A 288,358-nucleotide genomic window follows, 5' to 3' on the forward strand; every position below is an offset into this window, starting at 1 on the left:
AGCTTTCTAAGGGTTCCTTCTGTGATGCTCCTCCCTGATCTCTTCTCCAACATTGTTTTTGCTGAAGCTGGCAGGCTCTCCTCTAAATACAATTTTGTTGCTATGTTTCTCAGTTACCACAAGCACTGTGTGTATCATCTGAGTGGCAAGGGATTTTCTTTGCCAAAGTTAGTTCTGATGGACAGCTCATTTGAAACTTTTTGGTTTTAACTGTATTCAAATCATTTAAAAAAATTCTTATAATACCCTGAATTCATATGGAGTCTGGAATTCTAAATGTCAACTTACTACATTAGAAGTACTATTTTTCCATTAAGCTTTAGATAAAAACATTTGGTCTTCACATCCTTAACACTAAGTCTTATCCTGCTGTCCTCACTTAGACAAAACTCCACTTACAGGCAGCGGGCCTGACTCTGATTTCATACCAGTTTCACACAAACAGGGCCTTCATTTCCACCCATTTTGTACCAGTGTAACTTCATTGATTTTAATGGAATTACTCCTGATTTCCAGAATTTAAGACCAATGGATTATTTCCCTGTGCAGAACTGGGTCTTTCTTCATCCAATCCACACAAGGAGATTAAAAAAATAAAATAAAAGGATGGAATTATTCTCTGCTTAGGGGTTACTACCAGCTCATGTTCCTAATTTATCAGCTCACTATTACGATTGACTCATGACACTCAGAACTATTGTGCAGACTATGTTCAGACTTCATTTCACTTCAGTAGTTTAAAATGCAGGTGTTAATATTCCCTAAGGAACCCTCCACCACAATATTACAAATACTCTCTTTACTTTTGCCTTATGATGAAATTCCAGATTGCTGGCCTAAATCTGCTCGCATGCTCCATAATAAAGCAAGAGTAGCTAACTAAAGTCGATGGCACTATGTGGGTGTAAGAAAAGAATTGGGATCTAGCAATCCATAAAATGCCATAAGCTTCTAGGGTATTTTATTACCATGATAGAATATTAACTTTTTTAAATTGGAGGGGGTTTTTAAGTTATTTGGTGCTGTGCTTATGTACAGAGCCTGAACCTGCTCCATGAGCACAGGATTAAGCCCTTAGGGTATATCTACAAAGCAAAGAAAAGCCTGCAGCTAACCTCTACAGGCTCAGACTCGATTTCCGGGCTCAAGCTGGAGTCCGAGCTCTAAAATCCTGTGAGGTGCGATGGTCCCAGAGTTTAGGCTCCAGCCTGAGTCCTGAAGTCTACACAGCAATGAAACAGCCCCACCACCTGAGCCCCGCGAGCCCAAGTCAGCCAGCCATGGGTTTTTCTCTGCTGTGCAGACATATCCTTAAAGAGTAATAGGAGTCCTAGCTTTTTCCTGTTGAAGTTACTGTCAAAACTCCCACTGGTTTCAAAGGGAGCAGGATCTGGCTCAAAGATCAAATTTCAGGATGGGTTCACCCAAGAGATAAAGTGGTTCATCATAGAGTGGTGAATGCTCTCGACTCCCATTAAAATCAACGAGAGTTGAGGATGTTCAATCTCATAATTTTGCCACCTGAACAGGGCCGTCTTTAGGATTTATGGGGCCCCTATGCCCAACCTGAAGCACAGCCACCATCCCCGCCCATGGACCCTCCATTGCTGACACACACCGAGCTTCGTACGCAGCAGACGCTGCGGCAGCTCGGGCTCACTGCCTAGGGGGAGGGACAAGGCAGCAAAGGATACCGAGCCGCCCGGCCCACCTCATGGCGGCGGAGAGTCACAGTTCCCCACAGAGAGCCCCGTACCCTCTCCCTCACGCAGAATGTGCCACGCTGGCACATTCAGCTCTGTGAATACGGCCCCTGCCTAAGGAGGCTGCAGAGCGTGCTGGGTGTGTGTGAGCTGACCCGCTCTTACCTGCTGTCCCGGTGGTGCCCCAAATTTTCAGATGTCCAACGCAGCCACATATGCCTAAGGACGGCCCCGCATCTGAAATAGAAAGCCCACAACATGACAAAAAAAAACAACCTGTGGATGAACCCTTTTCACAAAAAGCAGCAAAGAGTCCTGTGGCACCTTTGCTGCTTTTACAGATCCAGACTAATACGGCTACCCCTCTGATACCTTTTCACAAAGCGATCACTCATTATCTGACCTCTCTGTCCTTATCTTCAAAGGAAACCTGCACAACACCTTCAAAAGACAAACCTGGGATCTTAAATTCATAACTTTGTTAGACACTAAAAATCATGAACAGCATAGAGACACGGGATTTATGGTTTATTACAACAATTTATAACTCACTAATCCACCCCCTTCCCCCATGACTAGAGAGGTGTTAATGGGCCAATTCACCTTGAATGGTCCCTTGGAATATGTGTTAACAATTTATGCTAAACAATCTGTTCCACCTTGTATTTAGCTGTGACACTCTGAGTACATTTCCCAGATCTGAAGAAGAGCTCTACGTACACTTGAAAGCTTGTCCATCTCACCAACAGAAGTTGGTCCAACAGAAGATATTACCTCACCCACCTTGCCTCTCCAATCTCACAGGATGAGTCTCTGAAACAGGGTCCTATTAAGCCATCCCAGGCTAACAGGTAAATATTATAATATATTTTGAAATATATACATATAACAGTGTCTTAACAAACTGCTTACACAACTCCTCCAAGACACTACGGACAGTTTAATTCATTCCCCAAGGGAAGACTTTGTTGATGTTTCCACGCTGATGACCAAAAACTTTTTCTGTTCCCACAGTTTGTTCTGTGGCAGGAATACAGCTGGTCTTGTACTCAGATAATGTTGAAATTGTGATACTAAATGACAAAGCCAGGAAGTTCAAAGTCAAAGCTCCCAATTCTGCCCTCTAATGGAAGTGCACAGCAATAGCATCTGTGGGAGAAGTGCACACCTGAGACCAGAATTTAGCCCATTGCCCTTAACTGAGACCTTCATGTCATTTCTTCTTCCCCACCCCACTTTAGCATTGTGAATCATCATCAAGAACAGAGTTTTGGGCTCAATTCTTCCCTCGCTTTGGTTCCCTTGTGTCATGTTAGTGTTGTTTAAAATTTCTTTTAGGTGAAATTCACTCAGTTTCAGAATATCCTGCAAGGCTTGTTACACCACTTCAGTACTGTTAAGCACAATAACTACTAATGGAGACTAAAACTGTAAGGTACTATTACAACCAAAATAATATAGTGTTGCTTACAGGACCTCATTAGAATTTACAGCAGTTAAGGTACATGAAAATGCAGCTGACATATAAGTACTAAAAACTCTATTCACTAATCCCCAATAAAATATTTAATTATTTTTTCTTTCCTTGCAATATAAAACTGTGTGGGCTTCTCAGCTCAGATATCATCCCTTATCTAGGAGTTAAAATAAATCTGCCATAAATTAGGAGTAAAAGTAAAGTCTCTACAGGCTCTACATTAATAAGTGAAGTGTACATTGCTGAGTTAAGACATTTTTGCAAATTAAAATATAATTCCAATGGGTTTAGTTTACATATATCTGAGTCCATATACAGTTCTAAAATATTTCCTCAATGCAAGTCACAACTCTAGTCTTACACTGAGTGTTCTTTCTAAACAGTTTCATATTTATTTTATTTCAAGTGAATATTAAAAGCGTGCTAATAAAACAAATCTCAGTCCATACATTAAATATTAGCTCAGTTAAAATATAGTGTATACTTCCTATGTTCCTAAATACCATGGAACAACTTTAAATAAATAATTTTAATAATGAAATGTAATTTAACACTTCACATTTCAAAAAGTAGCTGCTAGTACAAAGCTGGCCTGGTAAACCTTTCAAGCCCTTTTCTGGTGAACAATAAAATCATTTGTCTCCTTAAATAAAGAGAATACTTTATTTTGCACTTACATTCCAGGATTAAGTCTGGTTGCTCTGGAACTATTGACACTTCAGACTGTTGTCTTTAAACCATTCTTTTTGACTGCACCTCGCAAACCTCCAGCTCTTTTCCCAACTCCTCTTCCACTCAGAATCACATGAAACATAGGCTTATTTCAGCTACACACCCACCTTAATTTACACATAACCAGTTGAACAAACAACTCTGCCTCCACCCCAGGCACAGAAGAGAACCAGTTTCTCTCTCTCTCTCTCTCACTCTGTCTGTACTGGTTCAAGTGAGAGATCATTATGGATTTGCAATTTCATTAAAAAAAAAATGCTACTCTATTACACAAATACCATTTCAGAAAATGTTTGTCTCCTCATCACAATGTATAGTACTTCTCCATCTATAACATTGGAACTTCTCCTTACATTGAAGATTTACTCAGGGTGAAACTGTATCAATATTAACCATGTGGTGGTTTATTTTAATAGAAAAAAATCAGTATATTCACTGTTTTGCTTATTTGTCTTTTTTAAGTTTGTCTTTCATTTTCTGACACTGCTGTCAGAAACTCCCAGAAGTGTTTACTGCCAAAGGTAGGTGTTCCAGCACAGGCTGTATGTTGGAGTAATTTTCCAATGAATCATCTTGAAAGGTGGAGGCCTATAACAAAAACTCGTTGAAATGTGATGATGCAAGAAGGACCGGTTTATGGTGCGAGCTAATTGCTATTATTACTGCTTGCTGTCAGTTCCAGGAAGTGCACACAAAAAGGGTGTTCACAAAGGCAGCTGACGGCAACAGCCAATGAATTTCTCATTAGTTAGAACTGCAAGCGGTTAACATGCTTCCACACAGAGCAGTGGCTCTTGCTGGTACCACATGACATGACAAACTGTCATTTATTGCATTTTGAGGGCTTGCACTACTGTACTAATTTTTGCACTGTTAAATGCATGCTATCTAAAGAAGAACAAGTGGCAGGACTCTCACTGGGTAGCTGTCAAAAAATGCTCTTTTTCCTACAGTTAATCACAACTGAATTCATCCCAGAGGATTTTGCAAATGACCCTGGTTCTTCAAATATGCAATTTAATAACTTTATGCATATGAGCAGTCTGATTGAACAAAGTATTTACAGGATCAAGGCCTAAATGAATTCCATTGCTTCTGTACCATTTCTGTCCCCAACTTTAACCACTATACGCTGGTGCACGGCTATTGACCAGAGGAGAATTCCCTGGTGCAGGCATAAGTGACTATGTTCCCTACTCTCTTTCGCAAACCCTGGCATGTGGTTCTGTAGCACATAGCGCCATGGGGATTCTGCGCCACAGCTCACAGGGAGCTCAGGATGGGCTGCCATAAACGAGAACAACAAAATGCTGGTCTGGGTCTTCACAGGAGCCTACAAAGTGGAGGGAACAAAAGTGGCTTAAAACTACTTTTGCCCTGGGCTCCACCTCCTGGTTTAGGTTCTGTAAAAGCTTATTTTATCAATGTTTTATTTTATCAAGCTTATTTTATGAAATTTGGGTCTTCACTGTACCTGAAAAATGTACCCTTTATTTACTGATTTTTAGTTGGGCCATCATAATGTTCATTGTTGGCAGACAATAAAATTATCTAAAATGTATGTGTGAGCTCTTTCTCTTCACCTGAAAAACCAAAGGCCTCTTACTGGAGCTTAGGAAAACACCTATAGCTAGCACTAGTAGTAGGCAGGTACCATATCCTTTCCCTTTGCCAATCACAAAAAGGCAGCATCACACACACACACAAGCCAGTACATGGCACTATTCCACCTATCATATCAATGTGGGTAAACCCAACTATCTGAAATTGGGGAAGGCGCCTTGCAGAATATAACTTGTTCGCCACAAACTATGGGGGAGAGGGAAATCAACCTTTTGTAGTTGTTCATGATTCAGGCCCTCTTTATATTTGCTATTAAAACATGTGCAAAGCAGAATTCCTTTGTCTGGCGAAGCTGCAAATATTTGCACAGCCTCTAGGCAGCAGTTTCCTACTGCCAGAAGCATGAGTAATCTGAAAGGTGGATGGAGTGGCATATGGGATCAGGTGGCTATGCGTTAAAACAAATCAACCACACCCCCTAACCCTTGGACCTACTCCAAAACAGCTCTCAATGTATTTGAGGACATCAAGAGAGTAAACAACATAGTTTTGGGGAAGCTGCCAATGAGGCACAAAAGCTACATATCATTTAGCTTATTCTACATATTTGTAAGACGCGACCTGAAAAAATCCTTTGTAGACTTAAAGGTCCATAGGCTACTCATGTATTGTGACTTTTAGAAGAGCAGAATATTCACTGGCTAAAATCTATATGGGAAAGCGTTAGCTCAGGGTCATTTCACTTTAGAATCCAAATACTGTCAAAGGAAGATGGGATACATTTTTTCCTTAATGTCACAATGCCTGGTGCTGTGAGATAAATGGATTAAATTGCAGGACTCTGTGGAAATACTGAGCATAAAGATATGCATCTGCTACACTCAAAGGTACGACACAGCAGAGGGGTGTGTTTAGAAGAGATATAATTTCTGCATTGTATAATCTTAATGTAACCACTGCAGAACCAGTCTGTTTGCTTTCTGTATCATAATATCTTGAAGGCCTACAACAAGCATCACCCTAAAGTTGTTTCCAGCCCTAATTTCCTGTCACACAATAACTAGCAAGAGCCAGGCTAAGATCTAGGAGAAATCCCATGAAGCACTATTCCTATAATAGATATTACTGGATTATTCCAAAAGTGCACACATTGATGCCAACTGATGTTGCTTAGCAACTTTGGCAGCTGGATCCACTGTGAAAACTGCAGAATTATACTGTTGCTTAACAACCACAACCAGAGTTGGCTTTTAAGGGGAGGAAGCTTTGAAAGTATTTTTTGCTGCCCCTTCCGCAAATGGATTGCAACCAGTATTTGTCCACCATGGCTACACCACTATGCACAGGGACAGAGTATTTGGGGCAGTGTTTGTGACAGGATAATTTTGGGATACATATCACATTTGTCTGATTCATTCTATTTCAAAACTTACTTTACCATCCTAGTGCTATAGGACTAAAGATATTATCTTTAGTCCATTACCTGACGTCTTTAAATCAAGACTGGATACCTTTCTTAAGGATATGCTATAGCTCAAATAGAAGTTATATGCAGAAACTACTGGGTGAGGTTCTTTGGCATATTTTATGCAAGAGGTACGACTACATGATCATAATGGCCCTATTTGATGTTTGTTGTTAAAATCTATGAATGACATTTCCCTGATGCATGTAAGTCTGTGTATATGTGTTTTTACATTTGCCTTGTGTGCTGTGAAGTTCTTTTTTTCCTGAATATTGTGACTCCATAACTTAAGTTTGTTTCCAGCTTGTTTACTGAATTTCCAGAGTGCTTGCTAAGACTTAAGGAACCCTCTAATTATGATTCTGCTCCTGTCTGTTTTGATTTCAAAGCGTGGGCTGTGAATATGCTACCATGATTTACTGAGATCATTGATTAAACTGGAGAACCAAATGGATTATATTATAAGATTCTGACATGGGGTAAAATTTTCAAAAGCACCCACGTGATTTCTAATGGGATTTAAGCGCTCAAGTCATTGGGCTCTTGAAAATTTTACTTGTGGTCTTATTGTTATGAAGTACCTAGATATTATAGTGATATGTTTAAGACACAGCCTTAAGATAAACAAACAAATGCTTGGTTCTGCATATCACCTTCGTGAGTGGTTTTAGAAAATAGCAAACGGCATTTATGGGAATTACAGAATATATTTTAGCAGCCATTTTAGCAGATTCTTAATTAAAGTGATACTTACAGGCATTGTACAAACTGTCCTTTCCCTCAAAGAGCTTACAATCTCTAAGCAGACATGACACACCAAGGGTAGGAGAGGAAACGGAGACACAGAGACTTGCCCCAGGTCACAGAAGTGGCAGAGTTAGGATTAGGACACTGCTCTCCTGAATTTTATTCCAATCTACTAGCCTTTCTACTTCAAATTTCTTAATGTTTTTACAAATCACCCAAGATATTGCTTTTGAGTGAGTAAAAAGCATCTATGTACTCAAAACATTGTCCTGTTCTCTGATGAAAGGCGGCTACACTAATTAATAGTGAATTCTAGACCTGGAATAATATTTCCCAGGTTGAAAAAAAACTGTGCCCCATTTCAGCCTTTAGTAATACCAAATAATCCCATGGCAATATAGGACGAAAGTTGGTCTGGAAGCTTCCCATGTAGTGAGTGTCAAATGTTCTGGACACATGTACTTCCCATTTCTTCTCCTCAGGGATTTTTGTTTGTCATATTAAAGCAAATAATCTGGTCTTTTAAAATGACACTAGAATTATTTGGTAATAATTCTAAGTGGCTACATGAATAGCTTCCAGTCATTAAATATTTAAGAATTCTGGTACTCTTACAAAATTCTGTCTATATCACAGACTGGTCTAGGGTTTTCCACTTGATTGTGTGGCACCATGAATGGTGCAGAGTATCCAGGTTTCATGATTGATTGTGCCCATTCCATATTAATATAAGAAAATATCTCATACTCAGTTATGCCATTAGACACCTATCATTATATAATTAGGTACATAGTCAAAGTGGCTGCTACAGTGGGTGTCACCATATTTTAGACACACAACACTTGGTAGGAAATGAAGGAACTGAATTCCTAAACCTAGCTGAAGCAGAGGCTGGAAGGACATTGCTCTGACCAGGGCTGGCTCTAGGCACTAGTGGAGGAAGCAAGTGCCTGGGCGGCACATGCTAAGGGGCGGCATTCCATCCATTCTTGGGGCGGCACAGTCTGGGCGGCTTTTTTTTTTTATTATTTTTTGCACTTTGTGAGGGTGGGGTTGGGAAAGAGCACGCATGCATGCTGGGCGGCAAAGATCTGAGCTGATGGGGACGGTCCCAGCATCTGCTGACTCCTGGACCATATTGAAGGGGCATTTTCTCCCCCAAACTACAGCAATAGGGAAAGTGGGACAAAATCCACAGACATCTGAAGATGGTTTCAGTTATCTGCTGGCAGAAGGGGAAGGATGAGCTGCTGCTAGTTGGCTCACCAGATCTCTAAAGCCACATACAGAATGGGGAGACCACACTGTTGAAGCCACACATGGAGCAGTGCCAGGAATCTTTCATCTCCTGCCTAGCTCCAGCTTCTTCCTCCTCCCTACTGCTCCCCTGGCAGCAGCGGCTGTAGTGTTTCCCTACTTCCTCTGCTCCCTCCTCCTTTCCAGAGTCAGGCAGAGAAAAGAGAAAAGAAAAGCTCTGGGGGCTGCCAGTAAGTTGAGCCTGATAATATTGTGACAGGTGTGGAGAAGGGGAGACAGGAGAAAGGGAGCAAGGACTACTTGGAAAATGAATGATTCCTTCCTCCTCCCTCTGAAGCTGTGGAGAAACAGCCTGAACCAGCTGCCAGCAGCTGCCTCACCCTGCTTGTGGCTGGCAGCAATGTTTCATCTTTTAATTTCTGCCGCCCCTCCCCCGCCCGAGGCTGCAGTGGCAAAGCAGAATTGCTGGGCTGTGGGACTACTCCCAATCCCTCCCTCGCTCTTCCCTATCACTCCCATGGCCAGGGCCATAGAATCAGTGGAAATAGTTCTTTGGCTCCTACCGAAGGCCTCCTGCACTTGGGTATTCACTTGGGGACCTTATAGGTTTTTTGTGCTGCTCAGAGTACACGTAGGAATTCCCTTGATGGTGTACGTCCTCTCCAGATCCCATCCAGCATCCTCAAAATCAGACAATTTAGCCTGAAACTTCCTTTCAATGAGAGGAACTGAAATTAGCCAACAAGAGAAGGAAGCTCATACTAACTGTTGAAAACCACCTTATGAGAATGACAAGGGAGCTACTTAATCAATGGCTGAGAATAAATGTTGTTTTAAAACAACACAACCTACCAAACACTCGACAGAGTGGCCTGACAGAGAAACAATATTCTCTCTCCTGAAAGTGCACTGACTGGTTCTCTTAATATCTGAGGGCAGAGCACCAAAACAGGTCCCTCATCCCAACAGGATAGGTGCCTCTCAAACTCAGATGTTAACAGTCAGACCATGACTTTGGTAAAGTGTCCAGTCCAATGCAAACAATAGCTCAACAGAATGACCACCAGCTCTGTCACAGCTGAGACAGTAACCCAACTGGGATAATCTACTAGTTGTCATGATCTTCATCCTGAGCTGATTCTAAAGACTCAACTTTCACACTGATGTTAAAATCAGCTGGAACAATATGCTATGAACTGAAGCCTGGCAGTTATCAGCAATAGAGTTTTTTAACCTTCCCCACTATGAAAAAGATCATATTTTACAATAATTATACTTAGCACTAATAACAACACCTTTCACACCAGGATCCCCTGGTGTGAAAAGAGGGATTACAAAGAGGGATAATAATGCTTACCAACAGAAGGGGGAATTGATGCACAGAGAAGTTAAGTGACTTGTCCAAGGTTACACAGCACACAAGGGTACAAGTCAGGAACTCGGCTAACTCCCTGACCCCTGAATATAATTGCAGAGGGAAAACTGCTACTGACTCCATCCAAGGTAGTCATCTTGGGAGAGCAGACCAAGTCCTTTAGCAGTGGTCTTCCTAAAATGGCCACATTGTATCAGTCCTTCACAGAGTCCCCTTCACATTTTAAGGCTGCAGGAGCTAAATAGACTGCTTGGGATGGCTCTTAAGAGCAAGCCAGGAAGAAGAGCCTAACCACAGCATCATCACACAGAGGCCATTAAGCAGCACAGAGAAAGAAGGGAGGGAAAGAATTGGCTGGCATAAAGCCACTTTTAATTATCTTATTTCACATGGAAAACAATTGATTAATACTGTTAGTGTCTCCTCAGTATAAATATTGTTACATAACATTAGTGTTTAAAGCTAACGTGCAAATTATGCACCTAGATTTTGTCTTGATGGTGCAACTAAATATAAGCAAGCAGGTACTAGGTGAATTCAAAATATCAAGAAAATATCACTCAAATAGAAAACCTGAAGTAATTGCTAGTGAACAAGACTGGTTGCTAAACATATTATCACTTCCTAAAACGAAGCATTGCTTCAGGTTTGTTCATGTGGTGGTGGCTTTTTTTAAAAAGGTGATCTAATCACATGGTAATGGATAGTGGCCCCAAGTCCCACTGTAGTTGTTGAAGATAAGTAACTAAGCCAGTCACTGTTGTCACAGATGGCACAAGTCTTCATCCTTTAGACAGACATAAGACCTAATCAGCTTCTCCTAATGACAGATTTAAACTCATAGCACATTACCTTGCCCCCTGGGTCTGGCACTATTTATATTTATGTTATCATTTTCCAGTAATATAAACAAACTGCTGGGCAGTGAGAAAGTATCCAGTGTCAGAAGCTCACTCTTCTTTAAAGTTGTATTTTTCCATAAGGATTTCACTATGGTTAGTACACACATTGGTCCTGAGCTTAGCCATGCTGTAACTCAAATTTATGTTTGCTTTGGGGAGAATGCCCCAGAGACTGGAAACCTTATTCAGCAAAAGTTTGGGGCAATGTTTAGTTGTATGTCCTGGATTTAAGTTTTTTAAGCAGGAACAGTAAAGTTGAGTGAAAGGTTGGAAACAAAACCTTCAAAATATGAAGAATAAACAGTTGCGATATTTTTTCCTGAGTCTGCAAACAGTCTGGAACAATTGCTCTTTGAGGTGTGGACTTCCCCACACCCATTAATCTCAATGGGGCATTGACTCTAAAGTCTAATGAAGTTCCTTTAAAATGCTATATTAACTATTTAATTGCTGGCCATTTTAGCGGACAAAAGGGGAAAGAGGAGGACAGAAGCCCATGGAAGGTAGAATTGAGGCAGGAAAGGAAAGACAGAGATGGGGGTGGGGAGGAGGAGAGAGAGGCAAAAAGAAAAAGGAGAGAAACTTAGAAAGAAGAAAGGTGCAGAAACAGAAACAGAGGGCAAATATAAAACTAGTGTAAATGAGAGATGAATCAGGACTTATTTTGTGCATGAGTAAACTCTTTCAAGACTTAATTAGTGGTTAATAAATATGAAAAGGAATAATATTGCTCTTAGAAATATCTGGGGGCTCTATGGATAGGATGCAATCTTTAATCTAAAATATGAGACTATAATTTGCCAAATATAGCGGGATTGTAGGGTACACTGAAGAAATCTCATGCTTTATTGCAAGGCTTAGTACCACTTTCAGAAACTATTGCCATCTTCTTTATATTAATAAAAATGCCTAATGTTGCTGTGATTAGAATATTGGCTTTGGGCTGGTAATTCTACTTGTAAAGGATATATTATAGACTACAATTAAACATATTTTGAAGCTAATTTGATTAGAATATGAAGTGTCATCACTGATGAAAATAGCCTGATGCCTACCTTCCCTCAATACTCTTGCCATGTAAATGGCAGAATGGATCAAGCTCCTGCAAAAGAAATGGACAGAAAATGTTTTACACCAACCATGAATTTAAAAAGCCACAATATGGTGAGTTTTTCTTTTGGATTCAGTAAAACTGTGCAATACTCCAGACTTGTGGTTAACAGCAGCTCTTTTTCATAAAGAAAGTGGTTGTGTGTAATCTTCCCGTTTTCAGTTAGGAATTGCATGGAAACTATGAGTAATAGTCTGGATGTTTCACAAACAACTTGTTTCAATAGCAAGTAAAGATAATTGCTATCATTTTAGTTTCTCAAATATTTTATATAATGACAACACAAACTATTTCACTCTAGGATATATTAACCAGAAGCCATTTTTTTAAAAACAATGACGACAAGAGTGGGATAACATGCCAGTTACATTAATTTGGGATAATGCTTCAGAAAATGTTGTGCGATAGATAGATACACACACCCCTAAAATTATGGAGACTTCACAGTGTGACAACCTATCTTGCAGGTAAAATAACACAAATTTATTAAAAGGTAGATATAAAAAAACCCAGTGACAGATATGGCAATTTCCTGCAATATCTTGGAGACATCTTACTGTATTAAATGTATGTGTCACTGTAGGCCAGCGATTGTCCATAATTCCACGGGGGAGGGTGACCTCAGCCCTCCAGGAACTAAGAACAGTTGGTGGTGATTAGGAAAATTCACTCAGGTTGTAACAGCTCCAGAGAGGTACCACCACTTTGAGAGCTTGCATATACTGGTTCAAACTGGATTATCCAGAGACCAAACAAAGGAAGGACTTTTGGATAAATAGCCTAAATTTAAATAGACTCCGGGCCTTCTTTCTGATCCAACCAACCACCAGGATGTTCTGTCTAAGAGGGGCCTCAATCCTTCCTGAAAAGGATTGGAAGGACTTTGGTCTACAGAGGCCCCATAAGACTGGTGGATGACCTTTGGGAAGCTTTTAGCATGCAGATAGGAACTTCCATTGTTTTTATGTTTTCTATATAATGCTTTCACCTTAAGAATAAATGTGCTTGCTTAGAAAAAGCTGTGTGGCATCTTATAACGGTGGGCAATTACATAGTTTATACCCTCGAGAGAGAGAGAGAGGAGAGCGCAAAGCACAGATGCTGTTCATTTAGGCAGTCTAGCTTGGTGGGAATAACAGTATAGGCAAGGAATTGTGCAGCCTGGAAAAACCCCAACCAGGAGAGCGACACATGGGTTTCCACCCAAAAGAGGTGATGGCTGAGGAGCTGGAAGATGATAAATGGGGAATACAGGTGCAGTTGCCCTAACCTGACACACCCACCACTGTAAACTTTCTGTCCTGACCCATAAAAATCAGGCTCCCTGGCTAAGAAGCCACAGAAGCTGCTTCCTAGTCTAAGGCACTTCTTCCCACTCAACAGCAGTTGTGTATTACAATTTCGGTGTTATAATCCCAGCCAATGCCATTGTCTTTCCTGTCTAAGGACCTGATACTTAGGTTCATCTGATCTGTGATCCTAATCCCAGCCACAATCAGGAGTAGTTCAGCCCCATAGGGACTGTGATACCAGTCAGCTCTGTGTTCTTGGGGAACCAGGGCACAGCATCTGGCCTGTCTGACTCATGAAAAATACTCCCCACCCCGCCGGCCTCAGCTTAAACCAAAACCCATCAGAGAAAAAACTTGCAGAGAGCAATGAAGGGTGGTGGGAGACACACCTAGACCCCTCCTGACAAGGGTGACAAGATTAAGACATCTCTATTAGCATACAAAATTGAGAACAGAGACAACTCCCCTAGCCTCATCTGCATGAAAGATGGGACAGAGAGACATCTCAGTCTGCATAGAGAATGGAGAACAGAGAACTGCACTGAACTCTGGGACCAGAAAAAGCAGGAAAGCACTGCATCATGGGAATCTCTGCTCCAGATGTTAATGAACTTACACCTGCACACACCCAGCTCAACAATTATCAGACCAGTTCTAGTAATGAATCCTTGATTGATATCCAAAATACTGAAGCAGCCTAGTTGCATTGTGAGCTCCCTGGAAGAAAACACCACCCATAGCCAAGAGTGATCAGCTCCTATTTTCTAGCCTAGAGAAAACCCTTGAGTCATCAGTTTACCCATAAAAAAAAAATCTAGTGTTCTCCCTTGAACCATTGTATTTTCTCTACAAAAATCCCTACTCACCCTTCACTCAGTGTTCTGATGCTTAGATCCAAACTAGGCATCAGTTCCACTGGGACTCCATCTTCTCCTGACTGATCATGCTGGGGGCTCTGCCTGTCTCTAGCACTCAAGACCCACAGCTACCACCATCACCTGGGAACCCTGACCAGTTCAAGCTTCAGGGAGCAGTGAGATCCCCTTCTCTTTCTTTCTCTCTGTCTGTTTTCCTTTCTACCTTAGGTATTAACTTTTAATAATGTAGGTTATGTTGGTTTAGCCCTCCTTGTGTAGTTATCACTATTATTCAATAAATAACTTTTATGGTTAAGTTGGTTGCTTCTCTCTCTCTTGCTGAACTTTACTCTTTTGTGTTTTTAGCTTCCCCCGTTCATGCAACAGCAACGCTTCTTTTACCTAAGCTAAAGATCTCTGCAGCACCCAAAATACTGTGGGGTTTGCTCATCAAGTAGGCTACTACCAGTACAACTGTGATCTGAGAGTGGGGATAGGGACATGCTGAATCTGGGACACATAAGGGTAACAGCTTGAAAGTGCTTATTGACCCAGTCCATGGAGCCCAGGGGCATATAAGGAGAGGCAACTTGAAAGTGCTGCTTCATCCAGCCCAGTGAGTCCAAAGACATATGAGGGGTCAGCTTGACAGTGCTTATTGACCCAGTCCACTAAGACTTGCTCTGTTAATGTATGTGTGAGTGTTCATCCGGTTCTGGGGTTGGAGAAACCCAGCCCTAGGGAACCTAGGTCCTGCAGAATAGCTCCACTGGGAGGGGACTTGCAGAAGGGAGTCAGCGTAACCTTCAAAAAGTTGATCCATCATGTCTTTATTGATAGAGATCTGTGGATGGAAACTAAGATTCTGGTTTACAATGCACTAGTCATCCTCACTCTTTTTTATGGGTGCGAGACATGGATGACATATTGAAGCCATTTAAAGCATCTGGAGTGGTACAACCAGCCTTCAGAAGATTCTCTGTATCACATCAGAAGATTGTCACACCAATGCCAGTGCTCTCTAATATCACAAGTGTTGAGGCAAAGATTATGAAATATTCAACTTAGTTGGGCTGGTCATTGTGTGCAGATGGCTGATACTTGTCTTCTGAAGCAAGTCCTCTTTTCTCAACTTAATCATGGTAAGAGGACCCCATGGCGGACAGAGGAAATGCTACAAGGACACCCAACGTTGGGAAGAGGTCAGCTGGCTGGCAATAGACCAATGGCATCACATCATACATCAAGCCTTAGTCCATTTTGAAGAGAATTGCCTTGCTCAAGAGCAGGAGTTCTCAAATTGGGGGTTGTGACCCCTCAGGGGGTCACAAGGTTATTACATGAGGGGTCATGAGCTGTTAGCCTCCATCCCCAAACCCCGCTTTGCCTCCAGCATTTATAATAGTGTTAAATACAAAAAAAGTGTTTTTAATTTACAAGGGTGTGGGGGGGGAGGGGTCGCACTCATAGGTTTGCTGTGTGAAAGGGATCACCAGTGCAAAAGTTTGAGAAACACTGCTCAAGAGGCTGAGAAATGGCAGAGGAGGAAGGAATGAGTACAGCATCCCGGCCAGCAGTTGTGCTCTCTCCAAGCAACCACCTGTCACATATGTGGAAAAACCTCTAGAGCATGAATTGGACACCTCAGCCATCTTAAAGCCCATCAGTGATTTTTCCCCCTAGCAGAAATCATCCTTGTATAGAGGGATAGCTGATGATATCTCATGGTCCTGCCCTTCTACTTGCTATTACATTGACCACATGCCCTTCTATGACATCTGTGTGGCAGCTACAACAACTGCTTACATGGAAAAGTAATAATAGGAAAATATTTAATTCATTTTAGCTGTCTTTTAATGTGATTTAGCAACTAGAAATAAGACAGCCAGCACCATGTATCCAGCAAGCCCTCCATGAACCAACATATCCTGCAGATGACAGTTTAACAATCCATTCCTGATTTAGAAATATTCAGGAAGGCAAATTTCAGAGGCAGTGAAATCATCCTAAGCTTCCCTTCCATTAGGTGTCAGAATTTTTGACAGGAGTGCTTTGAAGCCCCTGCGCAAAGGTCCCAGCAGCATGTTACTGCTTTAAATATGAAACAAAACCAACCCCAACTCCTTTGCAAAGACTCAAAGAATTGGATCTTTGGTGTCTTGTGGCTGACCTGGAACTAAAAGTGTTAGTTGAGTCATATGCCTGCTGTGAAATCTGTGAAGTAAAATATTTGCCAAGTCCTAACCAGCACGTTATGATCAATTTAATTAAGCAAAGAATATATCCTTACATAATTTATCAAACTTGTTGAGCAATGCCTTCTGGAAATGTATTGTGATCAACCATTTTCTTGATACCCTGTTTCAAGTGCTTTTAACGACGTATAGTACATAAAAGTGAAAAAAAAATAACAACAAGCTTTGTTCTGTCATGCAGTACTTAGAAACTGGTACTTAAAACTAATTTGTCAAAATAACATTAACATAATCTATGGGCCTGTTTCATTCTGTTCTCACACTTACTTTACACCAATGTAACTCCATTGAAGTACATAGAGTTACTGCTGATTTACACTGATGTAAGTGAGAGCAGAATCAGACCCTATTAATTAAATCTCTGAAATGTATAGCACTGGGTCAAGGTGAAATCAGTGCACTGAAGTGTAACCTTCAGAAGATTACCACTTATTTGTGAGCCCTACTATGCAGAGCTAGTGTGCTCATGTAAACACAATCCCACTGGCAACAATCACTGCAGAACAAAAAATGACCTGAATACCTACTGGAACACTGATATAGGCTCTGGGAATCACAGAAATTAAAGCTCACTTTTCCAGAAAATAACCAGTGAAGGTTAGGAAAGGTCCTTTTGAATGGACCAAAAGCCAGAAACTTTTCCCCATAGGTAGAGGAAGTAAGTCCTGAGCTGAAGCTTGAGAGAGTCAGTTGTCTGCAACCACTAGTTTTTTCTATTGACACAAAAGCATCTGAGACTCTGTGTAGTCTGTAAGGACTTTGGAAAAGAGCCAGCTCAGAGACCCACAGGGACTTCCCCATCCTACACTCCTCAGAAGCTGGTGCATCTCTTCTCTCACCAAGGTGAATGAAATCTCAAGTGGATCTAGATAACCACCTGCTATAGTTTAGAGTAGGTTCTACAGCTTTACCTTTTCACAGGAAAACTCATACCCCATTGGTTCCTGAGAGATCTCCAAGCTACTGTTGCTTTGTGCAGCCTTCTCTTCTGTTCCCTGTCTCCTGCTCACCAGTGCAACAGGCCCCACAATCTGCTAACACAGAATCTGTAGTTTTTGCATAAGCAAGACCCATTCAGTGGGGCTATTTGTGGGGGAGAGACTGTATTCTGAGCAATTAGGTCATTTATTTTTATCTGCAGGAGAGTTGTTTAACTAATTGTGAACAGGTGCCCTTCCCAACCTGCTCTACAAGACAGTGCTTAAACTAAAGTCCAAGCTCACCCTTTTCCCGGTGGGTTGGCTTTATTAACAAATAAACTATTTTTTTTTAAATTAAGTTTTTAATCAAAAATGGCTTTTTAGATTAAAATTTTCATGAAAAATTGTCAATTTTATGGAAGTTTTTGCTTTGTCATTTTTATCAAAATACCCACTGAAATTTTTCATTGACTGAAAACTGGATTTTTAGTAAACAAAATATTGATAATCATTTTTCAATAAAAAGTCACTGAAAAAAAATCACTAAATAAATAATGGGTGCACTTGGAGTTCTGTGAAACCACAAACCACCTTGAATGTTTTCCATTTGTTGACCACTTCTACCATGTCATTGGTATGTTACTGCCACCTGTTGGAAGGGTTAGAATGCAAAAGGAGAGCGTGTCTGGCTTGGGGTCGACACAGTGAGCCCAGGATTTCTCATGGATCTCTGGCATCCCAGTTATCTGGTCAAGCTTCCTGACCTCACTCTGTCCATTCAGAACTGGGAGGGTTTGATGTTGGCAGACCAGGTACCACCTCATGCCTAGGCCTCTCTGAACGCTGACAAATGCATAGCTGGAAACTTATATGGCTCACCTGTGTGTTAATATTGTTAAAATAGGTACTAGATTCAAAGAAATGTGTTTAATGTTTGGACTTCATGAAATGCTTGTGAGTTGCTGCATGCATTAATCTCATTTATAATATCTGTATCCCAAGTTATAAGGCAATATTTAAGTGTTTGCTATGAAGCTAGAAAACTCCATAGTCAGGAGAGAAGCATTTCCAAGTGTAAAATACTAGTTTACCACAAGAGGTGTCAGGACCTGGACAAAAGAAGACCTGTAGACACCAGATGAACCTTTGTGGAACATCCATGGACAAAAGACTTTGGGAATGTCTACACTGCACTTAAAGACTCACGGCTGGCCCACACCAGCTAACTCAGTCTCGTGGAACTTGGCTAAGGGGCTGTTTTAATTGCAGTGTAATGTTCAGGCTCAGGTTGCAGCCAAAGCTCTGGGACCTTCCCATCTTGCAGGGTCTTAGAGGCTCCAGCCCAAATGTCTACACCACAATTAGATAGTCTCTTAGCCTGAGCCCAAATCAGCTGACATGGGCCAGCCACAGGTTCTTAATTCCAGTGTAGACATAAGTTTTGTTGATTGTTTACCCTACACCCATGAAGAGGGGACATGCACAAACACTTGTCCCATCACATCTTGAACTCTGGGGGAAGGGAATAAAAATCCCTGCCAAGAAGAAATTGCCATCACTATGCTGCTTGGAATTTGAAGAGGGGAATATTTCGAAGCATAAGGAAGGATCCCCAAGGTGCTTAGCTCTAAAGAAGCTTCTACTACAGCGTTAGGTTCCAAAACCTAACTCATTTGTCTGTGTATGTTAAACTGCTTTAACCTTGTAAATAACGTTTCCTTTTCTTAGTTAATAAATCTTTAGTTGATTACAGGATTGGCTACAAGTGTTGTCTTTGGTGTGTGATCTGAGGTGCAATTGACCTGGGGTAAGTGACTGGTCCTTTGGTTCTGGGACTAACCTGAATATTGTGATTTTTGGTGTAAGGACCATCTATCACAAAGGCAAGTTTGCCTGACTGGCAAGATAGACCAGAGTGCCCAAGGGGATTGTCTGTGACTCCATGGTAAGGCAGTTATGGTGCTTGATGAGTTCACATTTTATACTTGGTTGGTGAAATCTAATTATAGAACACACAACCAATTGGGGATTGTGCCCTGGTTTGTAACAGTCTGCCCTGAAGCTGGCACCCACATTTATGAGCCACTCCAGACTGCTTGACTGAGGGGACATATGGGATTTTGACAGTTGAGGCGAGCATGAACTATAGTGACTGCTGCCTTTTTGGTTATGTTACAGTAGGTAGAGCCTCTGCTATGTAATTTTTCAACATTGTTACTGATAACATTTATATAATACTCTGTATAAGTCTTGCCAAAGAGAGACAGATCATCTCCCAGAAGAGACCTACCTAAGTGGCAGCTGCATATAATACTCAACACCACATGTTAAAACAGACTAACCTCTCTAGCACAAGATTAAAAACAGTGCATCCTTTTTTTTTAACATTTCCAGCTCCTCTTGTGTTCTCTTTTTGAAACAGAGTAAAGGTTGCCTACTTGAATGCAAAGTTAGCATTAGGAATTTTAAACATAACTTCTGACAAACATTTGGCAAAACAAGTTTTTCCATCTCTATGGTAGCAAACAGGCAATTGCAACATCTCCTAGAACAAAGTAGAGACTTTTTTTTGAGGGGGTGTAATTTTTGCTTTGACATGTTGGATTTATGGCATATCATTTTATTTTTAAAGATAATCTGCCAAATGTTAGAAGTCAAATCCAAAAACTAAAATTACAAATACTCTTTAAAAGGTAGCATTTAAAAATATCCCTCCTCTTAAACTCTTCCTCCCAGCCCTACATCTGGGAAGAGTGACTAGAGAATTATGGAAAGTGATTCTGAACTCCCTACATCACCCAAGCCAGCCATCATTACAGATCTGTTTTTAAGAAGGAAGCATGCATGGACGTAGATAATTAAATACCAAGTGAAAGGTGACTGCGGGTATGCACAGGCTTTTCCCCTGCTATTGGTGGTAGAAGAGTAGATCTTTAGTGTCAGGATTAGAACTTAAAGGAAAAATACATCAGTCCATTTAAGATATATGAAGGGTCTGAATTCACCAGACCTGGTGCATTTCTTCTTTAGGTAACATCACAACAAGAGCTAGTATAGAGGGTATTTTGGACACAGGGTGAGTAAAGCATAGTCATGAATTCACCATCCATGGTCCCTATGTGGATTCACCAGCCAACTGTCCGACTTTGTTCTAAGTCAGCCATAAAAATGTTGGCATATTGTGGGGCCATGCGGGTACCCATAGCAGTCCCGCTGACTTGAAGGCTGACTTGTCTGCATTTTCACATTTCTTCTCCCTTCATTCCTCCCCGAAAAAGTGTGTGTGTGTATTGGGAGATAGGGTTGTGGGATACAACTGCTCTGTTACCTATTTCAGCTTTGATACTGCGAAGTAGATTCTGCTGCCACCCCATGGCTTTAGGGGACAGGAAGGTTTATCTTAACCCCTATATGGCTCTCGCTCACTTACTCAGGCTACGCAAAGAGAACATGATTTTCTCCTAAGTCCTGATTCTCAACAACTGAGGCAAGGAGAGCAAGACCAAGCTCTAGAACAGCCAGTTTTCTTCATATACACAAACACTGTATAGGTCATACCTCCTTCATACTACAAACAGACTCTGCCTATAGGAGGACCAGAAACATTGTCAGTTTCTATCTGACAGTTCTATTCTTCATTCACCTGTCTAAGGCAAGTCATGAAACTACCTATTTGAGGGTAGATTTACTGTAAATTAGTTTCCATGATAGTGGCAGTTTAATGTTTATTCTAAAAGTGTCATTCTTATAAGCATCAGTGGTTTACACATGGAAAATATAAATCAATATTATGCCATTGTTCAAAATAGCAATACAAAAAATGTAATTCTAATGTATCTCTAACTAGTGGAAGACTGTATTACCCTGATCAATACTCTAAAATAAAAGGCTAGAATTCCAACTAACTAGGGATATGTGAAAGGATTCAGCTCCCCAAGAGTCACAATTTGCCATTGATGTGTCCAGAGTTTATGTTTTAAAGCCGATGGGAGTCTCATTCATGCATGAAAAGACAACATTTTATAGCCACTTGTCATTAAGAATATGGATTGACAATTTGCATAACATCAGTTTTGAATGAATAGGCAGCTAATTTATCACTGAAATACTGCACGGGAAACACGTTCTTATCATTAGACCATAGTAATTTAAAGACAACAAGCAGCACTTTCTCAAATAAGTCCTAGAGCTTGTCCTGGCATCTTAAAGAAAAGAGACCATTGGTGGAAGACAGACATGATTAAACTCCAACATTTGTAAGTAGCTATTCCTGTCAAATGTTTTATCATGTTTTAAAAAACCTGGTTTTGGACATAGTTTATGATTAGCCTCCTAACGGTAGAAAAACTGAAATAAAAAAAACTTCCTGCCCCTACTGTGCGTGTGCACACACACACACAGACACACACACAACTTTGCAGGTTATGTGGATTGTAAAACAAGTTATGCAAAAGATTATGAAATCATAGAGCATCAAAATGAGCCTTTAATTTTGCTTGTAAGCAAAAATCTTTCCTCCAGCATTTGGACTTTTTGTAATGCCTAAAATTCCAATTAGCAGTTTCCAATCTGTACATTATTAAAAGGATTAATGAAAAATATGATTTGTGATTTACTTACCCAGCTTTCCTCCTAGAATTAAAAAAGCCACAACAACAATGTACCACTCTGTCCCTGATTTTATAACCCTCCGTATTGCTTTCCTTCTTGTTTGTGTATGGAACCCCTTTCCCCTGGGATCACATGAAAGTGTTCTATTAATGTGAATTGGCTTATGTTTGAGAACACTATGTTGGATAGCAATGAAGTGTAAGGAATCTGATCCTGGGAGCTTTATAGCTATGACACATCAGTTCTCTACAGGAATTCTCAGTTGCTGGATGAGAACAACATGAGAAGCAGGCAGCCCCCCAACTACTGCAAGCTGAGTGCAGTCTGTTTTTCTTTAGCAGTTTAAAATAGTGGATCAAGTATAACTCCATAGGAGTTTCACCCACTACCTTTCTGTCCTATGGCTATACCTTTGTGGCTCTAAACTGTTTGTCTCACCTAACGAACATATTTCAGTGAAACATGACAAAGGCAAGGGGAGTTCTCTCAGTTAGGAGTTCAGGATTGGGTCGTAATAAAACAGCACAGATCATACCACCATTTTTAGAACTGTACTGCAAATCTGGGGCGGGGGGGGGGGAGAGCGAGGGAGGGGAAGCATGAGACGCACACCTGACCTGTAGAGATTGAGTCTCCACTGGAATTAGAGACCTATCCCTAATATCAGAAATAACCCTTAAAGATATTTTGTACCTGATTTGAATTATGTAGTGGCTTTGGTTAAGCACCTTCTGAAATGGTTTATTGCTGGAATGAAAACAAACCATTTACTGAGATAGAAGCATTTAATTGCCTCATTAGATACATATCCAAGTCAGCACAAAACATTAAGAAATTATCTATTTCACAGGAGTGTTGATGCTTAGCTAATTGTTTGGTGATGCCATAAATGTAAGATGTTACAATAAAGACAAATGCATTAATATAGATTATTTTACCATAAAGTTGTTATCAGCATGTTAAAGTTCAATGCATAGGTATCAGAATAATTGCCATATTATTTAACAAAAATTGCAACTCAGGCAAATCACCAGCTGGATCTTAATACAATATCCTGGCATTGCTGCTGCTTCTGCTTTTAATTCTTTTTAAAACATCAGAAGTACAGTCGTTAGCTGGTGATACTCTGTTATTCTCCCTTATGAATTATTAATATACATGCATGTGAGAAGGAATAGGAAAAAAGTGTTTGTACCTTTCTAAGATAAATAGCTATGGATTCCAGGGAAATAGATGGTATTTGAGTATTCTCTGCCAGAATGTTATCTTATCTTAGCAACCTTGTCTACTGTATCACTCTTCAATTCATTAATCTTTCTTTTTAAAAAAAGTTCCTGGGACCTCTTTGAAAGCTTTATACTGCAAGGTGCTGAGTGCTCTTCCCTGAATTCCCAGCACCTCACAAGACTGGGCCCTAAATTTTCTGGAGTTCCATCAATGACTGGTGATCTTCAACCTCTGAAAATACCTACTCAGCCTGACAATGCATATTATGATTTGATGGGCTGTAACCCACTGCACTGAAAGAATATGTGGAGGCAGAATTTTACCTCCCACTGACTGAGGTGAACTGCAAATGAGGAAAGGGAAGCATCTGTAAGAATCAAGTAAGAAGTGTTTTAAAAAAGATACCTGCACCAGTTAAACTACTTCCTTCAGTTCTCACTTGCAGAATTGTTCCTTGAGGGGCAGTCCTTGAACTTGGCCTGAATGCCCATTATAGGGGTAATCCATACATCAGAAAGATCTGTGATTGGACTCCGGTTTACCATATTTAAAGAGAAGTGTGAAATTTCCTTTGTAGCAGGTAACCTATTAGGCTACAATCAGGGAGAATTATGGCTGAGAGGAAAATCCTAATTATGGGAAGCTCACCTGTGTGGGAACAGGGAGGGTTTATAAAGACAGAGAGAGGGGGCTGCAGGGAAGTAGGCTGCAGTTACTCTCTGGTAGAAAGGATGTGTGTTTGGAGGCTACAGAACTTGGGTAGCCTCTAGTTACTGCTTTTTCCATGAGCTTTTTCCTTATCTTTAGGCTCCCCCTCCCCTTCTCTGGGTTATACAGCCTCACAGTTCCCTAGAGGAGAGGAGGGCGGAGACAGAAAGTAAGGAAAGGGCTCAGGAAAAAGGCAATAAGGTCCAGGAGGTCAAAACATTGGTTGCTGAGTAGAGGGTCCATGAGCTGGAACCCAGAGTAGAGGTCAGGCCAGGGTTCTCCTTCCGGCCACTGAGGAAGTGGTACTATGAGGCTAGTGAATCAGAAGATTGCCTGAGACTGTTGGCAAAGAAAGACTTTGATACCCTGGAAGGAGGAACTATACAGTGACCCAGCCAAAGGGCCAAGTCATGAAGAAGGAGCACCTGGAGTCAGAGAGAGAGAGAGAAGCAGAAGGGCATGCAGTGGGCACCAGAAGGGGATTCTGACCTGGAAGGAACTAATCCACACAGTGGCCAGCAGGAGGCGACCATAGCAGTAAATGGACTCCACTTGACACTCTCATCAAGACTTAAAAGCAACTGGTAGAAGCTAGTTAATTTCTACACCAGTAGATCTCTCTTTTGGAGTTAGAGAAGTGGTTTTTGTCATATTGGTATATAAAAGTAACCCAAGCATGTGCCAGCAAAGGAAGATAAAGTTGGAGCTGATTTCAGGGCATCAGGTTTAGCACTGGGGGCAAGTCATTTGGCTGTCCTGTAAAATAAATCTGTTCCTGTGTACAACATACCAGTGGAGGCTGCCGGACCCTGCACTTCAGCAAGGAACAATGTAATCACTTAGACTGTTCCATTAAATCATGGTATAAAAAACTATGAAGCAATCTGAAATTCAGTGCAGACTGAGATATTGTGCCAGAGGCTAGGAACATTGGGTATGTACTGCATTTGGTCCCGGTGGAAGAGGACTTGGTAAGGATCGTGAATGCTGGCCCTTCACAAGTCACCCATTTTTTTAGGTTTCACACACTGATACATCTTGAAATTCCAATGAAAATACATCACTGAAGGGTGAACCTAACAGAGTCTGATGGACAGCAAATAAAAATACGCCTGTGAGGAATAAATCATTGGAAAGCCTACAAGCAACTGAGCATAAACTAGTTTCTTTTGCCACAATCTTGGGTGTTAATGATACCCACTGGTGTACAAATCAGGAAAATGAGGGATAAGGTAAGCTGAACAGGAGGAAATATAGAAATCACCCTTGTCCATATGCTTGTTTACTCCTTCAAAGAATTCTAATAGATTGGTGAGACATGATTTTGCTTTACAAAAGGGATGTTAACTCTTCCACAAAATATAATTTATCTGTGTGTCTGATAATTATATTCTTTAAACAACAGTATTGTTTCTACCAGTTTGCCTGGTACAGAAGTTAGGCTTACCGTCCTGTAATTGCCAGGATCACTTCCGGAGCCTTTAAAATACATATATCAGTGTTACATTAGTTACCCTCTACACATCTGGTACAGAGGCTGATACGTTATATACAATAGTTCTACAATTTCATACTTGAGTTCCTTCAGAACTCTTGGGTGAATACCATCTGGTTCTGGTGACTTATTACTGTTTAATTTATCAATTTGTTCCAAAACCACCTCAATCTGGGACAGTTCCTCAGACTTGGCATCTACAAAGAATGGCTCAGGTTTGGGGATCTTCACCACATCCTCTGCAGTGCAGGTCAAAGCAATAATTCATTTTGTTTCTCCACAACAGCCTTATTTTCCTTGACTGCTCCTTTAGCCTCGCAATCATCCAGTGGCTCTACTGCCTGTTTAGTAGGTTTCCTGCTTTTGGTGTACTTCAGTGGCATACTATTTGTGTAAATGAGGCATGCAATGCATTCCCAAGGACCATGAGACAATTCCATCCAGCCCCTGAATGTGCATGGAGGACATTATTTTGCATGCAAGTGTATAATTGCATACCTGACTAAATGTCATTGCACGCCACTGATGTACTTAAATTGTTGTTAGTTTGTGTCTTCAGTTAGTAACTCTTCACATTCTTTCTTGCTTTCAATAAACCAGTTTATGTATAGTCTTTTAAAAAAGATAGTAAGAGTTCTTGTGAATCAAACTGTACCTTTACATATTAGGTATTATATAAACTACTTATTTTAGTAAATCCTTGATAGTGATATTGGAATTTTAAAATAAAATTATGCAAACTTGTTAAAAAGACATTGTATTAAATGATGTTTGTTTTGCCTTGTAACAATGTACTAGGCCAAATTCATCCTTGGTGGAATTTGACTGAAGTCAGACCTGCACTACGGATTTCTTTTTCCTGCTGTTGCTCTGTGCAGTATAAAGACTACATAAACTCAAGCTTTTTGAATGGAATATACTAACCCGTGTTTCTGCTGTTATTCATCAGGCATTTGGATCTTGAGTCAATCTTCACAAACTTGTTTCTTTTCCAACTGAACTTCAAATGGAACATTCCTCTGGACTGATGTTAGAAGATAATGGTGAGTCTGAGCAACACATGTAGTCAAAATAAGATTATAATTTGGGACTCTTTCAGATTGCAAGTTACTTCTTTTCTATGCTATGTATTCAGAAAGAGTTATCTGAAATAAATATCTAGGAAATAATTTTATTTTAACAAGGCCCAAATGAGTCAATGTAGGTAAGAACTAACTTGTTTTTGTATAGAATAGCTTTTATCTGAATTATAGAATACTCCACCTTAATAATATTGATCATAACTGTCTTCTCGGCAGTAAGCATAAATTATTTGTTGTTGTTCTCAGCCCCTTGAAAGGCTCCCAAAAGTAAAAATCCTCTATAGTAATCCTTTTAGCTGCAAATCCTTTTTCTGCTTCTTTTAAATTCCATAAATTTGCATTAATGTTAAAAGGTGAGTCAGAGGTCCCAGTCCTGCAGCTGCAAGTTCTATCTGAAAAAGTTTGGTTCAAAACCAGTACAAAAAGTAAACAGGTTTTGAATAAAAAAAGTTTTGAATTTTTGGTCTCTCCATGTTGATTGGTGATGAGATTACAGTGCCTAGCACAATGTAATCCTGACCTAGTTAAAACCTGAACAAGCTATTGTAATACAAGTTATGAAAAACAGCTACCTCTATGTAAAAAAAGTAAATAATGTTTTAAATAGGATTCTTTCTTGTACTTTTTTGGGGGATGGTTAACAGCTCTTACAAACTACAGTGATGGATCTGACACTCAGAAGGCATTGAAAATTGTAATTCCAGAGGTAACTTTACATTGTTACAATTTAAATAGATCTATTTTTGAAAAAGATCGTTATTTGTAACTTTAAAATGGGTTTTTTACCCATGCATGTAAACTCATTCTGAGCAACGGAACAGGATATTAAGGCTTTGAGGTTTCCATTTCACACATTATTTAGATTGTAAGCTTGTTTAGGCAGGGACTGTATTTGTGTTTGTACAATGGCTAGCACACTGGGGCTGAAGCTGTAGGCACTACTGCACTATTATGGAGTCATTATTCCATAATTAAGATTGAACTCCATTTCATGCTTCAATAAAGCAGGAATTAAGCCAGTTTCTTATGAGAGTTTTACTTATGAGTTACTCAGGGTGCAGAATGAATTTGCTGAGAATTCACAAGCTACTATTAAATAGTCATTAAATTTAAATGTGTTTTTTAAAGAACCTTAGCATCTGCGACAGTCTTTTCTTTGTCTCAAACCATAATAAAGTATCACTAGAACTCTTCAGACTTTCCAAACATTCACATTAATCAGAATGTTGTGCACTGGCTATAGCTGGAAAAATTAGGTTATAACTAAGATAAGTTACTAAAGATTGTTGTATATAGTTATGATTATATAGACTACAAACAGGCTCAGGTCACTCTTAAGTAGAGCTATCTTGACAGAGGTGACTTTAACCTTTCCTCTCAGTTAATTTGCATCCAACAATTCTCTTGGTTGTAATGAGGCCATGAAATGAGGGATACTGGATAATGACAAGTGTTCTTACTGGAATATTAGTTGGGGGTAATTTTAACAATCATTTTCATCCATTTTGTGACTATAAACACTAAAAATCTTTAATCTTAATAGTTGTGGCATAATGTCAATAGAGAGCAGAATTAAGGTTGTTTGGGTACCTGTGAGCTCTTATGGGCAGGGACTATCTTTTTGTTTCATGTTTGAATAGCACCTAGCACAACAGTCCTAGTCTATTAATAAAACTCTGCAGAAGGATAGACACCATTGTGGTACCTCCCTTTATGACTGGACATGGCATAGCATCTCTTTCATCTTTATCACCCCGTTTCACTTTAGTGGTCTCTCTTTTTGCAACATGGCCTTCCAGCCAGGTCAGATTTAGCCCCACCCCTTCCAGGTTAACAGAAACTCAATAAGTAATTCCAAGTCCTAGTGTCAGGCATAGGAACTCAGTCATCCTTATGCCTTCCTCAAGATTTTGCATCATCCTTATTCCCTTATGTCAGAGGGGATTCATGCTACATTTCTTGTGGCTGGTAGGGGAACCCAGAAACACCCACTACACTGGGTTCCAAACCAGGAACCTTAGAACAAGCAGCCAACCTGTCCTACCACCCACTTTCCCACTACCTCCCTGTACTCCCTCCTAGCATTAGCCTTTTCCCCTCACGCTTTTCCTCAGCCTCTTTGTAATAAGCAATAGCTCCAAGGGCTTCTTAGAGGTTTAGCTCGTGTCCTTATATCGGCTACAGGAGTTTATGCCCCTCCCCCGGCCCTAGCTCACCTCCGCCTCCCCCCCTGCTTCCCGCGAATCAGCTGTTCGCGGGCAAGCCTGGGGTGGGGCGGAGAAGCGAGCGGGGGCTTCGCGCTCAGGCCCAGGGAGGCGGAGCGGAGGTGAGCTGGGGCGGGGAGCGGTTCCCCTGTGCGCTCCCCCGCGTTACCTGCTGCGGCGCCGGTGGGCCCCCCCCCAGCCCCAGCTCACCTCCGCTCCGTCGCCTCCACCCCTGAGCGCGCTGCCGCTCCCCCCCCTCCCCCCGGCTTGCCGCGCGAAAACCTGGGTGTAGGGGCAATGCGGGGCCGGGGATTTAATGTTGGCACCTGGCTCCCGCTGCCTGCAGCAGCACTAGGGCGGGGCTCGGCAGCTTCCTTTGCCCGCCCGCCCGGTGCAGCGGGTTTCCACCCCTGGTTGTGTGTGAAGCGTGGCCCCTGCCCTTCATGTCCAGGTTTTAAAGCGAGATGAGGTGAGGGGGGGGGATGTAAAACAAGGACAACAGGGAGGTGCGGTGCGGTGCGGAGCCTCGTGTCTCCGCGGCGCTCAGGGCAGCATGAGGCGCCCGCTGAGCAGAGACACCCCCGGCTGAGCACCGTGTGCCTCCCACACGCCAGGGGGCGCTGCAGATACTGAGCGACAGAGGCAGCAGAGGGACGCCGCCGGCGCGACACATACCCCGCGGACGAGTTACTGCCTCTCCGCTCTCCTCAGCCCCATTGGCTTCGCGCTTTGGCCCTCGCGGCTGCCGTCGTGAGATTTCTAACAACGCTCAGGGCGCTAGTGGCACGCGGGGGTCAGCCGAGGCGGCGGCGTCGGCGTTTCTCGGGCCGGCGGAGGGGGAGGGTCTGAGGAGGCGTTTCCCCCGGAGGGGGGATGGGGATGGGGCAGGGCCCGAGCCGGAAGCAGGCCGGGGGAGTGGGGAACGTGTAGGGCCGCCCGCGGCTCGCGCTCTCCCGCTCCGAGGCGGCGATGGCTGACGCTGGTGGAAGCGGCGGCGACTCCCTGCAGGCCCGGGGCCCGGACTCGGGCCGCCGCCAGCCGTTCGCGTCCACCTCTCGCAACGGGGCCGTGCCCGAGCACCAGCAGCGCAGGCTGGCGGGTGGCCAAGGCCGCCAGCGGCCCCCGGAGGCTGCGAGCGACGGGGAGGAAGAGGAGTCGGAAGAGGAGCCCGGGCAGGGCCCGGGCGTGAGAGCCGAGCCCGATGGGAACCACACGGACAGGAGGATGCTCCGGCACCAGTATCGCCAGCTCATCAACAGAGTGCAGCGTAAGCCTGGGGCCCGCCCCTGCCGTGGGGGCAGGGAGGGTGATCTGTGTCCCTACAGTGCGGTCCTGGGCAGTGACTGGTGCGCCTAGGCGCTAGGGTAATACACATAGTAACAACAAGGAGGAGTCCTTTATGGCACCTTAGAGACTAACACATTTATTTGGGCATAAGCTTCTGTGGGCTAAAACTCACTTCATCAGATGCATGGAGTGGAAAATACAGTGGAGAGGTATAAATACACCGCATGTGAAAAGATGAGTTGCTTTACCAAGTGTGTGTGTGTGGGGGGGGTGTCAGTGCTAAGGAGCCAATTCAATTAAGGTGGAAGTGGGATATTCTCAACAGTTGACAAGAAGGGAGAATAGCCCACTCCCCTAAGTTCCCTGTGCTGCAGCCACCCAGCAGGCTATCAATTGCAGGCAGTTCAGTTGTCCACTCCCCCCTACTGCCATGTGCTGCTCCTGCCCTCTGCCTTGGAGCTGCTCCCAGAGACTCCTGCTTGCTGTGCAGGAGTAGAAGGGGGGGGAGGCTAATGTCAGGGTGTCCCCCTCCCTCCTGCTCCCTGCTTACCCCTTCTCCATATAGAGCAGAGGGGGGACACGGACCTTGGGGCAGTAGCTGCTGTCTCAACTTCCTGATCCACTTAAGAGTGGGTCAGCTTACTTAAAGGGGCAGTGTGCATATCTCTCTCCCCTACAGACATGGTGTGTGTCCGGCTCTGTCTGCTATGCTGTCTCCCCTCCCTCGTGTTTGTGCTGCCTTGTAGTCAGCAGTACTGTCCTTTTGTCGCTATACTTATGATTTGTAAGAGTGCCTGACTACTAAGTCATTAATAACAATTCCAGCAGCACCTGGTATTTTTTTTTCTGTTTTTGTTTGTTTTTGTTTCCTCCTGCCCCCCCTTCCCCTGGAAATCTTCCATCTCCTTCTGACTTGCTTAATTTACATGATTTTTTTAAAGAGATTGTGACTCAGTTTTAGAATAACTCAGCTAGTGTGTGTTTAATAATACGCTTTTCCAAAGCACTGGTGTTTTTCTTGAGAAGTGTATCAAAAGCTGGATGCATGTGCTCAAACCACTTGAACACTATGATGCTGTGAGTAGTCGTATAGAATCAGGCATTCAAATATTTCCATTGTGTCTGTGTTTATTAATCTAAATACACGTAGATTTTTGTTTTAACCTAGTGATGTCTAGAAATGAAACAACCTTTACTATTATTATTTGCATTATCGTATAGTGTTTAGAAGCCTTAGTCATAGACCTCGATCCCATTGTGCTGTACAACCTTGTATGTTTTTGTAGAGGTCCTTAATTGGTGATGTTTAAATGCATAAGACATGACCTATGGCATACCTCTCATGAGCTCTGGTAACTACTTTGACATAGAAGAGGAAGTTTAAATTGGATTGATCAGCAAATTACATACAGGATTAAGATCTATTTCTTAATTTTGAAGCTTTTTTAAAATGTCCACATGCCAGAAATATACTGTAGTTGGTTTGTAATCTCTTTAGGGCTTGTGGGGAAAATCCTAGCCTTTGCATTTCTCTGAGTCTCATTCTATAAATAGGAACTCTTTTTTGAAACATTCATTTTACAGTATTGAAATAGTCCCACTATCTGTAGTGATAAGTGCTACTGTTTTGATCTGCAAATATGTACATGCTTAGCAGTAAACGTGAATAGTCCCATTGATTTCACTGGGACTACCCATTTGCTTAAAGTTAAGTAGGATCATAAATGTTTGTAGGATCAGGGCCTACATAAATGCTCACTGTAAAATGTACTATAAACAGATTTGGAGTATCTTGAATTTGGTGAGGTTTAGTGTCAGGCACTGTTAGCTACTTATGGTTAAGGTTATACATGTTTATTTTTTGATGTGTATGTGTTTAATTTAAGATTTCACTTATTTGTTGTTTTCTTTTTTCCCAGAGAATCGTGAGGATATGTTGAGTTCAAAAAGCAACAGTTTGACAGATGCACTACAAGAAGCCAATAAATTGTTCAGTGGAGGTAAGGTTAATCCCACAGTCTATTTCAGAAATTTTTTCTTTGAACCTCAAAGCTACCAAAGTGATGCTTGGAATAAAAAAATGTTATGGGAATGAAATTCTGGTCCAAGTACTGTATGAAAACGCTAAAACATGGAAATACAGTTCTCTAGTAAATTGGAATGAACATGGAACTGCTTGAACAGGATGTGTTGCAAATTTAATCTAGTTATTTTAGTCCCTCACTACACTTAAAAAAAAAAAAAAAAAAAAAAAAAGCAACAAACAAAACAGCCAGGAAGGTCCTGTTTAATAAGTTTAGGTTTATAGTTTAAAAATACAACTGTTTACTTATGCTTCTGTATCTTGGCTCTGCGGTGCAACAGGAGTGAAAAAATAGTGTAAAAGCTAATGATATTTAAGTAAATAGGTTCAGTATACTATATTTGGAGAGAGCAAACATATTGAGGAAGAAAATGTAATTTTACTTTAAGGATGGCGTGAGGGTGTTTCATGCTTCCTGTTAGCAGTGTTGCTATTTACAGAATTGGGAAATGTTTTCTTTTAGAGCAGTTAATTATCTCTGTACAATAAAATGAATTGTTTGATCTTCAGAAATTGACTTAGAAAGCACATTAGCTCTGATTTTGTTAGTGTAGTGTATACTTTGACATTTAGACAATTGTATATTGATAACATAAAACTCTTTCTTTTTCCATAACAGTTTCCCAGGCAAGGGAGGCTGCTCTGGATGCCCAGTTCCTTGTTTTGGCATCAAATCTAGGAAAGGAAAAAGCAAATGAGTTACACTCTGAAATGACAGTATTTGACTCGCCAGCATTTGCTGAAGATTTAGTAAGTTAAGAACGGCTGACTTGTTAAAATGTGGCCTGAGATTGCCATGTATGTAATTGAAGGGGAAAATAAATGGGTTTGAAAATTTCAGAAAAAACACTGCTGTTGCATTAAAACTTTGCATAATTTCTATGAGGTTCTTTAACTTTTTTGCAAGTAGTATAGAAGTTTATCCTAACTTTCTGCTCAATCTACAGTAATTGTTTTAAAGGCTACATTTAGAATCTCTAGTTTTAATAAAGGAAATGTAGCTATACAAATTTAGACTCCAGATATTACAGGATCAGCGTCTTACTGCATCAAATGATATTTCACAGCAGTTAATTGAATGAGGTTCTTTACAATAGAGTATTTAGTAAAGAAAAGAAATCTGCTGTTTTGGTTTTGAAAAGCTATACCTCTAATACTTTCAAAACAGCAATGTTTGCTGTTTTTTTTCCGTATTACATTCACTTATTCCTGTTTTAACCAAAGCTGTGATTTTCAGTGGAACTTCGATGTCTGAATCTTTTGGGTACTTTTGAAGATCTCATGTTTTATTTCTTGATACTCTGGCTGAAAAGTGCGAGTTTGCCCTGACATTGGAGCAAAAGCCCATCTCATCTTCTTATCAGCTGTTACAGTAGCTTAATGAGGAGTTGCAACTTTTTGTCAAAGGTGTAGCTTTGTTGTACAAGAGAACTAGGTTCCATTGCTTATTATTGTCTAAAGGGGGAAGAGGCATGTGATGGTTATACAGTACCTGAAATGTGTTCAGTTGTCCCAAAAATGTGATATGTTCAGAAATTGTGCTTTTAATTGCATTGTAAAATTTAAGAAACAGTAACTTCCACACTTGCTGGCAGCATAGAGGTCATGGATTGTATGAAGGCAGAGGCTAAACTGTACTCTCATTGTTAGATATAGCTACACAAAGACAAGTTTAACATGAACTGGGCAATGGAAGAAAGCTTGCAAATGAATAGAGGACTTGTGTTGTCATTCTAGCACCATTCATAAGCATTCATTTCCATAAATATTTAGTTTATGGGTAAAAATACAGGTGTCTGAAGTTATAACTGGCAACTGAACCGCTAGAGAACATATGATAAGTAAGATAGAAGATAACACAGCATCACTCTTTGCTGCTATGCAGGAAGACACTTCAATTCCTGTCCTCTGAAATGCAGGAAAGTTGTCATGTTGAAGACAGCTGTGGGGCAGTGTCTTTTTAAACAGCCTCCTGCTGGCCAGTTTAAAGAGAATTGATAACTGCCTTAGGTCCCGTTGATTTCAGTGAAACTACTCACAAACTGGTGCATAACTTTATGTATAAATCTTAGCAGAATCGGGGCTACAGGTCCCAGTTCTGCAATAAGCTTTGTTCAGGCAGATGCCTACACCCATGCAGATGTCTGACTTCCGTGTGGCTCCCATAGGGCTGAATGGGCTACCTGTGTAGAGCTTGTTGCAGGATTGAGGCCTCAAAATTATACAGTGGGGGTGCGGGTAGACAAATGAGAAACTATAATTAAGAGAAATGGCTGTTCCAAGAAGGAACATATCAGTTTCTTTTTTTTGTGATAAAATCACTAAGACGTTGGACCAAGACCAATCATTCTTTCATATTATAGTTAGTGAATTATTGTATAACCTTTAAAATGTGGATTTTTGTCCTTTGTAGTACAATTTGGGAAGAAATATCTAAATATTTGAATTTTTATTTCAGTAGCAATTGACAGTGTATGAGTCTTTCTTTAGGTAATTCATGTTTCTATATATTCACTTTAACTTTTTTTTTTTTTCCGACTCTAATTGGAAGAAAAGTAAGCAATTCTTGCAGTATTCAAGCAGGGTATACATTATAATACAATATCTTAGAAATAAGCATCCATTGACTTTGCTTTGTGAAATTTAGATGCAATATCTTTTCCCCCCTTTCAATAGTTAACGTTTATGGGCCTGAATCGTCTAGAAGGAGAAGAAAATGATAGTGATGATGAGAGCATTGCTAGTGGATTTTTACCTAATAATGCCTGGCATAAACTGGGAGCAGAAGCAGAAAGATATTTCAGAAGATCTCCTTCTTTTCACTACATGTAAGCATATTCAAGGAAAATGATAATATATACTGAAGTGCAACATGGCCTAGTTAGTTAGTTCTCAAAAGGACTTAGATTATCAATTTTTAGGTAGTACAGTGTATTTGAGAGAAGAGATTAATTTGGGAGTCTGGATGCAGTCATAGCAGACCTCTCTCCTGGCATGGCAGTCAGGTCACTGTACCCTCAGTTGTGCCCTTCTCCCACCTGGGTGAACTCCTGTTCACCCAGGCATTTCAAATAACATTCTCCTTTTTGGAATCTGGTTTATGAAGTAGTAACACAAAATGAACATCATTTTTTTTTCAATCTTCTGAGGCAAACCAGTTCTTCCACTGGACAGGAAGGTCTCATAATTTCCTTTACCTAGTCTTTTCTGCCCTACAGTGCCATCCTCTGCAAACATTCCTTCTTCTCTTTTTGTAATATTTTGCATTTTCTTCATCTGGGAGGCACAGCCAAGGTTCTCCTCTCTTCCTTAGGGCTTCCCCAGGTCCTGTAAAGCACATTGTGGGCTTTGCTCCAGACCTCCTACCTGAGTGTGTCTATATCCTGATCTGTCTCCCTGAGCACCATGTAATCCTCTGCAGGATTTTGTAGTTTTGAGAGCCTCCCAGTACTTCCTGCTTTCCCAGCTCCTTCCTAGGAAACAATCTGAATCCTGGCAATCATTCCCAACTTCTGTTCTGGCTATACTGCAGGAGAGTCTTCCTGCTCCTTGCAGGTTTTCCTCTGTGTGAACAGGGACTTTTATGAGGTGCTGTCTCTGGGCTGCTGTCAAATGATCCTTGGTTATCTGACTCAGGCCCAGAAGCTCAGCATTAACTTCAGACAGTCCCAGCTCACCCTGTGATAGATCCCAATTTCCCAGTATAAATGAAAAAAATCAGTTTGGTCATCCTGTCCCTGCTAATGCTGTTTTTCCCCCCTACAAGTATAATTTCAGCTCTGATAAAAGGCTGAAGTATTTGAAGGCCTCAACCATCTATACAACGTGCACTACAAGTAACTGTTGCAAGTGGTTGTAGAGATGATCATATGGTCTAACACAGTGGATAGTAATAAAAGATGAATGGTATGTTGGGAAGACTAGTAGCTAGTTTACCATTTTAAAACATAAAAAACTATCTGAGATTAGAAGTACCAACAAAGTGCTGAAGGTAATTTTATTCTAATGTTATACTGGAAATGATCAAAGATATTGAATGGAAGAAAGTCTAACTTTGATTTCTTTGTAAATAGTTGAGTATGGACCTTTAGCTATACCCTCTTTTATATAAGTTTAGGTTTCCTATGGCAAAGTGTGAATATTGAGAAAGCACTGAATTTTTGGTATCCGTTGAAGTGCCCTATATTAGAACCCATGTTTTAAAAAAAAAATAGAAGATCTATATCCATTTTTCCGTCCATTGAACATACAATGCCCTATCCTGAGTTTTATTTCAAAATGAGAAGTTATTAACATGTTCATAGCTACAGGCCTACAATTGTAGAAATTAAACAAATGATCAGAGAAAAAATATAAAATTGGAGTATTTTCAGAAAAAGAAGCATGGAATACCCCAAAAGCTCAGTTTAAAGAAGATATACTATGTGTTACTAGTTAATATAAAAAGTCATGTCTCTGACAAATAGCTTTTAATTTATTTTACTAAAAAAACTTGGAATAAAATAATGCATTTAACAGTGTATTGATTTATGGTGTTGCAAAGCTGATTGCAAATCGTAACTCAGAGAACCATTAGTGGTGGCAGTTTATAGGAATCATAGTACATATTAGAAGCTTCATGTTCCGTTTCCTAGCATTATTTTCTATCTTAACCCCGCAAACTGCTCAATATATTCTCTAGTCTAGTGCGTACTTTAAAGTAGGTTTCATACATTCATGCTACTTTTCTACTTGGATTAGGTTGGGATCTTTCAAGGCTGATCCTCCTGTACCAAGGCAACGGATTGAGAGGCAGAAAAGGAAAGCAGGAACAGAAGAAAAAAGGGCAATGCCTGCTCAGGTTTGTAAAGTTATATTTGTAATAATCATTTTTGACAGCATAGCTACCCTAAGTCACTTTTTTTAGTTTGTGAATAATCTGTGTTTTCTCTGCCGCTATGGCTTCACTTAAAATGCTACAGTGGCACAACTGCAGTGGTGAGGATTCTCACGTTGCTGTAGTTAATCCACCTCCCTGAAAGGTGGTAGCTAGGTTGATGGAAGAATTAACTACATCTTTCTGGGTTGTGGATTTTTCACAACTCTGGGAGACTTAGGTGATGTGGTCGAAGTAGGAGATGATCAGGATTTTACGGAAGTATCTAATCTCTACTACCTGTATTTTCCGTTCAAGTTCTGCCGTAAGGGTCCATGTCTTGCACGCATACAGAAAAATGGAGATGAGCAATGTGTGCATTAGTTTCAGTTTGGATTCCAGGGAGATGTTCTTATTCCTCCAAATTGGCTTTAGCTTTGCCACTGCTGCATTAGTATACCCCTCTTTATTATAAATAAGACAGATCTGCAAAATCACATTACCTCATTAGTCTCCTGTTAGGAGTAATTTCAAATCTGTCATGACTTTTCTTAAGTAAATGTAAAACCTTTTATATCAATATAGGTCCAAGAAAACCTTAAGCAACTGTCCATTAAAGTAATAACAAGCCGCCTCCCCCCCATTAAACTGAATTTTAAAGTTTTAGAAGTTTATGCACCTGCAGAATTCTCCCAATTCCTCACAACTAGGAAAAACAAATGGGCCTTACAATAAGTCCTGGAAATAGATAAAACTGGAACTCTTGAGATGGATTGGAAGAGGGGAGAGTAAGTTTCCAAAGCACCTGCTAACTGTCTCCTTTCTTAAATAAGTGAGCTGCAGTTCAGGTGCCACTGTGCGTGCAGATGTGGCAAAGAAGAAAAGTAGTCTTTCAGATAAATAGGTTCCAGGTATTTGACGTAGTCAAGTACGTTACACAGATTGTGTTCAGTGACAGCACTGTTTATTACTCTGTCTTCTGTTTTTTATAGCCAAATGCAACAATTCAGAGCTGATGTTTTCTTTCTGCTTAGTACTAAAACTTGTCACTAAAAGAATGATTAAAAAAATGTAGAAAAATGTTTTTCTGTATAATGTTGGTTTACAGCAGGATAGATGCATGATTCTTGATTTATTTATTTATTCAGTTGAAGAAAATGGAAGAATCTCATGAGGAAACCACAGAAAAAGAAGTAGAGAGGATCCTGGGATTGCTACAGACCTATTTTAATGATGATCGTAAGTATGCCTCCAATTTAGCTAAAATTTGCACTATCGGAGGTTTGTAATATGCTACATTGATTACGCTTTGGAAGCTAGGGAATGATACTCTGCTGCTACATTAGTTACTAATGGGGTTTAGCATCTGTGTGTCCTTTGCTGGGGAGGAGGTTTGGGTTGTAGACTTAAAACTCTGGGCACATTGTAAATTCTGTCTCTCTGCGGTCTCCACAGTGATTGTACTGTATTTGTGGCCTTCTGCAGTTGCAGCATTTAGCCTGTGGAGCTATTGTTTCTGTTTACAGACTCAGAAAGACATGGTTTCACATTTGGAACAATAAGGACTAGACACTTGATGTTTTTAAATGTAAGCTTGGGTTCTGCTGAAACTGATGAAGGCAACTAAAGAAATGCAGGTATGGTATATGGCAGTGAACCAGTTCAACTAATCTCTAGTCAAAAATAGGGTATTAGAAAGGTTCCTCTAGTCTTAAATAATTTATTTATTTATTTATTTAAACAAGGAGATGGTAGTTGGCTGCTGTCACGGTTAACTTATGATATTGTACAAAGTTAATGTACGGTATCATAAGTTATGACAAATGACGCAAACTGTTGTGAGACCTCATCCAAAATATGTTTTTTGAGGGGACATTAGTTAGGGCTCTACTTGAATTTCAGCGAGTGTTATTTATGAGATTTTTGGATGTGTTGAGAACTTTTTTTCTATGACTTGTGTATTGCCTTGGCTAGCAAAGGCCAGTAGGGGAAAAACTGAATCCTTCACTGATGGCAACTGACAGTCCCTCTGTTAAGGGAATACAAAATTCTAGATGGCCTTCAGGCAGAGTGTTTTGTGGGGCCTGTGTTCTAGAAACCAGCCCTTGGTGTTGAGAGTCTATTCATTATCGAACTGTATTTAATCTTTTATTTTTGGTTCTGATTATTATTATTTGGATTGTTATGATGTGACAGTTTTCACAGCATATGGATTTCTTTGACTTGATCTTTGCCAGTCTGGGTTTTGACCTGGAGAAGGCAAGACTGCTACTTGTGGTGCTGGTCAATGATCTTCTCATAACATTGTCAACATAACTTTTATCCATCTTTATCTATCAGTTGCCTTTGTTAGTGTTGATCTTGAGGCGGTGGTAACTCTCATTCAGACAGGAACGTGAGAGTAGATAAGTCTACCTTTTCAGTAGCTTCATTCTTTCCCTTCTGAGATCCCAGAGAGTAGTTTCGTGCAATTGCTCTTCTGCCCCAAAGATTATTTTGTGTGGTTCTGCAGGATTCTACTTGGTCACATTTCCTGTTAGATGTGTACATGTAGCAAGGAAATATGTGGTGTCTGAATATGATAGTGACACCCAGTTTTCTGTCTACATTTTGTCTGATCCAGAGGGCATACTTGAGCATGTGTCTCTGGCAAGCTAAAAATTTGGGCCTGGATGATGGGAAGCTAGCTGAAACTGAGTTTGCATAAGGGAGAGATGAAGATGGTAGACCACTGAATCAGCCAGAGGCTATAGCAAAAATTATTAGCCTCTTTGAAGGTTGTCACTCAAATTCACTTTTTAGGAATTGTCTGATTCCCAACTGCATTTAGATGATATAAATAAGTAGGGTTGCATTTTCCAATCTGTCTGGTCAGGAGGTTGCGACCTTTTATGATTTATACAGCCCTTTCTATTGTGATATATGCCTTTGTCACCTCAAGATTAAGCCATATACTCTCCATGGGGCTACATCTTTAGTTCACTAAAACTGAAGCTAATGCTGAATGCAGCTCTTCACTTCTTAAGCAGGTGTCTTGCTGCAAACGTGCAGTGACAGTACTTGGAATTTGCATTGGCTGCCTATTGGCTTCTGGCTCGAGATAAAGGTGGTGGTTTGGACCTGAGAAGCCCTAAATAGCTTGGGCCCTGCCTGCCTTCACCTGAGATTGACACAGTTTGGGTAGTGAGGGGTGTTGAAGCTGGAGCTTACTTGGTATTTGAGGGGGCGCTATTGGCAGGGCATTCTGAGGGCTGTGGAAGTAGAGCAAGAACTGACTGGGATTTCAATGCAAACAGTCACCTCTGTGAGCAAGAGTCAGGCTAGCTGTAACCCTAATAACGCGAGATTTGTAGAAGCGAGGATTGTGTGAGGCGAGTGGGAAAGAACTATGTGAGAAGTTGTTGCGACTTTGTGTCGATAAGGAGGAATGTAGACTTGCGTCTAAATAGAAGTGAGGAAAAATAAGATATCAAGATGGCCTATGTATAAACAAAATGCAGCTGTTGCTTATTATTGTATGTAACAAAAAGTATAAATGCTTGCTGCAGTTGTTTACCTGTAGAGACCTGCCTAGTAGGGGGGAAACCCTGTGTTCTAGCGCACACTCTCTCCCTCTATACAATTGCTTGAGAAATAAAGTATCTGACTTTGCTGCACCCAAAACCAAAAAGTGAGAACTAAGTTTTTCTCCGACAGGGCCTTTCAACTTTCCAATTCATTTTCCCATCTCGGTTGGAAATAATCTGAATTTGTTGACATCTAGAACCAAGAGTAAGTCTACTCTTAGACTTAAGTGTGGTGGGGGTGATTCTCAGGTCGAGGAGACATACCTGCATACATTCCCAGATTGAGGAGACATACTCTCATCAAGCTAGCATACTAAGAATAGTAGTGTAGCCAAAGTACCCTGGGAAGTGGTGTACTCAGGGTGGTCAGCTTCGCCCTGTGCATGCTACTTTGGCTACACTACTATTTTTAGTGTGCTAGCTCAATGACAGCTAGTGTGAATATGTGCACTGGAGCTGGGAATCACCCCCAGCTTCCAGTATAGACCTAGTCTAAAAGCCTACCTGTTTGGAAGACTAAGGTGGATAGGGTTTGAGGGTTTTGTCAACTCAAAGGTGTGGAGTTTGTGCTTTCTGTCAAAGCAGAGATGAGGATGTTTAAATATTTGTTGTGTGTTGTGCTTGGCTATTTTTTATGCTTGGAGTAAAGAGGTGCAGGCACTTTGATCGCCGGTCTCCCATTGTTGTTTTTGTTTCTGTTACGGATCTTTTTTTAAAATTTGTTGTGCATTTAAAATCAGAGAGAGGTGTGTCGGTTTTCATTTTAAATAAACAAATACACCTCTACCCTGATATAACACAAATTCGGATATAATGCGGTAAAGCAGTGCCCTAAGGGGGTGGAGAGGGAGGAGACTGCGCACTTTGGCCGATCAAAGCAAGTTTGATATAAAGCGGTTTCACCTATAACACGGTAAGACCTTTTTTGGCTCCCAAGGACAGCGTTATATCGGGGTAGAGGTGTAGTTCTTTTTACAACATTTTGCAGTCTCAAAGGCTAATATTTAGGGTGGGAAGAAATCACTTAAACATTTTGCTGTTTTGGCTTCATCTCGTGTCTTGCCCTGATGCTGGGATCCCAATCAGGATGCAGAATCTCTAATTTTCAGAATTGAATGGGGAAACTGATTCAGTTAGTTGTTTATCTTGTTTTTGTTTTAAAGTTTTTTGCATATGCAATAAATATGCTGATAGTGGACACACTTTTGCCAGTAGTATATTGTATAAGAGCATTTTAGTAGTATTGATCATCTATATTTAAAAAAATCTCCTACTAGACTTGCAGGGAAAACATATATGTTTTAAAAAAAAAAGTGTACTTAGGATGCATAACTGGGAAACTTCTTTTAACAAGACTCTAGCCAGAGAGAGTTCAGAGCCTTCAATTAAATGTCTTTTGGCCTCCTACCACCCTTTCCTTTCCTTTTAATCCTTTCCAGTGCATAGCCATTCCAACAGGGCAGGGCGTGTTAGCACTTATCTTGCAGGAGTGTTCTTAATCCCTTTCAGTGTAGGGTCCCATGCAATGGCAAAGCTCTCTAGATAAGGGCAGGAAAAGGTCCATTTTAGAACACTGTTTCTTCCATTAATTGAATATTGGGGGTTTTATAGCAAAAGAATACAAAGCATTCCCTCTTCCGAATGCCATACTCCTTTGGAGTGAAAGGTTGATCAATATTTGTGATCTCCAAAAACAACAACAAAAAATTAATGAAACAATGACTATTTTAACTCCTTTATTTCATTTCAGGTGTATGTGGGAAGGCGGGATGTAGCGGGAAGAAAGATTGTGGGTTTTTTTTTTTAAACAGCATATTACCCGTATTACATTTGAAAATGTATTAAAATTGTTTCACGTGAGAACAGTTAAATATATAACCATTGCTTAAGCCCTACATAGAATATTATATCTCTTAAATTAGAATTTACATCTCTGCTAGCTTTATGTATACCATTTGTTTTATAACCACTGTTTTCTTATGTCTATAGCCAATATACCTATTTCCTTCTTTGATTTTGTGATTGATCCAAGTTCTTTTGCACGCACTGTGGAAAACATCTTTCATGTGTCCTTCATTATAAGGGTAAGGAGTAACTTGGTCTTCAAATCTTATTTGGAATGGTACAAGAAAACCAGAATATTTGTTTGTTTGTTTATTGTAATTGTAGCTGCTGTTTCCACAATTTTGGCTAGGTAGTATATTTTTTGCTTCTGGGACAGGATGGTGTGGGAATACAGGTCTAACATTTGATACTCTGGAGTCCAACTCTGCCAATAAAATTTTCACAAATGCAAATCAAAGTGTTTTGAAATCTCATTCTTTTCATTAGTCTAATAGAGAAGCTTTAATAGATTTCTGATAAAAGACAATAAAGCATAAATGGATTTTACATTGTCACCAGAACCCTAAGATAAAAGTTGGGGTGGATTGATTTAAATTAAAGCTATATAAATCAGCAATCAGGAATTGTGATCTTGTTTTGCATTTATACTTTAGTTACTGTGTTAAAGGTTAATTCTCATTGGTCAGTACTTGTTGCTAACAGGAGGATACACTATAACAAATACACATCATTGCTTAAATTAAGAGTTTAACATACATTTTTTAAAAAATTAATTTTTACATTTATATTGTTAGAAAATGGTGAATGACGCTACTTTTTTAAAATTTACCGTGTTGTTTCAAGCTGCATTTGCATGAAAATCTGTTTGTTTTTAAAAAATTAAATGTTTAGCACTTTTAAAAAAAATTATTTAGTATTATTAATGTCTGTTTTGCATTTGTAAGTATGGTTTATGCATTGAGCCTGGGACTTGTACCCAGAAACTCCTGAGATCTAATCCTTGTTCTGACACTGACTCATTGGGTGGACTTATCCATGTGGTTTGTCTGCGTAGATCACCTGTGGGCCACACGCAGCCCGTCAGGGTAATCCGCTGGTGGACCGTGAGAGAGTTTGTTTACATTGGCACAGCCGCCTGCAGTTCCCAGTTGCCGCAGTTTGCACGACAATGGGAGCTGCGGGAAGTGGCAGCAAGCAACTGGCGTAAATGCATCTGGTTGTGAAATCAGCCATTTACCTCCCACAGAGGTGTTTTGAGGGGGTTTTTTAGTGTGTGTTTGTAAAGCATTTTAAAGAACTAAAACTTTGTGTAAGCACTTACATTATCTTGACTATATTTTTGTAAATTAATCCTCAATTAATCTGTGAAAGTGCTTTGCTCCTTTTGCCTGATTTCAGACATGAAGTATGGAGTACCAAGCATTATTCTTCACCTGAATGACATTGTCCAGCAAGAAATAGGAGTAATGCAAATGTGGTGGTTTTTTTTTTCTTTCTTTTTAAGCTGCTGGTAAATATATCAAGTTACCAGTCTCAGAACTGTGGAATATATTGGAATAGTAGTTGAATTGTTTTTAAGCTGAGTTTTAAGTACAAAAGCCTGTAATCGCTTAAGAAGACCATATTTTCCTGCCCATGTATTTTAATGGATTTAATTCTGTAGTTGACACATTTTTAATTCCAAATGCCCCATTTTTATATCCTTATAACTTAAGTATTTTGCTTTGGGCTGCAATACCTCAAGTTTCTCTGCCTAAAATACCCTCTCTTGCAAAGTTTTAGCATATAATTAAAGTTTTTTTCAGTGGTTTAAAAGTATCCAATCTAGTTCTCAAATCTTTTCAGGACTATCTGTTCAGGTAACCTACTCTTCTTAATTCAAGTTTGGCATGTTTGTAATCAGTGAAAGGTATTTTTTCAAATTCACCAAAGAAAATTTGAAAATGAATGAATGAAAATATAGTTTTCATTATCGATTTAAAATGCATGTGGTGTAATTACCAAGGGAAGTGTGTCCATACTATATTCATGTTATGGTTGAGATTTTATAGATACATGTTAGCAACTGTAAATTTGCACTCCTGTGAATATGTAGGAAGTATGTACTGAATTTGCAAGAGGCTTAGTTATTCTTGCTCTGGTAACATAACTAAGATTCTTGATGCAAGAATATATGTATTTTCCACTGATACAGCATTGCAAAGTTAGTCATATAAATAAATGAAAAATGTGTAGCCTTTTAAAAAAAAATTGTCATTGTCTATTTCAATGTTTTAAATCATCCGAACAGTTGTAGTTTCTGTAATTCTAAATCAAATTGTATTGCATTCTAGGATGGCTTTGCAAGAATAAAGCTGGATCAGGACAAACTGCCAGTAATAGGTAAAATACATTTAACTTTTTAAAAGACAAATTACTTAAGCACCAAAAGAGCTTGTGTATCTAGAAGGTTTATAGGTCTTTTAACCAATAGGTTTAGGACTTGTAACTCAAGACCAGACTATGACCCATTGCCTTCAGTGGGCATTGCTTCTGTCCCTATGTGGTATCTGCTCTGTAGGCCTGATCACATAACCCTTACTTATTTGAGTAACTGTAGGATAGGGCCATGCATCTTTCAAAGTATTGCAAGCAAACAGAAAGCACTATAACTTGCCTTTGTTAAATGAAGAGTCCTTTAAAGATTGTTAGTTTCAAACCAGTACTATTAGGCTGCTGGACATCCCCCCTTCCCCCCCCCAAAAGAAAAGGGCAAGGCCCAAGAATTCATGGGCTTTGGTATACAGGCCACTGAAGTTGCTAAAAACGTTGCTATTAACTTCATTAGGCTGCAGCTCAGGCCCTATATGAGCTAAGAACATACATAAGAATGGACATACTGGATCAGACCAAAGGTCCATCTAGCCCAGTGTCCTGTCTTCTGACAGTGGCCAATGCCAGGTGCCCAAGAGGGAATGAACAGAACAGGTAATCATCAGGTGATCCATCCCCTGTTGCCCATTCCCAGATTCTGGCAAAAGAAGCTAAATTCTGGCTAAAGAAGTATCTGTCAAAAAAAAAAAATGGAAATCTAATCCAAGTGAACCTAATAGAAAGAAGTATAAATTATGGCAGGTAAAAAGTAAGACGAACATTAGGATAGCAAAGAGAATTTGAAGAGAAAATAATTTGCAAAAAAACAAAATTCTTATAATAGACAAAGCAGGAAGTCTGCAAAAGGAAGCCTGCAAAAGCAAAGCAGGAAGCCTGGTGTGTCTTCTAGAATGCCAAGGAAAAAGAGGGCAATTGAGGATAAACTAAACAATTTTTTTTTAGTCTTCACAGAGGGTGATGGGGTATATCTACCTCAGACCTTCATTTTTTAGGTAAAGTATTAGTCCTGGAACAAACTGATAAAGAGCAGTAAGTTACCTGCACCAGATAGTATTAATCCAAGAGTGCTAAAAGAATAAGAAGGAAGTTGACAGTGGCAAGCAAAAAATGCAATATCATTAAAGTCAGCTACAGATGACTGGAGAACTGAAGGGGAGCAGATGTCATATAAGAGGCAGTGGGAGCAATCCTGGGAATTACAGACCAATGAGCCTTACATCAATACCAGGAAAACTGATTTAAAACAAGAATTAAGAACAGAATTATGAACACCTAGATTGTAATATTGAAGGGACAAACAAGTGCATCACTTATAAAAGATAATTGTGTCTAATCTAGAATTCCCTGAGCATGTCATCAGTCATTAGTGAAGGAGAGTTAGTTGACATGAATTGACAATATCTTTCCTAAGAGGATACTAGGAGAACATGAGGTGTGAGGTAAAATACTGTAATGGATTAGAAACTGAAATGTGGTAATAAATAGGTGAAGTTTTAAGATGGCAAAAGATATATATTTTGACTGAAACAGTTTGGCAGATTTGACACAAATTCACTACCAACTACCAAAGTTAGGAGAATGTCTATTGTTTTTGTTTGTGTAGCATCTGGTACTGGTCTGTCAGAGACATAATTCTGGACTAGATGGGCCACTAATTTGATCTGATATGGTAATTCTGATGTTCCTGAAGAGTACTGTAACACTTGACATGCCTTTCTAACTGTATGGGTCCTGAAAATGTGGTATTTTGAACAGAGCCTTCACGTGAAGAGGAAGGTAGGGAAAATGACCAGAATGCCCAAGTACGGAACCAAGCAGTCATATCTTTGAGCCATCAAGACTGGAAGGTACAATAGATGACACTGCCTTTGCTTTAGTTGAAATTTTAAGGGTCTTGGAGAGCTGTGCTATTCTATGTACACATCTTAGTATCAATACATATTGATCATTATGGACCCTGGAAAACTAGTAGGTACAATCAAATAGTTTCTTTCTGTAGTGAGAGATGGAATGGAGACTTCATTCCAGTGCATGGGTGCCCTGTGACATTTATATTGCTTCCAATCTAAGGCTGTGCCACTACAAATAACTGGCAATTACTCTACTATGTAAAGGCCAAGTAGATATTAGAAGCAAGTTCAAATTGCTATTTGTTTTCCCGTTACATGGCATTCAGTCATGGGGGGGAAAAAGCAATGTCTTTGCTATTTTATTGTATCCATAATCTGATTTAAAAGAATGTCCTACGGTGCACAAAATCAGGCTTATTTAAGTTCCTGAAGGTGGTATGAAACAATGATAGTGCTCCATATGGCGAAATGCTAATTGTAAAAGCTGTCATGTATGGACCCACTTTTCACAGGCTGGGTGTGCAGAACTTGGTGATCTGAAGTTTAATTTGACTAATAGACCTCCAAGTGATTTTATTTATATGTATACCTTAAGCAAAAAGAGGGTTTTGGCACATGGAACTCCCATCCCTCCTCCTCCCCAGTTGACCTAATCATTCTAACAAGTGCTGAAATGTGAGAGCCCTGTGTATTTCTAATGCAACTAATTATTTTGTGTTTAAGTAGTCACAGTAGTGTAATAAACTTTTTTTTATCTTACTTTCTCTGATCAGGACATTGTAGAAACTTTTGAAATCACAGAACCTATGATTCCCCCTCCTGGTGTCAGCCAAGAAAATGAAAGTAAGTATTTGTCAGAAGACTTCTTCATAGTTCAATCCGTATATTTTGTATGTATTTGAAAGAATTGTAGAGAAATTACCTACAATGCTTGTATAATCTGTAGAATTTAATATGTTTAATGTAAATACTTGAAATTGCATATTTGTTTAGGTTTTTTTCCTCTTAAGTATACTTTAAAGACCACTTTAATTTAGGTGAGCTACTCTGGATATTGCAAAGTGTTTAATTACAATGATGGGTGCTGTAGAAAAACCTGAGTGTGACTATATTCTTTGTGGGTCAAAAGTCTTTGCATATAAATCTTCTAAACAGCAAAGAGTTGAAATATGTGTATTTGAACATGTGACGGCCAGCTAGTTTTTGGTTTTCAAAACTTCATACTGATATTTTAAATGTAATGCTGTGAATGATCATGGTTTAGTTTATACAATTATTAATTTTAAAAAGGACAGTTGATAATAAGGGATAAAATATTCTAAGGGCATCTTAAAATACATCTATGGAATTTATTGTTTAGGAATAAAATACATGAAGGAGCAATGATAAATGCAGTGTAATAATGTTTAGGTGATATTGAACTGTCTCTTAAAATGTTCTTTATTTCTTTTCTAGGTTAGGTGCCGTGAAGAAAATATGTGTTTTAAAATATTCAAATAAGTTTTATATGTATATACTGTATGATAAAATTTATTTTTGATGAGAACACTAGTTTAAATTCAATGCTTTTTATATAACAAGCTTATTGTATCTTTTTATTTATACATGTCATTTACAGTAGTAAAGGTTGTCATGATACATAAGGCATTTTCATCCTATTGTGATTTTCTTTAATAAAGTCCTTCTGTAAGTTGACTGTTTTTCCAAATTTTTATACAATAAATGTAGACAGGGATGGCTCAGAATACACAGTCTACACAATGACTGCACCTTAAGTTCCATTTGTGGTTATTAGTGATTGTTATTGATACTCTGAACTTGATATGGAGGTGGGGCATATGGGAAATAGGTGGTTTAGAACGCCTCACTGGGAGCTTTAGACAAATGTTGGTGTCACAATTGAAGTGGAATGAGAATGCAATGAATATAAACACCAGGGGAAGAAACAAAAAACGTGTTGTAATGCTCACTCATACTATACGCTGTTAAAACAGTTTTTGTATCTGTCAGCATTTAACCTGCAACTGTAGAGTAGAGGCGAGGAATGAGATTGATAGAGGATATTAAAACACAGGGAAATAAAGAGTTAAATAGGATAGTGTTTCACTCACTGACATTGGGGGGAGGAGGAGGAGGAGGAAAAGAATCAGAAGGGAAATGAAATAAAAGCAAAAGAACAAAAGTAAGGAAGAAACAGCAGTACTCACTTTCTTCTATTGAGATTTCTGTGAAATCCTTAGAACAAGAGGTGCCTTTGGTTATTTAAAAAAATAAATAAATCACCTGAGCTCACAAGTACTGAGTGGTTCAAAAGGAACTGTCACCAGGTTTGTCAGACACTGGTCTACCTTCAACTACTAGTTCCTGACAGGTCAAAGCAATTGCAAAATGTACATGGAGATTCTTTAAACTAATATCCAGTAAATAAACAGCCTTTTTCAGGGACAGGGTAAGATGTATATGGGCATATTTGCATCTCACTGCCAAACTTTTTCTACATGCAATTCTTATTAATTTTGTAGGTGACTCAAGAATCCAGTGCTCCATTCATCTGCTTGAAGGCCTATCCTGTCATAAGCCATGCTGTCAGAGATGGCTCCTGGGTTGGGGTGGAATGAGATGCTCTGGTGGTGAAAAAGAATTTGAGGCTGGGATCAGGTTTGGTTAGCTGCAAGAGAGCTGAGAAACACTGGTCTCCGTGATCATGATGCCATGGTGATTATCAGCTCCTTGTTTCTCCTAATCTTTATTAGGACTTTTCATATTGAGGCAGTGGTAGAAAGGCACTTAGGAGCCTCATTCCTCAATGGAAAGAGGAGACATTGCTGCTTGTTGCAGTCTTTGTTGTTTGAGCAGAAAATTGCTACTACTCAAAAGAATGACTAAGAGATTCATCCACTACCAAAGAATACCTCATCAGAAGAATTATGAGATTGAGCATGGAGCAAATCAGTTTGTCTTCAATTCTACTCTCATAGAAGTTGGTGTGTTTTAAGGATTTAAAGGGGTCCCATAATCAAAATTGCCTTTTGCTGAAGGAGAAGGAAGAGTCAGAGACATGCAGAAGTGGCAGGTGAGGGAGCCAGTGTTGTGCTTGATATGTTTGTACGTGGCAGCTGTGAACCTCCTGGGAGAACAGGAACACTCTGTAATTCCTTTCTTCCCCCATTATGGGGAACCTCCTTAGATTGCCAGGGGCCAGGAGAACAGGCATGTTCAGTGCATGCAGAGCAAGACAGGGCTGAAAATGGGAAAAGGTGGTGTATGTCACAAATACTCCATGTTGGAGGGAGTAAACCGGAAATGGTCAAGCTCAGTGCATGGCACAACTGCCTTGCAGAGGGATGAGGGAAACTAATAATGGGGAACTCTATGCTTGCACCAGGCCCATGGTGCTGTGGGAGGAGAAGAGACTAGTCCCACTTTTACAAAAGATAAATTCATTTCACACGCACTTTAATGTGGAATTAAAGTTGCTTATACTCAACTGCTTCCTGGGCCCCACTCCTCCTACCCTTCCCAATATGAGTTTAATTCCAAAAACTCCAGAGTTAGAAAAGGTAAGATATATAGAGTACAGTCTTTCCCACAAAGGGAGAGCATTACAAGGGGAAAAAAAAACCCAAACCCACCAGCAAATGTGTTGGAAGACCTTGAGGTGCATAGTTAAGGTGACATCTCCCCCTAACTCTTACACATATCTAAGAATAGTAAGTGAAACTTTAGGCATAAATTGATTCTTTTAAGGTAATGTCCCTTTACAGCCCCTGACTTGCTCAAAAATAGCTTTAGTAAAGGGAAAAACCTCATCATCATGGCAGAGTTCATGCCTTTAACCTGCCATAACCCACTTTTATTTTTGTAACAAAGGGCTTCAGTCCTAAAATTACATCTGGTTACTTGTGTTCCTAAAGTGTATCCCACAATAAATAACAAACACTATTGATTGTTTTGATCATCTTGCCCTCAATCCTGCATTTACTATAATTGTGTACTAAACATTTTATTTAGGCTCTACAGCATAGTGTATGAGTATTAGCTAGCTGATCGCTGTAGTAATAGGTTTCACGAGAAGTACCAGCTGTAGGTTAACCCTACTGCAGGTGCAATACCTTCTTTGTTTTGCGTTGCTTAAAATAATTGAACAAACACCTAGGCAGGGCTGTGATCTAGCTGAGGAAGTTTTATAGCCTCATACACCCCTACATCCACCCAGGCTTCCAAGCCATGAATTTTCAATGCCCAGAGCAAGTTCTTGCAGCGGAGCAGCTCCCGGTGCGTTGAACAGATGTGCAGAAGCCCAGCGTACTGCACCCTCACCGCAGCTAAAATGATATGATTCCAACTCCCAAAATGCACGAAATGGGTAAACCTGGCTGCGTCCTGGCTGAAGGCTTGTCGGATAGGGCCCATGCACACGGTGGAGCAGCTGCGACCTTTCCCCCCCGCCCGTGGAGTGGCGCTGCAGGGTGCAGTCCGTAGCCGGGTGGGAGCTAAGCAAGCTCGGGCGGCTGTGCACGATGCACTGCACCGTAGTGGAGTACAGCGGCTGGAAGGAGGGCTACCCGTGTGGCTACTGCGCCTCTGCCCAGGGGAAAGTCTCCATTGGTAAGTGGGTAAAGGGCTGGGCTAGAAACAAGCCCTGCAACACCGGCTCTCGCAAATGCCGAGCAGGCAGCCCCGATCTTCGTGCACTGCCCGCCCGGGAGCAGGGCCCAGCCCTCTCTGCCTGCTCCTACCTGGGCCGGAGTACACAGCACCTCCGCAGGTGCCTGGGCAGAGGTACAGCCCGCCCGACACAGGCGGGGCATCCCGCTCACCACCGGGCTGGGCCGGAGGCCTGACATACCGCTGGGACCCCGTAACCCACCCCCGTTCTCCTCGAGCGAGCTCCCGTGCCCTTAGTAAAGAGGACGGACCCGCCCCTGTATTTCTACTGGAAAACCTGTGGGCTGCCCTTAGTAAAGATGGCGGAGTTTATGACCGTTGTTCCTACCTATGGTGACGCAACCAAGCCGGGCTTGCCCATAACCAAAATGGCGGCGACGGCTGCTTCCGGGTTTCCCGGGGTCGCTGGTAGGGTTCCAGGCCCGGCGCTGCCCTGAGCTGGTGGGTCAGTGCGGACCGTGGGGAAAATGGCGGCGGCCGACCGCTCCTCGAGCATCGTGGAGTACTTCGGGGGAGAGGCCGGCTACCGCTGCGGCTACTGCAAGAACGTGACTGGCAACCTCTCCCACGGTGCGGGCCGGGACCTCCCCGGGGGCGGGGGCTGGCGGGTAGGACACTGGGCGAGGGGAGATGGAGGAGTAGCCGGGGGGCGGTTGCTGGAGCTGAGGGGCCCCGGGACAGGTTAAAGGGGACTGAGGGGCAGTTGGGCGGGCGGGCCGACCCGCAAGATAGCCTGTGGGGAGGGCCTGATGCGGGCAGTGTAGCTGAGGGGATTGGTTTGATTCTGGCTGCAGGACAGGGAGAGTTGCCCGTGTGAAGGGGGCCAGGGGAGAAGAAGATACGTTGGGACTGGGAGAGAGGGGACTTGAGAGTATAGGTGCTTCTTTGTTTATTTTGGGCTGAGGGAAGTGTGGGAACCGGGCACGTTCATAGGTTGGCTGGTGGAAGGGGTAGGCTCTGAGGGTTAAGATCCAGTAGCAACCTCTTCATATTAAAATACCTTGACAAAAGCTGCCCCTTCTCCTCTTAAGCCTTTTTGTGAGCCCTGCTTCCCCCCGCCCCCATTTCTATCAAGCCTGTATCTGTGTAGAGTTTACATGTGTGCCATTCACTCCCAAAAGTTTAAAAAAGATCTCCTTAAAGTAGGCTATGCCACTTTTGGCTGTGGGAGATGTAGCATTTGTGGACTGAGGGAAGTTGGCATTCAGATTGATAGTCAGGAGAGGTATGGGATGTGTCTGACCTTGCTGCTGACTTGCAACATGACCTTGCAAGTCACTTAAAGCCAAACTTTCAAACCTGGCCTCTAATGTGGGTGCTTCCGTTTTTGGATTCCTAGCTTCAAAGAACCTAGATCTTGACATTCGAGGTGCTTAGAACCCCCAACTTGTAACTGAACTCAGTGGGAGCTGTGGTCACTGAAAAGTTAGGTACATAGGTTTGAAAATGTATCCCCATACCTGTGTGGGCCTCAATTTGCCTATTCTTAACACAGGAATAATATTTACTTATTTCATAATCAAATATTAATATTATTTGTGAAAGACTTTCAGCTCTAAAAAGGAAACATTTAAATATTGTTTTTACACTATTAATAGATGGGTATTTCATTATGATCAATTTTAATGATTTGTCTAGATGTACTTTTTGCAAGTATAAGTAGCTATTCAGTGTTGGGCAGTGTGAAACTGACAAGAATCATGTCAATTTCATGCAGCAGCTGCAGAGGCTTACAGGGTCTGTAATTGGGGGGCTGCCCCACCATGTGGACTGCTCATGGCTGGATGCACAACAGGGCTTCTGTGGGAGTTGCTGGGCCATCCAGCCTGGAAGTCTAGAAGCCCAGGTATCTCTAGCCCAAGACAGTCAAAGCTGCAGGGCTGCCCCAGAGTTGCAAACCCTGGATGCCCCTCTCAGGACATACAGACTCCTAGCTGCAGAGCCAGGAAGCTGGAAGCCCTCAGAGTATGTCTGTGCTGCGGTGGTTTTTTTTTTTCTCTTCAAATAGTTTGTCTTTTAATAGAAATAGACATTGAAACAAAGCAAAAAAAGTTCTATTTGAAACACAAACAGTTAAAATCTATACTAAGCTAATATTCTCTTATACATATTTTCTCACACATGTTCTTCCACCACAACCATTGAAGTGAGGTTTTCTACCAGAACTTCTTACACTACAGGGGGGAAATTCAATCAAATTAACTTTTCAAGATTAGCCATAATTTCCTGTATGACTAACGAAACAAAAAAAAACAAGACAACTTTCAGTTTTCCAAAATAATTCAGATTATCACACAGTTAGTCTCTTATTCTTTAACCAAGAACTTCACCTATAATTGGTGGGAGTTGTATCCCAGCCTGGATAGACAGACTTGCACTAGTAGGGCCTGAGCTATTGAGCTAAAGATAGCCATGTGGACATTATGGCTCAGGCTCTCAAGCCCACCCGACCCCATAGGCCTGTGATCCTGAGCTGGAACATCCACGTAGCTATTTTAGCATGGTGGCTTGAGCTAGACATACCCTGAGTCCCGTCTTGAACTGGTGTGACAGGTTTGGTCACAGAAACCCCCTTGGGACTGTCACCTCAAGTGCTGAATTTGCCTCTGAGCCCATTTTCCCTGCCAGCTTCGGATTTCAGAACCCTGCCTTGTTGAGCCACACTAGCCATCTGCAAACACAGACCCAGATCTGGTCCATGCCCCCAAAGCTGCAGACTTTAACCAGAAACTGCTCAGCAGATCACCTATCTCCAGCACCCAGACACCCAGCTCCCAATGGGATCCAAACCCCAAATAAATCCGTTTTACTCTGTATAAAGGTTATACAGGGTAAACTCATACATTGTCCGCCCTCTATAACACTGATAGAGAGAGATGCACAACTGTTTGCTCCCCCAGGTACTAATCACTTACTCTGGGTTAATTAATAAACAAAAGTGATTTTATTAAGTATAAAAAGTAGGATTTAAGTGGTTCAGAATAATAACAGAATAAAGTAAGTTACCAAGCAAAATAAAACAAAATATGCAAGTCTAAGCCTAATACATTAAGAAACTGAATACAGGTAAATTTCCCCCTTAGGGCTTGGCTACACTTGAAAGTTGCAGCGCTGGGAGTTACAGCACTGGTCATGCAGCTGTGTAGGGACAGCGCTGGTGTGTGGCCATACTCACAGCTACCAGCGCTGCAGTGTGGCCACATTTGCAGCGCTGTTGGGAGCAGTGCATTATGGGCAGCTATCCCAGCGTTCAAGTGGCAGCAACGTGCTTTTCAAAAGAGGGGGGTGGGGTGGTGTGTAGTGTGACAGGGAGCGGGGGAGAGAGTGGATTTTTGGAGCCAACACTGTATGTTAGCTTCCTGACTTGCAAAATCAGAAAATGTTCCCGACCCCTTAATCTTAACTCTTAACTGCAAACAGCCTGCATCCAACGGACTCCCGTTCTCCCCTCTGCCCCCGCTGTTCCTTGTCAAGCAAACACTCAACCCCTGTGAATGAGACAGGCAGGGGGTTTTCTCATTTGATTGTTCACAGTCAGGTACAGATTGATCACAGCAAACAGGAGCTGTGTTTGTTTTTTAGATAAACAGCTCCCTGTGCTCCGGAGCGCCGCGGAGCTCTGATTTCACAACAAAACAAAGAGAGGCTGCATAACAAAACAAAGAGAGTAATTTAGTTAAAAGCATTCTGGGATATCTGCTAATATCCTGGAGGCCAATAACAGCACTGGTGTGTGGCCACACTTGACGAGCAGCGCTGGATCACCAGCGCTGCACTCGTTATACCCCAAGCAGACCAGGTGTACAGCCAGCGCTGCAGCCAGGGAGTTGCAGCGCTGGATGTGCCTTGCAGGTGTGGACAGTTACTAATTGCAGTGCTGGAAAGCCTCCACCAGCGCTGCAACTTTCAAGTGTAGCCAAGCCCTTAGAGATGTTCCAATAAGCTTCTTTCACAGATTAGACTTCTTCCTAGTCTCGACCCAATCATTTCCCCTGGAACAGTTCTTGTTAGTTCCAGCTCAGGTGGTAATTAGGGGGTTTCTCATGATTGGCAGCCCCTTTGTTCTGTTCCACCCCCTTTTATAGCTTTGGCCCAAGGCAGGAATCTTTTCTCTTTGGGTCTCACCCCTCCTTCTAAATGGAAAAGCACCAGGCTAAAGATGGATTCCAGTATCATGTGACATGTTCTGTGAACCCCCACCCCATTCTTCCAGGACTGGCTGCACATATACAGTGGAGGCTTGCAGGTAAACAGAGCCATCTACACTTAATTATCCTAGTCAATGGGAGCCATCAAGATTCTAAACTACCATTAATGGCTCACATTTTGCATAATTACAATAGGACCTCAGAGTAATACTTCACATTTCTAGCTTCAGATACAAGAATGATGCATTCATACAAATAGGATGAACACACTTAGTAGATTATAAGCTTTGTAATGCTACCTTGCAAGAGACCTTTTGCAGAAAGCATATTCCAGTTACATTTTATTCACACTTATAAACATCTTTTTATAAAACATGGAGTGGGGCTTGAGCTATTGAGCTAAAGATAGCAATGTGGACATTATGGCTCAGGCTCTCAAGCCCACCCGACCCCCGTAGGCCCGTGACCCTGAGCTGAAACATCCACGTAGCTATTTTAGCATGGTGACTTGAGCTAGATATACCCTGAGAGTCCCCTCTTAAGCTGGTTCTTAGCCCTGTGTTCCCCAACCTTGGCTGCAGTCCACACAGTGGGGCTGTCACAGACTCTGGAAGTGGGATTTTTTGCTCCTAGCCTTGAATGGCATCACCTTAAAATTGGGGAACTATTTGTGATTGTCTCTTTCAGACATTTGTCAGAGGGGAATTTGGGGAACTAATAAATATAACCAGATTATAAAGTCTGTTCTACATTTTATATGGATATATTTGAATAAAAAGCTAAAATGACAAAACACGTAAGTATTTTAATACACTTAAACACAGTGACTATTTGACAGTAAAATGTTCTAAATTTAAATTAATTGGATGATTGACTTTCAGTTTTACTTCAGTCCTGTTTTCCATTGCCCGTTTTTAAATAGTCTCTTAACAAATTTTCCATTAAGTTTTTTGTCTTCATTGAAATGGTTAATATGAAGTTTAGAAATACAAGAAATTGTTTCTCCAAAAAATTGTGTTAGAAGAAATCCCAAATTAATCTTTTAGATTTAGAGTAAGCTTTCAGTAGAAATTGCTTAAATTTTAATGTTTTAAATATAACTGACAGTGACCTGTTGTTCATTACAGGCATGTGGGCGCATTCAATGACTGTTCAAGATTACCAGGATCTTATAGACAGAGGATGGCGAAGGTAAATTAAGAAAAACAATCTTCAAAGGGATGCTGTCATTTTAAGCTTGGTCCAAAGTTTATATTTTGTTTAAGGAAGAAAAAGCTTTCATAATACCTAAGATCAATAGAATATTTCACTAATTAGATAGAAAAGTGAAAACAGTTATATTTAAACAAATACACACATTGCAGCACTGAGGAACTGAAAATGATTTTTTTTGTCCTAGCTGATATAAATGCAGTGTGCAAAAGTATAAATTATGGCAGGTGAATTCGATTTTCAAAACTTTCACCAACATAGGTGAATACGTATTTGTTTATAACATACTGTTTTTAAATTGTGTCCATTTGAATTATCCTTAATACAAAAATTCTTAAATATTTAATATGAGGCCTACTTTTTCCTTTGGAGATTGTGACACTAGATGACTTCCATCCTTTGACGAAGACTTGAAAAAAAGTGGGTGCCTAAAGTCAGGTTTCTAATCCTGTATTTAGTCATTCAAATAAATGACTGGGTTTTTAAAAGTGCTGAGCACCCAGCAGCACCTGTTGACTTCAGTGGGAGCTGCTAGGTACTCAGTACTTACGAAAATCCAACTATGTAATCAGATGACTAAATATGGGTTTAGGAGCCTAATGTTAGGCACTTCATTATTATGTCTTGCTGTTTATGTTTTAGAACAATACTGAAGTACTTTATACATCTTGAAAATGTTACTCTAATCCAGATAATCTGTAATTGCATGAGTTGGGTCAAACTGGAGAAAGTTCTTTTCACAATTCCCCCCACCCGCTTCAAAGTTGGAAGATATGGATGTGGTAACCAACTCTAGCATCCCCCTGCATGGAGAAATGAATGAAGAGTGTCAGAACCTTTAAAAACTGAAATATTTAAAACATATCTGTAACATTCCTGTTATGAATGATATGCAATAATTTATTTGTACAGTATGCATGAAAGAAGAAAATGTATTTTGTTCAAAAGAACGTTTCAAGTACTTTTTATTAGTAAATAAGAGAACTGCCATACAGATATGATTTTTATTCATGTCAGCTCTCAAAACTTTCATCAGAGAACTACTGGCCAGAGGCTAACCCGTCTCACTAGCGGCAGTTATGAAAAAATACCCCATTGAGAATCCCAGCTCATGCTCCAACTATCAATAAAAGGGGTGTATTCTAGGACAGTGGTTTTCCAACTTTTTTTCTGATGACCCAGTTGAAGAAAATTGTTGATGCCCGTGACCCAACGGAGCTGGGAATGAGGGGTTTGAGGTATGGGATGGGGGTCAGGGCTGGGGCAGAGGGTTGGGGTTCAGGAATGAGGGCTGCGGGGTGGGGCTGGGAATGAGGGGTTCAGGGTGTGGGAAAGGGCTCTGGGCTGGGGCAAGGGGTTGTGGTGCAGGAGAGGGTCAGGGTTCTGGGCTGTGGGTGCAGGGTCTGGGGTGGGGCCGGGAATGAGGGGTTTGGGGTACAGGAGGGGGCTCTGGGTTTGGGGGGGCTCAGGGGATTCGCTGCGACCCAGTACTGGGCTGCGACCTGCAGTTTGAAAACCACTGTTCCAGGATTCTTACCAAGGTGCTATCCTTGAGTATTTTTGTAGATGCTATCTTTTGTATCAAACTTTGACTAGTGGGGACGGGGTAATAAATTTGAAGCTGAATTTCTGTATTTGAGGAAGAAATCATTGTTTCACCTCCCTCTGTCCCCTAACCCAGAGTCTTGTGGTTGCTGCAAGGAGGAATGCTACTTTACCTTTTCCCTAGCTTCTATTGTTTTGGTTTTCCTACTCTGTGGATACCAATACTTGCCTCCACAGTTGCTCATAGTTTTCCCAAGGAGCAGTAGCAGAAGTACAGAATTGCTATGATCCTGATTCTTGTCAGTTTCACTGTTGTCCAGGTCTCTACAGTATTCATGAAATTGACCATTCTAACTTGTCAAGTCATTCCAACTTGACTTGGTTGTGGCTTGCAAAAGCTGTGAGCAAACAGATGACACTTGGAGGTATAGGTCTGGAGACTCAGAAAAACAGTCCTGTATCAGGAAACATCTGCAATTATAAGAATTAGGCATATAACTTAAAAAAAATAAAATAAAAATAGGAATCTCACATTGTGTAGAAATTGTTAGTTTAGGCCCCTCCACGCTCCAGGATAAGCTTCCATGGTAATAGGCAAGTAGATTTTCCAAGCCCTATTCTGCTTCTAATTACAGAGAATTGGAGATCACTATAATTTATATTATAGTGAAGACACTTTTTTTAACAATCAGGTAGGAAGGTGTTGAAAAGTTCGATAGGGGATGGAGCTGCATGATCAAGATAAGAGTCTTTCATAGTTGTGTTTCCAGGCCTCAGATGGCATTATTGAAAGACTTAAATATGACTTGATAAAATTTGAATGTGTAAGTGCTTCGATGTAGCAGGTTGGTGAAAATGCTAAAGAACTTGCTATTTCAGTTTTGTTACTCTATTCAGTACAGGATTTTCATATTTCTTGCAGGAACAGTTTTATGTGTTTTTAGAACAATTTAGAAATTTTTGTGAATGAATTTTGTTTTGTACTTATAACAAACATCATTACAAGTTTAATGAAGTATTTTATTATAATTTTTTAGAAGTGGGAAGTATGTCTACAAGCCCATTATGAATCAAACGTGTTGTCCTCAGTATACAATAAGGTAAGAGCTTATTCCATGTTAATAGTGCCTTTAAAGCTGTGTTACAGATAAAAGGAATAATTTAAAACATGAAAGTAGTGAGAAAAATCATAACATCTAGGGCCACATGTTTAAAAGTAACTTGGCTTGATCATTTCCAGTTGAAATCGTGGTCATACAAACATGGTTATCCGGGGTGTTTTAGTTCCTCCTGCTTAAAATAATCAGTTGGATGGTAAGCCTACTTTTGAATGCTATTGAGTTCTTTGAATGTTAAATAAGACATAAGTGGGTTCGTGCTAACTACGGCAGGCTTCATAATCTCTTTCTATTTTCCTGCACCATCCAGTCATGAATGCTTCCTGGCCTATTTCATCTAGATTGCCAGCTCAGAGTAGCAGTTATGTGAAGGCATACATGAAATGAGTTGTTGGTTGCAGAGTGGCTCTCAATGGATGTGTCTGCATCCTACAAGCACTCTTTTTAGTATCCTCAAATGGGAATACTATGGATTGAATAGTCATGGAGAATGAACTACCTTTACTTCCTGATAATGGTGGTGGGTAGTATCAAGGAAGCTGTTCTTTGGATAACTGGATGACTCTCAATAAGTTCTTTTCTCAAGCAATAAAACTCGCTTTATATTTTTTAATGAGAATGTACTCTTTTATCCATATACAGTTGTAAGAGTGTATAAAGGTGCATATTGTAAAGGCATCCATGTAACAGAAGGTCAGCAACTTGAAAATAATCCTTTTAATAAAGTAGTTGAGCTAGTGGTTACAAGGGAATTTAAATAGACAAGAAATGAGTTATAGTATTTCATACAACTATTTATTTTTCTTTATTATAACTTTCTAGAGTTCTTCATTTTCTTTTAACTATATTTCTTGTAAAAAAATATTTAAAAATATTTGATTTCCCATTTTAGATGTCGACCTTTACATTTTCAACCTTCCAAATCTCACAAGAAAGTTCTAAAGAAAATGTTGAAATTTCTTGCTAAAGGGGATTCTTCCAAAGTGGCTGGTGATGGTAAGAAATTCTTGGTCATTGAAAAAGTGTGAGGATTATTCCCACAGAAGAGCTACTGTAGCCTACTATGTTTTTAGAAATAGTTCAGGCCCTGAAAGGGGCTTTGAAAGTTTAATAGGAGGTGTGGGGTAGGTAAGAAGTACTGTAATTTAAAAAAACAAAACCAAAACCAAAAGCTGAAAACAAGATAGAGTCTAGCCTCAGTGTTTGTTGGTTGGATTCCAAATACTGTATCTTTACAACCTACCCTACATTGGCTACATTGCCCCAGGAGCAGACTAGGAATGAATTGTGACAATTCCTCCTGTGCTACTTCCTTTTCTGTCGAGGAGTAAGATTAACTTTTTTTTTCATGTAGCAGCTTGCTTCCCCCACCATGCACCTGGCCACTTTCTAGCTAGAGGAGTATCAGGCAAGCCTTGTCTCACCCCTGTAACTGAAGCCACAATCTGAACAAGATCAATGGAAGGGTATTTGAGGGGCCCTTATTCCCATATGTGATTACAAAAGCCCCTACTCAATAAAGCTCTGAGAAATTTAAAGAAAAACAAAACTGGCTAATTTTTTTGTGAGCCTTGCAGTTATTTTGTGCTTCCTCTGTTGGCTTTGCCAAAGCAGGTTATTAGTATGAGTATCTTTCTTGTTTGAAGTGAGGTTAGTTGCAATTGTTCCATTTTAAGAAAGCAAACAGCTGTTATCGTGGATGTGTGGCACACAGAAGACATTTGATTTTTCAGGCTTCTAAGAGGGTATTGCAAACAAACAATAACTATCTTTTTTATGTTGGAAAAAACTTGTAAAATGGGGAAAGTGCAACACTGTTTTGGATGTTGCCATGAGCAAAGTGTGAGCTATAATTTATATAATGAAATTCAATCTCACAATTTTTTCTATGCCATTTAAGCCTGTTGTTGGCTAGGCAGAGGGAAATAGTAAAGATGGAGAGAGAGGATATGTAGTGCTGTGCATGTTGGAGTCTCTATGACAGCACTGCGCAAGGTATTGTGGTATCGGAATGGAGAGTATTGGTGTCTGCCAGTGTACATGAAGCACAAGTACATGAATCTAATTGTTACAACCAGGGCCGGTTCTAGGCACCAGCTAAGGAAGCAGGTCCCTGGGGCAGCAAATTTGAAGGGGCGGCACTCTATCCGTTCTTAGGGTGGCACTCCGAGTTTGTTTTGTTTTTTTCCCTTCTTCGTTGGCAGTTCGGCAGCAGCTTTTTCATTTTTTTTTCCTTCTTCGGCGGCACTGCTGCGGCCGCTTTTTTTTTTCTTTCTGCTTCTTCTTTGCTTTGCCGCTTGGGGCGGCAAAAAAGGTAGAGCTGGCCCTGGTTACAGCATATCTCACATGAGTTAATGCAGGCTCTATTTCCATCAATAAGATAGAATAGCAGTCTGAGTTATAAGTAGTTTCAGGCCTAAATCTGCTTCTGAATCTGATGCTGTGTGCATAGGCCCCCAGCTCTTTGGAAGCTGACTGACTATATTGGGTGGGGAGGAGAAACATGATTGTAAAACCAATCCTAAAAAGTGGGAAAAATAGACTTTTCTTGAATATTTTTATTATAATCTTAATTGTTACTCATAACTAAGGTCCTACTTAACTTGCGATGCTGAGGAAATTGCGGATTCTGCAATATTAGGCTTCAACCGCAGTTTTGACAGTGGGAGCCCTGCCGTGTGTGTGGGACTGACAGTGGGAGTCCAGGCAGTCCCGGGCCTTCGCTCTCAGCCCCGGTGGCTGACAGCGGGAACCCCCCCAGCTCTCAGCCTCAGGCAGCTGACAGCAGAAAATCACAGAAAAGTAATAAGGGACTTTATTACCACAAATAATAAGGTCCATTATTACTTTTCTGCATTTTTCCCTGGCTTGTCTGCAACTCAGCCGCAATTTTTTGACAGTCATCCCACAATTCAAGTAGGGCTTTACATGTGACATTAGAAGGTTAAAAAAACAAAATGTGGAAGTGATTTTTAGGTGGACTATCTCTTTAAGTGTTGGATAAAAATCTAGTGATATGTTTTGTACAAGCCAAAGACAATTATACTCACCGCTCCCCCATTCTTTTTTACATGTTACTATTTCCTATCTTGATACTCTGAAATTGATTGTGTCAAGATCATAACTGTCTGCATTCTTGCTAGCTGTTGTAGCTTCTAAATGATTTGGATTCACATGAATGTTAATATAATAACCTTGGTGTGGTATGGATGTGGATTGCCTGTCTTACATTGACAGATTGTCATCTATCTTAGTTACAGAAGAACCTATGGATTCCCACAGAGAGGATGCTCTCGCTTGCAGTTTTGTATTAAAAAACGAATCTGACATCAGTCAATCTGAACTGAAACCTCTGAGTGTGGAGGAGACGGAGAGGGTGGAGACTGACGATAATAACGAAGAGGAGGAAATGAAAAAAGAAGTAACTATGAAGAAAGTGGAGTCAGAGCCTCCCCAGACATGTGTAGATAAAGACAGTGCAGGATCTAGTGAACGATCAGATTCAGCTAAACTTGTTCATACAACACCCAAACCAGGTAGCCAAAGTTTCTTTATTTGTCCCTCCCCCCGCTTATTTTTCCCTTCAGATTAGTTTTGTTAGAGTGTTATACCTTGGCTGGTAAACCTAGGGCTGTTCCTCTTTATTTCGTATGCCCACAGCTGCCCAGGGAACTACTGTCTGTAAATCATGATATGGTGCATATTGCATGGCTTTTTAGTGCTCCCAATATTTTGCCCAGTTCATTTTGTTCAGTTCATTGGAGCCATCCAGCAGGTATTTATGTCCATGGCTGCTAGTTTCTACGGCTGCCAGTTCATGGAAGCTTTGAGAGTCATCTAGGCTCTCCAGCCAAATAGGCAATTGATAAATCTCACCTCCTGAGCAGCAATAGAAAAGCAAATTGGTATCTAAAAAAGTGGACTTCGTTACTTCCCTTTGTGAAAACTAGTTAGCTAAGGGTTGTCTTCCTTTAGATGGTATGTCTAATTATCCTCTAAATTATTTTCTCTGTTATAGTTGCCTGTCTTATTTGTGCACTTTTATAAATTATTTTCTTCTTTTTAGGGGCTATGTTTCTTACGCACAAAAAACATCATTTGTTTATGTCCAGTTGACTAGGGTTGTACTTTCCATTTTCTGTTCAAGGACAAGTTGGAGTACTTTGCTGCAGAAGCAGAATACTAGTGCTTTTGCACTCCAAAGAAGGATAGCTTTGCCTTGGCCTTGAGCCCATGGAAAGACTCTCTATAGAAGTGCCCCATTGGCTTGTTTCATGTGTTTGGGTTGTAGCCTTATTTTTCTTTGAGAGACTTAAAGGTTTAAAAAAACCCCACCCTACTTGATAGTAAAATGTGAGATAACGAAACTGTATTTTTTTTTTATTGTATGTGTAATATTTGCATTTTTCTTCTTTTATACAGCAAAAATAGACATTTTCTAGTTCATTTCATTTTCACAGACTCATGCATTTGGACAGTGCTGGGGATTTTGTGTATCAAACACTGCAGGGGAATTTTTGCTAATAGAATTTTTCTTTGGAATTAGGAAGCAGAATAGTGGAGATATTTTTAACATTTTTGGTAACTTAGTGGTTGTTTTATGTTTTTATCACACAAGTTACAGTTCAGTCTCTGAACTGCCTTCAGATTTGTTGTTTTCCAAAATATTCACCTTTCAAGGCAGAAACTAAGTATGAGATGTTTATTCCTAAAAAAATCGAACCCAAAAACCAAACCGAAACCAAAGCAAGAAACAACAAATTGTGCATTCTAAAGGAATAACTTGAACAGGAGTCCTTCCATGCTAAACTCTTCTGTTTATGCGAGCTGTGATATTGCTTACTTTGGCAGAGGAGCCAGGCAATTTATAGCTCATGGACTAGGTTTTCAAAAATGATCAACCCCCACGGTGGATTGTCTTTATTAGAAAAAAGGGTGTGTTCTTACCTCCTGTTAGTGAGCACATGCTAACTATATTGAGTGAAACCGTAGTGAAGAAAGACAAGACAGTTTGTAGTTTTCATACATGTTGGCAGGTAAGTGTACAGACAACGGGGGAGCCTAGAGGTTAGCTTTACCTGAAAATGTGTGTGAAAACTACACACCGCCGTCTCTTCATGAATTATTTCTTACATTAGTTAGCGACTGGCTAACATGTGGTAAACTAAGAATACACCCTTTTTTCCTAGCAAACACTCACCCAGAGAGTGCCAGATTTTCAATGACACAACTCTCATTTAAGCACCTAAATGAAAGAGCCAGACTTCTTGTAAAAGTGCTTAACAAGAGCATTGGGAAAGCTGCTTGTTCGGCACATCTGTAAATCTGGTGCCAGATTTCTAAGGCTTGTTAGAATATGGTGATTACGTTTTTAAAAAAGTTAAATACTTTTCTACCCCCTTGTGGACATTTTACCAAAAAACAAAAAAACTAACTATTAAAAAGACAATGCTTTGCCATGAACTAAGTGAACTGTTTTCCTAGACCTTGAATGCAAAGTAAATAGAAATTGACAGCAGATGGCAGCCATGAGTAAATATTAGTATAAATTGCCTTTTTTTAAAGTCGAGGTACAGTCCTCAATTTGTATAAAGAATAACATTGTGTGACACTTTTTAAACAATATAGATGCAGATACAGGAAGTTTGAAATGTAACGTTTGTATTCATTATTTCAAAAATTAAGCACATATTTTAGAAACAGAAATTTCCGGTGCTGTCCTTCTCATTTTTGGCAGGGCTTAAATAAAATATAAACGTGAGTTACAAACCCACCAAATCTTATTCAATATACCTATAATTTTAAATGTAGTTAGTGTTAAAGGTTACTTCTCTCAATCTGGAAAGTTTTAAACTAGATGTTTAGTTTTTGCCTTGGAAAAAGTTGACGTTTTCCATGATAAAATTTGTTTATGTAGAAATAAAAACCTCCTTACATAAACAGGTCATTGTCCTACAGAATAAGCGGTCTGTTTCTGCACATTTTCATAAGGAAAAAAGGTTTGCATATTTATATAAACAAAGTTAAACCAATGAATTTATTCCTTTGCAGGGCTGGCCCACAACATTTTGGCACCTAAGGCGGGGAGCTCAAATGATGCCCCCATGCCCTCTCGCTTGGGCCAAAACTTTGAAAGGTCTCAATTCTGCCTTCTTCCTGTTCTATTCCTCTCATGGTACTGCTCTCCTACCTACCCCAATAAAGGAGAACTAACAACTTAAAATGCCTTGTTAAAAATTTTTAAATAACACTTAACTTTCAAACGCCTGAACAACAAATGTAACTTTTCTTGTCTGCCTAGTAAACACTGGCATTTTTCTCTGTTTGAATAATCAAAGTGGTGCTTTCCGTGCCTTCTTGGTTGCAAGGATTTGAACTGCTTTCTGAAGGTCCACACTCTGGGCCAGCTCATGCTCTTTTGAGATGGTTGCAAGGCCGACCAGCTTCTCCTGTGTCATTGTGGAGCATAGATGTGTTTTTATTAACTTCAGCTTGGAGAAGCTGTGTTCTCCACTGGCAACTGTTAGGAAATGTTAGAAGTATGCGCAGAGCAACAAAAGCATTTGGAAAGAAGGTGGTCATCTTATTTGTGCACATATATTCTAGAACAGCCTTTGGAGTTGATCTTGCTGAAACGTATCTTGAAAGGGCTTTCAGTTCATCACCTAACTCACTCATATCAATATCACGCAGGTCATCATGTGTCAACACTGTCTCTAGTGCCCTGCATTGCTGACGTAGGTCGTCTTCAGGTATAGTGAGGAGTTTTCGAATATCATACAACATCCCAAATATACTGCTGTGTTCCTTGAGCTGCATGAAAAGTTCTACAACTGACTATTGCACAATCTAGCACCTGGTTAAAGAATTCAACTTTGAATTGTTGTTTGAGGTCTCTTATGGGATTATCCCGTGCCTCGTAATCAAAATGTCGTCTTCTTCGGTGACATATTCTTGAATGGGTGGGAAAATAGCTTCAGTGTGAAGTTCCTCTGCTAACTTCTGTGCGCTCTTCAGAACGTTTTGAAATCCCTCATCTGACTGGTAAGACTGTAGGTATGACTTTGGTTTGTCCAGTTGTTCCATTGCTCCAGATATATCAAGGTCAACACCTTGGAGTCTCTTGCTTACAACATTTATTTCAAACACTATGTCATGCCACAACACTAAGCCACAAATTTGAAGTTATGTTTGTTTCTGGTGATTGCATTTCCTTCTGACACTGTTCTCCCACGTCATAGCATTATCCTCCATAATGGCAACTATGGCATCATCTATCTTCCCACTTTGGTATCTGATAGGCTTTATTGCCTCCACTCGACTTTCCCATCGTGTGGCACTCAGTGGTTTCAGTGTCAGAGAGGATGTTCCCAGATGTTGCTTCAAAATTTGCCATCGATGGGTTGACGCAGAGAAAAATACATAGATGCTTTGAATTACATTAAAAAAATCAGCAGCCTCACTAGAAGCTGATGCTGCATCACTGACCACCAAGTTCAATGAATGAGAATTGCGTGAGACAAAAAAAGCTCGAGGGTTTAACTCTCGGATCCGTGTCTGCACTCTTCTGTTCTTTCCTCTCATGTCATCTATTGCAACTCCCATATCTTCCAGCTTTTTAAGAAGCACATTTGTCATACCAGCTCCCGTAGTAACATCAATGTCAGTAAATTCTAGAAAATGCTCTCTGACAGTCACCATTGCAGGGACATTTTCACTAGGTTCTGTTGTTGTTACAAAACACACTGTTAAAGTAATTTGTTCCTTATGGCTGATGTCAGGTGTGCAGTCCAGAATAACAAAGTAATATCTTGCTGACTTCAGATCTGCCACAATCTTCTGTTTGACTTTTGTTGCCAGTAACTGTATGATCTCATTTTGAATCGTTTTTCCAAGGTAGTTGTGTGTGTACGTTTCTTGGGTGGTGACTCTTCTTAGATGCTCCTGGAGTACAGCATCAAACGTGGCCATCAGCTCCACAATTTTAAAGATGTTTCCATTGTTTGGCACATACAGCTGATCTGAAGTGCCACTCAGTGCTAGGTTTTGGGTAGCAAGCACTCTCACCATGGCAATGAGCCTTTTCAGAACATTTTGCCAGTAAAGAGACTCTGATGCAATCGTCTCTTGATGCTGATCATCTATGGTGGCCTTTAACCTTAGTCTCATCTCAAGCTCTTTCCACCTATGGAATGCTCTCTGGTGATTTGCTGCCTTCTCATGGCATGCCAAATTTCTAGCCAGATTTTTCCAGTCCTTTGTTCCTGTAGAACCCAATATGGCTGGCAAATTAGACTGAAAGAGTTTGCAATGAAAACAGTGTGCAGCATTCTGAGTTTTTGAGTACATAAGCCATGGCCTCTCCACTTTGTCACCATTGGGGATTTCACGCCAGTCATGTGTTGGATGGAAATTTCTATTTTCGTTGTCTTTGGGGAACATGAAGTTTTTCACTTGCTTTGGCCCATGCAGTACAAGGAAGTCCCTCAGGCTCAAATGAGTCCACAGTCCTGGATCATCTAGACTTAAGGAACTAAACTCAGCAGCAGCTGTTTCTTGCACCTTCACCACACTGTTCTCTGATCTACACTTTCCTTCAGGAATGTGCATGGTTACATCCATTTGAGATGATGATATGGATGCCGAAGTAGCTGCCAGGTCACTTGCACTCTGACTAACTGGAAGATCAGGCATCTCCTCACCACTCACATCCTCAGTGGGGCTGGAAGGCTCACCATGAACATTTGTATCTATGTATCTCAGGAGAGCTCCTTCCTGCTTAGATAGAAAAGCTTCCTTTGCTTGCTTTCTTTTTCTGAAGGCTGCCCCAGAGGGGCATTTTCTTCTTTTACTCATGACTGTTGTTCTATGCCAGCTATAGTGGCTCTCACCACTCAATTGAAGGGGACAAATAAACATGCTGGTAGCAGGGCCTGAGTGAGGGAAGATATCAGCGTCTTAAGGGCCTAACTGGCTCCTACTACTTCAGTTGACTTCCTGTTCTCCTCAAGTGGGTTTAGGGAAGCAGCAGGAAACAGGAAGCTCCCTGAGAAGCTGGTGTTAATCAGTCCAAGCTCCTGGGGGTGTTAGAGAGGTACAGAAGAGGCTTCTCCTCCTCTCGCTCCCTGCAGTTTCTGCTGCTTTCTGTTATTCCCTCTCACCTTTTCTCCTTCCTGTTATGTCTCTTGTGCCCTCCTTTCTCCAGCACAGCACTCCATCATCTCTGTGCATTTAGAGCAGAGTACATATGCAGCAGACACAATTTTCTACACTCTGGGTCCTAGTGGCTCCCTCCCCCCATCTGGCACCTGCAGCGGCCGTCTCAGTTCGCCTCATGGTAAGGCTACCCCTGTTCCTTTGCTTATATATTGTTTGTGAAATTTACAGCAGAAATGTGAAATTAAACGGATGCTGAGGACAGGCTAAGTGCTCAAAAAAAACCTCTTCAAGAGTATCATGAATATTTTAAACTCCTCTGCTGACTTCTTCTAGCATCTTGGGCACATCACAATCCTTGTGGTTTCCCAATCTGTCACATGGGGATAATGATGCTTACTTATCTTGGTCAAGTGCTTTGAGATCTCTAGATGAAAAGTATTATTCGCCTAAACAAAAATGTTAGTTAGCTGAACAATAAGGATGATCACTTACATTGTTTTCATTACATTGGCAGGAATTGCAGAGGAAGAGAGCAGGAGTGGTGGTGGGGTCTGGCAGTTACAACCTCCCAATTATTGGCCAGTCATGCCTTTTCCCAAGGTCCTTGGGAAGTCTTCACCCTCCCAAATGTAGTGAACACTGCTCAAGTCCATTAGATTAGAACCTTTCTGGTGAATCATGGCGGGCTTGCTAGTGGAAGAAGCTACCTCAGGAATGCAGTATGGTACCTCGGCTCCTGAGGCACCTTCCCTCCCCCTCTAGCAAGCTTCCCATGGTTCACCAGAGGACAGTCCTGGTCTGATGGAACAGGTCTGCTGGAGAAAAGACCAACTTATGGGTGGGGGACCATGGGTAGACCACCTGCTCCTCTCTGATACCCCAACTGTCTCTTCCTCTTGTCTCCCTCCTCCTGCCCATATCTTTCCCCATATCTGTGAGGCAACATCACCACAGATTTATTCATATATTTAAAAGTCAGAAGGGACCATTAGATCATCTAGCCTGTCCTCTTGAATAGCAGTCCATAAAAATGTTACCCAGTTTCCGCTGTATTGAGCTCCTCTTGGAGAGCCCTGGTTGTGCTAGAGCCTCTGCAGCAGGTATCACACCTTGGAAAGCAAAGCCTATGTGTGTGTCAAGACATCAGCCTGTCCATCTCTGGCTCCCCACAGTGTTGAGGCATGGTGTACCTGATCTTGGACAGGTACAACTTTATTACCTGGTTAAGTAGCATTAGATTAGTGTGCTTATTTCTTCAGAAAATGGCTGAACAAGTCTGGGTTCATTTTTTTTTCCTGTGTGGCTCCATATCGAATATGCATGCATGCCTTTTTTGCTACCTGACAGCAGCTCTGTAAGCTTTTCTTTGCCAATCTGTGTTGTTTCTGGCCTTCACGTTTTCACTAGCAGTAGTCTGCATGAGGAATTTAGCTAACAGATGTATGTTGACGTGCATTCCAGGAAAGAATCCAGCTCACTCTCCCATAGCTTTCTTGATGGTTCAGTGCTAACAGGAGTAAAAAGTAAATTAATTTGTCACTAAAGAAAGCGGGTGCTATTTCTAGAGTTACTTTCTGGATGATAATCAGGGTTTGAGAAATCCACTTGGCAGGTGCAACTGGGAAACTTTCCTGGGTGAGCCACGCCATCAGTTTCTGTACAATCTATTTTTAAAAGATAAAGTTTCTAAACTTAACGATTGTGAAGATAAGTCTCCCAATAGGAACCAATGCAGTGTCTTGCAGACATCTAGCTACAGTGTTTTTACTGTTGCACAAAATTTCCCAAGTGGTAGCACTGGAGGCAGGCACTGGTGCTATTCAAAACTGAAGAGAACCTAAAAAACCAAACAAGCTCCAGAGGCAGGGAGGGAGTAGGGCAATAGAAGCCATTCTCTTCTCGCATCAGTTAGGAAGCTCTGATGAGGGCAAGGCAGAAGGAAGAGCTCTCTTCTGTTTAATAAATGACTGGTAAAAAAAACAATTTTTAAGCCCTTATTTCACTTTAACAAAAAGCCTTTGGCGGATATTATGGAGGCTTTTCTGTCTTTCACTGAGAGTAAAGAGATGGTGCTATCTGCACAAAATTCTGTTACACACACTTTACAGCACCCAACTTTTCCCTAAGTTTGTTGCCTGCGCACACTAGGACATCACACCTCTACCTAGTTCCTAGGGCTCAAGTTCTGGTTGATTTAGGCACCCCTATCCTTTCCCAGTTCTTTGGGCTCCAAAGAACTTTACCCCTCCGAGGACTCCGGGCTCTGTTCCTCCGTGGGCTCAGGGCCCACTCCCTGTGGACTCAGAACATAATCTTTTGGGGGTTTACAAGGTCTTTTACCAGTGAAAGAGCCTTACACAGTAATACCCTACTTAACCTCTATTTATTAACAATCACCAAAACAGTGCACACTCTAAGCATACAATGCAGATGAACTTTTCTTGATGGCCAGTCAGAATCAGGTCATCTGGGGGACTCCAGCTTCTGCACGGTGTCATTGGTAGGATGTTGAGGGCTGTCATCTCTGATCTTGGACTTGTGTCCTGGAGCTGGTTTCCAAGAACTTCCTTTTGGACCCCAGTTAATATAGTGAAACTTGAGTCTTGCTTAGCTGTCCCTTAACCAATCATTTTACTAAAATATTACTAAACAATTTTCTAATCAATCCTAACATATTGTAAAACAATTCTTTAACCATTCCTACCACACCACCATAGTTGATTTATACCTAACAAAATTAGTTATGCAACAGACAGAAACAATCAAAGAACCAGACAAAGGCCATCCAGATAAACAATAGCAAAGTGGGGACCATAAAGAAAAAACAATAAAGAAGTAGGGATTTTACAGCCACAACTGTTGATAAGCGATTTCTTGCCAGACGGAATGCTATCAGGCAAAGTTTTCTTAAACCACCTTAAGATCAGTTTCTTTATCTGGTAATGGTGGGTACTATTAGGACAGGACTGCCTTCTTAACAGCCTGATATTACATTGTTTTTAATGTAATTTAGATGTCACATCTGCACATTCCATTCTGCTTCTTGGCTCATGGCTGCAGAAAAAGGTCTCAGACTTAGTGTGACTATAGGAAAAGGCCTTATCCTTACAGTTGAGTATCAGAGGGGTAGCTGTGTTAGTCTGGATCTGTAAAAGCAGCAATGAGTCCTGTGGCACCTTATAGACTAACAGACGTATTGGAGCATGAGCTTTTGTGGGTGAATACCCACTTCGTCGGATACATCCTTACAGTTGGTTATCCACAGCTAGAAATTTTTGGTAAGATTATCCTTGCTTAGTTAGTTTTTATTCTCGTGTATGTGACCATAGTTGAAATGTTTCATAACTTTGACACTTCTGATGATGGCACTTGATTGTCCAGGATACTTCCAAAATTAAAGATAAATATCTTTACAAAATAGTCACAACAACTAATTCTGAAATGTATTGGTTCCAGGACAACACTAATGGCATCCAAATGTTTCTTCAACAATTTGTCATAAAGTATTTGCTACAACTGTCTCTTTTTTAATCTGCAAAAATAAATGGTCCCCTATTCTTCCCGGTGTGGAAATAAATCCATCTCTGCACTGCCCTCTTGTTCCCTTACAACCCTTCAGCATTAACAATCTTTCACAGCCACTAACCCAGTTTTAAGGCACGGAAATGAAACATGCACAAGGTAATGCTGACTCTGTCATTAGCTACACTACCTTGCCATGTAGTTTTGGAAGAAGACAATGTAGCACACAACAGCCTGTTCCTTTCTGACCTTGGACCTTGCAGAGTACCTGCAGAGTCAGGGACAGTATTGTTGCAGAATTGGCACTCTTTCTGTTTCTCTCTCCCCCCCCACAGCCCACTCACAAAAGCAGAGGGGATCATGAGTGGTACTTAACCGGTAACATTGGCTTATTTGAAAGATATAAAAACACAATGAAAGGCAGTACCTGAAATGTTGGGAAAAAAAATCCCTTTATCACACTGTCTCTCGTGGCCTATAAACATTTTAATTTATAGATTTACATTTGGCATAAGCAGTTAAAATTAGTGTTTCATTGTAGGCAAACTGGTGCTGGTAATGAATATACAACTTATTTAAGGATGTTTTGTTGAACATTTTGTTTAAGTGCTCCTATGAGGAAAGCACAGGAAATAGCTGTCCTTTCTTCGAACTGGATGAAATCAATGTTAAATTTCCAACTATTGATATTTCCCATATCTTGTGTTCTTAACACTGATAGCTTTTGCCTCATTGTCAATATCATACTTATAAAATGAATGGTAAAATGGAAGATTACAGTTTCTTAAGTTCTGAGTTCATTTTGTTGTATAAAAGCAAATGGAAATGAGACTACAGATCAAGAATTTCCCTGCTAAGTGATCTGGGCCTTGCTTCATTTAAGTCTTGGACCAAGGCCAAAATATTACTGCTGACTTGAAGGATCAGTCACTTTTGAAAGGTTCAATATCTTGGCCAAAGAAGCTAAGTAAAGAAAATAATAGAATTAAAAGAATGGAGTATTTTCTCCAATTATCTTTTTCCAAGTCTTATGTTTTCTCCAGTATATGTAATTGGACTTCATCAAAAACCATATCACAACTGCTGCCACCACCCACAATAAAACAATAACACAACTTAATGGAAATTTTTTGACCAGCCCTGTTTATCATTGCACAATATCTGTAGAGCTTGGGTAGAGAGTAGTGAGTTAATTCTTAACCCTTTAGGTTATGGAAGTATTCAGCACCCATTATTTTTAATGAACAAAAGCGAACATTATAATTTGTATTGCCTTAATTTATGTACCTTCAGCATTTGTTCGTGAAAGACCGTTTATCTGTAGCAAGTAGCTACTGGTTTTAGACTCACTATCAACCATGAAAATCAGAAAAATTCTAATAAGGGGTCAGGACTCAAGCATTTTTCTGGTTTTTCTCTCCAGAGGGACCATTTCTGCAAAGGGAGACTCTCTCTTCATTTGTTTCTCTGCATCATTCCATATATATGTTTTTACCAAATGCACTAGTAGAAGGCCCCTTTGTACCTCTGGATCAGAGGGGTATGCATAAATGTAAATGATTGTCTCTCATACTAGAAATGGAAATAGGCCTGTTATAGTTTATTTAAACTCAGACATACAGTTCAGCTTCATGTGAAATAGGAAAGTGACATATTTGAATGTTTAGAAAAGGTGTCAGTGGGAAAGAGAGGCAGAATTTGAAGGTGAACAGGAATTCAGTGAGTCTAGTAATAAATTAGCAGCTTTAAACAATGATTAATATTGAAAATATTAATTTTGAAGTGTATTGAAATACTTTAATACCTTTTCAGTGAAAAGCAGGAGAAAAATTGCATTAGCCCATATCTGTAAGTATCAGGAGAGTTGTAATTACTGTAAGCAATGTGTTGTGTTTCCCGCAGCATGATGGGTCCAGTGAAATCTAAGAATATACCCTTTGAATTAGTAACTGTGACTTGCACGAATACATGTAATGTTCTGCATTCTATCAAATGTCTAAAAATGAATATGCTTTCTTAAAGCCATAATTAATAGGTGTAAGATTTTTCCATTTTAACTGTTTGACTTCGGTACTCCAATATGAGTCTTACTTCCTGTGTTTTTACAGGTACAAAGCTTGTATATGGTTGGAAAAAGCTTTAAAAGGCTTGATTATTTTTTAAAAGAAAAGCTCACTGTTAGTAAAGCATATAGTATTAGATGTTTCTTCTGTAGGTGGTAAAATCTGAATTTAAATATGATACATATAAAAATAAAGTGAGATTTTTCACAACAAAGCTAAGAATATTAACTTTTTTTCTAGCAGTATAATACATATTACAGCTGGTGTGCCATTTTCATTTGCTAAAGAAGAAAATACATTTAAAGTGGAAGTGAGAGTGGCTGGTAAATAAATAAATAATAATAATTGGAGATATACCAATCTCCTAGAACTGGAAGGGACCTTGAAAGGTCATTGAGTCCAGCCCCCTGCCTTCACTAGCAGGACCAATTTTTGCCCTTGATCCCTAAGTGGTCCCCTCAAGGATTGAACTCACAACCCTGGGTTTAGCAGGCCAATGCTCAAACCACTGAGCTGTCCCTCCCCCTGGTAGTTTTTTCAGATCTTGTAAATTACATAAATACTAGAATATCAAAATGCTGTATTTTCTAGAGAGACCTGTTGTAAAATATTGTACCAAGTGTCTTCTATACATTATTCTGTTTCCAATGTGACTTAAATAAGATAAGAATGATATTTTGAATATTTATTTGCTTCTGAAACAAATGGAAATGCTAGAAATGGAAATACAAGAAAATATTGTGAAATGATACATACTATTGTACAGTTCTTTTTTCATAATTTAGAGTTGTAGATACATATTCAGACAGTAAAATTTTCAAGAAAATTGAAGTCTCATTCTCAAAGTGATGAGGGCACTTAAGAGCTTTGTAATTCCCATTGAAAGTCATTTTTTAAGTCAACCACTTCTAAAAATGAGAATTAAACTCCAGTCAGTTATGCACGTCTGAAAATTTTATTTAGTATTCGTGATCAGTTTGTAGTAGTGAAGCACTACTTTTCTCACTTGTTATAATATATATGGTCCAATAATCTTTAAGCTATTACTAATGACTCTTTCCCATACACATTCCTCTTATACATTTGTCGTCTTTTTAAAAATAAATACTATTTCACAACCAAACACAAGAAGTAACCAATATGAGCCGACATAACAATGTGCACATTCAAAATACTGATGACGATGGGGTGGCAATACAGTTATTTAAACCTTTTTAAAAGTAGGCAAGGTTGTTAGTACTTCAGACTACACACTTACCTGGCCTTTAATTCTTCTCTGCTCTGCGTATTAGAGCTATTGGTGATGACTATATGTATGTAGCAAAGGGTTTCCTGGCAATGTGAAATAAATTCGTCCTACTTTGTGTCCTGTGCATGATTCTGTCAGGTTGCCCTCTGCCTTGCTGATGCAATATATCAATTCTCAGTTGGTGGTGACAAGTCTTTCCAGTGCCTCAAGGTGATCCTTTTAGTTGCTTGGATATACTGCTGTTTTACACAGTGCAGCTAAATAGGAGCAGGCCTTTGTTTGTGGATAGGTGTGGTAGTGATTTAAGCATAGTGTATGTCAGGAATTGGGCAGTCTTGATTTGTATCCTTGACTCTGAAACTGGCTTGGGGTCTAAGCCAAGACCTTTAACCATCTACCTCAGTTTCTCCATCTCTAAACAGGGATTGATATTTGCATTATGGGGCTATTGTCGGGGCCTTGTTTATTTTGCACTTCTGCCACCACGGAATCCATCATGTATGGTATAACTTTGCTACAGAATTTAAGATTTCATTTAAAATAAATAGGTATTTTAGTCCTTGTGGTTGTGAATATCAGCATAAAAATGTGAATGAATGAGTATAACTAGATTATCCTCCTGAGTCTGTAGAAAGCATGAAAGAGTAGCTCTGCCCATTTGTCACAATGGAGCATTAATTCTGAAACCAACCATTTTATTGGCTGAGCATTTTAGCTGAAATGCCCACCTATTGTGTTTATCTCTGATTTCAAATTGACTTCCATGCCAAACATCCCATTTCCTACTCAACAGCTAAAATCCTTTATAATTTATATGAAGCAGCTATGCATTTAGACAAAAATATGCAGCATATTGAAAACTGAGTTCAGGGTACAGTGTAAAATTGAGTTCAGTGTCAAAATTGAATGAGGGCCACTGTAATGATTGTATTTTTGTTTAATTCATTTCAAAATCTCAAATTTTAATGTAAGTGAAGCTACCGTAGGATTTCTAGTTTGCCATGTCAGATGCCATGAAAGGAATGATCTTGCAGCAGTTTAGGTCTGGCTTGCCTTAAGGCATGTGGGATCCTAGCTGATGGCTGCAAAATGTTCTGAACATGGAAAAGAGTGCTGTGTAAATGCTAAATATCATCATGCTATTAAAAAAAAATCTTTTGTAAAAGTATTGTTTGTAACCAACTCCGTTCTGTCCCACCTTTCATGTAATAGCTATTTTTCTTGTGATATAACCTTATTCTTTAATTCTTTATGTCCTTCTAGGAAAAGGGGCTGATTTGAGCAAGCCGCCCTGTCGAAAAGCTAAGGACATTCGGAAGGAAAGAAAATTGCACAAGCTTCTTCAGAACCAGCCACACACACTTGAAGGCTCTCCAAGTCAAGTGGAGCCTCCGGTTTTACTCTCTCAAAATTCTAAATCTAAAGCAAATCAACCTAAGTCCCTTGAAGACTTCATTTTTGTCTCCTTACCTGATGATGCCACACATCAGTTAGAGGTATTGTCAATTACGTTGCTATTGATTTATTTTTATGCACATACATAAGATAAATAATTTCTACCATTAGAAGCAGCTTTCAAAGAAAAGACTTGTGAAAACATTTGAAGTGGAAAAGGCTCACTTTTAAAATAAAAGCATTGGAGCAATGATAAATACTATTTACATTTCCAGCACTTAATTTGTCAGCTTTTGAAAATATATTTTGCTATAAAATATACATTATCAAGGAGATTTTCAAAAGTACCGTAGTTATTTAGAACCATGTGCTCATAAATTGCCTAGCCATTTTTTAAAAATTTCCCCTGGAAATCTTATGACTGAGAAAATAAAGGTGAGCCTTGCTGGGCCTCTAGAGGGCACTCTGGCTCTTACAGTCAGGGGCTCTTATTATTTAACAAAATACTTTGAATCATGGTATATAAAATCAGTTTACAAATGAAAAACTTAGAATTAGCTGAGTGTTATGAAGAGAAAAATGCAATGTAAATTTCTAAAGCATATAAATATTTAACTGTCTATGATGATGAATCTAATCGGAAAGCAATATCTGTTCTTAAAACTGAATTGAAAAGGTGTAGTACAAAACTCTTTCCTGTAAATGCATGTCTGAAATGATTTATAGCAGTTCATCAAAATTTGCATCTATAATTTTTTTTCTTAATGATAGTCAATACATTTAGTTATCTACTAAATGAGTTACAAAAGTTAATATACTGGCTACCAGCTGGCAAGTCTGAGTTTTAAGAACTTCCTAAGCTTTTTGTTTGTTTTTAAATTGGACAAACATTGTTCCTGGAATATGAGACAGAGAATAGCTTATAGAAGACTTTCTTGCCTCTTCTATAAACTAGCGCCTGGTAGTTATTGACCACCATGGGCAGTAGCATTCATAATATTGACTGAAGTTGAGAAATATAGTGCTTTGTGCTAATAGATTGAAAAGAGGTAGAAAAATAATGGCTTGATTTGTACAGCCTAAATAATAAAAAAAATAAAAATAAAGAAAAACCCCACAGGCCTGGCTCATTCTTCCAGGTTTTCTGATACAGTTAAGTTACAGGAGAGTAGGAGAGGACTTATGTATTAAGAAGGAAGGAGGGATAGTTGACAGGAAGAATCTAGGCCTGTGGAAGGGGGAGCCAAGAGATTAGGAGGATTTGCAGGAGGGAGCCAGCACAACTGTCGAAGGGTGATTCCATGAGTTTTCATGGGTCATGGTGGATTTTATAGGCAACAACAGAATCTGCCCAGAACTGAAAATTATATTGTTTCCATGCTGTCCTTGAAATTGAACACACCCTTAATTATGCCTGAAGATGAGGTTGTCTATATATCACATCACTTTTTTTCAGTCTAGGAAGCAACCATTTTTACTATAAACTAAAATTTCCAGTTATTACTTTTCATTGGTCATGAGGATGCCTGCTGTTGTAACTCACTATTAAATTCCGATTTCTGAAGCAACTAACAGGTAGGAAATGGGGACAGCAAATGAGAAATGATTACCTAGGAAAGAGTACTGGAGAAAAGTATCTGGGATTATAATGGGGACTACAAACTAAATATGAGTCAACAATGTAATACTGTTGCAAAAAAAGCAAATATTCTGGGATGTTTTTGCAGGCATGTTTGCAAGTAAGATACGAGAAGTAATTCTTCCACTCAGCACTGATAAGGCCTCAGCTAGAGTACTGTGTCCAGTTCTGGGGAAAATGTGGACAAATTGGAGAAAGTCCAGAGGAGAGCAACAAAATGAGGACAGGACAAGAAGTAATGGGCTTAAATTGCAGCAAGGGAGATTTAGGTTAGACATTAAGAAAACTTCTTAACTGTAAGGGTAGTTAGGCACAGGAACAAATTACCTAGGGAGGCTGTGGAATTTCCATCATTGGAGGCTTTTAAGAAAAGGTTAGGCAAACACTAATTGGAGTGGTCTAGATCAGCGGTTCTCAACCAGGGGTCTGTGGCCCCCTAGGGGGGCTGTGAGTAGGTTTCATGGGGTCTGCCAAGCAAGGCCAGTGTTAGACTTGCTGGGGCGGAGGGTGGAAAGCTGAAGCCCGACCTGGGGCTGAAGCCGAAGCCTGAGCAATTGCCCTGCTTGCTACCCCATAACATCAGCCCTGGCTTTAATATGCAGAAAAACAGTTGTGGCACAACTGGGCTGTGGAGTTTTATAGCATGTTGGGTTGGGCTCAGAAAGAAAAAGGTTGAGAACCCATGGTCTAGATCAGTGTTTCCCAAACTTGGGACGCCGCTTGTTTAGGGAAAGCCCGTGGAGGGCTGGGCCGGTTTGTTTACCTGCCGCATCTGCAGGTTCAGCCGATCGCGGATCCCACTGGCCGGGGTTTGCTGCTCCAGGCTAATGGGAGCTGCTGGAAGCGGCGCGGGCTGAGGGACGTACTGGCCTGGCCCTCCACGGGCTTTCCCTAAACAAGCGGCGTCCCAAGTTTTGGGAAACACTGGGCTAGATAATACTTAGTCCTACATTGGTATAGAGGACTAGACTAGATGACCTCTCCAGTTCTATGATTCCTGTGATTTTATGATTCCTCTCTTCTTTTCCTTTTAATTAGGAAAAGGTCTAACTGTTCTACTGTCATCACCACAATGGAAGAGTGGCCTCCCTCCAAAAAAATATAGAGTTCAGACTTCCAAGACTTAAGTGCATCTAGCATTTTTTCAGCATGATGTGAGATTACAGTAAAAGCACATTTTTAAATTATGGAGATCAGTTAGTGTCTTGCATTTCACTTATTGGCTTAGTTTTTGAACAATATTGGTATATTTCTAATATTAGGGCTTAATTACCTTAAAATTAATACTTAGAAAAACTCAAGTTTCATGCACTGAGAATAAAAGAGAACCTTCTTCATTTATCTGATACATGGTAGAATTTTTAGCTAGCTAACACCTGAAAAAAATTGAAAGGTTGAAGCCTGATTTATTCATTAGACTTTTAAGTTTGATATTTTAACTGCGATCTGTTTTGCAGAAAGTCAGAATTTCTCTACTTGTGGTATCTTTCATCAACCTTTATTTATGTATGTAATTATGTGATATTGCAATAATGAATCTGTCTTTAACTTCTTCTGAAGGTGAGGGTAGTGAGATCATCTCCACCAAGTTGCCAGTTCAAAGCCACATTTCAGGAATCTTACCAGGTCTATAAACGTTACCAGATGGCTATTCACAAGGACCCACCTGATAAACCAACCATAAGTCAGGTCAGAAGGCCAAGTATAATTTTATGCAAAACCTCAACTTCCCCTCGATTTCATATGTCTTGGATGGATTCTGTGAGAAACAAATGTGGACTTTATATCCATTATATACCTGTAACTCTAATGGAAGCATGTAAAATCAAGAGACTGGTGAATTAAACCAAACCAACATCCTGGAAGTGCAAGCTGTTTTTGGTATCTTACTGTAGGTGCCACAAATATGTAAACTTTGTTGCAGACAAAAAAATGAAGAAATCATGGGCATGGTTCAGAACATTTGGAAGAACTATACAGTAAAGCCATCGGGGAGCAGGAGAGGTGGACTGTGGGAGGCACTCAGATACTAATATAAGGAGAACTATATACATATTCAGCATTTCAGAGGGGTAAATCCTGAAGTAGAGTTTCATTGATTTAGATGTGAGTCTTTACATGAGGAAGGCAAACATAATATGAACCAAAATGGGTGTGCAATAATTATAGAATCATAGAATCTCAGGGTTGGAAGGGACCTCAGGAGGTCATCTAGTCCAACCCCCTGCTCAAAGCAGGACCAAACCCAACTAAATCATCCCAGCCAGGGCTTTGTCAAGCCCGACCTTAAAAACCTCTAAGGAAGGAGATTCCACTACCTCCCTAGGTAACCCATTCCAGTTCTTCACCACCCTACTAGTGAAAAAGTTTTTCCTAATATCCAGCCTAAACCTCCCCCTCTGCAACTTGAGACCATTACTCCTTGTTCTGTCATCTTCTACCACTGAGAACAGTTTAGATCCATCCTCTTTGGAACCCCCTTTCAGGTAGTTGAAAGCAGCTATCAAATCCCCCCTCATTCTTCTCTTCTGCAGACTAAACAATCCCAGTTCCCTCAGCCTTTTCTCATAAGTCATGTGCTCCAGCCCCCTAATCATTTTTGTTGCCCTCCACTGGACTCTCTCCAATTTATCCACATCCTTCTTGTAGTGTGGGGCCCAAAACTGGACACAGTACTCCAAATGAGGCCTCACCAGTGCTGAGTAGAGGGGAATGATCACATCCCTCGATCTGCTGGAAATGCCCCTACTTATACAACCCAAAATGCCATTAGCCTTCTTGGCAACAAGGGCACACTGTTGACTCATATTCAGCTTTTCGTCCACCGTAACCCCTAGGTCCTTTTCTGCAGAACTGCTGCCCAGCCATTCGGTCCCTGGTCTGTAGCAGTGCATGGGATTCTTCCATCCTAAGTGCAGGACTCTGCACTTGTCCTTGTTGAACCTCATCATATTTCTTTTGGCCCAATCCTCTAATTTGTCTAGGTCCCTCTGTATCCTAGCCCTACCCTCCAGCGTATCAACCACTCCTCCCAGTTTAGTGTCATCTACAAACTTGCTAAGGGTGCAGTCCACACCATCCTCCAGATCGTTAATGAAGATATTGAATAAAACCGGCCCCAGCACCGACCCTTGGGGCACTCCACTTGATACCGGCTGCCAACTAGACATGGAACCATTGATCACTACCCGTTGAGCCCGACCATCTAGCCAGTTTTCTGTCCACCTTACTGTCCATTCATCCAGCCCATACTTCTTTAACTTGCTGGCAAGAATACTGTGGGAGACTGTATCAAAAGCTTTGCTAAAGTCCAGAAATAGTACATCCACTGCTTTCCCCTCATCCACAGAGCCGGTTATCTCGTCTAGAAGGCAATTAGGTTAGGCAGGCATGACTTCCCCTTGGTGAATCCATGCTGACTGTTCCTGATCACTTTCCCTTCCTTTAAGTGGTTCAGGATTGATTCCTTGAGGACCTGTTCCATGATTTTTCCAGGGACTGAGGTGAGACTGACTGGCCTGTAGTTCCCTGGATCTTCCTTCTTCCCTTTTTTAAAGATGGGCACTACATTAGCTTTTTTCCAGTCATCCGGGACCTCCCCCGATCGCCATGATTTTTCAAAGATAATGGCCAATGGCTCTGCAATCTCATCGGCCAACTCCTTTAGCACCCTCGGATGCAGCGCATCCGGCCCCATGGACTTGTGCTCGTTCAGCTTTCCTAAATAGCCCTGAACTACTTCTTTCTCCACAGAGAGCTGGTCACCTCCTCCCCATACCGTGCTGCAGAGTGCAGCTGTCTGGGAGCTGACGTTGTCTGTGAAGACAGAGGCAAAAAAAGCATTGAGTACACTAGCTTTCTCCACATCCTCTGTCACTAGGTTCCCTCCCTCATTCAGCCAGGGGCCCACACTTGCCTTGACTTTCTTCCTGTTGCTAACATACCTAAAGAAACCCTTCTTGTTACTCCTAACATCTCCGGCTAGCTGCAACTCCAAGTGTGATTTGGCCTTCCTGATTTCACACCTGCATGCCTGAACAATACTTTTATACTCCTCCCTGGTTATTTGTCCAGTCTTCCACTTCTTGTAAGCTGTTCTTTTGTGTTTAAGATGAGCAAGGATTTCACTGTTAAGCCAAACTGGTCGCCTGCCATATTTACTTTTCTTCCTACACATCGGGATGGTTTGTTCCTGCAACCTCAATAAGGTTTCTTTGAAATACAGCCAGCTTTCCTCGACTCCTTTCCCCGTCATGTTATTTTCCCAGGGGACCTTGCCCATCAGTTCCCTGAGGGAGTCGAAGTCTGCTTTTCTGAAGTCCAGGGTCTCTGTTCTACTGCTTTCCCTTTTTCCTTGTGTCAGGATCCTGAACTCGACCATCTCATGGTCACTGCCTCCCAGGTTCCCATCCACTATTGCTTCCTCTACTATTTCTTCCCTGTTTGCCTGTTCAGGTTTTACGGGAGTTTGTATAAAGCTCTTTGCTACTTACAATTTAAACCAGTTTGAAAGAAAACAATATAAAAAAAATTTGTGTTTTCACTGTTTCACACAATGAATAGACATCATGCCAGGTATATTATTTCTCTGAAGCTAAACAAAAACCGGGCGGGAGGGCAACTTAGGTAGCAAGTATTGGGGATGTGCCTCTAAAATGAAGACTTTCAACCACTCTCTGAACTGTGCAGTCAAAATAAAATGTCTGTTATTTTGTACTGTTTGTATTACCAAAGGATAAGAGGACAGAATAAATTAGTATCTGCAGTATGACAGCATTATATAAATTCTAATTTAAAATATCTATAATAATTTAATATCACAATCCTTTAAACTTATGGGGTATACTTGCCTTACCCCATTTAAGATCTGATGCTAATGGCTGCGGCTTTGAAATTGCTATGAGGAGATCTTCCACTAGCCTTACCTTCAGGAGCATATAATCTGATTAGGTGCATTTAAATATTTTGCTTGTATTTTCCTTGCTCTGAAGGTGAGGTTAGTACCCGTCTCCTTTGAAGACCCACAGTTCAATTCATCCTTCAGCCAGTCAGCTACTTTATTTGCCAAGTATCAGATGGCTATACACAAGGATACACCTTCTGAATGTGGCGAGTATGAGGTACAGTTCACTGCATGCACCTTTACCAATATTTTTTGATGATGTTCAGATAAGTGGTAGCAAAGAGTATACCTTTGAACTAGTCTAAGCACTGAAAACTATACTGCTATTACAATTTGGGAAGGAAAAATAAAACATTGTTGCATTCAGTATCTCTGCCAGGTTTTAGCTCAGAGGAAAATTTCTCAGCAGGAGAGAGACTGGATGTGTTATTGCAATCATAAAAAGAAAATACTGACACCAGCAAGTAAATAGAGCAGTTGTACATGGTTTAATTAAGGAAATTTGAGACTGACATCTACAGTGAAAACAATGAATAGCAATTTGATGACTAATGACTAAATATTCTTTACATGAGTTAGAAAATGTGTTAGATTCAGGATACTATTTTGTAGCTGTGACAGCTTTACATTTCAGATGCCATTCTTCACTGTATTTTGATGTTGTGTTGCTTCTTTTTACAGCTTCTTTTTTTTAACATCTCTATTTGTTTTGTTTGCACTACATTGCTAATGACATCATGTATGATCTGTTTTTTCCACTGCAAAAGCCAAATTAGCGTTAAGAATATGCTACAGACTGGTGGTTGCACACTCAACAAGAATACAAAGACTGTGAAGAAGCTTGCTTTTTTAAACCCCAAAAAGTGTTTATCAGATTTTAATCCTAGCTAACCAAATATACATAGGTGATTTCCTGAGAGGTGACACAAACTTTAGCTAGCAAACTTTACAGAATTTGTGTCTTGTAATCTAGTTCTCTCTTTTCCACTGGGCACAAGTATAAAGTTAATATGTATCCCTTATCTAGTCAGAAACTTCTTCCAAGGTTATACTTAGCTAGAACATTGCATTCTTAGGAATAAGATTTGTACCAGCAGAGGTGGTATCAGATAACTCATAGTTGCTTTCCACTTGGAATGATAAATACAGTTATTTTCTCATTTGTTTTCAGTACAAAAGTTTTAAAAAAAATTTAAGGGAGGTGTGAGGGGCATTACTGAATGATGTCTAAAATACCAGACTGTAAAGCCATGAACTCTGATTTTTCACTTCATTTGATAATGTAGTTTTATTATAGTTCTTAACTTAGTGAAATCTGAATAATATTTAGTCATTCCTTTCACTGGCATAACCGTAGGTTATTACACAGCAAACCATGGAAAGCAATACTGGGGAGAAGGTCTAGTTTGGACTCTTAGTAATATTCATGATGGTTAGATCATGAAATTGCTCTTGCTTGGGGTACAATGACTATTTCCACCTTTAATGTCTTGAGTTTTAGTCTGACACAACATCCCCTATCTTTTTTTGCTCCAGAGATCTTGCTGACACAAAGAGGCAGAGATGAGGACCTGCTACTTTTAATTTCTCCTTGTTTTTTAATTAAAAAATAAATGAGGAAGTCTTCAATCATACTTTTATGAAATGAAGTCTTCATATCATATAGCTATTTGATTTGCAGTTCATCTTTGAACTAGGGATCAGGAATTAGAGGTGATATGAGACTTGGCAGCTCTTTGGACCAATGCAAGAGGTCTAGTATAGGCTTTGATGGCTGTGGGCCCTGTTGATTTATGTTAAGAGGGGAGACCTGAAAAAAACAACTTGAGGATGGCTTGGTTGGAATCCTAATTTTCCCTGTCTCAAGATATCAAGAGTGCCATGAGGCATTTATCTGAATTTTAGAGTGGAAGGTGGATTTCCAAGAACTTCTTAGTGCGTCTTCATCCTCCTCATCCTTCTGTAGAAATGCAGTGTAACATGCTCCACTTGAATGATTTTACTATTCTTTTTCTTGACAGCTTGAGTATCAAGGCTAAGTGTAGTTCCCTGCTTGGGAAAAAAGACCTAGTGCCAAAGCTCATTGAAGTGAGTGGAAATACTTCTACTGACTCTAATGCAGCATTTCTCAAATGCGTCCACCAGGAGCTTTTCTTGTGGCCACAGCCTCCTGGGTGGTGATGGGGGGAGGGGCAAAGCAGCCGCCCCTCCCCAGGGCCACCAGCAGGGGCTGGTCCTTGCCCTCTTCTGGAACCACAAACACAGTAGGAGCAGGCAACCAGTGAGAGTTCCCCACCTTCCTGGGGGCGATGGGGTTCAGGCTTCGGCCCTGGGGTGGTAGGCGGCAGGCTTCTGACCATGTGGTGGACGACTGCATCCCTCAGCCGCTCACCTTCCCATCGCCCCTGGCCTTGCCCGCCTCCACTCCCCCCCATCTAGGGCTTAATTTGTCCCCAGCTTGCTGGGGCTGAGTAAGTCTCCTGTGAAAAGTGATATTAACAAATACACAAATATCACTTTTCACAGTAGCAAATTTACTAGCTAGCACGTCTTTAAAAAAAAAAAAAACAACCAAAAAAGGCAAAACATGCAAAGCACCTTATTTGTGTTTCTATTCTGTTTAGGTCCAGTAAAGAATAGAGGCAATTGTACATTACTTTTGTTATTGAGTCTGCAAAAAAAACCAACTACATAAATAATTACAATGATTTGGACATGTATATATGCATATTTATTTATTTTTTCCTAAAATAAAGTATTTTAGGAAAAAGTGTCAGGGCGGCCACCAGCAAGAGTTGGTGGCTGCACTCTGAGGTCACCAAAAATTTTATTGTGAGAACTCCTGCTCTAATGGCCTTGGATTGGGCCCTTTGAAAGCATTAGTAAGTCTCCTTTGGCAGAAGTCATTTGAAGAAGTTGTTGTTTACCCTTAGGATTTCTTGATCGACCATTAATATGCAATGAGGCAGAGCAGGGTGACCAATGAAATAGCTAGGGGAAATGCAAGATGTTGTGTGACCACAACCAGTTGCTTCTTATGTCTTCCCTGACTTAGTCATTATATGGTAGCAACCAACAAATATGACAAGAACCAGTGCTTGGACATTGGGCAGAGAGGGTTTTGTTTTGGTTTGTGGAGGAAATAGTCCACAGAGTGGATGCTGCATACTGTTTGATATATATTAGAAGCGCCAAATTTTTCAAACTGTGGGATAAGTAAGGTGTCCTCAAGTCCTCGATCCAAGTCACTTGCAAGAGAAGATGGAAATCACCACATACAAGATTTTAAGAGCTCTTAAAACACGTTTTTCTCTCCTCTTTAATCTATTTATTTAATAAATCATTCAGACATTAAAAAAACCCACTTTCTGGAGCCAAGCACTTCCTTCAGTGAACGTAGAATTAATTATCTCTCCCCTGCGCAAGGCCTCTTATCAGGGCAGCCGCAAGAGTGGATTGAGTTTAAACTGATATAAGCTAGTTAATGCAGAATAAAGAATAAAGACCCCTACTTCAAACAGTTAGGTCTTGTCTAGATATTGTAGCGCACATGGGTGTAGTGGATAATCTTTCTGCTCAGAAAGAGAGTACCACAATTCTCATATTTGGAGTATGGCTGGGTGCCAGTTCAGAAACTTCCCTTAGTTTTAAATTCAGCAAAAAAACCTCCTGAAAATACTATGGGACCGGCCCTTTGGGAAGATGATCTTGAAATGTTGGCATAGGTATATACTGTGTACTCGCAATGATATATATTTGTAGCTCAAATATTTCTCATTGCAGCAGATGGCAGTATTAGAAATAAAATAATTTTGTGACTGACAGAAGAAACTAAAGATGAAAGTTGTAAAGTAGTTAATAAAACTCTTAATCTTTGAAACTGAGTACTGCTAATATAATATGAAAGAACATTCACTTCCATGCAGGTTTAAGATGAGAACATGTACCTTGATATCTGGATGTCAAGTGACAAGGGGGATAATGAGCCTTCTCTAAGAATATCATATTGACTGGATTTCCTGTAGCATGGCACAAGCTGCAACTGTCCTAGCTCTCAAAGACTTTTTGAAGCATTGGCTGTTTAGTCCCATTCTGAGGCCAGTGCTCAGTGTCCTTCAGAATATTCAGTTTAATTTCCTTACTGACCATGGTTAGCTAAAAATACTAGAATAGTGCCTTTCATTCATACCTCTCAAACTGCTTTACAAAGGAAGGGAAATATAATTACAGTAACTCCTCGCTTAATGTTGTAGTTATGTTCCTGAAAAATGCAACTTTAAGCGAAACGATGTTAAGCAAATCCAATTTCCCCATAAGAATTAATGTAAATGGGGCGGGGGTGCTCCAGGGAATTTTTTTTCACCAGACAAAAGACTAATTAAAAATATATACACCTCTACTTCGATATAATGCTGTCCTTGGGAGCCAAAAAATCTTACCACGTTATAGGTGAAACCATGTTATATCAGACCAGCCCTGCCCCCTCCCCCCCGAGCACTGCTTTACCGCGTTATAGCCAAATTCGTGTTATATCTGGTAGCGTTATATCGAGGTAGAGGTGTGTACACACACACACACACATACACACACACACACACACACACACAACTATAAGTTTTAAACAAACAGTTTAATACTGGTACACAGCGATGATGATTGTGAAGCTTGGTTGAGGTGGTGAAGTCAGAGGGTAGGCTATTTCCCAGGGAATGCCTTACTACTAAATGATGAACTAGCAATCCGCTGAGCCCTCAAGGGTTAACCCATTGTTGTTAATGTAGCCTCACACTCTACCAGTCAGCACAAATGGAGGGAGGGGAGATAGCAAGGCAGACAGAGACACACACTGTGTGTGACAGAGAGAGAGCATTACCCCTTTAAGTATGCTGACCCCACTCTAAGTACACTGCCTTTTTAAATAGATCAGCAAGTTGAGACAGCAGTTCCTGCCAGCAAGCTCCTTCTGTCCTGAGCCCTGTTGTGTCCCTCCCCTGCTCTTTGGAAATGGGGTAAGCGGGGTGCAGGAGCAGCGGGGAGGAGGACACCCTGCACAGCAAGCAGAAGGCTCCGGAGAGCAGCTCCAAGACAGAGGGAAGGAGCAGCACATGGTAGTGGGGGGAGGGACAGCTAAACTGCTGGCAATTGCTAGCCTCCTGGGCGGCTGCCGCACAGGGAACTTAGGCGAGCGGGGAGCTGATAGGGGGGCTGCCAGTCCACTTGGTTCCAAGTCCCCACCAGCTAGCTGCAACGGGCTGCTCTTCCTGCAAGCAGTGGACAAAGCAGGCGGCTGCCAAACGATGTTATAAGGGAGAATTGTGGAACTTTAAATGAGCATGCAGCAAAGAGTCCTGTGGCACAGGACTCTTTGCTGCTTTTACAGATCCAGACTAACACGGCTACCCCTCTGATAAATGAGCATATTCTCTAATTGATCAGGAACGTAACAACGTTAACCGGAACGACTTTAAGTGAGGAGTTATGTATTCACTTTAAGTTGGAGAAACTGAGATACTGAGAGGTTGGTGGTGAAAGTGATGTGCTGCTTTCCTGTCAGAACAGGCTTTCTTTTTTGGTATGTTCCTTACTCCTAGGCTAGTATGTCTAACCACTGCAGTGATGGAACTGAATATCCTTCTCAGCTGCAACTGAAGGAATTGTTTGAAAATTTGTAAAACTCTCTGTAGGTTGGCCCTCATTTGTTTATTTTATGAGTAATATGCTCATTCTGGAGCATGTCCTTAGGGTTCCTCTTAGCATGGATCACAAGGATTTGGAGAATCAGAATCTCAGTTTTCAACAATGTGCTTTAAAAGGAAAAACTCACTGGTGCTGGAAGGAAAACTGGAGGTGCTCTTTGAGTATATGGTCAATAGCGAGACTTATTCACTGAGGTATTATTACAGATGGAATCTGACTGATATTGACACACCTGTTGAAGAGTTTTTCTGGATACCTGGGGAAATTATCTCTAGGTCTTCCCCTTTGGGCACTATCCCTGAAGTTTCATTTGTTGAACTGGAATGAAATTGACCTGTAAACTTTGCATGATTTTGTATAGTCCAATAAGCTGACCCTTTCCCTTTGGCTTTTATGATGTCTGGTATAGGCTATATGTACACTAGAGAGCTTATAGCAGCACAGCTGTATGGTCTCTTGTGTAGCTGCTCTATGCCAATGGGAGAGAGCTCTCCGATCAACATAATTAAATCACCCCTAACAAGCGGCAGTAGTTATGTTAGTGGGAGAAGCTCTCCCACTGACATACCACTGTGTACACTATTACTTACGCTGGTGAAACGCATGTCGCTTAGAGGGGTGGTTTTTTTTTCACAATCCTGAGCGAAAAAAGTTTTGCTGACATAAGTACTAGTTAGACATGGCCTTAGTCAACTCTTCTGGACGACTTCAAGTGTCTGGTCCAATATGTATAGTTGTACTAATTTGAAAGAATAAATCTTGTATCTGGCTCTGGTAAATAATGAGCATTTCATGCATGACTTGAGGGCGGTATGTGAGTGGAACTTGCGTTGTGGCCAATATCCTTTTGCGCTTGCTTGATAAGATTGCAAAAATGACAGAAGCCAGATATTAAAAATCTCTTATGTGCCATGAGTTCCTTTATTATGATATAAAAAGGATGCTTTTTAAGACCGTATTGCTAGATTTTTTTTTTAAAGCAACTCAAACACTGAATTTAAAAAAATGCCTCAGGAGCTAGTTGACATTCAGGGGGTGTTTTATGTATGTATTTATTTTTTTTAAAAACCTTAATTTAATTTGTGGTGTCTTTCCAAAACTACAGCTATTTGGTGTGATATTTTTGCTCTGTCAGTGTGCACAACTCTGCCTGAGCATGTGCACAAGAGAGAATAATGACCGTATTCTGAACAGGAAGTTAGTGTGGTGTTTTATTCTCTATTATTTCTCCTTTCTTTTAAATTTAAAAGACAAGCTTTGCCTTTCTAATAAACAATTTCTTTAGTGGCCCATAAACAGCCACTCTACCTTCCTGCTCTATGCAACGACAGTAGAACCACAAGACTAACATCGTTCCTTTAATAATAGAAGTTTGTTCAGCTGAGTTCAGTGACTAGTTACTAGTCAAAACTGACTGAAATAATTGAACAGAGAATAGCTGTGTTCTGCTGCTGTCTGCTTCATCTAGCAGTCAAGTTTTTCTCTCTTTAAAAAAAAAAAAGTGTTTACATTCTACAAGTGCAAGACAGTCTCTTTTTGGTTCCCAAATCTCAAGATTTATGTAAAATCATAGCTAGGCTAGTTGCTAGATTGAGCTCTGCTTGTAGCAAAATATGTCATAGGTTATATATTTTGCTAATTTCTTGTTCCAATTAAGGTATTGTTAATTTTGGATATTAATCTCTAATAGGTTTGTCAAAGACCACAAAATGATGGTAGTATAGCTATATTAAACATAATGCTGAAAGGAAAAGGAAGGGAGACGGTTCACTTTTTTAAAACATTCTGATGCTATGTCTCATAGCTTTGTCTTTAGCTGACCGCCATTGCCAATCTGTTTCTGCTGGGCCATTGCCTGTATCAAAAATCTGTCTCTCCCTTTCTCTATAAAATACATATTCCTCACTTAATCTTTTCTCAGTTGCCAACTACAGTATTTTGTTTCCAACCTCCCATTATTCAGCAGTGTCCTGGAGACGGCAGTCTTCGCGCCCCTCAAGCAGCATTTCTCAGCATAGTCTTGGTGACAACTTTTTCTAGTTTTCACCTCTGAGATTGCCATTCTCCTTGTAAGATTATCAAACTTCTTTTGGACCAAAACTGAACAGAAAAATCTTCCCTGACTCACTTGCCACTTCTGAGCTGGCTCTGTCCCCCTCCTGACCCCCCCCCCCAGCTATACATCTTGGCTACCAAATAACTTCTTGTACCTTGTGTTAACTTAAACCCCAATCCTGCAAACCTTTACCCATGTGTTTAACTATACTACCTTAAGTAATCTCATTGAAATCAAAGCAACAACTCTCAGTTGTAGAGTTAAGCACACAAATAAGTGTTTGCAGGATCCAGACCTTAAAATTTAAGTTCCTTGGACAGGGACTCTCTTACTTTTTAAAGACCCTGTATTTGAACGGTACCTAGCAGAGCAGAGCCAAACCATGGTCATAGCCTTTGGGTACTGCTGTAATACAAGTAATGATCCTGCACGGCATTGAGCACGTTCCAATCCCAACTTTCCCTCCACCCTCTCACTGTATCCTTCCATTCTTCCCCATGCAAAAATACCTGCTTCTTTGCCACTTTTGAATTTCAGTTTTCATTTACTTACATTGTGTACTTAAATTCATGTTCAGCTTCCTTCCTGAGTTTTAGAAGTAAACTAAATGATCAACAATCTTGTCTTCTGTGCACTGAATACACTAAAATTTGTACTGTTTTTCTCTTCTGCCTTTTACTTATATATGCACCCAATAAAGTGCTCACTCACTATTTCAAAATTTCAATTATGAAGGTGAAAACATTTTTAATGTACAGATATCAAAATAGCAATCATTTAAAAAAGGCAGTCATTTTAGTACATTGTATTTCATAAGTATTTTGCTCAACATTTTTTATTTCCTTTTAAACAACACATATAATCACCTAGACAAGGCCTTAGTGTTACTTGTTACATGATCATTTGTGACACCATATTCATGGCTGTCACGCTAGTGTTAAAGCAGCTCCCATTTTGTAAAGATTCGCTAAGCAACTATATATTTTATTTTCCCATTGATACATTTCTTATTAATGATACTTTGATAATTGCATATATGGACACAATATATTAATCAGTGAGTTTAGTAAACCTATCATAGTTGTTCCCTCTTTGTCAGTTACAAATACTATCTAAATGATATTCATAGATTCAAGGTGAGAAGGGACCACTATGGTCATCTAGTCTGACCTCCTGCACAATGCAGGCTACAGAATCTCACCCACCCACTCCTGGAACAAACCTCTAACCTATGACTGAGTTACTGAAGTCCTCAAATCGTGGTTTGAAGACCTCAAGGTGCAGAGAATCCTCCAGCAAGTGACCCGTGCCCCATGTTGCAGAGGAAGGCAAAAAACCTCCAGCGCCTCTGCCAATCTTCCCTGGAGGAAAATTCCTTCCCGACCCTAAATATGGCGATGAGTTAAACCCTGAGCATGTGGGCAAGACTCACCAGCGAGCACCCAGGAAAGAATTCTCTGTAGTAACTCAGATCCCATCCCATCACAGACCATTGGGCATATTTACCTGCTAATAATCAAAGATGAATTAATTGCCAAAATTAGGCTATCCCATCATACCATCCCCTTCATAAACTTATCAAGCTTAGCCTCGAAGCCAGATATGTCTTTTGCCCCCACTACTCCCCTTGGAAGGCTGTTCCAGAACTTCACTCCTCTAATGGTTAGAAACCTTTGTCTAATTTCAAGTCTAAACTTCCTAGTGTCAGCTTGTTGTACTCAAGTCAGTTTTAGGCTTTGCTTAAGGTTAGTGTCCTATTGGATTTTGAGCATTTGCTGTCAATGGCTATCAGTACAATGGTTTCTGTGATTCATCATAACAGATACACTGGAGGTGAAAGTCCTGGCGGAGGTAATCTAATTCCAAGGCCCACTGGTTGCGATAATGTATTAAAAAAGTTATGTTGTGATTGGTTCTCTAGTTGAAGACATTTCCTTCTCTGATATCTTCTTCAAAATCTCAAAACCAGTTCTGACTGGTGGGTAGAGAAAATGGTCACTTTGGAGCATGCTTGCCCTTTGCCAAGAATGCTATAGTATTCTAGGAATACTTTTGAGAACCCAGTTGCTCCTGGAATCCAAGGTAGCTTTAATTGTTAACAAAAATATTTTTTCATCTGTGCTTTCATCTTGACTTGAAATCTGCAACTATTTTGCATGTAGATCTTGCATCTATTAACTATTCCCTTTGTCTATATCTGTTTACTATATATTGTGCTACTCTTGGAAGACCACTTTAAAGCTACAGACAGTAGTCACCACTTGCTTGGAGATGTTAGCCATATGTAGAGCGTGTTACTCCAGTGCTTCAAAGATTGCAGTGGCCATCTCTTTGCTTCCAGGTGCAATTCAAGGGCTGATGTTAATATGTGAAGTCCTAACTACCCAAGCAAGGCCAGCCCTCCAGATGCTCATTATAATAGAGTTAAGGAAGCAAGGTTCCGGCGGAAAAATACATGATTATGTGACTGAAAACTCTCAGTGCATTATAAATAAGTAGAGGTGTGCGTGAACTGGATTTTTTGCTTTGGGGAGAGTGTCACAAATTTGAATTTTCTTCTATTCTGGAAGAAAACCAAAATCTTTGAAACTTCCTAGAAGCTAAAATTAGGAAAAAGTTGATCAAGACATTTTGTATTGATATAATCTAAACATTTCTTTCTAATTTTGACTTCATTTTATAATATGAAATAAACTAAAAAAAGTAATTTTAAAATGGAAAATCAAAACATTTCAAAAAGGTTGTATTGACCTTATAAAATGCTTTTTTATTTTTAGTTTCTAAATGAATTTTTGTTAAAAGGCAATACACTTCCTCAAGATGTCATGATTTTGATGAATCGGTGTTTTTCAAAGCAAAAATGTTCTGTAGGAAAATTTCCAACCAGCCCTACACATTGAGGGCCAGAATTAGTGTTCCTGGGTGCTCTTGATTATGCTATTTTCTGACTTTTGGGTGCTTGACTTTCCAATCCTAACTTTCTTTTAACGTGGGTTTTTTGTATATAATTTCCTAGGTTATTTTAAAAAGAGGAAAAATAAATTGTATTATGTGCAATTGTAGGGTATCGAACGTTCAGGAACTTTAGCATTAAGGCGTAGCAAGCTTCACAGAGCAAAATACAGACAAGAAATGGTGATATTTGACAGTTTATAACACAATTAAATCTGAAAGGATTTTAAGGGAGATAACAAAAGTCTCCTTTCTGACCCTAGGGTCATCATTGGGGGTAGGATAGCTCAATGGTTTGAGCATTAGCCTGCTAAACCCAGGGTTGTGAGTTCAGTCCTTAAGGGGGCCACTGAGGGAGCTGGGGCAAAAATCAGTACTTGGTCCTGCTAGTGAAGGCAGGGGGCTGGACTCAATGACCTTTGAAGGTCCCTTCCAGTTCTAGGAGATAGGTATATCTCCAATTATTATTAAAAATTCCACCAAATTTCAAGTTCCTGCTACAAACTATGGTGGCGGTAGATCTTTTTTTTTAAAAAAGTCAAAGCATATATATATAATGGAAAATGTTAGGCAATATGAATATAGAGTTTGCCTCCACTCCTTGTATCATAAATTTGTTACTGTATCAGGCTTTAGCTTTCCTTTTTCTTGCTTAAGCAGTGGAAGCCTATAATCAGACCTTTTAGTATCTAGAAAGATGCTAATGAAATCAGTGCTGCAAGGATTTATTTACAGACTTAACAAAATTATTTGCTTATTTGTACTGAACTTGGGTGGTGGTGATGTGGGTTTGGTAAGCCAAAGGAAATGATTCAAGCCATAAAGTAAGAGGAGAAATTACTAAAGGTAGGAAAAAGTAAGTATAGATGTGACCTCTGTAATGAATAGCAACTTAACATGATGTTCTGATCACTGACCAAAAGTATATTGCAATGTATATTTTAGAGAACTTTACCCTGAATAGTGAATTTTGTGCAACCCTCCATTAAACAAGTTTAAAAAAAGTATTGATTTTTTTTCTTTTGCTGTTAGATGAATAGAGTATCATTTAAAACAAGAATTCTACAGATCAAGAACACTATAGCTGTTCAGGCAAACTGTAGTAAATGGAATTTTTTTTACTGATTGTGTTTTGAAATGTTTTTAGAGTTACACATTTGTATTTGTCTTTGAGTGACTAGGAAGAAATGGTTTATGAACTTGGGATATTGTTTGGAGATGTGAGTAATTTTCATGTTGGAAAAGCTAAGTGTTAAAATCCACTCCATTTTTCTTAGGAGCATTAATCTTAGTTTTCTGCAGTAAACTACTATAAACCTTGCATACACTTAGATAATATATATGAAAATATTGGCTTCTTTGTTAAACTCGTACACAACTGTGTGTTTAAAAAATCAACTTGAGGTCAAACTCTTATGAACCATTCACTGAAAGTACATTTAAACTATGATATTGTCACCATCGTATTTTTCTTCATCTCAGAAAGACATTCAGTGGCTGCCAATATATAAATATTAGAACTGCCTCTGAGCTACAGAGACTATGAAAATGATAGAGTAAAGTAGTTGCTAGGAGAGAGTAAATAATTCACTGTCGTACTATTGCAAGCAAACACTCTGGCAAACTCTTTCTTCCCTACCTCCCACAGCAAAATGGGCAGAAAGAAGGGACATAATATTGCCTAAGAATTTTGAACACTCCAGTTGTGGCAGCAGCAGGGGCACCAAGGGAAAAGAGTGAAGAGACTGGACTTGTTCGGTTGTAAGCTGTATTCAGTGGGAGGGCTGCAATTTAGAATTGCTAACTAACTCTTCTAAGTTGCTATGACTACTCTCTGGGAGAACATGATGAAGTTTAAAGGATCAAGAAGGAGTTTAATGTGATGGAGGAGGAGGACAAGCCGGTGGACAGGACAGCTTGGATGTGGCTGAGTCAGCAGCTCGAACCATGGCATCTGCCATAACTATGAGAAGATGTTTGTGGCCTGAGTCTTCAGACTGTCCTCCATAAGTGCAGCAGGCTACCCAAGAGAGGCCTTTTGAAGGCTACTCCCTCTTTTCAGAAAAGACAGATAAGGTACAAGGTAGCCTAAAAGATTCCAGAGCAATCCTGAAGTCATCAGTTGGAATCTATACACTGGTGATGAAAAGGAAGCAATTCGACTGGAAACAGATTCTCAAATGTCTGAACTTTATACCTTGGTCCCAAGATGTGCAGAAAAAGAGTAGTAGAAATTCCAGGCGGTGACTCCTTCTCCCCTACATCTCTGCATGGCAGGTTCCTCTTGACCAGCAGCCTGAGTTTGTCAAGGGCAATATAACTATCGGTTCCTACCCCTGTGTTTTCTGGTAGTCTATCCTATTTCCTTCATGCTTGGGGACACACAACATCGGATCAGTGGGTCCTAACCATGGAGGATCTGGGATACTCCTTTCACTTTGTTTCTATCTGCCCTTTCCTGTCCCTATACAGGAACCATCCTCACGAAGCTGTCCTTCAGCAGAAAATCCAATCTCTTTCAAGCAGGGGTCATACAGGAAGTTCCTCTGTTCTTCAGTGGGAAGAGCTTTTATTTCTGCTATTTCCTTATTCCTAAAGTGAAAGATGTTCTCTGGACTATTTTAGATCTAAGAGAGTTACAAATACCTGAAGTAAATAAAGATCTGTAAGGTTACCCTAGCTTCCATTATTACTTCACTGGAACAAGGGGACAGGCATGCGACCCTTGATTTAAAAAAAAAAAAACCCACTTACTTCCATGTAGTGATCCATCAAGACCATAGGAAGTTTCTCAGATTCACAGTGACTGGAACCCACTATTAGCAGCTCATTGTACTTTAATTCGGCCTGTCAGCTGCGCCTTTCATTTTCACAAAGTGCATGGTGGTGGTAACTGTGTATCTTTGGAGGCTGGGGGTCAGTGTATCCCCTTACCTAGATGATTGCCTAGTGAGAGGCTGGTCTGAGTCTCAACTGCTGTCCAGTGAGACCATCATCAGGCCCACCTTCAGTGCACTGGGGTTATTACGTAGTCTGGACAAATCAATTCTGAAATCTGTGCAAAGAATAGAATTTATCAGAGAACTCCTGGATCCTACAAAAGCCAGAGCATTTCTACTTCAATCGAGGTTCCAAATGCTGTGGGGCTTAATCATGGAAGTAAAAGCACATCCTGCTTCCACAGTGCACACTTGCCTTGGGCACAGGGCAGCATGTACCTACATGGTATGGCACACTGGGCTGCCCCTCAGGAAGCTTCAAGGATGGCTAGTATTGGTGTATGCCCCCAGACATCAATGTCTAGACCGAGTGATTCGCATATCAGAGGTAATTTTGTTCTTCTGGACGGTTGGACAGACCCTTTGAAAGTTTGTATGGAAGTTGCCTTTGTTTCCCTGCAACCAATGCTCATATTGTTCATACATCCCTACTCCCTGGGTTGGGGGCACACAGGGAAATCCTGCACATTCAAGGTTTGTGGTCTCTTCAAGATCTGAGGATTCATAAATGACATGGAACTGCATGCTGACCATCTAGCTTGTTGGGCCTTCTATCCATATATCATGAGGGAAAAAATCTGCAAGTGTTAACGAACAGCAGCAACTATGTTTTACCTAAACAGGCAGGGGAGGAGAGTGTTTATCGCAACTGCATCAGGAGGTGATTCTCCTCTGGGAATTCACTTCAGAGCTGCATACCTTCCAAGGGCGCAGAACATGTTGGCAGATCACGAGGGTAAGGGCTTTCTCTGATCACTGAGAGTATTCCATTACGTCTGGACATGTCCCGGTCCATCTTTCAGCTGTGGAGGGACTCCCCAAGAAAGTGCACAGCCCTGGCTCATTGATGGACACTTTCCTGTTACCATGGAAGAACTCCCTAATGTATGGCTTTCTTCTAGTTCCTTTGCTCTCCAGAGCCTGGTCCAAATCAAACAGGACCATTCTTACCTCATACTTATAGCACTGGTTTTGCCTTGAAAGCACTGGTATTTGACCTTACTAACCATTTCAGTCAGGCCTCTGATATCTCTCCTGTTGGATCCAGATGCGATTTCTCAGGACCACGGCTGTCTGGTCCAGGCCAGCCTGCGAACCCTCCAGTTGACAGAGTGAATGCTTCATGGCTAACACTGTTGGAAAGGGCTTGCTCTAAGGATCTTCTGTAATTACTGTTGAACAGTAGAAAGCCCAGGTGTACTTACCTGATGAGATGATTTTTTTTTCCTTTTAAATCTGATATCAATAGAAGTATCTCTTGCCATAGCAGGCTTCTACCAGCCACATATAGGACTATCTTTCGCACCTAAAACATCAAGGTCTGACAGCTATATTAAAGTATATTTGGCAGCTATTTCAGCTTTCTATTCTTCAGTGGATAATGGATTCATTTTTTTCAACTGCATTACTATCAGATTGCTACAAGGGTTAGGCTGATTATACCCACAGATACAAGAACCTGTTCTCCATAGGATCTGACTCTGGTGATGAGTATTTCAAAGGGCGGCCACATTAATTTTACCAAGACTTGCTCCTTGCTCCACCTCTCTACGAAAGTGATGTTTGTGCTTGCAATAACTTCATCAAGGAGAGCAGGTGAGTTGAGAGTCTTGGTGTTAGAGCTTCGTTATACAGGTTTCCATAAGAGTAAAGTTTACTTCTGCCCTCACCTAAAGTTCCTAAAGGTAGTGTCTAATTTCCACATTAATCAGTCAATTTATTTTCCAACTTTCTTTCCAAATCCTCACACTCATAGAGATAAGGAGAAACTTCATTCGTTTGATGTGAGAAGAGCTTTAGCTTCTACTTGGACCGCTCTAAATCCTTTAGATCCTCAATTCCGTTGTTTGGTCTCTGCCTGCAACTGCAACAATCAGTTTCCACTCCTAGGATTTCCTCTGGTATTTCTTCTTGCATTCATTTGTGCTACCAGTTAGCCAATGTCATGCCAGCATCTAGAGTGTTAGCCTGTTCAACTAGAGCACAGGCAGCTTCAGCATCTTTCCTAGTGCAAGTAGCCCTTCAAGACATTTCCAAAGTGTCAACTTGGTCATCAGACTACAACTTTGTTGCTCATTATGCCATTTCCCAGAATGATACTAGTTTTGGATGGGTGGTTGTCCAGTCGCAGGTGCACTAATGTGGAGGCAGGAATGGACATGTCCAATCACTTGAAGGAGAAGAAGAAGAAGAAAGAGACACCTACCTTTCCATAAGTATAGCTCCTTGAGATGTGTTGCACGTGTACATTCCATGACTCACCATCCTTTCCTTCTCTATTGGAGTTTATCTGGTAAGAAGGAACTGAGGAGGGTTGGGGCAGCTTTGTCCCCTTATCTCCATGCAGTTGTGCGTGACACCAGAGGACATTCGAGCTGCTCCAACAGATATCACTGAGGAGAAAAAGTTCTCCAATAGCTGTGCATGAGGTGCACGCACACACCGACAGTGGAAAGGACATGTGTAACACATCGAAGAACAACAGTTACAGAAACGTAGGTGGCAGTTTCTTCTCATGATGTGGCCTTTCACTACTTTGGACAGAAGAGTGGGTAGCTCCATCCAGTTCTTGCTTGAGGTAAAATTATTTAAACTTTCTTCTTGTCCTTAAAGAAATATGTAGACACCAAATATCCTAGTTTTCTTGACTCTGGCAGCCAAGCTTTCAGCATTTTGTACAAGTACCTTCTTTTAGTTAGTTGAGGTTTTTTGTTGTTGTTTTTCTCCCCTTACCATCTCTTTCTGCTCTGTCTGCCACTCTTTGACCTATGAGATCCAGCCACCTTAGGACAATGGCTACTCTCTGTCCCTCCACATCTGGCAGAGGAAGCTTCAGCAGTAGTTTGCTCAGTTGACTTTCTTTCCCTCCCTTATGGCCACTAGCAGCGGCTTAGTTTTTTGGATCACCATACTCCTTAGCTGCAGTGGCTTATTGGTTTTGATCTCCGGTTCACTGAAACAGCCTTGGGCAAGCCATCAGCCATATGAACTGCAGCAATGAAGGTTCCTTCTCATGGCCTTGATTTATACACACCTGGTTATTGGACAGATAAAGACGAATTGCGGGGATGCAGAGAAAAGCAACAAAGTTAGACACAGACTTCATGTATTATCTTAGGCCAGGTCACTTAGAACCTGACTCTTGTGATGCTCAGCATGTACAGTCCTCAGTGAATTCTGCTGGAGTTTTGAGTGCTCAGCACCTCTGAAAAATCTCTGTGCCCGTGTCATCTGTTAAATAATACATCCCCACTTTACATGTGGTTGAAACTAAATAATTCATATTTGAAAGGTGCAACTACACTGTAAGTGCGAACTGTATTTATTGTGACTGTCAAAAGGAAAAGGCCAAAATCAGTAGGGAAAACAAGTGTTTTGAAGAGGATATATACTGTGACTAAAAATGAATGGAAAGCTATCAGAAATGCTTCATGCAATCCCTTTCTCAACATCTTAACAATAAAAGGCAGGAGTTGTTTCATTTCTAGTGCAGTGTGCTAAAAGCTTAACCTTCAGTAAGTTAAATAAACATTAACAAGTGCGAAGTTGTATTTTACTAACAAGTAATTCTTCTATGAAAAGATCAGTTGTTAACACTTGTATTACATGCCTACTTTTTCCAGTAAGCCTAAGGATGATCCCATTTTATGACAGTTGACAAATGAACAATATTAAATTCCGATAACTTAGCTTAAATATTAGTTGTTGTCTTTTGATGTGGAAATCCATTTTACCAGCAAAGTCATTTTGAACAAATGCTTATTTGATTAAAGATAATGTCCCCAGTTCTAGAATACTGTTACTACTTAATTACTGCAACTGTAAACACAGTGTATGTATGTATGTGTCTGTTTTACGTACCCATCCAGGCATCCAGTAGATTTACCGGTATCTGTAGAATAGATATTGAATGATTGTTGTTGTTTTTTTTCATTTTAGTAATGTTAAAATCTGAAAGAAAGAGGTAGCTTTTCCTGATGCTCTTGGTGATGTGTTGAAAGAAAATTATGCTCTCTGACAGTGCTGACATGGTAGAAACCAAAATGATTTTGGTTGTATTGCTAATAAACATAAAATTAAAGGGATATAAAATAAAACCTAAGTATAATTTGTGTAGCATTCATATATAGAACTCCATTAAGATTAGAGTGGACCTAAAGCTGAAATATTTCACTGTTGAGTGAGTGTCTCCCTTTTTGGACACTAGAAATTTAAATAGAAGTAATGCAGTAACATTGTTACTATAATAATGCAAATATGAGAAGACCAGCAGGTTGTGTTTGAAAGGGGTGCCGGTCATTAAACTTACAAAGGGAAGATTTTTCAACATATTGAAATATGAGAGTGGATGCAATTTCAGGTTACAAGTCCAGTGTTCTTATTCATTTGTCTTTTAAGGTAAATGAAAAGATTGACAAAAACCTTATGTTATAAAACATTTAATGACCCTTGGCTTTTAGGTACATTATTTTTGGCACCGTTAGTCTCATTTATAATTTGTGCTATCTCAAAACCAGGTAAATAAATTTCTGGCTAGAGAGCGCTAATTTTTGTAAAGATTATTATTATTATTATTTTTTAACAACTAAGTATCTTCTGTAAACTGTTGTGTGGTATTATGCCACTGTAGATATATCCCTGCTTCAAGACCTTTCTGCTATTGGTCATCTTCAAAAGATTTGAGGACTTATAGTTTAAATGTAGTTTTTAAAGAGTCTAGTTTTACTGTACTAATATGGTGTACTGTAGTTTTGTCATATTTGTGTTGACATTTATATTTATATTTTTCTTGCTCCTTTTTTTTCATCATATGTAGTAATCAGTGTGGCTGTTCTAGGATTTGGCCACATGCTATTGCTACAATGACATTGTTAGTTAATGTAACTTCTAGATTTTAAGTTTCTTTACAGCATTGTTTGTCTTTAAGAAAAACTTACAGCTGTAAGACAACCAAAACAAACGATGTGGCCTCTATACAAGTTAGAAAACATTTCCATACATGATCATTAAAATTCGTAAGCAGTTTTCAGAAAAAAGCCAAAATGAGTTTTATTGCCCGTTAGACCCACTGAAGCAAGAATTCTTATTTAACTTATTTGGGATATTTTAAATGACAAGCTCATAGAGGAAAAATAGTATGCCCCTCAGTTTCCACTGCTAAGGTAGTTGGTCAGCCTCCTTACCTTGTGCTTAGTTAAATATTAGTCTTGGAAGAAAATAATTTAATAGCATACAAAAGATTCAGTGTTTGAAAAGGTGCAAAAAATATTACCAAAGTGATCAAATAGTTTATTCTTTATTTTTCCAGTGTTTTCATTACCTCCCTGAAAAGACAGTTAAACCAATACAGAAAATGAAGTCAGAAGTCCACGGTACAGCTGAGGGACTCATTCAGTTCTTTAGAAACCATATATCTGTGTAAGAAAACAATTTAAAAAGTTGATATACCTTGATACTTGGCATAGTTGACGTATCTTGTCTTCCAAAGATATCCCAATACACTGCTTCTCTACTTTGGTGTCTTGAGTTTCCTGTGAGAGCGTGGCCAAAAGGCCTATAGTTTTTAAGGGTGTTTGTTTAAAAAAAAAAAAAATCGAGGCTACTGAGGGATGTACCTCATACATCTAAAGTTGCACCTTACACTGTTTCTGAGTCAGTTGGTGTATTAGTGCATTTGCTGAGAGCTACCAAACACTACTCTCCCATGCCACTTTGTTTTTGATTGTTGCCATAGCAGATTCTTCCCCCTGTACATTTGCAGGTTAGTTCTTGACCATTAATTTTAGTTGAAAAGGATCACTTACATATCAATGCTTCCTTTGTTGGTGCGCCAAGTATTCACTCTACTTTTTTTGCATGGCCACCTTCCGTTTAGTAAACTGACTGCCTCGCAATCATTAATGAAGTTTTATTCTTACAACATCCCTGTGAGTGAGGGAAATACTATATCTATTTTACAAATAGGGAACTGAAGCACAGACTATATTAAGTAACATGCTCAAGATCATTCAGGCAATCTGTGCTGAAATGGGAATTGAAACCAGGTCTTTTGCATCCTACTCTAGTTCCTACCCTGTATGCTAACTTTCCCTGGGCCTGTTCTTGTGTAAACACCAACTATAAGACTCACTGAGTTCCATCACATTTCAGGAAGATTTGGCAAGAGAAAACCCCAGTAATCTTGATCACTCAACTCAAGTTTGATAAATGTGGTTCTCTGATATCTTAAATTTGCCCCATGATCTCTACCATTTGTATTTCCCCTAATTCAAATCTTTCCCTTGAGGAGAGAATTGGGTCCCTCATCCAGACCCCAAACGGAATGGCTATGTTGTGGCAGACTTTCTTTCTAATGTCACTTTTCTAATCAGGTATCATCTGTGCTCTTGGTATCGCTGTAATGTGTTTATGTGGATGTATGCCTTTAATGGTGACCAGCAAAGGAAAAAGATTGAGCTTATACCCCTTATTTGCCTCAGATTTTCTGAAAGCAAATTTTTAAGCTTTTCTTTCTTTTTTTGCATTGGAAGTTTTGTTGTCTGTCCTGGCAGACTGTGGAACTGGAGGTTAGTGAAATGATGTTGTCACAAGAGTTCAGAGAGCAAATACTGAGCAACGGATGGGAGAAGGGATTTTTAGTCAAGTATAAAACTTATGGGGAGAAGGTGTGGGTTTTTTAATTGAAACCTAGTTAACTAGGGTGATAAATGTTTTGGGTAAAGGATGTCTCTGTTAAAAATTCAGTGTCCTGCTCCTCCAGTTAAAATTAGAGCTCAGGTTAAACACCTGAGACAGGTTCTGATGAGTCTCCCAGGAAAAACAGGGAAGACCGGGCTTGACATTCCTGATGCTTTGGTGGTGAATATCAAGTAGGATTTAAAAAAACAACAACCCAAAACATTTTTTAGGCCTTGTTTGCATGCTAAAGGTACAATAAGGGATGCCAGCAGTTCTTAAAACCCTGTGCTAGTCACCTCCAAGGGGAAATGTTTCTGTTTTTCGTCTAAGGTTTTTTTTCAAGGTCTGTTCCTGTATTATTTCTTTTTATGGATTCAGGCTGGTCTCTTTCAATAGCTGAAGTGTATTTATCAGCCATTTCCTTCCACAGTGTTCCTGTACAAGGAATTTGTTGGCTTTTCTCTGTACCTGAGTGAAATAGTTCCTTAAAGGCCTGGTGAATTGATATCAACACATATGAAGTCCTTACTGTCTGTGGGATTTTAGTCTGTTTTTTACTTGCCAATCGGTAGCACTTAAATTTGGGAATTACCCAGTTCTCCTAAAACCCTGCCCAATAATGCTCACCCTGCTACAACTAGAGCAGGTCTGGAGGGAGAGGAGGATAAAAGAATAAAAAGTTCAGCCTGGAAAGACGAGCCCGCAGAGAGAATCCTGAGGAACCTCCATTTGGCTTGTATGGAGTTGTCTTCTCTCTACTTGTGTGTTTGTAGTACCTGAAGAATGCCATCAGGGGGAACTGGCAAACAGTTTGAAGGAAGGAAAAAGCTCACTAGATGGATCTTCTGTCCGTAAAATTCCAGGAAGTCCACAGAAAAGCTGTTTCTTCTGCAAGCTCTGTGCACCAGTTCCTGCAAGCAGCCTGCAGTGCAACATGCAGCCCCCTAAATCAAGCAGAACTGCAATAGGTAGGAAGAGGGAATGGGCTTGCTCCAGAACTCATGAAAATATTCCGGAGCCACCGGATAAGTGGACAGTTGGCTGTCTTTGTGGGTGAAGATAGATCACTTTAGTTTTCAGGGCTGAGAATTTGGCATCTTCCATTTTAAATGTTAAAACTCTGTTCAAAGATTAAGTTCACAGATAACCCTTTTTTCCCCAAGGGAAATTGGCAGCTATTAATCTGCCTCTGTTTTTGAAAATGAATTGCAAAGATAAGCAAACAACTAACACTGTCAAAAAGAATATACTTTGCCTTCCCTCTGAAGAGCTCAAATCACTATACAATTATTAATATGAAGCAAGACTGAGAACTAACCCTTTCCCCATACATGCTATATACATTGGATTTATGGTTACTATTTTGCTTTTAAAGAACCCATGTTGTTAGAAGTAGATGTCATTTCCCCATAACATCAGATGCAGCTCATAATTTCCCACTAAAAAGTCAGAAATCTTATTTTTCTAGAAGCATGTATTTATCTTCTCTACTGGTTTCTTTGGGTTAAAACAAAAACTTCCCTATGTTCTTTCTATACCTTTTTTAAAATATTGCTTTCTTAATGTGGCTTTTTGGTAGTATATTCATCTATTTTTTATTCTTAGTTGTATTTTGTTTTAAATTAATTCCCCAAGAGTTTTTTGGTAGTGATAGGCAATTTATAATAATAATTGGATTATAATAAATTAATGTAGCACTCATTTTATAATTGTTTACTGTATAAAAGACTGAAAGTTATTGGTTTATCTGAGGTTAACATTAGAAAAGTTTGCACTTGCCAAAAGATGTCCAGTAATATTTGCAAATAACTGTTGATAAAAGGTTTATGCTAAATAAATGTAGGCACTGTAGCGACTTACTGCCTGCATTTGGGGCAGCGCTTTAGAAATGTGTTTGTAATTGTCTTGCATATGAGAATGAACTTGAATTCTGCATTCATGGCTAACTTCAGACCTCCTCTTCAAATTGGGAGATTCTGAACCCAAAAAAGATACCTTTGTTTTGCTGGTCAGATTGCATTTTTTATGAAAGTGAATAGCAGATGTGGGCTTCCATCAAAATTTAACAACCTTTCTGCCTCTCACCAGTCCCACTGCTGCCAAAAATTACAGCATAATTGAATCACTTATTTACGATTACAGTAGAAAACATGGCACTGCTAGTTTTAGAGAGATTCTTATGTAAAATATGTTGGAGAGCTTATTGGTTGTTTGTTTGGGCTATTTGTTAATATTTGTCTATATCTTCACTATCATTCTTTTTTCTTGAATTTGAAGCACTGATCTCGTGAAGCCTACTTCCTAATTGCAATTATTATACAGTTTGTTGTTAACTGAAAATCATGTGGAACTGAAAGGTAAACAGAAGTTATCTAAATGTTTACATTTAGATTGGAAACTAAGTTTTTTGTAAATTTACTTACAGTGTGTTATGCTCCTGGCTTATATTAAACAGTTTGTGTTGATTTTTCTGAAATTATAAATATGGAGTTCATTAAATCTTAGATCTGCAGGTTCTATGGAACAATCAGTTCCTTGCTTCTTTAAAATATTTGACTTTCTTAGGTAAAATGTCAGGAAAGTTAAATCAATAGATGTGTAATTTAATGTGAAAGCTTTAGCAGATATGACTAGATGAGGAAAGTAACATGCAATAATTAGATAAGAAATCAAGTGGATGACTTGGAATAGTTCGTTTCCCATAAGATTGTGAAATAATTCTGGGTTATTACTTCTCCAGTAGAAAGGCTGCTTCTGTGTTTCCAATATTTTCTTGGAAGCTGACTTTTATCTTTAATGATCTGGGGTAGCTGTGGTAGCGAGACTGCATTTATGACAAACAGTATGTAGATAACTGTGGCAACATATACTCTCTGGCGAGTGGCAGTTTTGGCTGTGGAAACTAAGCTTTAGGTTAAGATAAAAAAAAGTTTTTAAAAATCAAATGAATTGCACAGTAGGGCCTTAATCGATAAAACTGTTTGAAAAGTGTCTTTGGCTCAGCCTACTTACCCATAGGGTATAACTTGCACCATAAAGCTAGAGTTACAGATTAAGAACTATTGGGGGTCTTCTGACATCAAAATTAACAACACATGTTTTGTTTTGTTTTTTTTTCCTGGTGCCAGAACCTTCTAAAACTATTGGCTATAATGATTGATATCAAGGTCATGGAAAACAGACAAGCAATATAGGAATTTATAAATCTCTGCTCTCTTTTTAGCCTGTGTGCCTCAACTTTGAATGGCTCTTTGGAAAACATAAAACGTGCTTTTTTTTCAGAATCCAGAAGTAGAATTAGAATATTACAACCATACATTTTCCCATGCCTCTGCAATAAAACTCAGAATTACTCAGGGTGTTGAACCAATCCTTGTGAACATATCTGAAAGGGCTAATTATAGACAACACACAGTTCCCTTGTCCTCAGCAGCTGTTTATAGACATTCCTTAAAGCACATGTCTAAATATTTACCATTCATTTGTAGGTTAACATGATATTGTGTGTTTGAGAGAAAATGTAAACAAAATTAGTGCCCTAGGAAAAATCTTAAATTTTATTTCTGTTGAGCTCTTGATTAATTTACTGTAGAATCAGTCTTTTCTCATATACCATAATACAGGGTTATGACTGACTACTCAGTTTGTACTTCACTGATTCTCCAATTAGTGTATTGCAGGTTTATGCAGCTTCAGGGGGCTGGAGTCAATTTTTAAGTGATCTGTTTTACAGCTGTTTGCCTGTACAAAAACTGACTTTCATAAGTAAGGGTTTATTTAGGATATGTATAGCACTTTGGCCCAAGGTCAACAATGCCAGTGTAGTTTACATGTTGACAATGTTGGCATTTTTCTACCTTATTCTGTTATAAGAAAGATCATTTGCCGTGGGAAGTCCGTTTATCAATGGTACTGTACATATACTCCTTCATCCTTTGCCTACATAAATCATAGTAAATTAATTAGGGGAGGAGTGAATCAAACTGGGCAACATAACGCTATCTGTTAAATAAATTGATCATATTTAAAAAATCATTTTGGGATAAACCGATACCTGTAGTATCTTTAAAATATTGACAAATACATGTGCAAAATAAGTAAAAGTTATGCTGCTTTATTTAGAAGATAAATGGCATTAGCTAAATTACATTATTGTACGTTCATAGTCTTTTTTTAAAAATCTTGAACACAATCACAATCTTTCTGTTTGAGTTTCTCCTTTTACGTCAAACTATTTGTGGCACATCAGTATATGTTGAAGAAAAACTCTAGTTTTGATAACACTTGCACTTTCAGGAAGTTGGCTTTCATGGAACTGAGCAGGCACATTTATGACTATGATGTTCTGCCTGTAAATGTTAAGATTTAACCAATCTCTACCACCAAACAGGAAGGCCAAAAAAAGGTGCTTTAGTGATAAGGATGGTAGGAAAAGACACACCACTAGTGGGGGGGATGGAGGAGCAAGAGGTATGGGGGTGGGAAGAGGAACTTTGAGCTTGTGCAGGGCATGGATTTAGAATAAAAATAAACCAGACGCAAACTTTGTATATGTAACTATAATTTTATGTAGCTTTCCTTAGTCCCTTCTGGCAATTTTGTATTTTTGCCTGAGTTTTGTGTTTAACAGAAGATTTCAAATGTGTTGTAAAATTAGTTCAAGTTTTATCTTCCAGTAGTGGTAAATCAGACATACAGTGGTATATTTTTGGAAGGTTTATTTTAATTTATGGAATCAGCAGCTTTTACTTTCAATGATTTATTTTGGAAAACAAAACTGCATAGACTTCAGTGTATTCAAATTAATAGAGAAAATTTAACTTCAGTGCTAACATTCTCTTGTTTCTGTTTTGTGTGTTCTGTTTGTTCTGACCATTCTCTGGGGACTGTGCTTCTGGTAAATCCCTCCCATGCAGTTCACAAGATTCCTCTGCGATTCTCCACTTGAGGTATGAATTTAATCCTAATTCTAAACTTTGGAATTGTTTAATGCCAGGGTATCTTGGTTTCTTCTGCCTTCTGTAAACTGTACTTCTACCAGATCATTATCTAGGTATTACAATAAGAGGACTATCTGTAAGGGGCATAGGCTGAGATTTTCAAAGGCGCTTATGGGAGAGGCACATTCTTCTTTGGAATTTCCGTGGGAGTTGGTTGCCTTAACTCCTTAAGGCTCTTTTGATAAACCCACCCATTGACTCTGGTAAACACAATACACCTATATTTTAGTATTGGGGATTGCATAAATTGAGGCAAAACCTGGAAGCCCTTGGTCAAGCAAAGCTCTTCAGGATTGTAGAATCAGGTCATAAAAGGATAATAAGACATCTACATTTCTGATTGATTGATTTAAGTTAATGTTAAAAAATCGTGGTTTTTGTCCCTGCATTCCAGCAACATCAACTTCATTGCCAGTCCAGCAAGGTCTCTTGGCATATTTTGAGGGGGACTAAAGGGGCAGAAGTGAAGTAAAATTCTAAAGTTTTCATTGTGTTAATCTGCTTTCCCCAACCCCCCACATAGGACATTTATCATTCAGTGCTACTTAGGACACCTGGTATTCTGAAGACCAGGCTTACTTTATATACTAATTATGAAACATGTTCTATAGTAATATCATATGTTAATGGCACCAAGCCTCAGTGAGTGTTTGTCCATACAAAAGGATGGTTTAACAAGTGAGGAGCTGTGTGTCTTATTTTAAATTGATTATTTTAATGGTTATCAGTTGCAGTGTCTGGTTTTTGTCCTCTTAACTGATTCTCTGACTCTGTTACTACAGTCCAAATCCAAGATAAAACAAAAAATAAATTTTAATAATTGAGGAATATGCCTGTTTGGTTCTATGCTGCAATTAACTTCCTCAGCCATCAACAAACCCCTTTCTCTTCCTTCCTTAAGAGTCCATCTCCAGTGCACAGCCCTAAGTCACTTTTGGGGACACACCATGTAGTAAGGTTGCGGTTGCTCACTAGGTCTATAAAGAGATCCTTTTTTAAAATAAGTCATCCTCGTTTTTGCTTAAAAGGGATGCAAATGGTAAGTTGGTTATTGTATCAGTTGGCTTTGCATAAGTTTGGCTAGCATGATTGGTTTATTCTGGTCATCTCAATCCCATTGTTGTGACATCGTACAATAAGACTTTAACCTTTTCAAGATCCACTCTTTTAATGTTGGGGCCTGCATGCCAAACCAGGATGGCTGTTACCAGGAAAACCTTTGTGTGAGTGAAAATTTTCACAAGATGTTGAAAGCACAATAGTTTACAGGGCCTAACTGGCTCTAAGATCTTTACTGTGCTCACATGCTTATGATTATATGTGATCACCAATTTTCTGTTCCTTTGCTCTCATTGCTGGCAGAAGTTTTTAGCACAGCCTGACAGCTAGTCCCCTAGCTGGCTCCTAAATGCATGCTTGTTACATGGATCTTCTGCTGGTTTAAAGTATGTTCACTAGCAGGTTTCTAGAAAGTGGCTAATCTGTCAGCCTCAGTTTGTTTAATATCCTTTTTTCTTTTAAGAATTAAAACCATGGAAGAATACTTGCGGGGGGAGGAGGGCGGGCTGGGGGAAAGAGGCTGTGCATAACATCTTATGTCATACTTCGGGTTATTATGTCAATACAAGTAAACTAGAAATGAGCAAAAAGCAAACTCAACATTAAGAAATATTTTCAGAAAGATTTTTTTACCTTTTTGGCAGTTTGTTTGTAAAAACTGGTTTATTGTGAAGTAAAGGAAAATTAAGTGAACACATCACTTTTTAATCTTATCTGCTTTTGTTCTAAAGAGGAATCCAGGACTAGTGACTAAGAACTGAGCAAGGAGTTCACAGTTTGGAATGATGATTGAGATTACTTCATTTCCAGAACAAATACTGGGAAACAAAAATGTGGTACTCTTTTTGTTGTATGTCTTAAAGAGTTAACAACCACATGATGGTAATGAAATTGTCAGGTTATAGTAATTACACCAGTAATTTGATATGTTGCGGTTTGAATGAAGCCATGTGTGGAGAGTTTGTTACTTTTCTCTGCTGAATCCACCCCCCTTTACATTCCTGCAAGCTGAAGACTAATAGAGCTCATTAGACTTTATAGGAAAAGGGCTTTTATCACCTCGTCAAGTCAGGCAGCAGATTTCCATTATATTTCTAATTTTGTGTGGCTACATAGATGCTGATGTACGCTTCCCTGCTAGGTTTATGCTAGTATTCTTTCTTACAGACATTTTTTATTGACATTTCGAAGCTTGAATTAAATTTTGTGTGGCACCACTTACAGATGTCTTCAATTAGATGAAGTTAAATAAAAAGGGTTGTATATCTGAGGCCAAAGGATTCTTGAAATTCTCTATTCTGAAACGATTTCCACAAGCCAATCCAGTAGGATGCAGCTTCTTCCATTTTGAGGGGGAAAAACATTCAAAACAAAACCTTGTGAGTTTGAATTTGTTTTGAATTTTTAATCTGTATTAGCTGCAGCAAGAACCTGTATTAAAATAGTCTTCCCACTCATTTTATACTTCCTGCCTTTATTACTTAATTCAATCTTGAGGTATTGCCATCAATTGTTAAACATGAATTAAAATATTATTTCCTTCCATATATAGTAAGTGACAGGGGAAGAACAGACAACTCTCTAGCAAAAAATACAACTCTGTAAAGAGAACCATCCTATTTTCCCCACTGAGACTATATAAAAAGCATTCAGTTCTTTATCACTGCTAAAGATTTTGGTGCCCCTTCAGTCTATCTAGACAAGAGCAAGACTTATGGTGTGGTACAATGCACAGCAATCTGCCATATAAATATTAGCAGAATAGCTAAGAATTTTATTCAATGAGTAGAAATAAGCATATCAGTGATGACACTCTCTTGTGGTACTCATTGGTGTTTACTTGGAGAAAATGCAATGCTCTTAAAACAGAAAGTTGCAATGTCAAGTAACAGTTTGTACATGAAGTCCTCTCTGTGCTGAAATGAGAATTTACCTTACAAAAATACCAAGATTGGGGACGAAAGGAGGACTACAGTAAACGATCTTCTGAAGTTCCAAATGGTTGTGATGTTAGCAAATCTTTATTAAGCATAGTTGTTAAATAGATTTTTGGTAATCAGCAAATCTTAGTCGGTTTTTGTTATCTTTTTGTTACCCTCATTAGTTTGCTTTCCCCCTTTTATAAGCCTTCCTATCTGTCCTCTTCCCAGGCCACTTACGTTGCTTCTTTATAGTCTCTTTTTGCCCTGTCTTTCCCTCGCTTTCTCTCATCACCTCATTTCAGGTTCAGAACTTTATGCAAGACACCTGTTACTACCATTGACAATGCTGTGCCATAGATTTGCCATCAGCCTTCTAAAGTGCACCAGTCAAACTAGCTTTCAGAGCAAGCACTGCTTACGTGTTTTGCTAAACCTTCAGGGTGAGGAATGAATGTGCTTGTGACTGCTGGTTTGCTGGCTGGACAACTATTTTCTTCCCTTGATCGCCCCTTCTAAAAATATTTAAACATGCTACTTAGTTAATCCCCATCCTCCACCCCAAGAAAGTCATGGGTTACTATTTAAGAAGTTAAATTTAAGGGTTGATTTATTATGAAATGCTTAAAATATGTGGTTTATATTTTAGAAGAATAGAACAAAGAAAAAGTTTGTGCTCCAACACAAATTCTAATTTTTGTATCTGACCTTTTATATTCATGGTGTTCAGAAAAATCTGATAGCCAATACATTTCTGATGTTTTAGAAGAACTAAGATTAATGGGATTGGTATATAAGGAAATTCTATATTATATCCTGTTAGCCCTTACTTACAATTTGTGATAAAAATAACTGATTTTTTTTAATGTCAGTTTTCTGTGCAGTTTCTTCCTGTTTTCTATCAGAGGGGTAGTTGTGTTAGTCTGTATCCTTGTTCTTTCTGTCTTCACTGGTCACAAGGCGAAGACCAATCAATACGAAAACTTTTCACCCTCCTTATTCAGCCCATTGTGTTTTTGTCCATCCTTTGCTCTCCACAGTCTTTAGTTGCATTGCTGTGTAGTGGTCATCATCTTTAACTCTTCGTTTAACCAGTTTTAGTGCTAAGTGACTACAGCTGAGGAGACATTGGTTGTGAGCTTTTTCCTTTTAAGATCTTATCCTTCACCTTTCCCCCATATACAAATGGAGACATTGGTAAATGGCTTGTCTAGTTTTTGTAAAGTCTAGCACACATGCCATTTAAACACATATTTTGCTTCTCTATAAAGGAAAAAGGACACTAAATTATCTAAACTACTTCATGCCACAAGGGGCCACAACAGTAGTGGCCTTAACTCACCCAACAATATTGTTAATTTATCCAGCTATACTCTTAGCCCGGCTGAAGAGTCTGTGCTGTCTCGGGGCCTCTCATTCTGTCCCTCCACCCCCACGAACATGATACAGTTCTGTGGTGACCTGGAATCCTACTTTCGATGTCTCCGACTGAAGGAATGTTTCCAACACACCTCTGAACAGTACTCTAATCCACAGAAACCTTCCTACCAACACTACAAAAAGAAGGATTCTGAGTGGACTCATCCTGAAGGTTGAAACAACAGACTGGACTTTATATAGAGTGCTTCCACCGACGTGCATGGGCTGACGTTGTGGAAAAGCAGTATCACTTGCCCCATAACCTCAACCGTGCAGAACACAATGCCATCCACAGCCTCAGGAACAACTCTGACGACATAATCAAAAAGGCTGACAAAGGAGATGCTGTCATCATCATGAATAGGGTGGAATATGAACGAAGGCTGCTAGGCAGCTCTCTAACACCACATTCTACAGGCCACATTACTTTCTGATCCCACTGAGGGTTACCTAAAGAAACTACACCATTTGCTCAGGAAACTCCCTGAAAAAGCACAGGAACATATCTGCACAGACACACCCCTAGAACTCCAACCAGGGGTATTCTATCTGCTACCCAAGATCCATAAACCTGGAAATCCTGGACGCCCCATCATCTCAGGCATTGGAACCCTGAGGGCAGGATTGTCTGGCTATGTAGACTCTCTCCTCAGGCCCTACGCTACCAGCACTCCTAGCTATCTTCAAGACACCACTGACTTCCTGAGGAAACTACAGTCCATTGGTGATCCTCCAGAAAACACCATCCTGGCCACTATGGATGTAGAAGCCCTCTACACTAACATTCCACACAAAGATGGACTACAAGCCATCAGGAACAGTATCCCCGATAATGTCACAGCAGATATGGTGGCTGAACTTTGACTTTGTCCTCACCCACAACTATTTCACATTTGGGGACAATGTATATCTTCAATTCAGTGGCACTGCTATGGGTACCTGCATGGCCCCACAGTATGCCAACATTTTTATGGCTGACTTAGAACAATGCTTCCTCAGCTCTCGTCCCATAAGTCCCTACTCTTCTTGCACTACATTGATGACATCTTCATCATCTGGACACGTGGAAAAGAATCCCTTGAGGAATTCCACCATGATTTCAACAATTTCCATCCCACCATCAACCACAGCCTGGACCAGTCCACACAAGAGATCCACTTCCTGGACACTACAGTGCTAATAAGCAATGGTCACATAAACACCACCTTATACTGGAAACCTACTGACCACTATACTTACCTACATGCCTCCAGCTTTCATCCAGACCACACCATACGATCCATTGTCTACAGCCAAGCTGTAAGATACAACCACATTTGCTCCAATCCCTCAGACAGAGACAAACACCTACAAGATCTCTATCAAGTTAAAACTACAATACCCACCTGCTGAAGTGAAAAAACAGATTGATAGAGCCAGAAGAATACCTAGAAGTCACCTATTCCAGGACAGGCCCAACAAAGAAAGTAACAGAACGTCACTAGCCATCGCCTTCAGCCCTCAACTAAAACCTCTCCAGCACATCATCAAGAATCTACAACCTATCTTGAAGGACAATCCCTCACTCTCTCAGAACTTGGGAGACAGGCCAGTCCTCACTTACAGACAGCCCCCCAACCTGAAGCAAATACTCATCAGCAACCACACAACAAAAACACTAACCCAGGAACTTATCCTTGAAACAAAGCCCGTTGCCAACTCTGTCCACATATCTATTCAGATACCATCATAGAACCTAATCACATTAGCCACACCATCAGAGGCTCGTTCACTTGCACATCTACCAATGTGATATATGCCATCATGTGCCAGCAATGTCCCTCTGCCATGTACATTGGCCAAACCGGACAGTCTCTATGCAAAAGAATAAATGGACACAAATCAGACATCAAGAATTATAACATTCAAAAACCAGTCAGAGAACACTTCAACCTCCCTGGTCACTCAGTTACAGATCTAAAAGTCACAAGTCTTCAACAAAAAAACTTCAAAAACAGATTCCAACGAGAAACTGCAGAACTGGAATTAATTTGCAAACTGGACACCATTAAATTAGGCTTGAATAAAGACTGGGAGTGGATGGGTCATTACACAAAGTAAAAACTATTTCCCCATGCAATTTTTTCTCCTACTGTTACTAACACCTTCTTGTCAACTGTTTGAAATGGGCCATCCTGATTATCACTAAAAAATTTTTGATTATCTCCTGATAATAGTTCACCTTAATTGATTAGTCTTGTTAGAGTTGTTTGGCAACCCCCATTTTTTCATGTTCAATGAGTGTATATATATCTTCCTACTGTATTTTCCACTGCATGCAGTGGGTTTCATGGGTTTTAGCCCACGAAAGCTTATGCCCAAATAAATTTGTTAGTCTCTAAGGTGCCACAAGTACTTCTTGTTCTTTTTGCTGATACAGACTAATATGGCTACCACTCTGAATTAAATACATAGTAACTAGAGCAACCAATTGATTAGACATTTGATGTCATTCTATCTGAGATTAAAAAAGGTATGAGAATCTTGCAGAATAAACTGAGTAGGATCATACAAGCCTCTGTAAAAGGACAAGATGAAATTAAAACAGAAGTAGCCTCAGAAGATATTGCAGCATTGTGAAGCGGGGGGAAAGATGGGGCCTAGTTGGGACCACCTTTTCTTCCCAGTGCCCCTGGATGCAGAACTATGAAGAAGTGAGGCATTCCCTTCCTCAGGAGGTCCAGAGCCGATACAGAGCCCCCTTGCTCAAGCCATGTAGGCTGGGGCAAGAGAAAAATTCAAGGGAGTAGCCAGGGTCATAACTCTCAAGCCAACAGAAGCAAATGCAAAAGCAGGCTCTGCACCAGACACTGTTGGACACTAATGATGTCATCAGCCAGCTTTCTACAGTTTTCAGTGTGGATCAACAGTGACAAGGTGTCACCAGGCAGTTTCTTTGAATTTATGCCTGTTTCTAGGCGTTCTTACAAGAAGAGTCTGATAAATCAGTATCCTAGTTCCATTAAGATTCATTACTAGGGATGCTTGTCAAAATTTTGCAGCATTTCCATAGATTACTTAAACTAGTCACTTACCTTAGACCCCAGGTTAGGCTTCCTCTTTCACTAGGGAGCCTCAGTCCTACAAAGGTTGTGAGAACCTTCTTTCTTCCCCTTTGAATCTTCATCCTTAAGTTTCTATCTATTAAAGTGAGTTTCTAATGGCTATTACTCCTGCCTCCTGTATGGAGGAGAGAGCTATACTTATGTAAGTAACCTTAAAAACAAGACATGAGGATATACAAGCCTAAACTACATTGTTTTCTTCTGAAGGTAGCTTTGAAATTTTACCTCAGTCAGGATATTTCCATTCTCTGTTTTTGTTCCAACCTAGGCAAGAGAAATCAAATTAAAAAGTAAGTACAGGCGAGTCTCATCTTACGCGGAGGTTCCGTTCCGCGGTTAGCGCGTAAAGCGAAAACCGCATATAGTCAAAATTACATTGAGTTGAATGGTGGGCAGAATCGCCCGCACTACAGATACAGTATTAAAAGTAGGTTTTTTTTGGGTTTTTGTTTTTGTTTTTACCAACCGCGTAAAGCTGAAATCGCGCATGTTAAATGCACGTAAGATGCGACAGACCTGTAGTAATTTGCTCTATAAACTTCAGTTATAAAACTGATAGGAATGTTATTACAGAACATTCAGACAACTTTCTTGATTAAAGACCAGCAGTCTGTCTTCACATATTTGATCTGTGGTGGACAAACTCAGGGAAATTTAGTGTTCCAAAATGAACAACTCAAAATCACTTGTTATAAAAAAAACCAAAAAAACCCCTTCATAAGTATATAACGCATATGTAGCGAAGAGATGACTCACTGATGTGGCGCCTCCTGCTGGTTGTCTGGGAATTAGCTTTTTTTCAGCCTCGGAGTGCCCTCTGCTGGCCAGGTGTTTCGCTTGCTGCTGGCCCCGAGTCCCTCCCGGACCCCGGTGCCCTTTACCGCGGGGTTCTGCCCCAGCAGTACTTCCACTCTCTGGGTCTCCCCTCCCTGGGGAATTCCCAACTCTCTAAACCCACCTTGCCTCAGTGGCTACTGCCAGTCATCATCTAGCCCCTGCTCACTGGGGCAGACTGCAGTCTGTAATGGCCACTCATAATTGGCAAGGAGGTTGGACCAGCTGCCTCTGCCTAATCCTGGGCTACATCCCTGCAGCCCCAGTACCTGTTTAGGCCTTGACCCAAGGCCTCAGCCTGGGGAGTTGCCAGGCTGGAGCTTCCCAGCACTGCTCTATCCAGTACACTGCCCCCAGGCAGGTAGGCCTGTCTCCCTCCAAGGCCAGAGCAAGACTCCATTGCCTTCTGGCCCTTCAGCTCTTTTATAGGGCCCAGCGTGGCCCTGATTGGCTGCCTCCCAGCTTTTCCTATTGGCTCCCCGGGACAGCCCTTTCCCAGAGCTGTTTTTAACTCCTTCAGGGCTGGAGCAGGGTGATGACCCCGCTACACCATAGCCTTACACTCTTCTGCTATAAGTATTTTAAAACTAGGGCACATTCAAAATGCTACAGATGGGGTAGGCAAACTTTTTGGCCCGAGGGCCACATCGGGGTTGCGAAACGGTATGGAGGGTCAGGTAGGGAAGGCTGTGCCCCCCCAACTAGCCTACCCCATGCCCCCTCCTGCCCCCCTCAGAACATCCGACCCATCCAACTCCCCCTGCTCCTTGTCCCCTGAGCACCCCTTAACTGCCTCCTCCCAGGACCTCCTGCCCCTAACTGCCCCCCTGGGACTCCCTCCACCACCCCCCCAGCCCCTTTTGGAATATGACCCTGCGAACATGGGCGGAGGACTCAGGAGGAGCAGGGGCAGCCGCGCAGCCGGAGAGAAGCAGCAGTTTCCCCTTCAAAGCGCCGCTTCTCTCCGGCCAGCTGTACGGCCACCCGGTGCTCCTTCTGAGTCCTCCGGCCGCGTTCCCCGCGCTCCTCCCACCCGCACCACCCGCCTGCTCCCCTGCCCCCACAGTGCAGCCCCTCCTCCCTGTGGGGAGTGCTCCGGTGCTGAGCTGCCCGAGTGCCCAGCCCTGGGGCCCCCTGTTGTTAGGGGCCCCCGTGCCAGGGCACCCTATGTTTGCTTGTAAATCTGCCCCTGAGCCGCGCCGCCCGGCCGGAGCCAACCACACCCCCGCGCTGCCAGCATGGCGAGCTGAGGCTGCGGGGTAGAGGGGACAGCAGGGGAGGGGCTGGGGCCAGCCGGGAGCAGGCCATAGTTTGCCCACCTCTGTGCTAGAGGTTATGAACATTAGCATATAAAATCCTCACTTCAGAGCTGTTGGGGTACAATGCTTTTTGGTACAAAGATTTTATAATTGGTTTCCCATCCAAGGCCCTAATCCTGCAAAGATGTAAATTCCTGAGTAATTTTTTGCGTTGTGAGTGGTCCCATTGATTCCAATGAGAGTTTCAGAGTGCATTAAGCTAAGCACATGTGCAAGTATTCGCAGGATCAGGGCCCCACTATCTCCTTTTCCCAACCCAGTTTAGCCTGTGAGATCTGTCAGGATCACATGAGAAAGTGCATGACTACAAGCTGCAGGTCTTGCTTGTTTTTCCTTTTCCCTTTGATGTTGGATACACCATTTATATACTACTAACAATCCCAATTGCTTTTCAGATACACTAATAGTAAGAGCTTGCAAATTAGGAAACTCTTTTCAAATGAAAGCAGAAACCCTATGTAGTTAAAACAAAAATATTTCCCCATAAGTAATCCAGTATTGGAACATTTAAGACACCAATATTTTCCCCCATTATGATTAGGGTGACATCCATTATTAATCTTCACCATTTACTTTAATTTAGTTCTCTTTTTTCCTAGAACAGTGTGAATAATTCTGTTTAATTTCATAATGAAAAACTACAATTTATGCACTTGTATCCGACGAAGTGGGTATTCACCCACGAAAGTTCATGCTCCAAAACGTCTGTTAGTCTATAAGGTGCCACAGGATTCTTTGCTGCTTTTACAATTTATGCAATACTGGTTCATGTAAAAAAATTTGAATATACATTTATTGAAGTTGTTTAGAGAAAATAGTTTCTTCATTGGCAAGCAAACCTGAGATAGATTGTATGCCTAGGTTTCATCCAATAATTGCAACATACTGCAGCGAGTTTGCTTTATTAAAATTGTGGTACTATAAGGCTTAGCTATCATAGCTAATTAAAAATCAATTTAAAGCTTGTAGCATTGTTGACGCCTATAAGGATTCATATGAGTGCTGAAGTTTGGTTCAGTCGTTTATTTTGTGAGAAATGGGAAATAAAAATATTTGGCCAAACTGTGAAGTCATTCCACATTTATTCCCTTGTGGGTATAGAGAATTATTACCAGCTACAAGAAAAACAGCAAAGATTTACATTTTTCAAATATATTCCAGGAGTTGCTTTTATCAGTGTCCTCTTTGTTGAAAATATATAGCTTACGTTGCATCAACCGAAGAAGTGAGCATGACTGTTCAAAGCCGCCAAAACTGAAGAAATTAAAAAAGACCACATACTGTAATTCAGTCTGACTAGTAAACCGGCATAATGTTAGTGTGATAGCATGCAGGAACCTCACACAATTAACTCCAACATCAGCAGAGTTCCAATAAAAAGTGAGGGCACACCCTGCAAAAGATTCCCTCTAGGACCCCCAGGAGCATGGCGAGCTGCCAGGTACATAGAATACTGGGGAGGCACTTTGAAAGCCTAATTTCGCTGACCGCAGGGAAAACTGTATCTAGACTAGAAGCCAGAGATTTCCTCCTTTCCTTTCCCTTTATGGGTAGTATAGACTTGTCTTCCCACCTTCTTCTTTACATCCATAGCAGAAGAGAGAGAAAGTATGATCCTCTTAATTGTTACGGTTGTTACATTCCGTCTGGTAAGTGATAATTGCTGTATTCCAAGATACAACAGGAATAGGTAGTGATCAGACTATATAGGAGTAAAAATTACACAGTTACCTTGATCGTAAGTTCTTTGAGGCAGAATATTTTTGTTTTGTTTATGTACAGTGCCTTGCACAATGGGGTCCTGGACCATTACTCCTAAGTGCCCTGGTTGTACAAATTAATAATAATAAATAAAGTAAAGCTTCTATAAGAAAAGTGAAAGTGACTGACATGCATTAAAGCAATCTGGGACATTGACTACAATACGTGAAGTTTCAATATAACAATTTACTATGAACATATTCCACTGTATTACTGGACTTATGGTCAATACAATATATTATATGATAGAAGTTAATATTAAATATGATTTAAAGCACTAATGATACAACATTGAGATGTAAAAATGTATAGCCACTATGGTATGATGTCAGAGTGGAATCAAATCCTCTGGTGTTAATAGAATTGGTAGCTAGTTGAATATGATGTTAAATGGAATTAATATGTAACAAAATACATTTTATTGTACTTTTTTGACATGATATAAACTAGTTTACCTTTTTTTGGTCCTGGTTTTAGTTCTTAAATCTACATTTTTGACTGCACCCATATCAGTAAATCTTTATCATTCACACACCAATGAATCATTGATTTTTTTCATATTGATACCTCATATTAGCATTTGTGACCTGGTAGCCTCAACCCTCGGAGGGGTGGGGGCGAAAACTAATTTAGTTTATTTTTGTATAAAACTTCAAATTGTTGACTGGGAGCATGGTGTGATATATTCAGATATCCCACACTGTTGTGTTTGGGGATTTAAATTATTTAGTTGGTCTCCCTGTGAATGTAAAAGTTGTTTACACTTAGAGATTTGCTGCAGAACATATAGGACATTCTTATTTCTATCATTCTGCCTCTCTCCTTATGTTTAGCTGATACAAAAAACTTCCTGGGACTGTTTTACCCTTTTCCCTGTCTGTTTTTTAAATTAAAATGTGATACTTTTTCAAAAATATATTCAACTAATCTATTCAAACTAAGTAAATACTGAATTTTGTTACTTTTTTTCTTTCTCATTATTTCCTGTGCTAAAAAACAGCAAACAAAACTGGCAAATGAATTCCACTAGATAATAAAATAAGGATATATTGGCACAGGTTAATGAATGGCTAGTGGTGAGACATGAATTGTTCAATTATAAACTATGCTGCTTTCTGTGAGTCAGTGTCTGTTAACTCAGGGTACAGCACCCTGTGAGGGGGTGGGTGTCTGAAGCCTTGGGATGGTACAAGATACCAGCAGCTCCTGCTGTACCAGATGGCCTGAAGCCAGGCCACCCAACAGTTTGTACCATGTTCTGCTAACCTAGGGTTGAATCAAGCCCATCGCCTTTAAAATACCATAATAAAAATAACCCAAATGTTAGGTCTTGTTTGAAGAAAAGTTAGCATTCAAGGTCATTTGCCTCAGACTTGTGAGGGCCTGGGGTTTTAATAATATTGTATAGCCCTTAATCACAGCATACCTAGTTGTGTTGTGATTCTCTCTCTCAGCTTGAGGTTTAGCTTTTTTTTCCCCTCTAGTGTTTTTCTTTTTAATGTAATTTATTAAATGAGGAAAAAACACTATTAGCTTTTAAAATTCTTATTTTTTTTCACTTGGACCATGCTGTCTTTAGACACCGTCTTTTTAAAACCCTGAAGGCATAAATATTTTAAACTGCGTTACTAAGGGAATACTATTTCTAATGTCAGACTGTTTCCACAGAGTGCTTTTGACCTTCCATTTCTTGACTCATTAATCTTAGAAGCCATGGCACTTTTTGTAGTAATCAGAATAACTCAGAGTTTTTGTGGAATAAGAGTTAGGGTGCAGTGTTTCTGGTAGATGAGGTGAGCCCTGTACAGTATGTCTTAATCACCTGGTGTCAATTATGGTGTACTTAACATAGCGAGTCCCAAACATTGTCCCAGAAAGACACTTCAATAGTGCAAGGTTCTGTGCACCCATTTCTTGAGGGACAGATCAATGTTTCACATTGACTTTGTATTCTAGATCTGTTGTACCTCAAAAGCCACTAGATGGAATTTAATACAAGACCTCAAGTTCAATGGAGTTGAGCATTCACTAAGATATTGGGGAGCATGGGGAATAATATGTTACAAAAGATTACTGTGCATGAAAGGAGAAAATGTGTAAAATAAAACTTGATTCGGTGAGGTTTTGTTTAATATAACGTAGATTCCAGAACACTTTTCCGGAATTATTGGCATGCCTGTAATACATTCATTGTAAAATATAATTTGTTCATAATATTTTACAATAATTGAATTGGTGGGAATTAATAGTGGGAATACTTAAGGTAGAAATAGTAAATACTGTACTTGATACCTGTGCTTCTTTTGCGGAGGTTCGTTGATTCATTTTGGTTGAGATGACGTTGAGATGGCCTTTTCTCCCTCTACTCGCTACCATCTGTGCACACACAGGCATTCTTTTACTCCACAAAACAACTGCACGTTAGCTGAAATGTCATTCTATATACGCTGTGCTGCTTGTCATTCTATATACCTTTTTTTGAAAGTTCAACAAATCGGGTTGGACAGTTTTTAACTTCAGATATTTAAGTTTAAACTTTTTTTGCATGTGGATAAAAGCTTATCCTTCCAACTTTACTGCTTCACAGAGATTGACTTTTTAACCTGTGAAGAAATTAGAAGCAGTTTAATTTACAAGAAACACAAGTACTTGTTTCTGAAGCTATGTAATGCAAAAGCGTAATACAGTATTTTCTGCTAAATTTAAGGTACTGGGATGTGACTCTTCAAATAGAAGTGCACCTCTATTGCACCTCTATTGGTGGAATGAGATGAAAATAGAAAAACGTATTGCTCTTAATATATTGAGTGTATTTCAGTCCATGTCTTCTTGCTGAGGGCCTGATCAACATCTGTTGCCAGGGTGATGTGCATTCTGAGTGCATGCAAGGGGCAAGAGCATGATGCTCCGACAATGCTGGAGCAGTGAAACATAACAGCAGGCACAAATTAGAGCAGTTTCAATTTTGTTTTAACTTGAAATAATGGCTAAACTAACTCCTGACTGCTTGCAGAAAGTGCTAAGAGCTCTGGTCCGCATGAGAGCTGGTGCTTAAGGTAGTGTTGCTTTCTCTTGGAACATATATGTGAAAATAATCCCTAATGAAGAATTAATCATTAGATCTAATATAGAAATAACTCTGACATATGGTTAAGGTTTTAAAATTCTGAATTTATTTACTTTAAATGATTCTTTTAAAATACAAAAATCAAGGTTTTTTGTCTTTGAGTAGCTGCTGCATGAACAAATAGTTTATATAAGGAAAAACATAACTTATATAAGATCTGCATAGAAACAAGTCTTTGAATACACACTATAATTTAAGGTCCACATTTTCTATTGATGCACAAGCTGTCCTATTTAGTGTTAGGAATACCACACTGCAGTTATTGGTTGCAAAAGCAATTGGCGAAATCTGTGCAAGGAGAAACATCTGAGTTTTAGGCCGTAAAATCTTGAAATTGTTCCATTTAGAGGTTTAATTTTGACAAGGTTATTTCATATATTTTTTTTTAAATGGAGGAATATTTGGAAAATATAGATGTAGGGCATGCAGCTTTCATAAATAAGATTTTAATCTTGCTTGTGTACTCCAGTCTTAGCTCTGGTTCAATGCATTTAGTTTGTAATGACTATAGCCAAATACTTTCTCTTGTGCCTTTTATAAATGGTCATATTGTAAACACTACTTGCATGGTCTTTCTCATTGGAATTACTTGTTTGGTAAAAGTGACTGAATTGTTCAACAAGTCAGTTGAAATGATTTTTGCTCATGTGACTAATTTTTGACATGTGGTACCGATCAGAATAAGTTCAACTGCCCATCATCTATTCAGTCTAGGCTATGGTATAAAAATTCTTCACTTAAACTCACCTTCTGTTGTTGTAACGCAAAACAATTGGCAATAGACGGTAATATCAGATTTATTGAGTGAAAAGCAGTTCTTTCTAAAGAACTTGTTGTCCAGTGACAAACATGACAGGATGGATAATTAAGTTGAACACTGTGGAATTCAGGATTAAAGGGAACTAGATGGTAAAGAAAATGGCATGCCAAAATTAGTTGTACAATACATTTTAAATTAGAAGATGATTTTTTTCTTAGTTTGAAGAACCAGTCTCTGGCTTTAGATACTTACCTAATCGGCATACTAGACTGCCTGTACAAACACACAACAACAATAAATTATATCCCTACAGCCAGCCACCCTGACCTGCCCACTCCCTAGAGAGCTGAGAAAAAAGATCAGCTCTGAAGATTCTTCTGCAACAAATACTTTACAGTTTGAGATTCTCCACTAGTTACTCTGAATACTCTAAAGTACTGTAAACAGTAAGCCTCTCAATACCTGTCTGAGAACAGTATTGTACCAATTTTAAACAGAGAAAAACTGAGACACGGAATTTCTCTGGCCAAAGTCACATAACAAATCACTTTTGTTACTTGGAATAGAAGTCAGGATTCCTGACTTCACAAACTAGTACTCCCTCTATTCCCTCTATGTAAAAATACATTTCATTTTTCTGAAAACTTGGAATGCCCAAATATTACACAAGGGACGAAGAGGAATAGCTCAGTGGTTTGAGCATTGGCCTGCTAAACCCAAGGTTGTGAGTTCAATCCTTGAGGGGGGCCATTTATGGAACTGGGGTAAAAATCTGTCTGGGGATTGGTCCTTCTTTGAGCAGCGGGATTGGACTAGATGACCTTCTGAGGTCCCTTCCAACCCTAATAATCTATGATTCTATGAAAGGAAAACCATGTATTTGTGTGTGTGTATATATATATACACACACACACATATATATATATATATATATATATATATGCTTCTAGACGTTAGAGTAAGCAGATAGTATCCTATATTGCATTTGTACAAGAGTTGTTTAAGCGTAATCTTCAACTATCTTCAGATACATGATAGGATGGTTCTAGAAACAGTCATGTGCTGACCTATTACTATCCTTTGTTCCAGTTCCTTTCAGGTATCCTTGGGGGTGGAGAGGCTCTCTCTTTAGCCAGATGATATCCAAATGGAGAGGTCTCCCAGGGGTTTAAGTGGACTTTCTCTTGTGGGTGGAGACCCCCTCCTTACTTCTATGCAACATTCAGCTCCAAGATGGAGTTTTGGAGTCACATGGGCAAGTCACACGTCCATGCATGACTCAGTTTTTACCAGCCAAGCCACATTCCTGGGAAGGCTCAGATGTGGATTGGCATCTTCAAGTTCATTGTTGGCTTAAGTGGTTTTTGATTGGGCACTTAATTTGCACTTTTCTCAAGAAGCTTACCAAATGCTCTACTAGGCTAGTTAAAATCAAGCCAGTACACAGCCAATATTCATAACTTCAAATACAAAAATGATACACGCATACAAACAGGATAAATACATTCAGTAGATCATAACCTTTACATAGATATGTTACATGGCATATGTAGCCTAAAACATATTCTAGTTATGTCACACGTGCAATCATAAGCATATTCCATAAAGCCTTTTGGGGGGGCACCGTCACAATAGGGTAACATGTTTGTTGTGTCTCAATGGAACCACATGACATTTGCTCCATTTAAAAGTAAAAAAATGTGTTTGACTGAAACAGCACAAGTGACCAATAAGGTAATTTTGGATGGGACTAAAGGATGAATAGCCATCTGTCTCTTTCTGTGCCCTCAGTTACACATGTGAAGTTGCACTGAAAGCAATTGCTGTAACTTGACATAATTTTAGGTTTGCACTTAAGTCACTGAGGGAGCATGGGCTTTCAGACTCTGTTACTAGAGCATATAGATGACTCAAGACATACAGGGAGACTTGAAGGGAATTGGGTGCCATGTTTACATGGATCGTAGGACTGCATCTTGCTGAGGACATAGCTTATGAGACTCGAGTACTGCATGTTGTGTGATTACAGATGATTTGTGCATGTCCTGTGGTGACAATATGGACTTGTGTACATTAACGTTTAGTTTGCAGCAAGCTGGGGTGTGAATCTATCTCACAGTAGCCTGTTGAAACTGCCTGTTCAGGTGGACCTTGCTGATGTGCACTTAGCAGTTCATTATTACACTTTGATCTGCCCTTCTTTGAAATGGGAGTGGATTAAAGCCCACTAATGAAGTGTTAGTGTACATCAGCAGGGTTCCCATGGACAGTTAGTGCACAGCAGGCTATTGTGGGGCAGATGCTCACCCCAACTTTTCATGAACTAAATGTTTGTGTAGACAAGCCCCCAACTTGTATTTGGCAGTGTGGGATATGGAGTTTTTCTAATACTGCTGTATATATCTGGATATGAGATCTTGGTCTCTCCTTCACCATAGAAGAAATGTGCAATTCTGTATCATTTGGTAGGTGTGGAGCGATCGTGGAACCATCAGCATTGAATGTTTTCTGTATGTTGTTACCTTTCTGATATTGAGGTATGTCTTTGTCCTCTTGCGCGGTCTTTTTTTTTTTTTAAAGAATAAGAATAGCGTCCATATTTTATGGTAATACTGTTGTTTAGAATCTACACCCTCTCTCCCTTGCTTAGTTAAATACAGTCTCAAGGTATTTCAGCGTTCACTGTTTTAAAGGATAGTGATTTTAACTGTAGCAACAGTACAACGTGGACTGCTTGGCCACTTCAGAAGTTACAGAATTGTCTTGTTGATCAGTTTTGTTATGAGCATGGGACAGGATTGGTCTGTATTGTGTTCTTCCCCTCTCCTCACACTTTTCTTCCAATAACCGTATTCTGAAAGTAATATATTAAATGAAGAGGCATGAACAAAATCTTGTCCTGCATTGCAGTTAATTCTGGGTTGATCTGGGACCATATTCAAAATATTCTTGTCATAAAACCATAAATTAATCCTCAGAAATCCTGACAATTTGTAGTAAAGCAAAAAGTGTTACTAGAGTTTAAATATTGTACTCTAATATTATGTATGAGAGCACATTGCCAAGATTGTTTTCCTGTTTGTTTTTTGAACCCTACAAAGCAGAGTACTCATCTTCAAACTTTGTGCTTCACTGAACTTGGCACTTTCTCTTGAAAATAATTTTACAGTGGAAACCCTTGGTAAAATACAGAAAGCATTTTAAAATGCAAATATTATATTGAAACGGTGTAGCAGTCTTATTGACAGTAAGGTATACACAAAAGGAAGAAAGTACGAAGTAATAATTAAGGTTCTCATAGTAACAGTAACCCATATTGTACAATATATTCATGTATGCATTTAACAACCTAGTTAGCAACACTCTTTGGTAAATAGATGCATGAGTCAGTGTTGCACCTGTATCCAGCCTTCCTCTAGGGGAAATATATATGTGTTTAACAACATGTGGGAATCTGAGACTATGGCTACACTGTCTCTAACTCAGGGGTTCTCAAACTGGGGGTCAGGACTCCTCAGGGCATCCTGAGGTTATTATATGGGGGTTGCAAGCTGTCAGCCTCCACCCAGGCTCTGCTTTACATCTAGCATTAATAATGGTGTTAAATATATAAAAACATTTTTTTTTAATTTATAAGGGGTGGTGGTGGTCCACTCAGAGGCTTGCAGTGTGAAAGGGGTCACCAGTACAAAAGTTTGAGAACCACTGCTCTAACTATATTAATGCAAACAAGGTACCTTGTAGTTCTGCGCTCAGTGTCCACACAGGGAAGTTACAGAACAGCCCTTTGGTGCACACTGCTGTTTATTCCCCTGTAGTCTGAACAATGGGGCAGTGTAGACAAGCCTTGAGATGAGCTCCTCAAAGTCCTACTTCTGAACATTTTTGACTTTTCCAAAATGGGAGAAGCAAAAAATAAGTCCCCAAATTAGTTTTAAGAATAATAATAAAAAAACCTCAAACCTACACATTTAGACAGAATTGTTCATATTAATATAGCACTCTGTGCTATGCTACATGATTACACTATTGACGCCTTGAGTCAGTTTGTATTATTGAAATTGGTAATCTATACCAGCAACTGATCAGAAGAGGACTACACCTCTACTTCGATATAACGTTTTCCTCAGGAGCCAAAAAATCTTACCGTGTTATAAGTGAAACAGCGTTATATTGAACTTGCTTTGATCCACCGGAGTGCACAGCGCCCCCCGCCCCCAGCACTGCTTTACCGTGTTATATCCGAATTTGTGTTATATCGTATCATGTTATATCGAGGTAGAGGTGTATGTTGGGTTTTTTTTCCATCTGAACAACAAGATTACAGGTGAGGTTCTTGTTATACAAAAATGGGTTTGTTCCAATAATCATAAAGCAGATATAGAAGGGTAAATCTAATCTCTTTCCAGCAACTCTGCAAAACTAACATAACGTCATTAGTTCAAGGTTGTGCTCCTATATCATAGCTTTTTCTGACACATTCTTTGATCCCTGTAGGACCTATTAAATCTAGAAGGTGGCTTTAAAAATTAAGGTTAGATCCTTTATATATTGCACAAGAATCATTACATGTATTCAGATCCTTCATAGCCATTTGTTTTATTTAACAATGCGTGATGTTAAGATAAGATTGCACACTTTCTTTCTTTGAAGGGAAAAGAGTCAAAACAGACCGTTCCTGCTTTATTTCTTGCTCCCCATTGCTAATAAACTAAAAACATTGCTTACAATTCTAAGTACTTAGTCCAACAAGAATTATCTGCAGTCTTCTGTTACATGCTACACAAGACTAAGCTTAAATTTGGTTCTTCAGCACCCTGATCTTACATATAATTTTTAGAAAATAAATTCTTAACAGATCAACAAGAGGATATTAATGAGTGGAAGAAATATAAAGCATTTATAAATACTATTTAAATATTTAATACCTATATTAAATAACACACACCTTTGGTGGCGTGTCCCTTATAAAGGTAGAAGTAGGAAAAGACTCGTGGCCATATCATAGAAAAGCATTGTTTGCAACCCTGCTTTAAATTGCACATATAACAATCTGGGGAAAAAAACCCAGATAATTTTGAATGCTCATAATTTCATCAGAATCCTTTTTCTGATGTTTGGTACACAAAGTTTAGACTAATGATCATGACTATAGAGAGAACCATGCATTGACACCATCCTGCAAGCTATAAAGCTAACTCTGTGAAATGCATGTTTTTCAAAACAGGAATTGATTGTCCATCTTATTTGATTTTGATACTTCAAGATTTTAGGTATTCATGGAGACTTCACACTGCATTATTGTATAATAGTGATAGGGAACATATGTTGCATGGAAGTGGAGGGTCTTCAAATTGTGTGTCCATCCCTTGTAGTGTGGAATAAGATCTCATTGTGTGTGTTGCTCTCTATCTTTTTTCAGTGTTGTTTATACAGAAAACTTGTTTAATCACTAGTTATCCCCTTTTTTGTTTCCCTTAGGCAGAGAATCCTCCCAGTGGTCCCGATTGTGGTTATGGTTCTTTTCACCAGCAGTATTGGCTAGATGGGAAGATAATTGCTGTGGGTGTAATTGATGTTCTTCCATACTGTGTGTCCTCTGTGTATCTGTACTATGATCCTGACTACACCTTCCTATCTTTGGGAGTCTACTCTGCATTAAGGTAAGAGGAGAACATTTCTGATCTTCAGTTAGTAATAATTGATATTTGTTCTTACATTTGAGCTTGTGTACTTTATTTCAAACCAAATTTTATACTGAAGATATTAAGCAAGAGTTTCTTGTTTAATTTTGATGAGGGAGAAGCTTTTAGGGAAAAATCCCTGTATGTAGTTACTCGAGATTTAGCTTAAAATTTCTGAACATTCTCAATATTGTCTACTAGTATTCAAGCAGCTATAAAATTTCCATGTAGATGGAAAATATAGAATTAAATTTAGAAGAGGGAAGACAATATTGAAATTAAAGTATTTTTATTTGCTTCATATTTTTATTTGGATTAGGAAATGGAGTTTTTAAATGAAGGTTTTTATTTTTTTATTAATCAAGCTTTATATTACAATAGACTAGATTCTGCCATTCTTTGGCCAGGTCTACACTGCAGACTTATATTGGTATAACTACATTGCTCAAGGGTGCACAAAATTCACACCCCTGAGCAACATAGTTATGCCGACCTAACCCCCTGTGTAGACTGCGCTATGTTGGTGGGAGAGCTTCTCCTCTTGACATAGCTACAGCCTCCATGGAGGTGGATTAACTATGCTAATGGGAGAAGCTCTCTCATTGGTGTAAGAGCATCTTCACTTAAGTTCTTTAAGTGCAGACCTGCTCTTACTCATGTGAAAGTAGTCTTTCACTCCTCAGGTAGTCCCATTGATTTCAGTGTTTACTATGCCTCTGAATAGTTTTCCGGCAAATAAACTGTTTGCCAAAAAATGCATTTTTCAGCTGAACAAAACTCAAAAATTTGATACAAATTCAACAAATAGTTTAGGAAAAACAAATACTGTCCACAAAACAAGAAGAGATGAGTGAGGAGGAGGAAGTGGGGTGATGGTGCTCTCCTTATAACTTTTAGCCTAGTGGTTAGGCCACGCAAGTGGGATGTGGGAGACCCCAGTTCAATTCCTCACTCTGCCTGATGTGGAGAAGGTATCAGAACTTTTCTCCCACATTGCAGGAGAGTGGCCTAGCCACTGGGCCATGGGATACTCTGGTGTGGGTGTCTCAATCTGTCCTGTTGAAGCAGTTTATAAATAGCTTTAAATAGTCAATGGAGCTGGGACTTGAACTTGGGTCTCCCACATCCTATGCGAGTGCCCTAATTACCAGGCACTAAAGTTATTGCATCCCTCTGGCCTAATGGCTTGTTCATTACTGTTCGTAGTGGCAATTCATAATGACCACCACCATCTCCTCCTCCTATTGTGGTAATCTAGCCCTTTAAAAATGCTTGAAACAAAATATTATGGAGAGAGTGAAACATGTTTTGTCTGACCTGGAATGGATTTTTTCAATTTGCTGAAATGTTTTCAATTTTTGGTTTTGTTTAACCTGAACCAAAATTGTATTGTTCCGTTATCTTCTGGAAGGGCCAGAGAACTGAAAAGTCAGTTATTCATTCAGCTCTGGTGTTTACTATCTTCAGTGGGGCTAATTGATGACTTAAGGACCTGCTGCACATAAATAAGGATGACAAAATCTGTACTCTAGGCAAAATATATCCATTTTATTGTGGACATTATAGAAAAAAAATATTTTTCAGCAAGAAAGCTATTACTGATTGTGAAATGCAAATTATAGAACGTTAGATACATACATTAATATACAATTACCATGAAATTTGTTTATTTTTTATTTTCTATGTCAGAATTTAAGAAAGGAAGATGATCTATACAGAACATTGTCTTTTATGATTAATAAATAATTACCTGAAATTGATTAAAGAAAAGCCCTGACCACAAATATATGATACCTCAATAATCTGAAGTCTGTGAAATTGAAGAAAATGTCTGGGCTACCAAATGAATGCTAAATTTTCTTTAAAGATCAGTGCTGTCTGGTTAGCTGGTTGGTGTAATTCACTTTAAGTATTAATTGAATTAAAATAGGAGTTCAATATTTTAAAGCATATTAGTTATTAACTTTTCTTACTACATACTTCATTGAGATATTCTATTAAGAAGAGGAGACAAAAGTAAATGCTGATTTAAATGAGACCAATGTCACTTTTATTGATTACCTCATTTTATTTAATGTAGTTAATTGTGGTACTGAACACCAAGGCCCCATCTCATAGCCTTAGGCCTGGTCTACCCTAGGGCTGGGGGTCGAACTAAGGTACGCAACTTCAGCTACGCGAATAGCCGTAGCTGAAGTCGAACTACCTTAGTTCGAGTTACTTACCCCTCCTCACGGCGCGGGATCGAAGTCCGCGGCTCCCCCGTCGACTCCGCCACCGCCGTTCGCGGTGGTGGAGTTCCGGAGTTGACGGGAGCGCGTTCGGAGTTCGAACTATCGCGTCTAGATGAGACGCGATATATCGAACTCCAAGAATTCGATTGCTACCCGCCGATCCGGCGGGTAGTGAAGACGTACCCTTAAATAGGTGCTTTACTTTAAGCATGAGTCATTCAGTTGTGTTCCCTTAAGAATTTAAGGACTACTCTTGTACTGAAAGTTAAGCAAGTGTGTACATCTAGTAGGAATAGGGTGAAAACCTTTTACCAGTAGATTATGTTCCAGTAGACCCTCTGGCTAGGTCACAGTTTTTGATCCACCCCTTCTGGGGTCACAGTTATCCAAATTAAAAAGCCCCCAAAACATCTTAACATAAAACATTCAGTGTCTTCCCTGTTTGATCAGAATTTCTCCCAGGCCTGCCTGCCTGGAGAGCTTTACCCCAACTGACTCAAGGCCCTGCAAGAGCCTTCTTGCTCTTTGTATTCTTTACACATACAGTGGCATTTTCCTCGTCTTCGCCCCTTTCACTGCCATGTCCTGCTCTGAGCTTCCTGCTTTTATAGAAACCTCCCTCCCCCTCTTTATCGCTACTGAAGCCTGGCTCCTTTTATATAGGAATCATCTGATTCTTCTTAGGTGGGGCTCATCCTGTCATTAGGGTTGGCTTAGCCCCTGGCTCTCCTGCCAATGGGATATGCCACTGTGTTACAAATCTCCACTCCAACTTTCAGTGGAGGTCAGACGGGGCTCCATTCTCTACACCGTATCTCTATAAGTGATTACATTCAAAACATGGCTTTAACTGTCATATTTTTGCTGGCAACTGTCTCCATCTATTTAAACTAAAATCTCAGATTTTTCTGTTATCTGCTTGTAAATGTGCAGCTGTCAATTCAAGCTCAACCAGGACCAAAACTGATCTCTTGTCTTCCCTCCCCTTCCTCCCCCCGATACACGGTTCTCATTTTTTCAGTCATCATGGACAACATCCTTCCTTTCTCTCATTAAGGCCTGTATTCTCCACTTCATCTCTGACTCACTCTTTCTAGACTCTGAAGTCCAGGACATACCTAAATCTTGCTGCTTCTTCCTGTACAACTCCTCTTAAGATCCAACCTTACATATTCATTCACACAGTTAAAACTCTCAGCTGGGCCCTCCGTAATCTTGCATTTTGACTACTGCAACCACCACCTTTGTGGTTTTGGCAAATGCTAGCTTATCTTCCTTAAAACCTTTAAATATGCTGATGAAAAAGTCATCTTCCTAGCTCATCAGTTTGACCATGTCACACACTAATTCTCCTCATGTTCATCACAAACAACCAGTATCAAAAGTTCTGCAGAAGTTAGGGTTGCATTGATAGTGAAAGGGTATTTTCAGGGCACCAACAGAAAACTGCTGCTCAGCTCATTTGCCTGCATTAGCTCTAGAAAAGCATATAGGGTTTCCAAAAGAAGTAAGTAAATATACAAAATACATTTAGAGGTATACTAGCCCAGATGAAAATAACCAATAACCAGTTTCCCATAGAGAGTCAAGCTGGGTGAGGTAGCATCTTTGATTCAACCAACTTCTGTTGATAAATGAGAGAAGCTCCTCTTCATTTGTGTGTGACTCGAAAGCTTGTCTCTCTCATCAACAGAAGAGAGACCAATAAAAGATATTACCTCACCTACCTTATCTCTCTAATTTCCTGGGACCAAAACGGCTACAAATACACTGCATACACCAGTTTCCCATTGTTCGTTTAATCATTAAGAATACCGTAGGTGGGAAACTAGTTGAAGATTGGAGACCCTATAGAGAAAGAGCAAGGGCAGGTGAATATTAAGCTCATATTTATATCTGTCAATTTTTTTCTGAAGATCCACATGTACTATGAGGCACTTTGAGGATATGTGCTGACACTATTCTCTGTATAGCTTGGTATGTATTTTTGTGTACCTGCTGTATTGTATTGATATATCAGTGGTACCTGTAGTATCTAAGCTCCTGAGGGCAGGGACCTATGTTTCTGTGCTCACTTGGTGTATGATGTCACAATGTTCCTTATTAATATACATGACATTTTAGAAATGCATACGTTAAGAAGGCAAGGTCTTTGGCCTGGAGGAGCTTATACCCTGATAGGCATAATACAAACTACTAACTGAGTGGCAGCAGAAGAGCATGTTGGAAAGCGAGATGAAATAAATGAGTTTAGAAGAGTGAAGTTGCTTAGTGAGAGGCTCTTCTAACAATAGAATGAAAAAATGCACAGTCAAGACTGGGAGAAAAAGACAATGGGGGAGAGGACTGGGCAAAATCATAAGTTACGGAGCAGGATGTGAGAGGAAACTGAACTGGAACTAGATCTTGTTAGTTGTGCGGTGTGCTCAGCTAATGTAATGCTGCATAACAGTAATGATTCTACAATATTTTGTTTGCCTACCCATGATTTTTCAAGAGAGTTGAAGGCTTAAACACAAGGAACGCACTTTTAAGATTTCCTGACATTACTGATTCCCTTTATTGAGTTTGATTGTCTAAAGGTGTACACTTGCCAATTTGTCATTTGCAAAAGATCCCTAATCACATTGCATAGTGGTCAAAACAGAATCTTTATAACCCTTTACTAATTGAAAAGATATTTTAACCTTAATTTTTTTTAATGATGAGACGCTCTGTGTTTCTGCACAGAACGGACACCTTTACATGAGTTACTATGTATAGAACAGGGAGGCAAACGAGAGTGCACAATGAGATCATGGTTTCCTATAGCATAATAATTTCTTGAGTTGCTTAGCCTCCCACTTCAGTAGCATAAATTTAGTAAATAAATTTCCAGGTTCAGTATCTTACTAGATTTGATTTTACAAAACTTGATACAGTAAAGCTATGAAGTTTAAAACCTTACATTGACTATCAACCTTACGGTGGTATGTCTGGACTATGGAAATAAGCAGTGGTACCACTTATGGGAATAAGGTTTGCAGGATTAAATCCATACTGATTAGTTTACCTTTGTATATGTCTGAGGCCCTTATTGGAGAAATTAGGCTCTTACCATTTAAAGACGTCTATGGGGAGGAACAAAGCCCTCTGCAACTGTAAAAATATTATTCCTTCAATTTTTTATTTCCAATTATTGTGAAGGTGTTTTTTGTTTACATGAAACACACTCTCCAGGTTGCTGTATATAGACCAATGCACTGGATCCACATGCTTTTAAGCTCCCCTGGGTCTGGGCACGCTCCAGCTACAGTCTCTGGTTTCTCAGGCACACTTCTCAGGCATAATCTCTGGTACAGCTTCTAGGGAATGGGACTTTTCAGTCCAGCTCTCTCAAAAAATGTTCACATGGTATGCATGACTGAACCACTTTCACTTTTCACTTAGCATGGCACCATTCTGGTTTGGCCCAGTTGCCTCGCCATCATGACCAAATTTCAATGTTTGGTGTTATGGCATGGGGCACCAGGTTGCAATGCCACTCTGTTTGGGGGGGCCAGTTCAAATGGTGTTGGGGCCAAATGCCCCTTTGCTCCTCTCCTGTGGCCCTGCCCCTGCCAGTGATACGCACCAGGTGTAATATGCACGACTCCTGGCACCACTATCAGGGATGCCCCAGTTGCTCAAGCACACCTTCCTCAGAGCTCCACTCTCTTGGGTACTCTGGCTTATAGTTTAACACTTCAGGAGTATGTGATGATTGAAATAAGTAACATACAGACTTTTCAGAGGACTCTCTAAACCAATCACACTTCACTCATAGTGAAAGCACAAGAAATACACAGATCTAGGTACACACCGATCTGTACACAGTTCCCGTCCACCAAGTCTTCATAATGCTTGGATCGCTCTCCTGGACCGCTCGGTAAACATGTCACTTTTTAACAGCAGCTCCTAACACCCTTGTCTTTGTTCTTTTTTTTTTTCCCTTCCCTGCTGGAGACTTGCTCAGGCCCACCACCCCCCAACTTCCGTAGACAACATGGGGAGAACTGATTTCCTCTAGGCTGCAGCCATCTCATTCTTTTAGGGTGCCTCCATCTGAATGGAAGACCATTGCATTTAGGTTAATAACTTATAATTGTTCCTGTCACACCTCCCCTGACCTAGTCTGGGTGGTACATGACACACACCCAGTTAGCAAATGGCTGCTACAGTATACACTGATGCATTCAGTGATACAGTAAATTTATAAACTTCAACCAGAAGTTATAAGTTTTACATAAAAAACTTTCCCAAACTGTCAATATTATTTAAGCAGAGACCATTACTAGACTCACTGAATACTTCATCAGCCCAAATTATGTTGCACAAAGTTAGGCATCTAAATAAACAGTACCTGAATTTTTCAAAGTTGCTGAACAATGAAAGAGTGCTGTATTTAAAGACTGTTCGTGTATATTTTTGTATGTATCACATTGCATTGTTTAACAATAGATTGACATAGACTGTGCATGTGAATGTTTGAAATGATTTAAATTTCCTACATAATAAATTCTAAACTTTATGTAGGCACAACACATTTTCATGGCTCAACAAGCTAAGAGGCCAGCTTATAAATCATGCTGCATTTGAGGCAGTAAAGCTGAATTCCCAACAGTATTAGAAGGGGCCAACATAGTGTTACTCTTCTTACACATACACGTGCGCACGCGCACACACACACGGTTAGAGAGAATTTAGGAAATCGCAAAGGAACCTGATATTATAAAACCTGTTACCAATTTTACTCTGAGGAGATTGGAACTACATTAGTTTTGTCACTTCCACTATATGCTGTTGAGAATTTATGTTGCTGAGTGTGTAGAAAGGAAGAGATTTGAAGTTGACTAAGTAATGTAGAAACACAACAAAGAATAAGGAGAGGAGTAGAAAGTTACTAGTAAGATATTTTACTAAGTGTGCATAATTTTTAAAAGGTCATACATTGCTGTTTTATAAAAGGTAGTTAAAGGGCTCCATTATCCCTTTTACATGGACTGTATATGGACTGCACAGTTGTATGATATGTAAATTAAAGATGGAGTGGCAGCTTTAACTAAGAATATTCCTGCGTTCATCTGGTTGAATCAACATTCAACATGGTTCCATAAGAAAAAAAATAAAATTATAATTAAAAAGATTTTAAAATATAAAGATAGTGTTTTTCATTTTAAATGCCAACTTTTGTTTAGCAGTTGTTCAGTGGGCCCAAAGTAATCTGAATGGAAATATTAACATTGCTTAAGTCACATTGTAATTACTTTTAAAAGGGTTTATTTTGCTTGTAGTATTCATACTAAGCTCTTAAATGCCATTTTATTTGGCTGGATTTTGAACATGTGCAGAAATTGGTTTCTGTCTTGAAGAGTGGCTTCTTCTTCGAGCGATTGCTCCTATGCATTCCAGTTAGGTGTGCGCGCCGCGCGTGCACGGCTCTTCGGAAGATTTTTACCCTAGCAACTCTGGCGGGCCGGCTGGGCGCCCCCTGGAGTGGCGCCGCTATAGCGCAGGATATATACCCCAGCCGGCCCGTCCGCTCCTCAGTTCCTTCTTTCCGCCCGTGACGGCCGTTGGAACAGTGGAGCACAGCTCAGCTGACCTCCACTTCCCTAGCTACTCGTAGTTTTCTCTCGTTCTGTTTATAGTTGTAGTTAACTCTGGTTGTTTGTAGAATAGTATAGTGTATTTATTTTACAGGGGTTGGGGTTTATCCCCTTCCCCTCACCCGGGGCCGGGTCCGATGCCCGGTCCACAGGGTTTTCTAATGCTCGGCCGGCCACAAGCCGCTGCCGACAAGAGATCTTCTCCTAAGTGCCTCGAGGGATCTTACCTCACAGATAAGTGCCACATTTGTGAGGCCCTTAATCCATGAACAAAGGGGAGCGGGGCTTTCGTTTTAAACAGCGCCTGAGGGAGGCAGCTCTTGCTCCTCCGCTCTCGGCGCCGAGCGCTAGTTAGTTTTCACGGCGTGCTCCCTCGGCACCGGACCGCCGGTGCCGCCAAGGCCTCCTGGCACCACCGTCGCTGACTCCGACGTACCCTCGGCATGGACCTCTCTCCTGGAGGATGAAGAGTTACTCCGGCCAGGCAAGAGCTGTCGAGTCCGGTGCTGAAAAGCTCCCCGGTACGCACCGTGGTCGAGCTCGCCCGGAAGCTGCGTCCGAGCCGCCTGCTCCGCAGCCGAGCGCTATGCTCAGTCGGATCGCCCGGCACCGATGTCTGCCGCGGCACCGACAATATCCGCACCTTTCACTCCGGCCAGGCAAGAGCCGTCGAGTCAGGTGCCGGAAAGCTCCCCGGTACGCACCGTGGTCGAGCTCGCCTGGAAGCTGCGTCCGAGCCGCCTGCTCCGCAGTCGAGCGCGATGTTCAGTCGGATCGCCCGCCACCGATGTCTGCCACGGCACCGACAGTATCCACACCGTTAGCTCCGGCCAGGCAAGAGCCGTCGAGTCCGGTGCTGGTAAGCTCCCTGGTACGGACCGTGGTCGAGCTCGCTAGGAAGCTGCGTCCGAGCCGCCTGCTCCGCAGTCGAGCGCGATGTTCAGTCGGATCGCCCGCCACCGATGTCTGCCGCGGCACCGTCAATGTCCGCACCATTAACTCCGGCCAGGCAAGAGCCGTCGAGTCTGGTGCCGGAAAGCTCCCCGGTACGGACCGTGGTCGAGCTCGCCCTGAAGCTGCGTCCGAGCCGCCTGCTCCGCAGCCGAGCGCTATGCTCCGTTGGATCGCCCGGCACCGATGTCTACCGCGGCACCGACAATGCCCGCACCATTAACTCCGGCCAGGCAAAAGCCGTCGAGTCCGGTGCTGGAACACTCCCCGGTACGGACCGTGGTCGAGCTCGCTATGAAGCTGCATCCGGGGTGCCAGCTATGGTCGAGCTCACTATTCCCTCCACGCCGGAGACAGTGTCCACGGCGAGGGGGCTGATTGCAACGACAGCATCTACGCTGCCTCAACCCCCGGCACCGCCGGTGCGGGTTACATAGTCGATGGGCAAGCCTGCCTTGATCAGACCACCCTACCTCGGCACCGCACAGCGGCACCGTTCAGGGTCGCAGTTCCGCAGATGTTCTCGGTCCCGTCACCGATCTAGGTCTCGGCACCGTTCTCCATGTTGGTACCAGTAGTGCTCGCGGCACCGGTCAGCATCCCGTTCGCCGGTCCGGGACACTCAGCTCCGATCAAGCCCCAGGCACCGCCCTCGGTTGACCGCCCGGCACAGCTTCGGTGGCAGGTCCCGTTCTCGGTACCGGTCTGTCTACCGGTACCGATCCCCGGTGCCGCATCGAGCGACGTCAGTTACAGACGGAGACTCTACCAAGAGCTTTCAGCTCCTCCAGGGCCATCCAGCCACGCATCAGTGTCGTCCCGTGCGGACACTTCATATGCGTAGCACTCTGTTTTCCGATGTGCCCTCCAGAGTCTTCCAGGAGACCTATCAGTGGTCATTCTGGACGCCGTGGGTGTACTACCACGCCAGAGGCGTACCGGTGATCCCATCTCGCTCCGTTCCCTCCGAGCTCTGGGTGCCAGAGGTGACAATTAGTCGTCCCCGTCCGACCGGTACAGAGCAACCCCCGGTTCGGCACCGGGCTCCCAGATCCCACCGGATCAGGAGGTCGTCCAGGAGCTCGAGCCCACACAGGACCCGCTTGTCCCGGGCCTTTCTTCTTCCTCCTCCCCAGATGAGGCGGGGGCAGGAACATACCCCTCCAGCCCTCCTCTAATCGAAATGCGACCAGCCCCTAAATCCAAAGAGGCTGGGCGTGTGGTCTTACTGGGCCCTGCAACTTCGTGTAGCGAATCAGCAAGCCCTGCTTATCCGCTACTGTGGGTGGCGGTGGGCAAATTTACAGAGTCGGTTCTTCGGCACTCCCGTCAAGAGTTCGATGCCCTCCTGCAGCAAAGGACGGAGCTGGAGAGAGCTTCCCTCCAGGCCTCGTTGGACGCAGCTGACTCCGCTGCCATGACTCTGGCCTCGGGTGTTGCCACGCGGCGCGTTTCAGGACTCCAGTTATCGAGCCTTCCCTCGCAGCTGCGGCACGCTATACAGGACTTGCCCTTCAATGGCACAAGCCTGTTCCCTGCAAACACTGGCCCTAGGCTGCAGAACCTAAAGGGCAGCAGGGTCACTTTGCTCTCTCTCTCTCTTGGCATGCACACGCCGGTAATTCAGCGCCGACGCTTCCGTCCCCAACCTCCACTCTTACCCTGCGCCTTGACAAGGTCAGGACATGGCCAGCGGGCGTGGCTTACACGGTCGTGGCCATCAATCCGCACCCCAAAGGAGCCAGAATTAGGGTCCTTCTGACCACCAATGGGGCAAAAGCCTACCCATCCTCGCCCCTCCTAAGGACCCCTCTCACGAGCGATTCCTCTGGCAAGAGGTGCGGACGCTCCTCTTCATCGGAGCTATACAGGAGGTACCTAAGGGCGAAACCTATTCCCCTAAGCGAAGGGAGGTCTCAGACCTATCCTAGGCCTGCAGGAACTCAACAAGTCACGATGCAGATGAGTTCCGCATGGTACCCAGGGCGACTGTCATCCCATCCTGGGATCCCGGAGACTGGTACGCCGCCCTCGATATGAAGGGCGCGTGTTTTTCACGGTGCCATTTCTCTTCCACACAGAAGGTACCCTCGGTTTGGGGCCTACCATCGTTATTCCCAGTATACGGCCCTCCCGGTTGGCCTCTATACAGCCCAGGGGTATTCAAGGTGCATGGCTGTATTCGCCGCCTTTCTTCGCCACCGTCTGATACACGTTCTCCGTGTCTAGACGAGTGGCTCATTCGAAGAACCCCCGGGCCCAAAGTACCAGTCATGTGGGCATCGACACGAACCTTTTCCTGTGTGTAGGCCTGATGATCAATAGTAAAATCCACTCTGATTCCCATACAGGGAAGGGAATTCATTGGGGCCGTCCTGGACTCCAGACTCGCCAGAGCCTGCTTTCCTCAGCCTTGGTTTCAGGCGAGGGTAACAATTGTACAAGGTCTACGGACCTTCCCGCCAACTTGGGCTCGCTCTTGCCTCGGTTTCCGGAGTCACATGGCTGTCTACACGTTTGCAACTAAACATACCAGGCTTTGCCTCTGTTCACTTCAATCGTGGCTCACCTGGGGGTGCCACCCGGGCAGAGATGGCATACTCGTGGTTGTCTCGTTTCCCCCGAGCAGCCTAGGCTCCCTCGACCGGGAGTCGGCGTCCTCCCTGGTGTATCCGGGGATGCGGTTTCATTCACCCCTCGGGGTCCCTCATGACAGACAGCCCATCTCTCGGCTGGGTGCGCACCTGGTGTAGTTTCGCACTCACGGCCTTCGGTCAGCGCAAGAGCTGGCCTTACACATCAATGTCCGAGAGCTGAGAGCAGTCTGCCTTGTGTACCAGGCGATTCAGCTGGCAGATCGTCTCAGTAGATCCTTCCTGTCTCACAAGTGGTGGTTTCCTCCCGTCTTTATCTATTCTGTTTTCCAGAAGTGGGTCTTCCCCCCGCATAGCCCTCCTCGCTTTCGCGAGAACGGAAAGAGGGAGAGATATTCTCCTCGTTCCAAGGCCTCTCCCCAGGCTCGGTTTTGGAGGATTTTCCTGAGGCCATGGATCAGCCATCTGCCGTACGCTGTCCACTGTCCCCGCTGGTTCACAAGGTCCTGCTCAAAGTCCGCGGGGACAGAGCGCCCCTGATCGGGTTTGCTCCAGTGTAACCTGGGCAGCACTGGCACACCATGTTGCTACACCTGTCGGTAGCATCCCTCTTGGCACAGACCCCATGACGCGGAATCACGACAACCTTCACCACCCGGTCTTGTAATCCCTGCACCTCACAGCAGGACTCCTGTGTGGCTAAACCGATCCGAGTTACGTTGTTCGGCCTCGGTTCTACGGGATTCTCCGGGGTGGTAGAAAATTCGTCCATTCGGTTAAAGTATCTGCCGAGTGGAAGCGTTTCTCATGCTGCTCTGAAACGCGCAATGTTTCTCCCGCCGAGATCCCGCTCCATTCCATCTGGTTCCTCAGGGCTTGGAGCGTTTATACACCCCCCCCCCCCAAGTGGGGCCCCGCCATAAACCTGGCTCTTCAATCTGGTTCTACCCAGTTTTATGACTGCTCTATTCGAGCCAATGTCAACATGCTCATTGATATAACTGTTCTGCAAGGCAGTTTCCTGTAGTCTTTCCTGCGGCCACACGAGTCTCCGAGCTTCAGACTCTCACAATAGGCCCAAGGTATACTGTGTTCCTCAAGGACAAGGGCAGTTATTACCACGTCCGACCTGCCTCCCCAAGGAGGTGTCGGCCTTTTATATCCACCAGGATATCTTCCTTCCGGTCTTCTTTCCGAAGCCACTCTCTGTGCAAGGAGAGCAACGGTTGCCCTCCTTCAACATCTGCAGGGCGTCCGCAATCTAAATCTAGCGGACTGAGCCCTCTCGTAACGCCCCCCAAAACCTTCATCGTACCGGCATACCGGACGAAGGGCATACCTGTCTCCTCCTAGAGGATTTCATCTTCAATGACGTTGTGCATCTGCACCTCTTCTGTTTCGGCCCATGTGTCATAGAGCCACCTTGCTGCACATTCCGCCAGGGCTCACGCTTCTCAGCTGCCTTCCTGGCTCGCATTCCCTTTCGGGGGATGTGTTGTACACCTACCTGGTCCTCGGTCCACACCTTTGCCTCATTGGTCCGGGAGTCCAGAGCTGTTGCAGCCTCTGGCTTAGCGGTTGCGTTCTGCAACATCTAACTCCGACCCCACCGCCTACGTAAGGCTTGGGAATCACCTAACTGGAATGCATAGGAGCAATCACTCGAAGAAGAAAAGATGGTTACTCATCGTAGTAACTGTTGTTCTTCGAGATGTGTTGCTCCTATCCATTCCAGACCCGCCCTCCTTCCCCACTGTCGGAGTAGCCGGCAAGAAGGAACTGAGGAGCGGACGGGCCGGCTGGGGTATATATCCTGCGCTATAGCGGCACCACTCCAGGGGGCGCCCAGCCGGCCCGCCGGAGTTGCTAGGGTAAAAATCTTCCGAAGAGCCGTGCACGCGCAGCGCGCACACCTAACTGGAATGGATAGGAGCAACACATCTCGAAGAACAACAGTTACTACAGTGAGTAACCGTCTTTTCCCTGTATCACCTCCAGTTGGCCTTGTGTTGCATGTAGTCACTCTCTACCTCGGTTTCTCACCTCACGGTGGGTCGTCTTGGCTCTTTATGCTCTAGTCAGTTCTAGAGAGGTGTCTTAATCCTCCAACCAAGTCACAAAACAAGAACCTAAAGAGTGCCAACAAACAACAAGGTTCTTCTGCCCTTTGTGGCTTCTCTTCAGTCCCTTTCTGGGCCCTTTTCCCAGTCCCTGTCTGGATTGCCCTTGTCTTTTGCTGCTCTGGGTTATAGTGCTGGCCCCCAAGCTGTTCCCGCTGGAATTACGCTTTCCCTTCAAGGGGCTGTCTCAGGACCTTACATGAGAGCCTACTCGCTCCCTGTGGTTCCAAGTGCCAGACTCTACTCAGCCATTTTATAAGGGCCAGTGTTTCTAATTAGCTGCCACCCAGCCACTTAGATAATTAACTACTCATGGGTGGAACTGAGTTAGCTCATTCTCCTTAACGGAGCCTATAACAGGTACACTGCTCCTTGTCTCATCTGAAAGGACCAGCCCTCTGCAACCATGTCCAACAATTTTCTATTTGAATTGAATATATGCGTAGGTATAGAGTACATTTAATAAAACACTTGATGCACTTAGTTTCCATTATATGTAACCATCTTGTAATTTTAAAGAAGTTAAACATATTAGGATATCAATATCCCTATTAGTAATTGGGGGGAGGGATAGCTCAGTGGTTTGAGCATTGGCCTGCTAAACCTAGGGTTATGAGTTCAATCCTTGAGAGGGCCATTTAGGGATCTGGGAAAAAATTTGTCTGGGGATTAAACTGGATGACCCTCCTGAGGTCCCTTCTAACCTTGATATTCTGTGTTTCTAAATTAAAAACAAATGTTGCTTATCCCCTTTCCTCCTCAAATACACAGGGACACACAGATCCATTAGACACTGAGAGTGAGGAGCTTCCATCCAAGTTTCAGCCAGATGCAAATTTAAACTTTCAAGTTACAAATGTTTCAAAAAAGAGCATTATACTGGAAACACTGACAAAACCTTTACTATAGCAGCAATGCCCAGTGCCAGGTAATAAAAAGAGAAACTTATTGTGATGCTTTTCTCTCCTAATTTACATGAAGAAGTCCTACAAACAGGCACTATATATGTGAAAAATAGCTTTCACCTCATGAAGATAGAGATATTTGCATATAAATCACTAGACCACACACAATAGAATAAACAAGAAGCTTCTCCTTGAAACATTGATTTTAAAAATGCTCTGATGTTTGCCTGTACTGTTTTAGCCTGTCTCTATACAATGACTGGGCTAGATTTCTATAGAACTCCAATGAGCATGAATATTAACAAGAAACCTGTTAAATGGGTGCCTTTAACCTCCTGTATTTGAATTCCAGATCAGCCAATTGGTAGGCCAAAAATGAGGCTCTTTTGCTTGAAATGGTGTTTTGAGTTTTTGTGGTTTTGAAATAAAACTGCTTTTGAGTTTACAATTTTCATTCTTTCTTTATTTGACTAGAGTTTTGTCCTTTACTTAAGCCAAGAGTTAGGGAACTGTAATGTAATTCTTTTATAAAAAGGGTACATATATCTATGAAGACTTGCATTCACAATTATTCCCTTTTCTTCACTTTCACAGGGAAATTGCTTTCACGAGGCAGCTCCATGAAAAAGCTTCTGAGCTGTGCTATTACTATATGGGTTTCTACATTCATTCATGTCCTAAAATGAGATACAAGGTAAAAGTGTGTTTTTATTACTATATTAGCATATTTCATGCTGTTTGAAATGTCTGACTCTGATCATCGTACTATTTTATAATTCTCATACTTGATTTTAACATGGACTTTGCAGGGTTACAGTTGAATGTTGGCTACTTTTTAACTTGGCTTAAGAGTTAATTTCTTTTGCAAATTTATTTGTATGTGGTATTTATTACAAGTTGGCTTAACATTTCTTTTGCTAGGAGACGTTTTCAAGGACGTCAGATATCAGTATGTCATATGCTTGGTTACCTGGGTATCTCAGATTTGCAATATGTCATGCAGTGTACTCTTGTCTTTCAAAAACGAAAAAAATCACATGTGACTGAATGTGGAAATGTTGGGCAACAACAACATACCTGCATGGGTCTTGGGTATGCTTGAGTTTCTCCCATTTCACTTTTTGCAATAGGGACACAGGAAGTGCTGTACTGGAACAAACCCAGTGGGCACCTAGTTGAGTATTGTGTTTCAGATAGTGTCCAGAAGCAGATTGCTCAGAAAAAGGTGCAAGAATCCCATAGTAGAGAGTTTGGAATAACCAACCCATAAGAAATTTCTTCTTAACCCATGTTAGTTTAGATCAGCGTATGTCCTAAAGCATGAGGGTTTTTGTGCCTTCTATTTTTGGTGCTCTTATTATCTCTATGAATATAAGTTCTTTTTTGACTCCTGCTAAGCTGTTGATCTCAGTTTTGTTGTATGTTTTCCAAAAAGTCTACAGAACAATGAAACATAGCAAAATAAATGTGTCGTATTAATACATTTCTTTTGCTGGCTGATCTTTTTCTAGCAGCTTAAAGGAATACAGCTGAAGGTAAAAGGCTCATTGCCACTTCTTAATAGATATCTGTTCAAAAATAATGAATGTAAAGTTTGAACGCAGTCAGAGGTGCATTTATTTTGAACACTAATTGATAGAAAGGTGCAAAGAGACCTGCTGAGATTTCAGTTTCTGATACGAGGGCTCTCTAATGTCTAAAAAAGCTTGTGAGCTTTCTAAGCTGTCTAATTGAAAATGAAGCAAGAGCCATGTCAATTTTGCTGTGACACCTGTTTAGCATGTGTCCACAATTACTCGTTTCTCCCTAGCAGACAAAACAAGCCTGGTTTTGTATAAAAAAGTGATCATCCCATTTTCCTTTGCCAGCGTCAGTTAGCATCTGCATTCACCAGCCAAAGCAAAGAAACAGTTAATTTTGATGTAGACAAGTCAGTGGATAGCAAAATACCACCTCCGTCTTCATGTCTTCTTAGAGTATCACATCAGTAGCTGAAACTATGGGTTTTAATTACTTGCCATGATTTTTGATGTACATTAGACATTTGGGATGACTCATGACCATTAAGATACCAGAGTTTAACATCTCTAATCTATTATGCAATGCAACATTTGTAGAGGAATGTATTCAACTTAATAAAGTATCTGAATAAGAAGAGAGACACCTATTTATAACTGATAAGACAAACACTATGTCTCAACTCTTTAGGATATAATTATTAAGAATCACCTGTCACTCACTGGCAGTAGCTTTACTGAACAAGATGAACTTTGCATCCCAGGTTTGAAGAAAGCTCACATACCAGCCAACGTACTGAAGTAACCAACAAGCTATCATACTGTAAAGATTAAATGGTGCAAATTTATGACTGACCTCCACAGCCTTTTTACAGTTATATTACTAACCATAATGTAGCCTGAGTTCTAGTGAGGTAAATTCTACTATTTGTTGTTTAAACTGACTCCAGTGAAAATTTGACCTTTTGTAGATGCTTCCAGCTTGCACGCTGTTTCTTATTAAATTCCTACCATGGAAGTAGGGCTGATTTGATATTCTATGCCCTTTTTAGTTACTTGGAACCAAATTCTGTCCTCAGTTACACCTGAGTGACTCTTTTGACATCAATGGGGTTGCTAGAGGGTACTTGGTCCTTATTTAAACCTATATATCTCAGTGTTCTTAGACAACTTTAAATGTCCCAATTTGAAATTCTGCATTTGCAATACCAGAAAGACATAACCCCTCCCCCCCCCAAAACAAACAAACAAACAAAAAAAAACTATACCTACACAGAACATGTGCAATAGCAGGAGAGTAGGGAGAGTGAAGATTTATGGAAAAGGTTTCAGGTTTTTCCACTTAACAGTCACCACATATGATGTCATTGCAAACCAATTTGACATTAATTCTGTAATACCCCCCTCATTACTAAGAGTAATACTCTGGAAACAAATCTTAAAACAAAGCATTGAAAGCTCTCCTATGAAGTGAGGAGTGGTTTTATATATGACTGGTGGTGGTTTTAGGGATTAAATAATTACACAAGAAATTTCTAATTTGACATATTGGTGTTAAATTGAATACTCTGCTTAGTCCTGGTTTTAATAACTCCCTTCCTCCAATGATGCCAGTCTGGAAAAATATGAAGAGATGTGACTAGAAGCTGTTCAGCTGGTGTCATGGTGAGCACACTCAAATGATGGAAGAGAGAAGATGCGGGTGAGGGGGTGCTGAGAGAACCAGTCATCCTATTATAATCTGCTCTGCAGGGTTATACATTTTGAGACCGTTTAGAAACTGAATATAGTTCACCATGTGGCTATTCACCTATTAAGTAGTGACTTTAAAAGGGAATATATATATATCTATATCTTCAGCTGGAGTTAAAGATGTTATTGCTTTTAACCAATAAAGTAAAAAAGGGTTGGGATAGGGTTTCATGGGTGACCTCCCTTCTTTCTGTGCTATGCTGCTGCAGTTGATATATCAAGTCTTTTGAGCTGGGATCCCCCCCCTTGGCTTTAAAGAAAGGTGCTGCTAGCAGAATATTTTAAGTGAAGAAACTTCAGTTTTGGAATTCAGACTCTCCCTGAATCATCTCATCTGCCAGAGGTTCAAATCTTTTGATCTCCTAAATGGTTTGCTAAGACTACAGTTTTCCCCTGGTGTTTGGGGAAGAGGTGGCTGATGACCTGGGATGTATCAGAGTGATTATGTTGTTATGATTTAGTGAGCTTGTGGTAGTGTTGCACTTCATGTGGATGTAAAATGGAAGTCCTTGATCCTGTATTATGATCCATGAGGGCGGACTGCTGTTGAAATAACTGGATACTGCGTGCATGTAGCAGTCTGCTTTCGTGAGTCACAATCCAGGACTGGGGCCTTAATTGGTTGTGTTCAGATTAAAAAGAGACCATATTGTGCAAAGTGCCTACTGCCCAGGTGAGCATTTTAAAATCTTTAATAAAAAATGTGGCTCAAAGCAGAGAATGTAAACTCTCATTCGTAAACACCAGAACCCTATTCTGACTTGGCACTTTTATGGAATGCTGATCGCTGACCATATCCCTTTTGGATATTGTTTCTGTTGTTGAGACCATGTAATATTCCAACTTAAACATTTTAGAACAGAATAATATTGTGTAGTCACTATATAATAATGGCTTCCTTTTTCCTTTCCTAAGTTAGTGCTGGATTGCATTGTGTGCTATATGGAGAGCAGATGGGAGGTTGCCCCATCTCTAGTTTTTATACTCATCACCATGGTAATTGGGCATCTGAAGTGAATTTTGCTGAATTAAAATTAGAGGCCTATGTATTGTATATCTTTTGTGTACTATATTTTTATAGTTAATGTAAATCCTTATGCAAGAGTGTCTTGGTTTGAGCAACCTTCTTTAAGTATAGCCTGGGCTTAACACCAATAATGTTTTTAGCAATGCTGAGTAAGTCTGTACGGACAATGAATACGTTACCTCCTTTAATGGTAAATGTGGGCCCTTTTCATTCAGGAGATGCTGTTTCCACAAATGCTCATATGACTCTTGGCACACAGTGATAAATAGTGTGTAATGCTGGTTGAAGATCAGAGGCTAGAACATAGGGAAATAGAATCCTCTGAACCTAAGTCCCATGGCACTATAACAACACTTAACTATTCTGACTTCCAGGCAAAGGGTTGAATGACTAAAGGATAATTTTTCAGCCCTGGGAATCAGACATGTAGCTACAGTAGTTATTAAAAAGGAGTAATGTTTGACACCACCACCTTTCAGATCTCCCATTTGACTGTAAATGTGTCTTAAAACAGTATCAGAGGGATAGCCGTGTTAGTCTGGATCTGTAAAAGCAGCAAAGAATCCTGTGGCACCTTATAGACTAACAGACGTTTTGCAGCATGAGCTTTCGTGGGTGAATACCCACTTCTTCAGATGCAAGTCTGAAGAAGTGGGTATTCACCCACGAAAGCTCATGCTGCAAAACGTCTGTTAGTCTATAAGGTGCCACAGGATTCTTTGCTGCTTTTAAAACTGTAGTTATAGCACCAATTATTGTGCTATATTGTTAAACTGGAAGTGGGGGACAGGAATGTTCAAAAACCCTGTCATATGAGTGTTTTATATTCTTATTACTTTCCAGATTTGCTTCCATAATGGGTTAATATTTATTAATTGGTGAAATAAAACCCCCATAAAGCACAAATTTAAGGATTTCTGTAAGCCAGTTAACCAATATGTTAGTGTGTGGAAAAAATACAGTGAATAAACATTAAGCATTGATGATATTCCATTCATTTTAGGGTGGAACTAAAACTTTTCTATGCAACCTTATGACCTTCTGGTAAAACTTTTCAGACTTACTCTGTTAAATGGGATGGTTTTTATGTTGGAAAAAGTAGTCCGCTGGAATGTTCAAGAATGTCAGTGTTTCCATGTTAAAAAATGCTCTCCGAGATTCATAATGCTTGGTGCCTTTTTTTCTTAGGCCTTTTGGAGTCTGTGACAAAGCTCCAAGCACAAAAAAGCAGTTTATTTTATAGTGATGGTGGTTTCAGACTGTTCCCGTGTATTTTAACAACTGTTAATGTTTCTCAGTTAAAGGTCTGTGATAACTGGTACAGTTACGAGATCAAATAACCAAATTCAGCTAACAATCACTCCAGAGAGATCCTTGGGAAGGATCCTTTCTTTCTCTCCATTTGCTGCTTCCTGCTTCGTAATTCAGAATGGAGAACTTTTACTGGTCAGTGGCTACACATGTTTAAACAACCTAATTCTTCCAGTCTCTTCTGACTAAAGGTCCCCAAAACAGTGTATTATGCTTCCTTTACACTTTCTGTGACTGGTGCATCCTGGCTCTCTAGTGGTCCGTATCAAACTACTGTTCTGGTTTCAACAATTAGTGTGTAGTTTGCTTTTCTGTTTTTTAACTTCTATTCTACATTGACTATAAAATAGAGTTTTATTTTATTTTGTGTTGTTTTAGACTGAGCTTGCTTGCCCTCTTTTCCCAGGGTTCTTCAACTCTAATAGTTGCATGCAAATTAATTTTATTTCACATTGTCGCTTACTTTGGCCAATGATCTGCTTTTGCATAAACTGTGTGTTTAAGTGTTTGTAAATAAAAACTGAAGTACTTTAAAGTGTGAAACAGAGCTAATAGCTTCTTGCCATGCTATCTCTGTGTACTGTTTTAAGGACATTCTCTGATATGAAGAAGTGTTTTGACTAAACTCTTTATCCAGACTTGTATGCAGGCCAAAGTAAATGGAATTATTTCAAACAGTCTACTTCAGTATCATGACGTGGCCAGACATCAGATAGATGGAACACTAGAAAGGGCTCTGAAATGGCAGAAAAGAAACAAAAGGCCAATTCATCTGTGATTAATCATTCTTAAACTAAATACCTCAGACTGACTGTGGTCATAAGCAGTGCCCCTGGAATTCGGCAGAGCTTCAGAGCCAATTTCTGTGGCTGATTTTTAGGGAATTCAACATCACTTCTGCAACGGTGAAAATATGTTCAGTAGTAGTCTGCAATTTCACATCCGCAAAATCTAGAGTTGGCTGTCTAATTCCCAGAAGTCCTGGCTTTTTCACAGTTCCCTGACCAGGGAATTTAGTTAACCTTTTCAGTAAACTTGGATTTACTGCATAGGCAGAAATGAAATAACCACAACACGGTACAGTCCAACAGGATGTTGCTTACAGCCTCATGCTGTTGTGACTCTGCCACTGAAGTGCTGAAAAGATTGCAAAGTACTTCACTAGCTCCACACAAAATAGAGCTAGCTTTTGTGCCCTAGTGATGGATTCTTTATTCAGAATCGAATCAGTTATCAACCAGCCATTCTTTGTCATGTTAAAACTTAGCCTGACAATGGAAATGACAATGAGATGAGAGATTGCTTTGGAGGGAAAATAGGAGGATTTAAGACTAAGCCTGCTTAAATCTATTAAATTTTTTAGTGAGTTTCCAGGGTTGAATATTTTGTTGGGTTATTTGTAACAGTAAATGTACATCAAAACATACACAAATAAATAGTTACATAGTGCGATACCAGAAACATGCTGCAAAACCAGTTACATTATCTGATGGAATAATCAGATCACAGGAATCTATTCTTTTTTCTTGAGAATCATAGTTTATAGACTGAAAAATTGTTACTCTCTCATACAATAATCCTCTCTCTCTCTCAGTGGAGACAGAAGCAAACTCCAGCATACAATATGTTTGATTTCTCATGAGATTGGTAAAAGACAAACTAAAATTGACAGGTGCTGTAGCAGCAGAATAAACACTCCTGGTCTGTCCTTCAATGACAAATTAGATCTCTTTCAGACTGACTGATTGCCTTCTAATAGTAGCATCAGTTATAATGAATGCAGACAATGTGTAACTACTCTGACCTCAACCTTTGTTACAGCTGCCACCACTCTAGAAATCTGCAATATCAAGTTAAGAGAGCAAAGGAAGTGTATGTCAGCCCTCCACTTGTGGAATAATAATACGTGGAAATTACATCTTGAAATCACTGTACGATCTTGAGCTAAACCCCCTGTGTGGTGAAGTATATCCAGTTTACAAATGAGGTATTGAACACAGAGATTGGGATTTGCAGTCATGCAGTGAGCTGGGTTTAGAATCCAGAAGTCTTGACTCCTGGTCAGCTATCTAAAGACTAAACAACATTTATCTGTACAAGAATATAAGATTCATGTAGCATGATGGGGAAGAGAGTGGAAGGTACTTTTCTTCAGTAGACTTTTCCAGTGATTAGGATACTACTCTACAGTAGTCAGTATTCACTTCTGTTTAGATCCCCATAGTTTTGAAAGCTGTGAATTTACCCCATGTGTTCTATTTAGTGTTTTTGATTAGGGATTGGCAGTCAAGACTACTCCTGAGTTACATTACTGGTTTTTGGCATTGAAACACAATGTGGCTTTTGGAAAAGATTTTCAACAGTGAGTTTGGATGCCTCAATATTTGGTTGCCCAAACTGTGACACTTTAAAAGAGCCCAATTTTTAGAATGTATTGCTCAGCATTTTCTGAAAATCAGGCACTTTTAAAAATGTCTCAGGTTGGGCACTCGAAATCACTAGTCACTGCTGAACATTTTGATTCTCATATTCTGTAAAATGAGGATGATACCTATTAGGCTAGGTCTATACTACAGACCTATATCGGTATAACTTCATCACTAAGGGCATGAAAAATCCACACCCCTGAGCGACAGTTATACTGACCTAGTACCTGTGTAGACAGTGCTGTGTCAACAGGAGCAGCTCTACCATTGACATAGCTACCGCCTCTCAGAGAGGTGGATTAACTACGCCAATGGGAGACGCTCTCCCATCGGCATAAGAGGATCTTCACTCCAGCATTACAGCAGTGCAGTTGCATTGGTGCAGCTGCACCAATACAGCATTTTAAGTGTAGACCCTCCCCTTAGATAGTTTACAAATTAATGTCTGTACAGTGCTTGGAAGTTTATCTATTATGACTGCTTTTGAAAGTAGGTTAAAGAGAGAATTCAAAGTGTTGCTTCCTTTTAAGTGGAAATGACATAAGATGGCTTCCTGATTCCACTGTAAAAGTTGATTTTTCCTGGGCATCAGCATCTAAGGGACAATTATCAATTACTGCCAATTACCCACAAGTCAAATCCAGTGTGATTATGAGTTTTCCACTTCCCAAATAGATACAGTAGGTCCTCTATTCAAGGTGTGGGATACGGGTCAGGTCGAGTGATAGCTATTAACCTCCTAAAGTCCACACACAATCTCCTGATTTTATCCCTTTTAGGTACCATCACAATGGGAGATGCCAAGGGGCTTTTTGATTTAGTAATCACCTCCATATCCAGAATGTTTCCCACTTCCTCCTGAATTTTCTTCTGCATTTCTCCTTTAGAATGATATGCTTTGCTAGGAGCAGGGCAAAGCCCTGTAGTTTCAATGGAAAGTACAATCTTGTCAGTTTAACCTGGTCGGTTAGAAAATACCTGCCTGTGGTGTTGCAAAAGGTCTAACATCTGCTTTTGGGTGGGGTTCACACCCTCTCAGATCTCAATGCTCTCCAGAGGAACTTCTTCCTTATTCTCCCTGACAAAATCAATTAAGGGGACAGTAAATGTTGTACTGCTATATATATATAATCTTCCTACTGTATTTTCCACTCCATGCATCTGATGAAGTGGGTTTTAGGCCACAAAAGCTTATGTCCAAATAAATTTGTTAGTCTATAAGGCGCCACAAGTAGTCCGCGTTGTTTCCTCTTTGTGAGTCAGGATGATCCCTCTTCGTGGCTTGGCCCGCTGGCCAAGTACCTCTAGTGTTTCCCTTCCGGGGAATCAAAGTCTCACGGGACTGGTTGAGCGGTTATCATTCCTGGCAGTCCTCCAACTCAAAGTTATGCCACTTCCCCAGTGGCTGGTAGGGGAACCCAAACCCACCCACCCACTATTCTGGATTCCAGTTCAGAGATACTTAAATCAGTGGCCAACCTCTGTGCTGTCCCAAACTTTGCTACTGTTTCCTGGAGAGCTTTTCTGCTATATCACCCTTCTGGGTAAACCCTTTCTTCAGGGCTGGGATCCCAGGGCTTCTGTTCTTACCCTGGGTCTCCTTTCCCTCTCTAAGCCACAAGAGTGACTACAGGCTTCCAGAGTGTAGCCACCTTCTGCCCTCACTTCCTGGTGTTACACTAGCCCCACCTGCTCCTGCCCAGCGGGGCTCCATCCTTAATCAATGTTTGTCAAGCCTAATTCTCCCTCAGGTGTGAATTGCCGGTTACTTATCCCCCTCTGAACCACAGGCTATTGAGGGGTGAACATTCCATCACATGGGGTTTCAACCCATCCAGATCAAGCAAATATAGAATTTCATGCAAGAATTCCAACTTTTCTGATACATGAAGGTTCTTATAGGGATCTAAACTATTCAGCTGGAATGTTTATCAAATATTGTTGGTTTTGCTTTTCACTTCTTACTTTGCCAGGGAGACATTTTTGCGTTTATCTTTAACTAAATGTATACATAGTGAACACGTTCTAATAACCTATTACATTTGTATTGCTTCAGAAATCCACCCTTTCCTCTTGCATAGGTCCTTCCTGAGCAAATATCAAGATAACTATGTAGCCATTGTGTGTGCAGGGAAATGCAATAGATTGCTTACAAACAGATGTGACTTTAAACAACAATAAAAACATTCAGGTTGCTTTGGCAGAGGCCTTGAAAAATGAAAGTTTGGGCAAAGTAGCATCATTTGCACTGGGGAAACCAGATGGAATCCTGTTCTGCTCCTGCAGGAAAAACGCCTCTAGGGCTGTTTAATATATTTGTTTTTTGAAACACTGCTAATCAATGCTACCTTTTTATGGTCAACTGAAGCCCCTTTAGAAAAAAATACAAAAACATACAGTTCTAGTTGTGCTTTTCTAAACGTATGTAGTGTCTGTTCCTTATACCAAGCTGAACGTAACTGAAGTATAAAACAGCTGACACAAAAGAAAATAAATACATTTGTGACTTTGTACACCAGTCTGCTTGAATCAGCAATGAATTAAATGCTTGTTACACAGCTTTATGTGGGCCTCTCTGCTCCCTCGTAAGTGACCAAATCTCCTATTCATTACAGCTTTTTTCCTCTGAGGAAATAACGAAACTAGTGGTCATGAGTCTGAAAACAGACATCTTTGGCCGTAAGTGAATATGCTTATTTAAGCATTAGAGAGTTCAGCCTCAAATACTATACATTTGTATGGTGTGGACTTGCTACTGTACTAGTTATCTACCTGGCACCATTTACTATGCTAATGCCTTACTCACAGGACAAATTTCTGCTGAAATGCTTTATTAAACTTTGTTGTTTGGAGTGTGTATTACTTCTGTGCTATATTAATGGATATTTTCTTGATAGAGGAGGGATAACCCCTCTTAAATCGTCACATTTGTTGTCTTTTGTACAAGACTGATATTTTGTTTATGAACACACATTAAATACACGAATTCCCATATAGTTTTTCAGAGATTTTCAAACTCCTCTTTTATATTCTATAAGTAATTTCAAACAAGATAAAATATCTGGCATATGTAAATGCTCCATCTGTCTTGTGTGAGTGGTATATGTTTATAAATAATCATATGAATTAGTCATTCAGTGATAAGTTTAAAAACTCAAGAGACTAAATTGTTACATCATTCGTGTGATACTTAGTTTGGGAGTGTGCATTTGGAGTAAGCTTACACATTTTACCTTGATTACGTTAAATTCTTTTGGCCTATGACTACTTTCTTGTGGAACTTTTACAGTAACTGTGTAATCTTATTAATTTGTGTATTACAGTCTAAGGAGTTTAAACTGTAGTAAGACAGTGAATTAACTTTCCACTTTGTACCGTTATTTCTGTTTTTTTAAAAGATTGCTGAATTGCAAGGGAAATCTGCAGGGGTTAATGGCTCCAGAGTTATAAGGAGCAGTTTGACTACTGCTGTCAAAGAGAGCTGCCAAAAAGATTAATTCAAGATCACCATAACAAGCCTGAGATAAACTGTCCTGTGAATGATACACTGGAGAGAAGTTTATCATGTCTAATGCATGACCCTACGCAGTCATAAACTCACTGATTACAACAGAACTCTTAAATCTTCTTTGTAGGCTTATTCATGAACTCCATGGCAACTATAAAGCAATTCACATGAGCACAATGAGAACCATACTCTGTGATTTATATAGCCAAAGCTTTGATTTTTTTTGATTTTTTTTTTTAGTACCGTAAGCAGAGTTTACATTTCACAAGTCACTGAGTCCTCCCACACCTGATGTGATGAGATACAGCTCCATTTTCTAGCATTGGTAAATTTTTTCAAGTTCTGTAAACTGGTTTTGTCATTTTGAGAAAGTATAAGAAATTTGGCAGAACATTGAATATACTTCTCAGGTTATAATGAGCAACTGATTAATGTTGTATCGTCATAGCTCAGATTAATTTAATTTTCCATTAGATTGGGTCATTTTTTGGATGGTCCCATAAGGACACTATTAATCTCTTTTGTGTGTGTGTGTCTTTCTCTACACATCATCTTAGACATTGATATTTTTTTTCCCAAGTTAAAGAGAAGTTGGGAAGAGCTGCCATAATTGATTATATTGGTTGTCATACTAACAAAGATATTTGCTCCCTTCCCTCTCAGACAATGATTTCTCAACCTATGGCTCTTGAGCCATGTGAGGTTGTTGGTAGCCCTGCATATGGCTATTTTCACAATAATGGGTGAGACATTTTGGCATCAAAGGTCTGGTGTTCCAGAAAGAAAATGGCAATTAAATACAGTCACACACACAGACATTGGTGGTAGACACATCCATACAACCAGATTTACTGAATCTAGTGACACTTTGAATACTATATCACTCATTTAGCTGTAAATAATATAGCTCATATTGTATCCTTTTTGATTGATGATTGTATTCATTACAATCGTTTTCATTAGGCAACATTGGCTAGTGGATTTTATTGGGGCTGGAAGCCAGGAACTCCTGCCCCTGCTTCCCATCGTGGCCTTTACAGTAGGAGTTGGCTGACATATCTTGTAATCTACACAAAAAAAGAGCTTTCTCTTCCTCTTTCAGTAAAGATTGAATAGCAGATGCTGTAATGAGGTCTGATCATACTAAAACTTTGTTAGTATTATAAACTTAATCTATGACTGACAATATAAATTAACACATTGTGTTGCATTATTTTTATGTTTGTTTGAGTTTGTTTACTTGCTAATTTGCACAGTGTGTGTCCCAGTCCATGCAAATTAGTGAGGTTTTAATGTTGGAAATGTTCAGCTAGTCCAACAGTTTAGCTGGCAAAATATCCTAGTGTTTAAAAGAATGATTAACTGAGTGGCAGCACAGCAGCATTGTCTGAATAGGAACTTGAGTCCTAAGGCTACCCATGCTGGCCAGGCTCAGATGCGGGGGGTTTAGATAGGATGATACCATATTTGCGAATCATGGCACATGCTACACAGTTCATATACATTTTTCTTACCTATTAACATCTGTTCTTCTTGAATCTAATTGGTTTGGACATCATATGGTTTACAGTAAGCTGCCACGGGATAAGAGGGAAGGTTCTCTCATAGATTGGTAACTGGTTAAAAGATAGGAAACAAATGGTAGGAATAAATGGTCAATTTTCAGAATGGAGAGAAGTAAATAGTAGTATCCCCCAGAGGTCTGTACTGGGTTCAGTCCTATTCAACATATTCATAAATGATCTGGAAAAAAGGGGTAAAATCTAGATGATGCAAAATTACTAAAAATAGTTAAGACCGAGGCAGACTGCGAACAGCTACAAAAGGATCTCTCAAAACTGGGTGACTGGGCAACAAAATGGGGGATGAAATTTAATGTTGATAAAAGGAAAATAATGTACATTGGAAAGCATAATCCCAATGATACACATAAAATGATGGGGTCTAAATTAGCTGTTACCAGTCAAGAAAGAGATCTTGGAGTCGTGAATAGTTCTCTGAAAACTTCCACTCAATGTGCAGCGGCAGTCAAAATAACGAACAGAATGTTGGGAATAATTAAGAAAGAGATAGATAATAGGACAGAAAATATCATGTTGCCTCTAAATAAATCCATGGTACGGCCACATCTTGAATACTGTGTGCAGATGTGATCGCCTCATCTCAAAAAAGATATATTGGAATTGAAAAAGGTTCAGAAAAGGGCAACAAAAATGATATGGGGTATGGAATGGCTTCCGTATGAGGAGAGATTAATTAGATTGGGACTTTTCAGCTTGGAAAAGAGACGGCTAAGGGGAGATATGATTGAGGTCTATAAAATCATGACTGGTGTAAAGAAGGTAGATAAGGGAGAGTTGTTTACTACTTCTCATAACACAAGAACTAGGAGTCACCAAATGAAATTAATAGGCAGCAGGTTTAAAACAGCCTGTGGAACTCCTTGTCAAAGGATGTTGTGAAGGCCAAGACCATAACAGGGTTCAAAAAAGAACTAGATAAATTCATAAGTCCATCAATGGCTATTGGGCAGGAATGGTGTCCCTAGCCTCTGTTTGCCAGAAGCTGGGAATGAACGACAGGGGATGGATCACTGTTCATTCCCTCTGGGGCATCTGGCACTGGCCACTGTCAGAAGACAGGCTGCTGGGTTAGATGGACCCTGGGTCTAACCCAGTAGGGCCATTATAATTTCAGGGTATTTGACTTATCTCAACTAGGCCAAAAACACTATCTCTAGCCCAATAGTATATTACACCTTTATTTACAGTTTAACATTGTACTCAAACCAAGCTATATGCAAGTTTACTCATGTCCAGCAACATCTATGCCTGCAATAAGTAGTTGTGAATATATTATAGGATAAAACAGGGAAATCTCTTTATGAGAACAGAAAGCTGTAGGGTGTCTTGAACTGAAACATGGTCTGAGTTATTTGTAGTGTTTACATTTGTGGTTAAATTAATCTGAAAATGGACTTTGCATGGGGGCCAAAATGGTACAGAGGTTTCTGTGTGTGTTATGTACAGCTGCTGTAGAAGCTTGGTGGACAATTTTGTTTTATTTTGTTTCAAATATTAAATAGAGGAAATGGTGCTTAGAGAAAGAAATAGGTTAAAGGAATTAGAAGGAAATCCAGAACAACTTTTCCTTAGTACTGGAATCACAGATGATCGTAATTAGTTGTGTTTAGATAATAGCAGAGAATCATTATAGAACTTATTCCATAGTATCCTATGGTAGCTGAAATTTATTCAGGCCCATGTAATTTAAAAGCAAAATCACAGTCCCAGTGCCCTTAGTTAATATTAGAGGCACTGCATTCCAGGCCAAGACTGTGGAGTCAGGCAAGCTCTTGGCTGATGCCTTGTTTTCAATAATAGCATCATGAGGGCAATAGAACTTTGACATACTGTACAAAACAGGGCCCCAGACAGAAGAATCAGTGGAGACGTTAAGTATTTTTGTTACAATTTTAAAAAAAAAGTTTTGATTAGTTCCAATTAAACAGTTCCCAAAGGCTCCTAGAAATTACTGGTACTTTACTAGTAAGAGCTGGAAGCTTGGCAAGCTGTTGTCTTTGCTTTCAAAACATGAGGCGAAGTCTTCTACAGAAACACTGCAGTTTCCAGACAGTGCCTAGGGCTTTCGAATGACCATAAATGAAGTTTAAAAAATGTACTTAATTTTCTCTTTATTCAGTTACTTAATGTTTTTCAGCTGCATAATTAAACTGTATTAGAAATGAAAGAATTTAAAGTGTTTCCGTTCTGAACACAATTAGCAATATCCGTTTGTGTTGTATGGTGTGTAGAATATTTCTGAGATTTTTGTAGTATATATTTTTTTCTTGGATAGTGTGCATGATATGTTCTCTTCCTTTCCTTCCCCAATTAAAAACTGTAAGTAGTTGGGACATGTTTGCACAAGTCAGAAGGGTGGTAGAATAGGGAGGAAAGAGATTTAAAAATGACACTGTTAACTAGCTGAACAAGGTTGCTTGGAGCAAAAGTACAGTGGAAGTGATTTGTTCATCCCAGCACAAACATAATATTGTTTTATGGGTAGGCAATGAAGAGAGGAAAGAATGAACATTTTATTCTGCTGAGCTACTGATTTTGTGGGTTTAAAAACTACTGTTCTAAAAGGCAACTTACAATGAATATATACTGTTGAGACAATCCCCAAGCTATGCTGCTCTTTATTTTTTTCCATCATACCCTGTTACTAGCCAGTGTAATTCTGTTTGCTACAGTTAACTGTTGTTTAGCTGTCTACTTTTTTTTTAAGTGTTTGATACTTAAAGGGACAACAATCCTTCTAAAATCCAATATATTATGTGTTTAAGTGCTGGACAATGAGAATGGAAACCAACTTTGCTTTTCCTCACAACCTCAATTTATAAGCTTTGTATTGATGGTGAAGACATTAAATAAAATGCTTAGATTAAGAGTACTGAAAGAAAAGGACGGTGTGGTGGGCTGGAGGTAGCCAGTTCTGAATTCTGCCTTTCACTCCTCCCCCCGGAAGGACCTGAGGATGCTGGGGAGTATAGGCAGCCAATTTCCTAGGGGGGAAATGAGCCTTAAATTGGCTCCACAATGATTCTTAATAAGTCAGGAGTAGCATTGATGGGACTGCGGAGTTATCAGTGATCTAACTATAACCATAACAGTGTGATATTTTGTGTGTGGGGAGATTCTCCTAGTAAATAATTCTGTAGCTTTGGTAGAGATATTGCACTGTTTGTAAGGACTTAGTAAAATTCGGCATTTTAGAATGTAAACCGACATTTCCTTCCAAGGAGACCCTTTTCTGTTTTTGTTTGTTTTTTGATGCTGATGACAGTGGCTTTTGTAAAATAGCGCAAAATCCTGCCTGATCAATAGGCGATGATGAAGAGACTTCACGTGATTAATGGCCTTCCTTATCACATGGCTCAATGAACTGTTAGCCCCAAAATAACTGGATTAGAGATGGGACCCACTTCTTGGTATAGTTCTAGGTCCACAGCACGTTTTACTTTGTGATCTGTACTGTGGAAACAAATTTGTGTCATTGCCCACCACTGAAAATCCACATTCAACCTTTTATATGTTCTTTCAAAACAACATGCTTTGGGATGGAGAAAATTTAGGATTGCCACAAACGTATCTTATGGCTGTGGTACAATAAGAACTAGATGCTCTGTAAGATGTGATTTTTTTAAAAAAAAATTTATTGATCCTTCTGTGTGCTGATTGAAAGAGCAATGAAAAGAAATAATGGGTGTGAACCTTTCCTGAGAGAGACTTAAAATTGAGAACATTGTCCTTTTTGGGGATTTATGAATTTTTTCCCCTAGGTTTAGGGTTAAATCTTTGTTACCTGCCTTCTGGCTGTCTTAGGCTATTTGGCTAACACAACGCAGTTGAGGATTGAGCCCATAGAGTCCACTCAAACTATGATTCCATTTCAGCACAATCAGACTCCTTAATTCCAAACAGTTATATCTCTATAAGGAGCTATTTATAAACCAGTTTGCACTACTACATCAGTTGTATAGTATACAATGAGCATTCATTCCAATATTTTATTACATTATGATTGCTCTGTAATCTAGCAAGATGAACAGAACTACTTGTGCTTAGAGATAAACGTGCTTAAGTGTCAAGTATCAGGGGGTTAGCCATGTTAGTCTGGATCTGTAAAAGCAGCAAAGAGTCTTGTGGCACCTTATAGACTAACAGACGTTTTGGAGCATGAACTTTCATGGGTGAAAGCCACCGATGAAGGTGGGTATTCACCCACGAAAGCTCATGCTCCAAAACGTCTGCTAGTCTATAAGGTGCCACAAGACTCTTATGTGCTTAAGTGTTTTTGCTGGATCAGGGTTTAAGTTTGTTTTAGTACAAGTAGAGGAAGATAGTTCCTGGGACAACTTTTATTTTTCTTCATTGGTTTTCCGATTCTGTGAAGCTGAAGCCTTATACAGTACAGCACAGATGCTAAAATTGTGCAAGTGTATTTCTATTTTTAATATACAGGTCGGAGAAAAACAGAGTTCTCACTCTCAGGTTGGGTGTAGCAAGCTATTATCTCTAGCAATTGCATGGAGGGAGAGAGCAAAACAGGTCTCTCACAGGTAAACAATTACAGCAAGCATTTATACCTTTTGTTACATACAATAGGGTGACCAGACGTCCCGATTTTATCGGGACTGTCCCGATATTTGCTTGTTTGTCCCGCGTCCCGACCAATGTTCGGTTGGGACACTGGACAAACAAACAATTTTGCCCTCTGCTCCCGTGCACAGGCGGAGCCCGGAGGGGCTCTTGCCCCCCGGCCCGACTCCGCCCCTTCCTTCCCCCATTGGATCCCTCACCAAATCCCTGCCCCCAGCCCCGCCCCCTCACTGCCCCATTGGATCCCAAGCCGAACCTGGGGAGGAGACGCCCCTGTGCAGCAGCCTGGGCACACGGGCCATGGCTGGCTGGGGCCGGGAGCGCTGCAGTGCAGCGCGGAGGCTGCTCCAGCCCTGCAGTCCACGGGGCAGCATGGTGGGTCCAGGGGCAGCGCGGAGCAGGCAGGGCCCGGGTGAGCGGCGTGGCCCGGGGGTGTGGGCTGCCCGCCGGAGACATGTGGTGGAGAGGGGCTGCGGGGGCGAGATCTGTCCCAGGCGGGGCGGCTGGCGCGAGGAGCCGGCCAGGGTCCCCCGAACCGATAAACTTCCCCGACGCTGCTGGGGAATCCTGCGCCTCTCCCGCTCGGCTGCGCTCCAGCATCTTGCCCTGCCGGGAAGGAGCTGCTGGAGTGCAGCTGAGCGGGAGAGGCGCGGGGCTCCCCGCCTGCGGTGGGATGAATCTCATGTGCCCGGGGTGGGAGGCTCTGCGGGGAATGCAGTGCGCGCGGCTGGGGCGCTGTGTGCGATCCGGCGGCGCGGCTGGGTCCTGCTAATGCCCCCAGCCCCTGCAAAACTGTTTTTTTTTTTTTTTTGCTCTGCCGCCAATTTTTTTTTGCTCCGCCCCCCCCCCCCCCCCCCCCGTGTCCCGATATTTCATCCCTGTGATCTGGTCACCCTAACATACAATAATGGGCGAAAGATGCATTTTGTTTATACATATGCCATCCTGATATCTTATTTTCCTCCACAATTTAGATTATAGTCTACATTCCATACTTATCTAACACAAGGTTGCACCAACTTCTCACGGTTCTTTCCCACTCTCCTCACACAATCCGGGCTTCTACAAATCTCACATTAGGGTTACAGCTAGCCTGTCTCTTGCTCACATAAGGAGACTGTGTGGATTTGAAATCTCCTTCAAATCCTTGTCAGTTCTTTCTCTGCTTCCACATACACTTACTCATCTTTGTGTTGTAGATATGTTTTTCAATATATTCTTGAAATACCCTAAACTCTCTTGGTGTCATGAGGATCTAAGTAACATATAATATAGTTGGTGGTTTAACTCATTTGTGTGCAAACTTATTTTTTTATTTTGTTATGGCAGTTTAAGAAAAAAGAGAACAGATGTAAAGCTGCTGAAATTAAAAACAAAAGAAATACAAAGTAGTGACATCTTGACTTACTGTCTATTGGGATACATAAAGCTTAGTTAAACAGAAATTTCCAGAAATGTAAGTAGACATATTTTAAGGCCCAGAGTATTTCTGAGCTAGCTGTAGCTAGTGGTAAAACACAATAGCAAATTATTCTAGCCATTCAGAAGAGTGTTGTTGAACCCAGGCCATCTTGCATTTATGTAGTCACTTGGCAGAAAAACATCTAATATTTTCTTTCTTTTTTAAAAAAGTGAGTTTCGTTTGCTAGTAGGATTTCTGAACTTACTCCAGTCTTACCATTTATGTCACTTTACTACTAATTATCAAAGTTAAAATCATAAATCCAACTTGATAAATGTTGAAAAATCTCAGAATTAAACACTTTGTTTTTAGTGCAGGAGACAGAATTGATTAGCATGAGTAGAAGTTTGGAAAACAAGTCAGTTAAAAACAATTATACAATGCAAAGAACTTTTATATATTTAATACATTATGTCCTAAGGCAGTCGCATTCTCCCCAAAATAGCTTGGCATAAATGCAATACATTTATCTTCTTGCTTATTTCAGGCCATATTTTCTGCACATAATTCCTACAATTGTTTACTATTTTAGTAATTGGATTCCTTTCCCTTATCATACGTTTAGCATAGTCCAAAAGAGACTCAAATGGGTACAAGTCCAGAGCCTCTGGGGCCCCAATATCCCAACATTTATTGTAGCATCTAATGCTGTTGCATTTTGCATTTCAAGTTCAAGTTTCACTAAAGTTGAGAAAATGAATGGAAGCTTGTACTAGCTGCAACACAGTTCACAATCTGCTTTGTATTGTTTTAGATCTTTCAGCAGTTACAGTAGGTACAGTTGTTGAGCCACAGGAAGGCCATGATGCTGGCTGTTTTGGGTATTTTAAGTTTTGGGAACCTAATGACGTATCTATCATGACTTTTATTGTTGGCATAGGTTTTGTCGGACTGATTGATGTGGCTGTTTTTTACTCTGATCGATGATCAGTTAGCTTTGATTCAGGTGTTTTGTAAATTTTTATTTTCAATCTCTGTGGTTGTGAGAGCCTCTATGAAGTAGAATGGCTTAATATCATAATGCTATTTTGCAGACAAATAGGTTATGTAAGAAAAGAGTTTATTGAACACATTTAACGAACAAGCGTTGGCTAACATTAGAATGTTCAGCTAAATAAACATTCATTTGCTCTGTAAAAGGCAGTTCTGCTAAAATACACATCACTAATGGTCTGTTTTGTAGCAGTACTTTCATTTATCATGTAACTTGCTGCTTTTAAGGTTCAGATTCAAACATAGGTGCCTCCAAGTATGTGCAGCCCTTTATCCATAAGATCATGTAGGAAAACCAGACAGACTGGTAGTAACAGAGGTGGGCATTAATCTTTCTTTCAGAATCCCTGATAACACACATGATGGACATTTTCAAATAAGCACGAACAGTTTCCCTTTTAAATGTAATTGTGCTGTATATATTTGTTTTACATTTTCCCTCTTCAAATTTCCTTTTATGGAACAACTTACATTTTGGACCAGCTATGTTACAATCATGTTTACTTGAAATTTATAATAGTACAGAAATAGGGTTCCACAGTAATGAGAATAATTTTTTGGTCATAAATTAGTTTTCAAACGTATAGTCATGTGCCGTGGCCTACTGCTTCATTCTAGTCTTCATTTTGTCTCACAGTATTTGTCTTACAGACCTCTTGTACCATGCCCCTACCGAGATAGCTTTGACTTCAAACAATTATAAGTGGCATCCTGTAAACCTGCTATCCAGTCTCCAACAGCTGAAGTATTGTGAAGCTGTTTAGAAGTGCAGGTGGAAACTTTGTGCCCCCAAGACATCCAGTCTTTATTCCTCCAGAAAAGCTGTCTCTCAGAAATAATTTACATGCTACCAGAATCTTCTGCATGGGCAGAAATATGTGATATTACTGTACATTTTAAACTTAAATTGACGTATTATTTTTTTCAGATTGTCACACTGAGAGTACGTCCAGACTACCCGCCGTATTGGCGGGTAGCGATCGATTTTTCAGGGATCGATACATCGCGTCTCATCTAGACGCGATATATCCATCCCCGAATGCGTTCCCATTGACTCTGGAACTCCACCGGAGCGAGCGGCGGTAGCGGAGTCGACAGGGGGAGCTGCGGACGTCAATCCCGTGCCGTGAGGACCCAAGGTAAATCGATCTAAGATACTTCGACTTCAGCTACGCTATTCACATAGCTGAAGTTGCATATCTTAGATCGATACCCCCCCAGTGTAGACCAGCCCTAAGATAAATCATCAGAAAGAAACATTTGTTTGACGTATTTACAGATTTGAGATTTTAAAAACAAAAATACAGATGGCTGTGATGCAGAGGCCCATTGGTGGTTCACTACTCTGTGAGCCGCTCGTGTCAGGTCTGACTTACTCACTACACCTCATACACTATTGTCAAGATATATACCCAACAGGTAGCATGTAATATATCATCAGAAAACTGATAACTCATCAATCGTTAACATTCTTGTGTGATGTATATTTGGGATGTGTACAAAGAGTTATGGATATGTGCTAGAAGTATGTTCTTAAAATGTGTTTGGTAAGCAGTGCATAAGCATAGTGTGTGTATTTGCTTGTCTGACCAACTTGGTCATCAGGCAGACACAGTGAAGGTACATAAAAAGTAAACAAAGCCAACTAGTGGCGGGGGGGCAGGGGAGAGATAGCATCTTAACTATAATGACGGGAGGTCTGAACCTCAAATGATAATATTGAATCAAGTGATTGTATACAATTACTGTATTATGAAAGTGTATAGAGTAAGGGCTTTTCTGAAATCCTGTAACACACTGATGATTAATATTATGAAATGTACTCAGCACTATATGAGGAACTAGGGATTCTCACTGATACTATGTTTAAAGTCTGTGACCAAACAGGTTTTCTCCTTGAGAGGAGGGAAGGCTGCTGTCTACCAGTCTCCAATGTAAATTGAGCAGTGTGGAATCAAAACAGCGGAACCTCCAATTGCATTCAAATTGGCAGGGGATGGAGATAGCACCCTTAGGAAGCCTTCCTGCCTCTTGAAGGAGTGTCAGTGAACTTTGGGAAGAGAGGATGCAGCACAAGAGAGAAGCTTTGTCTGTCTGGGCTTACTTTTCAAAGAATATGTTTCCACTGTTTACTGGACTGTAAATAGAAAGGGGAGAGAGCCCCATAGTTATCCATCAGTTCTGGGATTCAAGGGGCCAGAGCTCCTGAAATCATAGACTGTTGAATCCTTCAGCCAAGAGGATTGTGGTCTCTGGGAACTGAATATAGGTGAGAAACATGCTTAGGCAAAGATTGTAACTTGCTGAAGTTGAGTTTGTGTTAGAAGAATATTTTTACATTTTGTTTGTACCCTTTGTCTGTCTTTACTCCTTATGCTTGGTATTGCTTAAACCTGTGACCTTTTGCTTTATAAACTTGTTTTACTGTTAAATAGAATGCTGTGTCTGAAATGAGTGTTTGTCAAACCCCAGTTAAATTAGTGAGTTGCAGTGTATTGTCTCTTTAAAGGAGCAACAAATGAAAAAACTCCTGAGAGTGTTCCAGGAGAGGGCTGGATACTACCGAGGCAGACAGTTTGGGGAAATTTGATCCTGGGGGTGGTGTTTGGGGTCAGTCTACAAAAAGTAACTGGTTGGTGGAAGCAAAGGTGTGACCTGTATGCTTGTTGCAGGCTATTGGTGTCAGGGCTGTGAGCAGGATAACATTTCAGGTATCCAGAGTTGTAGGGCATGTGGTGACACAACCCCTTACTGGTCTGGCTTGAACCTCAAAAACATTGAATATTTTTGAGATCAGCTAAGCTGAGTATTTTACTCATGTTTCAATACCTTATGGCTAAACAGAAATAATCATTGTTTAAAATCAACATTTGTTGGTGCTTTATAATATATTATCGATTACCACAAATATATGTATCAGACATCTATGACTTGGCATAAACTGTAAATGTTTTTTTACGCATGTAAAACAGTATGGAACTAGCCATTCAGAGTACTGTTTATTTTCCATAAGTGATGGCAAGCAAATCTACAGTTCCAAAAATATTAAGGGTGGGATTTCTAAAATCGCCTAAGAGACGTAGGACTTAGGATGGGACTTGTGAAACTAAGTCACTTAAAAAAAACAGGAGTACTTGTGGCACCTTAAAGACTAACAAATTTATTTTAGCATGAGCTTTCGTGAGCTAAAGCTCACTTCTTCGGATGCATAGAATGGAACACACAGACAGGAGATATTTATACATACAGAGAACATGAAAAGGTGGAAGTATGCATACCAACAGGCAGAGTCTAATCAATTGAGATGAGCTATCGTTAGCAGGAGGAAAAAAAACTTTTTGAAGTGATAATTAAGATGGCCCATAGAAGGTGTGAGGAGAACTTAACATAGGGAAATAGATTCAATTGGTGTAATGACCCAACCATTCCCAGTCTTTGTTTAAACCACAGTTAATTGTATCTAGTTTGCATATTAATTCAAGTTCAGCAGTCTCTCTTTGGAGTCTGTTTTTGAAGTTTTTTTGTTGCAAAATTGCCACCTTCAAGTCTGTCACTGAGTGGTTAGAAAGGTTGAAGTGTTCTCCCACTGGTTTTTGAATGTTATGATTCCTGATGTCAGATTTGTGTCCATTTATTCTTTTGCGTAGAGACTGTCCGGTTTGGCCAATGTACATGGCAGAGGGGCATTGCTGGCACATGATGGCATATATCACGTTGGTAGATGTGCAGGTGTACGAGCCCCTGATGGTGTGTCTGATGTGATTAGGTCCTGTGATGGTGTCACTTGAATGGATATGTGGACAGAGCTGGCATCGGGCTTTATTGCAAGGATAGGTTCCTGGGTTAGTGTTTATGTTGTATGGTGTGCGGTTGCTGGTGAGTATTTGCTTCAGGTTGGGAGGCTGTCTATAAGCGAGGACTGGCCTGTCTCCCAAGATCTGTGAGAGTGAGGGATCATCTTTAAGGATAGGTTGTAAATCTTTGATGATGCGCTGGAGAGGTTTTAGTTGGGGGCTGTAGGTGATGGCTAGTGGTGTTCTGTTGTTTTCTTTTTTAGGCCTGTCCTGTAGTAGGTGGCTTCTGGGTACTCTTCTGGCTCTGTCAATCTGTTTTTTCACTTCAGCAGGTGGGTAATGTAGGTTTAAGAATGCCTGATAGAGATCTTGTAGGTGTTTATCTCTGTCCGAGGGATTGGAGCAAATACGGTTCTATCTTAGAGCTTGGCTGTAGACAATGGATCGTGTGGTGTGTCCGGGATGGAAGCTGGAGGCATGTAAGTAAGTATAGCGGTCAGTGGGTTTCCGGTATAGGGTGGTATTTATGTGACCATCGTTTATTAGCACAGTAGTGTCTAGGAAATGGACCGCTTGTGTGGATTGGTCTAGGCTGAGGTTGATGGTGGGATGGAAATTGTTAAAATCTCGGTGGAATTCCTCGAGGGCTTCTTTTCCATGAGTCCAGATGATGAAGATGTCATCAATGTAGCGCAAGTAGAGTAGGGGTGTTAGGGAACGAGAGTTAAAGAAGCGTTGTTCTAAGTCAGCCATAAAGATGTTGGCATACTGAGGGGCCATGCGGGTACCCATAGCAGTGCCACTGACTTGAAGATATATATTGTCCCCAAATGTGAAATAGTTGTGGGTGAGGACAAAGTCACAAAGTTCAGCCACCAGGTTAGCCGTGATATTATCGGGGATACTGTTCCTGATGGCTTGTAGTCCATCTTCGTGTGGAATGTTAGTGTAGAGGGCTTCCACATCCATAGTGGCCAGAACACCTTTTCATGTTCTCTGTATGTATAAATATCTCCTGTCTGTGTGTTCCATTCTATGCATCCGAAGAAGTGAGCTGCAGCTCACGAAAGCTCATGCTAAAATAAATTTGTTAGTCTTTAAGGTGCCACAAGTACTCCTGTTTTTTTTGCGGATACAGACTAACACGGCTGCTACTCTGAAATAAGTCACTTAAATGCTTCTGAAAAATCCCAATTTAAGTGCATGGCATGCCTTAATCTGATGCCTACATCTCCCAATTTAATTTCTAATTAGGCACATATGTCAAGTTGTGCATTTAAATGTTTTCACTGGGGCGTGGAGGAGGGCATGGATAAAACCTAAAGACAGCTATAAATTACTCTAATAGTTGTTATGCTCCCAAATAAGAACTCAAGGTTGAGTAAGTGAGTGAACATGGAGATAAGCTTTCTCTTTAAATGTGCAATTATACATTTGACATAAAGTAGGCTACCATTGTATTTGCACATATAAATAAATCATAATTTGTTTGAAATTTGGAATAGTTTCCTTTAGTTTCCTCAATCATATTGCAAATCATATATTTGATTATGCAAATTTTTATTTTTTAAATTGCCATTCTATTAATTCATAAAGTCCAAAAAGCACTAAAAATACACAACTATTAGCCTATATATATATATATATATATGTAAAAACATATTTACTATGATTTACATAGGACTAATTACCATAAACCTTTTTATCCATGTCTAATCTACTGGGAAGTTCTTTTCAAGTAAATGTAACTCACAATATTGTTTGAATTTTAAATTTAGTTTATCTCAGTGTCCAAGTAAATGATCATCATTGTTTTGCACTGACAGATTACTTGATGTTCAGAAAGGACAAAAATGAGACTGATCTGCTCTGTATCAAAGAATCAAAAGGCCTTAATCCTGGAAGGGGATCTTTATGGATACACACTAAATGCACACAGATCCTTTCTCAGGCTCAGGTTACAAAAGGTAGACATGTGGCTCAAACAAAGATGTAGGAAAAGATGGAGTTGTGTAGGCTCTTAAAGGTGACTCTAAGCTACTTAAATGCAGATTTACTTTCAAAGAGCCCTGTAGCTAATCAGCTTTTAAACCTGAATGAGCTTCTAAAACCACTTTGTACTCTGACAGTTTTGCATACATGTACCTGCCGCTTGTGTTTACGTATTGTGTATGTACAATGTATAATACCCAATGATGATTTTCATTTTTGCTGGATACAAGAAAAGAACCCCTAATTTTCATCCATTTCATTTAACACACACACAGGCAGACAGACAGTATTGTCTCGTCAGCTTTTGCCAGTTCTGCAGAGGAAAGATATGGAATGCATGTGATAGATGCTTTAACGTCTTTTTTACTTTTCACAGCTGCCAAAATAAGCTTCTTTTGAGACACACATTGTTGGCGAGTGTCTCTACTGCAGCATTCCACTTGAGGGCTCCAGTTGGGTTTTATCTTTTTTGTCACAGTCTGTAATTTTTTAAAATATCCATTTCTGAATTTGATGCCTGAGCCTCCTTAAGATCTTCTGCACTAAAAAATTTAAGGTGGTCACATTTCACCCCAGTAATCACATGGTTTTATTTTTGAATATTCTCCAGCACTTTTGTTTTAAAAGTAAAAAGCGGTATAGTATCACTTACTATTAGCAGACTTCTTGCAGATTTCTGAGAGTCAAAGATAATGAGCTCCACTTCTTCGTAGCCCTTTTCCCCCTACTGTATTTGATTTCTATTAGTAAAATACACAGCTATGAAATTTAGGAAATTTAATATCATTCAGCTTACTTACAACTGGTACCCATTTCTCTGTTTCCCCCTCAGACTTCCACATTAACTTGTAGCACTTATCTTCCTAAGGTTTTTCTGTTTATTCTTCTGCTACTGAATTTTTTCTCTCATGATGATTAGGTACAGTATGATCGAAAGGGTCTGATGAACCCCAGTTCTCTGCTTCAGAAGAGTGTCCATGCTATACAGTCTTTAATGCGGCTGTTTTCACTATTCTCAGTTGGTTATTTTTAATGGGCACTCCTGCCAAAAAGGTTTTTCCAAATAATTTGAAACCACTTTAGCTTTGTTCTGTGCCATAAACCTTTTGTATCTGCTGCTATATCAAATTCTCAGTAAATCTAGCAGCTTGCAATACTGGTCAGCAGCACTAGCATTAGCTACAATTAAATTGGTCCAGCAGGGTCCTCAAGACTAGTTATAAATCTCAGTCTCTCAATTGCCATAGTATGTTTGGCTCCGTCAAACTATGCTCAGTTTTATGTACGTTTTGGAGAGTTATTTACTGTTTCTGTTATCTTGATCCTTGCATTTGAGGGGTGGGGAATCACATTTCATGTTTTCCCACAGTCCACTTAGAACTGTTCCCTGCTCAGAATTCAAAATTTGTGAAATCATCCCACTTTCTCCCTCGCTCTCATATTGTCAAATAATAGTTATGTGGCTGAGGTAATTGTTTCAGACATGTGAAGCAAAGCTTGAACTCTGAAAGTAGGAGCAGGTGATCTCTGGTAAGATGATATTGGGATCTGGCAGAACGCTAAGATGAGAAAATTAGTTTTTCCACAGTGTCTCTGTGTTTACACAATCGATTGTATTCCTGTGGAGTTGTTCTGAAAATTTTTTAGTGTATTCTCTCTGCATAGGTTGAAATAATGTTTACAAGTACAAATTGACTGTCCAAATAGAGTGCAGTGAATTTTATTCTCGTTCTTGGCTCTCTGATACCTTGTGTGTCCTCTCCCTCCCATTTCAGCATTGTTCCCCTAGTTATCTGCACCATATTGTTGACACAGGACACAGTGTCAGAGAGTTCAATCTTGCAGTTGGCTATACAACTCAGTTTCTTCATGTTTGGCTGCTGTAGTTCATAGAATCATAGAATATCAGGGTTGGAAGGGACCTCAGGAGGTCATCTAGTCCAACCCCCTGCTCAAAGCAGGACCAATCCCCGACTAAATAATCCCAGCCAGGGCTTTGTCAAGCCTGACCTTAAAAACCTCTAAGGAAGGAGATTCCACCACCTACCTAGGTAACCCATTCCAGTGCTTCACCACCCTCCAAGTGAAATAGTTTTTCCTAATCTCCAACCTAAACCTCCCCCACTGCAACTTGAAACCGTTACTCCTTGTTCTGTCATCTGCTACCACTGAGAATAGTCTAGATCCATCCTCTTTGGAACCCCCTTTCAGGTAGTTGAAAGCTGCTATCAAATCCCCCCTCATTCTTCTCTTCTGCAGACTAAATAATCCTAGTTCCCTCAGCCTCTCCTCATAAGTCATGTGCTCCAGCCCCCTAATAATTTTTGTTGCCCTTTGCTGGACTCTTTCCAATTTTTCCACATCCTTCTTGTAGTGTGGGGCCCAAAACTGGACACAGTACTCCAGATGAGGCCTCACCAATGCTGAATAGAGGGGAATCATTGGTCCATTGACTACGGGAGCTTCCCTTAAAGTACCAAATACTGAAGTAGTGCAGACGTATTTTAACCCCCTCTTCCTTTGACATGTATGCCACTAGTTTCCTTCAACAGAACTGAAGTGGATATTGCCTGTCTATTGAGGATCAGAAAGATATATGCCAGATTCTGATAATATGTAATGTTTTGACACTCCTGGGGGGCAATCTGTATAGTTTTTAACTATTTCCATGGTGATATTATCATGTGTTGGACTTTCCTGGTGATGTGTTCAGTCCAACCACATTATGAGAGTACAGAAAATATTTAGAAAAAAAAGTTTACCCAATTATCCTGTTTTAAGTAAGCCCTTTTGAGGTTGTGCATACTTGCAATACTTGCCTTTGTTTCTCAGTTTGAAGGACTATCTTTCTCATGCTTGTCTGTCATTTGGATGTTGTTATTTCAACTTTGGATAAACATTCAGCCAACTTAACTCTGTTCAGAGTCCATAAACTTGCTGTTTCTATCATCAACAGACTGAAACCAAGGTACAATAACCACTGTAGACTAAATAATATTATTTATTAGGCTTGAAGAAGCCATTTGTTAATCTTTCTATTGTCTTAGGATACCATGAAACACTAAATATATTGAGGTCTTATACCTCACATTTATTGCCTTACTTTTTATAAGGCAGATCATGACAGTCATCAGAATGAAATGCTGAATTGATTTTTTTAAATCCTCCCTATTCATACTTCCCAGAGAAACGTTACAGCAAAGTTTCTAAATGTTTCTGTTGTGCAAGCTGAGAACACCAAGAAAATCCAAGATGGCATTATATATGAAGAGGAGAGAGATAATGTTAGTGGTCAGTTGAAGAGCAACTCATTAAAAGTGGAGTCAGCACTTTAAAAGTTAGAATGTCTTTCCCCACCTCCCTTTCTTCCTTCCTTCCTATTAAAATGCTGCAGGATATTGTTGGGCATTGTGTTCAGTCATGTAAACCACAGAAATATATACACATGTTTGGCCCAGGAGTAGTCATTCTTTAGGAATGCAGATATAAATAAAGTAAATATGTACATGCAAACAAATATCAAGTACCTGAGGATCGTAACTCAATGCACAAGATTCAGCGAGGGGGAGGGAGAATATGAAAAACAAGAAGCTGTGTTGAGAGGGAACAAATTGGTTATGAGATTAGAGAGAGCAAATAAAAGATATTTTAGATTGTGAGCTCTGCGGTATTGCATCATAGATGGGATGGGAGACAGTGGTGGTATTAATCTCTCACTATTCAGCATTGGGAAGATGGCATTTAATATGTATAATTCTGAGTAGTGCAAAACAGGCAAGCTTTTTCTAAAAGGAAGGAATTCAGAGAATTGCAAAAAGAATGGTAAAAGAAATGGAGAGCGTGGTAAGAAGAGAGGATGTAGAAGCTAAATATATATGTTTTGACAAAATTGTAACTAAAAGCTGTATAAAATAATATTTGTAGCTACCACGGAGAATGAGATTGGTTAGCATAGTCCAAGGTGGGGTATAATTTATATCCTAGACTGTACAATAGCATACCAATGCAAGTGGTGGAGGCCCCTTTGCTTGAGACGCTTAAAATTAGATTGGACTGAACAATTCAGAACATATTACAGAGAACTTCCTGTCTTGGCAGGACAAATTTACCTGACTGGTCTTTTCCCTCTCTTATTTCTGTGTTTCTGCTAAACTATTTCATAAAGCATTCACCTGGCAGTCATTGATGCTTTTATAAACTTGTAAACAGCAAATCTGTTCCTACAGAACCTAGAATGATTACACTTTACTTAGGTAATGACACATTTTAAACCCTCTTTTAGAATCCTGTTGTTTCAGCTTCTTGTGGGCCATTCAGATTTTTCAGGCTGAAGTGCTTTATTTGTAAAAGGTTATTTTCCCTTTTTTCCCTGGGCACAGCTTGCTAGGACTCTGGAGGGCTAGAGAGAAAATTGAGTGATGTCAACTCCTGTGTAATAAAGGAAATGAGTTCTTCCATGTCTGATCCCACTCAAGAGAGAATTTTGACAGAAACAGGATTGATAGCACTTACCTCAAAACAAAAGGGAAGCAGATTGTTCCTTCCCCCCACCCCCACATTTCTGATTCCTTCTGCCTTTTACCTAATCCCCCTTAACTCTTTTCTTTTAAAATTGCACACCTGTCCTTTGGTGGAACATGCTGTTACTGAAAATTATTTGGGAAGTATTTTCTTCCTGCCTTCCAGTAACATCACTCTTCATTGTTTCTCCACATTAATGTTGTGTTAATGTAGTGCTCTGAGTTGAGAAACATGCATATTTGCATTTCAGCACTTCAGTTTTAATGCACCTCAACTCACCATCCAAAGCAAACAGACAGTATCCTCTGACCCCCTTTTCAAATAGAGCTGATGGTAAGGAATATTATGCAATGTTAAACTCACTTCTGACTCTTTTAGGAGGAAGAGAAAGGGAGTTATTCTTCTGAGAGAGAGAGATGGTTTAAAGCTTTGGGGTAGGCTATGTGCTCAGCACCCCTTTCCAAACATTGGAGAAAGCTGGAGAAAAGTTCAAATCTGCATCTCTCAGAACCTGTGGAATTTTTAGTGTGTATGGGAATTTTGGGATTGTGTATGTGAGGGGGCTTTGTGTGTGTATTGTAATATAAATTGTATGTATAATATAGATGGTGTGGTAGCACTGCTTATTATTAAAGTTGCCCGACACCTTCCATTATAAGACCCTGTTTGGGCTAAAATTTTACAAACTGGATGACTGCCTCAGCCTGTGCACTTTTGGGGTGGATGGAAGGGGAAGGGGGTTGGTGGCAGGCCAGGAGTAGAATTTTAAACCAAAACAGTTAATCCATTTCTGAGAGAGAGGTTAGGGGAAAATGTTGGTTTTGTCGATGGTTTAAAAAAAAACCCACAAAAAACTGATGTTTTCTTTGAAAAGCTTTATCTGTCCTGTGCTTCTGAGCAGGGATTTAAAATTTGACAGGGTGTGTGTGGCCTTTGTGTCAGGGATGTCCCTTGCCATCTGTGTGAAAACTCACCCAAATTTAGACAAGTTATAAGGCTTTGAAAAGTCGCAGTTCACTTGTGCTCACTAGAGACATAAGAGTTTACCTGCTAAATTCTAGAACTAGTTTTATGGAACTACTACATCTGTATAAACTTAGCTGATGGTTGGGTTGTTTAAAACATTAATAGGAATTTTGTGAATTGTACCTTTATCACAAGGAACAAATCTGCTTAGTTTGTCCTTTCATTTTCCCCCCCAAAAGCATCAGTTCACTCTAGAAGTCCTACTCTTTTTGACCAGTTAGAAGTAATGTGTTCAGATATGTCTAATTTTTGCAGTCAGTTCCCATAATTAGACATGCAAATATAGTATTTGCATGTGTAAATGACTAGTTAGATGTTTAAATGGCTGCTTACACAATGGAATACCCAGTTTTGTAACACAAGTATTGAAAGTTGGGCTGTATGAGTTGGATTTTCAAGAATATGGTAGGCATTGCACTAATTCTGTTCCAAGTAAAGTCAGTGAGAGCTTTATTGCTAACTTCATTGGGAGCTGAGTTAGGCCAGTGCTGAGCACTTTTGAAAATCTTACCCTGTAGTACAGATATTTCCTTGAAAATGTAACACTATTGTTTAACTTCTCCTTCATTCTGTATGTTTAGTTTTTCTAAGTAAAATCCATTTTGCCTTTAATAAAATCATTCCATTTTTGAAAAGCACATGAATATGAAGATTTTGGAGGAAGACTAGATATACATTCATATGTAGTTTAACTACTGTCGTAACTCAGAATTTCCTTGCTTTTATAATTGTACACTTACTACCGTGATCAAATTAATCTGAACACACTGGTAATCATTAGTTCTCACTTAGTCTTCTTCCCTGTACTATCCTTCCATTTCAGTTAAGAGTTATGCTAAAGTATCCATAATAAAAACAGCCTAACCATGACATATTGGGATCATGGTCGGGCATAAATCAAAAGGGTCAGTATTAAATCCACTTATATCTTGAGTCTAACGTATTAGCGTCTGAGACAATGCAAACCTGGTTGTGATGAGGTAATTCCTAAAGAGTTACAAATATTTTTTTCTCAAAATAAAGTCAAATAAATAGATAAGTCTGGTTAACAATAGTGTTTCAAATCTAGTAGCTAAAATCACTTAGATCAAACAGTTCAAACTTTCACGTAGTTGCCAGTCTTTGTGAAGGGAATAAGCTTTTGGCAACGTGCCTTGGAGAGAAAAGGGACACTTGAAAATAGTTAGCAGAATATGTGTAGTGCATTAAATTATATTTCCTTCAGAGCTATGGCACCAGAAGCTGATAAAACAGCAGACAGAAATGCAGGCTTTGGAAATGCTATGGTCTGACTGCTATTTATAATAATGAAGCAACAGTCTCTTGAACGTACTAATTGCTCTTAACTTTGAGTTTAGATCCAGAATTATCTTACTGACTAATATGGTGCTGTCAGTAAGGATAATGGGATCTGTTTAATATTAAGAATATGGCTATAGACACAGATTATCTATTGTAAAGCACTATTGATTGGCTAGCTGGGTCTTTCTGATGTCATACTCTCAACAGTTCACAGCTGGGACTTCATCTCATAAACGCACACAAAATTTGCTAATCTCATGTTCTGTGGGGGGAGTAGGTGAATGTGATTATGGAAGGGGAAGAAATGCAGCTGAAGAAAAGTCACTTCAAAATGCCCCCTCCTCTAAAGTGCAAGCTGATCCTTTCTGCAACACTTTGTGGATCTTTCAGAGACATTTATCTCATTTTCTAGGGTAAAAGCTAAACTGAGAACTATTCAATAGTTCAGATTATTTTTATGAAAGAGAGCAGTTTGAAAGTAGCTGTTAGATTCTCCTATCATCAGAATCTAAAATAGCATGACTATTTTAGATTCTGATGATAGGAGTGTCCAAATAACTCAGGGAACCTTGAAAAAAGTGAGAGGGGGCTAGAAAAAAAATTGACAAACTAAAAATGTACCTTCATTTCCCCAACTATTTTCAATACATGTCAACGATTCCCTACTTTAGCTTTCTTGTAGGAACTGCTTTTCCTAGTGGAAGGTTATGTCTCTCAGAAGTGGTTATCAAACAAGATTTTAAAAAAAAATAATTAAAAGTTAACTGAGGTGAGCTGTACTCTAATAGCAGTAAGTAACAAGGTGTGCTGTAGTAGGTTCTTGGCACACTGGGGATTGAAGACACTAGTCGGACTCAATGGAGTCATCAAACCAGCTAAATCCTATTGGTTCCTAACCCAGGGATATGAAAAGAGTATGAGTCTGAGAGAGAGAGATGCCTTGATCAGGACAGGGCCTAGACCAAATGGCAAGGAGCTTCTTCGGCACCCCCTCCTCCATTTGTTAAACTTTTGAATACCTTTTTTTTTATTGCCTTTGTAGCCTATTTCACAAGTTTGAGGCATGACTTGCATGCGTAATTTATCCCTGTCATATGATATGATAAATTTGCATTCTAGGAGCTGTACATCTGTATTTATTCATGCCATATATAAGCAAATAAAAATTAGTTTCCTCTAAGCTTATAGAAACTTTTTAAGTTTAAGAATAACTGAAATGTACTATCATCAAGAAATTGAACTGTGCACCCACATTGAGTGGATAAGTATTAAATAGTGGTACAGTAGGTGACAGCCTTAGAATGTTAACCCTAGTCCTTTGGTTCAAACGATCACTTTTCTCGCCTCTGCCCTCGCAAACTGAAGCAGAGTGCCAGAGAGGTACAAAGATTGGTGAATGGCATTTTCAAATGATAAAATAGCAAACAATATCAGTCTTGTGGGCCGTCATCAGTCAAAGATGTTTTAATGAGCCTGAGCTTTGAAAAGCTGTGCTCACCACTCACAACTGACCAGCAGCATGAGCAGAATCCCCAAAGCCATCCACACATTAGGAAAAGTGTCCTTCAGCTCTGCATCATGAATGAATTGGAGAAGTTGGAGTGGAGAGTGCTTCCTGTGTTGCAGAATAGGATGGATGTTGTCTCATTTGACATAGAAGTCTTTATCATTGACATCTGAACATTCCCCATGTCTCAGCGTCTGGTGACGGTCCGTACAATTGTTCAAAAGTGTTTTTCTGTCTGCCAGCAGCTTATTAATATCATATAACACACACCCTGGACATTTTGTGCAGCTTCATTTGTCCAAACCTTTCTTCAATGGACATTGGGAGAGGGATAGCTCAGTGGTTTGAGCATTGGCCTGCTAAACCCAGGGTTGTGAGTTCAATCCTTGAGGGGGCCTGTAAACGGGTCGACTCACCCCTGCAGTGCCTCCTACTGGTTGCTCTGGGAAGTTAGCTCAGTCCAGCCCTGGAGCACCCTCTGCAGGCTGGTGATCCACCTGTTCTTAGGCCCCCCCGTGTCCCTCCCTGGACCCGGTGCCCTTTTACATGGGGTGCTGCCCCCTAGCAGTAACCCCTTTCTCTCTCGGTCTCCCCTTCTGTCTCAGGGAACCCCCACCCTCTATCCCTACCTTGCCTCAGTATTTGGCTACTGCCAGTCATTGTCTAGCCCCACACTCTGGGGCAGACTGCAGTATCAGCCTACTCATCACTGGCAAGGAGGGTTTGGACCTGCTGCCTTGGCCTACCCCTGGGCTGCCCTCTGCAACCCCTAGTACCAGTTGCCCTATGCTAGGCCGCAGCCTGGGGCTTTCTAGGCTGGAGCTTCCCAGCTCCTCAGCCGTCCCCAGCCCTGCTGCATTCAGGTATCCAGTCTCAAGCTCCTAAGCAGCCAGGCCCGTCTCTCTCTGAAGGCAGAGAGAGACTGCCTGGACTCCTGGCTCATAGCCTTTTATAGGGGCCAGCTGTGGCCTGATTGGGGTGTGGCCAAGCTGCAGCTACTTCCCCAATCAGCCCAGCTTGAGAGTAGCAGCTCTCAAGCCCTGCCAAGCCACTTTCAAACCCCTTAAAACCCCGGAGCAGGGATCCACCCTGCTACAGGGCCACTTTGGGGTCTGTGGCAAAAATTGGTCCAGCTAGTGAAGGCAGGGGGCTGGACTCGATGACCTTTCAAGGTCCCTTCCAGTTCTAGGAGATTGGTATATCTCTAATTTTTTTTTTTAATTGAAGCAGTGTCCACAAGTGCCCTCTTGAATGTTTCTTCTGAGTTTCCCATCACCTCATCTCTGCCCTCATAACCAAACTATCTCTTCTTCTGATGAATACAAATTTCCTTGAAGACTCAACTCCTAAGTTTTCCACCATTTATTTGGCAGCGGTGATGGGCATCTTCAAATTCATTGTCTCTGTAGGCCACAACGAAATCAAGGCAGCTTCTCATCAAAGTAGTAGCAGTCGCAATGTCCATCAACTGAGTTTGTAATGCTTTGCTTACAATGTTTACTTGGAACAGGATATCATGCCAAATCACAATTGAGACCAGAAATTTCAAGTCAGTGATCTGGCTTGCGCCTCGTGTCTGATTCCAGTCTCGGCTGTATTCGACTGCACCAGTTCCATCAGGGCGTGATAAACCTCAGTCACTTGATACCTTGCTGGACTTATGCTGTCAATGTGGCTCTCCCAGTGAGCATCACTTAGCAGCTTCATGGTCAGATTTGTAACTCCTGTGAGGATCTTCCATCTGATAGTTGATGATAGCTGAAAACAGGATGTATATTCTTTGCAGTACTCTGAAGAGAGATACTGAATCTAAAGAAGATGACACTGAATCTGACACAACCAGATTGAGGCATGAAAAAAGCTATTGGATTCAGTGTAAGGATCCTTGCTTAGACGCCACTGTTTCTTCCCTTCATGTTCATGCCATTGTCATAGCCTTGGCCATGGCAGTCCTGAAGCTTTATTTTGTTCTCATTCATAAACAGTTTTGTTAGGCCTTTCTAGTAGAGTCATCCTCAGAGCCGAAACAGTTAGTGTTCCTTTACTTGGATACAGCCAGCCTCATTGTCAACAAATCTTATTGTAAATGACATCTTTTCACTTTATCTAATGTTGGGTATGCGGTCCATTATTACAGCGTAGTAGTTTGCTTTCCTGAGCCGCATCAATATGTTATCAAGCACCATCCTTGCCATAAGATCAATCAGTTCATTTTGAATTGTTTTGCTACAGTAATGGTCCATAGTTTCTTTACAAACTACTCGACTAGGTGCTCACACACCACACTGTCGTATTTCCCAAACCGAACTGAGGAAATTACCGTTATGTTCAGTGAGCAACTTATCTGACGAGCCCCAGAAAGCCAAATTATTCTTTGCAAGGAAGAGGATAATTGATATCAGATCCTCGAGCACATTCCTCCAGTTCTGGATTTATACATTAATAATGCACTGGTTTTCTGCATCTATGCATTTATTTAGCTTGAGCCTGGACTTGACCTCCATCCATTTGGAGTATGCTGTAAAATAGTCATGTGACTTTTCATGGGCAACACAGTATGGGGAGGAGGTGAGCAGCCCTCAGTGGTGAAAGAACAGATTAAGGACTATTTAGAAAAACTGGACATGCACAAGTCCATGGGGCCAGGTGCAATGCATCTGAGGGTGCCCAGGGAGCTGGCTGATGTGTTTGCAGAGCAATTGGCTATTATCTTTGAAAACTCATGGTGATTAGGGGCGGTCCTGAACAATTGGGAAAAGGCAAATATAGTGCCCATCTTTTAAAAAGGGAAGAAGGAGAATCCAAGGAACTATAGACCTCACCTCAGTCCTTGGAAAAATCATGGAGCAGGTCCTCAATTAATCCATTTTGAAGCCCTTGGAGGAGAGGAAGACTATCAGGAACAGTCAACATGGATTCACCAAGGGCAAGTCATGCCTGACCAACCTGATTGCCTTCTATGATGATATAACTGTCTCTGTGGATATGGGGAAAGCAGTGGACATGATATTCCTTGACTTTAGCAAAGCCTTTGATACGGTCTCTTGCAGTATACTTGCCAGCAAGTTAAAGTAGTATGGATTGGATGAATTGTTTGTAAGGTGGATAGAAAGCTGGCTAGATCGTTGGGCTCAATGGGTAGTGATCAATGGCTCGATGTCTAGTTGGCAGAGTGCCCAAGGGTTTGGTCCTGGACCAGTTTTGTTCAGCATTTTCATTAATGATCTGGATGATGGGATGGATTGCATCCTCAGCAAGTTTGTGGCTGCCACTAAGCCTGGGGGGGGTGGTGGCAGAGGGGGAGGTAGATATCCTGGAGGGTAGGGATAGGGTCCAGAGTGACCTAGACAAATTGGAGGATTGGGCCAAAAGAAATCTGATGAAGTTCAACAAGGACAAGTGTAGAGTCCTGCACTTACGACGGAAGAATCCCATGCACCGCTACAGGCTGGGAACCGACTGGCTAAAGCAGCAGTTCTGCAGAAAATGACCTGGGGATTACAGTGGAGGAGAAGCTGGATATGAGTCAACAGTGTGCCCGTGTTGCCAAGAAGGCTAACGGCCTATTGGGCTGTATTAGTAGGAGCATTGTCAGCAGATCGAGGGAAGCAATTATTCCCCTCGATTCAACACTGGTGAGGCCACATCTGGAGTATTGTGTCCAGTTTGGGGGCCTCCACTACAGAAAGGATGTGGAGAAATTGGAGAGAATCCAGCAGAGGGCAATGGAAATGATTAGGGGACTGAGGCATATGACTTATGAGGAGAGGCTGAAGGAACTGGGCTTATTTAGTCTGCAGAAGAGAAGAATGAGGGGGGATTTGATAGCTGCCTTCAACTGCTATCTGACCTGCCTGAATGGGGGGTTCCAAAGACGATGGAGCTAGGATGTTCTCAGTCGTGGCAGATGACAGAACAAGGAGCAAAGGTCTCAAGTTGCAGTGGGGGAGGTTTAGGTTGTATATTAGGAAAAACTATTTCAGTAGGAGGGTGGTGAAGCACTGGAATGGGTTATCTAGGGAGTTGGTGGAATCTCCATCCTTAGAGGTTTTTTTAAGGCCCGGCTTGACAAACAAAGCCTTGACTGGGATTTAGTTGGGGTTGGTCCTGCTTTGAGCAGGGGGTTGGACTAGATAACCTCCTGAGGTCTCTTCCAACCCTAATCTTCTATGATTCTGTGACTTTATGATTCTATGTTGCTTCAGAGCCTCAAGCTAAGTTTTATGCCATAAAGCAGGATCAGATGTACTGATTTGTGGTATGCGTTTTTCTCACTGCTGTTTCTGTCATCATGCAAGTCTGATTCTTCTTTATCATTTCTCTTTTTCATGTAAACTAGATATTTTTTTTGTCATTACTCTCATTTTTATGTGAGCCACATTCTTCTTTATCATCACTTTCCTTTTATGCTGCCAGGAAAACTGGACGATTCTCCATCACTTTCCTCACATTTCCATTCCTTATATTTTCATAATAGGACTTCCATCATTTACACTTCACTCCTCAATTTCTTCTGCACTGGGATGATTGCTACTGCCTAAAGCCCAGCCTGTGTTGTTCTGTTTCAGATATTTTCCCATCAAATTTTCCCCTTTCTGCAAAGTAGATTGCAATTGAGGTTTTCGCTTCCTATACTGAGTTCCTGACTGGCGACACCCTGTTCCTTACATATTCATGAGGGATGGGTGACAACATTCTAAGAGGTTCAAGGAAAATGTAGTTCTCAGAAAGTCTGGAAGGGTCCACGAGATTCTAGAAAGGTCCAGAACATTCCAGGAAATTAGTGAAAAATGAATCCACATACTGAATACTTAAAATGTTTCAAGTAAAATGTTTATTTTCCCTTTTGTTGCTAACAACAAAAACAGCAGTCCAAACTAGGTGTGCCCCACATCTCTAAATCTGGCCCTGGTCTTGAGGGGCAGACAGCAGATGGGAGAGACACTCACAAGGAATTCAGAGATAGAGTGACTCTGCAGGAAAAAAAGCTAAAAATAAACCAGGATGATGGGGAAGTTTGGTTGAGGTTTCTTTTTATTATGTAAGTTTAACAATAGACAATTTCCGATGAGTTTTGGTCAATAACTATGTGCGTGTGTGCACACATTGTGCTAAGGAATTAATGTTGAGACTGAGCCTGTTTTCATTTCTAGAACTGAAATTTAATCTCTACACTTTGAGTTAATTTAAAAATTTTAAACAGATAGATACGTGTAACCTGGTGTATGTTGTTTACCTTAAATGTCTTGAGGAACCTTATCACAAACTTTTTGAAAACCAAGCAAATTATACACAACCAGGTAAGAGTCAAACTCCTGATACATATTAAAAACTTGTATGTGATAAGAAACAGCTGTCATTACTATTTGTTCTTTAGAAAGGATGAAAGCCAAATTAAGTTATAGTCTAATGTTTATTAATATATTAATGACTGACGGTAGAAAGTGAATAGAAAGTTGGTGAAAATTTGGTTAGTCAATGCTAAAGATCGTGGAAACTCTAGATATGTAAATAAAATAGGGTAACTAATAGAAAAAAATTGCTTGACTTAAGAATAAACATAACTTGGTATCAGAGTAGTTTAAAGTATCAAATGTAAAGTGTTTATAGATCATTAGCAATATTTATAGTACCATTACTAGGCCACATAGAAGTAATTGGTGCACCATCATTCTATGTGTGTTTGAAGTGCAACTTTAAAGGATGTGTATGTTTTATAACTTGAGGAAATAAAAAACGTGAGGAAAAACATTTATTGAATATCCTTTCTATGTACAAGAACAGCAATAGCTACATCACTCTTTATATTATCTTCGGTGGCTGCTAAATCTTTCATTGCAAAGACTAGACACCAATGATATCACAGTTAATAAAATGTACACAAAGAAGAGAAAACCTAATGCTGGGTGGAAAGAGGTTTCTCCTTGAATTTTGATTTTAAACTTCTTGAGCACAAAAAAGAGATGTGGTTATTGCAAGTAACATCCCTTGTCCATAAAAAAGCAAGAGATGCAGCCAACTGTCTCTAATGCCCTAGGAGTGTGTCTTAATAGCAAAAGTGCAGTTAAACTTTCAAGAATATTGTATCCATGTCCTGGAAAATCTCGAGCACGTGGTTAATAATATATTTTGAAGATTACATAAAACTTACTCATTCACAGTGTGTTTTAGAAAACAAGATGTGGCTAAAATAATTTAAGAAGACTTTTTATTATTTGCATCCAGAGTATGCTATGTGCTCTACAAATTGTCTGTTTGCAGATTAACTACTTTTTATCCTATAATTTACTCCAAAGGAGGTAAATTAACAAATGTGTGGTTTTATATATGTACAGATATATGTGTATAAAACTAAAAAAGCTTCTTTACCATTAGAACTGTGTGGGATAGGTAGGATTTCATGATTTTGAAATTTCTTCTGTTCCAGAACAAGGACATAAAAAAATTAAATATTTCCAGTGAACTGAAATACTGGGAGGGAAAAAAATTGTGGGTTTGGGCTAATCAAACGAAACTTTATTTTCAAATTTATACTTTACATTTTATATTATATAAAAATAAACTCAAACAAAAAATCTAAATGTTCCATTCCAAAAAGTTCAAAAATGCTTTTTTCAAATTTAGTTTCAAAACCAATTTTCATCACAAGTGGTATATTTAGCTGTCTACAAAGAAACGTTTTCTGACAGAATAATATTATATTGGAACATTTCCAACCAGCTCTACTTAGAATTGAAGTTTGATTGTATATTAAAATTACTTGATATTTTAAAAAAATATTTGAGCAATATATTGGCGAGGGAGTTCTGCATTTTTAAGTCTTTTAGGCTCACCTATTGACACATGGAATACATAGGAGTGATTTCTGACTGTTAGAAGTACAAATGGATTCAGATGTTTAGCTCTTTGTCTCTGCTGGTTCTGGCTCACCTCACTGACTCAGTGTAGCACAGACCAAACACAGTTTGTGAAAACAGAGTAGCTAGAGTTACTTGCAAAGCGCTCTCTTGGGGGCCAATAAAGTCTATCTCTGTTTATGTAATGAAATCAGGGAGCAAGGGTCTGCTGTAGTTTTTTGCTGATGGGATTCCATTGGTATTGTCTTTCAATGAAAAGCCTGAATTTAATAAACCTTTAAGGCTGACTTACTCTTTCTCATGATGTGCTGCCTAGCCCTAATGGATTGCTGTTGATAATTTGGGTTGTTTTGTTTATGTAGTGTTAGAGCTTCTCTTTAAGCAGCTGGCTGGAAACTGAGATGAAGGCTGCCTTAATTCACTTTTAATAAAAGATCAATGGGTTTATTGTGGAAAAATAAAATACAGATGTAAACTTTACCTGATAAAAGAATTAAATGTGTGTTTAACCTTTCTTTCTTGTTTGTTCAATGCTACTGGTATTTAATCCTTTTTGGTTTTGAGACTATTATCTTTCTTTTGTGCTTTTACATTTAAAATTTGACTTAGACTGTGAAAACAAACTCTGCTGACTATTTTCATCTCAAATGCTCACCAAATCCCTCAGATTTTTCAAAATATTTAAAAAGTAATCTCCAGACTGAAGTCTCATTAAAACCTTTGCCCTTGCTCTGGGACAAAAGTTCAGAGAAGCGTCTGACGATTTTGATTTGGAAACTGTAAAACAAAAAGTGGCATGGTGTGAATTGTTAATTTAAGTTTTATTGTAAGTCTGCCAAGCTTGTCTCCAGAAGTTTCCAATTAATATCCAAGAATGCTTAATAATATCTTGGATGTCATATTAAAGATTTTTTTCTCTTTTTATATTAAATATAATAAGGGAAAAAGCCCACAAGTGAAAATAAAAATAGAGCATGTCTTATTTTGGTAAAGGACATTGCTCTGTGTTTACATGGCAGTAAATTAGCCCTCTAGAAAGAAGTCTCAGAGAAATCTTTCAGTGATGATTGTTTTCAGTATCTTTTTTTTTTTAAACAAATCAATTGACAAGATGTGTGCAGTGATTTTTATGAAGACACTAATTTTATTTTTGGCACTTGGAATGTATAGGATTTTAGATAAGGGTTATTGAAGTGCTGTTTGTCTTTTCTACAGTAGAAAATAAAACAACTTCTTATGGAGGGTAATCCCAACCCAAAATGCACTGAGGTTTTGTCTCCTCAACAAAACGGCTTTTTGCAAATTCCTGGACATTTTCCCCATGTGGAATTTCTCCACAAAATTTTAATGGCTGGAGGTTCAGGGCAGGCAATGTGTAGTCTTGGGACAAGGACAGGCATAAGCTCCAATATCTCATAAATCACCAAATCACCAGCTGAACAGCATATCCTCAATCCCCCTTTCTAATATTAGAGGGCACTTGTTTCTAGCTATGGTACATAACATTGTAGTGTAAAATGTACATCTATATTGAGAGTAAGTCTAAATCTAAGAAAGATGAATATTGTAATTAATTCATAAATGTCAAACACCGTGGAAGGGAGTTGGGATGATTTCACTCCTTTCTATATGCACACATCTTTTGTCTTCGGTATTTGTAATTCAGGTCCTTTTCTTTCAAAGATTGTGATGACAACTTTCAGGTGACAACTGAATGATTCCAAGGACTGCAATATGTTTTCCTCCTCTCTGATCATATATACTCACTGACGGATGTAAGATTTACTACGAGTTTATATTGGGGAAAAAAACCTTTGTATATGTGGTAAATTTCCACCATGGTACGTGGGAATGTAGATATGTTACATCTATTAGTATGACTCATGCATATAACTTTTTTATGCTGCAGTGTGTTTTAATGGCACAGTATAAATAGAAAGCCAATATGAATTTAGCCACACAACTCCCATTTTAAAAATTAGAGTTTTAATGACAGATGTGAAACTAAATACTCGAGTCAGCTTTGAAATTTTCTCAAATTTCTACTTTACTTAATATGTAAAGAATTGGGTTTGGGGTTATATCACTGAAATTATGAGTTCCTGGGGGTGGGAGTGGGTGGGAGGGGTTGTTGGAGGGACTTTAAACTGTTTCAAAGTTGTGATAGCCCTAAATTAGATTGCATTTTAATGGTAAATCTTATGACAAAAATGTTCCATGTGTAATGAAGGTTTGTGGATTTGCCAGGGATATAATTAATTTTAATTTCAGGCCCCACTTTGTTCCTTGAATGTGGTGTTTTTTCAGTTACATATCACTATCCATTTTTAAAAACATCTTGGACTTCTGCTTTTGTACTTGCTACAGGCAGTGCTTGAGGTAGCCATTTCTTTCACATTTTGTGTTATAAAGTTTTGAAAAGTTTGCTCTCTGCTGTTGTTTTGTGCACCACTCAAAAGGCCCATCATCTTTTCCTTTGGTTTAGAATCTGCCAGTTAATACTTTTACTCTAGTTAATTTTATGCCTAAAACTTCACCTCAAAACACAAACAGAATCGCACAAATAATCCATGTAATTTTTCAGAGGGCTGCACATTTATTTAATTTTCAAATCTCAGAGAGAACCTTAAACTCAATATATTTTCAAACCCAGTGTAAATGCATTTTAGAGAAAATTGAGTTCAGATGAGTGACCAAGCTCTCCTTGCTTATGTAGATGAAAGTACAGTATCCAAGAGACTGAGCAAGAGTTAAATTGCCTTACCCCATTGTTTAGGTTGGAAAACAGCTCTCAGCGATGGTTACTTACATATTTTTCTACTCTTGACCATTTGAAAAAAGGTGCTTGAATCCATAAATAATTACACTTGTAATACAAACAGTTTTTCACTCAATCTAGCTGAAAAGACAAACTGGTTTCCAAATCCCCAAATAGTTTCATTGGGGTAATGGTGACTTAAATTGTGCTGTAAGTGTTACACTGACATTTCATTCAACCGGCTCTGTTTAGAAAGCATAACATTTAAAAGTGGTTTATTTAATAAAGCAATTTCTAGTCTTTGGCTAAGACGAGACTGTTCTAAAACCATGAGATTTAAGCTTATACTTGGAGTTGAGGAATATTGTTTTAACTTAATGTAGAAATTTGCTTTTAGTAAAACAGCAATAATTACAAACTGATCCTGAATGATTTTCAAATGAGAAAATCAAGGTCATATAGTGAGGTTTTTAAAGTATTTGTTTTATTGTGTTTAAGCAAACACTGTATACAGTAGGCTACTCTAAATGAAAACTTCCTGGTTGTCTGTAAATGCAAAGTAATCAGTTTCATCCAACAAAAGGTATTGATTATACAGAAGTCTTAAACAAAACCCTACCAATTGGAGTCATTGATGATTGGAAAGAGAGGCATTGCTAGTGAGCAGAATGAACTATCATTTGAAGTGGAAGGATGGAGTGAATGGAGCTGGGAACCGTTAGAAGGGCTTGGATTGCTAGAAACTTCAGGAATGTACCCTGGACATTTGATGTGCTTCTGTGTAAAACTGATTAGTTCATCTTATTTTTTTCAGTGATCAGTCTTAATATTGCAATGACTAGGTGGTTGTTTCTCATTCTAACTGTAATAAGTATGAAAGCTGCTGATCAGTACTATAAATGGGTGGTTAGTATTTTAATTGTATGACATCAGTGTATGAATTTCTAACTCAGCATGCCTAAAGTTGAAGTAATTGATAGGAAGCAATGAATTGAAAGTAATAAAACCAGATCATCTAAATATTGTCAAGAGTTTAGTAGCAGGAGAGAGGATTTATGCTCTTCTAAAAAATTCAGAAAATCTATTTCCTCTAATGCTTCACGATCAAATGTGCCATTGCATAAAGATTTGGATTAATTTGATTCTGTGAATGAGATAGTTTCAAGGACATTGTTATCATTGAAGTGTAGCTGCAATAACAACTGAAGTCCTTTTTCAGATCTTCTATCACAGTGTTTCTCAAACTTTGGTACTGGTGACCCCTTGAACATAGCAAGCCTCTGAGTGCAACCTCCCCCCATATAAATTAAAAACACTTTTAAATGTATTTAACACCATTATAAATGCTGGAGGCAAAGCAGGGTTTGGGGTGGAAGATGACAGCTCATGACCCTCCATGTAATAACCTCGCGACTCCCTGAGGGGTCCCGACCCCCAGTTTGAGAACCCCTGTTCTATTAGCTCTTTAGTGCCAACTTTTTTCAAGAGAAGTCTCTGCCGTTTTTTTGGCAGTAGAAGATGAGCATCAACGGATTGCCTTTTTTATTACACAAAATGAACTGTTTAAAGAAATGGCTGAAACTGTTTGAGATACAGGCTTCTGACTCTGCGATGTTCAGTGTGATTTGTCATCATTCCTCTCCTGAGCAGCGGGTTTAAGACCCTATAGCTCTAGAATGTGTTCTTTGCTTTATTGCATAGCCTACCCCTTGTTTTTGTAACATGATACATGTTTTCTGTTTGAAAACTAGTCATTTTTGATAGTGCCAGCACATTTCTTGAACTGTGTGTGGAGGTTCAGTGGGGGGAGTGACTAAAATGAATTATAGGTCAAAGGTGGGGTTTCAAAGTAAGTAACAGCTCAAAGATCAAACTTGTTTTAAACGGGGTGAATTGACTGATTAGAGCGACAAATTATTGCTGAGGTGATAATTGTCTTTAACTGCTGGGATAAGGAATATTGTTGTTATTTTTCATTTCTAGAAACACTTTGTAATCTTGGGAAGATTATCCTTTTAACAAAAATTCTATCTCTGGGGCTTTCCTAATGCTACTTACGATATTCTTGGAATGACTTGGAACATTTTTGTTAATTCAATATACATTTTTTTGTTTTGTATTTTAATATTTCATTAAAGGGTATACAATAAAATGGTTAATAACTAATAGTTTGCTGCCTTAATGATGGGTGCTTTTTGTATTTCGAATGAACATTTAAAACAAGCTGCTTTTGTAGTGTTGAGTTTTTTATTGTCAGCACCAACTCAACAAGACTTTAGGCGATAACTGAATTTAGAGTTCAAAGAAGCAACACCAAGACTTGAGTATTCATCTTGGACACCATAAAATATATTAATATATAAAATTAATATATATTATATAAAATTTATCTATATAGATATTAATTTTAGAAACTTTTTTTTTAAAGATACCAAAATCAAGCTTGTGTTTCTGAGATGGTGCAGAAATCGCTAACAGGGTCACTTAATGTTTATGGTGAAGTTGTTTCTGGATCATTTTGTTTAGACTTGATTAAAACCATTCCTCGCACATAGTGAACTCTGGAGTCTTGTAGCTGGGATGTTGTTATGTAACTGATACGTCTATTCTTTTTTTATTCTTCTTCATAGGGTCAGTATAGGCCATCTGACTTATTGTGTCCAGAGACATATGTCTGGGTACCCATTGAACAGTGTCTACCTACACTTGAGCACTCTAAATATTGTCGCTTCAACCAGGACTTAAAAGCAGGTAGGTTTATAGTAAAAGGTAGGCCTGCAAATTGTCTAACTTATTTTTACAGTCTATCACTGTCATCAGCTGTTGCTAAGATTTCCATAAATCCTTATGTCTATTTTTATAAACATCAAAAAAGCACTTCCAGTAATCATAGCAAATAGAGAGTATGTCTTCAACTGTCTATTAACAGTATGCAAGTGATGAAAATGAAAAGGTTTCAGGGTATAATACATTCCATAGAATATATGTAATTTAAAGAGAGTATTTCCTAATAGCTTCATGTGAACATATACATTATTTATTCAGTCCATTTGATGAGCTAAATGACCAGTCTTTTCCTTCTTTAGAGTTCAGTCTGATGCAAATAAAGAAAAGAAGTCAGTTAGGATAAATATCTTAAGCTGAAAAATTAAGTTAAAAGGGATCTCCAAATGCTTTTATTAACAAAAAAGATTCAGTACCTGTAGGGGATTATTTGATGAATACCTCAAATAGTGAAGGTAAGATGAGCATTGTTCATATGACTGATCTTGACTTTACCTCTTAGTGCGTGGATTGCTGCTTTCACACAGTGATTCACCAGCATGTGCTGTTCTGATCAAACCCATCACTGTTTAGACTATAAAATAATAAAAAAGATTAAAAACAACATAATAGAATAAAAAAAAGTACCTCTCCTGTAGACCAGCTCCATGCTCCGGAAGGGTTCTGTGGGAGTATTATAGCACTGGATAGTGCATGCATGAGAGAGGTGGCACTGGGACAGGAAGCCAGCACTGCATATCTTTAGGAGACCTCATTTAAAAATAGTTTAAAATAAGGTGCTGAATGCCCTTCTTTTTCACCACAAAGCGGTCTCTTCATATCCCCGTTCTATGAGGTCACTGACCATGGTACATTCAAAGATGTAAAACCATTAGAGTCCACATGGCTGGAATGCACATCTTGATGTTTGAAACTGTGGCTGATACTCAGTTCTTTTTTTTTCTGTGAGCATGAACAGTAATGGATTGAAATATTATTTGTCCTATTTTTTCCTTAATTCTTATTTAAAATAATAAGAATATGTCCATGTATTTTAGTGTTGGGGTTTTTAGTGTGTAGTTGATAGTTGACTAAAGAATTAGTGTTTTTGGCAGTGTATGTGCAGTGAGGGGAAGGAAGGAGGACGTACTGTCCTTTCTCACAAGCTGTCTGGTTGACTGAAGGGGTTGCTTTGGACCTTAGAAGGAGCTATATTCAGCCCTGCCCATCAGTAGGAAGATTATGGCAACACAGGGAACTTTAAGAATTGGGAGTTCTAGAGGAATTCCCTCCTCTCCCACAGCCCATGTTAAGGTTTTGTTTTTTGTTTTTTTACTCCAGCTGTAGGTAATAAAGTATCTGAAAAGGGATATATCAATATCTAGAGACTTAAATGCATTTGAAAGGAAACAAAAAAATATATATTTTTGTACAACTCCTGAGCTGAATTTTAACTAAAGGCAATTTGCAAAGTTAATTATCTATAAAACTCCTGAAAAGTAGAGCTCATTATGGAAACCTGGGTAGGACCTTTTGTGTGTGTATAAATAATATACCCTTCCATTCATATTGCCACCAGTTATATCTTCCTGTTTCATCAGCCCCTGTCTATTTCAGGGACATCATATGCAGTAGTAGTGGTACTAAGTGATACCATGTCACTGTTTCGCTCCCTACAAGTAAACAGTTGCAGGGAATAAAACAGTAGCGTATGCTGCTTATTTGAAAAGTGTTGTATTAGTGCAATATGTGCACTTACAGTAGGACCTGTTTATCATGCAAACATTTATTAAGCTCTTACCATTGCAGTAAGTTAGGTGTGTAATATGCTTTCTCACCATGCGATTACTGTAACATGCTTAATATAACATGGACATTGAGACCACTGAAATTGAAATTTAATGCAGAATGCAGCAGCCCATTTATTAAAAACGGTTTCTTCTGGGTAACACACAACACCAGTGCTCAGTGATCTCCATTGGCTGCCAATAAGTTTTTTGGTGTGTTTCATGGTATTGACCTTAATCTATGAAGTTCTAAATGACCTGGTATCTGAAAGACCTCCATTCTCCCTCTCCAGTACTGCCACAGTGTGATCAGTAGAAGAGTGCAAAGTGCCTCTCTTGATGTAAAAATGAAGATTGCTGGTAGGGTATTTTCCATGAAGGGTTTTCTGCTTTGAAATTCGCTCCTCTCCTCACCCATTGGTCCACCAGTGCCTAGATCAGTTTAACTGGGAAGCATTGCTGCAAAAAATCTTTTTCTCCCAGATATTTGGGGAGAGGGCCAAGGCTTAGAGGAGGGTTACTATATTTGCCATGGTGCAGTGCATGTTTTAATTATCGTTCTAATATGCTAGTGAATATTTATATATTCTTTGACTTTCTAAAAGAAAAACTAGTTTTTTGTATTTGCTGCATTATTAGCCATTACTGATGTGTGCTACTATTGACTAAATCGGGGTCAGCAACCTTTCAGAAGTGGTGTGCCGAGTCTTCATTTATTCACTCTAATTTAAGGTTTCGCGTGCCAGTAATACATTTTAACGTTTTTAGAAGGTCTCTTACTATAAGTCTATAATATATAACTAAACAATTGTTGTATGTAAAGTAAATAAGGTTTTTAAAATGTTTAAGAAGCTTCATTTAAAATTAAATTAAAATGCAGAGCCCCCCGGACTGGTGGCCAGTATCCGGGCAGTGTGAGTGCCATTGAAAATCAGCTCACATGCTGCCTTTGGCACACGTGCCATAGCTTGCCTACCCCTGGACTAAATGATTTTATTGGATCACTAGCTGTAAACTTCTTTGCCTCCTTTTGCATTTATTTTGCACAGTTCCTGAATCTGAAACCCAGTGAGATTATGGAATAAGGAATAAATCTACAGCAATGGGATGCGGGGGGTCGGGGGGTTTCCTGTGTTACCTGGTGAAGAGGGTGACAAATTCCAGTGCTTCTCCTCCCTCATCATACCGTGATTGCTCTAAAAGTGGATACCAAGCATGTCACATGCAGTTCAAGAGAGCCAAGCCTACTCCTTGCAATGGGCTTCCCGCATTATGAAGGCTTATATCATTGCTTATATAATAGTTACCATTAAAATGTCAAAATTTACCAAGCCACCACACCTTTCCTTTCCTTAGAAAGCTATTGTATGGTAGTTATTGGCATATGTTGAGAGGAAGGATTCCCCCAGTGGTAGGAGTCAGAAGACCTAGCTCTGCTACAGACTTCCTGTATGACTGGGCAGATCATTTAGTCTCTCTGTGACTCAGTTCCCCATCTGTAAAATGGGGATAGTAGCACTTCCCTATGTCACAGGAGTGTTGATAAACACACTAAAGGTTGTGAGGCGCTCAGATACCACAGTAATGAGGGCTATAGAAATACCTAGACAGAAATGTTACCTTTTAAATATTTAATGCGGCCATTATGTTTGGTATTGTACAAAACACAAAAACAAAGACCGTTCCTTCTCCAAAGTTTTTATAATAGAGCTGCAACAATAACAAGGCGCAGTGGGGGAAAAAGAGGAGGGTACTTATTTGGAACTTCGTTTTTAAGTGCTTGTGGATATCATGAAAAAAGTAGTTTTGAGGAGGCATTGAAATAGGGAGGATGGTAGCTTGGCAAAGCAGGACTAAGAAGTCATTGCATTCCAAAGAGAAAGCATGGGAAAATGTGCAAAGACACGAGTGGGATAAGGAAATAAATTGGTTTGGAGGCTGGCTTTGTTCCTTGCCCCTGGAAAGGAAAATGTTGTTGTTCTTGCTAAATAACCAAACCAAAGTAGGTTGGTGATTGGGCGGCAGTGAATAAATTAGAGACTTGGTAAAGGAGCATCAGCAGCTCTAGGCTATGGAATCCTTATCATAGAAGAAACATTTGGAAATTTTAAGATGTAAAACTTTGTATCTTTATCAGTATTGAATATCTCAGTCCAGACACTATTTGAAATCAGACTTATGTCCTGTGGTTTAAGGAAATGAAAACATAGTTACATGCTGAAATATATGAGGCCTGCTGTGAGCTTACAGTCATTTGAGGTTTAAGTAGCTGCTGGCTCTAAGGAAGCTGCTCTCTACTGCAGGGCCAGTTTCCTGCAGCACACCCCCGGTACAGTCAGTAATGTGAGAGTCTTTATTAAGGACAAATTAGACAATACTGTTCTATTTTAGATGACTGGACTTTCCATAACCCTACCTGTAGGTATTCTATTAAGAGCTCCCAGTTTATCAGCTACAGGCCTCCCTACTATCAGATTAGTAACTAGTCTCAATAAACAGCTACAAGAAGCTACACAACATTTTCAATGTCACCTTTTGGCAATAAAAAGTCACTGGAAATTATCTTCTCCCTGTCTTCCTTAACATATGTTTTTCAAGGTGAGGACATTTTGCAGACATTGCTCAAGATAGGAAAAGAGCCAACACCTATTGACACTTTCTAAAAAGAACCAAACACTGAGCAATGTAGAACTTTTTTAAGCTCTTCCCTCCCCCACCTCTGCAATACTGTTAAGATTTCTGAAGGTTCCTATGTCTACCATGTCCCAGAAAAGTATCTTTCCTTAAATCAGCTAGAAAAAATACTTCTGTGAATTTTCCACATTTGGATTTGGTTTTGATCAAATGGTAAAGCATACTTTAAAAACAGAAATACCGTGATAGTATTTGCATTTCTGATTTCAGAGGATTATGCCTGTTTCACATTTTTTGTGTTTTGATATTTGGAGCATTCTGCACTCTATTTTTGTAATGGCTTTAAACTGTACCATTCTTTCTCCTTCCTCATAGTCTGCTTCTCCAGCATCTAATATCTTTCTCTGCAGCAGCAGATTGAAGAAAGAGAGGAGGAGGTACAGATGAGATAAACTCCTCCAGTTATTACACAATGAAGTGATTAAACCAAAGGAGAGTCTAACATAGATAATATAAACAAAACGTAGGTGCTAGTCAAGCATTTTGTTAAGCCTAAAAGAATTTTAAAGGCTCTAATTATTTGGAGCTGTGATTCAGGCTAGTTTTCAGGATGGAAATCAGTTGGTGCCTGATAACTGCATCAGATTGGACTCATTACTGATTCTGGTCAATATAATAGGGCTCAATGCACTTTATTTAACAAACAAACAAAAAATGCTTCCAGTCTTACAGAAATAGTCAGATCTTGTGCCAGCAAACCCTCAAAACTGATTTTATAGTAATTGAGCATGTTGAAAACCTCTAGGTATGTAGTTTCTAATGTATGATATGGAACAGTTAAAATAACAGGGTTCATCAAAAATTGTTATAGTGTTTTATAATTACTAGTTAAACTTCAGATTTTAGTACATACAAGCTGTGCTTTGTTAAAATATTCTTTCTTTTTATATGTGGTAGTGAATTCAGTGATATGAGTTGAACCATACACAAATAAAATTTCTGTTCACTCTCTTTGCATAGGTGGGTACCAGTTTTCAGGAATTGTGGTAGATTTAAACCTTCTGCACCTTCAATTTCTCATACTTCTGTGAGGAGGTATGTTAGGATCCTGATAGAAATCATTTAGGCAGCACCAAATATCTTCACATAAACAGGATTTGACTAATTTAAAAGTAAATAGACAGGAAGCTAATAGAACAATGAAACGTACTGATAATTTTGGGGGTTTTTTTTATAAAGGGAGGTTTGGAGAGTGAGATTCTTCTGAACTGTCATCTCTGTGGTGTACAGATCATGAGTTGTTATCCCTAGAAATGCTCTGCTGTAACTGAGCAGCTTATTGCTAACCAAAGGTCTACTGTATATTGAAACTAAACCCTCAGTAGCAATACAGAATGCCTCTAAAGATGTGCTTTGTCATCTATTATCATTAAAAATATTCAACTCCTTCTTCACTAAAACTTCCCTGGAGCTTTAATAGACATTGTGTTAAGTATTCTACAAAAGACAAAAATAAGGACAGATTCCTGTCCAAAGTTAAGTATCAGAGGGGTAGCCGTGTTAGTCTGGTTCTGTAAAAGCAGCAAAGAATCCTGTGGCACCTTATAGACTAACAGACATTTTGGAGCATGAGCTTTCATGGGTGAATACCCACTTCGTCGGATGCAAGTAGTGGAAATTTCCAGGGGCAGGTATATATATGCAAGCAAGAAGCAAGCTAGAGATAACGAGGTTAGTTCAAACAGGGAGGATGAGGCCCTGTTCTAGCAGTTGAGGTGTGAAAACCAAGGGAGGAGAAACTGGTTTTGTAGTTGGCAAGCCATTCACAGTCTTTGTTTAATCCTGAGCTGATGGTATCAAATTTGCAGATGAACTGAAGCTCAGCAGTTTCTCTTTGAAGTCTGGTCCTGAAGTTTTTTTGCTGCAGAATGGCCACCTTAAGATCTGCTATTGTGTGGCCAGGGAGGTTGAAGCATCATCAGGGATGATTTGACACCATCAAATCAGCAAAATTGACACCATCAGCTCAGGATTAAACAAAGACTGTGAATGGCTTGCCAACCATTTCTCCTCCCTTGGTTTTCACACCTCAACTGCTAGAACAGGGCCTCATTCTCCATGATTGAACTAACCTTGTTATCTCTAGCTTGCTTCTTGCTTGCATATATATACCTGCCCCTGGAAATTTCCACTACATGCATCCGACGAAGTGGGTATTCACCCACGAAAGCTCATGCTCCAAAACATCTGTTAGTCTATAAGGTGCCACAGGATTCTTTGCTGTCTGTCCAAAGTTGTGAGAATAAATACATTAAAAAGTACATACGTACATGTAAGTACCTAAGATAGATACACAGAACAATGAGGCTAAAACAAAATATTGAATAACTGTCCATTAAGTGAGCACTGTCTATCCTGTGCACTGAATGAGGCAGGGGTCCTGTGGAAAAAAGTGAGTATGATCATGTAATTAAAAATTGTATCATAATTAGCGCTCCGTGTCTGTCGCGGAAGTCATGGATTCCGTGACTTTCTGCGACCTCCGTGACTTCTGTGGTGGCCAGTGTGGCTGACCCCAGGGCTGCCCAAGCAGTTGGCTCTGGGGACAGCCACTCAGTAGGCCCTGCACCGGCTGCTACTCGGGCGGCCCTGGGCAGCTGGTGCTGCTGGCCATACCCTCCCCAGCAGTGGCCCCCCCCGTCCTCCCTCCAAACAGCAGCCCCCCCCAGCCCCTCCCTAGCAGTATTCCCGGGGGCTGCTCAGTGATCCCCGGCAGCTGATGCTGTTGACCCCAACATTTAGTCAGCGGTATTTATAGTATAAGTTGTGGACAGTTATTGCTCATGACCTGTCCATGACTTATAGTATAAATACCCATGACTAAATGATAGCCTTGATCATAATACATATTCACAAAGGGGACTGAATTAAGGTTTCACAGGTAACCTTAAATCTGATATTTCCTAACTTTTGACTGCTTGATTATGCAACCTTAAAATTTTTCTTTTAATTTTGTTTGAGTATAATATAGTGTATATTTATGTAACACAGGTAATTGAACAAATTATTTGTGTTGCCCTTGTTGACACTCAGAAAATGTACCAAAAATGAATTATTTTAAAAACAAAGTGTGACAGGTCCGGTGACAGAGACCCCCTTGGGACTGTCACCTGATGCGCTGAAATTACCTGTGAGCCCATTTTCCCTGGCAGCTTGGGACTTCAGAACTCTGCCTTGTTGAGTCAGATGTACTAGCCTGCTGCAGCACAGACCCAGGGTCTGGTCCACGCCCCCAAAGCTGCAGACTTAACTGAAAACAGCTCAGCAGGTTACCTATCTCCAGAACCCAGACACCTAGTTTCCAAACCAAACAAATAAACTTCAGTGTTTTAAACATTTCTCCTGCATGATCTGCAGTGTCAAACTGATCATAATTTAGATGTTCTCAACAGCATCACATGCACCTTATTGTGGAAAAATTTTTTTAAAACTTTTAAAATCTTTTAAATCTTTTAAAAACTCAAGTTGTCTAAAAATTACCACACAGTAGTACACCTCTACCCCAATATAATGCAGTCCGATATAATGCGAATTAGGATATAATGTGGTAAAGCAGTGTTCTGGGAGACGGGGCTGCTTTACCTCGTTATATCCAAATTCGTGTTACCGCAAGCGGTTCCTCTGCGCCCGCCCGTTACTTGCTGCGGCTCTCCCCGGGATCACCCTGCCCCAGCTCACCTTCGCTCCGCCTCCTCCCACGAGCACACTGCAGCTCCGCTTCTCCCTCCCTTCCAGGCTTGCTGGGACAATTGGAGGAGAAGCGGAGCTGCGGCGCGCTCGTGGGAGGAGGGGGAGCGGAGGTGAGCTGGGGCAGGGGGACTGCAGCAAGTGGGGGAGGGGGTGCAGAGGAACCGCTCCCTGCCCCAGCTCACCTCTGCTCCGCTTCCGCCTCCTCCCATGAGCACGCCGCTCAGCTCCGCTTCTCCCTCCCAGGCTTGCCGTGCCAAACAGCTGATTGATGTGGCAAGCCTGGGAGGAAGGGGGAAGAAGCAGAGCTTCAGTGGGAGGAGGCGGAACGGAGGTGAGCTGGGGCGGAGGGGCCCCAGGGAAGGCCGCAGCAAGTAATGGGGAGTGCAGAGGAACTGCTCCCCTCTCCAGCTCATCTCTCCCTCCTCTCCTGAGCGTGCCGCCCCTGCTCCGCTTCTCCCCATTCCCCTTCCAGGCTTGCCGGGTCAAACAGCTGATTGGCCCGGCAAGCCTGGAATGGGGGGAGAAGCGGAACGGCGGCAGCATGCTCAGGGAGGAGACAGGGGCAGAGCAGAGGTGAGCTGCGGCAGGGAGCAGTTCCTCTTCCTGCCCTGATATAACGCAGTTTCACCCGAGGACCACGTTATATCGGGGTAGAGGAGTATCAGAAATTACCACATTTTCCTCCTTAGGAGGTAGCTGTGGTAGCTGTAAAGGAGGTTTGCAAATGTTAGCTTTTTAATAATATCTCTTGTACATACGTCAGCATGGGACAAATATGAAATAAGTACATTTTCCTATAAGTGAAAGAGAACTGACTATTGTTTTTGTAGTACAGTAAAAGCTTTGTTATCCAGCATGGTTGCAGAGTGAAATACCAATTTTCAAATAATTAGAATACAATAAAAAGTATAAAGTAGAGTAGTACAGTATACAGCTATTTACCAATCTAGTAGTAGTACCGCACTGCAGAGTGGTTGGTTTTTTGATGCACTTAGGTGTATACAAGTAAAGTTTTCTGTACAGTTGGTTATCTTCTGATACTGTATATCACTGTGGGCAGCGCATGGCATAAACCCAGATCACTAAAAATACACTTAACACAAAAGCTATACTGAACATAATTTAATCTTTCTTTGATGATTCAGAAGGCACGTCAGGATCTTGCAGTGTCTCAAGGGTCATCATTAGCGACTTCAGTTATCATTGTAGATGTAGAAGGATGTAGGAGATTGGGCTGAATCTGTAATGATCCTATGATACACCCTGGAAGCTGCTTTTTTGAATAAATCCCTGGTATCACCTTGCTTACTTGTCTTCTGCCTCTTTTGCATAAAAGTAAAGTGCAGAATGTGCAATTGCATAACCTCCTGGGCAGTATACTAGTCCTGGTTACTAGACTCAAGATTTGTATTGGGAGATATCAGAAATGCCAGTTAATAGAGCTTTCCGGTTGATAAAGTGCCAGATAACACAGCTTTTACTGTACTTGTGATCTTGACAATCAAAGATCAATTCCTTGCTCTGCCAGAGACTTCTTGTGTGATCTTGGACAAGTCACTTAGCCTCTCTGTGTCCATCTGTAAAATAGGGATAATAGTACTCCCTGCCTCTCGGAGGTTGTGAGAATAAATATATTAAATATTGTGAGGTGCTCAGACACTATGGTGATTGGGGCAATATACCTATCATAGAAAGCTTTACAGCAAATGTGCAGAAGTGTGAAGTCCTTTTCAGTCTTATTTATGGGGACACTACTGTTATATTGCAATACATCTGGTATTTACCATGTTTTTTAAAAATAAAGTGACTTCTGATTCCTTTGGGTACTTCAGAGGGCTGGGAGTGGGAAAGGGCATTATTACAGTCTAGTAGATTGTGAAACATCTTTGTTTTTCTTAATTAAAAATTGCAAAAGGGCTAAATTTTCTTTCTCTAAACACAGCCAAATGTGGTAGGCACCAGTTGTATAACCAGCAAGGAAAGACGCGTATCAATTACTCCTAGCAAGTCTTTAGAGTTTTGCGTCTCGGTAGTTCATGTCTGTTTCTAATTAAGTTTATAAACTCTTGAAATCAATTTGAAGTGAGTATTTCTAAATCCAGCCTGATCCTTGATCACAAAAGATATTTAAACAGTGAAGATAGTGCTAATGAGCTGTAGCCAAGCAAATTTGTCAACTCTCTTCTTAGTATGTGAAGAAGGCGGTGGGGCGGGGGGAGCTAACATCCAAATGAAATGGAAATGATCACTCTTGGATTTTTTTCATCACTAGTTAAGTTTTTAGAATTAGAAGAAGGATCACACCATAAGATCATCTTCTTGGACATTAACTGTTCCAGTGTTTCTTAAAGGCAGGAAAGATAATTTAATCTATTGTAGTCGATTTTATTGAGCTACTTTTTCAACCATTAGTGACTACAGACAAAAGTTTAAACTGTGCAATTTGTAAGGAGGTCACAAAAATTAACCCCCATAGAAGTTTAATTTGTGCACCTTTTTATGTTAATATGTACAAATGTTATGCACTTTTAAGCAAAATGTTAAGCTATTGAAAAGTTGGAAGAAATGCTTTCAAGATGTTCCTCAAAATAACATTACATACCGTATACACTTGTTCACACCCCGAATTTTTTTAGTAAAAAAAGGGACGCATCAGAGAAGGGGGTCGGCATATGAATGGGTATAGAGAGGGGGAGAGGTGGGACACAGCCAGGCCTCTCCCCCTCCCCCGACAGAGGGGGCAAGGAGAGGCAGCAGAGCCAGAAAGGAAGAGGCGGGGCCAGAGTCTCTCTCCTCTTCTGGCCTCATTACTCTCCCCCCAGCCTCTGAAGCAGCTGCAGCTCTGGGGCTGGCAGGCTGCAGCCGTGCCACCTGGCCTGGGCTGCTGGGGCATGCTGCTGCCGCACCAAACAGCCTGGCCTGCCGGAGCAGCTCCAGCCAGGCCAGAGACATCCTCCCCTGGCCCGCCCCAGCTAAGGTGGGAAGGGATGGGACGGGGAGAGTGTGGGGGTCCTGGGCTAAGGGTGGGGTCATGTGGCGGGTGGGCACAGGGGTTACTGCCCTGACCCCCAGCTTCTCCCCCCAGTTGTTATCCCAGCCCAGCAGGGTAAGCAGCTGGCGCGCCAGGACACTTTGTTTACTTAGGTTTACCTCTGTGCCTGCTGACACTCGAGGTAGGTAAACCATCTTGGCCTGCAAGCAACTTATCCTGATGCCTTGGGAACCAAAGTTTGCCAACCCCTGAATTACAGAGTCAGTTTATGAATGAGTCATAAAAATTTGCCATTTTTACTTATCCATCTTGGGTGGGGTCAGCTTATAAACGAACCGCCTTATGATTGAGTACATATAGTATTTGTTTTTATCAAGACTGTTGCATATAGTAGTTGCACAGGTGACAGCTGTGTTCATTTTTATATTTCTCCAGGTAATTTTGTCTTGGAACTTTCCCATAAAAATTGGAAAGATTAGGAATGAGTCCACATATCAATTAGATTTTCATCCAGGTTTATGTAGCATAGGAAATGTACCTATACTGTGTTCGCTTTGACCTTACATTTCCTTACAGTTTTTTCCAGGACTAAATAAGCAAAGTATTTGTGTGATTGCAAAAAATCTCTTCTTGGAACTATCCCTTGGAATTTCAGATGTACTTTTCAACATTTATTCTTTTGATAGTTCTTATGTATTTTGTGCTAAACTATTTTGTAGTGTTCATGTAAACTGTTAAACAGTTGCCACATTTCACCCAAAGGCCATTTTAGGTGTGCTTGATGTGATCCCTATGTACGGTTTATATATTAATTAAAGGGCAAGAAGCTGAGAGATTCTGAACACCTCTCAGAATGGGTATCTTAGTTTAATAAGTATTTTAGGGTCTTTTAACTCAAAAGATACACTATAAATGTTAAGATAGTAATTTGGAATTATTGAAAGTCATCGGTTCTGCAACAATAGTTTCCAGAACAATGAATTTTAAGGAAAAAATTTATTGGTTCAAAATATGACTACATAAAAATCCTTTTCTTTTCTAAGCCATTGCATGTGATCATCTGCTGTAGGGAGGCAGACCATTAATACTGTGAATCCATTTGTCATGCTTGTTTGTTTTTTGCCCATATTCCTCTGCTACTAGTATTTCAAAATTTGTGAACTCAGTTTACTGACCTTCTAAGTATAGCTGCCTTTTGGTGAATATAGACAATGCATAGAACTCCATAGGACCCCAACCACGGCTCTTTATATTCCTGTGGAATGTATAAAATAATTGGGAATCCTCATCTAAGTTATCTTCAGAGAGATTGTGTGGCACCCAGTGTTTCTTATTTAAATATTTTCAGTTATCCATATACCACATTTTAACAACCAGTGAAAGAGTACTCAAAGAAGCCTAGGGAATGTAATAAGTTTTGGAGTTCCTGGATAAAGACAACTTTGTGAATTGTGATAGCAAAAACCATTACTTTTCCAAAAGCGAAATACTTTATATTTTTGAAGTTGTATGTGTTCTGTTCAAACTTTGCTTGAAAAATAAAAATCTCCTGGCAAAATATTTATGCAAAATATTGAAAGGAAGGATAATTTTGGGAACTACGTATCAAAATCTACCTCACCACGGTAAATGTCCTATTTGTAGTTTCTTCTCCAAATCTATGATAAAATAGCATTTCCATGCACTAGTTGTTAGTATTGAGGCAAGTTTGCTAAATGTGTAAGTTCATTGTGTGACTAAAACTTTTCCTCATTTGTCAATATTAAGAATTTGTGAAACCATTTTTCACACTTGTAAATTGTTCAGAAAAAATGGACAAAATTCTAAAAATAGTTGACGAGATAAGGTGGACAATTCAGGCTGAATTGTTTCATGTAGAAGATAACCAACATATGGAATTAGTTATCAAACATGATAAAAACTAAAAGTATAATTGAGCCCAGATATACAGCAGCTGCTGTTAGTGGCCCCAGGGATATGTGCTGGGCCTGCCTCCTCTTCCCACCGAACCAAGAAGAAGCCACTAGGGGGACACTGGGTTCCAGCCATGCATTACCAGCTACCGCAGCTAACTCGTCAAGGGAAGACCATTTTGTAAGGCCTTCACAGCTTCAGAACGTGTTTACTCTTCCTCTGCTGTCATGACATCATCCACTCTATTCATGTGGACTTTTTTAGACCATAATTGATTCCATATTTTTACTTATTTTTTCCAGTAATTGATTGATCTAATGTGATTTATGTGGCCGATTTGCTACTGCCAATCCAGTCAATCTTTGCCTCTTTCACGACGACATCTGCATTCATCTTTGTGGTTTTCAAATTTATCCATTCCTCTCTCCCTCCTCTTCACCTCGCTCATTCCCATCTCTTTATTCTTTACCCCAAGGAGCACTTTCCTTTCCCCAGCTTCTCTGCAGATCTTCCTACCTGCTTTAATCTATTTATCTCCTTTGTCATTTCCACCATCACATAATTCAAAGCTACCAGAGCTTATCAACCACACCCCCCCAGCAATCATGCTATGTTCATAGCCTAGCAAAGCAAATGCAACAACTTGTAACTCTTGTCATCCATGCTTTCTTCCATTCTGTTTAATTGCTGTATGTCAAAATTTGGGGCTCAGTATTACAAATTGCAGAGTGTCCCCAAGTGTCACTGAAACCTACAGGTGGTGGGGGCTTTGTAAGGGCAGTGACCATGGGCCAGATTGGTTCACTTCATTATAGTGCTGCTTCAATTTACACCAGTTGATAATATGGTCTTTTGTCTGTCTTTTATTTGTCCGAAAAGTGCTTGCCATACTTTAGACACTGTATAAATATATTATTTCTGAAAAAAGATGAGTTTGTAAGGATATGGCAAAACAAAAAACCCCCAAGAAGATGAGACTAAAATAAATCAGAAAAAGACAGGTGTGTTGTACTGGATTACTTTTCTCTTTGAGTTTAAAATTTTTTGTTTTAATAAGGTATTTCTTGCATCAGACCCAGAATATACAGATAACATTATTTAGGACCTCAGTTCCTTAAAACTCAGGATAGTCATCCCCAATTTTAGGGATATTATTTCAGATATCCACTGTATATTCCTTTAATTTGTTTTTAATTTGAAATGGCTGAGGAAAATGTCACTAAGCCTTGGGTATCAAACATCTAAAATGTATTTAAGCTTAAAAATAAAAGCCGTTACCCATCATAAGTATAAATTAGCTATGAAATCCTAGATGTTGAAGGATTTCAACCATCTTTCTGGAGGGACATTCAAACTCTGACTTTATGGAGGCAGTCATGACGTTATATATGTGCATCACTTACGGCAACATAAATTAAACTGGCAGATTAGCATGATTTTGCCATATAGAAAATTACTGTTTACAGCAGAGAGAGAGATTTTTGGATCTTGACTTGGTTTCTGTTATCTTTGTTTTCACAAAGAATTAGGGCTTTAATTAGTGGCTCCAGTTAGTATTTCTTCTGTACTGCAGTCATTTTAAAATATTTCCTTAAGCAAAATGTGTTCAGAAAAGTAAAGTGAACATTCTGTATTTATCACAGATGCCCAGTGTGCTAGCTGGTATTAAAACTTGTATGTCTTGATGCTCATGTAGTTTTCTGCATTTGTTTATTTGAGCAAACTGTTTTGACCAGAGAATAACAACATGTTATGTTTCTGTTCTCCCTAATGAAATCCTCAGTCTGAATTCCCTGCCATGCCTCATGACTCCTACCCATAATTCAACCGTCTAGCTGTTAGGTATGCACACGAAGCTAATGATCCAACTGAATTTACAAAAGGCATTATCTCTATAGCTGAGGTTTATTACCTTTCTATCACCTCAAGCAGTCTTGGAACCATTCTCTCCTCATCTACTGCAGTTAGTTTATTTGGCCAAACTTCCTTTGTTTTGTTGGTGTTTGTTGAAATTTACTTGCATAAAATTAATTTTAAGTTACATTTCATCTTGGTATATGATCCAGTCAAGGTGGTGGTACTTCTGGAGAAGTATTCAAGCTCCAAGAATTGTGCTTCATGCAACAATAGAGGTGGCCCTCAGATCAGCATGTCAGTGGCTAAAAGTCGCTGGGAAAGGGAGCTCAGCACCTGGTGTTTGTTTCACAGCAATAAGCAAGTTGGAGAGATGCCTTCAATTGGAGCAGGTCTTTTCCACTCAGCCTGTTGTATTAGTCTCTGAAGAAAAAGAGATCCTTGTCTCCATACCCTCAGAACAGTATAGATTTCTCTGTAGCACTGCCACCTTCTCCCAAGAAGGTCTTCATCTATACCGAGAGACTCCGAAGAAGAGGCCTCAAAGTGCTCTAAGTCTAGGTGCAATTTCTTTCTCCTTTTATTGACAGCAATGGTTTCCAGGCGATTAAAGTGTGCTTAATATGAGCTTAGTCATTCGAATTAGTGCAGTCCAAGGAAAAAGCACTCCAGATACTTTGGGGACTCCTTTCACAACTCCATGGCCTTTGGAGAAAAGTCTAAAGTTGAAGAAGTCTGCATAGTTGAAGAGGCCTACTATTAGCTGATATGATTTCCAGCACCAGAGAGACACGGATGTGACACTACCACTTAGAGCTCAAGTCAAACTTTTATTTAGCCTTAGTCTCTTCACTTTGGAGCTAAATCAGATACTAATTTCAGCTGGCAGTCCTTCAGTCTTTATTTAATCAACAGTTCCCATGGGTATTGCTAATCTTCAGCAGTGGAGCCCTTCAGAAGCAATTTCATGTGGGAAAAAGGAAGGTTACTTTTGGTAACCAGTGTTGTTTAAATACTTCTACAGCTCTTCACTGGCCATTTCTCCTTCCCCACTCTTCATAGCATAATAGCTAGATTAAATGATTAGTATGATTGTAGTGACAGTTATAAATGTTGTTTCAACTTCATATTCCTGTATTGTTTTATGTTCACCTTAACGGTTAAATGGCTTTAGAAGGATTCCAGAATTGTGGGCCATGCCATACAACTCCTTTTAGTGTAGATCTGCATAGGCAGTGTATTCCAAGAACTCCATTTACTGGTACATAAGTCTTTTTCAGATTGCTGCAAGTAACAGCTGAAAGCTGAAAGGATCTTTATTAACTTACTTTGTTGGTATACAGAAAATATCTTCCAAAGACATTTCCAAGAATATCTTTCCATTCGTCTTTAGTATTCAAATAATAAGAGTCAGAATACAATTGTTTAAAGTTTCTGTTAAGGCAAGTCTGGTTTATCAAATTTTGACTATTTGTCAAGTGTTTTGTCTTGTGGTTACTAAAGTTTTAATTCTAAATAAAAAATCAGTGATATGATTTCAGCCAGACAATTTTATAAGATGTGTATAATATTTATTGCATTTTCCTCTCTCTACCCATCCATTTTAAGGTTTAATAAGTTGTGCTTGCAGTACTGTAATTCTTTTGTCTTAATTTGTTAAACAATCACAGATGATGTTGAGATAAGATGCATTTTTCCTCTTAAGACAGAAAGTTTGCCTTTTGAATAGTGATTTCAGAGATTACCAGCTTCTTTTCTGCTAGAGTAAGTGAACTGCAAAGACTTGGCTGAGTCAGACCATCCTGAACGTTTTACTGTACTTCCTTTGTGACTTGTTCTTGCTGGTTTTAATTAAAAACTTTTTTTTCCCTGGTGAGGTGTTTATGTTAGCTAATGCTTCCTTTTAGCTGTGCTTTTAGTTCGGTCTGAAGTAGTAGTTTTTATATCATGAGGGATGCTGGACATTCATTTTTCTTGATGAATGAGTTTGAGACACAATTTGAGACAAAAAAACTAACTTATTGTTTTGCGTAAATATTAATATTCGTGTGTCCAGCTTGTCTGAATTGTGTACTGTATCTTTCTACTAATAGTTTATACTATTCTATTTTTTGAAAGACTTCCTGTATCTAGCAGCTGACACAAAAGAAAACATGCTTTACAATCAATAAAAAGCAAATTAAAATAAAATTCAAAGTCAGATATGTCATACTTTAAACTTGCTAGCTAGCAAACTGTAAGTCCATTAACATTGGTCTGTACATCTTTAATTTAGTTTATCATTACAGATCTCAGCTGTAAAATTTGAAAAGGTGATAGTATACAATTAGTTTCATTTTGCTCTGAGCTCTCAAAGATCACATGATATGAAGCACTTACAACATTTATAAACTAAATTTGTATTTGAATTGAAATTTTTAGATATTTTAGCTTCCTGCAAGTTACCACACCTTTTTTATTTTATTTTTTAAGGCATCATTTTTAATGTTGGCAGTATAAGGCAACTCTCATCCTGACACATTGTACATTCTGCTTCTTTGCAGGTTTAACACACTAGAAATCCTTGAAATTAAATACAAAATTAGCATTTATGACTAGTGAGTTTCAAAGCAAAGTGGAAACTGGTTTATAGTCTCTTTTATATGGTAATTTCTTTAAAAGCAGCCTCAAAAGCTGCCAGTCACAGAGATCCAACTTTTATTGTTAATGGCACATTTTTGTGCCTCCCACACTGATTTTAAAATATGGAGTGATACACTGCATTATATGACCATTAATTCTTCAGTTATTTTCTCTAAGTTACTAAATATGGAGCTAGATCCTCTAGTATGATAAGGTTGTTTTGCACAGGTTAAGCAGCACAAAGAAGCCCTAAAAACAGTATAACTGGCAACTTGAGGATACTCACTGGTTACAGGAAGCTTTGAATGGCATAGAGCCACCCAGTGGCTCCAACAAGACTCCCCCATTCTCACCCAATAGCTAGCAAATGAAACATGGAAACTGGTATTCGACAGAATATTATTATGCCCCAGTGATCCCTCACTGGTGAAAGGGCTCTTTCGGCCCTGGGCATAGATTAGAGCTGACCTGGGGACAAAGTTAAGGTTGTGCATGCAACTGTAATGTTTCCTTTGTGTTCAGTTATTAGGATTCTCTCCCCCCCCTCCCCCTCCCGCGCGCAATGGGGTGTTCTGAATCCAGTGAAGTAAGTTTTTGTTTCAAATTTTTTTTTATATTTGGGGCGGGGGGAGTAAGTTTAGGTTTTTGCGTTGTACCAACAGCCATAAGATCTAAACTGCAGTAAACGATATATGAAATGTGAGTTCTTGGACTGAAACTAGAGACTAAGCAGTATTTTTAGAGAGGTAGCACTTCCAAATGGATTTACTCCTGTCAATTCAAGCACCTATCTCAGAGTTGCACAGACATTTCTACATGTAGAAAATAATGTGCATCTATCTGATCTTTGGAAGTTGAAGCTAGGCAAATTCAGACTGGAAATAAGGCATACATGAGGGTAATTAGCCATTAGAACAATTTACCAAAGGTCATGGTGGATTCTCCATCACTGACCATTTTAAAATCAAGATTGGATGTTTTTCTAAAAGATGCCCTGTAGGAATTATTTGGGGAAGTTCTATGACCTGTGTGATACAGGAGGTCAGACTAGATGATCACAATGGTCCCTTCTGGCCTTGGAATGTATGAATCTGTGAATTTACCTATATTTAGAAATGCAATGTTTACCTTTTGGAGTGCATCAGTGCTTCCTACTGTTATATATTCATCTGTGCTACGAAATCACTAGTGAACCTGTGTGTTTAATGTCCTCTTGATACCTTAAACATGTGTCTCAAACCAGATGACAGCAGTTAAAGAAACATAAGCAATCTTATTGGGAAAATGGTCTTGATGGCCAAATATTTTGCCTGGTATAGGGGTTTTATAGTGGGGTTTAAGGAAGCTCGGAGTTATGATCAGAGACAGCCTCATATCAGAGTTTAGCTGGGATATCATGTTTCTTTCTTCATTAGAAAAAACATAACCAAATAAGATTTTATGGTGACTCTCTAAATGTATCCAGTCCAGAAAAATATGAGGAATATTTTCCTAATTAGTGACTTTTAAAAAAAAAATTGGCAGTTGTCCAATTTCTTTTCTGTTTTAAAAAGTAATAAATGGCAATAAAACTGACACTTAAATTTTTTTTGGCTATTTTTACTTTTTTGTTTTCCTGTCATTCAGAATTTTATGTACTTAAAAGATGAGCTCTTAGCTTGTTCTTTTGTTTCTTGCATAATTTGAGAATTGGTGTTCATCAGCAGTCCATTAAATGAGAGAGAAGAATCAGGCAAAAGGTGTACCCTTCAGTGATAGCTTCCTCAGGTACTGCCAGCGCCCCTCAGTTCTGCCTTGATAGGCCTTTAGCCTCTTAACAGGTTCTTTGTAACTGGCCACATTTTTGTAACACATCTTCCCATACTCCTCCTCTTATTTCTGCTAATTTCTGCCACATATTGAAAACAATGACTTTCAGGGACTGTGTTGTGACTGTCTTCGCTAGTCTTTTTTCATCAAAACTGTTTGAACCCAACAACCCAAACTTGAAAAGCTGATTAAGATTTAAAAAATGTGCTGCAAAGAAGTTTTGAACCATTAAGCTTTTCATGTTGTGGTGCTGATCTAAAGCATGTTTATAGTTGCAACTGTGCATTTGTACAACTGTCTACATTTTCTTAATCTTTCTGTGTGCTTCCAAAAGTCCCTTTCCCCCGTTACTGCCAGAAACATGTAAACACAAAATCTAACGTAAAATTCTCTAACTCCCTTTAAGAAACCAGGGAAATCTGCTTGTTCAGCTGATATCAGGTCATAATTAAGAAAATTAAAAAAAAACTTTGGATTAGATTCAGGAATAATTTCAGAGAACAGAAAGATTTGGGCTCTAGCTGCTCAAAATCTTTATAGGAATAATAAGTAAAAAAATAAATTCCCACAAGAATTTTAAAAAAGGAAAGCCAAAGCTTAAGCTCTGAGAACCTGCAGTTGTGAGACACTCTCGATGTTCACCTCGTTCTTTGTATGAATAGAATGGCAAAATACTTTGTTTTATAACACTGTCTTTCACTAGTTTACTGAGTAAGTGAGATTATTGCCAAAGTTAGCATAATATTAATGTTTATGCGCTACAGTTAGGGCTGTCAAAATCTCAAGGCATAATTTGTAAGTTTTGCTTTCCAGTTTTCTTTACAAATTTGAGAGTATTTTTCAGTTGCCTTGTGAGGAAAAAAACAAAGTTGAAGAAACACTGGTTTAAACTGCAGTAATCAAATAAAGGCTACTCTCTCCATACACCTCCACTCCCGCTAAAGTCCCTTACCAGCTGCCATATTGCGGAAACATTCCCTAGAATGAGGGCTGATTGAGATTGTTTGTTTTTTGGAGAACACTATTGCTACTGTTAAGTGATCACTCGGTGTTTGCTGTGGAGCAACTTAAGGCCCTCACTCCAGTATCTGAGCTGGCTGTCTCAACAGTTCTCATACCTTTTGACTAGAGAATGAGTATCCAGGCCAGGAAATCTAATCAATATCTCTTCTAGCAAGACAGAACACTAACCACGGGGCCTCTGGGCCAGCCGTACTGCTGGTTTCTTTTTCATTGATATTTGGCAAGCCATTAGTCCATAACGACAGCTAGATACTACAAATCAGCAAATGATTAAAAATATCAGCTGGTAGCATTCTCTTTGACTTGTGTAGTTATTGCTCATGTATGAGATTTCAATAACTTTTTAAAGATAAGGAAATGCCCAGACAAAAACTGAAGTTAAGGTTGCAAGTGCATACCAGTAATTTAAGGGTACAAACCATTACAAGGGTGTTATGATTATCTCAGAAACAAGCATTCCCAGGAAATTCACAGTTAAACTTAAAGAAATTCAAACATATTAAGATATAGAAATGGATGGCTAAGGCACCCAAAATTTTCATTCTGCCCTTTCACACTAGGGGGGAGGTGCAATCCCAGTATCCATAAAAATTAGTTTATTCTAACCTGGAATGGTCACAAACACTAAAATGCATTGATCATAGTTTATAGGTATTGCGTGGCTTCAGCTTTAACTGGTCTACAGTGAAATGTGTAGAAATCTCTTTTGAAATCTAGTGGTTTTAGCATAATCCTAATTTAATGATGATTGTAGTTTTTTGCATGGCAGCTAGGACTGTGTGATAAATAGGAGACATAAATAAAGTGTATGTAATTCAGCTATGTCAAGCAATTTTGGTTTAAAAAATAAAAATCAGCAGATGACTAGTACGTAAATTACTTTGTGTGTTTGAAAAAAAGTGGAGAGGGAAAATGTTTTTAAATTAACTTTATTCAACAAAATTTCCATATAAGCTTTTAGCTTAGAGACTTTAGTGATTGACCGACCGCATATTATTTCTTGGAAGCCTGAACATAGCAATTTTCCCAAATTTTGCTGAGCTTTCAGAAATATTTCCATTCATGCTTTGTGACTTGTTCTGGATAAATTACTTGAAAGAAGAAAAGAAAACTTAAGATCAGGGTATCCTGTTAAAAAGTTAGTTGATATGTACTTTGCTATAAAATTACCCATTTTTATTCAAAATGTTTCAGTCTGTTTCCCATTTGGAGAAGAAGTTTTAAATTGATTTATTCTATACTCTGGCATAAGCCTCCAGAAAATTGTTGCAAATCAATATGAGAACGTGTGAGAGACTAAATCACTGGATTATACTTCTGTTAAAGTTTGCCAGTTTGAAGTAGAAGCATAAACCAGTTTGGGTTTCTTTAAACCAGAACCATAATATGGGTAGCCAAAGTTTTATATTGAGTTGTATTGAGGCTTTTAAAGCTGTGTGCATTTTTGGAGCTATCCTTCCACTGGTAACTAGGAGCCTCAACTTTTTGCACTGACAGCCGCAGTTGGCTCTAGGTTCTTAAAACCTCATCCTCTGTAGTGTTGAATTTTTAAATCCTTTGCCTTTTTCAATATGTAACTAATGTACAGATTCTGCTGTGTAGCTGCATGGAACCATAAAGTAGTCTGAGTATGATCCTGTACATTCTAGTAAAATAAGTGTTTATTCTATATTTCCTTGCTATGTACTATACAGAAAGGATAGACATGGGTGTTAAAGGTGGGGGAGTAGCATTGGACATGAAACGTTCTATAGACTGTAATGAAATAATTCTGAGTAACGAGAATTTGCATGGATACAAATCCAAAGTTGTCATAATACAAATCTACTAGTGGGTTTACCCTTAAGAGACAGATGTTGTGTATGTAGTTTTGGGGGAGCTCCAACAGCAAACTAAATCTAATAAAAGCAGTAATGATGGGTGACTTCACCCTAATCTAAGTGCATATAAAGTTAGGGTTTAGGGTTAGGATTTGGGTAGTTCATGAGAATAAAGTTTAGAGTAGTGGTATTTTTGAAATTTAAATTGTTTCTTGGACCAGTTAGTTCTAGAGCATACAAGTGATAATCATTTCCCAAATTGTATTAAATAACACACTGGAGTTGGTTTAAGAAGTAACTATGTTTAGTCAAGCCATCAGGTAATAGTGACCACAGAATAATTAAATTCAACGTTTTCAAGGGAAGGATTGCACCAAAAAGTAGCACTGTGGCATTATAGTTTAGAAAGGAGATTTTTTTTTAAAAAAAAAAGGGAAACTATTCAAAAAGAGCCTGAAGTCAAAAGTGAGGAAATGAAAATCCTTAGGCTCAGCATGGAGGCTGCTTAAGCATACCAGAATTGAGTCACAGAAAATATATATACCCCTAAACAAAGGGAAAGGAAAGGAATAAAATTATATTGTTAAATGAGAGAGTCCAAGAGATTGAGTTAAACAGGTATCCTTAAAGAAACAACAATAACAAAAAAAGAGAGAAATCCAGACCAACTGAGAACAATAGAAAGGAACATAAACTATGACAAAAGTAATGTAAGATGAAAATTAGAAGAGCTGAGAGAGAATTAGCTGAAGACAAAAAAAAATTAAATACATCAGAAACAGGAAACGTGCAAGAGATTCAGTGAGTCTGTGTACAACCAGGCAGTAGAAGGAGAAATGGAAGAGGATACAAACATAGCAGAGTAGCTGAATGGTTACTAAATGGTTGTAGTGGCCTTCATGGCAGAAACAATTACCCTAAATCAGTGATTCTCAACCCGGGGCCCCTTGGGGTGGCTGTGAGCACATTTCAGGGGATACTCCAAGCATGGCCAGTGTTAGACTAGCTGGGCCCCAGAGCAGAAAGCCGAAGCCCCACGGGATGGGGCTGAAGTCCGTGGTCCTGAGCCCTGCCACTCGGGGCTGAAGCTGAAGTCTGACCAATGTAGCTTCGTGGGGGCCCCTGGCAATTGCCCTGCCCTAACACCAGCTCTGGCTTTTATAAGCAGAAAACCAGTTACTGTGGCACAGGTACACCGTGGAGTTTTTATAGCATGTTGGGGGGGCCTCAGAAAGAAAAAAGTTGAGAACCTCTGCCCTAAATCTTGTCTTTTTTGGTAATAAAGATAAAGCATTGCCAGAGACTGAGGGATCGAAAGAGGAAGTGTTGAGATAATTTAAGAAAATAACAACAAATCCTCAGGACCAGATTTCATTGATTCAAATAGGCATAAGAGATGGGATTGAGAAAAAGAGCATTTAGGGTGAATTTCAAAAAAACCTTCTTGACAGTGAGGTGTATGATGTCTTCCCAGGATATGCATAGAAACTCTCTTCTGCAGAACATTAAAAACTGGACTGAGGGGAAGGAAATACACTGTAAATAACCTTGAATGGTCCTGAGGGTGAACTGGTTGATCAAGTCTTTTCTGCCTCCAACATCTTTAATTTTATGAGCCTTTTGATACTGAAGAATAAAGCGCACAGAATTGGGGGGAGAAACAGAGGTCATTGGATGGTTCATGAGAATATACTGTGAGAAAGCGTGGTGAGAAAAAGCATCTTTTCATTTTATTTTTTTAATTATAACAGTTTATCCAATGAATAAGGTTGCTGAGTTGCCCTTTCTACTTTAGCTGCGTCTGGCAGATGGTAACCCATGAGAAAATTGGGGAAGGAAACTAGGAAAACACTAGTTAAAACTATTTTAATAAGACACAGAAGCAAGATTAGTTGTTGGGCTTTTTTCATGCTTTAAAAAAAAACACTGTTTCATTTACATTAATATACAACAGATTTCTTTCCAAGCTGAGATGAGAGCGGCATCCTGTTTTGCACCTATGTAACAGCACAGTTACATAGAGAAGGGACATTGGCACTCATTTGCAATAATTATAAAAGTACAATTAATTGTCTTTAATGTGCACTTAATATTCAGATTTAGCAGCAGCAGATTTCTGATTTTTATGTTTGTCAGGTCATTTCTTCTTTAAACAATATCAGAGCCCAATCTGTTTTTATTTTCCATTAAATCCTCTGGAAGCCATCCTACCTTAAGTAGGATGGCTTCCAGAGGATTTAAATGAATAAAGTGAATACTTTCCTACACTCATATGATTTTGGCACTAGAACAGTAGCAACTGGAAGCTGACTAAATTGTTTCTTATGGATTTGGTATTGTGGTGACAGAACTTCTTATTCACCCTTTATAAAAGCCTAAAAGCGTACCTGAGATTAGTTTAGTGATGACTTAAAGTTCAAAAAACTGTTTCTTTTTGAGATGCAGTTTGTCATATTTATTTAGTCATTGAAGTACTTTCACAGCAGGTTCTTTTTATCAGATAACTTTATTCTTTTATGGGGTTGATAAATTATACTCACAAGAGACAGGTAATCTCTCTGGTGTTTAAAAGAACACCTATAGGGAAGGATTGTATTATTCTGGTCTTTATGTAACATCTGTAAGAATCATGAATGGGCATTGAATTAGAAGCGTAAAACATAAATACGATCACTAAAAGCATAAGTTAGGGGGCCATGCATATCTGAGTTTAACATATTGCACTTTAAGACAGTTTTTACGTCCACATACACACAGTCTCTGCAGTTGTGTCGATGCTGAACTCAGGATGATTCTTGCTTCAGCAATGTTCAGGATAGTTGCAAGTTTCCCTGATTACCCTGTAAGGGTGCATTTTTCTGAAGACTTATAAAATGGTGCCACTGTCCAAGTAGGCATTGGTCTACTGCGTGGTTTGAGAAGCGTTGTTCTTCCCCAGAAAATACTTGCCCGCAGCTACGCTAAAACCCTGATAGCAATAAGTATGTTGCATGGTCTGATTCCAAAGAGGACAATGCACTAAGACCTGATGTAGTGAGTAAAAGTGAGCTAAGCATATAAAACGACACATTCAACAACCCAAACAAAGTTCAACTGAGCCAGTGAAGACTGTAGAGAAGTTGAAGGTGCAGTAGCTTTAGTTACTGTAATGCATACAATCTGGGGCCAGGAGAAATACAAGCCAAGAGATTCATTTGCCCACAATATCTGGTTTCAGTTTTAAATAGAAGTAATAAATATCAACAAGTCAGTAAAGAACAGCCCTAAAAGTGCTCTCTTCAGACAACTTGTGTTGAAGACTAGTTTTGGCACCAGTCCAGTTCAGGTTGTAATACTTGGCCTAAATGTGTAGTAAGTACAAACTTTTGTCTATTTAAGAAGTTAAAATAACTTTAATTGTGTCACCTTCTGAGGCTGAACTTGCAAATTTTGTTCTCTTTGAACTTTCACAAAGAATGAAAATAGTATAGAGGAGTGGGAAGAACTGGTAGAAAAACAAATCCATTAAGATACCGAAAAGGTATTGGCTACACATCAAAAAGCCTAATGGATTTCAAAGAGGGAGAAAAAGCCAAAACAAAGTGTTTTTTACTTCAGTGTTTATCTAAAGCAAGTGCCAGCAATAATTAGTGGAGAAGCGAATCTTAGCATGTACTTTTTCTTCTTTTACATCACTCTTTCCTGCTCAAGAAGGACATTGTACCTTTATGTAAGGAACCACAACCGATAAAAGTAATGAAGTCATTCTGAACTGGATGAAATCTAATGAAGCTCTATTTTACGTATTAATATCCAGATTCAAGCAATCAGCAGAAAAATTCTGATTCTGCAAGCTTTAGTGGTGACTTTCAAAGGAAAAACATTGTTAGTGACCTCTTTTGTTTCTTTGTAATGCATAAAGAAGGCCTGAAAGGGGTTTTTAAATCTTTTTTTCATAGTGAGGGTCACGTTTTAATAGACATTCTCATGAACAGCCTCCCATTCCCCATCACATACGCCCATCTCCCCTCTCTTTCATAATAACTCAGCCTACCTATGGCAGCTACAGAGGTTGCTTACATGGAAAAAATATTGAATTTTTTAACCTTTGTGCAATTTAGGTGTTGGAAACCAGGCAAACCAGCACCATGTAATTAGCCAGCTCTCCCAAGACCATCAGCAGGTACTCCAAGGACCACCAAAGACACCAGTGTGGCAATACTTGGACTAAAGGATGCAGCATGAAAATCTGTCTAGATTACATAAAACCTGAACAGACTACAAGTATTCTATTAACTGCCTGTAAAGAATTTCAGATGCATTTCAGGGGCCCCTGGATGGTTGAGATACAAAAGGAGCGCTTAAAGACGATAAAGTCATTGTGGAGAAACTAAATGAATTCTTTGCTTCAGTCTTCATGGCTGAGGATGTTAGAGAGATTCCCAAACCTGAGCCGGCTTTTGTAGATGACAAATCTGAAGAACTGTCACATATTGAAGTGCCAGTAGAGGAGGTTTTGGAATTAATTGATAAACTTAACATTAACAAGTCATCGGGACCGGATGGCATTCACCCAAGAGTTCTGAAAGAACTCAAATGTGAAGTTGCAGAACTATTAACTAGGGTTTGTAACCTGTCTGTTAAATCGGCTTCTGTACCCAACGACTGGAAGATAGCTAATGTAACACCAATATTTAAAAAGGGCTCTAGAGGTGATCCCAGCAATTACAGACTGGTAAGTGTAACGTCAGTACCGGGTAAATTAGTTGAAACAATAGTAAAGAATAAAATTGTCAGACACCTAGAAGAACATAAATTGTTGGGCAAAAGTCACATGGCTTCTGTAAAGGGAAATTGTGTCTTACTAATCTATTAGAGTTCTTTGAAGGGGTCAACAAACATGTGGACAAGGGGGATCCAGTGGACATAGTGTACTTAGATTTCCAGAAAGCCTTTGACAAGGTCCCTCACCAAAGGCTCTTACGTAAATTAAGCTGTCATGGGATAAAAGGGAAGGTCCTTTCATGGATTGAGAACTGGTTAAAAGACAGGGAACAAAGGGTAGAAATAAATGGTAAATTCTTAGAATGGAGAGGGGTAACTAGTGGTGTTCCCCAAGGGTTTGTCCCAGGACCAATCCTATTCGACTTATTCATAAATGATCTGGAGAAAGGGGTAAAAAGTGAGGTGGCAAAGTATGCAGATGATACTAAACTGCTCAAGATAGTTAGGACCAAAGCAGACTGTGAAGAACTTCAAAAAGATCTCACAAAACTAAGTGATTGGGCAACAAAATGGCAAATGAAATTTAATGTGGATAAATGTAATGTAATGCACATTGGAAAAAATAACCCCAACTATACATACAACATGATGGGGGCTAATTTAGCTACAACAAATCAGGAAAAATATCTTGGCGTCATCGTGGATAGTTCTGTGAAGACGTCCACGCAGTGTGTAGAGGCGGTCAAAAAAGCAAACAGGATGTTAGGAATCATTTAAAAAGGGATAGAGAATAAGGCAGAGAATATATTATTGTCCTTATATAAATCGATGGTATGCCCACATCTTGAATACTGCATACAGATGTGGTCTCCTCATCTCAAAGATATACTGGCACTAGAAAAGGTTCAGAGAAGGACAACTAAAATGATTAGAGGTTTGGAACGGGCCCCATATGAGGAGAGATTAAAGAGGCTAGGACTTTTCAGCCTGGAAAAGAGGAGACTAAAGGGGGATATGATAGAGGTGTATAAAATCATGAGTGATGTGGAGAAAGTAGATAAGGAAAAGTTATTTACTTATTCCCATAATACAAGAACTAGGGGCTACCAAATGAAATTAATGGGCAGCAGGTTTAAAACACACAAAAGGAAGTTCTTCTTCACACAGCGCACAGTCAACTTGTGGAACTACTTACCTGAGGAGGTTGTGAAGGCTAGGACTATAAGTGTTTAAAAGAGAACTGGATAAATTAATGGAGGTTAAATCCATTAATAGATTCATAGATTCTAGGACTGGAAGGGACCTTGAGAGGTCATCGAGTCCAGTCGCCTGCACTCATGGCAGGGCCAAATACTGTCTAGACCATCCCTGATAGACATGAATCTAACCTACTCTTAAATGTCTCCAGAGATGGAGATTCCACAACCTCCCTAGGCAATTTCTTCCAGTGTTTAACCACCCTGACAGTTATGAACTTTTTCCTAATGTTTAACCTCAACCTCCCTTGCTGTAATTTAAGCCCATTGCTTCTTGTTCTATCCTTAGAGGCTAAGGTGAACAAGTTTTCTCCCTCGTCCTTATGATACCCTTTTAGATACCTGAAAACTGCTATCATGTTCCCTCTCAGTCTTCTCTTTTCCAAACTAAACAAACCCAATTCTTTCAGCCTTCCTTCATAAGTCATGGCCTCAAGACTTTTAATCATTCTTGTTGCTCTTCTCTGGACCCTCTCCAATTTCTCCACATCTTTCTTGAAATGTGGTGCCCAGAACTGGACACAATACTCCAGTTGAGGCCTAACCAGCGATGAGCAGAGCAGAAGAATGACTTCTCGTGTCTTGCTCACAACACACCTGTTAATGCATCCCAGAATCATGTTTGCTTTTTTTGCAACAGCATCACACTGTTGACTCATATTTAGCTTGTGGTCCACTATAACCCCTAGATCCCTTTCTGCCGTACTCCTTCCTAGACAGTCTCTTCCCATTTTGTATGTGTGAAACTGATTTTTCCTTCCTAAGTGGAGCACTTTGCATTTGTCTTTGTTAAACTTCATCCTGTTTACCTCAGACCATTTCTCCAATTTGTCCAGATCATTTTGAATTATGACCCTGTCCTCCAAAGCTGTTGCAATCCCTCCCAGTTTGGTATCATCTGCAGACTTAATAAGCGTACTTTCTATGCCAATATCTAAGTCATTGATGAAGATATTGAACAGAGCCGATCCCAAAACAGACCCCTGTGGAACCCCACTGGTTATACCTTTCCAGCAGGATTGAGAACCATTAATAACTACTCTCTGAGTACGGTTATCCAGCCAGTTATGCACCCACCTTATAGTAGCCCCATCTAAATTGTATTTGCCTAGTTTATCGATAAGAATATCATGCGAGACCGTATCAAATGCCTTACTAAAGTCTAGGTATACCACATCCACCGCTTCTCCCTTATCCACAAGACTCGTTATCCTATCAAAGAAAGCTATCAGATTGGTTTGACACGATTTGTTCTTTACAAATCCATGCTGGCTATTCCCTATCACCTTATCACCTTCCAAGTGTTTGCAGATGATTTCCTTAATTACTTGCTCCATTATCTTCCCTGGCACAGAAGTTAAGTTAACTGGTCTGTAGTTTCCTGGGTTGTTTTTATTTCCCTTTTTATAGATGGGCACTATGTTTGCCCTTTTCCAATCTTCTGGAATCTCTCTCGTCTCCCATGATTTTCCAAAGATAATAGCTAGAGGCTCAGATACCTCCTCTATTAGCTCCTTGAGTATTCTAGGATGCATTTCATCAGGCCCTGGTGACTTACAGGCATCTAACTTTTCTAAGTGATTTTTAACTTGTTCTTTTTTTATTTTATCTTCTAAACCTACCCCCTACCCATTAGCATTCATTATGTTAGGCATTACTTCAGACTTCTCGGTGAAGACCAAAACAAAGAAGTCATTAAGCATCTCTGCCATTTCCAAGCTTCCTGTTACTGTTTCTCCCTCCTCACTGAGCAGTGGGCCTACCCTGTCCTTGGTCTTCCTCTTGCTTCTAATGTATTGATAAAAAGTCGTCTTGTTTCCCTTTAATGGCTATTAGCCAGGATGGGTAAGGAATGGTGTTCCTAGCCTCTGTTTGTCAGAGGGTGGGGATGGATGGCAGGAAAGAGATCACTTGATCATTACCTGTTAGGTTCTCTCCCTCTGGGGCAACTGGCATTGGCCACTGTCGGCAGACAGGATACTGGGCTAGATGGACCATTGGTCTGACCCAGTATGGCCGTTCATATGTTCTCTTTGGAAAACCCATTAGAAAAATATCAATCTCAGTTTTGGAAGCCTATATTTTTTCCTTTTTTTAATTAAAACTGTTTACCCATAAAGTAACTATTAGAATTATTAGGATTTCCACATTGGTGGTTTGATTGAATCAGCAGAAGACATCATCCCAGTTGTTTATAATTCATAGTGCAAAGGGAAATGGTGTAGAATGGACTCCAGCAAGATTCATTTGAGCGGGGTCTTAAATCTTACACCCACTGGGAAATGGATTTTGTTACATTGGGGTGGCAGCTTTAGTTGTAATGAAGCACAATTTTTAGACATGAGTAAATTTGAAATATTAAACAGATTGTTAGAAAATTTGAATATATATACATGGATCATGAAATGGCTTTATACCTGCCCATACGAACTTTGTAGCCAAAGTATCTTCTGAGCCCACAAAAATATTTGGTACTCTTCGCACAGCTTATGTCTTATATACTTACACTGTAATGAATGTCTTTTTGCTCTGTTTTCACTTAGCATTCAAATAGTTCTACTTTCCAAAAGTAGCTTTTATGCTGATTTTTATATTAATGGCCATGTAAACCTAGTGTTCAGCAAAGTCAGTGTTTTCTTTAAACAACACTTTGTAAAAACCTTATTGATGTATCATGCAGCTGCTTTAGGCACATGGCTAGTTGTTCTCTTGCTTAAGTTAAAACTTTGTTTCCCAGTTACTCTAGAACCCTTTTGCCTGAGATGTAAACACCTACACAAATGAGAATTCAGCAATAGCAGCAAGAACTGAATGCAAACAAACGAAGTTTTAACGTTCTCAGCACAATACTCTTGCATGGTGCTTGTTAGAATAAATCAGAGTGGTATCGTACATTAGGTTAATAAAATGCAACTATGGATGAGGCTTGCTGCCTGTTTGGGTCCTGAAAGCCTAGGGAAATTTGACAGGCCAATGCTGTCAACCCTGTTTATTGGGTCTCAGGACAATGGTATGAGACTGGGAAGGGTTATGTAATAAAGGACACATGCTGGACCTCATTCCACTACTGAACCCAGCTGATTGGTATTCATGGAAGAGTGCAAGAGTGATTAGGAGTTGGTCGGGGATAAAGCTGTACTCAGTTTGGGAAGAAATTTTGTTGCCTTGTTTATACCCCAGAAAGAATTATGTGAGCACCTTTCTCAGCCAGCGAAACAGGGATCCCGTGCTATAGCAATAACATTTGGAAACAGTGTAGTTGTCAAAAACAACACTGCTCTATGGCAACTGTGGGAAGCCCGTTTTGGTCAATTATATTGGAAAATAGTTTCAAATAGAGTATTGCTTCTGGCACGGATCTCCCCTGAACACAAATTTAAATATAGCTTTTTATGTGTGTTAGAAACAGCATACCTAACTACTTCAGTTGGGGAAATGTATGATTTATTTTCACTCATCATGGATACGTGCTTTTCAACTTATGATTTACATGACACCAGAAACCATGCATCTAGATCAGCTCAAAACAAAGTTATCTTATTCTTTAGTACTAAAGAGAGCACATAGGTACATTACCTTTTCTTAATCAAAGACAAGAAGGTGAGGAAATGCATACTAACAAGGACAATATGTTTATTAATTTGTGTTTTTTTCTTTTTGCAGTTGATGAAGGTTGTATTAAAGAGCTGGGCCGAGTTCGGGTTCTTCACAAGAGAACTGTAATGCCTTACTGCATGTATAAGAAAAGACGGAAGGGGCCAAGCGATGAAGCCAGCGTTCAGCAGTATGCAAGTTTGGTGGGACAGACATGTTCAGAAAGGATGTTGTTGTTTAGAAGTTGAAGAGTTATTAAATGGCTCTTCTGTGCCAGTATATTTTATTGCACTGCTGTTGGATGATAAATAATACAGTTCTGTAGGACTATTAAAATAGAGAAGTATAAAATATAGGTATCTGTAATAGGCTATTGTGAATATATGCTAGTATACTTACAAGCAAAATCCGTTAACACTTCAAATGATTTACAGCAAGGCTTCAGCAATATGTAGAGTGTCTTAGCTACACTTGCTTGCAGGAATTTTTTAAAATTAGGTACTTTTGGCCTTTCTTTGCATTCTGAATACCTTAAAGTACCCAAGTGAACTGAATACCAATTTATTATTTGTTTCTGTAGAGGCAAAGGTTAACTGTAACTCTCCCCCAGATGAACAATACATCTATTAGAAAATCTCTCATATGGCTCCCTGGAAATCTGTGATAAAAATTGTGGAAGTTGTAGTGAAATGTGTGTAACTCTTAGGTTTGTACATGAACTATTGCAAGAGACTTGAAGTGTGCAGTTACTTAATACAGAATGCTGCACTATTATATCATACAGTTTATTACCATGTAATGTAAATATATACAGGGGCTCATAATTTCACTGGAACCATTTTGTTATTTTTAAATAATGTGTATTACAGTGACGGAGCTCACACTGAACTTGGAAATTAGATTGATTTCTCAATGAAAAGGGTGATAAAGTTTTGGAAAGCTTTCCCCTTTAGAGATAAAACCGTTATAAAATTACCAAAGAGATACCGCTAAGTGGTACAGTGAGTAAATATGCTAGCCTTATACTTTTGAAAAGGGTTCATATCGGAATGTGGATCACATGTGTAAATGAGTTTGGTAGTTAGCTCATGCTCATGTATACATATTACAAAACCATACTCAAAAAACACCCAGGCCTTGACGTGAAGTACCACTGCTATTCCGCACTGAGGTTCATTTGAAGAATTGTGTGGGGAAGCTTGCACAGCACCTACCTATTCTGTATGCCTTATAGCTAACAGTGTTAGCATCCCTGGCTTTCATTTACACTGCAGCCACTCATAGGATGACACATTTCATTTTATTTTTGACTAAATATTTGTACTAGTTTAAAAATTCAAGAGGTTATGTTGCTTTATTATAAGCACTATATTATCTCATATATTTGAATATTATGTGTGCCCTTCTGCTATCTTTGTGTCCGTATCAGCTGATAGAACCCAGTTTTTAGATAGTTCATCAATAGATTGCAATATCATAAAACTCCACACATTTGGAGTTTTGTTAATGTTTTTGCTAAAGGAATCAGTACTTAAACTGAATCAGTTTGAAGTTACATATTAGCCTTTCAAGAAAGTGATTCCTGTTGGAAAAAAAGTATCTTTAGGTGCTTACACTCTAATGTACATAACCTGTGGATTTAAAAACCATCTTCAATCCTTCAGGAACTTTGATTTAATTTTAAATAGGAGCCATGTACAAACTTCGGCACTAATGATAATTAATTGGAAATGGAACAAGAATAACTAATTGAGGTCCAAGCAATGACATTCAAGACGACATTTTTTCTTCCATTCTACTCCCCCATTTATGATGATCATAATATTGGTTTCAAATTCAAGTTCAAGAATATTTTTGAGAACTCTTGTATTTTCTCAACATGGTTACTGCATTGGTCTAGTCCAAGTCAAGTGGCAATAAAGAAATGATTATGGGTGTTAGCATCACATCAGAAGTATGATGGTCAAGCAGTTAGAATTCAGAGGTAGTTTCCATATGCTGTAATTCACATAGTTTATCCATGATTCAACTGATGGTATTTTCACAGAAGAAATACCTACAGTCTTGTTTTTCAATGTGGCCTAAACAGTTGATTTCTTTCTAAAGAGGAAATACTCTTCTTACACTGTGTTAATGCTTCTTTGAGTGATGCACAGTGACAACACAAATTAAAATATAATATTGAAATGTAGTAATATCCAAAAATAACTTTTAATGTAATATACATTTATACAAATTGATCAGAAGGGCAGCAGCTCCCAGGGGTTTTGGTATTAAAATGCAACACTATGCATGGTAGGCTTCAGACTTACCAGGTTTATTTCAGTTTGCGGACACTTGCGCATTTCATACTAAGCCCCCTTAGTATGAAAGGGTGCTTAGTATGGGGTTATTCTTTTGGGGTTATTCTGGGGTTATTCTTTTGAAGAGCAGAGCTCTTGCTGTGCACTCAATTAACGGAGGCACCGAAGGGTACAGAGATGATGCTCAAACTTAGGATAGGCTTTTCCAAAGCACTCACTGTTGGCCTAGCTCTACTCCCCTTGAAGTCATCAGTTAAAGCTTGCATTAATTTCAAAGGGAGAAGAGCTAGGGTAATGCTGAGTGCTTTTGCTCCCATTCTTAATGCCTCAGATAGATATATTAGTTTGGTTTTTTTATTAAAGAATGTTACAATTCTTGGAAAGATGCTTCAACCAGATATACAATTAAAGAAATATGGGATATTTAACCAATTAAAATTTGAGGACTGTCAGGCTTGATGTTGCCCTGTTTAGTTTGACAAGAGAATGTACTTGTCCATTTCCTAGATGAACACAGAATAGGTGTCACCGCTCTCCGAATTTCATTTCAATTGCAATGCTATGGCTATGTGTACTTTTGTATTCTTTCTGTTAAACTTGACCACTTAGTTCATCCAATCTAAAAGACTGAGATCTGATTTATTTTTTCTTTTCTGTTATTTCAAAGGAGATTATTAATACAGTATTCGTCAGCACCGCTCACTCTACTCTTGTTTTGGAAATGCTAAAAAATACCTAGGGTGAAATCAATGGGAGTTTTGTCGTGGACTTCAGCGGGGCAGGGATTTCACCAGTAGTCATTTTTAATTTAGTATAATGTCATGTCATTGAGAACTACTGTAATTAGAAGTTCTGAATTTAGGAAAAAATATTTAAACATTACTTTTTTTTTCAGTGTCAGTAAAAGCTGGAAAGAATTACTCCCCAAATGCTAGGTTAACTTTTTAAAAATCTATGTGGTTTCTAAATGAACAGAAAAGTCAAGAAAATGCAAAATGATGGCAAATACTAATAGAATATTTAATTTTAATTAGAATTAGCTGGGAAGCATATTAATTTCCAACATCAAAAGACTTCAGCAAATGTAAAGGAAAGACTTGCCTGCATGTTGAGTTTATTGTATTTGTAACTGCTTTTCAGCCAGTCTGCTTGACATTTCAATACAAAAAATAAAGTGATTTCCTGTTTGCTTTGAATGATTATAAATAATTAGTAGCTAGATGATTGTGGTCTTCAGTGTTTCTCTTTCTGAACAACCAAGACAATTGTTTCCTAATGTGTACAGCCAGGACACAGAAGTCAAAGGACAACATTGTTTAGGTGGCATGTGTATCAACTCAAATGCAGCTTTTCTTTGAAATTACTCATTTTTGTCCTAACTAGTAAAATTAAAACAGCTGCTTACCTAATACCTTGATACAACTAATTGCCTATTCTACTATGAATAGATAAAATCTAGAGGTATTACTTTTCAGATATAGCGAGAGGCACAACTAGTCACTTCAATTGGTCTTTACTATTTCCAAAAGGAAGTTTTAAAAATTAATTACCTGACCCAGGCAACCAAATGTTCTGCAGTTTACAAATGAATACATAGGAATAATACCAGAAGCACTGCAGTATGTAACAGTATGTATCTATTATCAGACCCTGAAAAGAGCACCGCACAACTGAGAACTATATATTGCTCTATATGTGTTTATAGTTGCATATAGGTACTTTCTCAGAGCTCAAGTATATCGCTCATTTTACTTTGCATTGATGGTGATTTGTGCAATCAGATCTTCACTCCAAACAGTACAACATGGTCAAGACACAAATATGAGATTTCCTATGCAGTCCTTATAACGTTAATACACATTGTGTGGGTGGGGGGATGTTGTTAACTCATCTGAAAAATGTCACTTTGTCTGATACTTGGAATTCCAGGTTTCAACCCAAAACCCGATATTTTTGCTGTGTTTATCAAATCTGAGAAATCTGGTAAATTATTTTAAAATTATATGTAATGTAAATTAATAACATTACATACTTATGTATAATTTTTTATTTTATAATCATTTTGATTTTTTAAAATCCTGGCCAATGAATGCAGGCTTAGTATGAGGACCTGCTGATGCCATCCCGAGGGCCAGAGTCTTTCTGTCAGGACCATCTTCTGCAGGGTTCAGACTCAGGCCTGGTCTACACTACGCGTTTAAACCGGTTTTAGGAGCGTTAAACCGATTTAACGCCACACCCTTACACACTAAGAGGCCGTTTATATCGATATAAAGGGCTCTTTAAACCGGTTTCTGTACTCCTCCCTAATGAGAGGAGTAGCACTAATATCGGTATTACCATATCGGATTAGGGTTAGTGTGGCCGCAAATCGACGGTATTGGCCTCCGGGCGGTATCCCACAGTGCACCACTGACCACTCTGGACAGGAATCTGAACTCGGATGCACTGGCCAGGTAGACAGGAAAAGCCCCGTGAACTTTTGAATATCATTTCCTGTTTGCCCAGCGTGGAGCTCCGATCAGCACAGGTTGCGATGCAGTCCGAAATCAAAATCCAAAAAGAGCTCCAGCATGGACCGTATGGATGTGATCGCTGTATGGGCAGGCAAATCTGAGCCCCGTTACAGAAGACGAAAGTCCAAAGCATTTTTAAAAAATCTCCAGACAGACACCATAGCAGGGACTCAGCACGCTGCTGCGTGACAAGCATAACGGAAAGCCAAAGAATCAAATGGATGCTCATGGAGGGAGGGGGGACTGAGGACTCCAGCTATCCCACAGTTCCTGCAGTCTCCGAAAAGCATTTGCATTCTTGGCTGAGCTCCCAGTACCTGTAGGGTCAAACACATTGTCCGCGGTGGTTCAGGGCATAGCTCGTCAATGTACCCCCACCCTCAGAAGGAAAAGGGAAAAAAATCGTCTCTTGACTCTTTTAAATGTCACCCTATGTGTACTGAATGCTGTTGGTAGACGTGATGCTGCGGCACTGAACTGTAGCATCCTCGCCCCCCCTCCTTGGTGAGTGATGGTACAATATGGCTGATATCTGTCGTCATCATCAGCCTTGTGGCAGATGGTATAGTGCAATAGGACTGGTATCCATCCTCATCATCATCCCATGAGTGCTCCTGACTGGCCTCCCGGTCATTCCCAGTAGACGGCACAGAACAGCTGATAACCGTCTTCATCATAGCAACAGGGGGCTGAGCTCCATCAGCCCCCGCCCTTCATGTGTAAAGAAAAGATTCTGTACTGCCTGGACTATCATAGCAGCTGGAGGCTGCCTTCCCCTCATTTTATTTCACTAACAAGTCACTGTTTCTTATTCCTGCATTCTTTATTACGTCAGCACACAAACGGGGGGACACTGCAACGGTAGCCCAGGAAGGCTGTGGGAGGAGGAAAGCAACAGGTGGGGTTGTTGCAGGAGCACCCCCTGTGAATGGCATGCAGCTCATCATTCCTGCAGGATCTGGCTGTGCTCTCTGGTTCTCTGATACACTGGATCTCTAGTACACTTGCCCCATACTCCAGGCAGGACTGATTCTATTTTTAGATAACCATAAAGGAGGGATTGACTCGGGGAGTCATTCCCATTTTTGTCTTTTGCGCCCCCGGCTGATCTCAGCCAGGGGCACCTATGACAGCAGCAGAAGGCATAATGCAATAGGACTGGTAACCATCATCTCATTGCCAATTTACAATGGCATGGTAGACGGTACAGAACGGCTGATAACCATCTCTGCTGTCATGCAAAAGCAAATGAATGGTGCTGTGTAGCGCTGCTGAATCGCCTCTGTCCGCGGCATCTAGTACACATACGGTAACAGTGACAAAAGGCAAAACAGGCTCCATGGTTGCGACGCTATGGCGTCTGCCAGGGCAATCCAGGGAAAAAGGGCGCGAAATGATTGTCTGCCGTTGCTTTCCCAGAGGAAGGAGTGACTGACAACATTTACCCAGAACCACCCGCGACAATGATTTTTGCCCCATCAGGCACTGGGATCTCAACCCGGAAATTCCAAGGGGCAGGGGAGGCTGCGGGAACTATGGGATAGCTACAGAATAGCTACCCACAGTGCAACGCTCCAGAAACCGACGCTAGCCTCGGACTGTGGACGCACACCACCGATTTAATGTGTTTAGTGTGGCCGCGCGCACTCGATTTTATACAATCTGTTTTACTAAACCGGTTTATGTAAATTCGGAATAATCCCGTAGTGTAGACGTACCCTCAGGTACCCAAATTGTCTCAGCCTGGCTAGTGCAGGGGAGCTCTTGAAGGACTTAGGCATCTTTGATAGGGAGGTCCAGACTGTGCCACAGCCATGAGAAGAGTTCCTTTATCTTTTTCTGTTGGATATGGGCCTCCACTCCCTGTCCCTCATGATGGGCCAGAATTCCAACTACTGTAGATTTCTGAACAGAGCTTCTGTGAAAAGCCTAATCCCTCAGCAGTTCAAAATTCTGCTCTAAGCACCTTATAGGCTCCAGTAGCTGGGATGTTAGTGTGCTGCTCTTCCCTGGTGCCACATTTTCTGATGGTAGTGACTTTTTCCACCCTCCAGTAGCTGCCCAGTGCCTTCAATGAGTTCTGACCTAATCTTTCTCAGTTTATACAGACATAAGAACATAAGAAAGGCCGTACCGGGTCAGACCAAAGGTCCATCTAGCCCAGTATCTGTCTACCGACAGTGGCCAATGCCAGGTGCCCCTGAGGGAGTGAACCTAACAGGCAGTGATCAAGTGATCTCTCTCCTGCCATCCATCTCCATCCTCTGACGAACAGAGGCTAGGGACACCATTCTTACCCATCCTGGCTAATAGCCATTTATGGACTTAGCCACCATGAATTTATCCAGTCCCCTTTTAAACATTGTTATAGACCTCCTTTTGAGGTTCTCTGCTCAATACATTTGCAATTGCTCACCTTGAAAATAGTTTTCTGATCAAGTGATGACCTTAGCTAGAGAATGGAAGAGCTTTCCATGTTTACCCATATCCCTCCATATTTGGTCTTCTGAGGTGGTTCCTCATAACTGTCCCTGTTTTCATCTGAAGACTACTCTGAGTCTGTCCCAATTCTAATATGGAAAGGGTAAACACTAGTTCTGAGAACAGCCTTAATTCTATTCTTAGATTAGAAACCTTCACTCTCTTCTAGCACTCAAGGAAATGTCTCAAGGAGTCTAGATACATCATGACCAAATAGATCAGGTCCATATTCAGGAGGCTGACAAGAGTGTAGAAGTTCCCTCTTAGTGCACACTCTGCTAGAGCCAGGGCCATCTTCTGTAGCTGAGAGGTGAGGTGTCAATACAAAAGCTTCACAAAGCTGCCACCTGGCAGTTCCTGCACTATTTCATTACAACGTGACTGAACTTGCAGGCACATATGGATGCATCCTTTGAATGGTGACATCTCTAAAAGTTCTCCTTTTAGAGGGATTGAGTGAAGGGGTTAGAAATTCCGGCCTCCTTTCCCCTCCCTTTTCCAGTTTATCCTCGAGTCTCTTATTCTTCCCTCCTTTTTATAGGATTCTGCTATATAAAGCCCTGTATCAGTGCTAACCCATACTAAGCCAGAGAAAGGCATATTATATTTCCATTTACCAGTGGATTTGCTTTCTGCAGCTTGGTTGACCACAGTTCCAACTCCCACCTTACTGGGCTTTTCAAGCCCAGGCTTGGACAAGGGCCTTGTTAGGGAGGTAGAGCCATCTAACAGTTTTCAGAAATTAAACTGGAGAAAGATGACTTAGTGAAAAGGAAAATCCTGGGCAGTGATTAGTGATCATTCTGCCTATTGGAGCAAGGGAGGAAGAACAGCAGCAGAGTATCTCTGCTGCCTCAACTGAACCACAGAAAACAAATTATCTGGTAAGCGAGAATGTATTTTTCCTTTATATAGTGGGAGACATTCTAGTGTAAAATGCATTCATGTATACATCATATGATTTATATATTGCCTAATCCCAGTGTCAGCATAAACCCCACTCAGGTTGCAATATAATAAGCCATTGGTTTTATATGAAGCTTCTTAAAAAGTGAAGGAAACTAAGGTCATGTCTACACAGCACAGAAAAGCCCGCAGCTGGCCAGTATGCAAATGGATATTGAACTCAAGGCCTGATGGGACTACTTATGCAAGTAAATTTATGTGCGTAAGTGTTGGGGGGATAGGCCTTAAGATGTGTTAACTTCATTGTAAAGGTGTATCACCATGTTAATGCAATGCGCTAGCTCCTGTCATCACTAAAGATTGCATCCAGGTGGTAGTTCTGATTTGTAAATCAAGTTTCTAAATATGTATCTATCCAATAAACCAGTATGCTATATAAAATATGTATTTCATAACAGTATAAAATGTCTCTCTCTCTGAGAAATTAATGTTCACTTTAAGATTCTCGCACAATTGAATGAAGGAGTTCAAACTGATGCAATTTCTTAAACTCACAAAAATTTGTCCTTTTCCCTCAAACATTTCAGTTGACTGAATTTTTTTAGCAAACTTTTGGCAGTTTGTATTAGGGGAACCCTAAAATCTATTCAACATCATTTTATTTTTAAATGTGTAACTACTGTTAAATGAGGCAAGATGCTTACTTCATAAAGTCCAGTTTGTCAGAGTTGTTAATTCTATGCTCCGAGGCTATGGAGACAAAGCATTTCATTATTAATGGGGCTTTTTGATTATACAATTGTAATAATGCTGTTTAAGATTGTGATTAGGGACCTAAGAGTCTATATTTAATATACCAACCAAAATTGGGGGCAGGGCAGGCTATTACTGGAATGGATGCAAAGTGTCTTTTATAAAGAATTATCTAGTATAGTAAACATTGGGTGTTATAAACTATTAGCACCATGATGGATAAACTCTGTATTTGAAGTCGACATGAATAATCCCAATGTGCTTGTCTGCTCTACGTCTAGTCAAGTTTTGAGAGTACAACGAATGATGCTAGGTGAAAAAGGAGACTTACCATTGCAAAACTGTCTCCCTTCATAAAGAAATGCTTTAGAAATAGAATAGACTTGTTCCTCAATAGACACCACAATTTATAGAGAAATGGAAAGTTAACTACTAACCTGACAGGTAGGTGTAGAATAGTCTCTTCCCAGGCCTCTGTCTGACTACTGGTATTAAGTGATTAATTGTAAAGTAGATATTAAGCTGTTTTATTTTACTTCTCCAGCCTCTTCATATTATGTAATTTGATAGCTTTCATATAGTACATTTTTCAATTAACTATAGCTGACTTTAAATGTATATACATCTACATTGCATGTATGGCTATATATTGAGTTTCTGCTGCATTGAATATAATTTCTATTTATTACTTGTTGGTACAGGAGAATTATATTCCTGAATATTATTGCAAGGTTTATCCTGGGTGTGAGGGTTCATGCCCCTCATTGAAGGGCAACACGGCCTAGTGGCCAGGGTCCATGGAATTGCCCCAGGTTACGGGGTATCACGGCCTAGCGGCCAGAGTCTATAGAGTTGCCCCTGGTTGCGGGGCAGCATGGCCTAGCGGCCAGAGTCCATGGAATTGCCCCTGGTTACGGGGTATCATGGCCTAGCGGACAGAGTCTATAGAGTTGCCCCTGGTTGCAGGTTGGCATGGCTTTGCTACTGGCTCAGCACGGGGGTCCTGCCGAAACACGCTGAGGCTTACCAGGGACTAGGTACCAGTCCGTCATTCCCCTCCCCGGGATGCTTCCTACCAGGTTGGGAGTTGGGGGCTCCCATGAATCCCCAGGTTCCCTGCGTGTCTCAGGGTCTGCCGCCTCGTCTGGCTCCTCCTGGAGTAGGTCTTCGTGCCGGCGAGGAGAAGCTTCAGGTCTCGGCAACTTCAAGAGTGGTGGCTGATCCTCCACAGGAGCTTCCCAATTAGGTCCTTCCCCTGCAGCCGCCAGCCCAGACTGAGCTGAGTTCCCTCCTTTTATACTCCCAGAGCACTTGGAGCATGCCCAGTACGAGCAGGGTGGGACTTCCGTCACCGGAGCTACCGGTCTTACGCTGCTGGGGCTAGTGCAGGGCAGGGCTGCCCCGTCACACTGGGTATTTGTATTACTGTTGGTTAAACTTGGGGGTTATTTCTTGCAGTCTCTCTGAGCCCTGAGAAATGGTAGGACTGTAATGTTCTACGAAGTTTCTCCAAAAAGAGAAATCTAATAGTGGAATGTACTTCCAAGAAAATATACTTTGTAAAAAGAGAGGAAATGGAAAACGCAATATGTAGGTACTATATGTATACAACAAGTTCCTTAATTTGATGAGGTGGATGTTTCCATGTAAATAATAAACCAGAGAAAAATGTGGATGGTAAATTTTTAAAGTAAAAGATTTTGACCTATCTTCTTTTCCAAAGTGATTCAAAGCCTAATAAGGCTAAAGCTAATTTTTTATTACACTGTGCCCTGATGTGGAGCAAAGGCTACTTCCAGTCTCCTCCGAGTATACAGTATAATTCAGTATGACAGGCTTCATTCATATTTTATTTTAGTTTCAGATTCATAGGACTCTTCACAATTGTGGAAGATCTAGAGCCCTCGCCCCAAAAAGTTTGCCCACCCCTGATCTAGATGGATTATCTATAGATACAGGAGTTTGCCTAAAGCATTTTGGACCTACGATAATACTATTAGGAAGTAACACACAATTAGGTTCTGACCCCTGCAAAGAGTTACATGCATGTTTTAACTCACACTGAGTTGTTCCATTGAAGTTGATCTTAATTTATAAATGTAATGTGCCTGTTTAGAGCATGTGAACGTCTTTGTTTAATTTTTGGTGTGACATTAGAGAGGTCTGCATAAATATTTTGTCTACTGAGATTTAAAATAGCATTATTTGTACCCTTCTGAATTTTCTGTTAGTTTATGCCTCTTTTTTCCTGCATGCTTTCTACAGCTGGATTGTAATACAAAATATGCTGTATTCTCTGTCATTCTTACTATGCCATTAATCTTTTTTTCTGTAAGGGCAATTAGTAGTTTTCTTTGCAGTCTCTACAAATGATACAAATGAGTCAAAAGTGATATGCTTTTTTCACAGGATTCTCAGACCCTTTGCGTGTCATGAACCACTGTCTGTTCTTTGAAAGGCTGCATGTCAGACTGAGTAGATAATAGGCATGGCCTTTACCATTCATTGCCTGTACATATTCTTTATCATAGAATCATAGACTATCAGGGTTGGAAGGGACCTCAGAAGGTCATCTAGTCCAATCCCCTGCTCAAAGCAGGACCAATCCCCAACTAAATCATCCCAGCCAGGGCTTTGTCAAGCCTGACCTTAAAAACCTCTAAGGAAGGAGATTCAACCATCTCCCTAGGTAACCCATTCCAGTGCTTCACCACCCTCCTAGTGAAAAAGTTTTTCCTAATATCCAACCTAAACCTCTCCCACTGTAACTTGAGGCCATTACTCCTTGTTCTGTCATCTGCTACCACTGAGAACAGTCTAGATCCATCCTCTTTGTAACTCCCTTTTAAGTAGTTGAAAGCTGCTATCAAATCCCCCCCTCATTCTTCTCTTCTGCAGACTAAATAATCTCAGTTCCTTCAGCCTCTCCTCATAAGTCATGTGCTCCAGCCCCCTAATCATTTTTGTTGCCCTCCACTGGACTCTCCAATTTTTCCAAATCCTCCTTGTAGTGTGGGGCCCAAAACTGGAAGCAGTACTCTAGATGAGGCCTCACCAATGTTGAATAGAGGGGAATGATCACGTCCCTCAATCTGCTGGCAGTGTCCCTATTTATACAGCTCAAAATGCCGTTAGCCTTCTTGGCAACAAGGGCACACTGTTGGCTCATATCCAGCTTCTCGTCCACTGTAACCCCTACGTCCTTTTCTGCAGAACTGCCGCCTAGCCATTTGGTCCCTAGTCTGTAGCAGTGCCTGGGATTCTTCTGTCCTAAGTGCAGGACTCTGCACTTGTCCTTGTTAAACCTCATCAGATTTCTTTTGGCTCAATCCTCTAATTTGTCTAGGTCCCTCTGTATCCTATCCCTACCCTCCAGCATATCTACCACTCCTCCCAGTTTAGTGTCATCTGCAAACTTACTGAGGATGCAGTCCACGCCACCCTCCAGATCATTAATGAAGATATTGAACAAAACCAGCCCCAAGACCAACCTTTGGGGCACTTTGCTTGATACTGGCTGCTCACTAGACATGGCGCCATTGATCACTACCCATTGAACCGGACAATCTAGCCAGCTTTCTATCCACCTTTAGTCCCAGAATAAGGAACTGTGAAGGAATCCTGAAAACCCTCTCCCAAACAGGCACACTGATGTGCTGGGGAAATTCCAAAACAGCTCTCAATACTACAAGCAGGGAGGGAGAAAAGAGGCCACCTGGATCAACCCTGGTGATCAATGGAGTGACAGATGTCAAAGCCAGGAAAAAGCGTGAAAGGAAACCCTGCAAGCTGAGTGCACAGGGAGGAATGAGGGCACATTTCCCTATGGAGTACTGTTTAAAAGGCAGACTATTGGTGTTGGGTAGGAAAGGTTGGTCTTATGGTCAAGATACTGGACTTGGATATCTATGTTCAGTTCCCAGCTCTTCAACGAACTTCTGAGACCTTGGGCATAGTTTCCCATTTGTAAAATAGAGAACACAGGACTGTTGTGAGGATAAATTAATTGTTTGTGGGGTGCTCAGATTTGAGGTAATGGTGGAGAAAGGGAGGCATAAACTATTAGTCTTTCTAAGGGGTGTGTGCTACATTGTGGCCAATGTGGATATATCACTTTAAGATACCACCACCTACATAATAACTGCAAATTCAAGGGCATAGTTTCTTATATTAACATAAAACAATGTATATGAACTATTCGAACAGTTAACTCTGGGCATTGTCAAACCTTTCTGTTCTTGAATTTCATATTTTTCTTTGAAACCAATATCTGTCACTTTATAAAATATGAATCATGAACATTAGTCTGTAACATATCCTCAAAAACTTTCCTACCATAGCTGCTCTGCAGCTGCATGTTACCGGTTGACACTTATTATCTGTTTCTTTGTAATTTCTTTTGTCAGATGTTTGTGCTTCACCAGTTACTTCCAATTTCCTTTTGACATTCAATACACCTGTGTAATGTCTGCCTAAAGTCCATGATTGAGATGGTTATCAGAGCAGAAGAGAAGTGTTAGAAAGTCTATTAAGTGGTGAGAAGAGCAGGGGAGTCAATAGGGACTAGGTCAGCTTGGGATCTGAATGTTTCAGGAAAAGGCGGATTCATTTATTTATGTTCACAGGAATCTTTTTTTAAGTGTGCTCAGCGAATGTTCTGGGTGCATATAGTTTAAGAGTAATAAAGCTTATCACTACCAACCCCCCATTAATCAATTGTTTTCCCTTGTCTGTGATGCTTTGGCCAGTATAAATTGACAAAATGCACGTATTAGAGAGCATCAGTACAGCATAATGGTTTACAGAATGTAAGAAAAAAAGCCTTCAGGTCAATGCATATGAGTTTAATTCAGTGAAGTGCTTTATTTAAAGGATGAAATTGCATTAATTTATTACCATTGGGATTTTCAGCCTGCAACCGTCTGAATGGTTGTTTAGTCATTGCAATTCTTTGGCACTCGCTGGTAACATGAATGCATACAGGCTATGTATAAGCACACTGAGGGCTGTTGGTACCCACAATGCCAGCTGCAGAGATGGTTGGTCCATAGCCTTGGAATATCAATGTGCAGATTACATTCAGTATAGGAAGGAAATTTGTGGGGACTCATGCATTAGTGTTCTGAGTTTTGGAATGAAAGTCATTTCATACAGACTAACCAAAATTGAGATGCTGGCTCATTGCTCTCTCAATACTGTCCCATCATCTTGTTACATGTTTTAACTCAGAGTATATTTATGCTACTGTTTTCCTACTTCCAACAGCTCTATCGTCTGTACACAATTAAATTATGCAACCCAGGCTTCCAGACTCTCACTCCAATCCTCTAACTATGCCAGGCCGTGCTGCCTTTTCTTATGCCTAATCACTTATTTTGTTTTGAGAAAAGATAATACAAATGTTACATTAGCTACAATCAGTGCCTTCTAAATGCATGACTACTGCATGTCTGCTCCAATGGGGAGCTACTATAGTAGGTTCCCTCTCATGCAACTAATTGCTGCTACTCTTTCTTTTGCCAAAATAACAATTTTTCATTGTTCTAATGAAACCTCCAGTCTAAATATACATCTAGAATCACTGTTCATCTGTCATACTCTTAGTTCCTTAACATATCTTAACATACTTCTTCTGTTCATATTACTTTGATTAAAATAACTCTCTGATCAAGTTATTCATGTGCAGTCACCAGGGGGCATGTTTCAACAAGGAAGTTACATGGTAACTCTCTACAATGTTAACAAGTGTCTGAATAACAGAATTGTTTTTGGTTTTATCAGCTTTGTCTGCCAGTCTCATTCTGAATTTTGGCTTTTCTTGGAGGGGGAGACATTTTGTTCTCTATTCTAATCATGTCAGGAGAAATATCTTATTCACTGGATGAGAAATTTCTATGGCCATTTGTTCAATTACTCAATCATTTCTAAATGCAATCCAGTTAAAGAGTGAGTTATTTCAATACAAGTGAGCATGAGATTTTGATGGAATGAATCATGATTAGATGTACCAGAAATAAAATTAAGCACTAAGGAGCACTTCACAAAAGCAACCACCTGACAAAATTGCCCACTTTAAAGTATCCTCACCCTGGGAGACAATGCTTCCTGGGATCCTGCCCTGACACAGTACTCTGTGCACTAGGCTGTGCCTCAGGACACAGTCTAGCCTTTAGAAGATAGAGAGGACTTCACCTTTGGCAGTCCCTCCAGATTTTTCCATTCTATTTCATGGTCACTGTAGATTTTTATGCTTTGCAAGCTTTTAAGGAATTTAAAATAGCAGTATGTTTCATAGCGCAGTGTACTTGACCTTACCTTTATAACTGCACGTTCTTCTGTCCCTCCAGAATGTCTTGGATGAAGAGAACTGTTATTACAGTATGAGGAGAAAATGTCCATTTTGATCATTCTATTGAGATAGTACGATTTCTTTCTGAAGCTTGTTTTGTCTGAGGATTTCAACAATTGATTGGTAAATCAGCATAATCCCCCAGTAATGTAATTAAGGGATTTATCGTGCCAGCTGAAATGAACATGACAGCTGATAGTTTAGGGAAGGAAGTAAAAAAGAATTTTCTGTCCAGCTGAGAGACTGCCAGGGGACTTAGGTGAGCCGAATATAGCTACCACAGATAGAAGTTAGCTGAGATACAGGGGTTAATACCCCACCTTATGAAATGTGCCACACGTCTTTAGTGATCTCAGGTGTACACCTCATCCAAACCACAGCATAAAGTTGGCTCAGTACTGGCTGGGGAAAAAAAAGATAAAAAGCAGCACCAATACTACCACTTCCTTCAGGTAGGCATTCTCTTAAAGCCTTCCATTCAAATACTGGCCTGGGAGTGAAGAAGTTGCTGTCCCCTTTAAGGGAAGTCTGGATCTACGCTACCTCTCGAGCTCATTTTGAAGGTAAGGAGACCATCTAGGCAGTTGATTGACTAATGAGCACCTGGGACTAATAAAAGGCCATCAGGGCTCAGTTGCAGGGAAGTGCTCCTAGAGACAGGAGCTCCCTGAGACTCTTGCTGGAGATGGACTGTGGCCTGTGGACATGTCCCAGGTGAGAGGTGAAAGGAATGAGTACAAGGGAATAGTTGGGGAAAAGCTGACTGAGAATTACAGCTGGCCTGAAGCATAACCCTGTTCCAGGAGAAGAGGTACGGGGCTCCTGGCTTAAGGAGAGTGAAACTCTTTGTTATAAACCAGAGCTGGGAACTCCTGAACTTGGCTGGATGCTTATTGGTTGGTATTAGCCCAGGGTCAGAAGAAGAGTTGGACTTGAGGGGCTAAGGAGGAGGGGTTTTCTTTGTAATCTGGAAAAAAAAGATAATAAATGAGACCCTTCAAAGGGGAGCATCTGGTTCTGAGTTCCTGGGTCTAAGTAAATCATTGCAATGGGGGGGAGGGGAGAGAAGAGGGCAGCCAGCATGCAAAGCCACACCGTGCCACAAGGGGGTATACTCAAGGATGTTGCCCTAGGACACTCTGGATATTCTGGGGATCACAACACAAGATAGTGAAGCTTTAATTGATGCATCTTTATTCTGCTTCTAATACATTAAACCTGTATTGTTTTTGTGTATTCCCTTTTATTATAAAACAGATTTTTTCTTCACTAAGTGAAGAAACCAAACACCAAAATATAATAAGATGACCTGCTAAGAAACTACTCAAAGAATTGAACCTGTCAAAGGAATACACTTTCTGGACACACAGATCAGGTGTTTTTTCCCTGTACATATCATTATGTTTCCTCACTGTGTCCATGGTCCTCAATTTTTCTTTCACACATATTAGCTTCTTTTAATTCTTGTACAGACTTCATAAGAACTGGTGCATTTATCTGGAGCTAATCATTCAGTGACACATTTAACCATGCTCTTCATTATTACCTTGCAGAGTGACCTACTTGACAGCAAACAAAGCACACATTGACATTTACAGTTACTAATCTATTGATTCATGCTGGAATACACATATGCAGTCAACAGGAGAGCCGCAATTGTTTCAGTAAATCCTATGAACAGCACCCTGTACATTGATCTAAAATGTCCTGAGGTTGCAGCTTCACAATGTCATGACTCTCCCGCCAGGCATCATATTTTTCAACTTACAAGCACTTTTTGAAAGTGTGTTTAATAGTCTTATAGCATGGAACCAGTATCTTATCGTTTTGAAATATCTTTCCTTAATGTGACCCTGTTGCAGATAATCCACCGACACACATGCCTGCAAAACCCAGCCATCTGAGGTGAGAGTGATTTCACACTTTTATATAGGTGTTGCTGCCTTTGGGATTGGCTCCGATTCAGATGAAATCAGACTGTTGTGAAAGAGCACAGTGAGTACTACACAAGCTCATATTGTACCGCATCTTTCAAACAAATGATATTCTCAAAGTTATGTTTTTGAAATATAGCGAGGCAGAATTGTCTTGTGGTCAACCTAGTAGACTAGAACTCAAGAGAGCTTAGTTAAATTGCCAGTTTTGCCACGGACTTCCAGTGTGACCTTGGATAAATCACTTAATCTTCTTGTACCTCAGTTCTCCAGCTGAAAAACAGCGATGATCCTTTTTCCTACCCTTTACTTGCCTGGTCTCTTTAAATTGCACCCTCTTCAGATAGAGACTCTTTCTACAGTGCCTACTTCAGTCACCGCCTCTAGGTGCTACTGTAGTATGTATTACAGTAGTATTCAGAAATGGGCTGTCAGACACAGAGAGATGGCACGAGAAGGCTGTTTTGATGGTAGGAGCTGCAAAAGAGAAGCAGACTTTTAGTACTGTGGTGGCCATACAGATTTTTAAAATCATCAGCTGCAAGTAAATAGTATTACTACAATACCTACAATATTACTTCTGCTTCGTTCAGGGGCATGAAAGAGTAACTTTAATTAATCGACCCAAAACTGCAAAGATTTTTGTGGCAGTCACATTTGGTCCCCTGTGGCCGCTTCTCCTTGGGTTCAGTTGGCTTCTCCCACCCTCCACCCCCTGCTCCATCCTTATGGTCTCTGTTCTCCTTGCCTTGAGCAAGGAGTGTGGATAGTTTCCTCCCCTCTTCCTGTGTCTTGAGGAGGAAAAACTTCATCAGGTGAGGTCCTTACTCAACTTCTGTTGAAGTATCCCAGATTCTTGGGTGGAGAGTTGAGGATCTCCTATCCTTGACCACAGTAGCTACTGAGGGTGGGTGTCTGGGGGTGGGGGATTTTTTAGCTCCAGGCTCTGTGTTTTTCCACACATGATGTTGTCTCTGTGTTCTAGTAGGAATGGCCTGGTGGTGATGTTTCACTGATACACAGATCCTGTCCTGTCCTTACAGCATCCTTACCTATGTGTACTTTTTCAGAACATTTTCTACCATTGCTACCACCCATGTAGACAGAACACCAATCTTCACCCTCACTTTTACCTTCTCTGAGGAGGGATAGAGAAGACAGTGTTAAGACAGGCCCCCAACCTGTCTTCACTAGTTCTGGTGGTAGCACAACAGTTGGGAATGTTAAGAAAAAGTTCAGTTTAGATGCATCCATTGATAGGTCTTTTAGCTCACCCTCTGCTTGATCCTTTTCAGTCTCCTCTATATCCATTGCCCACCAACACATTATATCGTAAATCATGTTGTTAGCATCTTGGTAGGATTCCCAGAACCTTCCTGTGTTCTACAAAGATTTGGGTTAGGTGGTAGACTGAGGGATCTTTTAACTCCATCCTCTGCCCTCTCAGCTTGTTTGGCAAACACTGCATGGGATTTTCCGAGTGTGTATCTTGTTCCCGAATCATGCCACATCTGAAATATTTTCCTATTCATCTGGTTGCACTGGAGAGTTAAATCATCTGGATCAGCAAGATGAATGCACCAGAGGCTTGTGAAATAAAGTTGGGATCCATAAACATTAGACCCTTCTTAGAGGCTCGGTGCTTCAGCCTAACACATTTTATCAGTTTATTCTATCGTTCAGAAGAGACAGCAGCTTCACTTTTCTGATCTCTGACCTTTTGGGATTAACAAGATAACCACACGCCAGTTGACCGTCCTATTGGTGGATGTATCCTTTCTTCCCCTCTCATGGTTTGTCTTAGTTTCGCCTTCCACCCACCTTGATGGTATCTTTGCCTTGTCTAGTCCTTGAGCATCTGTGGCCTGTTCATAATTCTCTCATTTTTCCCTCTGCTCTAGCTGTCTGTAAGGATAACAATTGGCCATTTGGTGCAAGTCTGTTCTCTTGGAATTTTTTTCACTGAGTTGTTCCAGACACTTTTCAAGACTGCACCGGCAAGTCTGAACACTGGGGAGGAAATCGTGGCCTGGGTGCTAATGTGTCCTAGAGAACTGGACTGGGACTTGGGAGACCTGTGTTCTGTTCCCTGCTCTGCCATTGACTTGCTAGGTGACCTTGGGCAAGTCACTTATTTAACTATAGTTAGAAAGCTTTTTCTAATATCCAACCCAAATCCGCTTTGCTGCAGATTAAGCCATTTACTTCTTGTCCTGCCTTCAGTGTATGAACGACTCCATTTTGGCATTGCGGTAAATCAATATGGTTTTTAAAAAAATTACTTACTAAAATTGACCAGATTTTTTTGGGGTGGGCCCCAGGGGAAACTTTTAAGCACAAATAAAAATTGATTTACTCTTTTATGATCGCCATTATTTTTCTAATAACACTAAAAATCAGGTGGCGGAGGGGAGGGAGCAGCATCACCCAGAAACCTTAATTAAGGACTAGATTTTGATACTTTAACTCATGTCGAGGAGCACCTTGCTCCACCAGTTATCCTTTTGCTTTTAGTGAAACTCCTCACAGAGTAAGGTATTACTCAATATACCCTATTACTTATGCCTCCTGAACTGAGAGACATTCCCTCCCACTGAAGGCGAGGGCAGTAGATGGGCTATTGTTCTGAGCCATGGTATGTGCCTGTGCAATCCCTGACACCTCTGTTGAAATAGCCCACCAGGGTGCCAGTTCTGACTGGTGTCTCTATTGGATGTATATTGAAGGATCATATCCTCACAACTCTGTGATTTTAATAGGGGACATGCAGCCAAAATCATGCACAGTTCTTTGAAAATGTATGGGCTGAACTACGTATCCTCTCTGGGGAGAACTCCCTGGGTCCATCAAAGTGACTTAAAACCAAATGTGTCAGTTTTCCATGTTTACTTTTTAAAATAAATATAGCAGCTTGGCAGAATGCGGCTGTTATTATCAAGAAGTTTTCCCTTTTATTTGGAAGCAAGAGGGGATCTGTATTTTAAATGCAGGCTCTATTGACGGTAAAAAGAATAGTTAATACTGGACCACTGAACAATTCATTTATCAAAGTGTAAGAATTTCAAGGAAGGGGAAAGAATAATAAAGTTGGAGTAAAGAATGGCAGCTAGTATCCAGAAAACGCAAACAAAGAAAAGCAGTGCTGACCCCTGGGGCTCCTATCAGCTCCACAAGAAATAGAGATTGAAAGATCCAGAATATTTGTTTTGTTAGATTACAGTTGTTCAGTTTTATTGGTTGGTGCCTCCAGGTACCTGACCTAGAACACTCTTGATGGTTTCTTCCCTCCCTCAACCACTCTTTACTGCGCCTTTCCTATACATTTATGCTAAGGTAACTTGGCAGAATAGGTTCCAGTGAGTTAGTATTGCAACTGTTTCTGTTCAAGTCCTGGCAAGTGGTTGGAAACAGTAACTAGAGCATGGAGGCAGATGTAGGCAAGATGGACTTGGCAAGTCACTTAATATGTCTGTAAAATGGGGGTGATAGTATTGAACCACTTCTGTTAAGTGCTTCAGATGAAAAGTTCTGGGTAAGTACCAAGTATTATTGTTAATTATCTGGATTAGAGGGCAAGTTATACAATGGGATGCCACCAAGATGGGATAATGGCTGATGGAGTGAAAGGTACTGACAGATTGCAGGGAAATTATGGTAAAATACGGAAATGGGCAACCAACTGGAATTTACTATTGGGAGTGTAGGATCATGTTCTGGGAGGAAGGATGAAAAAGCAACTTCTATCCTCATTACTATCTCAAAGGAGACATGGAACTAGGGGCCCGAGCCAACACCTGTTGAAGTCCAGGGAAAGACTCTCACCGATTTCAGTGCCTTTGGATCAGGCCTTCTGTGAAGGTCACAATAAGTGATTTTAAAACTTAATGGCTTGTGCAAAGAGTTATAGGTGATGGTCTGTTCTTATTGCAAGGTAAGGTTCTGACATAGTTCTGAACTGAAGCTGAAGGTGGAAAATATTAAACTGAATAACAGAAGAGGCTTTTTCTCAAAGAATAATACTCCTTCTGTGAAAACATATGGGGTAGTCAGTGTGAAGGAATATGAGGTTATAAGGGAAAGAAATAATATGACTAGCCTACCGAGAAGCAGCATGCAGCTGCTCTGAGGCAGGAGTTAAAAGTAAAGGGACTTTTGGTTTGATCAGCAGTAATGATTGTTCTTGTGCTTTCTATCAGCTAGTACAGGATGCTCTCTTAGTAACAGAACTCTTAGACCAGGCATCTCAGCCCTTTGGACATGCACTTGCCAGAGCAGAAGTAGTAATATGCAAATTGTATCTTGCTCACTGCTTCTGAGCTATGTGGGCCAGCCTATTTTATTATATAAAATAATGATGAAACTTTGCAGATTATAAATGTATTTCTTCAGTCCTTTCCAATTGCTAAAGTCCTGTGAATCACGCAAGGAGAATTGTTCAACACACATCCCAACAAAAGAAATTCTAAGGATACTGAATATTCATAATGGAGCTTGGAAAATCTGATTAGATCATAGGCAAAGTTTGACAAAGAGACTGATTACTTTTCGTAGTACGCTCTGTACTCGCATATTAATTTGTGCTCTGTTAGAATTCAGCCCACACTTTGCAGAAACAGAAAGAGTAGGTGTTAGAGAAATATTGGCAAAGGTGCATCTTTGTTAGAATCAGAAAGCAAATTTCAGAGGACTTCTTAGCATGGCAAGTATCTAGATGTATGATTTTGTTCTAGCTTTTTCTTGGTTGGACGTTCTAATCAATATTTCATACCAATGGAAATAATAACATTTTAGACAAAAATTTGTGCAATGCAGTGACTGTGAATGTCACCACATTTTTCACATCAAATTAAGAATCTATGACAATTATTGAGAGAAGTGAATAACCTTTCGTCAAGCTGATGATTCTAAATCAAAGATTTTGTCTACTTTATGTTGAAAGAGATCTAGTCACAGCTGGAACCTACATATTTATACTAAGAAGCAAAATAGTCAATTCATATTTTTTGGTACAATCTTTAAATATATTCTCTAAAGAAATCAATCACCCTGGTATATTATAGTAACTTAACATTTTATTGCCCTTTTTTCTTCCTAGAAATGAGCTTGAATCAAAACCTAGGATCCAAACACTGCTGACTGTTGGAGTGTTTGAAATATTGATCCCACTAACCAGACACTTGGGTGATGGGGTGACAAAGGTGCCTATATGGAAGAGGGAACATATGAGTGAAAACACTTTCTTCTAACTGCTGTCCTTTGCTTTATGGCCACCTCAGGATGCCTTGTTTTCCACAACTGAACCATGCAAGAGGTGTGTGTGAATCCTCCTCTCCATTTTGAGTCATGTGGGCCCTGACACCCATTACCCACAGACATTTGTGTTTCAGATTTGAAATTAAATGTCACCCAAAACTGCCAATTTTTCTCTGATTTCATATCCAAGCCAAAGAAACTCACAATTCTCTTGATTTTTGATGCAGAACCACCAGGGGATGCCATATTTGTCTTATAGCTGGGGTAGTCAAGTATTTTGGTTAAGGTCCAGACTCCAGAGAAAATAATAAAAATAACAATGATAATAGTAAGTAAATAAAAATATTTCAGGATCTATTCAAAAGCATCTGGTGGTCCAGATTTGGTCCATGGTCTGCCTATTGACTACCTCTGTCTTACAGGTTGGGGAGCCTGTCAATGAGCCTACTCTGAGTTTTGTGGTCCTGGAGAATTCTGCTTAGCTTGGGTCTGCTGCAAACCTCTTGCATCTCTCTAGCTCTGTTTCTCCTAATTATTTGGCTCAATCTGATGCTCTCAACTGGGACTGATGTTATGCCTGCTTCTAGTAATGTAATTGCAGGACATTGAGGTTTCAAAGGGAGAATGGAGCTGAGGGTGTGTGTCTGAATCCATCCCACTGCTACCCTACCAGGGACAAGAGGGATGCTGGTGGTACTATCACCCAGAGCTCACCTTCGAAAGTGAGTCTCACCTGCCTCTGAGTGTAGTGGCTCCAGCTACAAATGAAACTGCACTGTTTGGGGGGATGGTATAATTAATTTGATGGCAGCTGTTTGAGATCATGTGAGTTCCATTGCCGTGGGCTGTCTCCCAGCAGCCTCTGCTCAGGCACTGCTGGGCTCAGAGCTGGAAAATGGGTGGAAAAAGCAGGCAGGACAGTGCTGCTTCTACCCCTCCCCCAGTCAACTCCAACTCCCCACAATCAACCCCCACTAGCCCCTCTGTTCTCCTTCTGGGCTGCAATCAGCTCCCATTTACCCTCCCACAATCAGATATCATTGACTCTTTTCCCTACTGCATGGGAAGCCAACATTTTTCTCCCTACTCCACAGGGAACCAATTCTCCCCCTCTGACACCTGCAGGGAACACTCATTCTTGCCCTCCTCACAGGAAGTGACACTTTATTTCCCTTTCTTGTTCTGCCCTGTCCCCATCCCTCTAGGTGAGCGGCAGGTGCTGCTAGTTTTCCTTCCCCTTGTTCCTGCTGGCTCTCCATGCAGCAATTGCTGACGTCCTTCCTCCTAGCACAGCTGGAATGTTTTCCAGTCATAAACCCTCCCTTTTCTTGGGTCTGGGAGATCTGTTTCCCCCTTCCCCTCCTCCCATCCTGCCCCAATCATGGAGAGTTGGCTGACTGGACTGCCATGTGTGACCTGAACAGTCAACTTAGGAGAAATGTGCACAATCAACTCCTTTCTGGGCTGAACAGTTTGGCAAAGTGTCAGTCAATTAACCCCCCAGACAAATAGGACTATAAGAGTTGCTCTGTAGCCTTTTGTTGCTGTTATCATAGTGAAAGACGCCATTTTGTTAAGTTCCTCTCTCCAGTGAAATAATCACATCGGTCAGTTGTGCCATCGACCCTCATGATGTAGTTGTGGTGGCTTTGTGCAATGTTGCAACCCAGGAACTAAAGTGTTAATTATCTGGTTCTATTGTTTGTGATTTAATTAGAAGGCTTCTGTATTGCTGTTGGCTAGAACTGCCTGGGAATAGACAAAAAAGCACAATTATAGGTAATGTTTGGAATTGCACCTGTGTTTAAGGGGCCAAAATCATCTGTGGTGTAACTCCAGGATGATTTTGACCCTATCAATCTGCTTTGGTGTTCAGTTAGAGGAATCTATAGAATCTGCTAGGATACTGGATTGATAGGAATTTTTGGTGCCTAAATTGAAGTGGATGCTTTGTACTCAACAATGAACTTCCAAGGCTTTCACTTTGGACTGTATTCCAGTTGATATTGCATGCAGAATTGTGAAAAGCGAACTGTCAGTGTGCTGTGGGCTTATCCACGTGACTTGCCCAGCAGTAGATGATCAGATGAACAGTTGCGTTTTGAATCATAATAGTTGTTTTTTGGTTTGGCAAAGATCTCACCAGAGTGTCTCATATGAGAAAACTGACCATAAAACCGTAATGCTTGGCATGCTTTAAAACTAGACTATATAGAGCAGAGGAAAAGAGAAGGAAACAAAGCTGAACCCTGGGGGATAGGGTTTTTATGTGTGTTTAGTTTATGATGAAGACTGCGTTTGCATTGTTTTTGTTGTTCTAAAGACCCTGAGCACTATAATGATACAAATAACAATACTAAACACTTCCTGGAATCCTGGCTAAGTATCCCGGTGGATTTATCTTTTAGTGCCATTGTTAGACAATTTTGCCGTGTCCATCAGAGGTTTATTCCAATTACAGAAACTAAAGCAAAAGTAAAATACACTGACTAAATTAAAACTCCAATAAAAAAAATAAACTAATAAAGCTCAAGAAGTGCAAGACATTTATCACTTTCCATAGTCACTGAGCCTTTGGCTCCATGCAGCATGATTTAAACCCAAATAATTTAGGTTTTTTTCTAAGCTAATCAGCACACAGATGCTTTAAATGGGAACTTCCTCCTTTCTTCTGATAAACATGTGGCCAGTCAAAAGTGTTTAAGTGTGGTGCCCAGTGTTGCCCTTCAGTGGGGAGGTCACCATGGTAACAGGCAGCTGGTCTCTGGAAAGCCCCTGTATGCTGCCAGGGGGCAGTCAGCAGGGGCACAGGCTCTGTTGGCTGTGTTTAGGATTCCCTCATTGTTTTCTAGGCATAAATATTCTCAATAGGATTAGAATGTTTAAGAGGCTAAAGGCTGTGGGAAAACTTTTGTGTGCCATATTTTTCTCTTCTTCTGTTGTATCTGAACATTTCCACTTGACGAACAATAGAGTTAAAAACATCAGAGCAAATGTTTTGGTAGTTTGATTTGGAATTATATATTCATGAATCTACATAATAGCCTTTCAGCTGCAGCATTGTTGCTTAATGCACAAGCTAGGAGTCGTGGAAGAGGTGGGGGCAGGGAAGGAACAGGGGAAGCTAACGGTGGAAAAAAAGGAAAACTATGACTTAATCAAAGGAACTTGAGAAATGGTATGAAATTATATTTTTTTCCCCCTGCTCACACATGGTGCCAAACAACCTCGTTTGCACTTGAACCACTCTCATGGAAATAATATGTCCCTTTTCTCTGTTTGGTTACTTGCTTAGATTCTTGGGAAGGAATGGAATAAAGTTGGTCTTAAGCACATACAGCTGGATATTCCTTTGTTTGATGTGGTTAAGGTGAGTGCTGTGGACCTGTTGGGTTACCCTAGAATATTTTGCCTGAACTACAGTCTGTGGCAATTACATATAATGAAGGGGGAGGTATGTCACTTAGTAAAGAGGCAAACATGGCAAGCAGCCAGCAGAATCAATTTAGATGGGCAGCTTACAGGAGAGAACCATACAAATTCCCACCCTGGGCAGCTCTGGCTAATGCGATCCTCATTTGTGCTATATTCTGGGCATGTTTTGAAGTCTCTGAGCATTGTAAAGCTCTCTTGACTTCACTCAGTGCAGTTATTAACACTCCCGCACACATCTCCAAATTAATCTTTTATAACTGTATGGATTTAAAAAAAATACAGCAAAGACACCGTTGCATCTCCCGCTCATATAATCTTCATCTTTATTTATATTACAGTATTAGCTGGAAGCCCCAAACAAGATCAGGGCCACATTGTGCTAGGAGCTGTACAAATGCATAGTAGGGGACAGTCCCTGCCCCCAAGAATTTACAGTTTAAGGCTACATCTACACTTATAATGCTACAGCAGCACAGCTACAGCTGTGTCACTGTAGAGCTTCTTAGTGTAGACACTCACTACAGTGACGGGAGGGGTTCTCCTGTCACTGTAGTTAATCCGCCTCCCTGAGACATGGTAGCTAGGTCAATAGAAGAATTCTTCCATCGACCTAGTGTGGTCTACACTGGAGGTTAGGTTGTCATAGCTGTATCTCTCAAGAGTGTAGGAAGGGAAGCAGAAGCACAGAGAGGCAAAGTGACTTTCCCAAGGTCACAGCAGTGGCAGAGCCAGGAGCAGACATTCTCCTGACTCCCAGTCAGTGATCCAATCTACTATACCACATTGTCTCCCAGTTACTTAATAAATTCAATGTAAGGCTTTAAAGATGTTTTCCATATATATAAAATGATGCAATATTAGTTTAATTTACTTTTCCTCAAAGAGGATTTATTTTATTTCAAAGATACAAGAGCTTCTAATCAAGCTGTTACAAAATCCTCTTAGAGCATTAGAGGTCTTGTTAAATATACTAACTATGGTACTAATTCCAAAGAATGTGTCCTCATAGTGCTATATTATTGGAAAGTGGAAGAACTTTATACTTCAGCCAGAAACACCCAAAAGCATTCACAGTCTGCCCAGCTCTAGCTGATTTGGGGTGGTTAATAAGCAATTAATTATAAAACATATGTTATAGTCTCCAAACATATCTAGATGTGTCCTGAATTACTGAGTTACAAGTCCAGCAGTGACAGATTCTGGATGTTAACACAAGAGTGCAGTGGGTTAATTCACATAGGGATTTTTCATAGAATGTATTTTAGGTTCTTATATGGCCTTCCATTACTGTAGTATCTGAGCCCCTCACTCTCTCTAATAAATGTATATATCCTCACAACACCCTTGTGTGACAGGGAAATACTATTCCCCCCTTTTAAAGATGGGGAACGGAGGCCCAGAGAGACTAAGAGCCAGATATTTAAAGGTATTTAGGTGCCTAAAGATAGGCATCTAGTGGGACTTTCAAAACCACCTAGGTGCCTAACTCTCAGTGGTTGAGCGGAGGCAAAATGGTGTTTTTCATCCTTAACGTTTTTTCCGATGTTTTTACTTAAGAGTTTAGCTCTATTGATTATTTAAGTTCCAGTAGTGAAGTCAGTGCTGCACAAGTGACAGAGGAAGGCACAACCCACGTCCTGGGGAGTTTGCAATCTAAGGGCTCGATTCTCACAGCCTTTACTCAGCTGCTTAGGGGAGTAAGCAGGAGTAAAGCCTCTCCTTAGTCTGCTGCTTGCCTGTCTCAGCATGTTGCTCAGAGTGTGTGGCAGAAAGAAGGAGTTTCTCATCCACTGCTCTCCACTGTAAGTGAGCAGCTGAGGAGGGGGTGGAGTCCTAGCTCTCTCCTCCCTATTTTCCTGCAAGCCTGGCTGGGTACACAAAGAAGAGTAGGTTGCTCCCCAACATGGATGAAGTAATTACTTCTCACCCAGAGAAGCGGGGCAGCTGATCAGGAATGGTGATTGTTGGGCCAAAATCATCCTTTCTCCACAGGGAGAAGAGTGCACAGAGGAGTGTCTTATTTGGGATTTTTTTTTGTTTGGTTGGTTGGTTTTCATGTAAATATATACATTGCTATTGCAGAGAAGGCAGGTCAAAGAAATGTGCCTGCACCTGGAGCTGACGGTGGTGAAATCTGTGATGGTTCTAGTTCCAGAGGGAGTTCACTCCACAGTCTGGGACTAGCCATGGAGAAAGCGCTGTCTTTTGCGCAGATGAGCTTAATCCTTATTGTGGAGAATTCTGTTGTGTCAGAGAAGTGACTCATTTGAGCATAGTCTTCATCCTGGAGCTTTAGGCAGTTTTTTAGATATCCTGGCTGCAGGTCATGAAATACCTTATGAAGACAAGGACTGAACCCTTGAACTTGATTCAAAATTCTATGGGACACCAGTGTAGTGGAGGATGGGTGTGATGTGCTTGCAGTAACCTATGTTGTTGAGGAGACAGGTTGCACTGTTCTGTACTTGTTGGAGTTTCCTGATTGGTGAGGCATCATGCCCAGGTATATTATATTGCTGCAGGACAGCCAAAAAGTGGTGACAGTGTAAATAATTGAGGCCAGGTCATCATCTGCCAGGATGGGATGGAGGCTCATAGCCAGCCAGAAATGATAGACAGCATTACTTGTGGATGCAGCTATGTGAGAGTTTAGCTTAGATTTCTTAGCCAGGAATCTAAGAGTACTCCAAACCTAGGCTATGGACTGAACTGGCTAATTTTGGGTCTAAACCTTCAACCAAAGGAGACTGCACCATAGCTGTGAACTCTTAAATGGTTTCCTATGCCTATAAGCTTCAGCCAGCTGTTCTTCATTCATTAGCTGATTTCATCCAAGCACTGGACCATTGTGGTGGTAGTGATGTGGTGAAAGATATATAGAGACGTGTTGCATATTGCTGGTAACTGAGTCCATGTTGTCTGCCCAGCTCACTAAAGATTGCATGTAGAATGTGGAAGAGAAATGGAGAAGTCCTTTTGGAACTCCACAAATGAGGGGGTCTAATGGTGGAGGTACAATTTCTTATCACTACTCATTGGGTACGTCCTTCCAGAGAGGGCTCAAGCCATTTAGCGCATTTCTCTAGACTCCTGCAACCTCTCTAAAGTGGGATAGAAGTATCTCATGGTTAACAGTGTTGAATGCTGCAGAGAGCTTCCAGGAGGATGAAAATGAGTGTTTGCCTTTCTTCCCTTTACAAGAGGAGATAAACTGCCTTAGTAGCATTGATGAAGTTCCAATATTGCTGTTGGGATTATATTTCAGCCAGCTGCACAATCCAGCTGTAATTGAATTGGTCATTGATCCAATAATATAGTTGCAAACATGGCAGTTGAACAGCTCGCAACCTCATTCTTCAGTGCCTATATGTTGAGAGCCTTTGGATCTTCTCCCGACATACTGTAGAAATCCTCTTCACTGGAAGTCTCCGCATCCTCAGTCGCTGCATGTATGGCTGCTTTTTTCTTCCTGTGGTAGCTTTAGCATTGGGATATAAAGGGGTTCTGTTTCCCATACTCCTTGCACTGTTTCCCACAGACTGGGTGCTCTTCTGCCTGTCATGTTTCTTCCCACAGTATATTCACTGGACCATGGTATGTGTGTCTCTGTCCTGCTTCCTGGAGTCCTCAAGCTTGAGCCTGTGCACTTGTTTTGCACTAATGGCTCCAATTGTTCTGATACTTTCCCATACCAGTTCAGCTGCCCTTGCTATTTGGAGGCATTTCTCTAGGATTAGATCGGTTTCAAGAATCTCTCCTGTAAACTGAAATTGTGTGTTCAGCAAGGGCTCCAGTCTCTAATAACTGAGTCTTTTATGCCTCCAGAGTTACTTGTGGAGGCAAATGTTCTCAGCTCTACAATGTAAATATTAGAGTGGTAGCTATGTTAGTCTATATCAGCAAAAAGAATGAGGAATACTTGTGGCACCTTAGAGACTAACAAATTTATTTGGGCATAAGTTTTTGTGGGCTAAAACCCACATGAAAAAATGGGTCTTGCCGTACCAACTCTAATGAGACTAATCAATTAAGGTGGGCTATTATCAGCAGGAGAAAAAATTCTGAAATTCATTTGCAAACTGGACGCCATTAAATTAGGCTTGAATAAAGACTGGGAGTGGATGGGTCATTACACAAAGTAAAAACTATTTCCCCATGTTAATTTTCCCCCTACTGTTACTCACACCTTCTTGTCAACTGTTTGAAATGGGCCATCCTGATTATCACTACAAAAGTTTTTTTCTCTTGCTGATAAGAGCTCACCTTAATTGATTAGTCTTGTTAGAGTTGATATGGCAACACCCATTTTATCATGTTCTTTGTGTGTATTTATATATATCTTCCTACTGTATTTTCCACTCCATGCATCTGATGAAGTGGGTTTTAGCCCACAAAAGCTTATGCCCAAATAAATGTATTAATCTCTAAGGTGCCACAAGTACTCCTTGTTCTTTTTTTAAATGTAAGTACTGATTTCTGGCAAAAAGCAAACAAAACACCCCCACCACAACATTATCTTTCTACAGCCTCATTGTGTCTGGGATCACAGTACTCTTCAGACACATTTATCAGCTGTTCAGTTTTTCCAGCATTATTTCTGGCAACGGTCTCACTCACTGCTCATCCTTTTCATTAGTCAGGGCTGATTGTAACTTTATGCCCTAGGACTGAGATTTTCTCGCACCCATCCTTATTCACCTTGAGTAGTACTTTTACTTTAATGGAATAAAGAATTAAGCTTTCTGGGGGCGGCCTGGATTGTCATTTATAATATGTTTAATAATAATACCAATCCTGAGTACGAGTGGCAGAATCTGGCCCTTAATAAACACTTGCCATTGATTTAGTTCTCAGTGCAGACTAGGGCTTGTGATTGGGGAGAAATTTGGTTTTATAAGGACCAGTTTGCTTCCCCTTAGGGTGACCAGCTAGCAAGTATGAAAAATTGGGACACTTTTTTCCCCCTGGGGTTGGGAGTGTAATAATTGCTTATATAAGACAACGCCCCTAATATTGGGATGGTCCTGATAATATTGGGACATCTGGTCACCTACTTCCCACCCTCCGTTGTTCATGCCGAGTAATAGCTGACTCCATGAATAGTCTCATTGAAATCCATGGGGATATTCACTGAGCAAGGTGATGCTCAGTGTGATTAAAGGGTATCAGAATCTGGTCCTTAGGGTGCATGAATGTGCACAGGGTTCTATGAGTTCTTTGACAATGCACGGCAAGAACTTTAATAATTTTATTTACAGGATGCAGTTGTCATTAAGGAAACCATAGCACTGAACTTGGATTTGCTGTAATGGAATATCATTTCTGAATGTCTGTGACGTCTGATGCCTTTCAGACTGACTTTATTTTTCTTACTTAACTAGTGTATGAAACTTCTTGTAACTAAAAGTCCAAGATGTGCTTTTTGGAAAATTATGAATACCTCCTTGGCAATACTTTAGAGGAAAAATCTAGGCAGATTTTAGGGCATAGGCCAACAAACTTGTCACTTTGGGTTCAAAAAATATTAGGTCATTATTAATTTTTTTCCTTACAATTTTTAAATTGATAGGTAAAATATTATGGAGAATAGTATTTTGCTCATGTAATCGGTCTTCTCTTCAGTGGACGTTGGCTCACTTCCCCTAATGATAGAGTAAACAAAAGTAAGACATGTAGGGAAAAGAGAATAGAGTAGTTGTACGATACTAGCTGTTGCAATTCTTTTTCTGCAGCTGTTGCTATTAGTGCTTATGTCACCTTAACACGTCAATGAATAATGTTAAACTTGTGAAGCAGGTGTTTTCACTATAGGATGTAGCGTGATGAATATATCTAGCCAAATGTGGTTGCTTTTACTTAAATTCATTTTCATTTCTGAAAGGCAAACCTAGAAGCAACTTTCACTGTGATGCCTTACACAGTATTGCACTTGATTGCTGTCATCTTAGAATACTTAGATTGCTTTTGAAATGTAACACTTTAAAAAAAACAAAAAAACGGAATAGATCCTTTCTCCCCTCTTTCCCAGAAAATTGTTTACAAAAGAAATGTCATGATTTGAAGAAACACATATGAACTGTCTTATTCAAGGATTTTCTTTTTTAATGGATGAAACTGTCTTTTGCAGCAGTCTCTTCCACTTGAACAAAGGTAAGCACATTGTCCATACCGGTGTAAACATGGAAATATTAACAGAAGCTTGTCTGTGGGTCTTGTGCACAGGCAACAAAATAAAAGACAGATTTCTAAAATCTCTTTTCATCTTGGTGTGCCAAGAGTTAAGATATAAATCCTTTTGCATCAAGATAATAGACCGCTAAGAACTCTGTTAATGAGAAAAATGAGCTAAACAGAAAAAGCAAATTCTGGCTAAGATTGTGAGTGCTAATGTTTATTTAAAAACGAAAACCCAAATCATTGCAAAGTAGAACAAATAGAAAAGTATTAGTAAACTGCTTCTTTTTTTGAACAGATGATGTGCTGTTAGCCATCGTCACCTTTGACTTTAAAAGTACTTCTTCACAAAAGGCAGTAAAGGCTTGCTGCCATTCAAGGCAATGACAAAAATCCCACTCATTTCAATTTTCAATAGGTGATCAGGCCCCAAATGAGCCCTGAGGCAGCAGAATAGAAATTGACTTCCCTGTAGCATATTCTCTGTGTGTTTTCCATTATTGATGCACTTAGTTTCCTTCATAGCTATCATATAAGGTAGTTACTTAAAAATTGACCTGTTCCATTTATTTACACATTGTCATTTTATACAGTTGATCCCCAGAAGTATAGCAATTTTATTTTTTCTGATACAGTTAACCAGTGTCATAGCCTCAATTCAGTAGTGCTGAGCATGGATGCACATGAGCCCCTGTGTTCAGATGTGCTGTGTGCCTTATGAAAATATTTACATGCCCTTCCCCCCTCCCCACATTCAAATAACTGGAAAACAGCTTTTAAAAGAAAATTCTTATAGAGCATCAGCTTAGTGAGGGCTGGTGGCTTTGATATGTTTAAGGGGAAGAAGGGTTCTAGAATGGAGGCCTATGGTACATGCATGCTACATGGTTTCCCACTAAACTTTTAACATGCTATGTGATGAAGCTCCAAATAACTATGTGACCAACTGCAGTGTCACATGTCTGAGTCTTGTGTGAGGATGACCAGACAGCAAGTGTGAAAATCGGGATGGGGGTGGGGGGTAATAGGACCCTATATAAAACAAAGCCCCAAATATTGGGACTGTCCCTATATAATCGGGACATCTGGTCACCCTAGGGAAGTACAAATATATTAATGTTGTATTAATGGGCTCAGGATAGGATTTTCAAAACATCCAAGTGTCTTAGATGACTGAAAGTCAATGGGTTGTGTGCTTCTGAATCACACTGGCGCTTTCAAAAATCCCACCCTGAGATTTTAAACATGCACAAGTCTGGAAATCCAAAGTTCATGGCTCCTGCAACAACCATCTCTTTCCCTCCCCCTTGTGCATATGTTAAGTCAGACAGAGCTGCATCTGCTTACTCCAGGCTTGAATCTGACCCCTTGTATTTGCATATTGTGTAATGTTAATGTTAATATCATGTGCCTTGTAACAGGACTAGGACTTGATCATGCAATGGGTTCTGTGATGCAGGGGTCTGCCCACCCAGAGCCCATTGAAGGATCTGGGCCCTAATTTGGTTTTGAATGTTGTTAGAAGTGGTGTCAATTATTGCTACTAATATCAATATCAGTGTGTTAATATTTCTGTTAGAATAAAGAGCACTCTCTGAAATATACATTTGGAAAATGTGATTTGAGAATCGTTTAAAAAGGCAGTTGTAGTAATCTACTAAAAACTTGGTGCTATTTTTTTAAAATTATAGCTTAGTGCTGATTAGTAGAAAGACAAGGTCTATGCTAGACTAAAATTTTAGTTCCTGAATCAATGAGACACATCTATTAAAATATAGGAATAGCCTGACATATACTAACATGGCACTTGGCCCCCGTAAAGAAACCTCTTCAAGTGGATTAAATACTTTTTTGATTTTTATTTCTTCCTAAAGTACTGATAAGATCTGTGTGAATAATGGTAGGAACATGTTTTTAAAATTCTCAAATTCATTGACTAAACTGGTTTATGAGGCTGCTTAAGAATTATTCCATCAGCTCGTTAAGCTAGGCATAGAACAGAAAAATATTAGTTAGGCAATTTGTTCAAAAAAGTCTCAACTTGAAATATTTCTTAATATTAATTTAATCAGCCCTGATACTGACAGAGCTGCAGCTTGCCTTAACTCTGAGTAAGAACTTTCATCTAGTTCAGCAATGTCCCCAAATCCCTTCAGATACAGTATTTGCAAACTTGATCAGGAGTAACAGGTTTTTCTCATGACCTGTTGTATAGTTTCCCTCCTGAATGGGCTGTTGTGCTAGAACATCTGCAAATAACTCTGGCTTCAGCATAAAGGGCTCTGTTTTGCCCTTATGCCCTTGCGCATTTCACACTGGTACGTAATTTCAGTTTAGAAATGGTGCTATACGTCTCTCCCTTTCAAGTTACACCGAATGGTTCATTTTCTTCTTTATTCACCGAGGATTTAATTGCCCTGCAACATCAAAAGGAGAATATACCCCCAAATTACCATTCTCTCTCCTAGAATTTAGTTACTGTGTGTCTCAGGGAACTTGCCAAGATATGTTGGGAGGGGAGAGGGCAGTGGGGGTGTGGGGGGGAAGCGTGCATCCAAATAAGGGCTGTGAGAGGAGAGCGAAGACACAGACTGGCACAAATAAGAGAGTGTTAAGTGTTCTCCTTCTTCCTTCAGCTTTCACTTGTTTGCAGGAGACATTATCATCCCTCTCCCCATCTTATCTTGATGATTTTTAGCTGTAGAAAAAGGCTGAGAAAGCCTTTCAGTGTTTGTGAGTGCTTCCCTCGCGAGCTTCATAAATGAAGGCTCTGATCTGTTCTTTAATACTATTGCAGTGTTTTTGCAAGTTGTTGGATGTCCATGCTGTTTAAAAACCAACCAAATAAAAAAACACACACCTCCTTTCCTGAACTACCAGCTGAAACTACAGTCTTTTGCCAGTTAGCAGCAAGTATTTAAGGGGGGGAAATCAGGACAGCTCCGAACCTCTTTGACAACCAAGACAATAGAAAGACTGGATTTCAGTTTGCTACAGACTTCCAAGCATAGAGTCTTAGAAGTGTAGGACTGGAAGAGACCTCAGTAGGTCATCTAATCCAGTCCCCCGCACTCAAGGCAGGACTAGATCATCCCTGACAGGTGTTGGTCTAACCTGTTCTTAAAACCTCCGATGACAAAGATTCTACAAACTCCCTACACAGTTTGTTCCAGTGCTTAACTACCCTGACAGTTAATTTTTTTCCTAATATCCAATTTAAGCTGCTTGCTGCTTGTCCTATTCTCAAGAGGTCAAGGAGAACAAGTTTTCCTCCTCCTCTTTGTAACAACCTTTTAAGTACTTGAAAACTCTCTTCTCTTCTCCAGACTAAACAAATCCAATTCTTTCAATCTTACCTCATAGGTCATGTTTTATAGACCTTTAATCACTTTTGTTGCTCTCCTCTGGACTTTCTCCAATTTGTCCACATCTTTCCTGAAATGTGGCACCAGAACTGGATGCAATACTCCAATTGAGGCCTTAGCAATGCGGGGTAGAGCAGAAGAATTACTTCTCGTATCTTGCTTATAGGACTCCTGCTGATACATCCCAGAATGATGTTTGTGTTTTTTGCAACAGTGTTACAGTGTTGATTCCTATTTATGTTGCGATCCACTATAGCCTCAGATCCCTTTCTGCAGTTCTCCTTCCTAGGCAGTCATTTCCCATTTTATATGTGTGCAACTAATTGTTCCTTCCTAAGGGCTAGTCTACACTTACCTGCCGGGTTGATGCGGTGAGTTCGACTTCTCGGAGTTCGAACTATCGCGTCTAATCTAGACCCGATAGTTCGAACTCCCCGCGCGCTCTGGTCGACTCTGGTACTCCACCACTGCAAACGGCGGTGGCGGAGTCGACCTTGAAGCCGCAGACTTTGATCCCACAGCGTCTGGATGGGTAAGTAGTTCGAACTAGGGTACTTCGAGTTCAGCTACGCTATTCACGTAGCTGAACTTGCGTACCCTAGTTCGACCCCTGCCCTTAGTGTAGACCTGCCCTAAGTGAAGTACCTTGCATGTATCCATCATGAATTTCATCCTGTTTACTTCAGACCATTTCTCCAATTTGTCCAGATCATTTTCAAGTTTAATCCTATCCTCCAAAGCACTTGCAACCCCTTCCAGCTTGGTATCATCCACAAACTTTGTAAGTGTATTCTCTATGTCATTATCTAAATCATTTATAAAGATACTGAACAAAACCACAGGCAGGACTGATCCCTGTGAGACCCCACTCAATATGCCCTTGACTGTGAACCACTGATAAATAATCTCTGGGAATGGTTTTCCAACAGGTTATGCACCCACCTTATAGTACCTCCATCTAGGCTACATTCCTCTAGTTTATGAAAAGGTCATGTGGGACAGTATCAAAAGCCTTACTAAAGTCAAGATATACTGCTAACCCCTATCCATAAAACTTGTTACCTTGTCAAAGAAAGCTGCTAGGTTGGTTTGACATGATTTGTTCTTGACAAATCCACGTTGACTGTCACTTATCACCTTATTATCTTCTAGGTGTTTGCAAATTGATTGCTTGACTATTTGCTCCATTATCTTTCCACGTACTGAATTTAAACTGACTGATCTGTAATTCCCCAATTTGTCCTTATTCACTTTTTATAGATTGGCACTATATTTGCCCTCTTCCAGTCCTCTGCAATCTCTCCCATCTTCCATTAGTTTTTGAAGATCGTCACTAATGGCTCAGATATCTCCTCAATCAGGTTCCTTCAGACCATGAAGTCAGATCTCTTTTTTTCTCCAAATGCTAGGGACTCCCTAAAATTTCACTGTGGGTAGAAATTCAGACTCTACATTGTTCACTTCTCTTTGGAAGATGCTAAGCACTTCAGGATGATGAGCCTACCAATTGTTTTCCATGCTGCAGACTGGTGTTCTTGGGAACATGTAAATTTCCTACCATCTCAGTCTTTCTGAAAGCCAAGTGCATCTTGAATTGTGCCAGACTAGAAGCTAACTCTACCAAATTATTCAAAATGATGCACGTTCACCAGTGAGAGAAAGTAGAGGCGCTTGCCATAGTGGAAGTCACTGTCTCAGAGGCAAAGCAAAAGATCTGCCCATGAAAAATCTGTATCTCCCCTTAAGGATCAAAACTAGACCCCTTGTGAGTTTGTTTTGCCCATATATAAAATTACTGGAAGTAACAAGATACGCATCCACCACCTGGTCTCATATCCTTGAAACACTTATGCATGTGCATTCCTTTAAGTGAATATTATTACTGACTACATGAGTGCTTAAGTGTTTTGTTGAATCAGGCCCTTCTCCTCCTCCTCCTCTTTGCTCCCTCTGTTTTTGTCATTTTAAATTCCAAGCTTTTCGGGGCCCTGATCCTGGCTGAAGCCTGTGGGCATTTCTGTGGTGTTAGTAGTAAAAGAATTAATAAAGATTGCTTAGAGTTTGTCAAGATATTCCATTCCTGCTATGCTACTCTTCTCCGCGCCCCCCCCCCGCCCTTTTCTGTCAGAAACACTGGTGCAAAATGCGAACTGGTTCATGCAGTGGTTGGCAAAGCTCTCCCTAGATCCACTTAAATAGAATGCCCTTCAAAGGAAGCCAGGAAGTTGGAGAAGACTTCAGTAGAGTTGGAGATCACAATGATGATAGATGCCTTTAAAATAGATGACGTGATTGAAAAAAATTACTTTTTACCCCCAAAATTGTTTTGTGTGTGGGGGGGAAAAGTATATTTATACTTGTAACAAGCGGTTCACATCTCATTCTCCTTAATTCAGGATAACACTATTTAATAAAAGTCAAGCAATCTCTTTCTTAATTTGACCCAACATTTCTTTGCGTATAAAATCTAAAATTATCACTCTGCAATCTGAGACACGGATCTGCAAATGCTTCCGTGTGTGCATAACTTTAAGCACACGCGTAGTTCTCTTAAATCAGTGAGATTATTCATGCTTAAAGTTAAGCACGTGCTCATGTGTTGGCAGGAGCAGGCTCTACAATGAATTACCATGAGCATGTGCATGAATAAATGTGGTAGTTTTTAAATAGTTTATCAAAATAAAATATTTTACAAGGGAAAAGATAGTGAAAGATAAATGTTGTTTTCAAGTATGTCCAGGGCACATGCAAACATAAGGAGACAGTACTTCAGTGAGGACTGTTTAAGCAGCTGGAAGAAATGCCATTTGTCAAAGAATTATGATAGTCTAGTCTAGACAAGACTAGCGCCTGAACCAGAGTTTCCAAATCCTGACGAGTCAACATGTGTTGAAACTTGGAAATATTTGTTAGATTTTTAAATAGGAATTTCTATTATTAAGTTTATCAAGGAAAAGTTATTCAGATCACCACTGAGATTTGTAACTTAGTTGTCTTGTCGCTGGGACGCTAGACTCATCAGGCTATTTGGAGTGTACCCAATTCAGACTAATATGAAACCATTATTTTCCCCCAGCATTTAGCTGCAAAAAATTAGCAATCATTCAGACTTGGATCTGAGACAAGCAGGTGGTAAGCAGAGACATCACTTCATTAGACTCTGCATGAGCAGGCAAGAGGAGGTGGGGATCAGATCCATAAATAAGATAATCAAAGTAAGTTATAAATCACCTTTTAGGTTTTTTTACTTTTTTCCTCTGCTCTTTTAAAAAAAATTTAAGCCACTCCTCTCCCCTTCCCATCCTCCACAACAAGCAGCATGGAATGGTCTCTGGGAGTAGGCCATTTTGTCACACAAGGCCATACTGCATTGTGAGAGAGATCTAATTAGCCAAACATTTTCACAAGATCTACACAACATCTATCCATTATCTTTAAAATATATAAGTAAATAAAAAAAAACCACACTCAGATGCAAAAATAAGAAAAGGATACAAATAAAAAACCATACACAATTTTTATGGGTGTAATTAAATTCTTTTAGAAGTTATGGCCCTTTTTTTAAAGCAATAAATTGCAAAGTTTTGTGCTGAGAACACTTTTAATGAAGTTGATCATGGTATTCCCTATTGTTGTCAGATCCTTTTAAAGTACAGTGCCCAGTTTCATTGAATGCTGTTCTCCCTCCACACTTCCCCTCCTGTTGCATTGAATGTCAGACTTTCACTGCTAGCATTGGTTTTCATTATTAGGCTTTACACTTCCAGCATCTGGGAGCAGCATATATAGCATATGTGCACATAATTTATTTATATTTAGAGAAAGTGTGGTGTAGGTTGTACAATGTTAAATTCCCCTTAGGATGGCTGTTTCCTTAATGTGTTAGCACAATGTTTTCAAGAGTATTAGTATTTCCTGCAGTAAAGACTTGATTCACGGTTGTGTCATAACATGAATTCTCTTGATACCAGGGCAGTGATATTTTTAGTTTAAAATGAGGTTTCTGATGCTGTGCAACATGCTGTGGTCAAGGCACTCTTCTTTTTAAAACACTTTTTTTTTTGGTTACATGTTTTCTGAATCTTGTATGCAATTTTTAATGAGGCAACTTTAAAAGACCCAGAGCAAACTTTCTAACACAAAAATAATTAGATGGAGTAAGTATTGTCCCAGATCAGTTAATAGGTAGGTATTGAAACATTTCTAGTTTAAGTCCAGTTGTTTTCTTATCTTTGAGGACAGCATTTCTGACTAATAGCTGCAAAGAGCTGTGTGCGTGAAAAAGGCGCCTTTTTTTTTTTTAAGCTAACCCAGTCCCTCAGAATGTTTTGGAAATACGTGCTCAAATCAGATCAAAGCAGCCAGGAATAGTAGGCCTCTTCCTTACCTGAAAGCGGGCCTTGTTAATAGTTGTATTCATCTGAGTTAAAATTAAGTTTCTGTGGTGTTGACCTACAGCCAGCTTTTCCCGCAGGACTATTTATTTAAAAAAATCTAAAATAGTAATGGGCATATGGCATATGCAGTAAACTTGAGACAGTCAGGATCTCCGTTTGGACTAAAGCTTTCTTTGTATTTCTTTGGTACTTGGTGCCCTAAAGGAAAAGCGTGGCAGTAAGCTGACTTCCCTTTCCAACACATGGAATACGCAGAGTTTTTAACTTGTTTGGAAGTAAAGCATTTCAGAGGGCTTTGAACTTGGAGGAAAATAATAAAATTCTGACTTGAACTGCTAGTATTCTAGTCTATTAGAGTTTAGGGATAAGTTAACTTGTAGCTTAATTTGCTGTTGGTACCAAAACCTGTGGGTCCCCACCAGTATTCCTACTGTGAACCTAGTTTTGAAAAGAATAGGACTGAGATGGATGTTGTTAATCCTTTTGTAAGAAAACTGAATAAGGTTTATGATATGACCATGACTTAGAGTTGTATAACACATCAGTAGAGCAAATAAACTAGCATTTGTATGTTGCGTGCTTGCTTAGTTTAGTTAGTTCAGTACTCCTGTAATTTACCTGGTGAGCTGAAGCCCTTTATTTATCCACAGAAATGCTATAACATGGCAGCGGGTTTCCTGCCAACAGTGGCAATAGTTGTTGGAATTCCCTCCAAAACACCCATTGCCTGTCTTCCCTTACAGCCCTGTAGAATGAAGCATGGTTCTGCCCCCACCAAAGTCCGGAGGTTCTCAGAGAATGGGAGTATGGGGGCTGTCCTTAGGACACAAAACCTAGCCAGTATAGTATGATGGAACATTTTTTCCTACAGCTTAGTTAGGTGCATTTTGTATATAAATAACTCTCATTGACTCTGCCAGGTATATCTGAACCCAGGAGGTGGTGAGACTAGTGGATAGTGCAATGGACTGGGGTTCAGGACACCTGGGGGAGGGATAGCTAAGTGGTTTGAGCACTGGCCTGCTAAACCCAGGGTTGTGAGTTCAACCCTTAAGGAGGCTACTTAGGGATCTGGGGCAAAAATCAGTACTTGGTCCTGCCAGTGAAGGCAGGGGCTGGACTCAATGACCTTTCAAGGTCCTTTTCAGTTCTAGGAGATAGGTATATCTATTATAATAATATTATATATGTGACTATTTCAAAGGAAGATTTAAAAAAAAAAAACAAATTCACAAATGCCTCCCATATTCCATCTATTCGGGATATCTAACTCTTAAGAGTTTTTTTTCTTTTTAACAATCCCAGGAGGCATTGCTGCATTCACATATACATTCCGAACCACGATGCACCTTGCGGGGGGGGGGAGGGAAGGAACAAAAAAAGATTAGAGCTTAATAACTAGCATTTAGTTCCTAGTCTCATCCCTTGATGAGAGTCCTAGGCTTCCTTGTGCAAAGTCCAACCAAGGTGGACTCATAAATCAACTGAAGTGCAATTGCACTGTTTTTGACGCCACCTAAATGCCCCTGCTTAATTTGCAACAAGGTAAAGCTTAAAAAACCAAATTCCATATATTCAGGTCAGTATCACTGTAGAGTAATTCAGTCACCTAGAAAAATTCACACATCAAAGAAAAATCTTCAGACAGAAGCTCTGTCACTGCCACATACAAAATGAATGCTTGATACTTTAATATCAAGGGAAATTTACAAATTATATTTTGGCTTGGCAAGACAGTAAAATTAAATACAGTAACTAAAATCCTTTTCAGTAAACAGTCTACATCACTGGTTGTAACTGCAATGATTCCAGTCTTTTGTTACCCACTGGGTCAGTAGCACAGAAGGAATTACTTTTCCTTTCCTTTCTCTTCTCTTTATTTTTGCAGTATATGCGGACATGTATCTAAATCAGAGGAAAGCCTGGAATAAGTGAGAAATACAGCTTTTATGATTCTGTACTGGATGATTGATTAATTTTTTCACAAGCTAAGAGAAGAATATTTTGTGGACTTTTTACTCAACCACCACCAGTCTTTGTTTACTTAAAAGTTTGAGATCTTCAGGAAAAAACAGCTTCATAAATTTAGGTCAATTCTACAAAAACCTACAAAAATGGGCATAATAATAGTAATAAAATGTTAAGGTGAAAAAGCAGAGAGGGAAGAATGTGGAGAGACCCCAAAGAGTTATGTAATTCCAGGAAGATTTTCCTACCTGGTGGACTCAGTTTGATAGGTTCAATGGGCCTGAGTGTGAGAGATGATGGACATGTCTAACTCTCTCTTGTTGACTTTCACTGATGTCATGGCTTTGCAGCCCCTCTTAGCATCAAGCACATCTACTTCTCTACTTTAATACTTCTCTCTTTTTTAATTAGAGAATTAGCCAGCTTTGGGTGTGGCAAACTCTGCCTGGAATTCTTAATACATCGGGATAGGCAGAAAATGATATAATTTTATATTTTTATTTATTTATTTTTGCATGGTACAACAGCTAAACCAACACTCCTGCCCGCTGGCTTCCCGCTGAGTGCCAGACTGAATCAAGAGCAGGAAAGAATAGTATCAAGTTTGAAAAACAAATTTATTTGACCTTTTAGGTGTGCAGAAGGACCTGTTTCTGTTTGTGTTATGCACATACCTTTTAGTGAGCACTTTGAAAATCCCCTCTCAGCTTGTTTGTTCTGGCGTGCACAACTCTACACAATGGAGCATCTGCCATGGGGCTTGTGTTTCTTACAGAACTTGAGGATTGGGGAAGAAGATGAAGAGGTTATAAAGTTCTGTTATTAGACTTGGGTTTAACATCCAGTAGTTCAAATCTTTTAGTCTGTTTTGCTTGCTTGCTTTATAAGCAAATGCATAGGGAAAGCTCTATCTGTCAGTTTATTGGGTGAATGTTAAATTTTAATATTGTGTACAGTATTAGAAATAGAGAGCCTTAGCTGTGCTGAGTTCACATGGCAGGTATCCTTTTCCTGTATGTTGCTGGAGTCCTTCAGAATGCCGGCATTGTTAGCAGAGGCAAAAAAGTGTCTCTCTTCCCTGCATAATCTTTTGCTTCTGCGATGCCAGTAAAAATAAGAGAACGCAACAGCTTAAATTGCAGACCTCCCTCAAAATAACTTTGTGGTCATGAGTTGAGGGCAGAAATTGTCCATGCTCTTTTAGCATGTATGAGATAAAATGTTTTGCATGATTGTTCCTTTCCTGTCTTACTTTTGAAAGAGGGGTTCAGGTTTTCAAGTAATTTCCTATGAGCATGATTTTCCTTTGAGATATTGTAAGAAAGCTAATAAATACATATTTTCATTGGAAATATCCCTTGAACTTTCTTTTTCCTGCACTGGAAAAATGCTACATTTTTTAAGAGACCAAATAAGAATATTTTGAGGCCTGATTTTACTCCACTTAATCAATTCTTCATTGTTTTTGTTAAATTTGTTCCTTTGGAATAAACTTTATTTTGCTAACACAGACGACTCAATGTTGCAGAATTTCCTTCCTTTGTTCCTCACTATTACTCTAGTATATTGTGGAATGAGGAAAGCTTTGGAATGCTGATGCACTTCTCCACAAGCCCACTTATTGGGATTCCGAGATTAAAGTTCTTCTTTTCATCAGGATAAAACTCTGACCCCTCCATTTTCTTATAAGTCAGCATCCTCTAGATGGCCCTTAGGCATAGCTCGCTGCCTGGTATGTGGGGACGGCTTAATAATAGAATTTCCTGCAGTGAGGTTCTTATGGATTCTGTGAAACCCTGGAGAGAGTCAAGGAAATCTGCATTATAATACATTGTTTGGTACAGATTTGTGCACCAAGAGGGTATACAAAAGGTAACGGAAACTAAATGTGTCAGGCATCATATCTCTAATCCAATATGGAGTCTGTTTAATCTCTTCCAAAAAATGTCTCAAGGACTCCCACTGCCTTCATTGACTGAGTCTTTACAACCGATCACTACAGGGAATGGGAGTATTGCATAGCAAGGATGTGCTGAATGCAATGATCTCTCCATTTTAGAAGTTGTTCAATCTATGTACGTGGAAATTAGACTTGATTAACTCATAGAGGTGCATCTCTTGCTAGTGTGTCCCTGCCAAATGCTTCAATCAAAGGCTCTGAAGGGACAAAAATGCAAAAGACCATGGAAAAGACGACTGTCAATTTGGAGGAGGTATTTATAATGCTGTAGGGTGCATGAAGAAAGAATGAAGGATGCCTGACATTTTTGTCCCAGCAAGGAAGCTCAGAAAGGTTTAAGCACAGCCCTTTAGATGCAGTGGAAGGTGGCAGAACTTTTACAATTGGACATTATTCATGATTTGGGAGCAATACTTTGGGTTAGTTCACAGATATCTGGGACCCCTGAAAAGTCATTTAATTGAGGCTGACATGGGCCAGGCCCAAGATTCAGCATATGTTTCTCCCTCTACAAGCCTCAAACTCCTATGCAAATTGCAGGAGGTTGAGCCCCATCATCAGGAGCGAATAAGAAGGGTGTGCAGAGTTGTTTTGTGGGGAGGGGGACGGGAGGGATGTAGAGTACAGGACCGGCTCTAGGCACCAGCAAACCAAGCACGTGCTTGGGGCGGCACAATTCCAGGGGCGGCACTTGCGCTTTCGGTGGTATTTTTGTTTTTGTTTTTTTGCTTCGGCAGTTGCGCTCTGTTTATTTATTTATTTATTTATTTTTGCTTGGGGTGGCAAAAAACCTAGAGCCGGCCCTGGTAGAGTAATAGCAAATATTTTTACCATGAGATTAAACTTTGGTTAAAATTGATGTTCCCAGGGTGGGCCCAAACAATGCTGGCAAACCTGCAGCTAATGGAAATCTCTGGAGCATATAGGGTCCCTTCTAATGCTGGTGTGATGTTTATTCCTTAGGCCCCAATGCTGCATGGTGTTAGGTGTGAGCTGTTTCATGCTGTCTGAGAACTATCTGAGAACAAACAGAAGGAGTGGCAGATGTCTTAACAACAAAACCTACAGCAACATGATATTTATATAACATAGGCAGAAAGTGTATAACCAAGCAAACAAACGAGAGAGAAATAGAGAATGATATAGGCAGGCCAAACTTTCAGTATCGATCGTCTGCTTGCTAATATAATCTGGCTATCAACTCTTGGATAGCTTGTCTTTCCCAAAGGCGATGGACAAGAGACAATAAATGACCAAAGACACAGACAACATGAAGCGAACTTCTCTTGTCGGAGGTCCCAGGTCCTCTTTACTGTAAAAACATTTAAAATGGCAACAACATATTCTAAATCAAGAGCTGGCTGAAACATCAAGCTCAGACTATACAGTATTACATTACACACACACACACACACACACACACACACACACACACACACACACAGCTTTAAACTTTGCAGGCACCCACTGTGTGGGGGAAGGAAGAAAGAGACAGAATCCCTTTAGAACCTGTGTTCCAGTTCCTAGCTTGACCATAATTTAAGTGATAACAAGAACACCATGTACTTATTAACCAAACACTAGAACTTGTATATAAATGCCTATACAAAGATAAAAACCGCAATACGCTTATGAAACATTCAAGTGTTGTGTCTTTCTGTCTCTGTTGGCATCAGAATCATCAGCTCCATCCAATTTTTGTCTAGCAGGTTTTCAGCTGTGCTACAATTACAAAAAAGATAAATCTTTCCAATATAGTCATCACTGCAAACCCGTGTTTGGTTAAATAAAACAAAACCTGTCTGTTGCTTTTGTCTAAAGAGATTGTTTGTTCGAAAATCTTGCCATCCAGGTACACAGCCTATTATGTATTCAGTCAATACTTAGGGTACGTTTATACTTACCGCGCGGGTCGACGCGGCGAGTTCGAACTCCGGAAGCGCCGCGGTCGACTCCGGTACTCCACCGCGGCAGGAGGAGTTGGCGGAGTCGACCTTGGAGCCGCGGAGTTCGCTTCCGCGGCGTCTGGACGGGTAAGTCATTCGAACTAGGGTAGTTCGAATTCAGCTACGTTATTCACGTAGCTGAATTCGCGTACCCTAGTTCGACCCCGGGGCTGTGTGTAGACCAGGGCTTAGATTGACTTCAGCGGGAGTTTTGCCACAGTTAGTTTGGTTAAGGGGGACAGGATTTGCTCCCCCTTGATGTGCATGTGTATCAGGGTTTGAAGAGAAGGGGATTAATAGAGAAGTGTGTGTGTGTGTGTGTGTGTGTGTGTATGTATATATATATATATATATATATATATATATATATATACACACACAAAAAAAACCCTATAAGCAGTCTATAGGATTTTCTATTAGAATCTGCATATTTATCCAATCACCACTCAGAATAACAGCTGCAGATCCTGAGCTAGTGTAACCTGGCATAGGTTCTGCTTTGTCAGTGGTGCTTATCTGATTTACATCAGCTGAAGTTTTGGCCTCAGGACTTGTGTTTTACTCTCCAACTGATGTTCTCAAACAGAACTTTAAAAGGCATTGGAGCCCTAAGATAGATGTACTTAAATTCTGAGTTGCTCTGTTGAGGCGTCTGTGTAAATAATTCAAACTTTGGGTCATGCAATAGAAGCCAGCTTGACATCAGCTTCTACACTTCATAGGTTAGCTTTCCTGTCATTTCTGTATGCCATGCCCAGTAAGTAGGGAAAATGACAACTTGATGGCACTGGTCCTATCATATTCTGGGTGCCGCCGGAATACTAATAATCAATATAGGCCCGATCTTACAATAAAAATATATGTCTCCTAGTCTCAGGCTTGGTTTTCTGTATCATTTAGCTGATTTCTGGAGGTTCTGGTATCTGGAAACAATAGCAATGGGTGCATTAAAAATGCATGGACCTACTCCTGTTTATGTCAGTGGCAAAATTTCCTTTGACTTAAATAGGCTCAGGAGTGGGTCCATAGTCTTGGAAAAGAGATAACTAAAGGGGCATATGATAGAGGTCTATAAAATCATGAATGGTGTGGAGAAAGTGAATAGGGAAATATTATTTACCCCTTCACATAACACAAGAACCAGGGCTCACCCAATGAAATTAATAAGCAGCAGGTTTAAAACAAACAAAAGGAAGAACTTCTTCACACAATGAACAGTCAACATGTGGAATTCATTGCCGGGGGTGTCGTGAAGACCAAAACTATAAATGGGTTTAAAAAAGAATGAGATAAGTTTATGGAGGATATGTCCATCAATGGCTATTCGCCCAGATTGTCAGGGATGCAACCACATGCTTCGGGTGTCCCTAAACCTCTTACTGCCAGAAGCTGGGACTGGATAACAGGATGGATCATTGGATGATTGCCCTGTTCTGTTCATTCCCTTGGAAGCATCTGGCATTGGCTACTGTTGGAAGACAGGATACTGGGCTAGATTGACCATTAGTCTGGCCTAGTATAACCATGTATAAAAATCCATTACAAGCTATTACTATGGAAAGATTCTTACCCTTTATCTAGGTGCTCAGTCAATGGAACTATGTTGATTTGCATCAGCTAAACATTAACAGAGCTTTTAATTGCCTAATTCTCTTTCATAAAATGACACTAGAAGTTGAAAGTATCAGATATGCCTTTATAGCTTCTCATAATGTGCGGCACCTCTATAACTGATATGATCATTTGTGTTAGGATTGTATGCTTTTTAGAGCTGGTAAAATGTTTCAAATGAAACCTTTTTTTAATGAAAAATTACCTTTTTTTGAAAATGAAAATGTTCATTCATTTTCTGAATTTTTTCAATTTTTGATGGAAAATAATGAAAACTGAAAACTTTTCTTTTTGAAACTGAGAACTCCATTTTTTCCCATACTCCTCTGTCCCTTTTCCAGTGCCAAGATAAAGAAAGGGGAGTGGATAGATAAAGAAAGTGGTGGGAATGAGGAAAAGAAGAGGAAACCAAAAACTGAACAATTCAGAGAAATGTCAAACTTTTTTGCAAAACATATTTACCATTTTCCAACTAGCTGTACTACTTGGTGGAGAAGGAAGATGATGATTGCAAAGAAATGTAGCTTGCTTTCATCTTCTGGTTGGAACAGCTGCTGGGAATATTCAAATTCGCCTAGTTGCATTTTATGACACATTTTTTGTGAAAAACTGTTATTAAAACAGAAGCGGTGAATGAAGGAACAAGGATTAAATTGGGAAAAGTTTCATGCTTTCATTTTAAACTTGTGTGTGGGTTTCAACAGTGTCTTTCATCTCTGGATTCAGCCTATTTCAAGGGTTCTTCACTTTTTTCAAATATCCTTTATGAAAACCATTTCAGACTGAGAGGTTGTGCAAACATTAACTGGCTATGGTAAGAGTTCAGCAAGGAACTCTTAAAATGTTTCTGCAGTGTGAGGGCTTTTAAATACAGTGCTCTGGGTACACAGAATGTTTTTTTTCCTCCCCACAGTGGTTTTATTTTGTGGAAGCAGGTTCCTTAGGTGTATAGTCTATGCTGTCATAAATCTGTCCTATCAAAATTACAAACCATTATATTTTAGCATCGTTTCACTGTGGTGGATTTGTTACATCATTAGCACCATACATAGTTAAACGTTGCAGCTACAATGGGTTGAACCAAAACCCAGGTCCCAACTCCAAATACGCTTATGGCTTTAATGCTTATTTCCCATGTCTGTTTCCTAGGCAGGCTGCATGTCAAGGCTAGTTAGCAGAGGGATATGTATAGAAATGACTGTGGAGAATGTTCCTGTATCCTTGCCAAGCACAGGAAAATCAAGGAGGAGAACTGGTTAATCAGCTTTACCAAAGATAAAAACTATTCAGTTTTCTTTCTTTTAAATGTGTCTATCATATGAGAATATCACTAGATATTAAGGAACTGGGGAAAGGAGGTATAATTTAAGCCCTGGTTCTGCAAAGACTTGAAATCAAGCACATGTATAAGTCATTGCAGGATTGGGGACTTAGATGGCTGATGGGTATTAACAGAACCATATTTTGCCTGTAGTGAATTATTTGTGACATAGAAATATGTTGCTTATTGCTCCGCAATGAAGTTCTCCAGCTGACTTTCTTGAAGAAACAAGCTGTAAAACAGTTCTTTTAAAAATCCTTTTAAGTACACTGTTGTTCATTCCACCGTAGTTCCCATGTTTTGAATTCAGAACTTTTCTAGTGAGATGATTCATCTAAATAAAAGCTCACCTTCACTCTTTTTGGTTAAAAAACCCCCCCAACAAACCACACTGAGGACAGCTCTACACATGAGAAGACGGGAACTTGACCACATGCCTCTCCTAACACACTAATTAGTAACATGCTGAATGCTTTTCTATTCCACCCAAGTTGCATAATTGTTCGGAGGGTGAAATGAAATGAATTTTGTGTAATATGTTGTTGATGAGTAATTTCAGCCAGGGTCATGGAAAGACTGCTGTCAAGCCTGGGAACATAAACTGTTCCTCGAGTAAACAAACATCATGGATAGGTTTTTAACATTTAGCTTAATTTGATTTTTCAGACTACAGAACGTGTTCCTTCTCTTGCCCTTTGGTCTTTTAGCTTAGGAACACTTTTGAAGCCTGATTTAATTTATTCCTCCCTTAAACCCATTAAAGAGGAAGAGGGAGGTAGCTTTCATCTTTTTCCTTTGGCAAGGAAGGTGGCATTCATGTCTCTCTGTGGATGACTTGTACACTTTTACCTGTCTTTGATGGGGCAAATAGGGAGCGTACGGTGCCATCCTCTGAAAATTAGTAATTACTTTGGGAAAGGCAATGGGTTATTTTCCTGTTGGAAAAATAAATGAGGGAACTTGAGTTCCAGTGGGATATTTTCAGCAGATGGCACTGCCTGCTGACCCAAATGTATCAGTGGTGTAAATCCCTTGGCTTCAGTAGTTATTTTTGGGATGAATTTGGTCCATATGTCTTGAATCTAAGTTTGCTGCAACTCCTGAGCTGTCTAGTATTCTCAGGGTTCCTAAATACACAGTCTCTATTCCAATTTATCTAGCACTTGAAAACAGCCACAGTATTCAGGCTACAAAATGAGAAGCTGATAAATTCTTCTAGTCTCAAAGTGGTTAAGGAAGAATTGTTATTTTTCTGGAAAGAGGATCTTGATTTGAGGAACGTTCATCTCGGTCTCTCCCATAGATCCTGTGGACAAAAACATTGAGTACCCTGTGAAGAAATGATAAATTGGATGCAGTGGAAATGAAATTTCCATTCAGTGGCCATTACTCACACAGTAGTTTAAATGGGCAGCAAAGTTTGTGTTGAAGAACTGCAAGAGATGGAAAAATGCATCAGACAGAAAAAAGATATTTGTTATTGCCAAGTAGCATCAACACTTCCATTATGCTAGCACTCACTGGATAGAATGTTGTACATCTTCCTATTGCAGTACAAACATCAGCTAGTTAAGAGCTAGATGAAGCCTTTAAACAGTGATCTGAGTATGTGGTGGCCCTTGCGAATATTCATTTGCTATAGCCTATACCAGGTGCAAGCTTCCCTCTGTGTCATGGTGGTTCAGTTCTGCAGGCCAGTATCTCAAAGGTGTGAAAAGCTAAAGTTCTTCTATATATGTACCTATTTACATCTACACAGGCACAGATCACTCTTCTAATTTATGTAGTTCTTACAGTGAGATTTCCAGAGCAAGCATGAATTATTACAAATTGGGAATTCACATTTTTAAAAAAATCCTCCAATATGACTTAAAAATTCCTGGTTTCCATGAATTTCCTACTAGTGAATTCATTTGTCAAAATATTTGCTGAAAACCAACACAAAAGAGTTCAAACCATCAAAAGAAGTTAATTTTAAAATGTGAATGAATTTTCAGGGGTCATTATTTTTTGCAGCATTCACACATTGACTACCAGACATTGAACTGGAAGTGTAAAGTTCCAAAACCCATTATGAATCACTTGAGCTGCCCAATCTCCCTGCATTAGTAAAACATTTGGTCATGCCTATGTCGATTTGCAAGCAGATTTAGCCACCAATTTAACAGCGAGAGTCTCCAGAGGGTGAAGTCTTTTTTTAGACAGATTTAATATTCCCCCTGAAAAATACCACGTCAATCAAAAAGATGTATATTATTCCAGAAATGATAGGTTTATTTTTGGCAAGTGTTCAATAAGCTTGGAATTAAAGGGAGGGTCTGAGACTCATGATTCTGAAATTACAAGAGATTTTTTTTCAGCCCACATTAGGGAGGTACAGCTTTTGTTACGGTGCTGCAGTGATTACACTAAGTTGTCCCACACAGTCAGTGCTTCTATTTTCAAGGGTTTACCCAAATGCAGGGCAGAGAGCTCTGTGTACTCTCTCAAATTCAGGTTTCTGGAAAACGTTTTCTAAAACTTCCACAAGAACCTGAAACAGAGAAGTTCCTTCAACCCTTTCAGTACTTCTGTAAACATTTTGATTGGTTTATTATGTGGATAAAGGTGTGACACATGAAAGCGCTGGTAAAAAAAAAAAAAGAAAGAAGATCTCTATTCTCCGACTTCAGTCAGATGACATGGATCAGGATTAAAAAAACAGTTCTATCCCATCACATAAGAGTGATCTACACTCTGACTCCAATGCCTAATGTTATAGCTGTAGCTGTTCTATGATTAAAGCCACTGGGAATACATGTTGTGGTGCAGTATTTGAAAGAACTTCAGAATATCAGCAGGATATGCTGGACATAAGTATATGTATCTATCTGTGGTACTTATATGGCCCTCACTACTGTAGTACCTGAATGCCTCACAGTCTAACATATTTATCCTTACAACACCCCGGTGTGTAAAATTATCTCCATTTTACAGATCAGAAACTGAGGCACAAAGAGAATTGCCCAAGGTCACACAGGAAGTCTGTGGCAGAGCTGGGAACAGAACCCGCCTCTTCCAAGTCCTATGTGAGCACCCAAACTACTGGGCCATCCTTGTTCTGGAGGCTGTAATTACAGCTAAATATTGGAAAAGGTTATTCAACAGTAAATTTCAGTGTCAAAACCTTTTTACATGTCAAATAGCTAAAATGGAACGTAGCCACTTTCACCTGGACCAGCAAACTTGATTGATTGGAGTTGGCATTGCCATACTTCAGTTTACCAAATGTTTTCTCTTCCTGTTACACTGGGGGAGTGGAATGCTTTACACCTGATGCACTCAACACCTCACAAAATAACATGGGAGTTGAAGATTGCAAAATAACCAGGGACTTGTTTGAGCTGGAAGGGATTCCTAATAGGTCACGTAGTCCACGCCCGGCATTGTGGTAAGCTTACATTAATTATTCATGAAACATGCGTAATGGATGGATGTAAAATCTGTCCTTGATTTTTCTCTGATTTGGGTGATTTCACAATTACACTGGCAGCAGAGTCTGTTGGTTGTTTAATCTATTTCACTAGGCATACAACAGCTCCTTACATATTTGTAGACCATAATCTTCTCTCCCCTCACCCTTCATTTCTTAAAGATAATAGAATTACGTGAGGGATGTATTTGTCATTCGTTTTTCCTCAGAAGTCTGGTTGAATATAGGCCTTTCTGTGTTTAATTTCTACATGAACCACTTCACACATTTTATTGAATCCAATTTTATCTCTTACCATTTTCTTTAGCTCTGTTGATAACAGAATAAAAGCAACAGGATTGAATGTGGTCGTGTCCCTCGGGGCTCATTATCTGAATAATTCAATCTGTTTAAATGCTGTAGTGTAAATGCTGGCCTACGTTACCACATCATAAGGGAAAATGATCTGATTTAGCTATTTGTCACAAAAAAATAAATAATGGTTTCAGGTATAGTAGTATTCAAAAAAATATATTCAGATTTCAACCAACATTCACCGAACATGATGAAACTGAAGGTTCTGGCTTTGTCCATAGTTTACCACACCATGGAGTCTGAAGGAAGTGCCATGTTAATATCCTTTTATCTTCTTCCTAATTAAGTAACCTTGAGAATCAACCTGCATAGCAAGAAACTTAACACAGAGAAATAGGGCTGGCTGCTTCATCTATGCTATGAGATATTGTGCCAACACCTAAAATCAACAAATATAATAACCACTGCTCATCTAGAGGCTCATGCAGGTTCCTGGTATACCCTTCACAACATTGGGGACAGAATAGATTAGGATTGCAGCAGAAACTGACAGTGGTTCACCATCTGATATTTTTAATATAAATATTACAGATGGATATGAATCAAACACATGGTACCAGACACCCCAAAACTTTTTTATATTTTTATTATAAATTTTCCTAAGATTAATAATTATATAAAAATAAAATGATTGCATTTCTTTTCTTAGCAAAGCTCCATCCAGTTGTGCATGTGCTGAAATTGAATAACCACCTGCTCTTACTATGTAACTCCAATTAGCTCTTCCATTCCTCCTTTTTTAAGTACCTTGAAGTGTTGTCATGCCTAACTTCTGTACTGTTACATCTCCAGGGCAGGGACCATGTGTATGTTCTATAATGTCCCTGTTGCATGTGTGGGTGCTGTAATACTAGCAAAAATAGCAGGAGCTATGGGAAATTTTAAAATCTGAATTTTTCCTCCTTTAGCTTATCTCTAGTAAACACACAAAAAAGCCCAACTGTAGTTAACTTAGCATTAAAGTTGCAAATGCCACCAAAGCAATAATTTTAAAACCAAGAAAATTGCTGGTTAAGCCAATGTTCATGTCCATGCCAACATCAGCTTGCATAATATACTGCTTGAATGTCATATTACCTGAACACAAACCCTTACTCACTGTCAGTGCTGTCCATTAAGCTGGGAAGTTGTGGTTAGTGTTGAGCCAGGATGTGTAGAAGACATGGGGCGAAGGGGAGAATTCTGTGCAAGGGAGAACTGTGGTGATGGACAGTGTTGAGGGCCAGGACTGTGCTTGGAGTCTGCCTTTGGGAAAACCCGATCTCTTTGTGCTGAAGGACTGACTTAGAGGGACTTTCCTTCACCTCCTCCCTAGGCCTGTATCTTCTTCACAGCTCTAGTTATTCTACAACATTTACCACCTCTTGGGCCCACAGCTTCAGTCCCACACTCCCTGCCCATTCTGCCTGTCTGGATCACTCAGAGTAGTTGTAAAGCACAGCTGGTGAGTCAGGGAGGCAACATCTGAAAATGGAAGTCTCTGATAGAAGGAGTCTGTTCTGTGAGCTACTTTGGTGTAGCTAGTATAGGTTTGCCGAAGGATAGGAAAAACTTAAAAGCTTTTATTAGGTGATATGTTGAACTGTCCAAAGTGGCATAACTGAGAGATGTTATCGGAACATATGTGTGTGTGAAGTTTGGAGTATCAGGTGACTGTGGTTCTTTAGCTACAGACAGCTGAAAAGGTCACACTGTGACTGCCAAATTTCAGAAGGAGTTTGTTTCTAATAAGTGTCCTAGGCAGACTTAACTTAGACACTAAGGCCACGTCTATACTTACCCGCCGGGTCGACGCGGCGAGTTCGACTTCTCGGAGTTCGAACTATCGCGTCTGATCTAGACGCGATAGTTCGAACTCCGGAAGCGCCGCGGTCGACTCCGGTACTCCACCGCGGCAGGAGGAGTTGCCGGAGTCGACCTTGGAGCCGCGGAGTTCACTTCCGCGGCGTCTGGACGGTAAGTCATTCGAACTAGGGTAGTTCGAATTCAGCTACGTTATTCACGTAGCTGAATTCACGTACCCTAGTTCGAACCAGGGGCTGTGTGTAGACCAGGGCTAAAAGAGGTGAGGGCAGACCCTCAGCTGGTGTAAACATCAGTGGAGTTATGGTGATTTACATGAGCTGAGGAGCTGGCACAAGAATTATAGTCCTGCTTTGTGTGCAAATCTTAGCTTTTGAATTACAATCAGTCCCTCGGTAATTACTACATGTGAACTTGCTGCAGATTGTAGATTCTGATATTAGGTTTAAGCCTGTTAGTCTGGGTATTGCAGCAGGATTGTGCTATTTAAGAGAGGAGTAGTGTCAACGTGGTTTGTTTTTGTCATAAACTTAGGCTTTTTTTTTCTTCTCACTATTGATTGACTATATATATATCTAACATCTGCAGTACTTCCTGGCTATGGCAGTGTCAAAACTAACAAAGGAGTATCTCAGAGTTTTTCATCCAGTGAGGTGGGTTCTCCTGGGACTGGTGCCAGATTAGTTGAGAAGGGGTCACAGGGCAGAGTAGAGAATCATAGTGTGTGAAGGATATTGCAAGACCCCCATATCCAGCTGCTCTCTGTGCACCCTGCAACACTGTGGCCTGTGTAGGCCTACATTTGTCACATGCCCTTTGGAATTTGGACTGCCAGGTGCTACTATAGACTTCTGCCTTCCTGCCTCTTTCAGCACCAGCCCAGCCAACCGCTGCTCTTCACTGTAGTCTAGGAGTGAACTTTATAAAGTGGATTGGCCTGAGGAGGGGGTACAGCATGGTGCAACACTCCTCTGACTCCACCCCTCATGCCATATCCTACTTCCGGGGAAGCAAATAGGAAAAAGGCTGGAGCCCAATGGGGTGGAGCTAGATTATAGGCATAAGGAGAGGCTGGAGCAGCTGGAATGCTATGCAGCACCATGCTGTGCTATAATAGTGAGGAACTTATCTGAACACAGGGGCCAGAAGGTCAGCTTGGAGGTGGGTGATGGGATGTCTGGGGACCAGAGCACCATCTCCACTCTATATAAATCCATGGTATGCCCACATCTTGAATACTGTGTGCAGATGTGATCGCCCCATCTCAAAAAAGATATATTGGAATTGGAAAAGGTTAAGAAAAGGGCAACAAACATGATTAGGGGTATGGAGTGGCTGCCATATGAGGAGAGATTAATTAGACTGTGACTTTTCAGCTTGGAAAAGAGACGACTAATGGGGGGTTATGATAGACATCTATAAAATCTTGACTGGTGTAGAGAAAATAAATAAGGACTCCTTCTCATAACACAAGAGCTAAGGGTCCCTAAATGAAATTAATAGGCAGCAGATTTAAAACACAACGCACAGTCAACCTGTGGAACTCCTTGCCAGAGGATGTTGTGAAGGCCAAGACTATAAAAGGGTTCAAAAAGAATGAGATAAGTTCATGGAGGATAGGTCCATCAATGGCTATTAGCCAGGATGGGCAGGCATGGTGCCCTAGCTTCTGTTTGCTAGAAGCTGGAACAGGTGACAGGAAATGGATCACTTGATTACCTGTTCTGCTGATTCCCTCTGGGGCACCTAGCATTGGCCACTGTCAGAAGACAGGATACTGGGCTGACTGGACCTTTGGTCCAGTCAGTATAGCCCTTCTTCTGTTATGTTCACACTCATGAGCACAGCAGAAGTGGAGGCTAACAGCACGATTTTCTAGTGAATATGCAGGAGGAGTGGGAGTCTGGGACAGAGCTGGAACAGTGAATAAGAGTCAGTAAAGTGTAGCTGGGGGCAGGGTCATGCAGCATTGCTGAGATGTCAGGGTGGTGGAGTTTTCTCCTCCAGATCTTAACCCCAATTTTAGACCAAGAGCAGGAGCTTGAATAGAGAGAATCCTTTCCCCCACATCCAACTCCATCTGTATGGCTAAGCCACTGTCTGTCAGTCTGTAGGGGGCTACTCTGAGATCAGTACACCTGGCACTGCTTCACTGCCTGGGTACCAAGTGTGTGGCTCTGTATGTGGTGAGACAGGATTCGACGATAGCTGACAGACTTGGATCTCTGAACGGAAAGACTGAGCGCTGCACACCACCAGGCAAGCCTCCCTGCCTCGTGCTGCCCAGAAGCTGTTCCCCTCATGCCAACTGTCAGCTTTGAGTTGCTTTCCCAGAATTTCCTGCACAGCTGAACGAGTCTCAGCTCTTAATTGGGAGACGCACAGCATGGAGGCTGAAATGTTTGTTGAATCCTGTCTCACTCCAGCCTTGGAAAATGATGTTGAAATGGACATCTCTGGAAAGATCCATTTGGATTTTTAACCTGAAAACATAGAGGAGCTGCTAATGCAGAGGGAATAGCTTTTGTACAAGTCTGCCAAGCAAGAGAGGGAACCTGCCTTAGTTTGACTTTTGTAGCCACACTGCTCTTTGCTGCATCGTTCTTCATTCTCTCCTGGATGATCCTGGAATGCAGCCCTGCTGTTTAATCACTTGACTTTACTGCTCACTTGTGGCGAATAGTTGCTCCTCCATATTGCAAGTGGAATGCAGTAGCGCTACTTCAGTTTACCATCACGCAGCTGAAAAGCAAGCAGACATCATCCAAATTCAGATGATTCCTTTCCACAATGCGCTTGGCATGGAGAAATACCTCCACTTGCCGCCCTGGCGCCCCCTACCAAAAACCAAATGGAAGGCCACTTTATCTACAAAAAATACTCAAACAAATTGACAGCCCAGATACACAATGGATGGATAGATAGATAGATGGGGAATGGAGGGCAGCTCTTATTCCACCCGCTAATGGCCACATATTTTAATGGTCTGGAACTCTGCCTTTACATTTGAACCTGCAATTTTCAACCCACAACAAACTGTGGACTCAGAATTGCAGCTGTCATTCACTGGGGCAAAAATGACACAATTCCATATTCTATCTACCAAATCCAAAGGAACAACAATTAGCTGCCTAAATGCCATCATTTGTGCCCACAATTAATTATGGGCAGAGAATTAGAGGCCATTAAAAAACTTCTGCCCTAAGTAAGCAGATTTATCCTCTCCTAGTCATTAATTATACTTCAGTAAGTGGTCTCGACAAGATCCTCCTATTAGTTGAGACTGCTCATGAGAGAAAACTGATATCCCGTTATGAAAATATTTTTTTATTTGTTTAATGATGTTAAAAAATACCCCAAACAAACAATCCATAATACGACCCTGATGGAATATTTAAAAATATTTTAATTACTTTTTTCAAATCCAAACTTAAGCTCTTTCCACACAGTTTAAAATGCAATGTGTGCAACACCTATTGCTCAGGGCTGTGCCTGAAGGCACCATTGAGCCCATAGTCTTTAAAAAGAAGGGGTGGCAATATATAATTGCACACCTTATATGAGAGAGACCTATTTGTTTGAAAGTCTGACTCCCCTAGTGTGTAAGTGGTTCTTTGTGACATTGGCTATGTAGTGATGTGGGACTCACCCCTGCAGCACCTCCTGCTGCTCTCTTCTGGGAATTACCTCTGCCAGCCTTGGAGCGCCCTCTGCAGGCCGGTATCCCACTGCCGCTTGGCCCCCGTGTCCCTCCCTGGACTCCGGTGCCCCATTATCTGGGGTGCTTCCCCCTGGCAGTACACCCCTCAGTCTCATTGGGTCTCCCCTGTCTGGGAAACCCCCAACCCCTATCCCCACCTCGCCTCAGTCTTGGCTACTGCCAGTCACCACTTAGCCCCTATTCACGGGGGCAGGCTAGTTTTTGTTGTAGTTGCTAATATTGGAAATTAGTTAAACAAAAACTTCAAATCCCTCTCTGATAGAAGAATGGCCTTTGCATGAGAAGGCCCCCTTTAAAAAAGAAGTGTTAGAATGATCAGCCAAAAAAGATGTGCTATCCTATCCATACACGGTAGTGGAACACTGTGTAGAAATGTGTATAAATGTGTTTAAGACTTTGTAATATTATTTTCAAAGGAAGAATGAAATTCATAGTTTCACATTGCAGAATTTCTCTTGTTCTGAAGTGCGAATGAATTATTTTTTTTAAGGAAAAAAAATCTCTATACAAAAAAGTCTGATGGCGATACAATGTTTAGGATGTAATGTGATGTGTGGGATGCCCATATAACTTCCCTGTAGGACTTTCAGAACAGAGAAGTTGTCTGATAGATTTTTCAAATGAAAAAGAGTTTTGTTTGCTTGCAATTATGATACACAATCAATATAAGTTTAAGTTATTACTGCTTCTGTAGACTTACTCACAAATTCTCTTTCATATAAAGGCAAATAAGCCAGTTGAGAATGCAATTCCATGAAAATGAGGCAAGTATTCAAAGTGCAAATAGACTTAAGTATTTGTTCAGAAAGATAAACACAAAGGGCCAATCTACGTTACAATTAGAATGAAGTCAGGGGACAGGTTACAACACAGTTGTGCCTAATGTGATTACAACACAGTTCTAGTTTGATGAGTTGATGAGACCTTAACTGTGCTTCTCAACCTGATACAGTCACTTCCAAGGCTTTAGCTCAGTTATGGGACGTGATTAATGTCTTGTCTACACTACACATTTAGAACTCTCTTGCAACTGGGACAGGGAAAAATTTGACTCAGTTGTAAGTGTGTCCCCCACACATTCACTCCCCTCCTTCAGAGTTCTCCTCAGATCTCACATCCCTCATTTCTTTTGGTTAACTTTCCAAAGCTGGCCTCGCTCCTGCCCGTCATTCTGGACACTGTTCTAAGTATAGTAGGAACTTGCAAGATAGGAATGTTGTAAAGCATATATGATCCCTGGTTTAACCCTTTGGCCTTGTTTTTAACCATTTGGGGTCTCTCTCTCCCAGCCTTTTATTCTCTTTCATTCCTTGCTTTGTCTGATTACCCTGTAAACCCCACAGGGGAGGAATATGTCATTTTTACATGTCTGAATGTGGTGTGCACCCACAATGGCATGTAAACAGTAATACATTTGGTACATTGTTTATTTTCTTCTGCCACCAATACACAAGTAGGCAAAACTTTCATAAGAGTGACAAACAGAGTGGAAATACTTTTGAATAGCATTGGGGGGAATTTGCACATTCATAATTTAACTTTTACAACTCTCCTGCAGGAAGACCATTCTATCCTATGTTTGTGTTTGAGGCTTTGTAGCATTAGCTCTCTATGTGATGTACCTAGACTGAGATTACATCAGATCTCACAAGCTAAGCAGAGATAGTCATGATCAGTAGGTGGAAAATCCAGGGTGTTGGTGATTTGATAGGTGCACTCGCCCTCCTTAGTCAGTTTTGAAATAAAGTCCATCATTTTGCTAGACAGCAAGTAGCTGGTGGAGGTGCCATCTGTCAGATAAGACCATAGCTTATCACTTATGGTCATTAAAATCCCCTTAGAGGAAGTTAGCTCCATTCTCCTGGCTGAACTCCCAAGAAGGATCATGGCATTTTACTTCCCTACATTACTCCCACTTGTTAACGATGTTCGCTCATAGTGTAGTGACCTGAACTCCTGAGCTGTAGTGTTGTGCACTATTAAACAGCCCAGAGGTGCCACATTTCAGTGGGTGGAGGAAGTGGCAGATCCTGTATAAAGGGAAAGCTGTTATTTATACAAAGGACATTTTCATGACACTGCAATTCCTAGCCCAGCATGTTAAGGCTGAAATAATAGTGGGTCTCTTTAGAAAAGCATGTTTTATTTGGCACATTTTGGAGAATATCAGTACAAAGGAAGAAAATAAAGTTATGTTTATGGCAACTGCTTCAGTGATCATTGGTAACTGCTTGCCACAAATAACTGCTTGTTGGTGCCTACGCATGATATTTGAAGAGATGAGTAGAAAAAAATGATACGGCATCGGCAATATTTAGTGCTATATACTGTGCTATCCACCACAAAATTAATGTAGTCGTGGCAAGTATTTATTGAAAATGAAGCTGCTTATGTTCTGGTCTTTGCTTTACAACTTTCCATGATTCAGCATATTCAGAGAATATTCTCTCCTCCATATTCCCCCACCCCACATTCTGCCTTGTTGTCAGCCTTGGTGCCCCCTTTGTTGCCTTCTTCCTTGCTGCCTCCTCATCATGAAAACATCCTTTTCAAATCCGTTCACCAGCCCTCCTCCCCCCAACCACCTGAATCAAGTCCCTCTAGCCACGTTGTTCATGAAAAGTGAGATGGCTGAAAATAATTACGTGGCTCATCAAGATGTGTATCTGACTTACTGAGTAACTAGGTGACCCTAGCACTGTAACCCTTCTCATAGACTTTAAGGTCAGAAGGGACCATTATGATCATCTAGTCTGACCTCCTGCACAATGCAGGCCACAGAATCCCACCCATCCACTTCTATAACAAACCTCTAACCTATGTCTGAGTTGTTGAAGTCCTCAGATTGTGGTTTGAAGACCTCAAGCTGCAGAGAATCCTCCAGCAAGTGACCCATGCCCCATGCTGCAGAGGAAGGCAAAAAACCTCCAGGGCCTCTGCCAATCTGCCCTGGAGGAAAATTCCTTCCCGACCCCAAATATTGCGATCAGTTAAACCCTGAGCATGTGGGCAAGACTCACCAGCCAGCACCCAGGAAAGAATTCTCTGTAGTAACTCAGATCCCACCCCACCTAACATCCCATCTCTTTCGCCTCGCCCGCCTTCTTTTCTGTCTGTTTAGTGTGACACTCCCTAATCTGCCAAGCTGAATTTCAGTTGTATGCTCTTTAGGAAAGGGACTATGACTTTGTTTTTGTGAGGTGCCTTAGTGGTCTTTTGGGTACTGGAAAATAATAAATAATTGTAAATAGATATTTACTTTCCTTGATGCTTCCTAGAATGTGGGACTCTGTAGCCTTTTAGTCTCCATCTCCGGTAACTGACATGAAGTGCCACAAAATTCCTTCTTTTGTGGCTGACAAAGGAGTGTGCGCTGATTAAAAAATGGAAGTGGGATTTTTCAAGAGTGATTGTGATAAAACTTCTGTGGGTGCAGTTTGGCCAATGCTGAGTGCTTTTGAAAAATCTGAAACTGGGGCTACTGGCAAAATTCAGAGCCAGGGCTGGAGTTTAGATTTTGAATGCCTGTAGAACTTTGGGGTGTGTTTTGAGTAGTCCATCTCTTCTATACTATATAGCAGACATAAGAACATCAGTTTTGGAAAGAAAAGCCAAGGATGTACGATAGCTATTAGATTACTATTGGATGCCTTGACACCTTCTTACATTCAGAGAAACTTAGATTGTGTGTGTAACAGTCAGCTAAACTTTTTGCATCTGAGTCTGTTTTCTTTAATATCCAAGATTACACTATTGTAAAGAAAATGAGAGAAAAGACTGGCCATTGCTTCAGAAACCTCATTTATCTTGTTCATTCTACCACTTTCTTTTCAGCATGTTCATATACAAAGAGGCACTGATGAGCTGTTTGTGTCAATCCCTTATTGAAGATGGCAAGCATTTCAATGATGCTTAGTATCACCAGATGTCATGATGCTGCAGAATTCTAATGCACCCATGGTAAACAAGCAGTGACAATGACAATTATGAGATGGGGTGCATTTGTACCAGGGCTAGTGGTTGTACCTGAAATAACAAAGGGATAATTGAACTCATTGGGATGACATACTGCAACACAGTGGCAAAAGGATGGAAAAGGAGAGATTAGCAGGACTTGGCTTGTGCAGGATGACACACGATAACATTATTGGTTCTGTCATTTGATGCTGGATAGACAATGCAGAAAGAAAGCTATTTTAATGGTCTACGTTAGCATATGATATTGGTAAGGTCATTTTCTCGTATTTTCTGTTCCATTCTTTCTTGCCCTTCATGTGTTCATTCCTCTTCCTTTTTCATTTCTCTTTTGCTGTTGAGCAGATGGTACAGTCCCTGTTCGCGGGCAGCAACATGAATGCAGGATTCTTTACATAGCAGAATCAGATGAGAGCAATAAATACAGTAATTCCTCATGGGTGGGCTTTGAACGGGAAGGGAACTAGGGCCTTGGGATTTTCTGGGATGTAATGGCAACTAGAAAAGCTGCTTCTAAAGCTGAGTGAATAATTTGCAACCAATAATTTAGGTGATGAATTTAGCCTGTATTCCCACTATCACAAATTATGCCAGTTATATTTAGGTGCTGAAAGATGCATTTAGGAGCCTAACAGTAGTCAGATTTGAAGATGTTCGTCTTCAGAGTGTATATTCCTTACATATGCACTCATTGGCATAGGAATGTCTATGTAAATAGTAGTGGATAATAGGTTTTTAATGCACTCCATTGGCATAATGGAAAGGGGTGGGGGAAGCAACAAAAATAGCATCAAATGTGGTTGAAAGAATGAAAGGTCTGGTAGTTCAGAGTGCGCATAGTTAATCCATCTCTGAGGGCTAGGAGTTCTATGCTATTTTAAATAGCTCACTATTTAATGACACACTTCCATCAGTCTGGAACAGCTTAACTTTTTCCTGTCTTCTCATCAGTCTGGTAAAATGACTAATTTGAATCCTGGAGAATGTGCTTTACCTTCTCCCCTCTTGGTTACACTTGGTCTTGATTTCTGTCTATCTTAGGTTTTTATGCTTTCCAGTCTCAATTCTACCTGATTTATAGCTGGACTGTTTGTAACAGGGTGGTCTGTCCCTTTTAAGGACATGGGAGAAAGCTCACAAAGTTTACTATTTATGATCTCCTCCAGATTAATCATTGGCCAATTGTCTTTCATCCAGATTCTATGTGTGTTGGACATTTGCAAACCACCTGATGGCTGCATCCAGGTGAGATGAAAAGAAGACAGAGCTGGGGGTCAGCATATTGATGGCACTATCATTCTCATTACCTCCCAATCTCCCCATGTGGCTTCCCAAGGAACCAAAAGGGCTAACAGGATAGTTCAGGGCTGGGAGGAACAGTTTCCAAACTGTACTCTATGGGATTGCACTGGAAGGAAGGGACGGAACCTTTCCAAGGGTCAGCACTGGCATAGTCCTCAGTAATCTTAATAGTACCGTATGATTGGTGGAACTGCAGGCTACTGAAATGTCAGCAAGAATTGGTGTCAGTCTATCACTCTGAGGGAAATGTTGAAGCCTGCAATTAATGCTCTTCCCATGCCATAACTAGGTGAAGTCTGACCGGAAATTGAGGCAGACAGATGCTTTTATAGCTGATCTGGCATTGGGAAGGTAGACGCCTGCTGTCTTGTTTTATCACTAAGAGCCAGATTCTGACACCCTTACGCCAATAGATTAACACTTTATTCCACATGCAGTGCCATTGAAATCAATAGGACTATGCATGGGTAAACTGCTATGCAGTGCAAGTAATGGTGCTAGAATGTGGTTCTAAGGGTATATTGACTGAAAAGTAAGATTGGTGGAGGGAAGGGAAGGGCAGACAGGAAGAGCAGACAGCTGATCTTTGAATGCTCCATGTATTTGTCTAATGAGAGTAGTAAAGTGGGATGAGCCCGTCAGTTCAGGATTGATGACTGCAGCGATTTCAAGGTGTTCTGTTTTCTTTTGTGAGTCAGTGAGTCAGTGTAAACATTGAAATTACTTTTTAAAGTGGATGAGTTGGGTGTGCAGTCTCATCAGCCATCTAACATATCAGGCAAAGACATCACAGGTTTAACTGAAGCCTCAGTCAATTTGTGGTTCTTGCAGTAAACTATTTTGCGTCTTCTAAACCTGTTAATATGTTTTTGTTTTTAGATTTAGATGAAGGCTACTATTTTATTTTTCTGGTGATGCCTGAAATGTGTTAGGTGTGTTTCAGACCAAAATGAAGGCATGTTCCCGGCTCTGAGGATCTTACAGTAAAGAGGCAAAGGTTAGGCTGAAGGAGTACAACGTATAGTAGAGTGGTCCAAGTAGTGCTTGGCTGTATCTTCAACTAGACATGATTAGTTGGCTAAATTTCCTTTGCAGCCCAGCAAAAGTGGATCTTTGAGAGGGACTTAAATACAGCGATGGTAGGGGCCTAGTTGATGAACTCAAACCTCAGGGAGCAACATAAAGGAATTAATGAAGTGAGAAGTTGACAGATGGATGGATGAGGCAGGTGAAGGAATGGAGAAGGATGTGGTTGTAGAGTATGAATCTATTAATATGTGAAAGGGCTTGAATGTAAATGTTGATATGAAAAACAAGTAATTTCAAATCTATTTACCATTAGGATGTCAAAATCTTAAGGGGTTGTTTTCAACATTCCATCCACAAAAGACCAGTTATCACCTGACTGTAATGTATAGTCAGAGGGAGCTTTAGACATAGTCCTGATAGGCGAGCACATGGAGTATCACATTTCTGGAAGGAGCTCTGCTGAAAGGAGAAGCCAAATGCTCCGAAGATGTTTGTGCTCTGAGCAGCTGATCCAGTTCTCACTGAAGTGAATAGAAACTCTCCCCTGTACTTTAATAGGAGTTGGATCCAGGGCCGCCCAGAGGATTCCGGGGGCCCGGGGTCTTCGGCGGCGGGGGGCCCTTCCGTTCCGGGACCCGCCGCCGAAGTGCCCCGAAGACCCGCGGCGGGGACCCCCCGCCGCCGAAGCGGGACCCGCCGCCGAAGTGCGGCGGGGGGGGGGAGTCCCCGCCGCGGGACTTCGGGGCACTTCGGCGGCGGGTCCCGGAACGGAAGGGCCCCCCGCCGCCGAAGACCGGGCTGCGCTTCGGCGGCGGGTCCCGCTTCCCCCCCGGCCCTGGCCCCGGCCCCAGCCTCTTACCCCCGGTTTCCTCCTCGCCCGGAGTCTCAGCGCCTCACCGGAACAGTGGCAGCGTGTGGCTGGCGGGGCCTGAGCTCCGTCCCGCTCAGAGCCGCGTGGTGAGGGGCGGGGCTGGGAGCTCCACGCCGAGCGGAGGGAGCGGAGCTCCCAGCCCCGCCCCCTCCCCACGCGGCTCTGAGAGGGCGGGGCTCAGGGGCCCCGGCGGAGACTCGGCGCTTGATGCGCTGAGGCTCCAGGAGAGGGGCGGAGGCGGGAGCCTCCGCTGTTCTCTTGGGGGCCCCTGCGGAGCCCGGGGCCCGGGGCAAATTGCCCCCTTTGCCCCCCCCTCTGGGCAGCCCTGGTTGGATCAGGCCCTAGTTTTGTATTCCCAGAAGCAGTGGCAGGATGGTGGCAGTTGGAAGACTGATTTCTTGTCCTTACAGGGTGGAGGAGAAAACTATGGGAAGAGAGAGAGAAGGGAGAGTCAAAGG

The 288,358-nt window shown here is 40.3% G+C and overlaps 2 protein-coding genes and 1 long non-coding RNA gene across 12 annotated transcripts; 2 read left to right on the forward strand and 1 right to left on the reverse strand.

Moving 5' to 3' along the window:
* Positions 1 to 15,272: 15,272 nt before the first annotated feature.
* Positions 15,273 to 29,760, reverse strand: LOC123374801. The gene is made up of 3 exons (XR_006581205.1): positions 29,659 to 29,760; positions 26,622 to 26,746; positions 15,273 to 15,325 (listed from the first exon to the last, which is right to left on the reverse strand). It is a non-coding gene; the product is annotated as an uncharacterized LOC123374801 (long non-coding RNA).
* NSMCE4A (NSE4 homolog A, SMC5-SMC6 complex component) lies at positions 29,290 to 48,537 on the forward strand. Of its 2 annotated transcripts, none has more exons than XM_045025093.1 (11): positions 29,290 to 29,452; positions 32,190 to 32,270; positions 32,973 to 33,103; positions 35,030 to 35,181; positions 37,094 to 37,193; positions 38,357 to 38,447; positions 42,764 to 42,858; positions 44,953 to 45,001; positions 46,748 to 46,839; positions 47,616 to 47,685; positions 48,298 to 48,537. In XM_045025093.1, the coding sequence occupies exons 2-11, from the start codon at positions 32,204 to 32,206 to the stop codon at positions 48,300 to 48,302; spliced, it is 852 nt and encodes a 283-aa protein (XP_044881028.1). In that variant the 5' UTR covers positions 29,290 to 29,452; positions 32,190 to 32,203; the 3' UTR covers positions 48,303 to 48,537. The 2 variants fall into 2 exon arrangements, with proteins under 2 accessions (XP_044881028.1, XP_044881027.1); XM_045025092.1 differs by lacking the exon at positions 29,290 to 29,452 and adding an exon at positions 29,812 to 30,250.
* Positions 48,538 to 51,316: 2,779 nt separating this feature from the next.
* ATE1 (arginyltransferase 1) lies at positions 51,317 to 226,200 on the forward strand. Of its 9 annotated transcripts, none has more exons than XM_045024770.1 (12): positions 51,317 to 51,450; positions 56,786 to 56,849; positions 59,453 to 59,515; positions 60,426 to 60,529; positions 62,794 to 63,069; positions 76,790 to 77,022; positions 83,552 to 83,680; positions 108,762 to 108,794; positions 129,629 to 129,810; positions 144,857 to 144,956; positions 190,810 to 190,930; positions 222,771 to 226,200. In XM_045024770.1, the coding sequence occupies exons 1-12, from the start codon at positions 51,363 to 51,365 to the stop codon at positions 222,947 to 222,949; spliced, it is 1,572 nt and encodes a 523-aa protein (XP_044880705.1). In that variant the 5' UTR covers positions 51,317 to 51,362; the 3' UTR covers positions 222,950 to 226,200. The 9 variants fall into 9 exon arrangements, with proteins under 9 accessions (XP_044880705.1, XP_044880704.1, XP_044880700.1 ...); XM_045024769.1 differs by lacking the exon at positions 83,552 to 83,680 and adding an exon at positions 80,121 to 80,249 and having other exon boundaries at positions 51,323 to 51,450; positions 62,788 to 63,069; XM_045024765.1 differs by lacking the exons at positions 51,317 to 51,450; positions 83,552 to 83,680 and adding exons at positions 51,889 to 52,080; positions 80,121 to 80,249 and having other exon boundaries at positions 62,788 to 63,069.
* Positions 226,201 to 288,358: the final 62,158 nt, after the last annotated feature.

The sequence above is a fragment of the Mauremys mutica genome, chromosome 7 (genome assembly GCF_020497125.1).
Source record: "Mauremys mutica isolate MM-2020 ecotype Southern chromosome 7, ASM2049712v1, whole genome shotgun sequence".
Classification (NCBI taxonomy): domain Eukaryota; kingdom Metazoa; phylum Chordata; order Testudines; family Geoemydidae; genus Mauremys; species Mauremys mutica.

Bases quoted from the DNA above. Each gene is read 5' to 3' on its own strand.
- NSMCE4A (XM_045025092.1), top strand. From the start codon at position 29,953: ATGGCTGACGCTGGTGGAAGCGGCGGCGACTCCCTGCAGGCCCGGGGC. The intron at 38,448-42,763 runs GTAAGTATGCCT...TTATGTCTATAG, and splicing joins GACCTATTTTAATGATGATC to CCAATATACCTATTTCCTTC. The intron at 46,840-47,615 runs GTACAATAGATG...TTCTCTGATCAG, and splicing joins TGAGCCATCAAGACTGGAAG to GACATTGTAGAAACTTTTGA.
- ATE1 (XM_045024765.1), top strand. From the start codon at position 51,978: ATGGCGGCGGCCGACCGCTCCTCGAGCATCGTGGAGTACTTCGGGGGA. The intron at 80,250-108,761 runs GTCAGAAGGCCA...CCTCCCATGCAG, and splicing joins ATAAACCAACCATAAGTCAG to TTCACAAGATTCCTCTGCGA. The intron at 108,795-129,628 runs GTATGAATTTAA...TGTTTCCCTTAG, and splicing joins TCTGCGATTCTCCACTTGAG to GCAGAGAATCCTCCCAGTGG.